Source organism: Serinus canaria, chromosome 1A (genome assembly GCF_022539315.1).
Source record: "Serinus canaria isolate serCan28SL12 chromosome 1A, serCan2020, whole genome shotgun sequence".
NCBI classification, from domain to species: domain Eukaryota; kingdom Metazoa; phylum Chordata; class Aves; order Passeriformes; family Fringillidae; genus Serinus; species Serinus canaria.
Genome location: NC_066314.1, coordinates 51593502 through 51873888, shown reverse-complemented (window position 1 = coordinate 51873888; position 280387 = coordinate 51593502). Strand labels below are relative to the sequence as shown.

The window sequence follows — 280387 nt, the reverse complement described above, 5'->3', positions numbered from 1 at the left end:
TTTTGTTTGAAACCAAGGCCTCCCTTAAATGTTTTCTTCCCTGACATGCAGCATTTTAATTTGATCTTTAGATTTTTGAGGTTCTTCAGGTAGGACTGTGAAGTAAAAGAAAATGGAACCCCATGTGCTGACATCCATTGCTGAATGTTTCCTGACTGAAAGCATCCATCTAACACCTCCCCTTTCCTTGGTCCACCCTGAGAGAGCAACCCAATGCTCTCTCAGCTTCTGTCCCTTAGCAGACAAAGATAGCAAAGTGGCACATTCAGCATTTCACATAAGCACAGAGGAATTTAGTCACTCACTAACACTGAATTCAAGACGAGGGTCTGGCTCAGTGGCTCTGTGTTCTAGCCAGAAGACTAGGAAAGTTATTCTAATTTTTGCCGTGCCTTGAAACTCAGAACAGCTTACTTTCTCTCCTACTTGCACTTTAGATTGTGAGAAGAATGAACCAATCCCTCCTGCAGCACTGAAGCCTCAGGAGAAGACAGCAGACTCTGAGCATGCGACAGCTGAGGCCATGCTCCACAGAGAGGTACACTGTGATCAGCAGCACTCACAGGTGCAGAAGGATATGGTTTCTGAATCACAGACTTGTATTTAAATAGGAAAGACCAATAGAAAGCGAGATTAAAGGAAGTGATTTTTATTCCCATTTGCAAATACAGCACCAAGACATGGGAAGATGGAGTGACTTGGTACAAGCTGGAAAAGTCCATGATGGACTTGAATGTCTGAGCCTTAAGCTGAACTTTTCTTTCCAGGACCACTCTGTGATGGAGAATTCACTTTCTGCCACAGAAGCAGGGGGAAAGGAGACTGCAATGGTGCTCTTGGCTGCTATTGATAATCAACAAATTGTTGGAATTTCTGCTTGAGAGACAAGGAAAGGAATATTGGCACAAGCAGGGCTTTTTGTTTCTCTATCAAGATAAAACTTCTGCCTCATCCACTGACCATTAATAGAAGAGCTCATGGGGTCTGGCAGAAGAGCAGCCAGCAGTCTGCACATCTCCTGGACTTCCTAATGGGATTTGTGAAGGCTAGGTCACCCCACAGCCCTGGGACTGAGGTGGGGGCAAGAGCAGTGCTTAGCTCCTGACACACCATGTTTGCAAGCACGGTGCTCCCTCCCTGCTCACCCCTCTGAGGGCTGACAGCTGCCCCATGGGCACTGCAGTCCCCCTGAGATGGCTTCCCTGGAGAGAGATCCTGTGCCGTGGAGGGGACCACTGGGGCTGCTGTGGTAGGAGAGCACCCAGCACTGCCTGCACCCACAGGCACCCTCCTGCCAGCACAGCTTGTGCTGGGCAAAGAGGGTTCCCTGGATGGAGAGTTTCCTCCTCCTCTGCAGGGCTCAGTTCTTCCACCATGAAAAGGCTCCTGGCCCTGCAGACATGCACAGCTTGTGTCAGAGGATGGACAAATACCTTTCTGGGTAGATGCAAAATACACAGATATTCAATACTCAAAATGGAGGAGAAAGTGCTCTTTGTGTATCTGCCTGACTAAAATGCTCCAGTGAAAGGTGGAGAAAATCCTTTTAGCAACAGCTACAGTATAAATACCTTCGAAGGAAAGAATAATTTACAATTATACCTTTTCAGTCCTCATCCAAGAAGTGGTTAAACATTTGGCAGGGAAACAGTGGAGGAACTCATCAGCCTACATGTGGTTTTAAAGGTTGATAACTTGTCTGTGAATTACACAAATTTAATCCACCACAATAACAAGAATTAGTCAAAAATAAAACAACCAGTGTTTTGGTTTGTTTGTTTTTAAGATTAAAAGCACAAACAGGTTACAATTCTTAAGAGCTGAGTAACCAGGTGGTTTCTTGGAATAGGCTCCAATACAAGGCTGACTCAAACACCTCAGCATGTGAAGGCAGCCTAGTCCCTGCGTGTCTTTTGCTAAGCTAGTAAATATTAAATTAAGTGCTGGCAGATGATTCAATTTCCCTTTCCTAGTCATAATCTCTGCAATTAAGACTAGTGATTATTTTGGTTTCTGAATTTATATATATAACATGATCCAAAGTAGTCTCCTGGAGTTTGGCAACAAGGGTGCACCAAGATGGGGATGTGCAGAGCACTATGAAAGCCAGCAGCAGCTCCTCAGGCAGAGAATGGTTGGTTGCCTGAGGAGACCAAGCTGCACATATTCCATGGGAGATCAGAGGAATTTCTGTGCCCTCTGCTCTCCCACCTCAGGGGCTCCTGCATCCCACCTCACACATCGCTCAGCATGACCCCCCCACCCTCCTGCTCCATACTGCAAACAAAAACCCCACCAGAAATTACATAACTATTGGTGCTTGTGAGTGGCAGGAAGTTATCCTTTTCTTCCTTCCATGGTGCAGATGACAAAGTACCTGTACCCAATATCTCTGTCTGGGGATTGCAGAGCTCCTGCTTTTACACTGTACACCTCCCACTGCCACCTTTCCAGACACAAAACCAAATCTAAAACAAATTTGTGGTGATCAAAACCATTTGGGCTAGGACAGGGCTCAAGAGAACAAAGCGAATGCCAGGTACAGGCAGGGCCTGCTGCTTCACTGAAGCTTTCCTGCAAGCAGGGAGCGTGCTGGCACACGCTGCAGGAGGGATATTGCTCTGTCTGATCACTTTGAAGACTGGGGTGGTGGAGGGAGAAGAGGCCAGTTAAGTGTGTTTATGTTTGAGAGGAACAAAGAGAGTGGAGGAGAGTGGGGGTGCCTGTGCCAGAGATGTGTCAGAGATCACTTCTTCCTCCTGGGCCAGAACACCAGTCTGGGACCACCAGCGTAGGAGGAAGTGGTGTGTGCAGAGCTACATTTAAAGCAGGCAGAGCAAAGAGCAGAGGGAAGAGAAATCCCAGATGACTTAGGATAGTGACAAATGTGACACCAGGCTCCCAAGCCCTGAGGTGTGCAGTATGGTGCAAATACATCACAGCAGCTTACCTGGCTGGGGTCAGGTTTCCCTTGGGAGAGGCTGAATTAAGGAAGTTAGGCACCTGGGGAACACAAAGTGCAACCAAGTCAAGGGAGGCCATCAGCTGCACCTCAGCAGTGACTGCTGCTCCTTCCATCTGGCACCGTACCCCACAAACAGCACCCTCAGCTTGGGGTTCAGTCCCAGGGCTTTCTGAGAGTTGCCTAAAGACAACCAAACCCTGAAGTGCAAACTTAGTGCAGACACCCTGTGCAAGCCAAAAAACCTTCAGCTGCAGAGCACAGATGAGTGACTCAGCTGAACTAAGGCAGGGAACAGCTGAGTGCCTGTGGTTGGACAGAAGCATGCAGCAGTTCCAAGGGTAGATGTAGACCAGATCTCGTAACTGTGGTATCCCAAGGAAAAAAGGCCCTAACCCTCATTCACCAAGGCTTTTTTCAGTCTTTTGGGGAGGAAGTGCATCATCAAGAGGTATGTCAGAATTCTCAGTAATCCTCCATGGAAGCAGAGATGGTTCAATAATCACACTGGTTCTTTGGAGTTGCCAAAATGCTCCTGCAGGTCCACCTGTATTTCAGCACATGAAATTTAATACTGGCCTTCTCTACCTAACACCTCTTATAATTTTTTTTTTTTAATGCAGAATAAAAAAAAGTTGGTGGACAACCCTATTTGCAGAAAAAAAGACAGACTTGAACTGGGAAAAAATCCTGGTTCAAAGAACTGGGAGACATCTTACATTTTTCCTTTCTTTTTTAGGTGGTAAGGAAACCACCTTGACTTCATACAGCAAAACGTAACAGGAAACCAGAATTGACAGCTCTTCTTGCAGTCTTGACTGCTAATGCATAAACACTGATGATCAGAGGTTGTAAGGCATACATCCCATGCATATGACAGCACCTCCATGGTACTTAGGATTTCTGCTTGTAAAAAACATAAATTTGTCCCTTAATGGTAACCGTAAGTAGAAGCTGTAAGAAGAACTGTGTTTGTGAAATGCTTATTTTTAAATGCGAATTTTTAAAAAATGTTTATTTGTTCCCTTACATTCCACATCAAATAAGCTGAAGTATTTATAGACAGAAATTTCTGCAAAGAACATAGACTTCTGCAGAAGATTTGAGACCAATTTTTCTTTCAGTCACTGGAGGGTAATTCACATTTCTAGGTGAAATGATTTTTGTTTTAAACTCAGCAAGTATGTCTCAGACCACTGAAATGTCAATCTGGAACTGTTCCACTGAAGAAAGGAGGGGCAAACAAGAAGCTGTAAGTTCAGACTCACAAGAACTCACAGCAGTGCCTATAAGTACATGTGCTGCTTCTGAACCTGCACACAGTATTTGAACCTAAAAAAACCCTTAAGAACAAAGTGATTACAATAGTGAAATACCATTATGCCTTCTAAGATCCTGCACTTAAAGGGATGTTTCATCAAAAGGCACTGCAGTCCATCAATCACTATCTGCTCCCCTTACACGAGTCCTTGGCAGGGCTCCACTCTTGCTTTGGGGTGTTTCCCTCCAGCCGCCCTCTTGTGCCGGCATCCAGCCTTGCAGGCAGGCGCCACCCCCTGTCCGGCGAGGGGGGCCCAGCACGGCCGGCAAGGACAGGTAACAGCCAACACACTCCTGTCAAAACCGAGCTGGGAAAACAGCACTGCACTTCCCTTCCTTGTGTCCTGCAAAAATCCTGCCATCTGCACATTCTCTGCAAGATCCATCCTCCGAACTCACAAAAGGCAGTGCATTTCAAGGGTGCATGTTGACGAAAATGTCTGTTGTCTGCTTTCAAGTACACAGAATAAACATGACACAGATACACTGCCACGTCCATCTTCCCATTTTATTGTAATCCCTCAAAAAGATCCAGTGGGGATGGTCAACTTCCCCTCCAGCCTTGGTTAATGAATGTAAAAGAAACTCTAAGTCCCATTGCATTGGGCCTGACCCTGAAATTGGGCTCCATTAAATCAGAGCTGTGGGACACAGTGAGCAGCATTACCCAACCCAACGTTCACATGCTCAGAGCTTCTTAAAATGTTGGATTAGCACATTCCTAAGTTAAGTACAATTTTTACAAGGCAAACAAAACCTCTCAAGGCAACATACTCAGTTCTACTCAGATTTTCCAAAAGACTGTGAAATGCCTACTTGTCCTGAGCCAAGTTCACCAGGTGCTGTGTTAAATGGGAGAGGCTGGGGTAAGACTGTGTCTTGAGTTTAGCTAGCCCCTCTTAACCTGAGCAGGAGACTGCTCCCAACTCCAGATTTCTTACCCAATTACCAGAAAACATGAAGCAGTACAGACTATGGATAAAGGTACCTGCAAACAGGACAGCCTCTCCCTGCCCACAAGTGCAACACCTTGTCTATCAGAGTACTTCCATTTGCAGAAAGAGCTCCAGGCACTCAGGTGTGGTGACAGCAGCTCTGGTTCATACACCACCTTCACTGATGGAGATGGTCTTGCAGCACAGCACTTGGTGACAACTTGGGCAAGTCTGAAGTCCTGCCTGAGCATGGAAATGGAGGAAGGACTGCATATAAAAACCAAGATTTAGGAATTTCTTTTCTTGTGAGGACAGGGCAAAGAACACCATATAACAAGGAGGAGGGGCATTAATTATGGCTAGGAGTGGTAAAAATAGGTGTATCCTCAGCTGTTGTGTTTCCAGAACAGGAATGTGATATTTGAGCATCCTACAGAGCCAAAGAGAAGATGATAATTCTAGTCAGTTTTGTGTAAGGCCTGGAGACATGGGTGCCTTGTTGGCTCCTAGCCTTTTATAACAGCAATAGGTCTCAGTTTAATGGCTTTCTTGCTGATGCCAGCTTCATGGCAGGTGTTAACCACATCAGTCACGTTCTTGTAAGACTCTGGCGCCTGGAGGGGGGGGAAGAAAAGACAAAACTATAAACAGCTGATAATCACAGGAAATCAGGTGTAGGCTTTTGAAAGCCACTCTTCACAAAAATAACCATATCAATGGATGGTGTAGAAGTAGGTGAACATATTGAGAATCTGTCCACCTTATGTATCTAAGAAATCCGTAAGACACTTAGCTTTCCAAAATAAGCTCTCATCATATTTCAGATAAAATATTAGCTATTTTAATCCAGTTTTTCAGATAATGACTGCCCCAGCAGGTTAGAATGGCATTATCTAGTAGGAAGTGACTCCAACTTCTTTACAGGTAGCCTTTATCTTAACTGCTCCTAAGTGACAGCAGTCAAGGTTTAACTCTAGTTTCCCTCTCTGGCCCCTATTCTGTCAAGGAAGCTGCTCTTAAATAGGGACTTTAATGTGATCAACATGTTCATATAACACCAACACCCAGAAAAGCATAGTGCCAAATGATCAACCCTTTTACGAGTGAGGTTGTGAACAGAAAAAGCATGCTCATGTTAATGCAGAGCAACTGAAGTAATAATACTCAAAGTTCTCTAACCATTCAGAGCTCTCTTCTTGAGCAAATATAGGAGTTCATCTTAAAAGAGGATCTTTCAAGATGCTACTAATCTACATGAAAGCTGTAGTGTAAGGGAAATTTAAAGCAGGGAGAACATAATTCAAGAAGAAAATCCGTAAAACATAGCTACTTTTGTAGATGCTCACACAAAGACAGCAATTATTTATCCCTATCACCAGGCAGAAGAGGAAAAAACATACCCCCAAAACCTGTCAATCAGGCATCTCCCCTTTCAGCTTGCTTTTAGGATAGAGAACACTTCAGATCATTTTCCAGAAAATTTGACAGCTCTATCAGCAATCATACAAGCTGCATATTTAGAGTACTGGCAATTGCTTAGCACTGCAAAAAATCAGGTCCGGGAGGGTCATTCAAACAGGGAGCAAGACCCCCCCCCCCCTTTTCCTTCTAAGATAATGAAGTACTAAACTCACTTCTTCCATGACCAGTTTGGGAGAAGCAACACGGATGGCAATACCCATGTCAGCCAGCTTGTCCAGTACATCCTGGAAGTCCAAGTTACGTCGAGATTTGGCTCGAGAGAGTGCACGACCCTAGGCCAACAGTTGTGTTAGTTCTACTTTTTGTAGCAGTTTGGAAAAACAAAACTCTTTCTTATAAAAAATACCCATTATTGCTTTATAAGCAAACACAGAATGACTGAGACACAGAAAAACCCCAATGCAGAAAATTAATTTGCCCTTCAAGTCACAGGCTCCTGCAAAATCACACCTCTGGTATGATGAGTAGGAAAGTTTCATATGTATAATACACTTGTCTGCAAGTGTCACTTTACCCAAACCAAACAGTATTCAGGACTAGGAATTTACTGGAAGATGCTTCTCTTCCTCAATCATTGTCTCACACTATGAATAACAGGGGAGGAAATATCTTCAAACTTCTGTGGAGTTTTATATATAGACAGCCTCAGCCCAGTTAAACCCCCTCGTTAGCTCAGAGGTATCAGAATTTCATAAAATAAGCTTATTCTCCACATCTTCATCCTAACATCTGCCTTATAAAAAGCAATATCCCCTAGGTTTTCTGCAGCAGTAGTCACAACTACTCAGTAAGGGACAAAGACTTGTACCTTGCAGTTCTCCTGGGCAAGGACTACTGGCAAGGCTAATGTCTGCTTGTATGACCAACAGAGGAATCACACATTGGATGACCCTTCAACAACTTTGTTCTCTGGGTGACAGTCTCATCCCAACCCCTCCCTGAAATAACTTCTTGACTTACAGCTCCATGGCAAGTAGTTCCAAAGGTCTCAGTCATGCCTTGCTCTGTACCAGTGAGGACATAGCTGCAGGTGCCCATTGTGCCACCGATCAAAACAGGCTGTCCAGTCAGCTGTGGGTGTAAACTTTCATTCATAAGAAAAAGCTGCAAAATCTCATTCTTAATAAAGGTCTGAGAGGAACTGTGTCTCCAGAAAAGGAAGTCAGATTAACAATCCTTAAGAGAATCCCTGGCTGTTTCAGGTGCCTGGAATCAAGGATTCTAGAAAATTAACTGCTCTGAAAGATGCAGACCAGTAGATCATAAGCCTTCTGTCCAACAGACAGACAAGGGTAACCATTGAATCCTGAAGTCCATAAAGGACTTCCTTCCTTTCACATTCTTCCAACAATTTTGGGTATGGAGCAGAAAGAGGAGCTCAGCGTCCCAAAAATCTAAGACACACAGAAGCTGAATACTGCCATCCCACCAGGGTTCCAGTGCTGTTACCTTAAAGAAATAACTCACAACATTTAGGTATCTGTTAGGGACCCTAAAATTGTCTGATTAATCCAGAATTCTTTATTTCCTTCTCCCAAAGCTAAACTTACTTGATAATCAACAGCAATAAGAGGATGGTGAGGGGGGAAGGCCCTGGTTGATCCTTTTCTGTGCACCAGCAGAGTCCGCTCCTTTCCATCCACTACATGCTGTTCCACTTTGGCAATGTTGTGAGACACATCATAGATAACGTGCATGTCAAGGTCGTCTGGGGTCGTGTTGAAGACTTTGGCAAAGGCCTAAAAAGAGAACAAATCAGGATATGAGATACAAGATCATCATAATTCACCCACAGTGGAACTGAATACAACAGTGCTGAGAATGACAGAATTGGACTGCATAGATTGTTTCTCAGCCTACTGGCAGCTTCCTGTTGTAATTTAGTCAGATATCAATTAGGCAAATTTGTGCAACTCTGAAAAGCTGGCTTTAGCAACAAAACGCCCAGTTTTCTTAGAGCTTCTTTTTCCAGCTCAAGGCGTTTTCAAAAATACTGCTTAAGTCACTTCTGCCAAGTACAATTCAGTGATGTTGAAAGGTTTTAGACAGATTGTCAGGACTGCAACTTTGTGAAAGACTCGCAAGAAAAAAAGAAACACACAAATGAAATTAGGTTAAATAGTGCAACTACTCTCTGTTCTCTATGTCTGGGATGAAGCAGGAAAAATAACTGCATCAGAGACAACTCTGCTCCTACCTGTCGTGTTAGGAAAGTCATGGAAGAGCGGTTAACCCAGGCATAGTTGCCAGCAGCTGCCATTCCCTTCAGGTAATCCTGTCCCTCTGCAGAGGCAATCCTGGCACACGCCAGCTGGCGATCATTCACTATGATTTTGTCCCGTTTCATAGCTTTTTCCATAGCCACCAGTGCATCTGGAAAATAACCACAGTAAGTCTAAGTGACTTCTTATTTTGCTGCAATCTTTGAGATTAACATGGGTGTCTGTAATTTATATTCTAAAACTGAACTCATCTGTCAATGGTCAAGCCCCAGGCTACTTCTCAAATGCAAAAAAGCAAATCTGTGGCAGAATGAAATCAACTGTTTCCAAATAGAAACACCTGACCAGGCAATTCAGGATGCTCTCAGCAATTCACTGTAGGAAATGCCCTTTGGTGCTCGAGTTTGCTGTCAGTGACAAGACCACACTGAAGAGTTTGCCTCACTCCAGGTAGCTATACTAGTCAGATCATACCTGTGGCAACCTGGTGGCCCAGCCCTCTGCTTCCACTGTGGATCATCACGCACACCTGCCCTTTGTGGTCAATGCCCATTTTCTTGGCAGCATATTCGTTGTAAATCTCATCCACCACCTGGATTTCGGCATAATGATTTCCGGCTCCCAGGGTCCCCAGCTGCCAATCACAATACACTGATCAGACAGGGAGCACAAGGGAGAGCTGCAGCAACAGGAGATAGGGCAAATTCCTACAGCAAGGTTTTGGATTTAGAAAAAGTTTTTTTGGGGAAAAATATTCCCATGTAAACTGCAAGGAAGTAGAACTCAGTAGAATCACCACTTTCCTTTTTGCTCAAATTTGTAACTATGTGGTGTTGTTCACAAGGGTCCCAGGATGAGGGAAGAGATGAGAAAGTTGACTCCATGTATCAGAAGGCTTGATTTATTATTTTATGATAGGTAATATATTAAAACTATACTAAAAGAATAGAAGAAAAGATTTCATCAGAAGGCTAAGCTAAGAATAGAAAAAGAATGAATAACAAAGGCTTGTCTCTGACCGAGACAGTCTGGACAGGTGAACTGTGATTGGCCCTTAACTGGAAACAACCAATCACAGATTCCCCCTGTTGCATTCCACAGCAGCAGATAAGAATTGTTTACAATTTGTTCCTGAGGCCTCTCAGCTTCTCAGGAGGGAAAAATCCTAAGGAAAGGATTTTTCATAAAACATGTCGGTGACAGTAACTACCTGTGGTGCTGGAACAAGACTGTGATTAAACAAGAGGAGCAGGATGTACATACAGACTATGCTGCCACTTTTTTCCAACTTACTTTGGCCTGGATGGGAAGAGTATAGAGTATTGAGACTTCATCTTCAGTTTGTACAGACAAAGCAGACAGGCTTATACTCGGTTTTAACTCCACAAAGAAGTTACAACATCTTGTTAATTAGTAACTTAAAACTTTTTAGTAGATTAAAATAAGATATTCCATTTCCAAGCCCAAATTTTTTCTGTAACAGCTGATTGCTTATTTGCAAGGCAAATGTGAAAATGGGGGACATAACACATATTTCCAGGTTAAAATGCTGTAATTTTGCACCACCCCAATTAATAAAGAATAACATCAATTAATACCAAGAATATACAAGAAAGCTTTACAAATATGCCGTTAGTATAGCCATCTCAAATTGTTGCACACAGAACAGTGAGACACCATATACAGAAATTAAATCCAACTCCTAAACTGAGCTTAGTTATGAGCTAGTTATGAGCTTAGTTATGAGCTAGTTCCATTTATTATTGTATCTTTTCTTGCCCTGCTATTAACTTGCTGAGCAAACACGGACAAAAGTTGAACACTAAGTTGCCTATCTTTTAAAAAAAAATGCATCTGGATGTGGAAACTCCACATATAACTTCCAGCACCAGATGTTAACAGATGAAAACCTGATGGCCCCAGAGACCTTGGGTAAGCCCAAGTATTATTCTCCTCTATTCCAGTTTTGTCAAGAATTACTCAGAACTAACTCACTTCTCACCTTTCCCCCTGCCCAGAAACACTAGACAGAGTTTCAAGAAAAGACACAGAATTAGAGAACTGCTCTCTATCATTTATATTTGAACCCTGTGAGCATGCACAGCCCCCCCTGAAAGATAACATTACCTGAGGCAGGCCCCTTTTCTTTGCCCTTGAAGAGACTTTGTTGGGGTCGGCCTGTAGCATTCTTCCATATTCCTCACAGTGCTCCTTGTCCTCTGCCCAGGCATAGCCTTCTCGGAGAGACCAGTCCACACCCATCTCCAGTGCCTCTTCCAAATCCCTGCAATTATCAAACACCTACACATAAGATGATTATCCCTGGATATACTCAAAATTCCGCTGGATATGGCCTTGATGCCATTTTTTTGTCAGACCTAACTTTAGATTTAGATCCTTCCTGCAAGGAGGTGGGTGAGATGACTACAAAAGATCTCATCCAAGCTAAATTATTATGTTATGGCCAGCCCCCAACTCTCCAAACAATAAGTCCAGCTTCTTAATACTTCATGAAAATTAAGCACTACAAATATATTAATTTTTGGTACATCATCTCTTTTTCCTCTTGGCTGGGTGGGAAAGATCCTATTTCGTATCTATAATCCTCTCTTTCAAAAAAGACCTTTATGTTCATAGAAATTTTGAGAAGAAATGAGACCCCAGCAAGAACCTTTATGGAGTTTAAATGGGGAAAAAAGAGCTGACTGTGCATTGATGATCATGTCAGTCCTGATAAGGCACATATGCAGAAAGAACAGAAAGCATTTTAGAATTACTCTTCCTTTCTTAAGTCTCTCACTGATGAATCTTGCATCAAAACTAGCAACAGAGATGTCCCTTCTAGTGATGTGTGCATGAAGTCATTCTCTTACTTGGCATTCATGGGGATGACACCTTTGGAGCCAACACCAACAGGAATGTGGTCAAACATAGCCTGGGCGAGCTGTTCTTTCACAGGCTGCACATCACTTTCATCCAAATTTGTCCGCAGCAAGCGGACACCACAGTTGATGTCAAAGCCGACACCACCTACAAATGGAGAAAAAGCCATGTCAGGGAGCACGTACTGAAGGCTGTAATCTCACTCCTTTTCCTGTGACACAATAGTGAGGGGAAAAAAGCAGAACTGTATTAAGCTTCATTTTAACAGGTTTACATGAAGCCTCAGACTTCAAGACATAGCTGTATGATTGCCTACAGAGCTCTCCATTTACAGTTACTCCAGCAAGCTGACAAAGAGAAGTGGACACAATTATAAAACACATGGCCCATAGAAAGCAGAGAGAATGTTCCTGTTCTGCTGCCTAAGGCCAGAAGAAAAGTGACAGATCTTAGAATGGCTCCCTGATGTAAAATGTTGTTGAAAGCAATACCCAAATGTGAGTTCTTTTTTGAATCTTCACTGGAATAAATAATAAATAGTTATAAGAAATAATAAATACTTATAAGGAATACCAAACTTCAGTTCTTGGTGTTTCGCTTAACTCTTACTATTTATAATAATAAATTCTATAAGGCAATGCCAAATGTGAAAGATAATCATGCCACTTTTATTATGAAGGTTCTGCTATTACTAATGTTAGAGGAGAGATACCAAACTAAGAGACTTTGGGTCTCAGTCAATCAGGAACACTTGAACTGATCAAAGCAAAACTAAAACATGCCTATCATGTTTCATGACAACCACACAAGCTTCAGACCATCAGTAAGCAAAGATCTGGGTGTTTACTAAAAAGACAGACATACTGTAAAGTCATGTTTTAAGTGGAGAAATATCTTCAAAATATGTTTTCAAACTACTGAAAGAAACTAGTCAGTTCTTCATCCATCTGGTGAAACCCCGAAGTCAAAGACTTCAGAACTGAGGGATATCACAAGTCCAAGCTGCAAACACAAGGGCAATTCTCCCTGTACTGTTAAGCTGTTCTCAGTGTAATGGCCTGCTCCATAAAGAATAAAGACTCTAAGTGCAAGAATTAAGCACCCCTTAACTCCCTGCAATTCTCATATTTTTGCTTTGTTTCTAAATGAAAAGTACTGTAAAGTCCTGCCATTTTGAAAAGTATTTTTATGCCATCCCAGATATTTCTCAAAGCAGGTTAAGTCAGTCATCCTTACCTGGTGAAACCACTGCTTCAGGATCACTCATATCAAAGGCAGCCATGTTGCCAATAGCAAATCCATAGCCAGAATGGACATCTGGGAGGCCTATTGATCTCTGAAAGGCAATTTTAAAGCTTTATGAAATTAAATGCATGCAGAGTTGCCTTGGTTATATTATGCCTTGTAGCAGTGGTTGCCACATTTGCAAACAAATATACCAAAAAGAGAATGGATATTCAGATGTAGGTGGAGTGAATACATCAACTCAGGTAAGGATCCAATCACCCGCACTTACAGAACAGTCAAAAAAAGGAGAGAGTAGATCTCTGAAGCAAACACCCTGCGACACCCAGAAAGTTACCAGAAATTGGAACTTTTCAGTATCTATAAAAGTGCTACCACACACTGAAGTGAACAGTACTTTTGAATAGGATTCTTTGCTTCCTCTGCCTCTCCCTGACATCACCAAGAAATCCTTGGTTTGGAGATAAAAAGTTAAGATCTGAATATGTAGATGATTGTAGCATCTCTTCTACAAACTACCAGCCAAAATTCCCATTTTAGAAGGTTATTACTATTCTACCTTACTCCATTTGGCCTGACCTCTAAGGCATTTAATGGCATGATGGTCTGCCTTTTACTGCATCCATAAATTCAAAACTTCTGCCAAAAGAGACAATTAAAAAAACTGTTATTTGTTACTTATTAATATATGCAACATTGAATGTGAAAAGGATAATTTCCACCTAGTACTTTGCGCTTCTTTAAAAGAGTCACAGGTAAGCATTTTCCTCCTGCATCATTATATGTGATGCTTTCCTTCCAAAAAGGCACAGAATGAGGGAAGTCACTGTTCAGTGCATGTGAAGGCTCACTACACACATGAGGCCAGTAACAAAAGTACAGACAACACAGTTCTCTCTCCACACTTCTCCATGTATTCCAGGGCAGAGGCAATTCAAAACCAACAAGGAGTTGGTATGAACAGTGGGGAAAGGTGGCTCAAGAAGCTGAAACAGCATGAAAAGCTCTATGTCAAAAGACAAGCAATGAAGTAAGTGGCTATTTCTTTCTCTGACAACTTAGTTTTGCAGCCTGCCATTGCAAGCTTACTTGCCCTTGCGTCCTTACTCAGACACAGGTTCCTAACACAAAAACTGCCTTGAGAAGAACTTTGGTCCATACCTCTTCTCATGAGAGTTTTCGTTTAGAATGCAATAATCTCAGGCAAATGGGAACAGAAAAAGAGCAGATTTTTCAAAGCAGATACTCACGTGAACAATGCCAGGCAATGCAGCCACATTCCCAATCTGTTTCATAGCAGGCAAGAAGCCACCCGCACCTGAAAAAGATTTTCAAAAAAAAGTAATCTGATAATTTACCATGATAATCACAAAAAAACGCTTTCTAAAGAGGCTGTTTAAAACACTGGCAAAAAAGAAGTCAGCCACCAGCAAGACTTCTTATCTGGTATAAAGAGCCTGGCATTGTGTACAATCTGCAGTTCCATTAAACGCAGTGTTTATATCACTGAAGACCAACTTCTGCTGTTTGTACCCATAGTGTGGGGTCTGTGCTAACAACAGCAGTGTGCTCCCCCCAGCCCAGCTGGCAGCTGGGCTCCAGCCCTGCACTCCAGCCGCACAGAGAACAAGCCCAGGCAGTGCCCCCCACAGCAAACTGTGAGAGCGGCATTCAGGGAACACTCCCGAGCGCAGAGCGCAGCCGGCAGTGCAGGGCACAGGCCATGCTGCAGCTGCCGGTGCTGCTCCCCGGGCCGCAGCGGCGCGCACGGCCGGAGAACGCCCTCCCGTCTGTCGCCTCTCCAGACCCACCCGCCGGGCCCGCCCCCCTGCCTCCTGCACTCTAGGGCTTGGAGAGGGACGTGCGGGAAGACAGGACAAGAGAACAGCTTTAAGTTGTACCGGGAGAGGTTTAGGTTGGACATTAGGAAGAATTTTTTCGCGGAAAGGGTGCTTATAGGTTGGAATAGGCTGCCTAGGGAGACAGCGGAGTCACCGTCCCTGGAAGCGTTCAAGAAAAGGATGGACGGAGCACTCAGTGCCGTGGTCTAGTTGGCATGGTGGTGTTCGGTCACAGGCTGGACTCGATGGTCTTAGAGATCTTTTCCAAACCGACTGATTCTGTGTCACCCCCGGGGTCAGGGGGTCCGCTCCCCGCCGGACCCACCTCCGCCGCGGCAGGCATTGCGCAGCTCCTCGAACATCAGCTTCTCCAGCGGGTCGTTCACGTAGAAAACGCCCTCCACCTGTGGGGAGAGCCGTCAGCCGCCCGGGCCGCCCCGACCCCGACTCCGCGCCCCTTCCCCGACCCCTACCCCGGGCACCTAGGCCCCCTCCCACGCACACGCATGTTCGGCACGAAGCCCTTCTTGATCCGCCAGCAGTTCTTGTCGATCTTGTCCAGGTACTGCAGCTCATCGTTGTAGCTGCGGCTCATGGCGGCGGCGCTCCCGGTCCCGATGGCAGCGCCGGCCGGCGGCAGGAACTGACGCAGGCCCGCGGCAGCAGCGGACAGGAGCCGTCGAGGCTCAAACCTCCTCCCTCAGCCCTGCCTCCTGCCGCCTCCGTCCGTCCGTCCGTCCCTCGCCCGTGCCGAGGGCTGGCCCGCCCCCAGCGAAGCCCATGCCAGGCCCGTCTCCCACGATGCTGGGGCAGCCCGCGGCTGGCACCGAGTACCCGCGGGCCGGGGTGTGAGAGGGTGTGCAGGGGGCTGCGTTTTACCTGGCTGCCTCCTCCCTCACACCACGTACGGCTTCTGGGCTAGTTTGTGTGGGAAAACCCCACTTACAAGTGTTATTTTCAAGTGCCTGTGCGTGCTGAGCCCCGAAGCAGAGTACCTTTGGGGTATTTAGGTACCGCCCTGCAGCAGGGCTCGCTCAGCTCCGGACCGGCAAAAGGTGCCTGCACCCCATCGCCGATTGTTTCCCAGCGTGAGGAGAACAGGTGTTTGGGAGGCCGGAGCTGGCTTCCCGTCCAGGTTTGGCCAAAGCACAAGCACCTACGCGTTGCAGGGTAAGCATGGCCCTCTGCAGAACTGTGTTCACATTTGCACACTAATAAAGTACTGGAAAAAAAGGAGAAAGAAAGAGGGTAAGATACACAAACGAAGTAAGAAAAATATCTAATCTTCAATTCAGACAAAGATGTCAGAGAATTAGATTTAGAGGACTTACCCAGAAACACTGAAGGAGTTAAATGTGTCTAACCTGGCTGAACAGCACTAAAGAGGGCACATGACAGGCACACAGATTTGAAGAGTCACCTGGAGAAATGAAGAGTAGTAGTGCCACTGGCTCAGGTCCTGTTCTGCATATTAAGATTTATGTTAAGACACTGCAAAGATTTTAGTTCCCTTTGTAACTGGGACAGTTCCCAGTCTGACTGTTCCACAGTTCTGGAGAGGGCTCACTCCCTACTTCATGCATGGTGTGCAGAAGGGAAGTGTTTAAGGTTGTTAGAGTAGAAACATATTAGCAGCTGTATCTGCCCTTGCAGCATTTTGACAATGTACTTTTCCTAGTTTTAAGAGATTGCAGCGTCCTTCTGGAAGTGTATGGACAAAAGTGTATTTCAAAAGAGTCATTAATCTTAAAAACATTTTTGCATCAGTTAAACTATAGAATAAATAAATGTCAAGCATGCGTTACATATATTCCCTTGGGTCTGCTTGTTACCAGCATTACACCAGCTAACCATTCAATCAGCTTTTTATGATTCCCAGCACCCCCTCTTGCCCCCAGCCAGAATGGAGGCTGTCAGAGCTCAAGCTAAACATTTCAGCAGAATTGGACAGTGTCTAGTCTTCAGAGTCACATTATTGACTTGATTTGAAGTTCATGCTTAACAGGTGGTCTCTCTTCTCCTTTAGTGTTTGTCGTGGACATCAGTTGAAATCAACACATATCCCTGCGGGGAGAAGAACAGTCACGGACATACTATGAAGTAAAATGAACATGTTATTTTGGGGTTTCTTAATTTCAAATTGATCCTGGTATTTAAGGTCCAAAAATCTACTGAGAATAGCTGAGCCTTGGAAGTAACAAGTTTCATTCAACTCTGTCCTTTGAACTTTGCAAAGGGCTCCATCTTTCCCTGGATGCAATCCCTTTGCACCATGTTAGTGACAGAAGGGAATCTAAAGAGCATACAGCCTACTCAGGAAGGTTCATCTGAGCCTTGAGGCCATTAGGCAAACATCACAAGGGATTATCTAATTTGCACCACTCAAGAATTAGCCATTTAAATCAAACTTGTCCGTAAAGCTTCCCCCACTTTCAGCACATACAGAGCAATGAGCCTGCAGAGAGCAGTTCATCCCAGTCCCAGAATCACAGAATGGGTCGGGCTGGAAGTGACCTTAAAGACCACTCAGTTCCAACCCCCTGCCATGGGCAGGGACACCTTCCACTACATCAGGTAGCTCAAAGCACCATCCAGCCTGTCTATGAAAAGTAAGAATTGTTTTTCTTCCTGTTGACCATAGCCATCAGACTGGGACTAGAAGTGGAAACTCTAGAACTAGAGCCTAAACTCTAGCCTTTAAATGGGAATCTCATTCACTTTGGTAGGGCATAGCAATTCTGCGTTTTCTCTCATTCCTTGTTACTGATGAGGAGACTGGATAGAGAACGTGAGGGGGGAATGGGCACCACAGAATCACTAAAATCATTCATTCACAATTAGTCTATAAGACTGTTGGCAGTGAGTGCCAGTGAAAGAGGTCTCTGAGCAATTATATTTTGTAAGGAACCAGCTATGTGGGAGGCAAAGAACAATTAAAAACAACCTTTGCATTTCCTTTCCTGAGCTGTGTTTTGTGCTTAACCACTAACAAAGATTTAAAAGTCTCTGCAAAGAAAAACTTCAAAAAACCTGAAAATAACTTTGAGAAGTTGTTAAACAAGTGGAGAAATGCAGAAGGCTTACTAATTTTCTGGGCATTCATTTGTCAGCAATGCCCTTGTACTGACTGGTTACCTAGCAATATTCTGTATGCTCAGACTAAGGGCTAGTTTTTGGAGAAGGATAACCAGAAGGCAGAAAATATTTTCTGAGAGCTCACTAGCTACTTTTGGCTACTAGCCTCGGTCATTATCACCAATTATTAACAAAATCCAGGCTGCCTAGGTGCACAAAATTGAATTCTCCTCCATCTCATATTCCAAGTATTCGATAAGACTGTGAGATAGCAATAACTCCAATTTGATGTGATTGGCCAAACTTGAACAATATATCAAGCCCGTTTTTACACTGAATTCCAACTCACAAGGCTGAAAAAGTTGTACATTTGATCACTTCATAGTTATATAATTAGTTCTAACTTTTCCTCTCAAAGAAAGATACATTTGTTTCTAATCGAATTTTACCATTATTAGAGACCTCATTTTAAACCCATTTTCACTAGTTAAGTAGCTCAAACACAGTAAATTTCTGGCACTATAGAAAGTGAATAAATGCCTAGGAAAAAAAAGTAAAAAGAGAGATAAACCTTTCATACAGGAAAATCTTTCATAAGTATCAAAATCTCACCTGTACAATTGTAATGTGAGGTCTTGTCAAGGTAACATTGGCCAGATTGGGAAGAGGGAATCCCTTTGACAGTTTAGCTTAAAAAAAGAGACAAACGATGATTTAGGTATGCATTAGAAAGATAATAAACACCTGCCCTTCAACAAGACTATTTATCCAAAGACTTGTAGGTCATTTATAACAATTAGACTCTTAGTCTTCATAAGCAAGCCTGGGAGGTTGCTAAGATGCTCATTTAGCAATGGGAAAAAAGAACTACAAATGCTTCTCTCTTGGCAGAGTGTTGTAGCCAAACCAAGGATTTCATGTTCAACACATTACATACAGAGTGATTTGTCCCTAATGATCCCTGAGGGATTATTAATACAGCTCTACCATCATTAGGATCTGTTCCCATTTGTATCCATTAGCTAAAGAAGGTGATGTTCATCCCAGTATAGAGGGCTGACACAAAGCTGTATCTCCCTCCAGAGCCTTAAATAAGATTTATGAGAGGCAAAAGTTCTGTTCTGGTCTAATAAAAGGAATACATTTCACAATACATTCATATAGTGGCCTCAGGCAGGTGTGCAGATGAGAGAGATTTTGCTTTTCTCCCTGATGCATCAGGACCACCTAGACTGAGATGAAGGCAGATGAATTTTTACTTTCCTAGTAATTTTTGCCTTTTTGCAGAAGAGTGAGAGGGAGCACTTACACCCCTACAATCTTTGCCTTCCACTGCTTACTGGCTGATGGTCATTTTCTGCTCCAAGTTAATGGGAGCTGACTACTTAATCAGAAGGTCAGTAGAAGTTCCTAGAATAACCCATTCAGATGGAAGCTTTTTAGTTGATGCTTTGAAATACAGCCTTACCATTAGCTGATGGAATTACTTCAGTCTGTAAAATGTAAGATAGGATGTTCTCCAGAAGCAAGACCTGCCACAGAGAAGAAAACTGAGTTAACCATCATTTCCTGATAGTGCTAGAGCTGTCATGCCCTAATCCTAGGTGGAGTTAGTAGGCTCTTAGCTTCCAGTTCTCTTTTGGCTTTAAAGAGTCATAAGCTCAAGTGAACTTCGGATTTTAAGGTCTTGGAATGATGCAAAGGAAGTGAGATGCAAAATGCAAATGCATTTCATTATGCTTGGCCAACATTTTAATTTAAAACAGTCTATTTGCTTTATTTGTGAGATAGTTTATCACCAATAGCAAAGCAGGACCTGAACAATTTTAATCCTTTCTCCTCAGCTACTCGGAACTGATTGATTATACTGAAAATGAAATTACTCTTGTGGGGGCAGGGTTTTCCCCTGCAAGTCTGCAACTGCACTATTTCAGGCACCTGAGGGAAATATCTTGACTCCCCCTCCTTGCCAGAATTCTGAGCACCTTGATGAGCACCCACGGAGCCCTTGTGCCTCAGCCATCCTTGTGACCATTGGATGGCGCTCTGCTCTGCTGCTACAGGTCAGCTCTGCTCTGTTTCACCCTGACCATTTGAGAGATCTCTTCCTATTGCAACCGGGGCAACTACAGAATGTCTCATTTGCACAGCACTAGCTTGCCCCAAAGAGTTTAAGTCCAGAACAGAGATGTGGCTGCCAGAAGACAGGAAGAGAGCCACTTGGGAATGAAGCCAAATGATTTAGAAATACTGATAAAATTTAGCTGCTTAATCTTTAGCCTTGATATCACTGATATTCTTAGTTTGCATTTCCTATATGCTTCAACTACCCACTCACCTCAAAAGAGCCAACATTGGAGTGGGCTAGGGAGAACTGAATCCTGAGGAAAGGAAGTGAAAGAAGATGAGTCACTGAGAAAGGATAAATTCTAATCATGTTCTAATCATGCTGTAGAGCTCCATGCCTTAAGAAGCATGTGAACAGAGATTTTTTTTTTAAGCACTTTCACACACTGCGTACTGCTACATAGAGAAAGACGTGGCTTTCTTGGAGCATTGCTGAGCATCCATGCAAGAGTGTGCTAGGAGCGCTGCAGCCAGCAATTTGAGTGTGCTTCTCCCTCTGTGCTGTTCTGGAAATCCTACTGACAATTGATTTTTACCAAGGACTTGTAGGGTGTCAGGTATTTTCCAAAGATTTTGGTACATCTGCATAATGATTTCATGTGAGTCTTGCCAGGAAGGATCTGTTCATTGTGTGGTGGTGCTGCTGCTGCTGGTTTTGTTGCTACTGCCTCTGTTTTCAAATTGAAATCCTTATTCCCTAAGTTACTCTTGTATTCAACAAAAGATTTCTGAGTTTCCTCAGCACCAGTATCTGAGTTCTCAAGGCCAGCTTCCAGCATGCTCCTGACTTTCCTCTTTGAAAATTACTGCAGAAAATGCTAACAGCACCATCCTCCTTAAATTCCTAACATCCCTCTGCCCTGATGAACTCTGCATGTTCTTAACCCCATGTCTTTCTTAGGGACTTTTATGAAATTGGAGTGCCAATTCCCAGTTGTGAGGTCCTGATATACGGAGCTTCTTCTCCATGAAATGTGACATGTTAGAGGTATAAATGGCCTAGCCTCTGGTTTCCAGCTTTCTGAATCTTCCAAGTTGCAGGACTTCAGTTGGTGAATGTCTGCTACAAGAATATGTGCATAGGGGACCTGCAGGGGCCCAGGTTCTTTACTGTGCCCTGGACTGCTCAGACATTCTTTACTGGCACAGGTTGTCTAGAAAGCCATGACATCTTGCCAGCCGGAAAGTGTTGAGGGAAACTCTCAAATGATTTATTGTCATCAAAACTGCCCTGCATACTTAGTTTATCTAACTCAGAGGGGACAGTAGATATAAAAAGAAGGAAAGTCTAGTGAGACCACTTCCCTGCAGCAGTCCACTGGTGGGAAGGCCCTTGGGGCCATTGCATTTGTCAGAGAAAAGCTTCCTGCCTTCTCTAAACTGTGTAAGTGCTGCCAGATTAAGAGAATCTAATGCAGGTGAATTTACCAGCAAAAGATATTTACAGTTATCTGATCATATGTCTAAACTACTAATGTTGGGATTGCTAACATTGTTTTCCAAAGGAAATCTTTTTCATCCCAGGTTGGATTACCTGTTCAAACATAGCGAGCCCATGAATTTCTGATTAAAAATATTCAGCGAAATACTGGTGTTGGCTGCCTGCAGAATAAAGAAACCATGGATTACCAGACATAAAAAACCCCAGGTCTCTTCCTGTGAATTAGCCACAACTACATAAATACCATCTTTTCAGTTAGGCATGGAAGCTGTTTTAGGTAAATGCAGCTTTCTCATTGCAAGACTGCACACAGTAAATGTCTGTTTATTTGAATGGCACTGACAAGAGCTGAAATAGGGGTAGTGAGATGTCATTAATCAAAGCCATGAACAAGATGCCAAGAGGCATGACTCACACTTGCAGAACTGTCATTCCAGAGAACAAAACCTTGCTTAATCAGAGGCACTAGATGTTTTTTGTCCATCTGTAGGACAGAAATGTCCTATAGGTTAGTTGAGGTCATGCCTACACCTGTAACTAAAGGGAATCTGCATGTTAAAGTACTAGAAATCTGGCATTGTCTTTGTTTCTTGTACAGAGTTTTAAAAGAAGGAAGGAACAAACATATTTAACCCTGAGTTAAATGTCACCTTGTTTGTTGTACTTACTATGTTCAGTGTGAACAGAGACTGGGTGGTTGAGTCTGGCAGAATGGCCAACACCTCCACAGAGCCCTGAATCTCTACCATGAAGGAATTCTGCTGTAAGCTGATGATAGGGATTTCAGTAGGCATTAGCTTCAACATCACTGGGTAGGGTGTAACTGAATATTTAGCTACCTGTAAGATTCAAAGACAAAAAAAGAAAAACATTTTTCTCATTGAATGGATCAGAATACTGCATTTTCTCACTTTTGAAGCAATAATTTTTAAGTATTTCCTTATGATGAGGTTAAGGACAGCTGTTAACATAAGATTCTTTCAGGTAAGCAGGAAATAAAGGTTTTCTGTGGTGCTAAATTAACAGTATTGGCCACTCAGGAACGCAGTGAAAAGTTCCTTCCACTTGAGGAATACAAATTTTTCCATATTATTTCAAGAGAAATTGAATACTTGCTTGTGAACAGAGGAGATAAATGGACCCTGAATGCAGTATTTAGTCACACAATGAAAGAGGTCAGGAGTAATTCACTTTGAAATTCACCCATCTCAGGAGATGGGTTCCTCCTCTGGACTGTTCTCAGAGGAGCCTCACTCTGTTCATTGCCTAAAGAGTGAATAGGCTCACAAAGTTCAATATTCAAAACAGAGGGGGTGGAATATTTTCATCAATGCTTGTGGCATTTTATGGAGAACATCATACATGCCTACCTTTGGAGAATTCTTATATTTCTGAGGAAGGAACTTAATAACATCTGGGAAGCAAACAAGAATGTGAAGTACTTTGAACTATTAGTCTGATTTCACCCATCCTCGGCATTTATAGCCTAGGGTTCTTCTGCTCATTTCTGGTTTCTCATCCTGTCTCAGAAGCCTGGTGGAAAACATGCATACTTGTGGATGCCATGGGACAGGGAGAGAGAAACAGCAAGTGTTTCTCACAGCGGCTTATGAGAAGTTTTAGGGAGCTAGAAAGATGTGATAACTGTTGACTATAAACAATTTGCAGGTGCTGTTTTTCTACTTTATTTTTCTGTTCCTCTCAAGGACAGTGTGTGAGAAAGATGCTTTTGTTAGTTAGCCAACAGAATAGAATATATTGTATCACTCTTGAATATAGCTTTCTTTGCCTTTGCTACAGTTCTGCCTCTTGCCTGTTCCTGCCCCGACCCCGGCGCATGAGTGACACATACTCATATTCTCTATCTTGTTATATTCATCTCCTTCACCTAAAATAAATGGAAATCCTGTGCATCTGCCTTGTCTCTTCCATAGGATGTAATGTTTCCTGTCCATCTGTTAGCTCATTTTCCTGCACATGGTCTCTTCCTGGGTTTTCTGTTCATCAGTCACAGGCCAGCAGCAAAGTAAAGAGAATTATGCAGGTTCGGGGAGGAGAAAGGCGTTTTTTCTGAGCTGAGACTACTCTTGGATGTCTCTCAAAGCAGGACTGATGACTGGAAGCTTTTTCCTGCATGGAGCTGGTTTTAGGTAGGAACAGCTGTGGCTTGGGCATGGGGCCCAGAGAAAAGATTGATGTGCAAGGTTATGGGCCAAGATTATGTTTGGTAACAGTGCAAGACATTCAACTCATCATGGGGTGGGAAGTGACAAGGCCCATCTGCTCTGCTGTTACAAGGCGCAGTGTGCCTGCTTCTACAGTGCAGGAGCCCTGCTGGCTCTATAAGCCTTTGGGATACACCAGTAGTGAGGTGTCTTGACACCCACACTGGGTGGCTTCCCTGGGATTTTGTAAATGTAATGATACTCACCTCAGGGATGATACTGCTAAATATCTCTGTGTTTATATTAAAATAGCTGCAGGTCTGAAGGAAAAAATAAAACAGAGAACACAAATGAGTTACCAGATTTGACATTCATGGTCAGCTTTTTTCTAAATGCATTATTACAGTCATTTAAATTAATCTTTGATTTGTTCCTCTCAGAAATATCTCTAAGAGACTTGGTATACTTAAAGCAGCTTTGCAATAATACATGCCAAAATAATCCCTCAGAAAGCAAATTCTTAATGTCATTATAATTTGGGCTGCAGTCTATAGGTTTTGGAACTTACTGAACCTCCTGCAGTCGGGTTAGCCAAGTCAGGCAGCCTTCAAGCCACAGATGCTGTGCTTTGACATATGTTTGCTTACAAGGCCCCTGTAGTACTTTCATTCTAAGAATATCCCTTAGAAAGCAGCCACTGAGGCTGCAAAATTCTCAAGAGCTGATCCCTTGTCCCTGTTAGAGAAGTCTGTGCCTCAGGTCTACAAACCCTTTATTTTTTGTAACAACGTTGGCAGTATTTGGTTCTTGGCTCAGTAGAACTCGGCATGCCTGGCTGTGGCCTGAGGCATCTATATAGAGTGTAAGTAGAAGAGAGTAACAAAACCCTGGTATTTATAATCTGTCTCAGGGCTCTACAGACCAACTGAGAGCTTTATAGAGCCACATACTAACATCAGGTCAAAGCCCTAACTGAGCCACTCTGACCCCATTCCTGTGTGTCCTGCTCACCTCCTCTGCAATGGTCATGTTGAAGGCCCCTGCGGTGTAGTAAGCAAATGAGGAGGTCTGAAAGAAATACTCAGAGAAGGCAAGATACAGCATGGAGTCACTTTGGTCTGGGATTGTGAAGGAAGCTGCCATGTAGGGAGAGTCAGTGTAGTTTCCAGCTGGGAAGACTATGCCCTAAAAGTTATTGTGTCAGAGATAAAAAAACCAGAATCCTACTTTCTTTGACTTTGCCCTGGCTCTTCATTTGGTATATAAATAAGTAAAAAGTAAATCAGTAAACTGATTGAAAGCAATGAAGACATTTAAAGTTGAAAGTTTTTTATGTCCATTTTATTAGTTCTGTTTCATCTCAAATGTATTTTGTCTTTATTTTCTCATCTAGCTCTAAAGTTCTTGTTGTCTTTTAAGGACATCAAAATGCTTACAAGATGGTCATAGTAGGTGACCTCTCCATTCATTCCTCACTTGCTGGTTTACCAGTCGCTGTATATTTCCCCACTTATGTGGAAGAGTAGCTCTTGGAACAGCCATGATTTTACATCTTTAGTCTAATTCAAGTCCCTGCTTAAAATCCAGCTGCTGCAATATTCAGAAGAGTTTGACAGAAGCTGCAGAGACAAGTGTCTACCACACAAGCAGATGCTAACTTTTTGTTCCTTTTTGTTTCCCCCTCTCCTATTTCCCTGTTGTCCTTTTTTTAATACTTAATTTGCAGAATATTTGTGACAAGACTGTCTTTTCATTCGGCCTTTGTAGAGCACCAAGCACAAGGCAGCTCAAACTTAATTAAGGATTAAGATCCTATAATAATAACTACCCTCAATCAAATCGCCTTATACAGAATGACAATGAAGTCATTTTAGAATCAGGAACTAGTCAGATTTTAGTTTCAGTACATAAGGAGACTTTTTCCTTAATTTGAAATAAACTTTTTTTCTACAGACTCAGCAGCATTCCTTGAGGTTCCATGCTTTTGAAAGGGTCTTCTGCCTTCCCATTCAAGAAGTTAGGGGCTTAAATCTTGCTCTGATAGTCTTGCTTTTTCTTCTCCTCTCTCATTTGACAGCAGACACACTGAGTTAGTCCCACGTATAGAAATATTACCCTGACTGACTGAACAATGAAGTCCCAGCTATTAATCACCAGTGAGAGATAGATGAGGTTTAATAACTTTTTTCTTTCCTTTCCCTTTCTCTTTTCTTCTATCTTGATTATTCTTTAACTGCAGTCTATTTTTTACAACCAGCCCAACTGCAGTTTAAAGAAAAGGATGTGGCTTTTAAATACTTCATTGTACAACACGATTGTTACAAATTATTACTGTAACAAAAGCAATAATGCTTTGAAATGTATGTCTTCTCAGATGGTGAGCCTTTATGTTCAGAATAACAATCATGGTCATCTTAAAAGTGTCTCATAGAATAATGGAACCCACAGCAATGAAGGCAAACAGCACTACAGGCAGCTACCTTTGAGTCCAGGTCAATGAATGGTTGGAATACTGCTGGCAAGCCACTTAAGGAGTAGTCCACTTCAGCCAAATCATCAATCTGCATTACAGCTGTAAGAGTAGTAGATAAGACACAGAATATTACAAAAACATAGAAATAATTTTATGTCTTCATAATTACAATTACATAATTTTATGGATACCTAAAACTAAGTCAGTTTCTGAAAGAGAATGACACAAATTGTTCCAGAGAGCAGGGAAAAACACAACCAGGCACCTCCTAATACGCATTCTGACCTCAGATTTGATGTTTCTACTGAGACTTTCTGTAAAGCGCCTTCTCTAATCTGTCTATTGTTTTCTCATTGTGGAAAGTAAGTTTGGTCTAACCCAAAAAAGGAGATGGCCATATCAGTGCCTCAGGGCATAAGGAAGTTTTGGGATTTATTGTCAAGCAGTTTTAAGAGCATCCCAAGTACTTGTAACTTGCAAGTACTTTCCCAGAGGGAGGGTGCCTGATCTGCTTAGATGCTTGTGTTTTGCACATGGTGTCTGACCAACACTTCGGCTGTCTTAAATGCCTGCAAATCTAACCCAAAGTGGCTCAAGTCAGAAGGTTTTTGCAAAGGAGCTTTTTCATTTTGTCTCTGGCAAGTCTGATAAATAGGCAAGTAAAATTTAATTTCCAGTCAGGCTAGGAGAACAGGCTTCAGCTTGTAAAGTGCTTTGTGTCCAGGAGGACTAGTAAAGGAAAACTGCCTTGGCAGTACTGTGTGGCCTCTAAGTGGCATGTCTCACAACAGAAGTGCACATTGCCACACTTGCAAGTTGAGAATTGCTACCAAGTCCTTGGCTCTTAGAAACACATATTTCTTGCTCAAGTAGCCCAGCCTTTAGTTAACTGTGGTTCTGTATGCAAGGGAGCAGATGGAGCAGAGGGACTGATACCACTCCTGGAGGCATTGCTAAGCAGCTGCTGTTAAGGAAGGGGCAGAATTTCACTGATCAGAAGAGAGAAAACAGAAGGAAAAGGTATCACTGATGACTCACCATTCGGTGATCGGAGGTCTCCATCTATCAACTGGACCCCAGCTCTGATATTGGGACACGACTACAATAAAAGCACACTCAAGTTATGGCTTGATTAGCATGGATGTATAAGCACCGCTTACATGTGTGCTAGCAGATCTTTCTGCTGCATGACACACATTGCAGCATTTGTTTATCAAAACACCTAATCTGGCTTCTCTTCACCTAATTGGATCCCCAAGGTTTCTGCTTGGTGCAGTGCAAGTGCATGTATGTCAGACCTACAAAAAAGAGGGACGTTTCCAGAGGCAGCCTGGTGGGGGTGACAAAACCACAGCCTTAAATAGTGCGAAGACATCATACTGGTGTCACAAGAGAGATCTCAGAATTGTGGAATCATTTAGATTGGAAAAGACCCTTAAGATCAGCGAGTCCAACTGTAAATCCCTGGACATAATGACAGCCATCTCAAGCTCTGTTTCCTCTCAGTGGCCCTGGGCAGGCTGTCACCAGAACTACTCACCCCTTTGCTACACTGAAGTTGAAATGTCATACTATCAGTTGATATACTATAATTTCTCTATGAGTTGCCCAGTATATGTTTTGTCTGCCAAGCATAAAAATTATCCAAGCCCCAGGATGCCTGTAGGTACACAGGCAGGGACTTATTCTGCATTGGAATGGAAAAATAACTACATTTTCCATCTCTATTGCTACTGTGATTGAACATAGCTGTGTCAGTATCTTGGCTATGAACCTGTCACTTTACCTGGAATAATTTCTGGCTGGCAAAATGATGACTGTGCTGATCAGACCAGAATACGACTATTATAGGATTATTTTTCTAATTCTTCCTTTGCCAAGTTCACAGCACTGACTTGTGAATGCTATCCTCCTTACACCCTCCCCTACACAACGTGAAAGGCTTACATTAGTGACCAAGCTCCTGTGAATGGGCTTCTTCAGATACTTGATAAAGAAGTTAGGCAGGAAGCTATAGGGAAGGAAGAAGGCAATTAATGGGTCAAGTACTATGGTCACTGAGAGGAAATCAGGTACATCTGCAAAACATGAATTTAATGGCCTCTTAGTGTGATATTCTAGTAGAAATGAGAGCTTTTTGAAATGTAAAAACTGTCAGAGAGCTGCCATTTAAAAGATGATAATTTCAGCACTATGCATCTCAGCCTGGGTTAATTAATATTTATTAAAAAATGGATTTCTTCAGAAGACCACAATCTTATATGTACAAAATAATCTCTGCACTAGGAACTTCCAAAACAAGTAAAAATAAACAAACAAAAACAACCCCCCAAACAGGTGACAAGAGTGGTATTCAGACAGTGAGAGAAATACAAGAAAATAACGATATACTGTTTCATGGGGCTGTATCCAGAAGGTTAATAGATAGTCTGGTTCTGTTCAATTTTGATAGCACTGTGAGCAGGAGTGAAGCATAGTACAAACTCATAACTTCTACCTCGAGTTGAAGATTAGAGAAGAAGTTTGAAAGTGCTGAAGAAGCACAAGGGATTGGTTGATTTCATCTTTATCTTCTACTGTGTGTAGAAGGACAAATATCAAAGGACAAATATCAATGTTGGCCATTTTAATGCTGTATTGGGGCCCCAGTTCTCACCTGTGGTGCCTTATGATGCCTAAAAGCAGTTCTGTGTGCCCTAATTTGTAAAGTTGTCTCTGTGCCATTCACTGACAGTTATTTTGTGAGAGTGTTTATACAGATCTCTTCCACTTACCCAGTTTTCCCATTCAGCTTGATATCTACATCACCGGAGTTGTCCGGCAGCTGGTGAGGGCTATTGACGTAGGGCATGCATTATCCAGGGGTATTGAAAAGATTGCAGTGACAAACACTTTTGAAATGTGCACTGTGCCTCTTCCACTGTCTTTGCTGCAGCAAGTGAAAATAAATAAAAACTGAAAAAACCCCCACCTCTTCAGTATGGAATTGCCTGGTTATGTGGACCCGTGCGTGGTCCTGGTCACTGCCACAACTCTGCTCTGCTTGCCTGTGTTGGGTGCTTGCCAGTGAGGGTACTGTGACTCCTTCTGTGTCACTCCACCCAGCTCCCAGGTTCCTTCCCCCTGCATGCAGCCCTGCTATCCCTGGCAGAAGTGCAGATCAGAGACTCCTGTAATTCAGTCAGTTTAGCAATACAGGTAATGTGGGGAAGAGGGATTTCTTTCCTCTGAAACAGCCTGGGACCAGGAAGGTGTGGAGACTGCTCTAAGGATATTGCCATTTGCTCATCCATTTTCCTCCAGCTTTTGAACTGTATCTCTTGGTGGCATAACAGAGGGTTTCTAATAGTGTGACTGCACTATAAGGGTTTATCATACCGGACTGTGATCCACCACACTACAGTTTTTCTAAAAGTGTCATTAGCTGGCAGGCTGGACAATGACAGCATTCAGCTAGAGCAGCAGTCCTGTGCTATTTGCAGCAGTGCTTTTCAGCCATGGCTCTTTATCAGTGCTGATGTCTGAGGGCGCAGGGGCTGTCTCCCACCAGCAGACCTGTCAGAAACACCAGTCTGTGCTCCTGGGTTACTGCGGTCAGCTAATAAAGAGCCCCTTTACAATGAAGGGGTCACAAAAATAAAGTAAAATTTGCATTTTTGTATTATCCATCAAGAAAGAAAACCCAGAACATGCAAAGCTGTACATACAACATCCAGGTCCTTATGTTCCAGTTCATATCAATGGTTAGAGAAGCATTTCCAATCACCAGTTTTATCCCAGACCCTGGTAGGAGGGAGATGGAAGCACTGGGTAATTCAACAGCAGTAACATGTATCCTAGAGCATAAGAAAGAAAAAGGAGAGAAAATATTTTTGAAAAATGGATTTAATAAGTCAAAATGAACACAAAACAAGATTCAAATTTCAGTCAAACTCAATTTGCCCCCAGAAAGAATACTTACCTTGAGATGTTGTATTTGACATTACCAAGCCAAAATTTCTCATGGCCAGTCAAATCAGGGAAATGCTCTTTCTCTATACTCTGCTTCAGGATTTCCAGCCCAACCTCCTTGGCTACAAGAAAACAATGATCAGTTGAGTTGCCTTTGATAGTGCCTGCGAGTTTAGAGGTATGTATTTCTGGTTTAGGAAATGTGATGGACACAGAATCCGCAAGAAGTTGGTATCTCACTTGAGACATGGCAGTGCTATTTCAGGTCTCACTCCTAGTCATGGCAAGAGCTGAACTGACTGGTTCAATATCTGAGGTCAGATGAACCTTGATATGAGGTACAATGCTGTCAAGCAGCTTACTGACTTTGCTCTATTGTGCTCTGCAACTTTTCTTTATAGCCTGCCACGGGGTCATTGACTCCCACTGCAATCTTTCCTTTGTCATATCATTATTCAAGGCAATGCCACTAGCAGCTCTTGATGAGAATATCACACATACCATACTCCAGCCCCTTCTGGGTGATCCTCACTTTGAGTCCTGGACTGGCACTCAGTTGCCCACTGAGCAAACTTAAGAGGAGGAGAAAACAGCAAATCTTCAGCATCTTCCTCATTTTTTACAGGACCTGGTAGTAAGTATTTATAATGATAGCAGAAATTCATGCTGTGTCATTTGGTGGTTTTATTACCTTCTCCCCTACCCTGGACACCAGCTTTCCCTCCAGAATGAAGAATGTGGAAAGCCCAGCAACCCTGGCAGAGAAGACTCACTCTCCACAGACTTACAAAAAGTGAGCTCCGTGGGGTAGAGGAGAAAAGTCAGCCTACTCACTGCCATAGAGACTGGGGAAAATGCTTGGGATACATCCCTCTGGACCAACACTAAACTTTTAGGCTGTAATTTAGTGGCTCTACAGGATTCACCACAGGGCTGGTGAGTGAGTGAAGCCAATGCCCATCCCAGGGGCTTCTGTGACAAGATTTAAACCAAGATAGAGATATCTGTATAAATCACAGACTGCATTTAGTGTGAAATTCAGAAGGTCTTGCTTTCATGCTGAGAGAGAGAGAGAAGTGAGAGTGAGAGAAGCCACCCTGATAGTGAATTTTTAAACAAAACTGAGCAAAATCAGAGAAAGTTTTTGTTTTCCCCCCCAGGGCTGGGAACAGCCGTCTAAGGAGTTATTTGTCATCTGGGACTGACCTGGCAAACAGGTCACGTTATTATGGTTTTCCTCATTTCCAGCTACTGCACTGGAATATAAACAGCTGAAAATAGAGGAGAGGGTCCTTTCTGGCATTACTTTTACAGATAAAATTTCTTTAGTTACCACAGAGCTATTGAAGAGCTGGAATTAAACCATCTATAGGCAGACAATTGCCTCTTCCCTAATACTTGAAAAAATTGTTTTGAAATTGCTGCATATTTCACTAGTTGCTTCGTTACCAGAGGTAAGAATATACCTCAAACCACTAGAATATTTTCAGTCATGATCACAATATAAACAATCTCCAAAATTGTGAGAGAATATTGACTTAATTTTTTGACAATTTCAAGCAATCCTGCAGAATACCTTTGCCTTTTAGTAGAACTAGTATTTTCTTTTTAAATTTTAACTGACAGATATTGAGAGATGAAAGAAACACACTTCATATGTAGAACAAAAACAAAGGACTGGAAGGAAATGTGTTTTTGGCATATGTATAGTTCTCAAAATTTAAAATCTCAAAATTTAACCAGATTTAGCTACATCTGTCACTTCCCAACAAAGCCACTCCTTGACAAAAAGTAGTCACCATGTATTTGTTTCCATACCTGAAGGCTGAAGACAAGACCTTTGCTGTAGCAGACCACAGGGCTGAAGATGTTGCAGGGAAAATCTTCTGCAGCCATGAGCCCATCATTTAAAGGAAAGACTGTGGGCTTGAAGAGAGCCAACTGCTATCACTTTCAGCGGTATTACACAGGGAGTGGCCTCTGATAACCACATCCCAAGCTATTTTGGGCCTCCCAGGTAAAATCTATTAAATTTCATTTAGGGATAAGGAGAGGACAATGCAAACTGTTGGCTGGGGGTGCTCAGGTGCCAGAATGCAGAGTTTGGGGTCACATGCTGCCTTTGTGGCAGATGGTTTCAGCACAGGTTTTTCAGATGAGGAGGAAACCCCAGTGAGAATTCCAGTATTTCCACAAGACAGATATTCATAGCCATGTTTGTACTGTAAAATAAGTAAATTAATGTGCCATTGGTATGAAAAACAGATGGAAAACAAGTACCATCTGTCTGAAATTGCTCAGGATACAGGAAACCATAAACAATATAGTATTTATATTATAACACATACATATATATAAATGCACACGAAGACTACAGTGTATATATCTGGTACAAATATATAGTATCAAGTCCTTGCAGTCAATATTTTCCATTTCTTCTGTTTTCTCATCCAGTTAACCAGTATTTCAGCTGACCAGTTACTACTTGGCTTGTCAAGGAGGTGATCTAATCAATTAGCTTGCAAGTACCAAGCAAATGCGCCCAGGCATGGGGCACTTTGCTGGACAATCTGAGTCACTTCATTGTGCAAGCCATGAATAGAAAAGGTAGAGACACTTGTCAGTCAGTCAACAAATGCTCATACTTCACACAGATTTAACATCCACCACAGGGAGTCACATGCATAATAATTTCATTATTCGTATCTCTGGCAACTGACGATGAATATAACTCACACCCTCAGTTCCATAAACCTCTATGCATTTTCTGATATCAGTGAGGGACACCAATCTAATTAAAAATCTCCATTTCTTTGGAGTTCTTCTTCCATTCTTTTTCTAGTCACTCTTCACCTACCAAAGAACACAAAGAATTGGAAGCCCTGATATGAGTTTCAGGATGCCTTTTTTTTAGTATTCTATCAGACAGCTGGATAAATAAACTGATTCAGCTCAAACTACGCAAGCCACATTTCTATCCTGAACTGAACTTTCTGTAGTGTGACTTTTGTAGACCAGCTTTCCTTTCCAAACACTTTTAATGTCTCCTGGTTGAATGTCTCTGTTGACACTGATAAAAGAAAAAATACAGCTTCCATCTTACAAATATTAGAGGTATGGAATTATTTGAAGATTGATACCCTTGAAGAGCTTACAAAGAACAACTTCTGTAAGATACAGAGGCCAAGGACAGCCTTGGCTGCTGGGAGCATGAGACTGTCAGGTGTCAGATCCTGGGAGAAGCAACAAGATAAAGAACAGAATAACAACCACAGACTTCAGATGAGACCTGCTTGGCAGGATCTGTGGGAAGTCGCCCTGGAGAGCAGAGGCCCAGAAGAGCTGGCTTATCTTCAAGGGCAGCTGCCTTTGCCTGAGCATAAGAACTGCTATTAGAATGTTCAGATGGTTCAGCAACTACGGCAGAAAGCCAACATGGAGAGCATGTAGCTCCTGAGTGAACCTAAAAACAAAAAAGAAGCATGTAGAACATGGAAACTGAGATCAGCTACTTGGAAAGAAGACAGACATTTTGTTTGCACACATAGGAATGAAATCAGGAAAGCCATAGTTCAGTTGGAGCTGAAGGACAACAGGAAAGGTTTCTGTAAGAACATTGACAGCAGAAGATGAATGTGGGCTTATTGCTCAGTAGGATGGGAGACCAGTAACAAAAGACATAGAAAAGGCCACTTTTACTAGTAAGACTTCTCTGGCCTGCACCAGCAGGTGCGACCAAGGGGGCTGAAGAACATGAACTACAAGGAGAGTCTGAGAGATGAGGTTGCTCACCCTGGAGAAGAGAGGACTTGAAAGGCCATTTTGTTGTCAAATTTTGCAAAGAGACTACAGAGAAAATGGAGCCAGACTCTTCTGGGAAGTGTGTAGTGAAAGTACAAAAGGCCACAGAACATACTGGAACATGGGAAATACTGATTAGATACTACAAAAAGTATTTACTCTAAAGGTAGTTAAATAATGAAACAGATTGTCCTGAGAGATTATGGAATCTTCATCCTTGGAGGGGTTCAAGACTTGACTGGACACCATGCTCAGTAACCTCATCTAATTAGTCCTGTTTTGAGCCAGTGTCTGAACTAGATGATATTCTATAATTACATGACAATTCACTGAGATTTGTAGATCTGTTCCCACTCTCAGTGTCCAGTTACAAAGGGACAAATTGTGAAATTTTTACAAAGGATAAGGTCTCTCTCCATACACAAAGTTTTGCTAACACTAATGGAGATAAATTGAATTATGCAAGAACTGGCTTTTAATATTAAGAAAATGTATTGTCTACAACTCTTGTGAAAAGAACCAGTCACTTCTCATCAGGCTGCAGCAAGTTTTCCAAAGCATCAATAATAATTAGCTACACTCACTGTGCTTAAAAAAACATATTTGCTTTGTGAAAAGTGCTCAAGAAGTTTTTAGTAAAACGTTAAAAATAGTGATGAAAAGGCATGTATCTACTCCCTATAAGACAATAGAAGGAATACTACATTTTTCTCTTATTGTTCTTTAAAAGGACATCAGCAGAGGCTGTGAATGTCCTCCTCACCCTCCAGTTGATAGAGAACATCAGTGTAAATAACCAGATGACCCTAATGAAAGAAAAACGTATAAAATTTATTTCACCAGGTAGGTATATTCAGGTACAGCACTCTGGGACTTGTTCCCATGGTAAGACCCTCAGCCAGGCAGGAGGCAAGAGTGGCTTTGTACCTCCTGAACTTTAGTTAACTTTAGGGTAGGAATGGGCTCTGATGTAGGTTAATACAACTCTCCAAAAGACTGAGCAACACTTACCACAGACACACTCTGCCCATGAGCCTTCTTCGAGAACGGTCAGAGAAATGAGGACTCAGGCACTCAATGCTCCTAAGCCCTGCTGGGGATAGTAGTGCTGACCTTGTCATGTCCCCATGATGGCACCCCAAAAAGCTGGTGGGCCCTTTACAACCTACAACTGCTAGGGGTGGGGGGCTCATTTTGGTTCAGAGATTGCATGTTGTATCCAATGTACAGGGAAAGCTTTACTATTGACAAAATTTAGATCTACCCACCACTGGAAAATGCACCAATTCACAGGCCTGACACAGAAGCAATATTCTATAAGAGGAAATTTGCCTTCTCACCTGATTCATTTTTATTACAGATCCAGTCAGGCTAGTGTGGGCAAAATTAAGAAAAGGAAATCCTTTCCCTAGTTTATCTTCAAAAGGGACAAATATAAATACATTTGAAAGTAATAATAAAATGCACTTCAGAAGCATCTTTCTCAAGGAACTCAATTTGTTTGCAATTTCCCTTTAATTAGCTGTTGGGCCTCTCAAGGGAGCTATAATTCACATGTATTAAAAGACAAAAAAAACATGCAAAAAAGTTGCATATAAACCTCTTACCATCTCTCAGCTGTCTGACACTGGGATCTGCCTGCCTTTGTTCCTCGTCTGGTGTCTCCCCCTCACAATCTGGTTTCTGCTGTTTTCCATTCTGACTTACTGTCCATCTTTATTTACTTCTCTACTTGATCCTCTTAGCCTGTGGGTTCCTCTTATTCTCATTTATTCCTATTTTCCTGGATCAAACCCCAGCTTTTTTAAATTTGCTTTTCTAAATGTCTGACTTTTGATTCTCACACTTTCATTCTCTCTCTTTTCTCCTCATTGATAGCTCAGCTTTTTCCTCAGCAGTCTTCTCACATCTGTTCACCTCAGAGGCACCTTCTGTACCCTCCCACTTGCTTCTCTCTGCCATCACCCCCTTGTTCCTTGTTCCTTACTACCTCCATCCCACAGGTAGTAAGGAACAGAACTGCTTTTCTACTCTGTCCTGCCTGTGGCAGCAGGGAGAGCACAAAGGCAGAGGGAGGTGATAAAGTTAGAGATTACCAGAAAGTTAGATTTCAGTTACCGTGAAGCCCAAAGATGCAAGTGTGCTCTGCACTTCCTCAGTTTGGGCCATTCTCTGGTCATGGCTTGACTCTGTCAGGACAAGACTCGAGCCAGTCTCAGCTCTGATGCCACACTGCATTCAGTGAAAATGGAACCCTAGCCCAGTGTTTGAAAGGGAGCAAACACTCTGTGCCAGCCCCTGATCCATATGGCTGAACAACCAGGATTGAAGTCCAGCACAGAGTAAACCTGTCCAAATGGAAAGAAAACCTCCCATAACAGTCTTTAAACCTGGGCACTACCTGTTATGGTTTCAATCTTGCTTTCCAACCAGCTGTGCTTAGGAACTGGCTACAGTCCTTACCATTGATTTCTGGAATCACTATTCTCTGTAAAGCATAAGAAAATTCTCCACCAGTGATTTCTGCTGTCAAGGAAAAAGCACATTTGCTGATTAGTGCCTGATGTCTATGAGGTTGTAGCTCAATGAGGAAAATGAAGGGCTAGGACCAAAGTGACAAGCAAAACAATCTGAGCAGAGCTTGACAGAGAAAAATCTCAGGCAAAAAAAAAATTTATTTTGGTTTAAGTTGCAGCTGAACAATGCAAAAGATACATGGCAAAGAGGTGTCCATGTTTCTTGCAATGAATTAAATGGAAGGCATTTTTTTTCTTTATATTAAGTACCTGGGATGAACCTTATCTTTAGGAATGAAATATTCTGTACCTCATTTCAGCTGGCAGGACTCAGTTCTCAGAAGTGAACTGCTCTCTGGATGGAAGAACTGTCCTGTGCTTATGCTCTGTCTTAATGCCACTGTGATTAGAGTCTTTCTCCCTTTACTTAAAGATGTGTGTTGGACTGAGTTGCTGCAGCAATGCTGAGCATTTCCAAGTCTATAGTGAGAGATCGAAATAGTGGCATTGTGCTTTTTTAATTCCCCTTTTAAACTCCTGTTTTTACTGTATTTGGTTGAAGTGATTTAAGATAATTCCTGAAATGGAGCTTAAGCCTGGTTTTGTATTCACTCAAACTACTACACATATTCCATCCAGCTGTGAATTCTGTCTGAACCTAGACAGACTATATAACATTTTGAGCCTCTGATGAGGAAAAAAACCCAACACTCTCAGAGATACCTCCTCTTACTGAAAAGAAAAAGAAAAGCAGAGAATATAGAGTTTCAAAACACAAAGAACGGTGGCAGATGATATCCCCAAGACAGACCAATAATTGTTCACAATAAGTTCAGAAGAATTTCTTTTGTCTCTGAAGGGCTCAGCTACCTTTCCTAGGCACTGAACCTATCAAGTTACATCAGGGAAACCAAGACTGGAGTGCAACAGGGAGAACTGGAACCTGAAGTAAAAAAAAAGTAAAAGAAGAGGATTCAGTAGAGGCACAAGTTATGCACACTGCTTGAAGATTCATTTGTGGAAATTCATACTTATTTCATGCTGATTCACACATTTAACTTTGACAAAGGCTCTTCAATTCCCAACAACTTTTAATTAAACTGGCACAACTACAAATGAATTCTAGAATCACCAGGCTCTTTCTGATACTAATCTCCTCCTATGGTCATGTGTAGTCCCGTGCTGTGACTATAAGACTTGGGAAATCAAATTTTTCTGGAATAGTAATTTCCTGGAATGACTGAACTACACCTTCGTCAAATATTCATTATGATTTGAATAAACTCCTATCCATTTCTAACCATTATGATTTGATAACTTTTCCATTGAATCCTATAATGAATCCTTGGTTTACTGTACACATATTCCTGGGGAAAAACAAAGTTTTGAAGAACAGGAGAACACCTTTTTGTGTCAAAAGCTCTAAGTGAGCAGCACCATTACTTCTTAAACTTATACTGACAGGCTCTGATCATTTTAAGTCCCATTTCCTGTTAAAAGGTCCAGTGACCAAAACTAAGAAAAGACTGCTCACATTTTTCTTTAATGCAATTATAATAGATTAAAAATTGTCATAAGTTCTGGAAATTTAACCCAGCTTGATGTATAGAGCTAACATGAAGAAATGCTGATGTGGGCTACTTGACTGAAAGTCTTTGCTTCTACCCATCAGGTCCATTTATGGAGAAAGGGGCTGTAAACCCAGCCCTACTTGAAGTGTGAATAAAATATGTTGTAAGACAGCTGAGAGCAAGCACAACTGCAGGTAACCAGAAAACCAGCAAGACTTAAGTGAAATCTAAAATGCTCTGAGCTTTGATTCAAACTACAGACACCTTTCTAGTCTCATTTGTTTGGTGACATGCTGCTGCAGTGTGTGCTATGTAGTCTCACTTTTTCTGCCCCTCTCATGAAGGCATATGGAGAACTATAGGGACAGTGGTCCTGTGCGGAGTTTGCACTCCAGCACTTCTGTTTATGATGCTCAGATTTTACAGCAACATTCAGAGGATTTTGAGTAAACTACTGAACTTGATTCTCCAAAACCAACACATACTGAAACAGATGCCTTCAAGATAACCAATAGATTGAACGTCGTCATCTGGAAAGGTATTTAAGCTACAGAAAGGGGGAACATCACGGGGCACAAGAGACATGGTTGTTCCACAATATTATTATATTTCATCTCCAAGATTTACACTAACTAGTTGAAAGTATCTTGGAGCTCCTATGAGAAAGAAGGTAACTAATATTCTTTTTCTCATAATGAAACAAGCACTGTCAGGCTGACACAAGTTCTGTTGTATCCTAATGTAGGAATACTTAATGCTTCTTTCTGAATTTTTCTTGGTTACCTCTTCAGAAGTAATGAGATAATTAACTCCTGTTTGCTTATAGTCAAATTGGCTCTGGTAATGGCTGTCTGTAGGGAAAAAAACAAAGCAGTCTTCTGTGACTGTATGCACAGATAGATACTGTTTTAGATACAGACACAAATGCAATTGCTTTTGTGATTGGAAACACATTGTCTAAACTTTTCATGTGGTCAATACATATGGATTGTGAAATCATTAGTGAATTTGCTGCTTTCTGCCAGCAACAGGGATTGAGTGAACAGAGCGATAACACTGCCCTGATTGTCTTGTTATCATTAGGATCATTTAAGTCCTTGCATGGCTGACATAATTGGTTCACTTGCAATCTAATGAAAAGATGTCTGGGGACACACTGAACTATTTCATAACACAGAGGTTAGGAACACTGGGCATCAGACAGTAACATTTTTATATATTTCAATTTATTCTTGAATAGTTACTCAACCTCCCACATTAAGAAAAGGGCTCTCTGCACCTCCCTATTAAATCTATTAACTTCTACAAAGTGCAGTGTGTGTTTCCTTCCTGTGAAATGCAACAAAACAGTGTGCATATTTGTGGCAGACCAGTATATGCTGCTTTACGCTAATCTCTAAGATTTTCAAAGGACCAGGAAGATTAGTGTGTGATTTGTTCAGCCCTAGCACTGAACATTACCTTCTAGCTCCTTTTAGTTACTAGATTCCCTGCAAAGATGTACTGGGTGGTTGAAGTTGGCAGAACAGCAAACACTTCTACACAGTCAGTGATCTGTAGGACACATCTGCCTGCATTTAAACTGACTGCAGGAGGTGATGTAGCCATCAGCCTCAGCAGCACTGGGCCTGCTGCTGTGTAACTCCAAGCAATCTGTGCAGCTTCAAAGAGGAAAAAACTGCTGAGGGCAGAGTTAAGCTTTTCTCAAGCTATGGTTCCTATAGCTGCATCATAATCAGGTGCTATTCACCAATCCTCTTGTGATGAATCAGTATTTGAAAAAATCTTCATTTTCATTACACCAACTGAAGTGACAAAATTAGCATTGCATATACTCTGAGTCTCAGAGATGATATAGCAAATGATGAAGTTTTAAACTCACTGATACTGAACATACATAGACAAACAATTTAGAGGCTATTCCTGAAAAACATATTTTAAGGGAAAGATATTAGTGTGTTAAATAAGTGAAGGAAATGAGTGATTCCAGTAAAAAAAAAAAGTGAAGAAAATGAGTGATTCAAGTAAAAAAAAAAAAAATTAATCACCTTAGCAATATAAAGAAATTGGAAAAGTTGACAGCCTTTCAAAACAGCCAAGCTTTTGAAAGCTTGGGAAACTCCTAGAGGACAAAACTTCAGCTTGCAATGCAGATTCTGAATTTCATAATCTTATAGTAAATATTGCCATATTTTTAAAGTATTTCATAGTATCTTAATTTCTTGCATCACATTTATAGATTCATGACTATTATTTCCCACTGTATATAATCTCCAGGAGTCAGAAAACAGGAATCTTTGCAAAAAGAAGTCAGGCTACCAATAGCAAGAGGTACCATTACCTTAAAAAGGAATGAGACTGATCTGAGAGATGGCTACCGCTTATCCTTTTTAACTGTTTCAAAGACTGAGAGCAAATCTAGCCCTCAGAGGAGTAGAGAATGAATAAGGTGTATTATGATATAGTTAGGAAGAGTTATGGGTAGACATGTAAGTTTGAATTTTGCACTAAAAACAGACCAATCTTCTTGTCTCCTCCCAGCTTTTGCAAATGAGCTAGCATGCAGATAATATGCATAGAAAATATTAGATACTGCTTTTTCTTAAAAGATCTGTACAAATAAAAGTACTCACCTCAGAAATAAAATGTCTGAGTAGGGAAGTGCTTAGATTAAAAGTACTATCAAACTGTAAACAAAATAAATTAGGTAATTTTATCAGCTTGAAAATTAGGTTTTCCTTGGGGAAAAAAAAAAAAAAACAACACAGCCCATTTATTTCAGTTTTAGATAATCCGTGATTTGATTCAGTATTTTCTTGCCCCAGAATTATTTCTATGGAACCCACAGTGCTCTTTGGGACAGAAGAAATTTCTCATGGACTTGATTCAAGAGCATATACCAGTAAACAAGCATTATTCTTTGAAAGAACAGACAGGACTTCTGTCTCTAAGACTTCTTCAGATGAAATACACTGAATATGTCAGAGGCAAGGACTCAAAAATCTCATTTGCCTTTTTGCTGCTAACCACTGTGATGACATTTATTGGTACCATTTGTCACCAGTTTTCATAAAGACCCTCTTAGCATTGCTACAGTTAGCAAAACTTATTGGAAACTCTGACTACAAATGCCATTGTGGAAAGTGGCATTTCTGAGAGGTCCTGTATGTTCTTCAACCACAGAGGAAAGCTTTGTTTGCTTGTACCTGCTGCTTGCTTCTTTCTGTTGCTCTCTTAAGTCTGAGGATTTATTCCAGATTCTCAGCATAGCCAATACACTTATAATGAGCCCCTGTGCAGCAGACTGGAGCTTCAGTACACTTTTTCTTGTCTTGCCCTTTTCTATTTGGAATCCATGCTGAGAAAAGCTTTTTTAGATTCCTTTTGCCACTCCTGGCACACCAACTTTGTGATGTTCATTCTGTCATTCTTTGCCTAGAGTTGCCAAGAAGTTCAGACTGAAGTCTGAGAGGGACTTTGACTACTTTGAATTATGACAAACTGAATGTCATGAATCTCTCTTACAAATGGTATAAGTATGACCCAAATCTATGTGAAATGGCAAACAAAAGGTGTTAGTCTTCTTTGCTGACTATACATCTGGCTAATATTTGTAATTCTATTACAAGCAAATCATACTCACCTCTTTGGAAATAGTGATGTTAAAGGCCCCTGCTCTGTAGTGAGCCAGTGAAGCAGACTTAAGAACTGCAGACTCCCACATATATCATGGAACCACCCTGGTTTGGGAGAGCAAATGTAACTGGCACAAAGGGAGGGTCTGTGTGATTTCCTACTGGATAGACTATGCCCTGCAAAAAGTCATCAAATATTTCTAGTTGAAATATTTTTATCTGTTGGAATGCATTAGCAGTGGTTGAACAGAAAGATTTTTTCCTAGTCTGAAGAAAAGCTTGACATTAAAGAAACCTTGAACTAAGCAAATAAGTTTGTATTATGCCCTAAAAATCAGAAAATTATGGCTCATTTAAAAAATACAGGAATCAAAGAAAATCAGGGTGCCATGCTTTTAAAGTTTTAATTTGAGCATTCAGGTGAGTATTCTGAACAGCAGCTACAAGACACACACAAAAAATAATTCTCTGGACCACAATTTTCTTTCTCTTGTAGCAAAGACACCTTTTAAAATTTAATGCTGAGGGTGACTTCTCAGGAAAATCTTCAGGCATTCCTCAAAAGCACTGGAAGTTGCTTAGGACAGGGACAAAAGAGCCTTTTATATCACCTAACACTTAGTCCTGGCCCAGAGGTCAATCCTCCCAGACCTATTTTGGGTGCTGCACAGGCAGGGGACCTTGGTTCAGGCATGCTAAGAAAATAACTATTAAAATGTGAGAGGGTATGAGGCCATGAAATTAAAGAAGAGTAATACAGATAGTAGATAGTGTAGTTACTGATACTGTGAATGTTAGTAGCTGGAAGATTCAATAGGAAAAACACTGGCATGGAAAGGTATAAAACCCTAAGATAAAAAGCTGGAAGTTGGAAGAAGACAATTTATAACCATCAAGAACAAGCCTGTTCCAATGAGCACTGAATAACTTCCTTGACTGACTTAGAAAAGTCATCCTGTGTCCCACTGGGATGTCCATGTGTTCAAAGCTTAGCCTATGAATTCAATACAGTAACAATAGCTGATAAGTAATTGCTTAGTTCTTTAAAGCTGTGTATATCCTGCTTGCAAAGTTTTTTGTGTGTAGTAATAGTTGTTTGAACAAAATCAGCTCTGGCAAATTTTTCTTAACTGAAGTCTGTTCTGAGAGCCATGGGGATGCTCTGAATTACAAGGACTGTTGAAACTGCTGGAAAAACTGGGTGCTGCTGAGGTCACTCCTGCAACAAAGGTGAAAAGTAGATAAGAACTGTTATGTGCTGCTCAAGGTCTGTCTGAGAGGAGCCTTCTTTTTGGGTGTGACTGGTACTTATACAAGATGCTGAATCATCTCAAAACAAACAGCTTTGGACTGCAATCCCAGTTGGGAACCATCACAGTTTAAGTATCACTGCTAACAGGTGAAGACCAAGCAGCAGTACAAGAGCTGTGTATCTAAGGAACACTTTTAAGCTGTTTGTAAAGAACCTCTGAAGGGTTTCAACTCTGAAAGTATTAAAGTATAAATAATAGCTTTGGTTAGTTAACAAATGCTGGTTTCCAAAATAACACTTGACCAAAATTCCCAAAATGTCTTATTGCTTTTCTAAGTAAATATGGGAGAGGCTGAATAAGACTGTAGTGAAAGAAAATTCATCAGCTCAAAAGATAATCAGAAAAGTCTTAGAAAGCACACAGTATTAAAGACAAATAACCTTCAAATCCAAGTTAATGTGTGGTTTGGAGACTGCTGGAGAGCTAACTAGGGAATAGTCTACTTGTGCAAAGGCTGGCTTAAAACTAGAAGAATGATACACAAAATCAAAACAGATGCTAATTACAAAACCACATCACAAACAGTTATTGCTTAGTTGAAGCAAAGGCATTTTAGAAATGATGACTCTGACGAAGAATGCTGGGAGATGGAAGAAGAAAAGCATTTATAATAAGGGAAAGAGTGAGAGTATTCCTTTTGGAAAATTCTTAATTTCTCCTGGTTTAGACCTTGTTTTCCTGCTGTTCACAACTGAATACACTTTGCAGAAGTCTCTCTCATACAGTGAAAAATCTAGGGCAGAGTCACCATTTTGGCTGCGTGTTTGCAGAAGAGAACTAAATTCTCCTATATGGTTAGTGAAATACTGCTAAATAGGACTAAATCCTTTGGAAAATAATGTTAGCACATTTTTCTGCCTATCAGTGTTGAAGAAAAGGGACTTTTTACAGACAGAGAGGGCTTCATTATCAATATGACTGAAGACTTTCTCTGAAAGGTGCTGGATGCAGCCTCAGTCTGATTGTTACTTTTGATTGGACTGTACAGTCTGTTTATACTACAAAAAATCAGATGGGTTCAAAGATAAATGGGGAATTCACACAGAAATTATGAACTTCTCTATTAGAATATGAATGTGACTGCACAGCTTGGAGTGCCCTTGAACCTGAAGTGTTTAATTATGTGCTACATAAGAAAATTGTCTTGATGACCATGATTTTCAGTAATATTTGCCACTGGTTGGCACATGGAAGCTATAGGTCATTTTAGGAAAAATAAACATCTACTTACTCTGCTTATGAATAACAGAGCAGATAATAGAAATACCCACAATGAACAATGGGAACAAACTCTATGACTTGAATAATATTACTTACAGGAATTTAATTAATTTGAGTTGAGGAAAAAACCAAATGTTTTCAATCTTGAGGGGAAAAACTCTTACAAGAACAATAATAAAAAGCTGTGGCATTGATTATAGTAGTGAAAATCTTCTATTTATATCCTTTTTTAACATATATAACTATTGTATTCATGTCCCTGCAAGAATGACACAGGAATTGTTACTGGTGGAAAAGAAACAAGCTCTGTGTGACACAGTCTGCCTGCAGCATCTTGTTACCTCACTGAACACAAGTCTTATGTCCACACACCAAAAGCATAAAGGATCAGCAGGAAAATGCTCATCTCCAAAATCTAAAGAAATAATACAGATCAAGTGCAACAGACTGAAAGATTGCAGGTGACTTCCTATGTGTACAGAAGAAATCTGAATATTGTATATAAGATGCATGCAAGAGATTTCTAGGGTGCAGTATGAAGTAAGTTAAGATACAGAACAATGGCTGTATTTTTCTTCCATTCCTTTTTTTTGTTCCATGAACACAGGAATAGTTTGGCATCTAATAAAATTGGCTACAATTTGAGCACTCTGAAAATTACTTAACAAAAAACTGCTATCACCAACTCACCCTTATGCTTTCTAAGCAGTGCATCCATTGGTTGGATTTTGTATTTGATATTTAGGCATAGCTACAGGAAAAAAGAGACAAGTCAGAAATGTAGGGCCTGTGTTTTAACTCTTCCCTTCGCTAACTGAAACCATCTTTGCAAACTTACATTTTTATCCAATTTGGTATGAATGGGCTTATCAAGATAACCAGATAGAAAGCTGTAGATCCAGCTGGAGGAAAGGAAAGGGACACAGTGGCTTTCTTACCATGGACTGACATATTTGAAACATAAAATCTGTCAGACTGGGACATGAACGTCATTTATATTAACAAGAAGCAATTATAGCAATATAGTACACTGAACAGTTGACTGTTTTTATTAATTTGAGAGTCTCAGACAAACCTAAGGGTTCGGCGTCTCAGGAGAGCTATACAGAAGGCAATCTGCAAAGTTGTGAATAGTAGTTTATAAATGATGTTCAATTAGCCACATTTTGTCTAAGAGTAAGAAAAAAATTCTAGAAAATCATGGTAAGAACTGTAAACATTGTTTCATATTCTTTTTTGAAATCTTTATTTGTAAATTGTAGGTCAGCTTGTCAAAAAGCTTAATCAATCTAGACACCTTTTATACCCACAATCTTCCATTTGCAATCTTGTACTCTCTAATATGGTCAAATGTCAATGCTTTCATGTGCAGTAGGTCTAGTAAGCTCATTTGCTAGCACATGCAGGAAAAAAAGTAAACTAACTGCACTTCACACACTCAGCAAAGGAGACTGGTTTTGAAAACAGATCATTAAAAATCTCTTTTCAGAGCCTTCAGTAGTTAATCACATCCTGTAGCTGGATCCTTGGAAATCAAAATTTGAAAAGTGTCCCTTTATGGTACAAAGAGTGCTACTTCCCACAGAATAATTAGAAAGTTTGCTGTATGTACCTAGATGCTCTACTTAACTTGACTTTAACACTATCAATGCTCAGCTGGCAACTGTGTAGCAATGTGGACAAGTGGCTTGTGCTACCCCCTGACACACCTAAGACAAAGGCAATAAACTGTCCTGAGAGGAACACAGCAATTTCTCCTTGGTCTTTGCTGCTTGGGGAAAAAAAGCCAAACTCAGTCAAGAAAACATCTGCTGTAAGGGAACAATTTAAGAAATGGCCTGTAAATCAAATTTGAAAGGACTTCTTGCTTCTATTATCTAGAATGAAAAATGGGTTTCCAAGGGATTGAAGTGTTTTAGGGACGTGCCTGGTATTCAAAAACAGATTATATGCAAATGTTTCCAGGACATGAATTTTCAGTGTGGTGCAGGATTTGACAAGTTTCCAAAAATGTCACAATTTCACAGGAACACAGGACATTCCAGTTTTTCATGACAGATCAACCTGAATGTCTCTGGGACTGTAACAGCAGAAGCCAGATAGCTCATAAATATATAACTCAAGTTTTATCAACATTTTAATTGTTCCACTTCGCTTTTTCCTGTAAGAAAATTTTTAATAACTCCTTTAGATCTTCACATTACTCCTTTTTTTTTTTTTTTGTCCAGCCCTAAACCCATTCATTCTCCTTTCTAAGAGAGAAATCTTTCTAAAATCCCTACGAAGATATCAACAGAAATCTCTCTAAACCTGAATTCCAGCAAATTTAGGTATTAGGACTATGGTAAGGAGTTGCAAAAGCTGTAGACCAAGCAAGTAGGAGAGACAGTTGAATGGTTGTTAAAATAGCCTTATAAAATCCTCATTTACCATAATAGAACTGACACTGAAAGCATCACTTTTCACTCTTTCATCTTGATTGTTTGGGTTTCTACTCTCAGGCATTACTACAGTGGTGGCACAATACTACAAAGAAAGAGCCCCATCCAAAAGAAAGTTAAACCATGAGTCTCTCCACTTTCCTCTTAATTTTTTTTAGGCAAAGCAAAATTCCTGCAAAAAGAAGCTGTAATCCTAAAAGGTTAATTTTTACCATTTTAGACTGCCCCTAACCAAACCAGTGTCTAGTACTGCCAGTCACAAAGTCCCTCCTTTCACCATTACCATTCTAAACCTCCCCTTTTCAGCTCATGTATCTTTTTCTTCACAATACTGATGTGAAAGAATAAAAAACAGAGAGGCTGGAGGCACAGTGACAGCAGTTCCCAGGCACCAGTCTCACTGAGACAGAATGCAGAACTGCATGTCCATGCTCCTTTGGTATCAGGACATGCTGTGCTGTGAAATTTTGCAGCCTGGTGATCCATCTTGCTGTGCTATCTGGCTCACAATAGAGCAATGCCTACTGTTGCCAGCTGCTCCATTAACCCAAATTGTAGAGATTAGCACCTTGAAAACTTTTCTGATATCCCAGAAGTTTTAGCCCTCCCCACTCCCAAGAAAAGCTATACTATTTAATACCATTGTATTGAAATTGTTTTGCAAAAATGCTAATATAAGTGGAAAAATCAGTGTCATTAATTAGTAATCATGCCATTACAGACAATCTTACACTGCACAGGCTTATGAAGCTAAGTCAGTTTTCCATAGCAACCCAAATTCTGAAATATCTGAAGTTCTGAATGTTTGGCATTGTGACAGTGCCCTTCCTTTAGTAGGAGCTCTTTGGAAGGCAATATACACTGTACCAGCACATAACTAATTAGCTATGAGCTAATTAGCTATTAGAGTAGACCTTTCAACTATACTGTACAAAGAAAATGACAAATGTGGCCACTGTAAACTCTGTGGTCCTGAATATTCATGCAATGCCTGGATGAACTGAGCATGCTAACAAATGTCTGAACTGATACTTCCCAAAGAGACCTCTGGGGTAAAATAATTCTTAAAAACCCACAAAACAACATTAGTTGTCAGGGGATGTTTCCTTCTTAAGAAGTTTATTCAAATAGATTATCATTGGATTGTAGTTAAATGATAAAGTATATCTGACCTGAAAAATAATTTCCCAGTATATTTCTTAATTTCATTTGCAATCCTCCCAGAGCCCTCCTACCTGCATTCTGTATAAAACTTCCAGTAGCCATGTGTGTATTCTCCAGTCTGCACTGATTGTAGCAGAAGCCTGTGCCACTGACAGATAAATACCAGTGCCAGGAATAAAGCAAGAAGAGGTTTCTGAGAAATCTACAGCATTAATTCTGAGCCTACAGAATACAGAAAGGGGCATTATTAGACTGTCAAAAGACTAAGAAGGACCTCTGATCTCTGAAAACCCTTTTGGTGTAAAAGGCAAAGTCTATGCTACAGTAAAAGCATTTCTTAGAAATGACTGACCCATGTATATTTTAGGAAAGAAAGACACTTGTACCATTACACCTTATAGCATTCTTGGAAAAAGAATCCTTGATATTTAGCCAGGGTGGCTTTTTTTTTTTTTTTTGTGGGTTTTTTTGTGGGGAGTGGGTTTTTTTGGGTTTTTTTTTTTTTTTTTTTTTTTTTTTTGTGGGTGGGTTTGTGGGTTTGTTTGTTTTTGTTTGGGTTTTTTTGTTATTTTGTTTTAATTTTTTTGTTTTGGTAGCAAAAACCTTTCCTTGGGAGAAAAATGAACTCTTTAAAGAGAAATCTTCTTGCCAGGCAAAGAATAAATCCATGTTTACTCTCAAATGCTGTATTTATAAATAAATCCAGGTTGTCCAAATGCTAGTATTTGCTGAAGAAAATCAAAGTTTTTGTCCTCCCACTCTGCTTCCTTGCCTAAGCAAAGGGGTCTGGAGAGGATCCATTTTTCTAAATTAAATCTTACTTGACTATTTACCTGCCAAAACAAATATTTCTGAAATTCAAGGATATTGTCTTGAAAGTGGGTGTGTTGAACTGAGCTGAACATTGTAAAGATATCACATGTCATTTTATTAAGCAGTATACATTCGTCATTGTTTCCTGCTATCTGGCAGAGATCTCTGAAACAATTGCCTTTAATTTGCTTTCCCTGGGGCAGAAGGCACCAGCTATTTTCAGTTAAAATGACCAAAACTTTCCAGTAACATCTCAGGCATGCCTGATACCTTTAGGTATCTTGTTCGCTGTGAGCTAAAATCAGATTATATACTGGGAAGATTTCCAATTTCAAGAACTATGATTGGGGGAATTAATTGGGGTTTTGAAAATCATGCAATAATTTAGATTGAAATAGGACTTCAGGAGACTTTTCTGGTTCAACCTCCTACTCAAAGATGAAACAACTCAGAAACTCTGCCCACCTGAGTCTTGAACTCATCCAAGAATGCAGACTCCCCAACATTTTCAGCCCTTGGTCTGGTGCTCCCTAGAATGTTTTCCTAACTGCAATACTTTTCTTGATGTGACTTATGCCTTTTGCTCATCGTTTCAGTGTGTACCTTTGGAAGAATCTGGCTCTGTGCTCTCTTGTTTTTTTGTTTATAGCCTATTAGAATGTGGGATTGAAGGCTATAGAAAGACCTGCTTCTATATTAGTCTCTGTATTTGGAGAACTTGTAGGAAACTCTTATAGAGTTTTAATGTAGCCATTTTTCTACTGGCTGTTCCTGGTACAAAGATTTTCCTCTTCAGTAAACACTTGTTGAGCCCTATCCAGTTAAAATGGTAATTTATGATGTAAATTCATCCAAATATATTCTGTAAAAAGCATCTTCCTGCCACATCAACCAAGATACATCATCACCTGCACACATTTTCGTCTTATCCCTTTTTTAGCTTTTTTTCATCAAACACAAACAGATTATTTTCACTGCTACAGGCCCTTCATAGTAGCAGATTGTTAATAACACCAAATCTGCCCTCTTTCGCACTCATTTCCCCTGCTGTATCATAGCCATGTTTACACCTGTCTTGCCCCAAACTCTAACACAAACCAGCTGAAGAAAAACAGCCAAGGTGCCTCCTTTAGAAGCTTTATAAAGCTCATCTCTGAGTGTAGCAGAACAAGTGTAGGTTTTTTTTCTTCACAGAGAAGAGCAAGGCACAACTTCCCAAGAATATTTCTGGGATTCACTTTCTCTGAACCTCAGAGAAAGAAAAAACAATTCTTATCTTATTTACTGCTCCTGGGTCGTTCACAGGTGGAATGCACTGTGGAAGATTGTTTACCTGAAGGGAATTGGTAATTGGATTCAGGTGTGAGTGTTTTGATTCACGACCAATTGAATCCCTGTCGGGACTGTTGGCTGACGGTCATGAGATTCTGTGCAGTTGAGCTGAGTTGGGTGCTTGTGCAGATTCAGTTAGATGTAGTGTAATATAGTATAGAATAATATAGTATAATAAAGTAATTCATTAGCCTTCTAATATCAATGGAGTCAGATGCATCATTCCTGCCTTTGTTGGGTTTGCCTGCATTTACTATAAACAAGTACTTTTAAAACCAATCAGAAGCAGAGTTAGATAAACCACTAAAATTTTACACTGAACAAAATAGTGGCTATGTAATTATTCAAATGTTGTAATAAATAGCTGTTTCATCATAAAACTTTGATATTATTTCCTTTACTTACCTTGAAATGATATAGTTGATCTTAACAACTGAGAAACTCTCCTGCCCACTCCAGCTTGGGAAAGTCTCTTTCAATAGTGCTTGCTTCAGTAGCTCCATCCCAATCCTTCTGCCTGCTGTCCTGGTTTAAGAGGAAATGAAGTTTTTTGTGATGGTGTGGGCAAGCCAATCGCTGTTCAGATTTAATATTGGCACCTGGTTTGTCCACTGAGGGCATGGATACGCCTCTGAGAACACAGGGGTTAAAAGCTGTGATCTCCCAGGGGAACTTCATTTTGGAGTCCCGCTTGAGACTGAGCGGACACCCACCACCCCACCCCCCCTCCCCCGCCCAGATCTGGCTGGGCAGGGGGGGAGGGGAGCCATGTGGCCGGAGAGAGAGGTAGGCCAGGCCTGGGCCCAAGGGTGGAGGAGAACATTGCAAGGGCTTCGGGCAGCCATCCTCCATTCCCCCCCCCCCCCGCCCCCCGGAGTGAGGGAGAGAGAGACAGAGCTGGCATCGGTGATAGTGGCCCGGCGTGAAGGAGAAGGGGGGGGTGCCCAGCAGGGCAGCCAGGCGTGGGAGTTGACGAAGTAAACCTGCAGAGAGCTTTAGACTTTTAACCCCTCTGAGGAAGATGGGAACCTTGCAAAAGCTGAGTCTTCCTGAAGTTGATGAGATTGAGAAGAAATTGAGATTGAGGAGATGTTGAGAAGAATTCTAGGTGGGAGGAGATGATGGAATGGCTTTGGGCTGGACTTTTCTTGTGTAGCCACAGCAGAACCACTGGTGTTTCTGTGACACAGAGACTGCCTTCTAGGGGGAGGCGATGGCTCAGAGCCAGGAGAGTGCAGTGATGTGGAGGAGTGAACAGAGACGACGGGTGAGGAGGGTGGTGGTGGTGCCCTCCGCTTCGAAGAAGAGAAGAAGAAGAAGATCTCTGTTCAAGAGACCCCTCGGCCCCAGGGGATGAAATTTGGGGGGGACAAGTGTCCCAAAAGGAGAAGGACTGTGCTCCCTTTGGAACTGGTCAAAGTATCCTTAAAATGAAAAACCCTAGAAGCAGCTCTGATCCATGTGCAGTGGTGAGAGCACTGGACATGGAAGTCATGTGGCGCAAGAGGGACTCCTCTCTTCTCGAGAGACTGAGAATCGATTGTCTGAAGTGTGGCAGTGGAATTGGGAATTTGGTGGGGGGAGGAGGAAGAATTTGGAAGGTTTTCGTCTTGTGTTCTATGTGTTTTGTGTGTCTTCCTTTGTAGTTGTAGGCTAATAAATGTTTTTTTTTCCTTTTAACCTTAAGTTGGAGCCTGCTTTGCTCTGTCTCTGATCACATCTCACAGTGGGTGCCAGGGAAGGAGGTGATCTCGTGGGGGCACTGGCATTGTGCCAGGCTCAAACCATGACACTGCAAGAGGACATAGGAAAGCATGTGCCTTACAGATTAGATTCAGGCACCTGAAGGCCCAGATACACAGAACATAAATGACAATTAAATGACAGATGAATAATTTAATTTTTATTTTTAACATAGTTCTTGCAACACTCTCTTTCTATGATCCTTACCTAGATCACCTTCCAACTACAAATATTCCCATTTATAACTTAGGCTCACATATCAGCCATTTAATCTAAGATCAAGACAATCTGTTAGGATCATTTTGTCCCTGAGTTGTATTTCTTATTCTAGAGTTCATGTCATGTTTCTGAAACTCTTAAACTCCCTTCACTCATAATGTGGGGAAACACTTGATCATCACCTTTATCTCAGATTGCCTCACATCTGTTGGATGAAAAAGCAAGTTATGAAATAGCAAGGCAACTTCTCTATGTAGTAGTTACTTACAGAAAAAGTATGACATATGCATCTGAAGTGCTGGTACATCAAATGCAGAACTGTCTGAATTGTTGCTTATATATAAGAAGTTATTTGAATTTTAAAGACAATACTCTAAAATTATTTCTTCCAGTTTCTTTCACAGTACATATGTTTTGCCACTGCACCTTAACCTTTACAGCCTGCTTCAGATATCTGACTTAGTTCCTTACCTTCTTTCCTGCTTTAAGGAATCTCTACTTTCTCGAACGTTTCAATGGTATTTGTGTGTTGATAATATACACAGACCCTACTGTCAACAACCTGAGCATCTTTTAATTCCAGATTCCTTGGGCCTTCCTTCTTTTTGCACACCTTTGATTAAGACATAACTAAAACTTTAATACTGAATGATGTCCTGCTTTCCAATGTTTGTAACACAAGTGTCTTTAGCTTTTGACCTCACAGTTGCTGAATACAAAACACCTGGGTTTTTTTCATCGCCGGGCTCCATAGTATTAAAAAAGCAAAGAACTGAAATTTGTGATAACGTAACCCTGGAAAATCTTTTTATAAAATACATGTTTTATGAAGGAGAAGTAAGTTATGATTCCCTGGGAATTCCTGTCTCCAAAGCAAAATATGGGCTCTCACTGAAATAACTTAAAGCTCTCTTATGACTGTCAGTGAAGGCAGACAGTAATCTCAAGTGGAATTTCTCTCAAGGTTCTTGCAGCAGGCAAGAAGCATGAAGGCAGGATCTATTGCTTCAGCCTTCAATTCTCACATTAAGGGAAAGGATCTCAGGCACCAAGTTCTTCAAATATGAGAAATACCTTTGGGAGGGACACTGTAAATCTGCTCTTACTACTAATGCAGGGGTAGGCCAACTTAGTCTGTTCATTCAGCACTTGGAAGGCCATGCTGACTGTCACAAGAACTCCTGTGCTCACACTAAGAACCTAAAGGCATCAGAGATCCCTGGAAAGCAAGGGAGATCAATACTATTTTGGGTGATTGCTGTTTGCCCTGCACTTTTCAACTCCTCAGAAGCCTTTAATACAATGCTCATACAGCCAAATAAGTGGACCTGATCCTTGCTTTCATCTCAGTGGCATAAACCTTTTTAGTATTCATCTCACAAGCCCATTGTTTACCTGTCAGCATACTCAGTACATAAATGACAATTAATCTTTAGCATAACCCAGTCTTCGTTGAATTTGTGCCTTTTTAACCTTTATTACTAATATTAATTCTGTAAACAACTAAAATTCTATTACATGTCCTTCACACCCATGGGGTAAGCCTTAGGTAAGAGACAGTGAAAGTTAGCATGAATAGAAAGAGTATGGAAAACATACTGTGGAAATTTTGTGTTAGGGGGCAGAATTATGGCAATCACTACATTTTTTTTTTTTTAAAGAACAGTACATGCAGGTGCTGTCCCATGCCAAATGCAGGAAGAGATGAGAGTCAAGGTGTGTGCAGCTATGTGGCTGTTCCAAAATGGTAAGCTTTTTTTTCCCAATTTTGTCTGATTATCTTCAGGTAAATACTGCACTATAAGTCAGGTTTCTGACACTTTAAAAAAAGAGAAATTGTATGACCATCTAATCCTGGTTCTAAGAAAGTATATAGGTATGAAGAATGTAGTAGAACCTACTGGACTGCAGGAGAATGCAATCATCAGTAAAGAATAAATTCACACCTGGGATGCACACAAAAGAAAGGAAATAAATGAGGGAAGAGACAAAGTGTGTTCCTGGTGTGAAGTGACAAAAGGAATATATTCTCTTTCAGTATTTAAGGAGCTTGTTCCTTCATTGTACCTCTATTAAGAAACAATATTCTGTACATAGAGTATTTATGATAAATTAATTTCTGGCAATTTTAGACATAACATAGGCCAGCCCCTTCTAAGTAATCCTCACTTTAAGACCAGGATTAGCCTCAAGCCTCAAGGAAGCCAACACAGCAGGAATAAAATACCATGTCTTTAGCATCTTCTCACCTTTGACACAGATCTGTTAACAACATGTACGATACAAATACTTTCATAAATTATGCATACCATGAGTTGCAAAAAATCAATATCCATGACTTCCCTCAATGAAATTTGGACAAGGATGGATAGGCAAGAGGATTTAGTTAATGATTTTATTGCACAAAGCCATCACTGTGGGAGCCGGCACAGATTTCTGATTCCTTGGATATCACTTTGGCAGGCACTAGCTGTTGGTGAGATTTAATGGCTCTGCTCCACTACTCTACTCTTTCCCCACACCCATGTCTTGGCTATTGTATTTTACCATCTGTCCTTCCACCTGCAAAGTGAGCATGACAAAGCAATCCCAGTCAAGCAGGAGCAGGTCTGTCTTCCTCTGTAACACCACCTTCTTTTTACAGAGCCTCCCTAGGATACACTGGCTTTGAGAGTTCCAGCGTTTTTCAACTGAATCTGCTGGTCTAATACAATAAGGTAGGTCAGACACTGCTACATGAGATTGACTAAATGAGATTACATGAGAAGAGAATGCAAGGGTAAATTCAAAGCATGTGTGAGAATTACATGGTGATCACAAAGGAACAGAGAAGGGTTTCCTGGCATGAGAATGCAGTGGTGTGGCTAAGTGCAAAGCAGGCTCTGAACCACTGTGTAGTGGGACATAACCACACAACACAAATTCACAAAAGCAGAGGCAAATTGTTTCTTTCTATGACACATCCCTACTATAAAAGTAAGGTTTCTTTGTTCAAAGTTCTTGTATTGATCTTGATTTTCACTACCAATGACAGCTGCTGCTCAATTTCCTAGAAATAACAATACTGTTTCTCAAGGCAACTTCAAATCTTCCCAGTGCTGCAATAGAAAATTGTTTATTAGGGACCTGTAATAACTTTATGCTGGGCTTACCGCAGAGGGGAGTGGCACATCCTTTTCTAACATGTCTGACTGTGATCACCATACCTGCTTATGTATAAAACCATGCTAGTTAATTAGTAGCAACAGGTTTTGCTGGTTTCCCAGTAATTTGGAGTCTATAAAGCCATTCCTGGATTTCTAACTAGCATCACATTGTCTTGGACAATCTTTTCCATAATCTTCTAGAAAACACATAAAAAAAGCACAAACCCTCTGCTCCACCAAAAAAAGTCCCACCCCATCACCCTTTGTTAGTCTTACTTCTGTACTGAACTTAGTATTATCAGGTCAGACTACAAATGGTTGCTTATCTATGTTTGACCTAGCATCTCATAAAAAACTGGTCTTTGGTAGATTTCCCACTATAAGACAGACAAAATGCATTATCAATATTGCCCTGATATTGGTTCATCTAGGAATCCTTACAAAGTTATCCCAGGACAATATGCAAGAAAAAGTAGTCTCAGGGAAAAACATTTTGAGAACATAATCCACATTGTGACAAATTTTGAAAATGTACCCTTTAATTGGTCCATGTCTAGTTCTTGCCATTTTGGTTTTCTCTATTTTGAGCAACTCAAAATAAATACTTTAAGGTAGAAATGCTGTATTATGCACAATAGACCCATGAAGTCACATACTCTACATGTTTTCCAAAAAAGTGTCCTAACTTTTCCTGCAAACATGTCACTTTCAATCCTGATTAATAAGGGTCAGTTAAAAATCGATGTAAAACCAGAAAGACAGATTTTTCTATTATTAAAGGACATGGACATTTACTAGATATTTATCTAACAGGATTGATAGAAACATTGAGGCAGATAACTTCATTCCCGTAGCATTTCATTCACACTGAGGAACAGAAAACAGCAGTCTTGGTCATTACTGTGCTTTGGAGTTGATTAGTTCTTATTTGGATCTTAAATGTATGTTGGGTAAGAAGCGGAATGAAAAACTGAACTGCCATGGGAATAAAAGAAGTATCATTTCAGACTGCTTCCTCACACCAACAAGCTGTACTTCTGCACTCCAAAGCTGGTACTCTTGGTTTTATTCCCAAGACCCTCTCAGACTCTAGGATGATTGTACAAGGTCAGTCAGATGATGAGGCAGACAGAGCTAAGCAGAAGGAACTTGTCAGCTGCCTGATAGTCTAAATGAGAGCTGACCATTGCACTGCTGAGGACAATAGATGTCAGACAAATTGCTCTGATTTTTATCTTCAGTAACTGAACAGGCACAGACCAATATCTGTATGTAAATAATTCTCTTAATTCTTTTGTCTTCACAAAGATTAAAGTACAATCAAGTACTTGAAGTAGAGAAAAAAGTAAAAACTCCTTTGTTTCAGTTTGTATACCTGTCTCACCCTAATGAAGTATCCTACTTACCAGACTGTAGATCCCATGTCTGGTTTCTCCTTTGTGAACAGTCTACAAAAACTTTTAATAAAAATCACAATAAAGATTGCAGATGAAATTTGCCTAAGAAGTCAGCAAGCTTCTGATGTAGAAAAAGTCACCATGCTTATCTTGTACAGGTTTAACACACCCAAAACACCACACTATCTTAAACTGGCCAACCTCAGAATAGAGTATATCTGAAAAGGAATTTTGTCATTGTCTTGCCTTGGTCCTATACAAGATTCTCCAGTCTGCAACCCACAGAGTAATTTCTTTCAAACATTTAGAAACCTCACTAGTTAACAAACACAAGACAAACAGTTCTCAAACATTATAGCAAATAATGGAATCTACCCAACCTGAAGTCCAGAAAGAGCACTTTAGTTTCCCAAATATCTCTCTTATCTCTGGGACTGGATTTTTCAGTTTCTTCTTTGCTCCATTGTTTCCAGTTACTCTGCAGTATACTCAAGAACCAGTATGGTTTCTGCAGCTCACTCAACAATGTCAAATCAAAACCAACTCAATAGCCTCAGGGTTTTAACCTTTCCTAGACATTGACACTCCATATTGAAGACTGCCTCTTGAGGGAAAAGGAATATGAAGTTTATATGGTTGACGGAAGAGATATATTGCTAAGAATGCTTAAAGAATACAGCAAATGACACAGGAGTTCGCTAAATTACATAAAAGCAGATGAACCCTCTTCCCAAGTACTGGGAATACCCACAGAATAAGAAAAACTCCAGCAAGCTCTGTTCATGGTTTCCCGCATTCTGTGTAGAAAGTAATGCTATCCACTTCCCAGCTCATGAGGCAGCCATCAATATTACTCAGTGAAATCTTCAAACAGAAACCACAGGAGGAAATGGCCACCCCTAATGCACAAGTTGTATCTGTGATTATGTCTGGGACACTCCCCAGTTTTACAGCAGCTTTGCAAAAGCTTTGTGTTACCACAGCTTTTCCTAAGTGTGGCTTTACTATTGATGCCCTTCATAAAGGCTTTCAAGGCCTTGGAGCAGGGTTGCCAGAGAACTATTATTCTATGCCAGGCTGCAAAATAAGTAGCATAGCTGCAATGCCTACACAGAATCTGTTAACAATGGGTAACAATGTTGGGAGGCAGTTGTCTGATGAGCTGATGGAAAAAGCCATTGTCACAGTTTGGATCCACTGAGTCAATGTTGCTGAGTTCTGTAACTGCCTTATCCTAGCACCTGAGCCAGGACTATGAGGCTCATTGTTACCAAAGACCATTTAGCAAAAGAAAAATGAGTGTCCTTGTTCTGGGTCTGCCCTGTATGCTGCCCTCACAGCTAAGAACTGAGGGATGGTTCCCAAGACACAGGGAAAGAGTAAGAAAAACTGAGACACTGAAGAGGAATGCAGCAGGCATTATTTGTCTCCGCAGATTCAGACTCGAGTCCATAATTTGCATAGGTCTGTTCTAAGCTCTCTTCTCTGCTTTTCTGCCCATATAGTTTGGCTCACTCACCAGCCTCTTGTACAACCATTCCCTTCCTTTCAGGGAGCTGACAGTAGCATGAGGTACTCTCAGTCTAGGCAGCCATTTCCCTGGGTTCACACAAATTGCAGTCCTGTCAGATTCCCAAGAGGTAGATGCAGTGATCTCCCTAAGAAAAAAATGAGTCTATTTTCACCACCCAGAGAAATGTGATTTTAGTCTGCTAATGAAAAGATACCAAATTCTGACTTTAGCCACTTCAAATACTTTTGCTCAGCACACAACAACCAGCAATTTGATACTGTTAAAAATATGGAAATACAAGAAAAACCACTGAAAATGTCTGAAGCAATCTGGCAAACTCCAGGAAAACTGCTGGAAGGTCTTTTGCTCCATGCAATCAAGATTTTAATCAGAAACAGAGAAGATAAGAGCCACATGAGCAAACTCAGACACTGTTTAAGAGTAATCTGTAGACAGCCAACCTGAGATGGTGTAACGCACTCACTGTATAAAGTGCATTGCGTAAAGGGCTCTAAAATACCTTCTAGTAGTAAAGCTGACCACCAGCAAGCTGCAAGAATTTAAGAGGTTACCTCCACTGGCTTTCACTTGAATCTCCTCCACTGGCACACTTGAATGGCACTTCAGACTTTGGCACTTCATCTCCCAGTGACACTCCAGCCTTCATACCCATCTCCTTCTCATCTGACACTTTATCACAACTTTCAGTGTGACTCTTGTCATTCAAAATACAACAAAATAAATACACACATGTGCATTAATTTATACATATCATAAAATACATTATTTGTAGTGGCAAATACATGAAGAGAAATAACAGAAAAGGTCCACTGGCTCACAGCTTTATTACCACACTCATCTTTCAGGAAAAAAAATTTCCATGAGGCATGTAACTGAACCAAAGAGACCTTTACATTTTATAGTTCTCCTCTGCCATGAGGCTTGGTCAACAGGACTACAGCTTTAAATTTCAAATTACTCAAGAGCAACCACAAAGGCTATCAGTAGGGTTTTACAGCTTTGGTGAAACAGGTTCTGTTGCCTGTGTTTCACACTGATCATGAGGAAAAGAAACATCCTCAACAAAGTACTTTGAGTAGAGAAACCGTCTTCAACAACCATTCCAAGCTACTGACAAAGAGCTTTCTTTTGTCACCATACTGTGTATTATCTTAATGAACTAGACTTAAAAATAATTCAGTCTTTCTGGTAAGAGTTAACTACACTGAAAGTCAAAATTCCTCTGTACACAACCATTCTTTCAGGCCTCTAAGCACACAGGTTTCCTGTAGTATTTTGACAAGTGCCCTTCCCAGCCAGAGGTCAACTTCATATATGGCCATCGAAAGTCTCCTGCCTGCAGACTGAGATAAAATTAAAATGGTGGAGAAAATCTGTAATTCATCAAATAACAGCCCCTGCCTCTAGAATGATGTGTGAAGGAAGAAATAATGGTGGTGTTGAGTAATTTGAAATTTGCCAGACTTGAAAGCTGAGGAAAACATTTTAGCCTTTTATCCTAATTGTTTCCTAGGAGGTTTTCCTGCTGTGTGGAAAACGTGTCTAAACTTTACATTGAGTGGAAAACGTGACTAAACCTTATATTATAGCATGACTCATAAAGTTCAAAGGAAAAATTCACAGAGTGGCAGCAAAAAAGCTCACTTGTAACTTGGTCTAGCTGGTTACCTAATAAAGACCAGTCAGCTCCTGAGAAACTGAACCACTTCACATCACACAATCGCTTTAGCTTGTAGAAGCTACAAGAAAGGTGGTTCTGCTGCTAGCAGCACGTCTGCCATAGAGCCAGTGGGGTAACAGGAGGTGGCTGCGACAGGGATAACTCTGGAGGAAACAGAGTAGGACATCCATGGCCAAAGGAAAATGGCAATGGCGTTGAGGCAGCAGAATAACACACTTCAGATTCAACCCTCTTCGAAAGAGTAAAGAATTTCTGAAAGGCACAGTGCTCCTCACATGCTCTCCTTTCTACTTCTCTGCCAGTTCCACTCTCATCCCCCTCTGCAGCAGCAACACACTCCTCTGGGTTTATTCAGGATGTGTCCCCATTTGATAACTGTGTAAGGACTCCTTCAAAAAGGGCAGTGACTCTGGCGGGTCCAGCTTCTCAGGAAATCCCTTGTTGGCGTGGTAAGTTACACCAAGCTGACTGTAATGAGCAGTCAGCTCATCCCTTGTCCAGCAAGTGGTGTTCCAGCTCAGCTGCCTCTTTCCTTTCATCACCTCCAGTACAAGCCTCTCCTTTCCACTGAGGAATTTACTGGCATGTTCAAACCAGAGGATGGCTGCCTTCAGTTTGAGACATCTCTGACAGCGAACTCTAAAAAGAATTGCATGAGATTGATCGGATGACCATGTTCAGATGCATTAAGGAGATTTACCTGCAGCCCAGAATAGCTTTTTGAAATTTCAAGTCTCCTTTTTCCTGCTGGGCTCCTAGGTGCTGAAAAAAGACAACAGGGCTGTTCCTAGAGGATTATGCAATGTGATTAGGGCCCTGATAAGCAGTTGTACTTGGTGGTAGCTGTGTAAGCTAGGTCTTGTGAGTTCACTTATTTTTTTAGTATTACATTCCCCGAAAACACCCCAGTTTTCTTGTGTTATTCTTTGTATGGAGAAATGTGATGCAAGCCAAGTTTTATCGTTAGAAAGAAAACCAAGATGATCTGAGAATATCCATTGTTCTAAGTTAGCTCTGAATTTACTGCTTTTAAAAATTCTATGGAATTAATTAAATGAAAACTTGGAAAAAATTTGCTTTTTACATTATTCCTCCAGTCAACATTATACTCCTGGCAAGTGTGCACTTCCAGATAAAAGACGTGAGGAAGTGCTTTTTTTCCAAGTATGAAAAGTGAAGGGGAACTGAAGCCAGTAAACTTCAGTTTGTATCACTTCGTACTCTTGTCGAGATTATTTGCTCAAAGGCGTTGCAGCACTACCTCTGAGGTGACAATTTAGCAGACTGGTCTAGAAAAAACATGTTACTTCATAAAACTAAACACTCGGGGGCAGCATCCTCCTTCAGCCTTTCCTTCCCTTTGAGCATCTCCACCCTCGACCACAGTTTAACACCAGCCAGGCTCTTCCTTGTAGTGCTGGCTACAGAACATCACCAGACCCGATGTTGCACTGAGGAGGGCAGCGGCCCAACCACGCTCGCTACGCCGCATCAGGCAGCCCGGGCGAAGGAATTACTCCTGCCAGTGCCTTATACATGGCAGGGCAAGAGGCTAAGGAGGAATGGAGCCGTTGTGAGGAGCTGGAGCAGTAGCGGAACTGCTCATGCAGCAATGGCGACTCCGGCACCGCCTGTGGCGGCGCGCGCGGGGACGGCTCCTCCCCCCGCGCAGCCGAGCGCCCAATCATCGATCGTGGCCGGGCCACAGCGTGGCACGCAGAGACAGCGATCGGGGGCGTGCCGCGAGCCCCGGAGGCGGGGCCGGGGCCGGGCTGAGGCGGTTCCGCGACAACCAAAACAACGGCCCGGCCCGGCAGCCCTTGCGCCCGCGCCCCGTCGCCACCTTCCCCGCCGCCGCTGCCCGGCGGGGCCCGCTCGGGGCGTGAGGTGGGCGCGGAGACCCCCGCCCCACCCCGCCCCGCCCCGTCCCGTCCCGCTGCCGCCGCCATGAAGCTCCGCGTACGGCTGCAGAAGCGAACGGCGGCCCTGGAGGTGCACGGGGCGGAGCCAACGTTGGGGGAGCTGCGCGCGCAGCTGCGCCTGGCCCTGCTGCCAGCCTGGGGGTACAGGTAGCGAGCGGAGCGAACCATCGCGAGGGGTGCCGGGGCGGAGGCGATGCCGCCCGTGCGCGGCTCGGGCCGGCGGGGCCGTACTACGCGGTGCGGGGGTTGAGATCTGCCACAGGCCCCGGGCGCGGTGCTGCCCCCTGCGGGGCGGGCGCGGCTCTGCTGCGGCGGCACCGTCCGGGTCCGGGGCGCATCCCGGGGATTGACAGCGCCCTGCCCGGCCGCTTTACCCGGCCCACGGCACCGGCTGCCCGGACTCCTGCAGGGCCTGGGAGGCAGGCTGCTACCCGGCTGGGTACTGCGGAGGGGTATAGCAAAACTTCGGGAGTGTTCCGTTGCGAAGTGCGGGTTGCAGCGCGGTCAGAGCTGACTGCGATTTCTGTGCGGCGCTGAAGTTACAAAATGCTGTAGCGTCTCAGTTTTACACTTCTCTCAGACTTCCTGGAGAATGTCGGTTGAAGTTTCATAAGCATTTTATCTGTGAAGAACTCACGGCATCCTCCGTAGGAAAATGAATCGCCTGTAAAAGGGGAGAGTTTTCTAATGCTGGCTGGAGGGTTTGTGTCACAAACCTTTAATGAGGTCCAACGTGCTGCTGTTTCACTGGTGATTCACACAGCAGTGTGGGCAGCAGGAATCTGAAGTTGCTGCTTGTCTTGCTGCAGTGGGTGTATTTTGTAGCTGCTTCTGGGTAGTTGCTTCCCTGCTAACTAGTTTCATTTCTGGGTTTTTTTGCCTGAAGTGTCTTATCTTATTACACTCATTTGCAGCTAGCATTCTACAGGACACCTGCTGATCATTGAAATGAATGTTTAGCTTGGTGAGAAAGCAAGTTGGTTGAGTCTTCAACACTGTTTATTTTTTAATAATCCAAGGCAGTAGTTTGTTTAGATCTTGTTTTCCTACCTGTGGTATCTTCTGTTTTGAAGGACACTTATTTGCTTTCCTTCATAACTGTTTTATGACCAATTTCTGTAGATGAAATTTTATTTACCAAGTAGCTGCAGCAACTTAGAATGTAATTGGCGAGAAACATGGGGGAAATAATTTCATATAATCTTTTTTCCCCTCACTATTTCTTTAACATATGGGTAATTAATAATGGATTAAGCCCCATGGCACAATACTATTGTCATATGGAGTATGCATTTCTAATTGTAGAATCATGGAATCGTTACAGTTGGACAAGATCATCAAGTCCCATCTTTGACCAGTCACCACAAAGCCACCTAAACCACAGCACCAATTGCCATGTCCAGTGTGTGGCTATCCAGATACAGCCAACCATATTTCCTTACTGCTTTTTAAAATTATTTTGCAGTTCTGATACCACGTTTTCAATAACATTGAACAGAAAAGATGCTCTCACAGAGGATCAGAAGACCTTAGCTTCATATGGGATTGTTTCTGGTGATTTGATATGCTTATTACTAGAAGAGCCAGATGGACAACCCAGCCTACCTCCTCCTCCTGCTACTCCTGCCCCTCTTCAGAATGGTCATGAGCCATCCACCTTGACCTCTAACAACAGTCAGGCCAGCAGTCCAAGAGAAGAGAAGAATGAGCAATCTAACAATGAGAAGGCTCAGATGGAAGTTCAGGAGAGTGATGAGAGGGTAAATACATGAGAATTTTCCTGTACAGCACAAGGCAAAAAGGAATGTGTCCTGTTGTGTCAGTTGCTGTACTATATAGGAGTGAATTTCTTGTGAATATTTGGTTCCTTATACTTGTCTGATACATGTTCAATGATTTGAATGGAAATTTGTCTCTGTTCATTGTATATTATTGTGGCACAGAAGAGAGGCCAGAGTGTTTCAGGTTTACAGGGGTATATGTTTTTTCTGAAACATGCACTTAAGGAATTTAGGATTATGTTTCTTGCCTGCCTCAGTGCTGTCTCCTTGAGGAACTGATTTTAGATAGTGGCAAATGCAACAGGCAGTGTTGAAAACAGGCTCTTATCTTTTCCCCCTTTCCTGACCCTTACCTTAGGTAAATCTGCTTACAGTTTTCATTCTACTTTTATTTAATAATGTGTCTGAGTGTAGTTTTGTCAGTTAATTAATAACATGCCATGATTTATAAAAAAGGAAGCTACAATGAAGCCACAGTGCTCCTCAAGTGGCAACAGCTGTACTCCATTGATTGATTTTTTTTTCCCCTACTGTTTAGGCCTGTTGTGTTTGTTGGCAGCCCAAGTTGCCATTTGGGTTACTTGCCATGCATATTGGCTAAGTTCAAATAAAAGGTGGTACTGTAGTGATTAAATTATTCCTGTGTATGTTGCAAAAATTCTGATGAAGGTTTAATACATTATGATCACTTTGCCTTCAGTTAGTATATGCAAGAAAATGACAGACCCTTTCATGAAGGGTTTGCATTATAAAGATTAAAAACCATAAAGGCTATGTATATGATCCCAGTCTCCATGTGGAATGCTAGAAAATGGACGTGTAATGAATCCATACAACTTGTATGGGGAATCAGGCTGGAATAAGCAGCTGTATAATGTTGATGTATATAGAGGTGTAATATTCTGAACAAATATATGCTTTGCTTTCCCCTGAAGGCAGGATCCAGCCAAGAATTTCCTTCTGGATTAGTCCCAGAAGATCCTGACCTGGAAGGTACAGGTTCCTATCCCTCTGAACCCATGCTGTGCAGTGAAGCTGCTGATGGTGAAACACCCCATTCCTTAGAGATGCTCTACCTTTCTGCTGAGTGTACCAGTGCCACTGATGCCTTGGTCGTTCTGGTTCATCTTCTCATGATGGAGACAGGCTATGTACCTCAGGTAGGTAGGTGCAGCACCAAACAGAAGTTTCTGGGTCAGTGTGGGAAGCTGTGGAATATACAAGCTACATCTGAGGATCTGGTTCTGCCTTTCTGTATGTCAGTTGGCTGTAGGGACTGCTGAAGGATCAGCTTCTCAAAATTCCCAGAAAGTCTTCAGGCTGAAGACTGGAGCAGCTTTTAGATGTGGAAGAAGAGTCCTGTCCTTGTGTTTCTGTTGGTCCTCAGTCTCACTAGGACCCAGCTGAACCTCCTGCTTCTGCCTTTTACTATAGAGCATGTGAAAATGTGCTTAGATTGTGGCGCTTCCCCAAAATACTGCCTTAAGTGTCGGTATCATCTCACTGATATCCTGTCAAATGGTGCTTAATGAGGTCTAGGTCTGCCAAAATAAATGTCTCTAATTCCATATTCAACTTAGTATCAAGTTTGGCTTTGGTTTTACTAATCTTTAGAGGTATCATGCTCAGGTACCTATGGCAGTATATCTGTACAATGTATGGATTCACTTTTCCCCTTTACATTTGCATTTTCTGTTTACTAATACATGGCTGAACATGGAGAAAAATATTTGGTCTCAGTAAGGTGTTTAAATTCTCATCTTTTTTCTTGCAGTGAGGCTGACTAAGCACATGTGGGTTTCTGGTTGACCAATACCAATTTAATAAATCTGCTGAGTTCATTGAATTACCATAATTTGAAATACTATGTAAAGAATACATTTGCCACTGTGAATAAAGTTTATGGCAGTGACCAGGCTTGGAGGTAGGGAAGATGAATGCTGTGCAGATTTAAGAAGAAACAAAGAACCTACTTCTGGTTGTGGTTATATTGTATCCAACTCTGATAATACATATGAAGAGTTTCATACTGAAATTGAAAGCAAACCTGTTAGTTGAGTCAGGTTTTCTAATTAACTTCAAACTATCATTCTTAAAGCCCCATCAAATACTTTAAGTTCACAGAAAAGGTGCAATAGATTTTTTTTTTTGAGCAGCAAATTAATTATGTGCAGGAGTTGTCAGAATGCTGGAATGGATGACAGAATGAAGTATGTGTCTCAAAGAAAGAGGTGTGAGTGTTCACTGAATGTCTGTTTCTATCAGGACAAAATTACTGAACTTAGATTTGCTGTAAGTTTTGGGTAAAATGTGTATAATCATACATACTCACAATTACTGTCATTAGGACTGATCTAAGGGTTGAATTGCAAGCATCATTCTGCCATTTCCTAACTTCTGATCCTTTTCTCACCCCTCAGCATTGGTATGTTGCAAAAGTATGACAGTATGTTTGTAATCCCTTTACATTTGTAGGGTATAGAAGCCAAGGCAGTCTCCATGCCAGAGAAATGGAGAGGGAATGGTGTTTATAAGCTACAGTACACACATCCCCTTTGTGGAGAAGGTTCTGCTGGTTTGACTTGTGTGCCTCTGGGAGATCTTATTGCTATTAATGGTAAGTCAGTCAGGTTTTCATCCTGGATGCACATTCCTAAGTGTCACCATTGTTTAGGAAGAGAACTTTAGTGTGCTTTTGTGTCTTTTGAACTGCACCTTTATTACTTGGGTTGCTGAGGTGCAGAAGATGCCACTTCTTGATACTGAATACTGTTTTCCAGTCTCTGCGTTGACTGGTTTTTCCCTCTTGTTGTAAGAGGTTAATCCTTAGGAGTTTCAGCTGGCCTTTTCATTGCAATATTGTAGAAATGTTTGTTGTTTCATTTCATAGGAACTTTGGTACACATTGCCAGACATGAAGGAAGTAGATTTGCTTCAGCTACAATGTTATGGCTTCTTTTATGTTTTTTGCAAGACTTAAAACTTCCAGACTATGTATTACTTAAGTAATGAAGTGGTCTTTGTTGTCTCTCTCTGTTTTAAATTTTTAAATGTCTTTCTTTCTTTTATTTGTAGCAACATTAAAAATCAATGAAGAGATTAGAAGTGTTAAGAGAATCCAGCTACTGCCATCATCCTTTGTTTGCTTTCAGGACCCAGGTATGCCTGAGCTATGATCTCATAGTAGTAAACTGAAATGTAAAGAAGGGACACTGAGTAAGAATATGCTTTAGTAGAGCACCAAATAGGTACAGAATAGCAAAAAAGAATTAAAGGTTACCATTTAGGTTAGTCATAACTTCTTAGTTAAAGGTTTTCAGAGTGTAGGCATTTACTCACGCTTTGTTGTTAGAACAAATTGTATTTCTTGGATTAACAATGTAAGGAAAGAACCTTGCAAAGCTGCAGCTCAGGGCTTCAGAGGCTGGTACCTACACTCTTGTTGTGGTACTGTAGTTGTTAAATTCTTTTTGTCAGAAAACATGTGCTGTCCACATAGGTTTCTCCAGAGTGCCAAAATTAGAGTGGAAACTAAGTTGAGGGAGGAGAGAAGGGCAGATCCTTGTGACCACAAACCTGACCATCCTTATATTCTCTGGAGGATATGAGTTGCTTTACTGGCAGTCCAGGCTGACTCAATTTCCTATGTTGTGTGTAGTCCCCAATATACAAGTCTAATTGAAAGGTTGTAGAAGAACTAACTGAGTGCTGAAATGTGTCCAGTATAACACTAAAGTCTTCTTGCTCTTCTTTCTTTAGAGAACAGAGTGGAAGAATACTTCTGTCAGAGAAATGAAGGGTGCAGGCTCTTAGAACATAGATCTATGTTAGGCAGGAGCTTTGAATTCTGACAAAGGAAGCTCTGACAGCTTAAGAGTCAGTTTGTTTCCAGAGAACTCAAGTCTTTCCCTTAACTGTGCCTTCTAAGGCTGAAGGGAAAGCTTAGCCCAATCATGGTTTCTAGTTTTTCAATGACTGACTTGTTGCAGGATTATTACACTCTAGCTGCAGAGCTGCTCCTATCAAGATCACAAGCAGAATAAATTTGTGCTAATAAGAAAACTGTAATTCTTATATAATTGTTGCATTATAACCTTTTGAAGTTAAACTTTTTCCCTCTCTTCTTTGATAGAGAAGGTTGCAGGTGTTTACAAAGACCTTCAGAAATTGTCCCGTCTGTTTAAAGATCAGCTGGTTTACTCTCTCCTAGCTGCTGCACGACAAGGTGAGAGAAAATGTTTACAATTAAAGATGGTAGTTAATTTTTGAGGATGGAAGGACGGGAGTCAATCTAAAGCCTTGAAGGAAGAGTGTTAGAAACAGCTGTTCAGTGATAGGCATATAAACAGTAAGCATAAAGTAAAATATACATGCTAAAGAAATCATAATAATCTTTGTAACTCTGAAAATGTTAATATAATTCTGGTTTTAATTTTTGATTGCTCTAGTCTCACTTCAAAGATGGAAATAGAGTGGCTGTTTTCCATGCATAATGATGAGGAAATCCTACCACAATAATTTGTAGCAGTAGTTCTGTAGTTTTGATCTATTTCTTTGTCAAAACAGAAACATTTATTTAGCATCATGTTTGGAAGTCCTCAGGAATGATCTTACTAGGAACTGGTCATTGAGGGCTTGGAAAGGATGGTAGGAAGTAACCCAGGTTGGTGTTTGTGAAGCAGTAGGAAGCCAGGCTTTCTCTGCATACTTACTGCCATAAAGTCTCAGCTTTGTATTCTGAAGACAATGGAATTCCCTCTAGACTTCAGTGCATGAAGATTTTATGTGAAGCATGCGCTCTATATTTGTGTTTTTTTGCAGGGTCATGAAATTGGGCAAGTCTTTTTTTCCTTTACTTGTTCCTTAGCTCTGTAGCCTATAAGCATAATTTGGTGTTGAATGTTTCTTAGGTGTGGTGCTGAGTATAAAGTGCCATTTGCCCTATTTTGTGCACCTCTTAAATGTAATTAGAGTTGCAAGAGATCTGTTTTGCAAGGAGTCACATCACAATAGTTGCTCAGAAAAGTGGTGTAATGTTACCAACGTGTTTTATGAAAAATCCTTTCGTTAGGATTTTTCCCTCCTGAGAAGCTGAGAGGCCTTAGGAAAAACTGTAAACAATTCTTATCTGCTGCTGTGGAATGCAACAGGGGGAATCTGTGATTGGTCTCATCTGCTTGCTTCCAATTAAGGGCCAATCACAGTTCACCTGCCCAGACAGTCTCGGTCAGACACGAGCCTTTGTTATTCATTTCTTTTCTATTCTTAGCTAAGCCTTCTAGTGAAATCCTTCCTTCTATTCTTTTAGTATAGTTTTAATATATTATCTATCATAAAATAATAAATCAAGCTTTCTGATACATGGAGTCAACTTTCTCGTCTCTTCCCTCATCCTGGGACCCTTGTGGCCAATACCACAAATGGTGATCCCCAAGTGAAAAAAGGGACATCACCACGAAAGGTGAACACCGAGGACAGAACTGACAGATGGTGCCTCGAGTGAAGAAATCACCACAATTGGACCCTGAGTGAAGAAGAATTCTTCATTTGCTAAGCCCAGAGGAGCATTGCTACATTTGGGTAAACCCCGAGTGTTTGGCATTGATGGTCACCTACACAAGTGACCACAGAAGTGGCTTCTAGCCAGGAGCTGAAGAACCGAAGATCCTGAAATTGGACAGAGTTCACAGCCAAGGCTGGCCACAGAGAGAAGCTTTTGAAAAGTCTCCAAGACAAGATGTCCGGGAGTCTTCGCAGCACAGAGCAGCCTGCTGTAGCCCAGAGGACACTGTCACAAGGTACTGTCAACTCTTCCCTTCCTGAAAATGCTTCCCTTTGTGCAAGGCAGATTCGGATGTGGACAAGGGTGCCTACGGTGGCGGAGGTTCCATTCTCTCCCTCAGAGGAGAAACTTACTGGCCTCTGGCAAAAATGGGGTCATGAGGACAGAATTCCTATGGTGAAGAGACGTTTCTATGAGTTTTTCAGATGGGCAAAGCACCATGGTTTTTTCACTGATGTGCTGTATGCCCTTGATTCATACATATGGGAAGGCATGGAATTAATTATCCGAGACCTTTGTTACCAGGGACTTGGATTTCCTTGGGTTTATCGTTCATTCAAAACTCTCTTCCCAGTTTTGAAACGGAAAGCATCTGCTTATCAGTGGATTGCGGATGGCCGAGGTATGGCTCCCTTCTCGCTGGAGCTGGCAAGAGAGGAACCTGTGCAAAACCATGGCCTGCATGTTCCCAGCCCCCCGGAATCGGAGTGGGGGGACGAAGCTTTGCCAACAGCAGAAGAAAAGATTTTTTTCTGCGCCTTTGGAGCATGCTCCAATGGAGCCTCTTCCCCCTTCTCGTTGCTCTCAGGGAGGAGGTGAGTTGGCTCTGTCACGCGAGCTGGAGCCGCGGGCCCCACCCCAGCCCGCCCCACGGGAGGTGCCAGTCCCCACGGCCCCTCCCGCGGGCCCGCTCACAGCTGGACCGGACCCGTCGCCTCCAGCAGAGTTTGTCGGTGTTCCCTTGGCCAGAAGCACCGCCTCCCACAGCTTCGCCCGAGTTGCTAGGCGACACACTCGACAGTAGCGATGATCGACAGCAGCCCGTCCCGGAATCGGGACCTGCAGCCCCGTCCCTTCTGCGTCGCAGCCGGCAATTGCGTTCACAGCGGTGCCGGCGGGGGTCGATCCCACGCCACCCGCGTCAGTCCCTCCCACGTCCGACCCTGCAGCAGAGCCCGTGAGGGCTCCGACCGCGGCAGCCTCGCCTTCGCCTGCCACGCCGGTGGAGGAGGCTGAGGTTGAGAACCACCAAGCGGAACCATCATCGGAGCCGTCCGTGGCCCCGCCGCTCCCCGCGGCGACCACAGCAGCGCCTGCGATCAGCCTGGATTCCCCCCCGAGCTTTTCGGGATGTCCCGAGGCTGCCCCCGCGGGGGGGAGCTGGGAGAGGGGAAGGGGATGCCAGCCTGCCCCTCCCAGGGGGCGTTGTGGCTCGACAGCTGATTGCAGGCTCAGCCCGTCTGCCTGCTTTCAAACTCAGTGTTTTTCATGGGCCGATTTGGGTTTGGTTCGGATGTTCCCGCTGGGGTTGGAATGCCTGACTCCCCCTGCGCGCCCCAGCGGCTCCTGAGCCTTCTGCCTCTGGTCCCCAGCCTGGTGGGGGTGGTACCGAGGGGCAGAAAGGAAGAACACCTTTTGCATTTGCGTTGCAGAGGCAGGAGAAACAGTGGAAAGTGAGCATCGCGCACTGGCTGTGGGGAAAAAATATCCCCCGACCTGAGATGAAGTTTCTCGGGAAAGCTTCTCTTCCCCAGCTGCTGGTCTGTACCGGTTCAGAGGGAATGAAGCATTCGGTCACTCGTGCTGCCCAGGCATTGGCAGCAGGGTGCCGGGTTGAGAGAACACAGAGCCTACTGCCCAGGCTGGGTCTGGGCCGTTTGGCTCGGTTCCCTGGGCCAGGGCCTCTGCCCGGCCAGCACCTGTTGGGTTTGGGGGCTTTGCTTCCCCCGTCAGGACCTGGGCCACCGTTCCGTGAGCCAGGTCTGGGATCCCTGATCCTTCTGTCAGGACCTGGGCCACCGTTCTGTGAGCCAGGTCTGGGATCCCTGTTCCTTCCACGAGGGCCAGGGCCTCAGTGGCTCCTCTCTGCTGCTGCTCTTTCTGATTAAAAAAAAAAAAAAAAAAATTAAATAAAAAGAGTTGAAAGAGCTAGCAGCTCAAAAAGCATAGAAAAGCAAAAATTTTGCAAGCCTGTTACAGGACAAAAAGGCACTTTCAGCAATGTCAAAGAGGAGCATCTTCAGTTTGGACTTTTTCCTGAAACTCAGCTGTTTGGACTTGAAGCAATGAACTTTCTTTGCATTGTTTTTGCTTTTTCTTATATCTTAAGATTGTTTTGGTGATGTGATGGAATTTGGTGTTTTGCAGGTTTCCCTGATGGTTCCACACCAGCACTTGATTGATGTTTTGATTGGCAACACTAAGCCTCTCAGATGTTTGTTCTTTCCTCTGCTTGGCCCAGCAGATGAAATTGCAAACACTTTTCTTTTTAATTTATTTAAAATAAAAAGGGTGAGATGTCGCCGACATGTTCTATGAAAAATCCTTTCGTTAGGATTTTTTCCTCCTGAGAAGCTGAGAGGCCTCAGGAACAAACTGTAAACAATTCTTATCTGCTACTGTGGAATGCAACAGGGGGAATCTGTGATTGGTCTCATCTGGTTGTTTCCAATTAAGGGCCAATCACAGTTCACCTGCCCAGACAGTCTCGGGCAGAGACAAGCCTTTGTTATTCGTTCCTTTTCTATTCTTAGCTAAGCTTTCTAGTGAAATCCTTCCTTCTATTCTTTTAGTATAGTTTTAATATATTATCTATCATAAAATAATAAATCAAGCTTTCTGATACATGGAGTCAACTTTCTCATCTCTTCCCTCATCCTGGGACCCTTGTGGACAATACCACAGTGTAACTCAGGCATCAAAAGGAAAGGATGTAAGGGAAAGATTATAATGTTTTTTCTTTCTTTTAGGGTTTTTGGAGATAGAAGCACTACCTAAGTGATGTCGAGTTTACTGTATATTTTCTGAACTTTCTTTCTCCTTTCTGTAGCTTTGAACTTGCCAGATGTGTTTGGGTTAGTGGTCCTTCCTCTTGAGCTCAAGCTTCGGATTTTCAGACTTCTCGATGTGCGTTCCCTCATCTCTCTCTCCACTGTTTGTCGTGATCTCTACACAGCTTCCAATGACCAGCTTCTCTGGAGGTTTATGTATCTGCGGGATTTCCGAGGTAATGATAAGCACATCTTTTTCTCATTATATTCTCATGTTAACTGAGGGGTTCGTTCTGACAGCTTTTGATAAGAAGCTGCTCAGCCAACCAATAATGATATTGAAGCCCTGTGAGTAAATGCAGTTGTTTCTGATACTAATCAGTACAGTTGGTCACGTGTGATTCAGGGGGATGCAGAGTTTTCTACCAAGGGAAATCGTTGGCAATCTTCTGAGCTATTACTGATGCTCCACATGGTTCATTCCATTGTGGTGCAGGCTTTCCTTGTTTTCATCTGTTTCCTTTGCTACCTTGGTGTATTGGGTACTGCAGATATTAGGAAGTGGAGGGAAGATTATATTCCTGCTTCAATTTCTCACAAGATAGTTAAGAAACAAAGGTAATCAAGGGAAGTGCTGTCAGAAGGCGAAGGCGGAGACAATGTTTCTGGGATTTCTGTATTTAATAACATTTGGAGATTGTGCTTTACATGGAATGGGTGTGCAAGTAGATTACCTATCAAATGGATCTGGAGCTTTATATTTTTCAAAATACATTATCTTTAGAAAAAGTTGTATTGACCAAAAGTGTTTTGCATATCTTGATTATTCTTTGAATTCTGACAATCTGCAGGTATCTGTGGCACAAGATCTGTTGCTTTTCTTAATGCTTTGCTTCTTTTTTTAGATCCTATTGCAAGGCCTCGTGACACAGATTGGAAAGAAGTAGGTGACTTTTTTATATAATCTCTCTGAGATCAATTTTAGTTTGAGAATTAAGTATAGACTTTGGGAGGCAGTAACTTTGAGTTAAAGTTTAGCTTAGAAGTGTGGTATTCTGTGTGTGCATGTTGGTCAGACTAGCAGAAAGGAACATCAATAAGTTACGTGGTGCATGCTCCATGGGGGTTAGAGATCTTCCAGGGGCGCTGTGCCCGGTCTTTGGTGGGCAGGGGAATTTCTGCTCTCAGTTTTCAGACCGGTGAGGAGCACTTTTTTGTGAAGTGCTGTAAAACTGAATGTAGTTGCTGAAGCTGGAACACTTAGAGAGTTTAATGTTTTAAAAGTTTAAAAGTTTAAAATGCTTTTTTTTTTTCTGTCTGCAGCTATACAAGAAAAAGTTGAAGCAGAAGAAGGAAGCTCTGAGATGGAGGCACATGATGCTTCTGCCCCCTATACCTCATCCAATCCCCTTTCATCCCAACCCATTCTATCCTAATCCCTTTCCCCCCAACCCATTCCCATCAAATCCAATCTATCCCCCAATGATCATTGGGGGAGAATATGATGAGAGACCAACACTTCCATATGTTGGAGATCCAATTAACTCACTCATTCCTGGCCAGGGAGAAGCACCAGGTCAGTTTCCTCCATTCAGACCACATTTTGACCCCATTGGCTCCCTGCCTGGAGCAAACCCTACGCTTCCAGGACGAGTTGGTCCCAGTGACAGGTTTCCACCTCGACCCAGCCGGGGCCGCCCCATGGACATTCGCCGTGCATTCATTTGATTGCTGCTTTTTCCTGCAGGGAGTTTTGTAGTTGCTGAGCTTGCTTTCTAACTGTAGGAGATTGCAAATTCCAGGCACTAACATCTGCCTTCAGATTGTGTCAAGAACATGTGTGCATGGTGATGTCGCAACCGCAGAGGCTGGGTTTGTTTTGTGCTCTGGTAGTGCTGTATCACCTGGCACTTAAGGTCTGTTCCTCAAAGAGCTACAACTTGGAGCAGTTTGTTCTGCTGCCCCCTCTCCTTGCCTTTAATCTCTGTGAAGTGCTACTTAGAGACCAGAATAACAGCCAAATCCTTACTGCATCAGATAAAGAGCACTTTAAATACAAACCCTCTACTTGTCTGTCTTATTTGAAGAGTTTTACTGCATTGCCAGGGTGAAAGGTTTTGTTTAAAATCTACCCAGCTAATTAATAATCTTTATTAACAAAAAAGCTACCACATAGAACAGGATACTGCTGCTGTTATGGTGGATGTGTGTTCATGGTAATTTTTAAAGGTGTTTCCTTTTTCCTTTAATATTATATTAGGTAAAAAGTGTTATTGTATTGTTACTTAATGCACAAAGAATACAGCAAAGGGTTTTTCTTTACAATGGAAATACTAGAACACAAATTAATTCATTTTACAAACAATTGAGTAAAGTCATGCCACAGTGCAACTCAGAAGTCTAAGCAGAAGCAGACCAATTTTACAAAGAATCAGCAGAAACACTTTTGACTTTGTCCTTGACTTTACAAATAAGGATTTGTAGTATGTGACTGCTTTTACTGTGTTTGAACTAAAAGTGGTGTGAAAATGCATCTGTTCTCCCTATCTGACATACTTAAAGAATTAAATAGGCAGACCTGGTTACAGTGGGAATGGGATCACAACAACATGAGAAGCAGAATGTATTCTGACTTCAGTAAATTCCATTTAGTTCCATGTTATGAACACCTTTCAAGAGTTGTCTTATTAGCTAATGAGCAGCTAACAAGACCGTTGTTAAAGTTTCCTGATGAGACCTGCAAACTGATGCTGGAGCTCAATTAAAGGAAGATTGGAATGACTGAACTTTGCTAGAACTTTTAATTTCTTATGTATTTTTTAAGATTATTGATCTCAGTGTTTCTATAAATGTGAATGGTACTAATGACTGTTGTGACAACTGATATTATTTTCTAAAACTTTTTTGAATTTCCAGCTGTGGAAATGGAATGACATTTCCTGTTAAATACAAGCTATTTGATCAGTAATTCTTATGTGCTTTTTCAGATGAGATTTCAGTGGTTCATCTTCTCGTTTTGTATAAAATCAGCTGACATTAGTAAGGTCAGGGAGTTTTGCCAGTGGAAGTAAAATATAATACTTTATTTTGCTGTCAAAAGTTGTATTGCTTCTTTCTTCCTTTTCTTCTTCACAGAGATAGTTTTCCTTCCCTACCAAGATTAGCTTTAATTTTGGCCTTCAGTGGTTGAACTGCCTTGTTCCAAAAGCATTTTCACCAGTGAAATGCATAGTCAGACCTCTTAGAGTTTGCAGCAATTCTTTATATTCCACTGACTATAAAAAGGAAAAATTAAATCTACACTGTATTGGTTTGCACCATTTTGTCCTCATGATGCTTCAGCAGTGCATAAATAATACTCAGATAAGGTTACAGAGCTTTAACTGATAAAATAATATGTAACTTACCTTTTTCTTTTTTTTCCAAGCTCTTTCCAAGAACAGTGATCACATAATGTATGTGAGAAGTTAATTTTGTGGTGCCAGTGGTGCTCACATTGCCAATGCCTTGATGACAGTCACATGGTTTACCCTGCTGGCAAGCCATGTGCTGCTCTGGAATTGGGCCTCTTTGCTGAAGACAACCATTAAGTCATACTTCATCCTGGCTGATAACAGAGGTTCAGTTTATCCTGGATTTTGTCATGGAAGTTTCTTTTTGAAGTAATGAACTCAGCCCTTTTACACATACACCACTCAGTGACCTAAAGATACTCCTTCCCTTTTTTTGTTGTCCCTCACATTGTAGTAAAGGCGTTGTGAACCAAAGATTAAGAAACCTGACATAGCTGGAACTGTAAAGTTCCTTAAAGAGGAGTTCCTGTTGTTCATAAAACAGGGCATAAAGTATAAAGTGAGTATCTCAGGACCAATAGTATAAAATTAGAAGACAAAAGAGAGGGAGTACTTGAAAACTAGCTGCTTGCTTTTTTTATTTGCCAGCTCCTATGTCAAGTGTGTGTATCATTGCTGTTGCAAATGATAAAAGAGAAATCACAAAAGATGAAATGCCTTAAGATGAGCATTCCTTACCTGTACTATTCATCAGTATCTAGCACTGTAAAGTTTGCTACTCAGTCACTTGGAAATAAGGAACTATTATCCTTGGCTGTTCTATGTATTGTTTTATCTTAATTGTAAAACCTCAGGCCAACCAGATGAAGCAACTGAGCCATATGCAAAGTGTAAGGTCTTACGTACCTGCTTGTGATTAGTGGAAGACTGTAAATTACCAATGCATTTACAAGTGGTATTTTATAAGCAGGACTGCTGTTCTGCTGGACCTTAGCTTCCCTGGGAATGTGTGTTCCATTCCTCTTGAAATACCACACCTAGCTATGACAAGAAAGTCAAGGTGTTCTTCAGTTTGTAGCTAAACAGCAAAACGTAAACTAATTTTCCAGGTGGTGGATGTGATTTAGTGTCGTAGCTGTGTCTCAGCTTCTTCTTGGGCTGGACCTCCTCATGTTCCCTGGCTTCTTTGTGAAGAAACTTAAAGCAAATAGGACAAAAAGAAGCTTTGACCGGGTGCTCAGTGTTCACATCTGTGTGAGAAAGATCCCAAGGTGTGCTATGGGACTTGTGATTTAAATGTAGCTTCTCTTTACCAGTTTTTCTTTTGTTTTCTTACTGTCCCTGCTGTTATATTTAGGTACCTGAATGCCTCTTGGGTGTACTGTTGTTTCCCATCCATATAAAAGAATACCCCTTGTATTCTCTCTTCTCTTTTTCTAGAGGGTAGGGATTTTGGAGTAGAAAGCCAGCATCAAAGGTGATAACTTGAAGATGGAATGATGCATTTGTGAATCTCCTGCTAGCACATCTAGTATGTGAGCATCATAGCTGTAGATGGGAAGTGTACTGTTGGGACAGTTACATCAACAGATTTTCATCATTCCAACTTTAGAAATCAACTCAGTGTTTTAAAGCACTTCTGTGAATAGACCTGAAGGTGCTTTTTCAGGAGCTATGGACTAACTAAATTAAGCTGAGAGTGCCTGTTGTTTGTACTTGATGTTGCAACTTAAAGCTAGGCGGTGAGATGCAATTCTGTTTGCTTGTCCCTTGAAAGGTGACAGCTGGGAGCTGTAGGCAAATGAAGAGATTGATCACTACTGGGTATGAAAGCTGACAGTGCTGTCCTGTTCCTGTAGTTTGTCAGAGGACAGCCCTGGTGCGTTCAAATGCAGCCTCAGCAAATGACCCAGCTGTTGCACTTTCAGCGATGAACTGCTGTCGATTTACAGGGCCATGTCATACTAGTCACCATTCCTTTTTTATATATGTTCTATTGGTGAGGGAATCATGAAATTTCAGGGGATAAAGCAATTGAGGATTCCTGCAATAATCTTTCATTTCTGTCTCTGCATCTCTGGTGACCATTCAGAATGGAAAGGCATAAACCATGCTGAGGCAAGTGTTACAGAAGGAAATCCTCTTCTCCATATAGTGAAGCCTGTTAATCTGCTTCTCTTGCCAGTGGGACACTGCTTGCTCAAGGCCTTTTCTCAGTCTTTTATTGCTCCTGGAGATAACACAGCAGGGACTGAGTTTTTTTTTTTCCTCAGATGATGACATATATTTATGATGCTACATGGTAAACTGCTTATCAAAACCCAAAGGGCAGCACAGAGCTGAGGAAAACAAAACAAAACAGAAGACAAACCATCAGAGAATAAGGTGGCTCTGTAATGCTGAACTTGAGGTATAAATCATTGATCCAGATGAGTCTCTTGAGGGACTTCCAATCTGGAAAAGCTTTGCTGTTACTTGCCATTATATGTGCAAAGGCCTGCTCAGGGGTAGGTCATACAAGGTCCAGATGACTTCATTGGATTTAGATGTTCATTACAGAGCTATGCAGGAAGGATTTCCTTGTTTGGCTTTATTTTCACCAGTGAATCATAAGATCCAAGATGGCTAATGCAGCTGTTGCTTTTGCTGCTTTGGGGATGTCCTTTATTAAGTGACAGCAAAGATCTGGGCTCAAATATTTTTTTTACTTACTGACATCCCTGGGCATTCCTTCGTACCATCACGGTGAAGTTGCCAAGGGAAGCACAAAGCCAAGTCTGGCCTCAAAGCTGCATGTCAAGGAGGCGGGATGAGGACTGGCACCTGCATTAGGTGTGTTCCAAACAGACCTCTCAGGGTGCAAGGGGTAGGATCTCAGCTGGTATAAAATAGCTATAAATACATGGATTTACCTAGGATGAGTTTTTTCAGTCATGAAAACAGCTTTGTCAGGTCCCAGTTCCAGTATATGTACACAGACACAGCTTCTTTCAGTGTTGCAAAATTAGAAGAAAAGCACATCAGCATATCTCTGTCTTCTCTGGAAGAATAATTCTTGAGAATGTCAGGGAGAACTAATACTGATTGTTACGGCTTGGGACAATTCCATACATGCCCTCCTGTGGCTTGGTGTCTTCAGTAAGGACCCAGGTCATCTTTTTTGTGAAATATAACTTTCCAGTTCTGTTGTAAGTTTGTCACCTTGCATTCATTTTGCATTCACCCCAGCAAAGTCAGTAGGAATTCAAGGCGGGAGACAGGATTTCATTCCATCTCTCTGTCCATTCAGTATTATGGAACACTCAGCACACAACTATGTGCACTTCATCAGATCTGCTATTAATTAAGCATGCTCCTGAGGGACACACAGCCAGATGTGACCAAATCACCAAAGTGCTTGGAGTTTAGCTGGGTTTTGTCTGGAATTTGTGTGAACTGTGAGTGTGAACTCTGGTGTTTTCGGGGGCAGGGGAAGAAGAGTTTTTTTTGTGTGGAAGACCCATTTCTTAGGTTATTTTTGAACTAAGGGTACAGGGTTAGAACATGACATTTTTCTCTCAGACCTTGGGAATCACACACAGAGTACATAAATTCAAGGCATGAAACAGATGTTTTATCTGCTATGAGCAGAATGATCTGGAATAAAGCAGCAGACCTTCTGGCTGCCCTGCTTGAGTGATCTTTGGTGCTTACTGATGCCTGGTACCGTATTGATCTTGAACGTAGTTTTGCTCTGAAAAGTGACCTTTTATGAAGTTTCTATAATGAAATTCCACCGTTCACTGGATGCTCAAGCATGCTCACTTTGTCAGTCAATGGATACTTATTCTTGATTCTCCCTTTGCATGTGTGTTTCTGAAAGAAGCCTAATTTTTTTTTAGCTTGATCTTACAAAATCAAGCTTGATCTTACAATTCGTACAAGAATTCAGTAATGGGAATGACTATATACAAATTAAAATAAAACCTAGTTTTCACTGTCATAGCTGTGTTAACTCCACAGGGGTTAGCAAGAGTAAAATTTGCTTTACAACTCAGTCATTTGAACAGATATGATTCTGATTATGCACAAAACCCAATGAAATGGTGACACTTTTATACAGTCACTTTTCAGATGGTTATTTGAATATTTTCTTTGTATTAAAACAACTATAGATCTCTAAATTCCCTTTACCCAGGTGTTAGTTGTAAATCGCTGGGTTCACTGAGTGTATTCCAGGATGACATCAGGTATGACATAATGTAGAGTGAGGGCTGACAAAAGCACAGATCCAGCTGCAGGACTGTTAATCAGAAAACAGGCTAGCAAATGATTTCCTCAGGTTGCGGATGGTCTCAGCTTTTGCTTCATCTTCAGTGGCATTTCCTCGCTGAGATGACTCAGATATGCTGAAGTTGTTTGTCAGGGACTGCGATTTGCTGAAAGGGAAAAACGAGTTCAGTCTCAGCAGGAGAAGGTGGGAATCCAAAGCTGATTACTCATGCTTTGTGTTTCATCACAAAAACAAATGCTAGGATAAAAGGATAGGCTGGCATGGAAAATATCCATGTGCTAAGACATCCAGGAATGGGGGAGGTGAGACAGAATGAGGCATAGGCAAGTGGCTCAGTCCAAACTGGTAAGTGTTCATGAAAACATCTAACTAGAAGTATGCAGTTGCCATTTGGTGAGGCTGTTGTGAGACACACTGAAGTAATTTCACTACTAATACAGAAGAAGAGATTAATATTAGGGGTCACCTATCTTTCATCAGCCTTACCAGGAATGATGGTCTAGGCCTTTCAGCTGTGAGAGCCCAAGAGGCTGGGTAAGTTGATATCCAGATCCCCTGCAATGTTTCCTGCTGTTTCCAGAGCTGTTTCCTGCTCTGTCAACTCTCTAATGCAGATTTTTGGGTTGACCCCACTGCTCCTGCTGGCTGTGTATCTGCTAGTGGACAAGTTCAGATCAGGATGTGCTTTTGAAGTAAATGTCCCAATTTTCCCTGCTACCATGCTTAGTTTCTCCTGATCAGTAATAGGTATCCAGCACAAAACTAGACTGGAAAAAGTATCTGAAATGTATATATTGTGGTGACTGCATCCTTAGCACCAACATTTTGATCCTTAAGTACACCTCTTTTAGTTTGCCTTGCTTGTGTAAGCATGATCACTGAAAGCCTGTTCTAGAACATCACTCCTCTGCTTCTCTGAAATTGTCTTCTTATTCCTAGCCTATGTTTTATTCTGGCCTGTTCATACAAATTTGCTTCTGTTAACTTCTTGTCAGCATCAGACCTTTTTTTGGTCAGTTTTCCTGCCATGGTGCCAGCTAGATATTCTCGACAAAGGGTGACAGCAAAAGCTGCTTCCAAAGATCCACAACAGTTCAGCAGTGTGCTCTGCTCCAGAAGAGTGTTTCCACATACAGTCACCGTCTGGAATTTTATATACATTAATAGGGCCACTTCCCCCTCTCTCCTCTGCCACTTCCCCCTCTCTCCTCTGCCCTTTTGTTACTAAATGTAAAAAGAACCTTTGTGGCTCCTGCACTTAGGAAATAGTGAAGGAAGAACCCCTGGTGAGCTTTCTGGCCAATGTTGTGCTGTTTGCCTGTGAGGATTATAAACCCTGCTGGGAAGGTGGTGGCTGTGTTGATATGGCTGGGGTATGATGAACACTGAGCGCATAAACAAGAGGAAGAATGTGAAATCTTGGTGATGTCAAATACAACCTGTTCTTCCTGACAACAGGTCACTGGTGTGCTGTTATGCCAAAGGATACACATTTACCTCTGAAGTCACTCACAGTTGTTGCAGGCCTTTATCCCTGGGACTGCCGCTTGACAACAGGTGATATACTCCCCATGTCATCTCATTTTTGGACAGCCTAATTCTAATATCTACAGATACTAGGAATTTGTCAGAGACTTACTTCAGGTGTGGGTGTGGGGTGGTTTGCTGCTTGGACATTTCCGTGGGGCTTGGCTGGCTGGGAGCCCGGCCTTGGGCAGGAGGCCGAGGCTGCTGTGGAGGGAATGTGCCTGCCTTGGAGGCCTGCACTGGAGAGGAGCCAGTTGCTGATCGGACTTGCTGAGGAGATCCAGGTGACCTTTGCTGCTGAGGGGAAGTGGACTGGGGACTCTGGGGCTGCTGTCCTTGAGGAGACAGCCGCTGCTGTGGGGGTGCGTTTGTTCGGGGAGGCTGAGATCCTTGTGGCTGGCGTGGTCCACCTGAAAGGGACACATAGACATAAACGTGAGGAAGTGCATGTGGTGGGCAACGAGCATGGAACATCTCTATGGAAGGATGGGTTTTGCTAAGAGGAGAGACTCTTTGAAGTAGCTTCATGAAGAAGAATATGGCAAATCTACTCTTAGAGGCCTAAAATTGCTGTGATTCCCTTCTCTCTAGATTTGTACCTTCTCTCTAGATTTCTCTACCTTCTTCAGCACTAAAGGAGTTCCTCCACTCTCCCCAAAGGGAGTCACTTCAACCTGCCTTACTCTTCATGGATATGGTGTTTCTTATGCTTGGTGAGCACTTCCTGCTTGGGTAAGGAAGAGTCACTGGAGAAGCAACTGAGTGGGAAATGTAAGCTGATCCTGCTGGTTTGGGTCAGCAGTCCCTTCACGGGCCAAGCAGTTTGATGTGAGACATTCCATCCTATCCCTATCCATACCTCTGTTCCAGAACCATCACCAGGTGCCTCCAGTTGCTTTGGTAGCAGATTCTCAGAACTGAAGAGGATGTGGAAAACAATTGGACGTGCCATGGGAAATTGCTGGACATGACAGATAATACTTTGAGAACCTGACAAAAGTTGCAGATAGTGTTGTGAGGTCTGGCTGGATTTCAAAGGTGGTTAGGGAAGTTATGTGAGAAAAAATTTTACAGAGAATTGAAGGGGAGCACTGGAGACAGATGGAGAGTAGTATCCTGCAAGGGCAACAGCTCATATAGTAAGAGTATGGAATGCCAAGATTACATAGAAATGCTCAATTTTGGATGCAGCAAAACTGTGACCAATGAAGAAAAGACAATTAGAGGAGGGTGTTAATTTGGTTGAAGGTTGAAATGGAGAAAGGAAGGGAAGGTGGCAAAAATTAGGGTCTAATGAGTTATGTGAATTGAGTGGTTGGTGTGATCTGGCTACCCATGAGGCAGCCCTGTGCTTCATCACCTCAGTGTACATCAGGACAATAAGCCAAACCTCTTGTTCTGACCAAGCTACATAAGTCAAACCTGCTTCTGCTGTCAGGAGGAGGTGGAGGTGTGCTCTTGCTGACATGGGAGCTCCTGGACAGATGGATCAGGGATCCTGGCATTGCAGCATTGATGTCTGTTCCAAGCCTGACAACACTAGCATCTTCTTATCAATTCTTAACACTTGCAACTGCACAGCTTTGTGCAAACATACTCTGTAGCCAGAATCCTGCTCCAGTGCCAGTTCAAATGGCCTTGTTTTGCTGAGCCAAGTCCTACCAGTGGTATCTACTGGATCTATATCAAATTTTCATCCCACTTTCTGAGCTTCGAATTCTGTGGAATTCGACAGTATCTGCTTTAACAGTACACTGAATTTGCTGCCTGCCTGGCAGTGAATTAGAAAAGGAGCAAAACTTTTATCTTGATACTTTTTATTTAGAAGGCAAACTGATAGGACTCAAAGTCACAACTGACTTTGGGAATCAGAGAACTGTACCTTGTGGAGGAGGCCGTGGTTGTGACAGTTGTCCAAGTGGAGGTCCAGTCTGAGATTTCATTGACACAGGCTGAGCTTGTGGAGGCTAGAGGGGAAAAAAGCCAGTCCAGTTAAAAAAAGCCAGAGTCCCCAAAGAGAAGCCCTGAGGTAATACAGGAACTGTAGAGTCATGAAGTGTTCCTTAAATACACACTCACACACATGCAGCATCTGGTTGGTAAAATCTTATGGGACTTATATAGAGAGGTGAGTCAAAAAGAGCATAGAAGTTTTTTGCTCACAGGGAATAAAAATGAAATGAAAATTTAGAATGTTTTTAGGCAATCAGGAATTACCAAATGTATCTGGCCCGAGGGATTCTCTTAGTCCCATCTCCTATTTTGGACAGTTGCCAGCACCAGATGTTCCAAAGGAAGGAGGGACGAAACATGGAAATGTCTATGGAGTAATCATCTCTGTACCCTAAGGGGTCTCCTCTTGATTACTAATAAGCATGGGTCAGCTTCAGCCCTGAAACATGAAGCTTATTACCTGCTCCGCAAAATCTTTGCAATTTCAGATATTTTGTTTTGATATTTACATCCAGACCCTTTGAGTCATGCTCACCTTTCAGCCTCATTGTCTATCCTATCTCTGTTGCTTTGTTCTGAGTTTTGAGACTAGTTCTCACAACTTGCCCATGCTAGGCCATTCATTATTTTGCAAACCTTCACTGCTCTCTCTCTCATTTACCTCCTTTCTAAAGCCAAGAGACTTTAAAATCACTCCAGTCCCTCCATGGGAATATTTCTAAGCCCCTAATTGTTTTCATCACCAACTTCTCTTTCCCAGCTTTGTAATTTCTCCTGCAGATGCCAGAGATAGGTCTGCTTACATTTTTCCAGATGAAGCAATATCTGGGTTCTCTGTAAACATTGCCAATTCATTTTTCCTGCATCCTAATTTCCTGCTTTTCCCTTGTCAACACAACCATAGGCTGAGCAATGGTTTTCATTAGCCTGTATGCGACAAAGTATTTCTCAAGGGAATGGCTGGTGCCACTGGAAAGTTCTGCACATTGTTTATGCCCTCTCTCTCTCTCTCTCTACCCCCAGCTTAGCTTACCCTTCAGTCTTCCATATGGAGTTTCATTTGCTGTTGTGGTGTCTGAACATACATAGCTCTGTCAGATGTTCTTCACTGCCATCCCTGGTCCTGACTAATGCAAATAATTTGGTGACATCTGCTCTTTCTTCTCTCTCACTGTTTAGTCTTTTTGACAGATATTTTAATAAACAGATAAAGCAATGCAGAGCTGCTGCACAAGGGCTGATCCAAAGTTAACAAAAGTCTGAGTAAGTCTATTGCACAAAATTGTTTATGAAAACTAGGAAATCTGGAGACAGATAGGCTGGTACATGCTGGATTATTTACATGCAGAACATCATGATTAAAGGGTCTTCAAAGCTTCTGGAAGGTCAGGAGAATGAGCTAAGTGATTCTGGAAATGTGAAGAAATGTTTCATAGTTTGAAACATTGAAATTAATTTCAACTGACTAACATAAATGTGATGAAGTTGCCAGTCCATCTTTTACACTGTTTATCTGGGACTTGCAAAAGGACGGGGAAGGAAAATCTGGGAATTTTCCATTTATGGCTTCTAGCCCTACATAGCTTGGGAACTAAACCTTGCCTTGGTGTTGATGGAAATTACCTGTTCTGATGCTGTGAGAAGTCTTGATTAGACCAGGCAAAGAAAAGGAATTTGATCGTATTCACCTCTACAGCCTCTCCCTACAGTCAACCAAGTCATCTCAGAAATAAAGGCAAAACAGGCTTTTGAGGCTGAGAGATGAAGGGGTGAGGGCCAGCCCAAGGTCTTCTGATGGTGGGTCAGAGAGGCAAGGACAGAACCACATTGTAGCCATGGCACCAGGTTTCATGTTGAAGGCACGAAAGCCATCTTGTCATTAACATCTTATCCTGTCCGGGGCTCAACCAATCCATTTATCAACATGGCCACGTGCAGTATCCTTGAAGTATCCCCTCTGCTAACTGTTTGCAAGAATTAAAATCTCTAACATCTATATCTGAGGTCAGCTTCTGCTACACAATAAAACTTTACCTTTTAGCCCCTCCATGCTTTCTTTTGTCTGTTACCTTGCCTAAGGCTTTTTGACTAGCTACATCATTCTGACTGATTACCTGTTATCTAACACTTCATCAAAGGATTCCCAAAGAAATGAAAGGAAAAGACAATCAAAAGGAAATTAATGGGACATTTTTTCTTCTTCTTTGCAAAAAAATCATGTGGTAAATGCTTTGAGCTGTAGTTCCTGCTGTTTTATTTATTCTTCTGTATTCTTCTTTAAATTATCATTTGAGATAATTCATAAAGTCTATGACTTACTTGTCTAAATGTTTCTACATTACTCTTACAGTTTTCAAACCACATATTTTGTATTTGTTCAGTACACTGGTCCTCTGGAGTAGTAACTATTTCTAATGATATTGCACAGTTTTTTTGGCAGCTTAGTCACTTCCTAAATTCAGTTCATTGGATGTGGCCATCTGGAGTTGGGGGCTTAATAATTTGTTTAAAATATCAGTCATCACTGATTTAATAACTGGTTTTGTTCTTTTCTGTGTCATTTTGATCAGGAAAAACTATAATGAGGTAAAGAAGTCCCCACTTTCAGCAATTACATTTACTAGAGTCACAATGCTGTCTCTGTTGTCTTCTTTTCCTCCCTAAACATTGGATGATCCATAGAGCCCACCCATTGTTTGTAGGGTTCAATTTTCTGATGAACTCAAAGAACTTTTTTCATTCTTTTCTCTATCTCCTCCTCAAAATTGATTTCTATCATTTTTACATTTCCTTTTATTACTTGTAGGATGCCACATAAAGGTCTTCTTAAATATCAGGTTTCTAAATTTGAAAGACTTTTTCCCCCCGTTTGTCTTAAATGTCCTTTCTGTCATTTAATTCTACAAGTTTATTTCTCACATTCTTTGTTCAGGAGCAGATCAGAAATATATATATACATTCTGGAAAACAGTGGTCTCTCATATAGCATCTATGCAGTTTTAATGCTAGGGAGTTGATTAATTTTCTTTTCTCATGCTTTTGTCATATCCTTACTTTTTGATATCACATTTGTCCCTTGGACATTAAATCTAATCATACACACTGACTTTGTACCTGGATGTTTCTTATGGCAGAGTCAAGGTGTTTACACTTCCCTCTGAATGGCTGTTCCCCTGTGATATTTGACTTGCTTCTTGATAGCTGAAGACTCACATGGTTGTGACTCATTACTTGTCCATCTCTGTCAATTCTGTGTACTTAGTTTCATAATTTCTCAGTTTTTCTCCATCCAGAGACTAGTATAGAGAGGTCCAATAATAAGTATAGGTATTCTATTCATACCCATGGGATATCCAAGGATTCTCATCTCTGTGTATTCAGTACTGCTGCCTTTATATTCACAATTGCTCTTTGTATTCCTTCTGTGGATGTCTTCATCTGTAGTTCTAGTTCTGCACCTCACCAGCCTCATATTTAATTCTTTCTCTCTGGACACTTCTAACTGTTATAGCATTAAGTTGGTAATGCAGCATCTACAATTTTTGTGGTGTTTTTGGCACCAAGCCCTTTCTCTGTTAGTAAAACACTCTAGTTAACATGTTTGTGGGTTTAGTTTTCTTGATTATATATACAAATAATTCTAGGTTTTATTCCCAATGAAGACCATTTTCTTATTTGACTCTACTATTTGACACCCTATCCTTTCAAGATTTGTTTTGTTCTTGTTTTTGCCTTAATTTAGGTCTGCTGTAATCCAATCCAATCCTGTACCAGTAGATTACAGACACGGAAAACAGATGCATCTGTCCATGTTCTCAGTTTCTGTTGGCTTGCCCTTTTCTCTGAGTTCATGCACCCTGTATCTTGGCTATTTCAAATGGTAGTTCTTGATTTCACTTTGTAAATGTTATCTCTTCTGCACCACTTTCCCTGCCTCAAAGCATTTTCAGTGTCCATTAATTGTTTACTCCTTCACTCCAGCTAAAACTTGGAGCTACCCTGAATACCCTTCAGGCTGGGTCCTGGTTTAGCAGGAGTGGACAAAGGCAGAGCACCATAAAGTGCCTTCTCCCATTTTTTGTCTCAACTGGAAATGAAAATTGTACCAGTGTGTTGCAATCAGTTTTGTTCCTCAACTTTTTACTCTCTTGTCTCTTCTGCTGTACAGATTTGTTGTCCTCAAACCTTCACAATTGGCTCTCTGTTAGATACTGAAAGAGGTGTAGCAAGTACACCTGGATACTCAGGTTCTATTCTGGGGTGTTTCATTTATATTTAACTGCCTCTGGGAAATGTGGTAGTAAAATTAGATGCATTTGATACTCAAAATGGATGTACACAGGAAGAACTAGGGGGCCAGTTTAAAAGCAAAAGTAACAGGTTCTTATATGAGTTCAGCTTTAGTAAAGCCTCCCCCTGATGAAGGTGGCAAAGTGCATCTCTGAAGAAGAAACTGCAGTAAGAAATGGAACAAGTCTTGCTGGAGATTCCCACTTTCTGTTCTTGAAAGCAGAACAGGGATGCAGAAACTGGAATGAAACCTATCCTGAGGGATGGTGTTAGACAGAAATGAAACTCGGTTGTAGGAAATAGATTTGTAGAAAATTCTGAATATTAGAAGTACCTGTAAAAATGCCTGTCTTGAGGGTGAATCAGTGAATTTAGGAGGTCAGAATGTCTAGATGCATGGACATGCTACTGCTGTGATGTCATAGTTATCTGGAAGGAGAGAGATGTGTTCCTTAGGGGCACCCACTTCAAAGAGCCTGTGAGAATCTCCTTTGGAAGAGCAGGAGTCAGTCTGTCCAATACACTCCCACATGGGACTGTTCAACTCTCTGAGGTTTCTGAGAGGCACTGAGTGCCTGACACACTCAGTGAGGAGAGAGAAAGAAAGAAGGTCAGGGAAATAACTTGCTCACAAGGTTCACTCATACCCAAGGCCTCAGTGGTGATGGTGTAGATCCAGCAGTGATGACAAGCTGAGTCATTTTGGAAACAACCAGATCAGCTATAAGTTGTCTGTCCTCTTCTATGTGCTCCCCAATCAGGGGCATTGAGCTGTCCATCACCTGCCACAGGAGGCAAAAACAACAGTTAGTAAGGTGGTTTCCTGCTGGCAGATGCCTGTTTCAACTCACCTCTTACATTAACCTGTTTTGTGTCTGCACATCCTTGTCAGTATCTACAGTCACCACTCCCCCCATGCTGAAACATGCTTGATTTTTCCAGGTGTGGGATTTCGCTTAGGGTTTTTTGGAAATGTGCTTCCCCCAACTCTCCATCTTCCTTCCCTTCACAAATTGGGAGCCAAGCCAAGACTTATGGTGGCTGGAAGCTTTCTCAATTGACTTAATACAAATTTTCTCCTTTACATGTCCCAAGGAGATGCCTCTGATGGATAAGGTCTGGCATTGTCCCACAGTACTTGAGGGTGAATTTGCAATTGAAATGGCCACAGGAGAAGAGAAACAACACATACTGAAGCCTGAGGAGATGAGAGCAACAGGGACTGGAGGAAACCAGGAAACATTTGGGATTAATGAACACAAAGCGCTGCACCCTGAGAGGGAAAATAAACACCACAGATGTATAATGAATAGGATGTCATCAAACTGGCACCAAATGCAAGAAAATAAACTTGGTCTCTGCTTGTCTTCTTGATAATGCTGTGATACAACTGTTTCCTGAGCAAGTTCTAAAAATCTGCTGGGGAAAACTGGGGAGCAAGTCTGTGGGGACGGGGGAAGGAAAACTGTCAAAGGGTCTTTGAGGTAAGAAATGGCCTCCAACAATAATACTGAAAGCACAGCAGACCCTCAGCTGTATAGCAGCCCTGAACATGATTTTCAACAGTTCATCATAAATCAAGTGTTTTGCAAACATTAGCTAAATCCCACAGGAAGAACTGTACTCTGATGAAGTTAAGATTCAGCTGGAGTAAATATAATAGTATCAAAATATCAGGGTTGGAAGAGTTTATTTTATTTTGCTTTTATTTTTAAAGCAAACATTAAAATCCCTGGAAATGTAAAGTTGAAGGTTGAATTGCTCAAGAAAGGCACTGACTCACGCTCAGATAACAATCAGAAGTGCACTCCACCCTGGCAAGGCCATGAGAGTACACTCTTGGAGGGAAATGGAAAATTTTGCACCCTCTTTTTTTAGATTTAAAGTAGAGGAAATCAGTGAGGTGAGTTCACTGATTTTGTATTCTGCTCTTTTCTCACAGCATAATGGTTTTGATAGTTTTTACAGGTGTCTTCTCTGAACACTAGAAAAGCTACCTAGAAAGTTTTAAGTAAGGTACACATGAAAAGAGGGTTGATGTTTATATCCATGGCCTACTTGGCCCAGGGGGCAAAAGGGGAAGGTTAGAAAATTATATGTCAGTGTTTGGCTAAATACACAAGGTGGCTTTTCCTTCCACTATCCACTTAGCTGTTCTTCCATTGAGAAATAAGATGAGGAATGTGATGCTTCCTAACAGTGTCAGGGGATGGCCAATTCCCACCTGGGTCTCACTAGCCAGGGGCTCCTGGGGGCACTCCAGCAGGTCCCTGTGCAGGTTTCCTTTCTTTCCACTCCTATCTTAAAAGGAAATGTGGCAATTACAGCTCCCGAGAGAGAAGCGGTCTCCCGCGTCCCCGCACGGCGCGGTGCGAGGGGCCCGTGCGACCACTAGATGCTGCCCTTACCCTGCCTAGAATCAGGCTAGCCGCGCCCCCGGCTCCCGCCATCACTGGAGTCACCGAGACACGGCTCTGCTCAAAACACCCCCAATCCCGCTTTTCATAGACTCATAGAATGGTTTGGGCTAAAAGAAAACTTTAAAGGCCATCCAGTCCAATACCCCTGCTATGAGCTAAGACATCTTCCACTAGATCAGATTCCTCTCGAGCCCCATCCAGCCTGAACTTGAACGTCTCCGCATATGGGGCATCCACCACTATCTGCACAGTAAAAATTTTCTTTATTTTTAGTCTGAACTAAACCCTCTTTTTAGTTTAAAATCATTATCATCTGTCGTGTTGCAGCAGACCCTGCTAAAAGGTTTGTCCCTTTCTTATGGGCCCCTTTACCTACTGGAAGGGGCTATAAGATCTGCCTTGATCCTTCTCTTCTCCAGGCTGAACAACCACACAGCTGTTTTGTGATCTGTCTTCATAGGAGACGTCCTCCAGTGCTTTAACATCTTCATGACCCTCCTCTGAATCTGCTCCAACAGGTCCATTTTTTTTCCTGTGCTGAGAACCCAAGAGCTGATTTCCCCATCTCAAGGATTGCTTTTTCCCATTTCTATAGTGGCAGAAGAGGAAGATGGTGCTTTATAAACCAAAGGCTCCAGGGGGAGTGAGCCCTGGAGCAGGTTCCACCTAAACCAGTGAAGATGCACCAGGGATGAGGCTATCTGCTTCCCTGATGTGTAGTATCTGGCAGGAGAATGTGAGATGTGGGAAGCAGCAAATATAGGAGTGAACAATCACATGCACAAGGGAAGGCCTTTGAAAATGGCAGTGATTTCTGACATCAGCTGGTTGCCACTGAACTGAAAAGAATCATGAGATGTCACCTTGCCTGTCTTCCAGGGAGGGTGAATAGGTCTGGAACTGGGCAGATACAAATGCTAATACTGAATAAATCAGCTGGCTGAAAGGAATGTGAATTACAGACAGATTGCACTATCCCTTCCTGGACTATCACAGAACAGCTGGGCAAGGCAAGAAGATGTCAGCACATATGGACCCAGCCTTTGTAGCTGCCCAAGGTAAGAGGCTGTTCCTGGTGCAGCTGCTGCTGCCTGATAAGGTGAATGAGGGGTGAAGAAAAAGTGCCCAGGCAAAGAGACCAGGAAAGATCATCCTGTTTCTCCCTCTGTGCCTGTCTGATGCTGAAGCCTGGGCTTGTGTTTTTATACTCTGATGGGCAAGGGTGGAGTGTTAGGTGATGGATGGATGGATGGATGGATGGAAGGAAGGAAGGAAGGAAGGAAGGAAGGAAGGAAGGAAGGAAGGAAGGAAGGAAGGAAGGACGGAAGGAAGGAAGGAAGGAAGGAAGGAAGGAAGGAAGGAGGAAGGAAGGAAGGACGGAAGGAAGGAAGGAGGAAGGAAGGAAGGAAGGAAAATGATGATTTGACATATCAAAACAATGATAAGCACTGCTGAAGGGATGAGCAGGGCTCCTTGCCAGGGCAGTAAGGAGCATGTCTAGTAAAATAGCTTAGCTGTATGTCAGTCAGGGCTTATCTTATTCTTCCAGGAGGAAGATTAAATCACATGGACCATTGTGCTTGCCCTCTGCTTGCTTCATATTTTTTATCTTAGCAGAGATGAAGAAATGGGCTAGATTACCAAAAAAAAAAAAAAAAAAAAAAAAAGAAGGAGATTTTGCTGTTTGTCATGGGAAAAGAAAAGAAGGTGAAGTTCAAGTAAGAGCAAATACCATGTGTGCAAGATTACTCTTGTGCTGTTGATAACTCATCTGTCTTAATCTAATTTATTTTGCAACAAACCACTGTGATAAATCTCAGTTCATAGAACTGCCCATCACTACTTCTTCGAATTTTTCCTGAAGGACTATGTTGTGGAAATTAATTACTGCCTGCAACTGCATTGTGCAAATTCCTTGTTTGTTCAGCCCATTTAGGCATGCTTTCTCGTAAAGTGTCACATCACACTGCTCCTTCTTACCAAGAAAATACAACTGTCACTTTGTCAAATAACTTTTTTCTCCCACTATCAAAAGAAAAAAGCAAAACAAGGGATCAGTTTCAGACCAATAAAAGTACCCCAGGAAGTTGGCTGGAGGCAATTAATTACTTGTCAACATGTCTCTCAGATCTGCGTAAAAAGGTACCTGTTTGGCTTTGCTCTGCTCCTTATATTGCACTACTCTATTCCTTACCCAACAACATCCATCTGCCTGGCATTTGAATGCCTGTTAGATATTGGTATATCAGGCCTGCTCAGTCAGGTTCTCCACTGTGATAATTCAGCATGACCCATCTGAAATGATATTTTGTTTCTTCTGATTTGTGTTGTATTAGATGCGTTGCTGCTTACTTTGGTCACAGAGAGAGGAGCATGAGCATGCATTTCTCTGTGTGTGAGCTGATGATGGCTGTTAGGGAATGGATGTGCTTTTCACCAGTCAGTCACACACAGTGGCAGATGTGAAAACCCAGAGGCATACCCAGACAGAGCCATATAATCTTTAAGCCCAGAACTAGCAGTGTGTGCATGTACTAGGCTTATGTGCTAAAATATATGTAGGGATATGAAAACCACATATCACATTTGGATTTTGTGGACACAATCCAAATGTCCTTACAGCTGTCTCTAGCAAGGCTGCTTTCTTGCTCTTACTTTCCAGCTGCAGGAGCATAGAGATTTAAAAGTGCACAGCAGGGAAACAGTCTGCTCTAGGGGATGCTCCTCTAGGTGGTGATGAATTGCATACGGAAGCAGACCCATTAGCCCTGGTCCCATCAATTCAGAAAAAGACAGAGGCTTGCCAGCATATGGTTGCTGGCAGCACGCTTCTATCACATGGCCTTTGACAGGTCACTGCTCCCCTCCCTGGGGAGAGCAGATACATAATGCAGGAATGCGCAGTCACTGGAGGGCTCATGTGGTTCTCATCAGCATCCCAGCCCTTAGCGGGTGGGACTGCTCTCCCACACATAGCTTTTCAGTGTGTCAGCACCCCTGCATGAAGCCAATAGGCTGGCTCTGCTCGTCTTCCTCAGCTGGCCTGTGTTGGTGGAGTTAACAGCAGGTCAGATATTGTGTCTCCTCAAGTCACATACTGACAGAGGCACTTGCTTACTTGCTCCTCCAGGGCATCTCTTCAGTTTCCCACTTTGATTTTCTGGACAGCTTTTCCTTCTCTGCCCTGTTAGGATGATATGAGTGTGCTATTTACCCCACCTCCATATCTGCCTCCTGGCCTGGGAAGGAGCGCATTGAGCTTTAGCTGTCAGAGCCAGTTTGTCCAGCCCTGAATACAAAACGTTGTAGTACACATTACTCAGAGTAACTTTGTGGTGCTTTGTCTTGATGGCCTCTTACTGTAGGGAAAGCTGCCTGTACAAAAGATTTTAGAAAATACACCTTTCTTTTTTTGTTCTGTTAAGATGCTCCTGTTGTTTGTGAACATTTTGCTACACTCTCACCATTTATTTTCCTCTTTTAAATAAGGTGCAACTTGGATTTTTGTTTGGAAGTCCCCTTAAAAGGGATCAAAGAAAGGTTCATTCAGAGAGAAATTGAGATTTTTAATGAACTGGTTCATCTGCTGGAAAGCTGAGGTGGCTAAGCACCCTGAGGCTCTGCATTTCCTCTCATGGTCCATGCTGAGAAAGGAAGGCACTTCAACCCTGACACTTTGCTGTGTATCTGCTAGTTTGGCTGGGGCTCTGAATCAGTTCCCAGCATATCAGTGGGCCACTGCCTGAGGATGGATGCAGGTGGGCACAGAGGAACAGAGACTACAGGAGCACGCAGTGTTGGTGCAGGCTGATGCATGTGCACTCTAAGGCAGAGTGCTTGCAGATATACTTCCCAAAGGAGACTCACATTCAAGTTGCCCATGCTCTCACCTCAATGATATAGTCTTTTCCATCTTTGCTGTGGACAGCTTTGACAGCACAGATATCCAGACCTCCAAACATTTCTGCGCAGGCATCTGCCCAGAGTCGGTACCTGCAGAAACCACAAGAGCATGGCCCAGGATTAGCTGTCCTTGGGTAGTCCACCAAAACCAGCTACCCACCCTGCTGCCCATAGGAACGCAAAGTGATTTGAGAGTCCTTATTACAAGGTGTCCTTCATCTGTTTTGCTGGGTCCTTGACTCCCTCTCTTGACTCCCACTCGCAGGAGATGGAGTAAAAAAGAATCTTGCCTAAAGTTTCCCTTCATTTCAGATTGATTCAATCCTGCCCTCAAAGCCACCTTAAAATGTTTCTTTCCCTCCTTGGTATTTATATCAGATCTCCAGTTAGTTGTCATTCAGCCAAGCTATAAATATTTAGCTCAATTAATCTCCCAGTAGTGTTGGCCCCTCAGCGTTTGTATTGGCTTTGCCTGAAAGCCCTTCATTATGCAAGCAGCTTTCTCCTGATAAGATGTCCTGGACATTAGGACTGGAATAGGATCAGAAAGTGAGTGTTGAATTGAGCAAGGAGTAGACATCCCCTCTCTGATCTGTAATGCAGTAGCTCCTGCATTTTACAATTTACTTTTAATTTTATCCTTTTACAGTCTACTGCTTCCTTCTATCCCTTGGGTGTTGTTCCTAGTTAGGCAGTCTCATCACACGAACCAGGCACTATTTGTTGGAGGGAGACCTTCAGGCTGCAGCACTTTTCCCCATTCATCCCAGGATGGGAATGTGAGCTGGTGGCCCCTTAGCTATCCTGGAGTCAGAGGAGGAGAGAGAATGACAAGAGGCATATTATGGGGGGACCACATCCCCCCCACTGTGCAAATGAGGAGGGAATGAGGCAGCCTGCTTTTATTTCCTGTGCAGCTGTGCCATGGTCCTAGCCATTTAAATAAAAATAATAATCTCAGAACAGCAGATCTGTAAGCAGGACTATGACATGATGCAGAGAGGGGAGGGAAGGCCACAGTCTCATGAAAACACTGACATTTTGCAGACCCTACAGGGACTGGGGAAAGCTGTTCTGGCTAAAGAACAAATTTATGTCCTTGAAGCCAGCCAGAGTCCCCATATCTTGACAATAATGATGAACTTGTGTGAACACAATGTCTCTGGGAAGAAGAAAAATTATGACTTATATGACTACTGGTGCTCTTTTATCCCTAATGAGGAGACCAAGTGTGTTCACCTTGGACCCCCAAAGAAGACAGTGTACGAGGAGGCATCAGTAGCAAAAGGAGGAGGAGAATTATGGACTGCATGAGTCAGGCAGAAGGCACAGAGAGCACCCCTCATGCATTGCTGTGGTCCAGCATCCAGGGGCACCAGTGTGGGAACCACCTCTCTTCCTGAGGAACATCTCTTGGTGTCTGGGCTCAGCAGCCAGGGAATTGTTGGTCACGCCAGAGACTCTGATGGCTGCACATCTTCTGTTGGCCATAGGTGAGCACTGGGAGCATCAGGGCCGCTGGGGTATAATAGGAGTATTACAAGCAAGAAGAGCATATTTATGCACATGCACCAGGTGTTGCATTTTCAGAGTATTTACTGTCATTTCTGCATTACCTGAACATTTAAATCCTTTGTACTTATGTTCAGTACAGTAGGTACTGCAGATTGCTCCTACTCATCACAGCATTTGAGCACATTCTTGCCTTGTTTAATGCACTGGCAACTCACAGATTTCAACAGGGTTTGTTGCATTTAAGGCTGAATAAGGCTGGAGTGGTTAATTGTAGTACAATTAACTAAACAAACATTCAAACTGCAGTGTTGCAGGCTGGCAGGAATCTGGATTTTAGTCCTACAACACTGAATAAGGTGATGTCTACCCTTCATGTGTCTAGCTTCAGCCAGGAAGCATCATCATGTCCACTTCCCACAGTACTATTAGGGTCTTGCAGAGTCACCTTCAGCATCTCATTTGGGGTTTGGCTTCCCTTTAGTTCACAGAACTAAAGGTGCAGAAGGTACCCTAGATGATTGCCTTCACAACTCTTGTGTTCCCAAGAGGAGACATTTCTTCAGTCTGGTCTGAAAGAGGATTGCCATCCTCTTCAGAACATCAATTTTTGTGCTATGCTATCTTTGCTTTAAGAAAATATAGGAAATATTCAAAGGAAGCTTTTAAGCTATAATTTATTTCTTATAGTATTATACTTGTAATGTAAGTAGTGAGAGATGCCTATTAATGCCTATTAACAGGCTGTTAAATATTTAAAGGCCTTATGCTCTTTCATTTTTTTTTCATCTTTAGGATGAGGAGGTGCTTAGATTGTGAGCAACTTCTTTCAGGCTTGTAACAGTTAATGAAGGAGAGTGAACATCTGCACTGCAGGCAGGATAGTCTACTACTCTACTGTAAAAATATCAGTGGTCTGCTAACTGAAAAAGGTGGAAAACTACATGGAACTATATAGAATTGTTGGGTGTTTTTCTCAACAGCTTATTAGGTTTTCTCGGAATGTTCCTTTTATTGTCCTTTGGACTTTCTCCAGCTCCTTGCTATTTTTCTTCAATTGTGGTGTCCAAAAATGGACAGAGTCAGAATTAGTCATGAACCTGACAAACTGGAGGTATAATCTGAAAAAATCTTAAATTCACTAAGGATGAATGCCTATCTGTAATGTATAAATTCTATAAATCTATGAATAATCTACTTAGATGAGATGGAGAAAAGTGATGAGAACAAGTGTTAGTTCTGCATGATAGGAGTTACAGCAAAGCATGTTACCATGAGTCCACAGTGTCAGTATTAGCAAATATCACAGTGATTTGAATGCATGGAAGTAGCATTTGCAAATCTTAGTCTGTAAGATGCATGAGGGAATTCTCTCTGCTCCATTCAACAGTGAGAAGACCTTAACTTAGACAATGACCACTTTTGTGAGCCTAAAGCAAAAAAGTGCTTTCAGCACTTCAGTTGACAGTTTTTTTCCTCTGTTAAGCAGAAGAAAAACTCTTTTTCTGCCTCTCATTAGTAATATACTTAGAATAACCTCATGTTACTTTGTGTTTTGTGCTTTGACCTTTCTGATTTTATCCCTACATGTTTGTACTGGTGTGCTTGACTTAGCATCCTGGTCTTGTTTCCTGCAATTGCATTCACTAAAGATCTAATGATTTAGCAATGTTGGTTTTTAGCTGTACTTTCAGTCTGTTCTTCAAAATAGGACAGTTTGCCTTTGTGTCCTTAGTATTTTTTTAAGAAAACACTTGGTCTTTTAAAGTCTTTATCCAGACTCCCAGGAGACCTCACTTACCAGTTCTCTCAATTAACCAAAGTTGGAAATACAATTCCTCCCTTCTAACCCAAGAATAGCTAATACTGTCTTGAAACACTCTTTCTTACCTCTCTGTCATTGCAATCTGTTCTAGCATTGCAGAACCTGTGTTTGCCTTCCAGTTTCCAGAGATGGAAGTCCTCCTAGGAAAACAAACCAAAAACACAACCTGAACATGAAAATAGATTCCTGACCCATCCTCCTGCATACTGTAGTGCTCATTCTTGACTCTGTGCTTGTACAGGAGGGGATGAGGTGAGATTCTTCCTCCCAGAAGCCTTTCCAAATCCTTCCTGAACAACACTCCATACAGGATATGATGTTCAGACTCATGAAAAACTGACTGAGGATTTTAGGCAGAGAAACCTCCAAGGAATCTTGAGCACACATCAGGCTCTGTGAGTACTTTCTTTCTTTATACATTAGACCTAGGGGACCTGAAATGTGTGTAAAAGATCTCCAGGATAATCACCCTTGTGTTCTGCAATGGGTACCATCCTCCATCCATGCTACAGAAGCTCTCCAGGCAAATATTTACTGAGGAGCTTCACAAAATATCAGTTCTGACATTCTGGGTCTACTTAAATTTGATTTCAATTGTACTTCTGTGTCCACTTAAATTTGATTTCAGTGGTCATAGAATATGTTATCATACTATCTTTTCACTGACTTTCATTGATTTTTCATGGTGGCGCAGTGTTCGGACTTGGAGAACTTCTTATTTCAATATCTTTGAAGTTGCATTAGCTGCAACTGATAGTTATTTTCCAAAAAAGGTACTGTTGCTAGAAAATTCTGGGTTTCACCATTACTGTCAGGGGTGAAAATTTTCCTTTTCTTGATCTTAGGCCCAAGGTGGACATGGGACAGCCTGCTCTGCCAACACTCCAGATAACCCTTCCATAGTGCATGAGCCAGGACAAGTCAACAAGGTGACAGGATACATCCAGGAAGCCTCTCCACACTGAATGAGGTTTATGAGGGGAGTATGAGGTGCAATCCAACTCTTCAATATGAGGTTGTGGGAGCCCCTTGCAGCCAGTTCTCTCACATTTTCAGCCACATGTACAAAAGACACTGAATTTGCAAAACTACGTCCAGCAGTGGTAATACTGATATCCTGCTAGACTACAAACTTGAATCATTATAGCTGACTACCTAAGGCTCCCCTTTACTCTTGTGACAGACACTCTGGAGTGCTTTTCCCAATTCTCCTCCAAACTGGCATGTTTAGTTGATGTGAAATTGAAATTGTCTTTGTGACCATGTTTAATGGACTGGACTGGAGGGGCTGAAGGAGCATGATTACTATGTTGAATAACTGTATTTTCATATAGTTTACTTTTGGGCCTGTTGCCTTCACCCATCATCCATTCTGCTGCCCTAGTTCCTAAGCAAAAGAATGGATTCCTCCTCAAGCTTGGACTGTCATTAGCCCTTTGATTGCCTGTAAGGTTAGTGTTCAGTCTTCAGCCTTTCTTTCTCTTTTGATATGGGATTCTTAGGATTATGTTTTTCAGTTCTGCAGTGGGAAGAACCACTCTTTGCTAACATTTATTTTTAACAGAAAATTGCCCTACAATGACAGAGGGCATCCAAAATCCCATTAGTACTGATGGGAACTTCTGGAGTCTCATTAGTGACGAGATTATTTGACATTGGGGTTTAGAAAATGTACCTGGCATACCAGATGTAAGCAGCTGTGTTGTCCCTAAGAAAATTAAACCACAGTTTGACAGTTTTACAAGGAAATTTGGCATGGGTAAGCTCCCAAAATAAGAACTCTGCTCAAGCCATTGGGCTGATTTGTTGAACTTGTTTATGCCTATCCAGCTTGAGCCAATTTTTGGCATAAGATTTAAAATATATCTCTTTGCTGTATTCCTAACTTTCCTGTTAGGGAACCTTGCTGTTTTGAAACTGAAGAGTTTTATTTGAAGCCCACTGGATCAGACACCAAACCCTACACCATAGCCTCTGTCAAGATCACTCCCTTCCAAGCAAGTCTGAGCAGTTCAGGTGTCAGCTGTGCCCCCAGACTTACAGAATCACTGCATATTCACAGTTGGAAGGGACTCAAAAGGATCATTGAGCCCAACTCCTGGTCCTGCACAGCACCATCCCCAGGAGCCACACCATGTGCCTGAGAGCATTTTCCAAATGCTTATTGAACTCTGTCAGGCTTGGTGCTGTGACTGCTTCCCTGGGGAACTGTTCCAGTGCCCAACCACCCCCTGGTGAAAAACCTTTTCCTAATATCCAACCTAACCTCACCTGACACAACTTTAGGCAATTCTCTTGGGTCCTGTCTCTTGTCACCAGAGAGGAGAGATCAATGCCTGCCCTTCCTCTTTCTCTTATGAGGAAGTAGTAGACTATGATGAGACCTCCTCTCAGTCTTTTGTTCTGCAAGCTAAATAGACTGAGTGACCCCAACTGTTCCACATGCAGCTTCTTTTCTATTTTCTTTTTTGTATTGTATGAATTGAAAAAGGAGACTTAAGACAAAAAAAAAAAAAAATTCCTAAGGATGTCCTGCCTCAAACCCCATTTCTCTTAGGGACTGAAAGGCTTCCAACCACCCTAAACATCAAGGGGTCACATAATGTACAGTCAGTATATTAAAGAGAAGGACCCCAGACCTTTAGAGATCAGTTACTCAAACATATTTGTGACCACAACACCTTCAGTATTGTTTAGGAGAAGTGAATGAACGAGCAGATCAAGAGCTCTTGATGTCCTATCTCAGTCTATAAGTAGTTCTAGTTTAGACTCAGTTGATGTGGAATCCCCTACAGAGCACATTGAACTGCTTTGGAGGTGACAAGTCAAAAATCCCACTCATGAAACTACAAAGGAAGGATATTACCCCCTTATTAAGAGCTGGTGGCAAGAATAGCCCATGTCTGAAAGTCAGTAGCTGCTGGCTTAATTCAACGTGAACAACATTTCATGAGTCTAAACTGGAAATGATCCTGCTGTTTGCCTCTGGTTGGGGTGAATGTAGAAGCATAATTTCTGCCCCAATTTCCCCTGTAACAAGAACTGTTTTCATGTTTTCTCTTTACCAGTATTACAAAGGCAGTCAAATACACTTGGTGGAATTTTAGGCATTTATCATATGCTGCTTATCTGCTGTTTCCAGACTGGCTCAAGGCATGGACAAAGTAGGAGTTTGTTAGCAGTGTAAGTCTGGAGTCACTGCACTGAAGCCAACGGGAAACCGAACTGAAGTCTTGGGCCATAGGCTGGAAGGAAGTGCATTGAACATCTGGGGCAGGGAGGAATGCACGACTCACCTTGCAGCATCCTCCCTTTGGCAGATGCTTGGTGCAAAGTAAACATATTCTGGAGAATTTCAGTGCAGTCTTTTCTCAGTAGAAAAGGGATTTTTAAAGTCTATATGTGTGGGTGAAGGTATAAAATTACTGAATAGATTCCATGGCTCACAGATCAAAGCAAGTCACTTAGTATGATGCTACTGCAGATGCTGGAATTGCCTTTAAGGCTGAGATTTGCTAGCATGACTAATGGTTTTGAGTCTCCTATTTGGGACACCAGTGAGAGCTCTGATATTTTGGGTGCTTTTACCTCTGTCCTTGGACATACTATGGACTTTACCATAGAAATAACCTATTTTGTCTAATGCTGGGGCAGAAGAAACAGTCTCTGGAGGGACTGACTATACCACTCTCCCAAGCTCACATCCATAAGTGGCTCTCTCAAATCTAACTCAACCTCCTGGGTTAGCAAGTCACTGAGTGAATCTTGCTATTTGCTTTCTTTGCTAATGAGCTTTATTTCTCATTAAGGTGTTCCCTGCTCATGACAGTTTTCACATTAAAACATTTTTCTTTAGCAAACAATTGTTTGTGCAGCTATACTCCCAAGTGGGATTAGGTTTTAGTGTGACTGTTTTCTTTCCTCAATTATCTGGTATTATTTCTGATCCCTATTCTGGATGAGTGCATGTTGAGTGTGAATAACAAGTGAGGAGAGAGTATGGTCAGGCTAACTTGGCCTTTGTTTCAGTTAGAGGCAGTTGGGGAGCAGGCTCTGGAGCCAAGGCTGGGTGTATTGGCAGGAACAGGGAATTTTAATTGATATTTTAAACCTTCTTTCCTTTGGCCAATTTGAGCAGACTCTCTGAGCTGTTAATGTAGTATTAGGCAATTGTGCTATTGTTGACCTGATTCAATTACAAATAAATTTTCTTTCACTGAGATCACATGAAGTAGGCAAGGGTCCCCCATGTCCTTCCTTCCCATGAAGAATGTACCTCAGTCATTATCTAGTTTTCTTAAACATCTATGTGCTAGGAATCCAACTGGGAATTTTAGGCAGTTAAAGCTGAAAAATGTGTGATTGTGTACATTTGATTATCTTGTTTAACTACATTTCAGCAGAACTATGGCCTAGGGATTTGCAGACATGGACCCAAAAGTCAGTGTTGTGGGTGTTAAGTAACATATGCAATTTATCTGGCGACCTGAATGGAACTGACTACTTGTCCAGAATTCTGTGGTTGGATAAGGAGCTTCTGGAGAAGCTGTGCTGTGCGGCTTTTTTCATTTACTGGTTTGTAGTAAGAAGAAATAGGTGTCTTACTGACTCATGTGGTTACACCTCTAATGTAATGGTGACTGTTGAAGTTTGGCTGGATGCTTTTTAAGACTTTTAAATATACCAGTGTTGAAGATTGCTGTCATGCCACCTCTCTCACTGCCCCACAGGGCAGGGAGGAGCTTTGGGGCACCCACAGAAATGTTTCACCTTCTCTCCCTCCTTTGTATGCATCAAGGAGCACACATGCAAAATGCCCACAGAAACTCTGTGTGCTGCCCCGAATGAGGCCGTTCATACCTGGTGCTCTGTGCCCCTCGTGTGAGGTGTGCTGCGATCTGCTGCTGGGGAGAGGATAGAGTGCTGCTGTGGACTGAAAGATGGGGTGCTGCTGTGGCCTGGACACTGTAGGACTCCAGGAGTTGCAGCTAGTTCAATCTTTTTTATTTTTTTCTCCAGGTGGAAAGTGGGTGGGTTCAGCTCCCACTAGAGGGTACTTGGAGCTGGAAGATTTTGCTGGAAAAGATGAGCCCTTCAATAACAGGATGGAGAGGTGATGGCCGAGCACAGTCATTGTAGTGGGAACTAACTGAATCTCATGAAGACAGACAGAGATTTACATTCCAGAAACAATGACCTGACAGTGACTAATAGAGAAGATGATTGGTGGATGAGGGATCTGGGTTCAGAGGTGGGAGGAGAACAGCAGGGTTATTCTTCAAGGAAATTAAGTCAGCTACCTACTCCTGTCCAGAGCACCGAGCAGTCAATCATATCCATAGCACTCTCTCCTCCCCATCTCGCTCTGGCATAGCCATGCACTCACATGTAAGCCTTGTAGTTGCTGCCAATTTTCTGGATTCGGATGTCGTATTTGGAGTCAATGAATGGCTCGGTGGTGGCATAGGTTTTTGCCATGGCTACTATGCTGGCCATGTCCCGGAAGTCGTGCTGGTTCTCAATTTTGACCTTGATTATCAAAATCCAGTGAAAAAGAGACAAGAGGAAAAAGAACATGAATGCTTTGTGAGCAGAAGTAATTTCTAGCACAATGTCTATTATGAACGGCACAGTTAAACCCACACAGACATGGCCGAGGACAGAGCAAGGCTTCTGTGATTCAAAGAGAGAAACTTCCCAGAGCAAACCAAGCCAGATCAAATCCATCCCATTCTCCTTCCTCATGCACCAGCCCTGGTAATCCTGACACCAGAGAGGCAGCTAGACCTTTGTCCAAGTGGCTCTTGCTAATGCTCCTTGCTTTAAGGATGCTTCAGAAAAATATTCAATCTCTTAAGAGGTATTACTTCATTCACACTTTGCAACTGCTATTTCCCATATTGGGACGGATGAAAACAGAATATTTTGGGTGGTCAGGAAATACAAACCAATTCCAGGAAATCAACATGAGAGCTGGTTGTCTGTCACCTCTAGCCTTCAGTTCCCTGTCATTTCACATTAAACCACTCCAGACTTTCTTTGAGGAGTGTAGGTCTCTTGGCTGGACATAAACTCTGAAGGAAAAGGATGTCTCTGGGGGAGTTTTTGACTCTTGGGGAGACTTGCGTGAGTGTGAGGCAATGGGCATGTGGGTAGGACAGCTGGTTGGGTGTTGGACTTGAGTCTCACTTGGAAACAAATGAGCAGTTGAGACCTATGAGCTACAGTTTTTCTGAGAAGCTGGCTTTTCACAGATCTGTATTCAGTTATGGGAAATGCTCTGTATCTTAATTTAAAAAAAAAGTGTAATGAGGAATGACCAAAACAGTAGAAGTTCTAATGATATACTCAAACCTCTACAAAAGCTCATTGATGCGGGAAAGCAAAACTGAACAAGCAGGTAACAAGAACATAGTGGACAACATGACCTCGCTCATGTCTTTAACCAGGGCCTTTAGTATATCGGCAAACACTTGTTTGGTGCATCATGGAAACCTGTACGAGTCTTGCTCCTTAGGGCTGGACATTAACAGGAAGGGTGGATTAATTTGTGAAAAAAGACCACAACTGCATGAAAAGGATGAGCAAGTGAGTGACTTTCTTTATGTTATTATTCTCAATTTGTCTTTTGGAGATGCTTTGAGACCACATCTGGGGATTGCAACCCTGCTTTGCTAAGTGTGCACGGATGGGTGACAATCCAAGGGTCTCTTCTCCAGAAGAGCTTTCCAGCTGCGTCACTGTGTGTTAAAGGAGGGTGATGCCAGACTCCGTGGAGCCAGCTGAAGGAAGCATGTGCAATGGTATTTGGTGTTTCTTCGCAAAGAACAAACAAGTGGTTTTATGTATCTGCTTTCAGCCATGGGAGGGTGGGAGCCATCTTCACTCAGGAACAGAGAACAAGCTTGTTGCTAATGTGTTTTACTCTGTTTAGATTGTTTTGTGTAAGTGCCAGCTTACACATAGAGCACATACAAAGATTTGGCCACATCCTGTTGCAGAAAAGCTTTCAAAAACAGAATGGTTGTGGGGAAGGTGAAAAGTGCAACCAGTTTGACCCGTGACCATTTCTAGATGCCTGAATAGGAAAAAGAACTCATCTTTGCTTCTCCTGTTACAGACCAGCAAATACTCCTAGTCCTTCTCCCTTTTCCTGTGGTGAGGGCTGTGCTCTCACCATCCAGGAACTTCTGAGAAAAGGAGCAGAGGGTGATCACAGTCATCTGGGGGAAGGGAGGGTAAAAAAAAAAAAAACAAAAAAAACAAAAAAAAAAAAAACACCCAAAACAAAAGGAAATAACAAATATAAAGGGGATATGTAAAGGCAACCATTACATGGCATCCATGAGGAGCAGCCTTGCTCTAGACTGTGTTGCTGTGTTGTTTCCCTTTCTGTCTGAGTGGGGATGTGAGAGGAAGGGTGAGGTGGTAGGAATGCCCTGGAGGCAGCGGGGAGAGTGGGAGAGGGAACCCAGAGCTTGGACTTGCAAAATACCAGAGAAAACAATGCAGGCTGTATTGGAGCTGGGTATTTTTGTTGCACTGATAAGAGCTGCCCTGGGCTGAATGACATCAAGCAAGAGAGTTACACCCATATGAGATGATCACAGGAGGGACCGCAAGGGCAGGCGACACTGACACGGTGTTACAACATATTCTCCTGAACTCTTTTGGGAGTGAGAAAATACAAAAGCCATTATATAATGACCTACTTGGAACAAGGACATTTGTAGGATTTGAAACAAAGTGCTGTGCTTGTGCAACAGATGTCTTTGGGCCCAAACTGAAATGTTTGCATCCTCAGCCCAGGAACATTTGACCCAGAGCAGAGGAAAGGATGCAGCTCCCCGCTCTGGACTGGAATTAGACCATATTATATTGCTAGAAAGGAGCTCATCTTGTTAAATGTGATGTTTCCTTAAAAATATAGCATGTCTGGAAAGGAAGGGTCCATTTTTCCTCCTCCTCCACCACCCTTTCCCTTGAGGCAGAGAAGGAAAGCAATTGAAAATCTCTCGAATGGGTCTGAGGACTTTTGGCTGAGTTAATAAAGAGGGGGAACTCACCAAGGACACAAAGTAAGAAATGAAAAATAAAGATGACTCCCACAGTGCTACACCACTGCACAGTCCTCAGAAAACAGCTCTGGCATCTTCCCCGGCCTGTACCAGAGTACTTCCCATGGAGTTTTCAGAAAAAGCAACTCACAGAAGTCCCCTTGTAGGGGATCACAGCCTTATTTCCCATCAGGCATCAAAATAATCACCACACCAAAGCTGAAATCTGAGCCACCATTTGTTAATTGTTAGAGCCAGCCAAATTTGACAAAACAACAGCCGTGTTCTGGGTTAATGCTGGTTTATCCCAGGGTATGGTTATTACTTCATAAACAGGAAGCACTCAAGTTACAGTCAAATTAGATTTATTTTCCTGCCTTATCTATTGAGTCCCCCATTTTATTAGCTTTCTACATTTAAATTTTGTACAATTCATTTCCTCCTGCCTTGTAGATGTCAATAGATATCCATTTTCTTAACAGGAGAAAAAATCCCAGACATAGCCAAAGCCAGGGTGGCTGTGGTGTGACACCAGAAGGCATTATTTTGGAAGGTACTATTAAAATCAATCTAGTGCAAAGTTACCAATTTACCTTACAAGAGACAAATCTGTCTTCTAAAATGGCAGGTTGGCCAACACATGAAACTGATAAAAGGAATTGAAAAGAAACCAACAGGCAGCCATTTTCCCCCTTTCTCTTTTATTTTGCAATCCTCTTAGGATAAATGCTATATCCCATTAACTCCATAGAGGAGTGCAAACAGTGGCTACAAACACGGCCCCTGTCCTGGCAGCCTGTTTGCTTAGCTGTGCTGGCTGTTTGAGCAGCAATAGACTAATTCTGAAGCCATAAGTTGCTGTTTGCCGTAGCATTTTAGTGACCTGTTAAGAAGGGCTTGGCCCAGTGTATTGACAAATGCCTTTTCTGAGTAAGAAAGCTCCTCTTTTCCTTCTGGCTCTCTTCTCTAACCCAGGCACCAGTGATGCCCTAGTATGCTCCCTGTTGGAAAGGGGAGTCTGGCTGTTTTGCTGGGGCATACACAGATGTGACCATCCCTTTGCCCTGTGGTGCCATCTCAGAGCCTGATGCCACCACATGACCTGCATCTGGTACCTATTGCCATCCTCAGCCTGCCTAAGAAGCGCTGATCTTTCTGCCTTTGGCTGGAGAGCAATCCAAAGGGCAGGTCATGAAGAAACACTCTGCTTCATCCCTGTTGCAGACCTTGTTTTGAGACTTTTCTTGCAAGGCATGGTTTTGTATTGGTTCTGGTAGAGTTAAAACCCCACTGTGGCAATTTCCTGGGCAGTCTGAGCCAGACCTCAGATCTGTGAGCACAGGTTCCTTTAGTGAAGGATCTGTCTGGGTAGAGACTTCTGCTTCCTCTGTCTCACAGTTCCCTAATCTACTGCCTCTTCTACATCCCAGATGTTCCTGGACACCAGGGTCCCAGGGCTACAGCTCTCCTCCCTTATCCTCAGTCTAAGCACTGCAAGGTCTTGCTTTGCAGTCCCCTTTAGCTTTCATTATGTGGCCACATGAAAAAATAATCGGTTAGCCAAAGGGCCATCATTATTTTAGTCTCCTAGGACTGCCCTGGCCTTGCCTTTCTTGAGTGTCATCCAGTGTGAACTCTGCTTTTGAGGTTAACTCTGCCCTACAGGCTAAATACACATCACTGGAGATAACTTGCAGAGGCACTTTCTTTGTCCAAAACGAGGTTAGAGCCAGGTTCAGCTGGAAGGTGAGTGTCCAAGGCTGAGCCAGGGCTGGACTTGGCAATGTGGTGTTTAACTTAGTCTTGGTAGGCTTGTGAAAATGCATGGTCTGAGTGTTTTCCTCCAGAGGAACTGGTGCAGCCACACAAAGCTTGTGATTTTTTGTCCATCTCGACCTGCTCTCAGCCTTTCTGTAGGGACCCTACCATCTTGGGATAGTGGGTCTTCAGGAACAGTTCTGTGCGGGTGGTTTCCTTAATGTCTCCTTTCCTCTACCCCAAACTATGCTCTTCTCAGAAAATACCCAATCCAACTGACACACAATCAGTTTAGTCCTAACTTTGACCCACCCCAAAATAGTGAAGTCACAATAGCATCTGCATTTCCTTATTATCCTCACACTGAAGTTCCCCATGTGATGCCTTTAATGCCTTGAACCTTCCTAATACAGAGCCCAGGTCTTGGCTGCTGTGGTCCTTGGTGCCTTGGGTCAGTCACTGTTTCCGGTGTTCAGCAAAAGCTTTCAGACTGATGTACAAGAAATGGGGATATTTTTGCTATTTTCAAGACATTTGGAACATCCTCACTCATGAGTCAGTGGGAATGCAGTGATTGGGCTGCTCTGTTGTGAATGAATGTTACATGTCAAGTCATTATTTGTCTTCTCTAAAAGAAAATATTTGTTCCTTGACAAACTGAGGCAGCCTTTTCCCTTCCTTTCCCCTTTAGCACACTGGATTTTCAAAGCTCTCACTTTTGGAACATTCTATTTCCAGTCTCAAGAGAGACAAGGTGACGAGCTGTCCTTCCTGATAAAAACCTTTCAGTACTTTTACATTACAGAGTGGCTCTGTTTAGTTTGTGCTATATTTATACCAGGGGAAAAAAAAGAAGCAGAGAAGTCTTTCCCATCCAGTAAGCGAGAAAATAACTCTGACCATATTATTTTGAACAACAAGTTTTTCTTCTACAATGTCATAAATTCATCCGAGCCAGGATTTGTACTGGGAAGGTGTTTTCATAATTATGGGGCAGGAAGGGACAAGAGTGACTCTTAAACTGACCTAATTAGAGAGGTCTAAAAATGAAGTAGGAGTAGGAAAATATACATATATATATATATATATATATATATATATATAATTGATATAAATATATGTAAAGTCACATGAACAGACTCTTTGTAGATATGGCAGTTGTTTCCTTCTCATGATCTGATCAGGAATAGGTGAAGAGGCTCTTTGAGTGAATTTGCAGTACTGGGCTCCGTTCCTAGGGCACTTTAGGGTCATGTTAACACACAAATGGCAAATACTAACACACTCAGAGCTTTATTCTTTTCCATGGGCTTTGGCATTATGAGATCTGGAGTCAGGAAGAAGTGTTATTCCTTTCTCACTGCAGTGCTGTCCCTATTCAACAGAGACCCCCAATAATTTCGGGGGTAGGTAGGCTCAAACTACACAATGCTTAAAAATGGCTTGACCTCTAAGGAGCTGCTGGGTAAACAGCATTTCTGTTCTGCACAGGCAAAGACATCTCTCAGTGTCCATCCACGGTTTTCCTGGAAGATTCCTTGAGTACTGTTGATCCTGTGAGTCTGGGCAACTTAAGTACAACATGAGAAAGGCCCTTCTCTGCTGACTCCACTGTAAACAGATGTCTAAGCAGTATTTCTACAAATATTTTATTTCTATCGATACTGCACAGGGCCAGCAGCACAGAGAGCACTTGTTATGATCTTTCAGTGCCATGGAAATATGAACTGATCCTAAATTTTGGAAGAAGAATAATGATGGTCATGGGAGGGGCTGAGGGGCACATGTCCTGTTTTTAGATTAGAAGACTGTCTGTTCCTGGGTGAAGGCTATTACTGGTGTCTCTGTTCAAGACAATAGAGAAACTATTGTTTCTGCATTTCCCAATGGAAATTTCAAAAAATGCCTGTTATTGCAAATGTGTTTTCTCCATCTCCATGTGCACCTCACATGCACACATCACTTGGCAAGAGCATTTCTTTCACAAATAGTATAGTGCCACCCCTTTTGGCTCTGATCCTGAAAAATAGCTGCTCCTCTCCCAAGCTAAAGACAGTTATGGTGACCCACCCTTAAGAGAAAGGCAGTCAATAGAGCCCATTTTGTACAAGTCCTACTGTGGTTATTTTTAATTTTAGCTTTCAGGATTCTTTGTCCAGCCCTCTGATAAAAAAAGGGGTGAGTGAATTTTGTGAAAATTATGTCAAAACAAACAATATGTGAAAATGAAAGTGTATTATAATTATGCTCCTTCTAGCAATTATTGCAAAATAATAAACATTCAGCACTTACACTTCCAAGAATGTTATGAACATTAATTTGCAATAGGTATCAGGTAATCATTATAATTCCTCTGGTCTGTAACACAGAAAAACTGAAGAAAACTGTGAAATGACACAAATCTCCCTGAAAGCAGCTGGTGAAACTCTTTGGGGAAGAGGCATTTTCTGCATCCAGAATTCTTTTGGCTCCTGGCCACTGCCTCAGACAAATAAAGGATAACAGTGCCTGGACTTCCCTTTGCTCATTCTTCTACATGTTGGTGCCTCCCATTACACATGATTTTATCATTAATAACAAAAATAAAAAGTAACTACTTCCTGGACAATATCTGTTGTAATAACACTGTAACCTGAATGCTCACATCCTTTGAAGCACCAGTTACAGGTGGCTTGCTATCTTGGCATCATTTGTTGCAGTAAGTACTATTTTAATACTCACGTGTGTACTTTGGCTAACACATTGGTTATTCTATCTTTTGTTTCTCCAGTCACTGGTTTAATACAAAACATGACCTGATGCAGGTGCTTTATTAAAATTTACTTTGTTGCGCACATCAAACCAAAAGCAAATCTATCTCTTTTCATATTATCTATATTTTATAGTTAAAGACCTGCTATTTCCTGCTATCATCTCTACTTCTGAAAACCAGTGCAAGGAAATAATTTAGCTCTCTCTCTAATCTCACTGGTTAATGCTTTTGTATTACGATGGTTAAAAACAACATAATGTTTTCTGGGAACTTCCCTCTTCTGCATTACTTTATTGTAGGTTTGCTTTTTTTTTAATCTGTAGGTGTTACTTTTCTAGTATACCCCTAACTGCGCTTCCCTGTATTTCTCCTGATATTTTTTGCAGTTTCTTTTGTCAGTCCTGCTTGGGCTTGAACCTTACTGTTTCAAAAAAGCATGAAACAAATTCTTGTTACTTGTGTTTTAAACCAACTGATTAATTCTTAATTTTATTTTTTCTTTCTCTCTTTTTTTTGCTCTGTGCAATGAAATGCAGTGAGACTGAAGAGAGAAAATTTAATCAGTCTAAATTTTCCTTGCAGCTACTTGTGGCTGGAGAAGGGCCCAAACTAAAACCATAAGGTCAACAACCCTTGCTTCCTATACCTTCCCCATCTACTGAACAAAGCAGTGTTGAAACTCTGTGCCCAAATGCACATCCAGACTTTGCTAGTAGTCACTAATTTCATAATGGACTAAAGTAAACTTGGCTTCAGACCAATTCTTTCTTCTAAGATGCTATCTGTTAGCTTATCTTTATCTGGAACGACTTCCTACATACCCTCCTTGTACCTCTGAGTACAATTGTGCCAGGAGTCTGAATAGAAACTCTCTTCTTTCTTAACTTTTTGACAGCAAAAATCAACATAATTAAAGAATAAAAAGGGAGGGAAAGTATGAGGTGGAAGAAGATCTGGTGTGTGCTGCAGAAGACAACAGCTAAATGTTCTGCTGAGAGTTTTGTCTGGAAATGTTGTTCAATTTTGGAGTACTTCTCTCTGATTCTGCCCTAATTTCTGTAGCCACTAAGGATCCTTGGTGCATGAGACACATGAAGCCCTGCATTACAGGTGAAATGGCAGAGCAGTCAGAGACATGCGGGCTTGCAAGGTCTCAGGGGAGAGGTTTTCCTCCTAGTTTGTCCTGGTTGGTTTTTGCTAATTAAATGCTTCCTAGGAACAAGTTAGTGGCTCCCTATAAGCATCTCTAGACTGTCTGCACACACTCTAATTCAATGACACCTCTGCCTGCTTAACATAGGCAGCACCAATATATTAACCAACATTTCCTGCTTATTTACATATTTGTTCCTTGATGCTGAAAGCCAGCTCCACCACTGGCACAGGGATCTGTGCCCACTTCCTCCCCAGCAGCTACCATCCAGACAGGGGAACATTGCAACCAGAGCAAGAAAGATTATTAGATGTTCCATGTGCAATCCAGCAAGCCAGAAAGGGCTTCCGTTTCCAGAGCCCAAACAAACAAACTGTACCAAGTTTCAATTTGGTGTAACTATACATATTTTTCAGGCAAAGTGTGAGGCCAGGAGAAGGTCTGTCTGCTCTAGGGAAGCACTGTGACAGGCATATGAGTTACGAAGTTCATGTACCACTCATTTGGATTCAGAGATGATACCTCAATTTTGTACTTCTGAACAAACCAAGTTTTAGACAGATAGGGGAAGTCTTTTGAAAAGATATATGGAAGAAAGAGGAGACTCAAGTACAGCAGGAATGTGCGGGTGATGACCCCCTGAAAGGGGAGCCCAGTCACCCCAAGAAACAGGGGCTGCTAATTCACTGGGGGAATAAAGATCCCAGAGAGCCTGGGAAAAACAAATTGGTCCTTCTGGGTAGTGAACTGTTTTTCAGGATTCCTTGGCAGGCAACCAGCTACTCTGCTTTGTAAGGTCTTGTTCTTCCTTGCAAGGAGGAAAAAAATAACTGAAGGGCTCCCATTTTTTGAATAAGGTCATCATAATGCACTCAAGAAGCCCAGCTCCTCATTGTGAGTGCTATGGGGTGTAGCTGCACTTTACAGGTGCTTGAATAAACAACACTACCACTTTCAGGAGAAAAGAAAATGTATAAAAGACAAGCCTAATGACTTCAGCCCAGCCAGCTTTTCCCCCACACTTCACCAACCCCCCCTTTCCGCATCCCAGACAGCCTCCAACCCAATCCCACTGCCTGTCTCCAAGTGCGTGACAGTGGGAAAAGGCCTTTTCTCCCACAGGAACAGCCAGTGCGACCCAGATAGGTTGTGGGGAGGTTTAACCCCTTAGCTGACTGGTCACATGCCATGTGTAATCACAGGAATACTGAGCCACATATGTATCTGTTTCCAGATATATATATATAAATTTTTTTTTTTTTTAATTTTTTTCCTTTTACTTACCTTCCCCATTCCAGCATGAGCATGTCCCAGCTTGACCACTATAGGAAAATTTGGAGTTGAGAGCTGAAAGACAAAAAGACCCTTTCATGAGGTTTTTTTTTTTTTCTAGTCACGGTATTTGGAATAATTTTCTTTTATTTAGTAGCTTTTACCTCCTTCCTGGATGCTGTAAACTATATAATAAGGCCAAATAAAGTTTGCCTGGATGATAGGGCAGTGAGCAAATAGTGCTTTACTGGATCCCATATGATTGAAAATGGAGGCCGGGCAGAGTTCCTCAGATCTGACCCACTTCTGCCGTGTGATAGCAGTTTTCCCACTCTGCACATAAGGATTTATATACACCCATATGCATGTAAAACACTGTTGCACTTGAGTAAGTGAACATTCAGATACTGATAACACCTGAATGGTGAGAGAGACAAGGGTTGTTTGTTCTTCTCCACACGGACTGCTTTGGCCTTAATAGTGAGTGCACTCCTCCCATCCACAGGGAGGGTGAGAGACAACGAGAGAAGGAAGTGGGGCCAACACTTAGGTGCAACTCACAGAGTCCATCTATTCATAAAGCCTGTTCTTCTCTGCCTTCAGGGGTGAGTATAGAGAATAAAAGAAAACAAAGAAGGATTGGAATCAGCAATAAAAATAGAAAAAGTCATGTGTTCTCCCTGGCTTGTGTGTTGTTTCCATTGGGAAGGGTCCTGCCACCCAAGGCATACCAGGTTATCCTAGACCACATGTGGGATTGATTTTACTTGAAGAACTGCAAGAAGAACTGCAAGTACCCTCTCTGCCTCTTCTTTTCCAGTTTTATGCTCATGCAAGTATTCACTTGGAGTGATCAGCTCAGAGCTGGGCGGCTGTACTGGTAGGAAGTGCATATATCAGGAGTAAGTAGGATATATGCACCACATTTCCCCTATGTACTGGTTGGTCCAATTCTACATTTCTGCTTGGCATCCCTGTGCCCTTCATCTTGTCTTGTGCTCATGATTCTTGTAATCTAAATGCTATTTGTTCAGTATGTTGCTAGTTATTTTTTATTGCATATTTAATTTCCTTTAAAGACCTTTTATCTTTGCTGAAGTGCCCGAAGCAATGAGCTCTATTCATTAAGCAGTTAACCTGGAGATCTGGCAAAGGGAGGCAGTTGAATTTTGATGGATAAATGGGTCTCCTATTTATTTATGTTTGAGAATAGATAAACAATTTGTTCTTGTGCTAATTACCAATTGTCTGTACGGACAGGCAGGCACTACGCCCTAAAGATAGAATGGTGCTGCAGTCTCCATCTGTGGCAGCTCACTATAAATAACAAAATTAGTAATGAACACTGACATGTTTTGCTATTTGGCTGCTTATATAAAGAAATGCCACTGGAGAGGGGAACAGTGAGTGCATCACGTCCTCAAGCAGCCTGTGTCCCTTTCTTCAGGCAGAAAATTGAAGAAAGATCTTCGGGGCACAGAGGGGCACGATAAATCACAGTCCTGGCACAGGCAGGGACCAGAACCATTACTTCAGAAGAAGAAGCAAAAGACAGACAGGTGAGCATCCTGAAATCAAATGGTTATGTATTTGCTTTTGTACTCTGTTTCATCTTTGCCTCTTTAATTCATTGTAAGAGCCTGAAATTTAATTTATGCTGGCATAAATGAATCAATTGGAGGACTGCACCTGAGGCTTACTGAAGATAGGGCTCTGGATGGACCATGCCAGGCCTTTAATGCTGGAAGATAAAAGGCAACCTAGTAGTCGGGGCACCCACCTGCTCAGGCTCTAGGAGATGTGGCTCTCTTCCCAGCTCTCTCATCCCTGCCCCATACGTCCTGTTTGAGTCAAAGTGCTTGCAAGCCCTGGCCTCTGTTCCCTGTTTGGGAGCGGAGGCAGCAGCTGTTCCTACAGAGCAGGAAATGCAAACTGCATGCTGTGAGCCCGCCTGATAGCCTGGCAAGGAGGCCAGAGAAGTGTGCAGGATAGATAATGCTCTATCGCTGGCTCAGAGCAGACAGGGGCAGGAAGCAATGTCTCTGCTGCCCTGCTTTTTGTCCCCTGCCTGTGATGTTGCTGAGGGAGCCTGCTTGGGCATGGGGCCCGGGAGTGGGAAGCATCTGTTTTCCTGTATACATGCAATGAAAGTTTGGGATCCAGTAAACAACCCAAGCTTACTGTTAGTCTGGAAAATACCACCGGCAATGACAATGTGCTGCACAAACTTCTCCCTTTCTCTTTGCTTCTTTGAAACACCAGCTCAGCTTTCTTACTAAGGCTTAATCTCATGCCATGTAGGGGTGACCAGCGTGTTGGTGTCACATGTGGCTTGGCCTAGGTATAGCACTTGGGGTTTGAGGTGAGACAGATCCAGACTGTGAACATATGGTAGCCTTGCTGGGAAAGCTGTGGCAGAGAAATGCTGGTGCATGGTTAGCCAGGAATCTGTCTCTGCCACTGAAAACCCATCAGATTTCCACATACATGAACCTGCCCTATGGGGGAACCAACAAAAGAGCGCGGCACATGTACAGAGCTGCATTATATGAAGAGTTTATCTAGTGACAGTGGAGTGCCCTTAGCCCGTGCTGAGTTAAGTGTAATCAAAAGCTCTCCACACTCTGCAGCACTAAAGCAACCAGAGTCCACAACCATGCACTGGAAAGTCCTTGCTGAAGTGCTGGAAGTGGTTGAACACCTCGGCAGTCAACAGGGAGAGCTCCAGCTTCCACCAGAGTCTTGCTGGGACTCAAGTCCCATTTTTGTTGCTAATAAGGTGGCCAGCCAGCATACTTAGCAAGCACCCAGATGGATAGGGAAGGCAAAAGAAGGGAGAATCTATTATACACACAACTCTGATGCAATTCACACACAAACACAGTGAGATCTGCAGGTGGCCAAAGCCACCACAAAGGCAGACCCTTGAGATGAGTATTTACACATACTGAGTCATAAATTTCCCAAGAAAAAAAGATTATTATAATCACAGAATAGCATCACATTTTAATAAGAAAACATATTTTTACTGAAATCATGCAAAGACGTATATCTGTGTCTTCTATGTGTTGCAAGGCTTCCTCTTTTCTTGGAAAAAATAGTGAAAAGCACTTTGATAGTTTTAAAATGTGCATTGTTAACACATTAATTTTAAAATGTGAACTGTTGACAGGACTGTTATAGATGTAGGTGGCAGGTTTTGGGATGTAGTGCTGCAGCTCTGTGATCATATGCAGGGTGTTAGTCCAGATGCATAACTCAACCCTTTGAATTAAAATCTTACAAATGTATTCCCAGAGGCTGTGGCAAAGCCTTGAGGTGCCGAGGATTACACAAACATCTAGAGCTTGTTGTATGTAGAGGCCTGTTAGGAGTCAAACAACAATTTGAATCCTGAACTAACAATTCATCCATGTCTTTGGTAGTAGCGAAGAGAGTCATGAAAGTTATTTCCAGCTTAGAACACTGATGGCCCAAAGTGTACCATTTCAGCCCCTGATTTTCAGGGCTCTGCTCTGTGTGTAGTGTCACTGCAAAGATGACTTTGCAATTTATCAGTTTTGGCAGTGGTGTGTAAAATGAGTGCTGGTATGCACATATTAGCCTTTATTTGAAAATAGTGTGGCTGTCAATTGTGAGACTTTCCCCTTTACCTTCTGCCCCTCCTTTCCAACAAATAATGAGGGCTTCAGAACTCGTAAATTTATGAATATTTTCTCTATTCTTTTCTGGTGGAGCAGTAGAACAGCAGTAGAACAAGAGCTGGATCTAAACTGATCTGAAGGAAGGAATGTTAGACAGGCAGTGTTCAAAGCCAGGTTGAACAAGGCCTTGAGCAACTTGGTCTAGTTGGCAATGTCCCTTCACATGGCAGCAGGGATGACAGATGATCTCTAAGGTCCCTTCCAACCCCTTAACATTTGATGATTCTATGAAACCTGTGAGATCCTCAAGAGAGAGGTTGATTTTAATTTTGTGATTTTTTGTACTGTCCTGTAGTCCACGAACAAAGTAGAATGTCTCTTTTGATTTTCTTCCTCTATGTATACTTTTGTGCTTTAGTTCACCTTATCTAGCTCATTTTATACAACGAACTTTCAGTTTCTAGAACTATTTTTTTCTTCTGCAAAACCCTTACAATCAATGCTGAAATGAATAGTACAGGCTGCAATTATACAAAGGAGGAAAACTCCCCCCCTATTAGGAGGGATTTGGGGTGGTGGGAGATGGAGTCATTGAAACTTTGTTCTCTTGGCATTGGTATTGTATTACCATAGCATCCAGTGTTTTCAACCAGGCCAGAAGGCCCCATAGCACAAGGTATTGTAATTTTGCCCTCACCTTTCCCGCATTAGTAATATTCTGAATTTTTCTTTTATATTCTAAACCTGATTTTTATGTTAACTTAGCTACTTTCACTTGCATGATGACAAAGTCCATTTTGGGTGGGTACTTAATGGATGATGGGAATGTTGTTCACGTACTTGAGACCTAAATGTTGGAAGTAACGTGTGTGGCGCTTCCCTGGTGTCAATTAAGTTGAAGGAACTGTGAACATATAATTTCCTATAAAAGCAAGCAAACTGATTCAAACCTACAGGAAAATAATGATGTAATGAATGATGTCATTGTATTTATAGAACTATCTTACTAAAAACTTGAGCTGAAGATCAGCACTGGCAAGATCAGGGCTGCGTGTGATATGGTTTCCTGTAAGACACACACCTGTGTGTTGATTACTGTATTGTAATTAGAGCAGAATGAAGAAAAAAAATCCTTATCTGGGGAAAGAGGGCCTCAAGAGAGCTTTCAAGACAGTTGAAGTAAATCCTGAGGAGGAGTAGGTATCTGCAAAGGTCTCAGGAGGAAGGAGGAGATCGGGGGTATGATGAGAAGAACAGTGAGATACTTGTGACAGGAGGAGTTCAATGACAGGTGGATCACAACAGCATCATATACAGGTGGGATCTGGAGCAGTGAGGCAGTTGATGGATGAGATGGCAGCAGGATGGTAAAAAATATCCTTTGATTCTCCCATTGCTTTAAAAAAGTACAACAAAAGAAAAAAAAAGAAAAAAAGAAACCCCAAGAGCAGCATGACTTAATCCCCACATCCTTGAGTAAACAAACCACAAACCAATGTTTCAGGGCTCCTAACACTTTCTGTGGTTAGAATGGGTCATGGAAGTGAATAAAAAGTGGTAAGCACAAACCGGAACATTTTGTCATTGACTCCCCTCTAATGTTAAGTAACTTCGTTATTTGAGACAGGACATATTTGGGTTCCCCTAGTGGAGAATAGGAGTGTGAGCATTTGATATTATTCTCATTCCTTTGGAGCTTCAAGAGTGAGAATTGTATTAACATATCCAGACAAGCAGATGAGCAGCAAAAAACCCCAAAATTCAGTATGCGTGTGCTTGTATTCACACACATATCTAGCAGTCCTGGTCGATAAATCCCCACTACCACATATCAAATCACAAGCAGGTTTTTGAGGTTCTATGACTACACAGAAAATTTCTATAATTCCTTAATTCATGATGTTCACTTGGCTATTTTGCAGTGATGCCTTTAAGGAAGCTTTTATTTCCTTTTTTTCCTAGGAGAGTGAATACATTCTCCCAAGTCCTTATGTTGAGAAACTGTCCAAATATTTTTGTGGGATACAGTGAAAAAGAAGAAGAAAATCTTGAATTTCATTTTCCCCCTGACCTGAATTGTGTGCCTTTTGCTGTATTTTTCTCTAATTAGAAAATTCCATCCCACATGTAAACACATTGCAAAGGAGGAAATGTTGAACACCAGTTGTTAGCTGTAGCATCTAAGCTATGGTAAAAGACATAAGAAGAAGACAGATGGGAAATAAAATGCTTTATGAATTTATGCTGCAGTCTTCAAAGCCACCACTCTTCAAAGACTCCTTGAGGTTCACAAGATACTGGCCAAAAAACCTCTCTTGCCTTGGCAGGTTTGACTGTTTCCTTTTCTTTGGGAAAACTCCGAATTTTCACTGATTTCAAAATGGGCAGCATGGGATTTCTTTGGAGAGAAAAAACTTCCCTAAACTCCACGGAGGAAAACAACTTTTTGCAACAAGTCTCACTGAAGCCAGTCATGACCCAGTTACTGCTGGTCTCTAATCTCACCACACAGTCTCCTGCAGGTATTTCTTTGTCACCAAAGGACAATGTCCATATGGTTCTCACCCCAACTTTTACACATAGGAAAGCCGTGTACCCCGACTGCAAAGCTGGGAGTCTCCCACATGACTCCAAGCGCTTAGTTGCGATTTCACAGCCTTCTGTAGCACACCTGAGAGTAGTGCAGTTATGTCAGTGTAAAATGAGAAGCAGGTCCTGGGCTTATTAATACATTCATTGAGAAATATCTGCCTGCCCCAGAAATGGCTCCAAAGTTTTCTTGTAAGTCTCATGCCCTTGTAAGTGCCAATGACCACATGCATGGCTAGCATTGCCATGTCAGATGCTGGCATGAGCAATGAGCCATTGGCGCTGCCTGGTACAGGCAATGGGATACTGGAATATTTGAAATACTCTCTGGGCTCCTGAAAGCTCCTGGGCAATGAATCACCACCTTTTTTCTTCTTGCCATTCTTCAGCACTGAAGCTGTAGAAATAGCATCACAGAGGACCAGGCACAGATGGACTTCTTTAAAAGATATTTTTTTTATACGTTTTTAAAAGCACAGTTAATAATCTTGATTAATGCCTCAGGAGGGACTTTGGACATAAAGAAGAACGGAGATTATGGGAAGTATCACCTTGCAGCTGGCATCTCATGCCACATCTATACAAGTACATAGCAAGGACACTGGCCCTAATTTGCCTGTACTGTTAAATTGTCAGACCAATCTCTGGCATATTCTATCTCAAGATGAATAAGCTTCTCCCAAGCAATTCCCAAGCACAACATGGAACCACTGTAAGTCTGCAGACATGTCCAAGAGAACACTGGAGGCTAGAAGAGCTTGATAACACAGCTGTGGCTGGGCCATGACAGAGCTGCTGGAGAATGAGTCTGGCACTGTATGGTTTGCTACTGCTAATAAAGCCTCTGTCTGCCTCACTGGGTTGAGAAGGAGAGTAGTTCTTATCTTGCATTATGTATTATATTTGTCTGCTCCCACATTAGTGTTTCATTTTGGTTGTACACACAAATGGTCTATCTCATGAAGCCAGATGTCATACCATTCCCATATGACAGCTTCCACTGACTACTTTTTTCAGGCTGAATTCACAGTGGGTCCTTTTTTGGCTTACAGCCACAGATATTTACATGACATTTCTTTTGCCCACTGACCTGGAAAGTCAGGTATTGCCTCACACGAGAAATGTTTGAGCTAGGGACTCACTTTGTTCTATTTTACAGCTAGATCATATTTTCAGCTTTTTGAGCCCTTAGGCTCATGCAGGAATTCAAATACTTTGCTAATGTGGACTGGAGTAAAATACACATGCCCTACTTTTTGCGCTCGGGACATAAATGTGGGGAGTAAATCCTGTTCCATGGATTTCCCTCCTTCTTGGGATGAACGTGGAGTTAAACACTGGCAACAACTCTTCTTAACCTGAATTTGTTGCGGTGTCTTTTTTAGGCACCTTGAGCAGGTGGGGGCCAGGTATGAGCTCTGCTCTTCCTACATCCTCATTCTTGTGTTTCACAGTTTAAAGCTTCTTTCTCCAGATAAAAATCTTCTGTGTTTATCCAGACTAATTTTTGGCTCATGTCAGAGACATTGAGGACATGAAAGGCAGCCATTGTATCCCATGTTTGAATTAGCTCTGTGTCTGTTGAGATTTCTTGGGAACTTTCAAATTACATGTTTTCAGTAGGAGCCAAAAACTGTAGGAAGGGCTGTATTTCACAATCTCTCCAAATTCAGCAATTGCTTGGGAAAGAGAATGAGGTCCCAGGGGCAAATTTTATATTTTGAAAGGTGGAAACATCATGTTTCAATGATTCAGTGAATGAGCACTAATTAACTTCTTCCCCCATCCCCAGTCCAAATGGGACATGGAATGCTTTCAAACTGCAAAAGGGAAGTTTTTCTGACATGCATTTAATTTCTCCATGTTTCATTCTTGAGGATTTTGGAGATATTCAAAACCTTGAAACCTCTCAAGAGCTGAGAAATACATTTTCCCATCTAAGGCTTCAAGGGCATGGGTCCACATTGGCACCACTTGGGCATTTGTCTCCCTCTTGTGTCTCATTCCATGACAAAAGATACAATCTTCTGCTCCACCTTTTTGATAAAGCCACTAGAGCTCCCAATGAAGTGGAAGAAACTGTGGGTGACCTGTGCTCCTCACTGTCTGCAAACTCAGTGCCGAGAGACAACCTGGTTTGATATTAGCAATAAAAAGCAGAAGGGAGATCAAGCAGGCTCCACACAGGACACAGGCAGAGTTATTTTCAGCTGGGACTGACTTCTGTTTACATCTTTCCCAGCTGTAACAAGGAAGGGGCTCCTGAAGTGAAAGCATTCAGACGAAGACAGAAGGAACCACTGTGTGGATCAGCCTTTTTCATCTTGCAACCACCACCTCAGCCAGTGGCATTTTTCCCCCGCTGAGCACACATTGATGTACCACAGGCTGCAACGGCCAGGAATGGTGAGAAGCAGGAAGCAGAGAAATTCCTTTTGGAGTAACACATAGACCCTCTTCTTTACCTTGGGCCAGCCTGGAGTAGCAAAGGATGCTGTGGTCTCTGTGAGCCCACTCCTGTTTGTCTAGAGAGAAAGGGTTCACCCTTTACTGGAAAAAGAGGTGGAGACCTGAGCTGATTTCATCTCTGAGGCAATATCTCCACTTCTCAGGGATAAATGAGACAAATGTGAGTGAGCTGGTCCACGCCCAGTACAGGAAGAAATTTGATTTTTTCCCAGGCACAGTACTGAGGCTGTTGTGGGATCCAGGTAGGATTTTGGAATGTGAGCAGAAACCCACATGGAGGTAACTAGGGATGTGCCCAAAAGAAGGGCATTGGGTTCATCAGTGGAGCTCATGCCAGGTACTCTGGTTGGAGGTATAAGCATGCACAGTCAAAGTCTGAAACTAGTCTGGAAAGATGTGTTTCTTTAAAAACGTGTTTCTTGAATACCATTCTACCTCTTTTCTTCCCATCAAACTTCATGCCATTAAATTATTTTTCAAAAATAGTTGCTGAAATCTTCTATTGAGGTCATGGTTTTTATTCTCATGCAAGTAGTGCCAGCATCTCAGTAATGCAGCAGCTGAACTTCTCTGCAGTGTTTCTGCGCTGCACAAACTGTTGCTATCAAAATACACAGATCAAATTTCAGGGGAGCAGGAGTACCTTTTAAACAACAAATCTTTGCACAGACAAAGAAAATAGTTTGTTTTCTCAAAGAAGATAAATCATATCTTAAATGTTTAGGCTTACATAAGGGCTGCAAAGTAAAGTTAAGGTGCAAAAAATTAAGGTCAAATGAAAGAAGCCAAATGGACTTTTCATTTTTTCTTGGTTTCATTTCTTAAATTGTGAAATCAAAGAATTTTTTAAACAAAGAGAGTTTTGTATCCTTGCAGACTTCTCAACTGATTGGTTTTCATCCATCAGTTGTGGGTGGGACAATAAAGAAAATATTCAAAACTTCCCATACAGAAGTGGCTTGGCTAATTCCATCCTCAGAGAGTAGCAGGTGTCCATGCTATGTATCATAGTGCACTATTGGACTTCAGTAGCAAAAATCTCTGATACTGGACCTTGAGGACAGAGTGCTATTTCATATGCTTTTTGTAGACAGCCCTAATTAGTTAAATTAGTTTGTCTGCATCATAAATGTAAAGCAGCGCACATTGGATTTGTCTCTAATTGTGGCATTGCTCTGGTGATGGGTTGCAGACTTCTTTTTTTTTTTTTAACTTTCTCATTAGTGCCTAGCTTTAGGCATTTGTGAGAAATCACAGCCTCCTAAAGCTCCCACTCCTGTCCTCTTAATTTTGACTCACAAGGTTTTAATGGATGAACAGAAGGCAAAGAAAGCCTTTGGTTCTCATACCATTCAGCAAACCTCCGCCTGGCACTGGTATTGTTTGGGAACCCTTGTGGGGATGAAAGCAAACTTTGTACAGATGTGGCCTCTTCTGAGACTGCCCTTTGAGGCCTGTTGATTCTCAGAACAAAAAGCACGTGAGGAGGGTGACTGGCAGGGGATTTCCACGGAGCGCTCTAAGTGAAATTATTTTAAACTGATCCTGCACCACACAGGGATAATAACAGTCCTTGGTGGAAGGGGTTCCCAAAAGCACAAATGCTGCTCTGATCCTTTCTTTGTACAGAGCAAATTTTTCCATAACATCAGTGGGACATTGTGTGGAGATTCTCTGGACTAATAGGCTCATGAAGCACATCATGATGCAGGCCCACCAGTTTGGAGCAGGAAAATGTAGGGCTGGATAAATGTGGCAAAAACCCCCACATGTTGATGGCCTTTGCAGGAACAGTTTGGGTGTTTCCATTCCCAGACCTTTCTAGGGAGGGAGCATGGGGCTGGCCTACATGGATCTGGCTGCTGCTGTGTATTTTTAGACCTTGGTCTCCACCTGTGAGAAGTTAATAGAGTGAAGCCATCTGGTTGGCAATCTCTGCGCCTGTTGTGAAGGCACGTCCACAGGGTGCTAATGACAAATCCTGTCCTTTCTTCTGAAACCCTCACACCGGGAGTTTATGAGGCATGATACATGAACCCTGCCCCACAGAAGGATTAACCAGCTCTCCAAAACTGGGAGTGGTAAATGGGATCCCTCCTGAAACAAATCCCACTGTGAGTACAACCACTGATTAAATTGGGGCTTTGGATGGTAAAACTGTAACCAGGACAGGAAATTTGATTTAATCCATCAGTCCAGCTGTCTGACTCCATGCGGCTGATGCTGTCCTGAGCTCATCACTGCGGCAAGATGGCATCGCACACGTAAGGCTCAGAGCCCCGGCCACACTGAGGCCAATAGGAGTCAGCTCATTCATTTTGATGAGGCCATGCTTTCTTTCGCAATATCTGGTAAAGGATGTTTATCTCAAATTCCTCTCCTATCCTGAGGTATTTTCACTGTTTTGTTGCTCAATGATGTAACTTTTAAGCAATCCATATGAAGATGGTCTTTCATGCCCAAAGCTGAGGACAACTGAGAGTAGAGGGACAGCTGACAGGCTGTGGCCATTCACCCAGCTTATGATGCAAGGTCCCAGGGGAACATGGACCAAAGCTGCCTCGAAGTGTCTCCACAGCAGGGAGAAGCAAGCTTTTTCAGGAATTTGGAGCAGTGCTGGGAAAGCTCAGAGAGAGGGGAAAGATGCTGACCCCTTCCTCTCTCTCTCTCTCGTCTCTTCCCACACATCTGTGAGGTCTCAGATGAGGTCGTTCAGGACAGGCCGGGACTCTTCCTTCCAGGGTGGCACATCTCCATGCCACACCAGCACTGTTCTGGGACCAAGGACCTCATTTGCCCCAAAGTTTCCAGGTTGCCAAGTAATGCCAGGAGACACAAATTAATTCTATATGTGATTTCATTCTTTTATGCCATAAGCTAATTGCTTCCTTGTACCACAATATGTTCCAGCTGTCGGTCTTTATCTGTTTCTGGGTTTCTTCTGTCACTCTGGAGCATGGGCAATTTAGAAATGGTTCCCATATTTTGTCTTTTACTTCAAAAGAAACAAGAAAACAAAACACTCTCAGGCAAAATCTGCCTGCTCCTAACTGTACTTCTCCATGTGAGAGGATCCAAGATCAGATTTTCTAAAATATTACTTATCAGAAGGGTTACTCTGATAAGTAACCAAGAAGCAGAGCTTCTTTGATGATGCTGCACACATAGAAGTCCAGACAGAATTGGGACAAGCTAAGCTGTGCAGTATATGACAAAGTCTTAATGTTTAACACGGTGAGACTGCTTGTCCAAGCTTACAAAGTCTGGTTTGGGAGGGAGAATAAGGACCCTTCATTTGTAAAATTTGGTGTAAACCTTCTGTGTCCCCACCAAAAGATGACATTAATTATATTGAATTCACAGCTTTATATCCACTGTTCTGGTTGAGAGGTGATTAGGTGGTACACAGTACAGCATAGAGAACCAGAGATCAGATTTTCAGAGCTACAAGCAATCCATGTGAGAAAGGGATTAAACAGGTCCCTCTTCTCCAAGCACAGCTTTAAAACATTTCCCAACACCCAATATTATTTTTAACATGCTTTCAAGATATAAAGTAGTATATCAGTTTTAATATTTTTAAACTGCAAATATGTTATGAAGGGAAGAGAAGATGTAAAAGGAGTTGCCCAGAGAGGTGGGTGAATTTGGCAGCAAGATTCAAAGCTGACCTTTTCAAGTATTAATCACGGGCTAAGCTAACATCTGGCTTGTAACTTCAACAGAAGACAGGATGCTGAGTTTACGGAAAGAGTGAGCGGGAATTTTTCAGTGAATCCATAGGAAGACAGAAATGGCTGTATGGAATAGGTGTGAATTGTTAGGAAGCTGCCTAAATGGGATGAAGTAGAGGCTATTTTCTTTAATTCAGTGTGAGTGTTGCAAGAGGCAGATGCCCATGGGCACCCTGATCTTTGCTTGCAGCTTATTGATGGATACCAGTGACATGAAGAATTAAACACCCAGGTGCAAACTGAACCAGCTCTGAACATCAGTGACCTCTACTTCAGCCTCATTAGTTTGGTTTGTCCTGGGAGTGCCAGCTGGTGGCCAGAACTTTTCTCCCTAGCAATACCCAGCAAGAGGGGTCTGTGTTGTTCATGAGCATGGTGAGGTACATCATGCAGCTTAAAATGCATTTGGGCAAATATACACAACAACTAGGAGGGTAGATTTAAACTGTGCAGGAAATTTTGGTAAGGAATGGAGTTTATAGTGACTTCAGATGACATTAAGAATGATAGGTGCTACTGCTATTCCTCACCAGTTCCTCTCTGTGAACACAACCACAAGAGTCAGCAGAGAATGGATACTTTGGCCCTTTGGTTCATGCTTGGGACAGGGGCTTTGCTTGTCAGGTTGGCTATGGGAAGTGTGTCATTTAGTGGAAATCCATTTGGGGTCTGAGGCCAAAACCCAGCATATGTTCTGGCAGTAGTGGAGGGCTGGAACTCCTCTTTTTCTGTGAGATAGCAGCCCAAGCCCAGCTGGCCAGGCAGTCAGAGCTCACATTGTTAACCTCATGTTAGATGTGCCTCACATTTGCAAAGGATAATACAATATATATGACAAGTGAAGAAAGGAGTTTCAGTCTGTAGAAGTGTGCCAGCCCTGGGATTTTTTGCAAGTGGAAAGATCATAGGGCTGACCCTTTACACTGCTCAGGGAGACACAAGCAGCAAGAAGGTATGAAGCCCCATAGATACCGTGGCCTTTTTCAGAGGTTTGTAGTGACTGCAGATGACAGTGAAATGCAATCTGTCAGAGCGCTGTCAGGTAATAAAAAACCAGCATAATCCTATCATGCATTAGCTCCTGCTCACCCTCTTCACTGCACATATAGCTCAAGCTCCCAGATCTGGAGAAATAAGTGCTTACATCTAGGGTTCAATGGAGTCGATCAGCTTGAGAAAATGATTCAGCTAAAGCCAGCACTGACTGAAAACAGAGGGCAGCTCCTCTGGTAACTGATACTTCAGTGCTGCCAGCTAAGGGCTGAGGTCTTCAATGCACTGTACAAAACCAGAATGCAAACATCCAGGCAAAACTCAATTGGTGAATAAACAGGAACAGGTGAGTGCAGGTGTATTGGGAAGATGGTCAGCACAAATGAGTAAACACCATGTTGTGACAGAAAATCGTCACTGCTCCTAAACATTTACCTGGCTAGTCAGAAGTAGATCCTGGGGAAGACCAGGAGTAGATCCTCCCAGTGTAAGCTATTCTGAGACTGATTATTTGACAGGTGGAGATGTGAGAAAGCACCAGAGTGAAGCTGGTCCTTCAGCCATTCCCACAGCACTGAGTTTTCCCAGGCATGCCGGCCAAGCGTGCTCAAGCCAGAGTTTCTGTGTTACTTAACCCACAGGGCTAGACCTGATCTGTAGTAACACTTCTGATGAGATTTCATACACTCCTTAGTTTAGATGAAGTCTAAGGATGCAATGAAAGAACTAAGCTCTCCTTGAAGTTGAGTTCTTAACTTCCAGAATAAAAGGCTAGGATTTGGAAACCCGAGATTGGCATATTTACACTGATGTAAACTCAGTTTTGAGCATGGTCTGACAGAGCTCTGACATTGCCTGTCTGGGTGTGGTGGAAAGTATAGTTGTTTTCAAATCCATGCATTGGGAAGAGCTTGCAGAAGGATTCTTTCATGGAGACAAGATGACCTATTATCAATATATATGTTTATAAATTAGAGTATATTATGCTGAATACTGTGCAAAACACACCCCAATTCAAGAATTTATAATCAAAACAGAGACAATGAAGGGAATTATCTTCATTTGGGGAACGAAGAACTGAAGCACTGAGAGATTAAGTGACTTTCCATAAATCAAACAGGCAATATGTGGCAGAGCCAAGAATCAAATCCAGATACCACTGAAGGAGCCTAACTAGGAACAGCCTTCCCAATGAATAGTTTAATTAACATAAAATAAGCAGCAAATTGACTCAACGTGTTTTTAATTTTACTTGTGTACTTCAGAGAACACAATAATTGCATTTTATAATTTAAAAATAAACAAACACATATGTTTGTTAGAAAAACAACAGGCACACAGGAAAAATAATTCTTCCTTCTATTATATTTGGTGTGGAGTCCTTCATTAGTACTAAAATTGTTATTTGAAGTGAAGGAAGATGGCAAAGAACTCTCTCCTTCTGTGCTAGTTCATTAGAATTAAAAATAAGCCTTCTTTTAGGTTTGTGCTGAGTGCCAGGGCTCTGTGTAAACAGAGAGTCAAAGGACGGATTCTTTAAGCACAGATTCCAACAAATCCACCACATCCTCAGTCATGTCAGCAATCTGCAGAGGACTAGAGGCAGAACTGAGAATTTGCTAGCACCTTTGCAATTTGAAAGGGTCCAAAGATGGAAAGAGTCTGGAAAGCACCTGAGCCCTCCCATATCCTGAAAAAGAAGATAAGAGCAAAAAGGGATACAATAGCAAATCCCAGCCAAGGGAAAGATGTCCTTTAAACTCAGCAACAAATCTGTCCAGTCTTTGAAGTTGGCTACACCAGGCTTCATTCCCAGACAGCAGGGTGAGCATTCCTCTCTAAAATTAAGAGGAGGAATGCTTTTTGGCAATTGCAATTGCTTCCCCCAGGAACAGGCATGTACTGAGTGCAGGAAAGCTACCGTGAGTGACAGTAGGATTTAAAGAGCAAGAGAGACAGAAGAACTGATTTAGACCTCATGGGAACATTCACGGAGCCTTTCCTACATGCAAAACACTTGCATTGAATTAAGCTAAATCAATATAAGCCAGCTGGAAAGTGATCAATGGGATGGCATTCCCAGGAAAACAAGAGATCATTTTGCAGGGGCTGCCTACCAGCCTAGTGCCACATAGCCCTGGCCAGCACAGATTCACTGGGAGGGTCAAAAGGCAGCAGCTCTTGTGGTAACCACTCTTGCAATGCATGACGCAAGCAGAGCCCATGTCTGCAGCTACTCCCCTGCCAGAGCACAGCCACATCACCAGCCATGACAGGGAGCACTGGGCCTGAGGCAACTGCCCCTTTGGATGGCAGTGGAGCAGCTGGAGTCTGGTGCTATGCTACAAGGATAATGTCCCTCCTTGCCAGCGCAGAGCACGTGCCGAACAACTGCAAGTCTGCGCAACACATGTTTTGTATGTAGATCAGCCTTCACTAACTTGGGCTCTCTTCTGCAACTTCTTTCCCACAGTTAAAGTGAAACTAGAAAATTTGGCAGCTCTCTGGCTTTTGTCTATGGAGCTGAAAAGGCACAACTCTCTCTCCCTGTGACATTGCTGCCAATATGACACAAACCCTGCTTTGATTTTCACTGGGGTGATTTCACATAATTTTTTTTGTCTGTAAGGAATGTCACGAAAATGTGAGTAATAATGATGCACCCAGCATTATGTCTAAGATGATTGCATTTTGAAGCAGAAACTCGGCAAACTGGAACCTGGTGGCTGCATCCTTCCAGCCACTGCATCCCTTCCAGGAGAAACTGCCCCTGTTGCGCTCTACTTTTCTTTCATGATCAAAGCTTGAAGACATTTAAAGGTTATAGATAGATTCCTTTCTTGAGTCCAGGTTTGCATTACTTGAGCTGAAGAGCTGGGCGTGAGAAACTGAATAAAGCAGGTTTCTGTCACACTCCTCCAATCAGTTACTTGTCACCTAACATTAGACATGCATGAATCTCATTTTTATACCTGCAGTGGCCAGTCTAGACAAAGTTTAATATCAGTAGAGATCAGTTGGAAGTTTCAGAACCTGGTTTGTCCAAACCACCTGAGATACATACCTCAGGCTGAGAATAGCTGTTCTGCAGTAATACCTGTATTCCTCCCCACTGATGACAAAGACAGTGCCGGTGACCAGGTCAGATATATACATTTACAGGATACATGTGAGGATTTGGTTGAATGGAATTGATTTTGACTAATGCCCTGGTGCCCACAGGTAAAAAAACCTTAGAAAATTCTCTGAATGGAAGAAAAATCCTCATCTTACTGGAGCTAATGCTCTCTGGGTGTATGGGGAGGTAACCTGGAAAATTTAAGCAGGGCTTGTTGTCTGCCAGCAGAAGTTGGGGGCCATGGAAAAGGAGGAGTCAGGTTTGCTCTAAGATGCTGGGAAGTGGTAACTGTGTGTGAAAGTGTGGACACTCTGTGTCCTTATGGCCTCCACTGCTCAGTGATTACAGGAAATAATGCTTAGGCGACTCTTCAGGTGAATGGTTCTACATCACTCAGAGATGGCTTTATTTTTGACAATAGCTGGTTCTGGATTACTGGATGCTTCTATTAGTTTTGAATTAAGCCTGATATCTGTGGTTCACCACGATGCTGCAACACAGGAATTTGAAGAGTACTGGCTTCCATGTAAAAATGGAACGTGTGAACCATATGTCACTAAGCAGTAAGATAACCAGGGGTAAGGGCAGCAGAGTTTTGGATTGTCAGGGGTTTGAAAATCCAAACTCCTTGATCTTGAGAAGCTGACTCTTTAGGAAAACAGCAAACATGGCTGGAACTTGAGAAAAAGCCGTCCAAATCTATTGGATGAGCCAGAGCTATTTTTTGGAAATGCCATTAAAATTTGCCAGCCAAAGGAAATTGCCTAATTCAAACCAAAAGCTACAAAGACAGACAGTACTGTCATGCCACAGAGGATGCCAATAAAAGACAGGAGAGTGGCAGCAGAATGGAATATTGAGCATGAGGCTGCCTCACAAAGCTTCACAGAGATCTACAAACACAAGTTAGGACAAGGACATGAATTTGGAAAAACCTTCAAGGACCATGATAATTTCTATCTCTGTCCGAGACACTGCCCAGCATGGACAAAGAGGACAATAGCACCATGTTGGCAGGCAACACTTCATGGGACCAGTGAGCAGTGCTGCAGAGGATTAGAGCACTACCTGCTCAAAAGCAAAGGAAATCCCTGTGTCTTGAACATGAGGCTGGTGCAAGCTGAAATGTTGCCAGGAACAGTCATGTTAGCATAGAGAGTAAAACTACAGGCAATTGACCATAAAAAAATGAAGCTTGGGACTTAGTGTGGTGAGCTAATTCCTGTTAGAATTGTGACTAAACTCATGAGCAATTAGCAAATTGGAAGAAGTACAATTTATAATCACACCAAGAGAAAAAAATTATCCACTAATAAAAACATGCCACTCCCTTAATTTCATTAAAGAGGTAACTCACCAAACCGGCAGAAGATCAAAACAATTGAAAAATAATTTGAGGATATCTTCCAAGGGAAATGGAACCTGTTAAGGCTTGTCACAATTACTGAAATCACAGGCCAGTCAAGTGAAAACTCCCATGGCATGGGAACAGTTGGTTAGCTGATGCAGTCTGGCAGAAATTCCTTTATGTTGGAGAAATGAGGTATTTATTTCAGAGGCAGCAGTACTAGATAGCCATTTGGGTGATCATACCCATTTTTGCTAGGTCTACTCACGTTGCATAGGTAGTTGCTAACACAGCACTGCAGTTTTAGCAGATCTGAGTCTGTGATGAGACATTATGAAATATTTTATTACTGGTCCAAATTTACACTCAGTATGACAGGTTGGTAGGAAACATTATTAAACTGAGAAACCACCCAGTGGAAAAGGGTAAGGATGTAAGGAAGTTAACTGTTTCCTTCATTTAGCATTGCTAAATTATAGGATTTTGCAGAAGATGAGTGGTTTGTCAGCGACACAGGTCTCCTTCAGCAAAAATCTGAAGAGGTAAGAATGCCTAAAGTGATCAAACTAAAGCCTAGCACATCTACAAAGAAACAGATGAGGTAGAACAAACTTTTAAGGACTGAGGTCCTGGAACCATCCACTCCTTCATGAAAGCAAAGCAGACAATCTATTAAAAAAATGTATCTGGCATTCTATGTTTTTGTTGGTGAAGGTGCACAGGGAGAACTGTATTTTGAAAGCAGCAACTGCCGTGATGACAGGCCCATGTTATGCACTGATGGACTGAAAATGAGGCCCCAGTGAAATGCACCTCCTTCAGATATGATAGCTCTAAATAATTTCTGAACAGGCACAGCTCACTCAGGACTACTGTTTAGTGCAATTTAGTGAAGAGGTACTGCATTAGCTGGCATTCAGGATAAGCATCTCTTGAAGTCAAAATAATTTTGCAATTACTTAGAAACTGATTGTACTTTCATCACAATACTGATTTGCCAAAAGATCACATATCAGTCCAGTATAACTTCAGAAAAGCAAACTAAAAAGCACTTGAAATGCAAGGTTTCAGCTATTCACAATGGCTTATCTCTTTTTGAAAAAATGTCATCAAGACAGTATTTTCTAGTGGAAATGTCAAATGAAATCAGGAGAATTTTAAACACTAGGAGAAGAATATATTTCCCTGAAATGGAGGTTTTTTTCTTTATGAAAAGGCATTAAAAGAATACGTTTCCCTGAAATGGAGGTTTTTTTCTTTAAAAAAAGGCATTAAAGTCAATTGACAATACTTTTTATGCAAAGCGGGATTTTTGGGACATTGAAAATCACACAAAACTTGTAATTCTGTGATGGTCCATCTGCTAACTTCTGCCAGGCTTAAAGCTTCTTGTGTTATCAGAAAAATGACAAATCAACAGCACAGATCTAAGAGAAGCACCTATGAATATTCTGGGAATCTAAATGAAGCTAGTTACAACTATTATTAATTGGAATGTTGATTAGACTGCTGATGTACTTAGATATTTAAGGATCATTTCTGTGGTCTGGGCCTGAATGCTTTTGGGACAGAGGGGCAAAGCACTGCAGCTGTATTGGAAACAGATGAAACAACCTTTGTTTTATCACAGCACCATTTCCTAACTTCTAAACCCATTCTCCCTAAAATCTCCCATAAACCATAAAATGCCAACAACAAAAATAAAGCAAAACAGCAGAGACGTCCTTAAAATAAAATATAGAACTAAATTTCATTCTGGACTCCTCATAAGGTTCTTCCATCCCAATAAGGGAATAGTGACATTGGTTCAAGGTGTCATCCCCTGTCTGAGTCATTCAGCCGCACAGAAAGGAAGGGAAAGGGAGAGCATTTCGAATAGGTCTCCAGGGTTTTAGCCCACTGAATTCCTCCCCAGCAGACAATCTCTGGAAGAAGTGGAGGAACCCCTTGAGAAGGAAGTGATTCAGAAACATACGATGGTCTGTTTGCAGTGACTCACAACACATCAATAGCAGAATTGTCCAGAGACCTATAGAATGTCAGGACTCTTTTTATACCATTGTGCAAGCACAAGTACCAAGAAACATATGTTTCCTATCACTCAGCCCAGCTTTATGCTAGACTAATACATAATAATCTCTCTTGCTTGAAAACACCCCTGGGCTCACATAGATGTGGTCAGCATATTATTATTACTCTTAGCATCATCATTAGCATCATCATCATCACATATGTTTCTGTTGAAGATTGCATAGATGCAATTACAATTTGTTGTTTCCATCAGCCTGCACTGTGTCAGTATTTACACTGTGGATGGTATGTATGTTTAACACTGTCCTCTACAAGCAGGTTCCATGGAGACATGCCATCGCCTGATGTCTCTGTGGCTGATCACAACTTACTGTAAGATACTGGTTTACCTTTTGAAATTTTTTTCCTTCTGGTGACTATTCAGGACTATTCCACCCTGAGTGTTTCCCTTAAGAAGAATAGATGGAATATTTCAAGGAAACCATAAGATTTAATAGACGTAAACTCAGACACACAAGCAAAAGAAGAGTTGGTTTGCCCATAGTGAAGACTATCTGTGACTGCTACCTTGTGAATCTGAGAACTTCAGCTATAAAAAGAGTCAATGAAGGGTAGCAGTCCCTGAAGTGTTTAATAATTACAAAAATTTGTCTTCATATCACTGTCACCTTGATCAAGTTTCAAACTTCTGGTACCTGCAGTTAGCACCTGCCAAACACAGTCCTTCCAAAGACCTGCCCTAAGTGTATCAAAACATCTCCCTGTGCTAAGCAGGTTTCTGAAGTACAGAGGCTCACTGAGATCTTCCCCTGCAATTACAGGTGCTGCAGGTACTGAACTGAAGCAAGGCAGTCTGTGGGTGTGGAAACATGAACATATAAATGTAGGGAAGCATATTACTTTGTGTGAACTGATATGTAGCAATTATCCCTGTTCATTCTTACCCTACATAAAACGGGGTAATTCACAGCAATTTACCTTTCAGTAAAAGGCAAGTAAACTGCTCTGCACTTACAGCATGGTGAGTTGTCAGCAGAGAGACACCAGTTTGTGGTCACGAGCAGCTGATGGGATGCGCTACTGCATGGTGAAGTTTCTGCACCTCTGTCCCTTTCTTTGGGACATGTGGGGAATGTCACACTCCCTGTGCTGGGCTAACACTGGGGCCACTGGGAAAGCCATGGTTTAAACACAGGAAAAACAAAAATCAGCTCTGGGAAGGAGTGGTTGTGTCCGGGGAACAGTGGAAAGTCAGCTGATGACACTGGGATTGAAGACTGCTATGAAGGACGAAATTAGAAGTAAAGTCTGGCCGTGTGCGAACAAGGATGGGACACAAGACCAGAGTATATGGGAATCAGTGGGACAAAGAGTCCATGAGGAAAGACAGCAGAGATGTGATGTGATATGCAGTGATAAGGAAGGCAAGGAGTAGCTGGGCAAGGAATTATGAACCAAAGAGCAAGGTGTTGACAAGGGTCTTATGGAAGGCAGGTATCTCACAGGGATAAAGGGGCAAACAGAAAACTAGGGTGGGCTGGAGAGAGTTGGAAACAAAGGGGTGCACTGTGAATGAACAGATATCTGGGAAGGGAGTCTGAGTGAAGAAACAAGCAGGTAGGCAGAGTCAGAGAGGGGAGGGAGCATGGATAGAGACCCAGGGATAAAGGCACTGGATGGGTCAGCCTAGGGCAGTGGCACCGGTGACAAATATTGGGACTTAGTGGGCACCATGTTTATGACAGGAAAGAATAGGACAGATATTAAAACCAACTACATGAGGAGAATGGGGCTTGCCTAAGGAGCCTAAGGATTGGACAGACCCACAATGTAGATACAGATGAACTCAAGAGAATGGGGAAGGAAAACCTGTCTCCAATGCGACCTTTTCCCTTCAGAGTCCAGAGTGGATTTTAAATGTCCTGATTGTTACCAGTTCTCTCCCAGCAGAAAATACTTGCAAAGATGTCCTTATGGCCACAGGTGATGAATGCAAACACATGCCTGCTCTTCATGAAGAGCGGGTCAAAATGCCAACCTTGGTGAGTCAGGCCTGTACCAATATACAGCTGCCAGAGGGATTTTTTTTTTCCAGTGTATTTTGTAGTAAGACTAGGGATTGCCATGACCATATATCACATGAAAAGAACCTTATTAAGGTTAAAAAGTTAAGCACCCAAACTTTAGGAAACACAAAGTTCATTTTCCTTCCTTGTATATAAGCTTTATGAATCAGCAGTTAATTACATGACTGTGAGCTATTTTTTCCACAGGTCCCTTTCAGAAGGGTCCACCAGGTAGACCTGTTCTGAGGCTAAATCTGGACTTAAGGAAGAGGTTGTTTGCAGGACCCCTGCTTCATTTCTTCCAGAAGTCAGAAAATGCATAATTATGTGTCAGGGAGTAGCAGATTAAAAAAACGCACTCTGATGATTTAGGCAGCTGAAAGACATCCTAGGGAATTGAATTCTGTTCCTAGATGTGCCAAAAAGTCCAAATGAGATTCTGAGAAAATCCTTTAAATCATAGTTCTCTGTAGGAATTAATGTTCTGTCTCTCAAATTTTGACTTTCGTAGTTTTGGACACAGTAAATTAACTTGAAAATTTTTCAGTCCTGCTGTAATGAACTCCAGAGAGTGACATCTTGGACTCATGTTTGTTGTGGAAAGGAAGAACTGACTTCTTAAACTTTTGAAACTTTTTAAAATGTGACTGGAAAACAGGTTACAAATGTGTTCCTGTGGAATAAATACCAGATGTAAAAAGAATCTATAATCCAGTGGGGAAAAGTAAAGTAAGCACCTGTACCCATGAGATGAAGCTAGGCAGATTCATATGAAGAATTTGGCATAAAGCTTTACCAGTAAAAGTAATTAATCATCTCTCCAAAATCAACTCAAGAAAATCGTCAGCTCTTTATCTCTTCAGGTCTTCAAATCGAGACTAACTGCCTTCCTAGCTACTTGCTTTATTCCTTGAATAATCCTGAAGTATTTGACTAATTACAGGGATAACTTAATTAAATTATATATAGGTCTGTAAAACAGAGGAAGTCAGACTCTGTGACCTAACAACCCTTATCTTTACTAATCCAAGTGCCAGGTAGTCATTGTTGCATCTGAAGTCAGTTGAAACTTCTCTGTGATTACATAAAATTCTAAATAGTGCTACACAGACAAAAAACTCCAAAATCTCAGATATTTCACTTAAGATACTTAAATACAGTACCTTTGAATGTAATCCTTTACTAGCTCAAATTTACATCTATATGATGGGTCTGAAAATCTCCCCTTAGCTGGAAGGGATGTTTTGAATGTGCACTGTTTATTATTTATGAGACTTCAGCAATGAGAACCACTGAAATGCCCACGGGAAAAGAATAATTCTCTCCTTAGGACATCATTTGAATAGTGTCAGAACAGTGGACCAAAACTTATGAGGAGGTAACAGGTCATTCAGGCAGAACTGGGTGTTAAATGATGCAGAAAATTTGTGGAAAAAAGTCAATATGAGATCAGTATTCAAGGACTTATGTACAGATGCATAAGCACAAGGGAAGCAAAGAAAGTTGCTTCAATCAACCCTGATAATGGCATTTCCTAAGACACCTACAGTTTTCAGCCTGATTATGTTCCTTAGTTTATTATCTGACACACAAAATAAAATGAAGTTTCTGCTTTTTCCCCGAGCCCTGAGCTCACTAATGGCTCTATTGACCCTGAGACCCCCCACCTGGAGCTCACATCCATGGGCCCAGGAGCTCTATCTAAGCTCAGCCCTGGGCATTCTTTGCTTGCTTCATCCATACTGGAGAAGTGCTGGTCTCCTGTCCAGCCATGGCCCTGCTCCTGTCTGGTTATGAAGCCTGTTGAACTGGATCTAGACCTATGGATTAGCTTCATGGCTTGGTTTTTGTCACTGTGGACCTGCCTGGTGGGCAATGGATCTGATCCTTTCCCCTGACTTTGTGGCTTGGCTTCAGAACCTGTCCCATCACCATTATACAGCATTTTGACCTGAATTTTTGGTTGGACCTGGCCATCATCTCTGGGTTTGTCTGGCTGACCTCTGGCAATGTGGGACTGAGATCTGGCTAGTAAGGCTCCCTCTTGGCTCCTGCTTCACCTTTCTTTAAGGAGCAGCCCTGCTCTTGCTGCTTCCTGACAGATATATCCTGGTGTTTGGGTGCTGGGTGCTCTGAGGGAGCAGCTGCCTTGCCATTTGGAGCAAGAAAGCAACGTAACAGTTCTGAGAGGGAGGGAGAACTCTCCAGCCAAACATATCTAATTTTATTTTTTAGCCATAACAAAAGTTTGGTGACTGGTAGCTGTGTGTTATGTGCGACTAAGTGTGTGCACCCAGAGGTCTAGTCTGACTGTAAGATGACATCAGCTCAAGCAGCATGCCAGCAGCCTCTGTCATCTCTTTCCTATTGCTTGCCAAGAGCTGATGATTCTTCCCAAAACATGTGGTAAAAGAAACCTCATGTGTGTTTACATCCAAGGCAGGATGAAGGCCTGGCCCTGACCAGACAGCCACAGTGCACTGCAGAGTCTGAGTCAAAACAATGCTGCTTTGACAGAGGCTGGTTTCTGATGGCTCCTCAAGAGCTGGGCAAGGCTGCTTCCCATCGTGTTCCTCTGCTGTATCTGTTTATCTTCCATGACATTCCGATATGTGAGAAATCAAGTGTGGCACAAAAACGATCGTCCTGGGAATGACGGAAGTGAGGTCTTCATGCTTGAAGCCAGCCTCGGTGAGTGGCTTCCAAAAGCTGGCACAAGCGCAGAAGCTGTGTATGAGCTCTGTGAAAAGCTGATCTGTGTGTGTCCTCTGCCTGTTTCCCGGCAAGTAAATATCCCGTAATGTAACCACCCTTGTAACTGCGCATGACAGAGATTTACAGGAAGGCATTGACTTTGGTTTATAGATGTAATAACAACACTGCACAGCTTCTAACTACTGAAGCAGGCTTTCCCTTGTGAGCTGAACAACTCAAGTTTGAAGGGGATGGAGATCCCTCTGCTGAGAAAAATGTGTGGTCTGGATGGTGTCCTCTCTCACCATCTTGGGAAGTGACAGAAAGGGATTCGTGGGTAGGCTAGAGTTTGTTCATTTGGCACTTTATATTTTATCTTGACAGTATGAAGTTTAAAGAAAAATTCAAATTTAACGGGGAGGGATATTATGCCTTTTACTTATGTGCCCTAAGCTGGGCAAACCAGTGGTACTTAAACATGCACAGGAAGAGCTTGAACATCTTCATTTTAGGCAATAGCTATACTTCAGAGAAGTAACAATCCAGTCTAAATGATGGATTAGGATATACTGTTTTAAAAAACCCTTTCTTTGGACAGCATGGATTGAGCATGTTCTCATTAAAACAAAGGTGTTACTGATGACCAGAAATGGCTGTCAAAGTCAGTGCAGGTGGCCAGTTGAACTAACCTGTAGGGATGGTTAATGGGCTAAGAGGGACAGGTTTTAGCCAGGACATGCTGTGTGGCCTGATGAAGCAGGGGTCAGGCCTTGCTATCCAGTTGTGACAGTCTCGGGCCCAGGCCAGCAGAAACTGAAATTGTGTCTCTGAAACAGCACTGGCAGCTGCTTCACCAAGAACTGCTAGGGTTTGAAATGATGGCTGTGTTATGGGAAAGGTCTAACTGATTAATCTAGCCCTTCCACCTCATTGTTCTTACAGCACAATATTTTGTTTATTTTTACTCTTTTCCCTTTACTCAACAATGTGCTGTTTTGGTAAGTTGTTAGGTGTGCCATATGGCGGCAGGGAGGCTGAGCCCTCAGACGAGCCCATCAGTTCTTGTTTTCCCATGCTTTGAGGTGGCAGATTCAGCTGGTGCTTGTTAGAGCCTCAAAACTGAGCTGAACCATTCTGCTGCTAGCCTAGGATAATGCAGGAGGATTACACAACCTTAGCTTCTCTCCAGATTTTTTTGCTATGAGAATCTGCTTTATTTCAAAACATATCTAAAGAAAGGGGAGGATGGTACTTCCAATGAATATTTACTTTCTTAATGGCTTACAAAGGCTTCAGGCGGAAAGGTCCTCATCAGCTCATAAGGTGTAGAAGAGTGGCCAACTGATAGGACCTCACATTCTGGTAAATTCTGGAAAATTGTAGACACCCTGTAATGCTTTTTCAGAGTTCAGCATGCTTGTCCAAAATCCATGTAAGCCTTTCTCACCATAGTGCAGCAAGTCTCAGGAAACTCATTGAGTCCATCACCTCCTATCTCTAATTTTGTAAAACTTCCCCAGGGGCTTCCTCCTTTTTCCATCAGGCTTTGTGGTTTATAACTACAGGGGTAGAGCCATGTGAATTTGGGAGTAGTACAGCATTCAGAGCCGTATATAATGAAGAGCTGCAATTTGCTGGGCACAAAGAGCTCTGCTGGGATCTTTCTCTGTGTTGCAGACAGGGCTAATGCATATGCAGCTGTTTTCCACTCGGTCATGTTATCTCCTGTACAGGAGGCCCCACTGCAATCTCTGGTTTTGCTGCCCTTGAGTACTGCTGGAGAGCTTTCCAGCTCGTACTGTTTCCCAGAACAGACACTGTCCCACTAACTCCAACCTATGGTTTCCCCCAGTTCAGAATGAAAGATGCTTGGCATGCACAAAGACCATTTTCAATGAGCGTGCACCTTACTGCATTGCTCGACTTTGTGGATGCTGTCTTTTCTTGCTTAATAATAAAAACTCATATGTCCTGTACACGGAATTCACCCTGATTATTGCATTTCTGATAGAAAAACAGAAGCTTTTCTTTGTCAGTATTTTTCATCTCTGCATCTCATTCTGAAGATATCTACCTTCTCCTTTTGATTCCAGGTACATACATTAGTCTGCCATTGTTTTGGAATTAAATCCCCATTCTGTATTTATATTTGTGCTTTATTCTTTTGGGGGGACAGCTTTTGACATATCTCTAAAGGTATAGAGCTCTGCTGGTAAAATAAAAAATAAGTTGTGGTTTTAACACCCTGAGATTCATGTGTTTCCATTCTGAGGTCCAAAGAGCCAAGTGAATAAAATGTGACTTGCTTATTCTTGATTTTATTTCTTTAAATCTAGACCTCCCGATACCAAGAGAGTTCTTCTGAAAAGAGACAGTAAGACAGAAATAATTATGTCCACATTTTTTTTTGTATTTTCTTGACATTTCAATCAACCTCTGAAAACTTCAGGCTGCAAAGTAACCTAATCAGCAGTAGGTTCAATTTTAAAACTATTTTCTATGTTGAAAGGTAGAGGTATCATCCCTGGAAGACATCAGTGATAAGGACTTGAATGCTGCAATTTGTAAAGAATATTTTAAGATGTCAAAAATAGAATTCTTGTTTCACATTTGATGATCAGAAAATACTCCAATACTTGGTTTTTTAATATAGTACAGGTGATAGAAATACCAATGGGAATCTGTACTATCACTTAAAATGCGTTGGCATGAAATGGTATTTAATATGTCTGTGCTGATACTGGTTTAAAAAGTAATACTAGCGGCAGGTATTTAACTGAGTTCATTATAAACAACTACTTTTGAATGTAGTTTCTACTTGCTAAATTCACTTGTCCAGGCTGGTTTCTTCAAGGGTATGTTTGTTAGCTTTTGAAGCAAACACTATCAGCCTTTAGGCTGTTTTAGAGATAATTGCAGCTGAAAGCATAATTTGTTACATCATACATGTTACTCTTTACTTTCCTGGATGTCAGAAACTACAGAAATACTTCACAACTAAAATGGATCAGACAGCCAAAAAGCCAAGGAGAGAAAAAAATTTGTAGTCAGGGAACTGGGATGAGAGATGAAGCAGACTGCCAAAGTTTACAAAAGGAAAATCTATGCTAGACTAGGAATTGGACCCAGACATCCTAAATGTCAGTCCAGCCATAACCACAAGCCTGTCCCTCTTCTGATTCATAAATACTACTGCAAATTAACTAGCAGCTCTGTGTCCTTGTGATACATTAGTCATAAGTACTGGAGTAAAAGTATTGCATTCTTTGTAAAAATGCAACACTTTGAGTTTGGGTTTGCCTTAGTACTAGTAAGCCTTTTTAACTAAAGGGTCATTGACTGAAATATGGGCTGCAGTTACCAGATTTTTGTCATTGTTGTGTATCTGTAGCCAGGACTCACTCAGGATACTACTCTGTGACAAAGAGATTACATTGGTAAAAAGAGGACCTAGCATTCACATTTTAGCTGCCACAGCAAGGAACAATTGCTGCCACCTGAATAAGTGCCTTTTCTTGCATAGTTGTCATGCATATATATCTGAGACATATGCATGGGCCTTCAGAGTATGTTTACATGACAATAAGTTATTTGAAGCCAATCAACTCTGCTTCAGAATTTTTGTGGCACCATCTCTGTTGTGGCTGATTACCTTTGAAAATGTCTTTATAGCTTCTCAGAACTGAAGAGAATATCCAAAATGTGTCTCTGACCATCAAGAATGGTCTGAGCTTGCTCTCAAAACCTCACCTGATTGTAAGATTTTAAAATCCCTTTTTACTGCCTGGTGATGTCCTCTCTGACCAAGGACTGATAAGAGAAGATGCTGATTGTACATCTGATGCCAGTATTAGTCCCAAAAAGCTTCCATCTCAAACTCAAGTTCTATGTATGCATGATCTGTGGCTGACTTAGAGTCAATAATAAAAGGGAATCATGTTGTTTGGCATGAGGACATTTAACTATAAGGCTGCTCACCATATTTTAGAGGAAAAATAGCTCTCAGGCATGAAATGATCTAAGTCTGCTAGGAAATAGCTCTCTGTACAGTGAACTTTGGGAAATCCCCTTGTCAAACTCAGTGACTAGTGACTGTAAAGAATCACAGAACAATAGATATTGTGATTGGAACAGCTGTAGAAGTAATTTACTCCACCCACAGAATTATTCACAGAAGTACTATTGCCAGTACATCATCTGGTCAGCCCTAACTCTGAATAGCTGCAGCCTGAAAATTGCCTAAATTGGATATTCTATGACCTCTGTGGCCTGTCTGTTCCAATGCTGCACTACCCTTATAGGAATTTCCTTCTTAATGTCCACAGGAATCTGTGACTCCTGTTCAATGTTGTATCATCTGATACTGCTGAGGAAAACATGGATCTGTTGTGCTTGTTATTACCCTTCAGGCAGTTGCAGGCTGTTTGATTAGCCTTCCTTTCACCTGCCTCAACATGACTCAGCACACGTTTGCCAATCATGTGCTCCAGGCCTCTGACCACTTCTGGTCAGTGTTAGACTTCTGCTGGACACTCTCCAGTTTCCTCCCATTCCTATGCAATGTTCAGGTTCCAGATTGGATAGTGTGTCCTATGCAGCCTCATCACTGTCAGGCACAAGGAAAAAGAACTTTCCTAGATCTGCCAGCCATGCTGTTCCTAATGTAGCGCAGAACACACCTGCCTTGTGGTGTCAATGCAGGATCACCTCATTCAGCCTGAAATCCGCTGTAACCTCCAGACTTTCATCCTGACTTTCATCTCAGCCAGTTCCCTCCCAGCGTGTAGGAATCATTCCAGCTCAGGTGAAGAACTTTGCACTTCTCTCTACTGGACTTAATGAGGTTTCTATTGCTACAATCCTTATGTCTTTGAGGTGCCTCTAAGCTGAAGATGTCATTTGATGTGTCAGATGTGATGTGTCCAGTGATAAGCTGAGGGTGCATGTGTATGCTATCCATGTTGTTGGTGAAGCATATGGACCACAGGATCAACTTCTTGTGCACACTATTTATTACTAGCTGCGAGCAGATGCTAAGCCTTTGATCATCACCATCTTCTCAGTCTTGCAGTCCAGCTGATTTTTAACCCACCTAGAAGTCCTTTTTCCAACCTTGGCATTAAAGAGCCTAGAAGGTAGCAGAGCCTTACCATTTCTAGGCATTTCTAAAGCAGCACTGGGGGGTATTGTTTCCAGATTAATTCATAGAGATTCTCCAAAAAGACTATCTGCAACAGTAGGGGGTTGATAAAGGAAAGACCATGTTCAAACTGAAATTAGGCATTTATGGAAGAGAATGGGCCTCTGTTGTGCTGGAAGTTTCAAAACTGTTGCTTTCCCAGTCTACTATTGCTTCTTTCCTTACCTACAAAAATTACAACTAAGATTAACTGTGCAGTTAAAGGAGAAGGGATGAGGCCTGGAGTAGAGACAGTGAGCTGATACTGCCAGCTAACATCTACAGACCCAGCAAACTGCAGTGAGAAAAGGCCACTTTCATCTTATGTTGTCCAAACGTATTAACTCAAAACACCTTCTGGGAAAAATTACCTGGCATTCTTTCATAACATTTAATTACAACAGACTTATTTCCCACCCCAGATATAGACTGAAAGAGTTTCAAAAGGTGAAAAAATTAAATCAATTAATTTTAGATTTTGTTTTGATTGCAAGTCCTTCTTCCTGGTGTGAAAAGGTGGGACCGAAAAAACCCCTTCACTCTCCAATTGTGCCTGGCTCAGGATTTGGATATTTCATTTCCAAACTCTCGGCCTGTAGTCCATATTTGTTAGCAGGATGTCAGGGATTAAGACAAACCCACCCATCCAGGTCAGAGCTGTTATAAGGGGGCCTTTTATTCATTCAGTTGTTCCTTACCTGTCCTCTTTCACATTACATTTCTCTTTGGTTTCTGTTTGATTAAGGGGAATTACACATCCATATGGTTAGGAGAGAATGGATTCCTTCTTCCTCTGTAGACAGTAAGGAAAACTAGAGGAAGCATCAATTTGTAATATAAGATGACCAAAGAAATCCTTAACAATTATTTCATCACAACTGTCTAATTATGAGGATACAGTTTCCTCTCTACACCTGAGGAGCTGCAGGGCTGAGATACATCCCAGATGAGTGTGGTACAACTGAACACTGCCAGAATTAAGTCCTATTGGAGAAGATCCTCCTGTTCTAAGCTGGCTGGGTGACCTACTTGTACTGTCAATGGATACTGAGCATCCTTGTTTGAGCACAAAGTTGGTATTGTTGCTGATGCTCAGACTTATTAGTTATTTCTCCCTGCCACTCATAATAGGATTTAATCTCAAGTAATCTGAGGGGGCAATGAAACATGATGCAAAGCAACTTGGAGGGCTTTTCACTTCAGACAGGCTTATTCAGAGTTTGCCCTGTATGGCAGAGTTTATTGAATACCAAGTGAGAAACCTGTTCTCAGGGAAAAGGCTCTCTCCATATATATGGTGACTTGCTGCAGTGAAGAAGCTGCCCTGACCCTGCTTTTTTTCCTCTCCAAAAGCCAATTCAAAGGCACAAAACCAAACCCCCGGCAAGAAGGTGAAGAAGCTGGAGCACAGAGACAGTTTCCAGTTGTCTGGTATCATTTCTCTCCACTAATATAAGCCTCCTCAGGGAGAGGGGTCATCAAACTGGGTTTCCACCACCCACTTCACATGGCAGGGACTATCTTTGGCCTTGGGGATGAACAGAGGGAAATTTCCCTTCAGCTGAGTCAACTGCTGCAATGAGGTGACTTTGAGTCCTCCATTTTTCAGCTACTTATTTTCTTGGCATTTCAGTGAAAGGCAGAGAATCTGTTTTCCATTTGCTGTACTTTTGCTGGAGACTGTAATTGCTCTTTGAACCTTCAGGAGCAGGAAACTCATTAAAGGCCCAAGAGGACAGGGATTCAGTGCCAGCCAGCACATTCCTTAGCTCCTTTCATCCTGCAAGAGGAGAGTGCTTCTGGCTTCTCCAGGAGGGATATTACCACATTTTGTTCAAATGTAAGGCAGATTTCAAGAGTAATTTTAGCACTCACCTTATAGTTATCATAATTCCTGCTATTTGCACTATTCTCTTTATGGTTATTAACACAGAAGTATCTATGGGGAGGTCATTGCAGAAAGCCCAAGTATCAAGCTTGCCTTTCAGTATCTTGCAGACTGTAGTGACAGATATAATGACAAGAAAATCAGAGCTGTGGGCATGGAACATCAAACTGTGGAAAATTTTTGGGTCAGAGCTTTTAAGGAGCCTCTGGAAAGAGAATGAGAAGGCTGCATTTGTAGGGGAAATAAGAACTGCCTGTTTCAGGAAGAAAAAGTACAAAAACTCTTTCACACATGATAATACACCTTTAACGATGCAATAGCCACTACACAAGATTATTTTTTTGAAGAAGTGACATGGCTCAGAAGAAGTGGGATTGGCATTTGCTGGATTATCTTGGTTGTGTACCCCCTCTGTGAACTGCTGATAGTCTTCCAGAAAGTGGGAAGTGGTTTGCTGTTACTTTGCCTCAGTACAGTGTGCCCCACAATGACTTTCTGTCGCATGAGACCCCTAGGGAAGCTGGCTGGCTGTGTCTGAGTCTGTCCCACAGACTCTGGAGTAGGAGAGAAGAAAGCAGCACACCACAAAGAGGAAATGGTAAGCCTCAGAAGATACTTCTTAGAAAATAATGTCAGGCTGGGGTAGTACTGGACCAGGAAGGCACAGATAGTCTCAGCCTAAAAACTGAGAATGAGGAGCTTGGATCAGTTGCAATGAAAGAAACAAAGATTATTTTAAGGATGACCCAGCTGAAGTTTGTTTGTTATTCTAGAGAACTTCACAACAGCTAGTCCTGTGCCAGGTTTTAGCCCCTTCAGTAGTTGCCTCTGTGCCATTTTAGTAACACAGATTGTCACTGAAGCTGATATAATGATCTGGGGAAATAGAAGATGGAGTATGGCCGGCATGTTTTATGAAAAATCCTTTACTTAGGATTTTCCTCTCCTGAGAGCTGAGAGGCCTCAGGAACAAACTGTAAACAATTCTTATCTGCTGCTGTGGAATGCAACAGGGGAGGTCTGTGATTGGCCCCGTCAGACTGTTTGCAATTAAGAGCCTGTCACAGGACACCTGTCCGGGCCGGTCTCGGTCTGAGAAGAGTTTAGTTTACATTCCTATTCTATTCTTAGCGTAGCATGGTAGTGAAATCCTTCTCTCTATTCTTTTAGTATAGTTTTTATATATTATCTATCATATAATAATAAATCAAGCCTTCTGATACATGGAGTCAACCTTGTCGTCTCTTCCCTCATCTTGAAACCCCTGAGAACGGGGTAACAATGGAGTGCACAAGAGTCTAAGTGAAGTGGCTCACACTGTTGTCCCATCCTTACCATGCTGAAATGGTAAAAGGAAAGAAAGCAGGAGACATGAGGGCGTCCCATGCATCATGAAGATGTCAGAAAGGCCTTGAGACTTCTCCAGGTGATGTCTGGGAGTGGGTCCTACTGGAGAGGAGCTAGACAGACCATCCTATTGGTGGCAATACTTGCAGAGGAACTGTCACTTATTTTCTGTATTTCTCCTTACGAGGGATCAAAAAAAGGATTTTGCTAGGCAGTGACATGAAGCAAAGCCTGTCATGCATGCTCTGTGTGTCCAACAGAGGCACTGACATATTTGCAGTGGTCACGGGTTAGAAAGGAGCCTGTGCTGTACATCACAGTAACCATCTTGCTTCCAACAGAAAATAGCACTTTGCAAGTGGCAGCTTCTCTGCAAGGGACCAACAGGTAGCTCAGCTCTGCAGTTTATGGCAACAACCAGGTTCTGAGAGTAGGGAATCTTTGCTGGTAATCCCTCCAAAGTACTTTATCTCCAAATAATCTAGCATAAAAGGCAAGGACAGACCATTAGTTCTGGTCCTCAGCATTGTCCAGATACACATCTCCTCCCTTTCTCATTCTTCTTATACTTCAGGTTACTTTAAATGAGGACACATAGAATCATGGAATTGTTTAAGTGGGAGAAGACTACTAAGATCAAGTCTAGACATTAATCTAATGCTGCTAAGTCCATCACTAAGCCAAGTTCCTAAGAAGAACTTTTATATGTGGTACATATTGCACACAAAATGCCTGCATAAAATATTTGTAATAGTTGTGGGGTCAAGTGCTTAGAAACCTAAGAAATCCAGGATGAAAGTTACCTGGGTAACAGTCAAGCATCCCCTGATCGCTACTCATGGCTGTGAAAGCCTCACAAGGGCTCTCTGCAGCACCCCCTGCCTCATGCATTGTGGGACATAGATGGCAGTGGTCAGCAGAGGAAAAGGGACTGCAGAAGCAGCATGAGTCGTCATGGGACTGAAGAGATGGACTACTGCTCTGCAGAGCTGACCAGTGCTCCTGTCATCCAGTGTGATGCTGGGCAAGTTTGCCAGATTCCCCATGAATAATTGTGACAAGGCTGTCCATTGCTTTCTGCGTGCTTAACATAGCCTCTGGTCCAAGACTGTGCTCTGAGGCCAAGCAGGGTTATTTTTACTATGAGTTGATTCCCTGATCTTATTTGCAGAATAGGCCCAAAGCTGAAAGTGTGTGTGTGTTGTGAGATTCAGTGCAGGGCCAGGGTGGGAAGGCAAGGGCTCTGCTGACCAGGGTGGAAGCTATTGAAGCTGGCATTGCAGCCAGAACCCCCTGAATGGCTGAACCACAGCTGACTTGCAAAAGGGAATGAACACTTGCAAGTGCACCTGGACTTCGTGCTTTGAATATAAAGTGCTGCAGAATGGTAGAAAATACGAGTCCTTCTAATTCTGTATGAAGTACACAAATCTTCTGACTTTGCACATTCAGCAGGCAGCGTCTCATTTACAAAATACGTAGTATTTACTGTCCTGCTGTGAAAACAAATTTGTTGATGTTTCTGAAACATCTTGCTGAATGCCATGAGCTCAAAAGGGGTTTTAGTAATTCTGCTCTCAGAACTTTGTTTAAACCCTACGAACTAAAAACAGTCTAAGTTCATGCACTAAGCAGAAGGACAAAGCTAAATCTGAAATGTTTATTTTTTTTATTGCAGAAATCCTTTGACAGGAATCCTGTGAAAGAAATGATCTACATTGCACGTGTCAGAGTATGGAAATTAAAACTTCAGTGTCAACTCTTCTTTGGGCACTTCTCATGGGCAGTTCCTGGCTTTGCAACTACAACAGTATTTGAGTGTAGTTTTTGTAGTCAGGCAATACATTTACAGTCATCTTCACTTGGAGCCTACCAGTCCTTGCTGACCTGAAACATTCTCAATTGAAAATGTTTTGTTTTAACTAACAGTCAGCTACAAGCTCAATTTAGCCAGGGTGAATCTTGTATATAGACAGCTTTTCTTGGAATAAATGGTTTATTTGATTTGGCTTCCTCTGCTTTTTTTTTTTTTTTTTTACAGGAAAAAATATGAAACATGTGAACATCTCTCATCATCTTTATAATCTACAAACCCTTCTGGATGGGCTTACTAGCACATCCCTGGAGAGACAGCAGGTATGTGTGGGAGCTGGAGTATGTCTGAGATGGTGGCTAATGACCTGTTGTCAGATTTTTTTCAGAAGCAAAGTTCAGCAACAATTCTGATGTGGCAGCCTTTTAGTACAAGAAATTTTTAACATAATTTTTGCTTGGAAAATAAAAGAATGTAAGAAAAATAGTATTTTAAAACTTTTTTGTTTTCTCTTCTTTCTCTTAGATTTCTGTTCCTTGTTTACAACTTGGAAGCAAAGGAACCAGATTTTTTCACCCTGTGAAAGGTTTAAAACAGGTTAAAGCACCAGCTTAGGATTTTTCTTAAGTAATAACCAACAAGCAAAGCTAAATCCTTTTGCAAAATAACAAATTTAATCGGACAGGCAGCTTTGCACCAGCTTCCGCCAATCTGCTGCCCAGTGCAGAGGCACAGGAACCGAGGGGGCCACAGCTGCTCTCCTGGGAGACTGGCAGGGCTCCAGCACCAGCCTGTCCAGCAGATAAAGGTTCCAGCCTGTTGGGAACATGCAGCAAAGTGTGTGACTGTCCCACTGGTACTCAGCATTGGGAAACTATTAGAGGAATGCGTAGTTCAGCAAGCCTCTACACACATGCCTCTGTTTTTTCCCTTGAGATAAGATTTCGTGTTATGAATTCTCAGGGCTTCCCCTGTTTTTCTGGCCAGAGGAATCCTGGCTTAACCCAGCAAATGATGAAAGGGGCCCATAACATGGGACAGAGGCAGGCCTTGTCACCTGAGGCACCTGGCAATTCATTCAGAAAGAGTTTTATAAATCAGGGAACTGTCGTTCTTGGCACAGCTGTCCCTGCAGAAAGCAGACAGTAGCTCCTCCCGCCCCATGTGCAGCTCATATGCCCTTAGCTGGGTTTTAGCAGCACTGTGGGCTCCCCAGAGCCCAGTGCAGAATCCAGCCCTGCACAGCTCCTGGGATGAGGATGTTTGCTAACAGCTCCCTGTGAACTCTGCAGCCGGGGTTGTTATCAGCACACACTCCAGGCAGGTTACAGCGAGTTCGAGCTTGCCTGCATGACCCAGGGCCTGGCCTCTGATTACAATGTCACTGTATGCTCTGCTCTACACCCCCTTCTGCCCTGGCTCCTTTGACAGACCACTTAATACACACAGCACATTTCTGAAAGGAAGAAACAATTCCCCACTCCACTCAGGGGCTAATGGAGAAAATTCTTGCTCAAATACAAGTGCATGAAATGCTTCAAAGACATTTTCTTGAAAATGGCTGGGAGTAATTTCCTCCTTTGTCTCAGAACTTTTTCTTACTCTTTCTTTATATAAATACTTGCAACAATGGCTAATTGTCAGAAAAATGTAAGCTATTTTTTAGCAGGATTCTTGTCTGCTCATTTCTACATTCCAAACTTCTGTCTTTATGGCTGAGGTCTTGACTAAATTATATAGTTCAGTACTGAGCCAGGTACTACCTCCCCAGAATGAGCCTGTTGGGACTGACAAGCATTCTTGTTAAAAGCCTGAAATAAAATAATCTGTTCCAAATGACTTATTCTTGGCTCTGGCAACTATTTGTGTGTATGTATGCCCCAAGATACGTTAATGTGGAAGTAAGAGATCACAGAGCTGGTAGTGTTGTATATGATACTTACACATTAAGCCTACCATGACATCACTGCCCTTGTTCTGGGCTCCAGTGATGGTGTAGCCAAAAAAAAAACCACGGAACTGAGAACACAGCTCATTGTTCCTCTCAGCTGCTAAGGCCCTATTGACTTTGTGAGTCACGCTCAGCATGCAGAGGTGACACATTCCCCCATTAGTGTTACTAATTCCCTGGTTTGGGAAGGGAATAGTGCCTGCTCTAAGAAAACAAGGAAGGGGTGGAGAAGCACTGGGACTCACAAACTCGCTAGCATGGCTTAGCCTTTCTGAGTTCATTTGTCTGCAGCACAGATACGACACTAAGGTCTAAAATTGTTATAAACAGTGGATTGTTGTGAGGCTTATACAGGACAACTACTATTCTTTGGTGAATCCTAATGAGAGGCTCAGGCTGCCTGCAAGATAGAGGGAACTAACTTAGACCCTGTGTTTTCCTTTCTGTTTGGCTGAATAACCAGCATGGCAGCCCAGAGGGATGGAGAGCTATAGGGACAGAATTGCTCTACTGGCTTCAGTTGGAAAGAAAAGAGCTGAAACAGCCTAGAGGAGGGCCTAATACTGATCAACATATGCTAGCACATATGGGTGGATTTGTGTAAGAAAACAACAACACCATCAGCATAAAAATGACGATAATGAGGATGACCAGTGTGAAAAGCTGGAACTAGCTGTGCCATAGTAGATCACCACCCTTAGCCTCATGTAATGGTTTGTAGTCTTTGCTAATAAAAATACAGTAAACTAGAGGACCAGAAAAGTCTGTTGAAGAAGTTATATTTGACAAACAAAAAGCCAGAACCCAGTGAGGATCAGGAGTACTTAACAGGAACTGCAGGTGGTGGGAGATGCTTAGCTGGATCCACTTAATTTGGGCTGCTAAAGGAGTTAGAATAGCTGCTAGTAGCAGCAAGCCAGAGGGACTGGTCAGGGGTTCCTACCCTATCTCAGCTCCAGCTTGAGGAAGCCTTTGCTACCCAGCAGGTGTATGGCAGTCCCCCTGAACTGTCAGATGTGAGTAGAATATTTCCAGACCTGGGGAGCAATGGTCTGCTCTAGCAGCCGTGCCAGCAAGCAATGAGAAGGAGCTTTGGCAAGTATCATTCTGGGAGCTGGTGGATGCCTGTTGTTTATGTTCCTTTGTCCTTTTCTTCTTTATTTCCAAAACAGTGCTGTTCTGCTAAGCCATTTATGATTTGTGAGCAAGGCAGTAGAACTCTCTGAACACTCAGTTAATTTATTTTTCTCATGTTGGAAGTTGGAACACAAAATTCTACTTATTAATGAAATTGAACTGCCCTTGCTGTTGTCAGTCAGACTGGAAGAAAGAGTACATTTATTCCTTCCTCAATTTTTTATCTTTCTTTTGTCATATACTTGAGGCAAGGGTGAGGAAAGCTGCTTATTGTCTTTGTTTGAGCTCTTTGCAGACTTTATGAGTCTCCAGTGAAAGTCTACATGAGGAGCCATTGGGAGGCTGGTATCACAAAACTGGAGTCTCAGTTTATATACAGGAAAAAAATAAAGGGCCTGACCCCTTGGCAGCCTGGCAGCTTTTACATCTGTCCTAAGCAGAGGCTGAATTCCTGACTGCATCTGAAATGTGCTCACCATGTATGGCTGCAGTATGAAAGGTGTGTAAAAACTGGATATAAAACAACTCACATGAGTGGTAGCATGGGTCTAAGGACAAACATGCCCAGGCAAAATCCTGGGTAAATGCCCTACAAGCTCTCTATTCCTGGGTAAATGCCCAACAACTCACATGCCAGCACTGATGCACAGCACTGCAGTTCCCTGTGCTAGCCAGAGGAATGAGGGAGGTGTGCCCCCACACTGCCACATGTCTCTAGGACACTGCCAAGGTATTCTAAGTTTCACCTAGGAGGCCTAGGAGAGGAAATAAGAGCCTTTACTTATGTCTCCACTGCAAATGGGGCCAGAGGCACACTCTGCTGATGCCACAAGCATTGCACAGAGTCTTTGGGAAGGCTTTTTACAGCTTCTGTTCTGATGGCCATTCTGGCAATCGCACTTTCAGAGCAGTATGAACAGTATCAGCAGCATGCAAATATTTGTTACATTTGAAGCCTTTGGAATCCAAGACTGCTTCTTACTCTTGTGTTGTTCTGAACAGGCTGGAATGATGTCTAACATACCAGACTGCTCTCAAGCCTGAGAGACTGTTTCAGTAGTAGTCAGGACTGGCAGAAGGCAGAAAGCAATTGAATCAGGCAGAGAGAACGCAACAGACTGGCCTGGTGCTGTTCATACAGCCCTGAAGGAGTCAGCTGCAGGGAAAAGATTATTTGAGGAGATAGATCCAGATCTTGTGATACTTGCCCAGTTGCACAGGGTGAGAGGAAGCTGTGAGCAGTCTCCTTGCAGATAACCCTCTGATCACAAAGACACCTTTTTCTGTCCTGCCACCACTCCCCTAGTATTTGTACACAGACCCCAGTGCCATCTGCCTCCTATGAAATCTGACCTCCAGGTGCTGCTTTTTACATAGGGACTCAATCTATTCCTACGTTTCTCTGTCCTTGCTGGAGGAAAGTGTTTCCTAAAGTCTAGCCCAAAAGACTTTCACCATTATGAGCCCTTTCACCTTGATGCTCTTCTTGGATCCCCTTAAATAAGATTACGAAGCCCTCAACATCTTTTACTTTCTAAATTCACTCTTCAGAATGGTGGATTCTGCTCATTTCCCACAAAGGGGAAGGCTCCATGCATAAGATGCTGCAGACAGCCTTTGCCCCCACCCAAAGTCTTGTTTTTCAGAGTGACGCACACCCCGCTCTGCTATTACTTAATAAGAAGTGAAGTCACTGCTTTCCTCCCCTTCAAACTGCTCCACCCTCATTCAGGAGGTCTGCTTCTCCACCCTTTGGCAAAACAGCTGTTTGGGGGTGGAGGTGAGTTTAGGGGTGGTGTAGACCAGCCTCTCATCTGGGGAGAAAAAAAACAACCAGTCTAGCTCTGTCAAAGGGCTGCTTCAGAGCTGGGAACGGCCCTGAAAGCCTTCTCTGCTTCTGTTTGAGTGCATTTCATGTGAGCACAAGTTAGTAAGATCATTCATGTCAGTCTGTGGGGCTACTTTAGGATGCAAAGAAGAGCGTGAGCACAGCAAACCACCTGGCTATTCTTTATTTGTCTTTTTCCTCACTCCAAAAGAAAGTCTTCACTGGAACTCCCACCCTCCTACTTTGGCAGGTAGGAAGAGGCAGAGAAGTTGGTGTGTAATGTCATGTGGGTCTAAGTTTGCTCTGCTCTGCTCAGACCTTTCTCAGAAGCAGTGGGAAGGAAGACAGTCCCTAGGAGTTGGGTGCAGGTGCATGATTTTGCCTTACCTTTCTCACTGTGAGCTCAAGGAGCCCAGAAGCTGCCCTAAATACACTCCAGCATCCAGTAGTCCCCTAGGGACCACGTGCCAACTAAACATGCCTGGAACACAATGTGGTGCAGCCACTCTTCCTTCCCACCTTGACGTGCCTTTTCCGGCATGCTGGTGGCTGTTCTGGCTGTCTGCTCAGGGGACACTTCACTGCAACAGAGAAACCACAGGCAAGGGAGGGATGCCTGGATACATTTTATATCACTGGAAGACAGAGTGTTGGCATATGGGGCCTCAACATCAAGGGGAAGGCTTTTAGGAAAGGCATTTGCTCCTAGAGTTGCTTTGTCGCTCAAGAACCTCTGTGTTTAAAAGGGGAAGACTGCAAATATTCATTCAGAAAAGAAATTGTATCATGGAAGAAAGCACAAAAAATGTGAAGGAAACTTATCCTGGTAGGCGAGGCAAATATTTCAACTGGCTCATGCAGAGGGTGACAACTGGAAGGGACCTCTCCCATGAAAAGGACAAACAGATGGTAAGGGACAGAAGGCAAAAGCAGAAGGTCTGGCAAGTGAGGAGGCAGCTGGTAGGTCCAGTGATCAGGATGGCCAGCTGTCCTGGGTTTGGAGGACTGGACCTTCACCTGCTGTAGAGAAAATGTAGCTTTTGTTCCAGTTTTGCTGGGACCAGTAGAGGAGCTCTCTGTGTACATAACTACTTTTCTGCTATCTCCTGCTTCAGCAAGTCTGTACCAGCTCATGTGTTCTGTTTCACTGTGCTACAGCAATTTATACTCCAGTCTCTGTTTTCCCTGCTCCTCAGGCATTTCCTGGCTGAAGCAGCCATTAGCTCTGCTCTGCTCACTCAGATGCTTTATGATAATTTACTCTTAAATAATCAATTCAAAAGCAGCAAAGAAGAAAGTAGGGATCCCATGAATTTTATTTATTTTATTTGTTTATATAGAGGTAGCACCTCACTCAAATACCAACATCCCCATCATGCCAGGTGCTACACAAAAATGGAACCAAGTCTGTGATCCAGAGGGAAAGTGATATTCGTATTAGCCGGGACAGACAGAGGGCAAAGATGCAATGAGCTAATACTGGTTAATTCCAGCGGTCTAGGACTTCAGCTTTGCATTGTTACAGAGCTCACATTCCTGGGTCAGAGAAACCATATTTTTGGGAAGGTTCAGTGGAAATGGTTTTGGGACTGTACCAAAGCCCTCCCAGGATTCCAGTTTTCTTAGTCTTAGCCTCAAAGGAATTTACAGCTGGCTCGGGCAGAACTGGAAGTCCCCACAGGAAGAATTTTGTTGATATTCAGTCTTTGGAGGACAGTGAGCTTCTATGTGAAAGGCAACACATATATCTGTCCATGACCACAGCACCACACCCACTACTCCTCCAAAACAGATAGAGTTTCATGGGTTCACATGACCACATCCATCTGTTCAGGGACTAGTAGGACAACCTATATATGGGGTGTAACGGGGGAGAGATTCCCTCCATTCCTTCCTTCAGTTTAGGCAGGATTTATCTCTGTCTGAAAGTGAAACAAGCTGCCAACACTTCTTAAAAATTAAGGGACCTCCATCAATCAGCAGAGCTCCCAGGAAAGCAGCTCACCAGGTCTGTTTTATGTGCAGACTGACTGCTTCCTGCCAGCCAGAACAGGGTGTTACAGGCAGTCTTGTCCAAGATACCCTAGTCAGTCTTTTGCTTCTGGTCCAACAGAAAACCAGAGGTGTCTGTCTAATTAATAATGTAAATCTGGCCTCTGGCCTATTCTCAAGGAATACTGCTTTTCTATCCTTGAGAGACATAATAACTACCTTTTCCTCCTCCTAATCAGTTTCTCGGGATTCCTCACCTGACTCTAAGACTTTTGAAATTAATGAACTGAAAATAAGGTTAGTGACACAATTTCCAGGCCTTGAACTAAATTTTCTTAGAGAGCAGAGTCAGCATCTAAGGGCCCATATACCCTTTTACTGTCCTCAGTCCCACACAACCATCACCTAGAGCACACACTTTTCACTTGCAGAGCATCCTCTACAGATTTGTATGTGGAGAGGAGGGGCAATCAGGACAGGGAATCCAGGAGAAATTTAGTGGAAGAGCCACCTGTTGCTCATGTTTCTGGGAAAATTTGGTTGAGACAAGAGAAGTCATCCCTACCCTTTTACTTTCTTTAGTACGCTGTGGTGCCTCTGGACTTCAGACTCATCACAATCTGTACAGCAAACCTCATGGTAGATAAAGCATTGACATTAATTCACCGCAGGAGTGTAAAGCAGGTAAGACTCAGAGTTCCCTGAATGTGGTATCTGCAGTACAAATGCCACAAGCTGCAAGCTCCTCCACTCCTGGCATGGCACATTTATTGCCACTATGTTAATTTTAAACCCTCTCGAACATGCACTCGATGCCCTTTGGCAGGGACTCATCCTGCCTGTTGTGTATCAGTACAGTATTTGGGACAATGTGGTTTTTGTTTTTCTAACAAAGAGCAGTGCCAAAACATAATGAAAGCATTTCAGTCACAGCCTGCATAGGAAAGGCAGTGTCCATGGGATGATAACATCTTTGATGGTTACCAAAAAACTTTAAAGAATAGGTCATTCCCCTCATATACTTTTAAAAAACCTCATAAACTTGGTATGCTAAGAACTACTAATATGAATATATCTCCCTTATTTGGAAAAAAAGCAAATTATGCTTCCAGTTGCATGATCCCACTTTATTTTTTGATATTTGACCTGCAGACTAGAGGTTTTCACGTCATCCGTCAACCCACAGCGACTATCCCAAGGTTCAGTGTGTGTGAGAGAGATAGGAAAGGAACATTAGGAACAGGCCAACCACAAATAGCTAAAATTAGCTATGAGAACTGGAGTACTGAGGTCTCTAAGGAACACTAGTCAAAGGAAGAAAATGGTTGTTTGCTAAACTCCCACTTATTCTACTGCCTCTGAGGACTCCTGGATCATATCCCTGTCCAGATATCCTACATGGCTATTTAAGAGGATTTCCCCCTCCCCTTCCCCCTCCATTGGCCATAATTTTCCTTTTTTGTAAGTGCAGTACAGAGTGATATGGGATTCCTGCTCTGGCAGTAAGATTCTGACTGGAAACAGGAAATAGGGGGGCTCTGCAGAGCTCGGCCTCTGTGACAACACAGACGTCACACCCACGTGCAGACAGGGATGCTTCTCGCATATGGCAATGATCAGGAGCTCCCCTTTTTCCTCCCCTTCCCTCTTCCCCAGAAGGGCTTACAAAGCCCAAGAGGGGCCATATATCGAGTTAGGAAGCAGTCTTTAAGAAGCACGGGTGTGTGAGGCCTCAGTTATGACTGAACATAATTTCTTGCATAATTCTTTCAGATTCTCTGAGGCCAGTAAATTTGAGACTGTAAATCTTCACGTGACCAGAGCATATGGTCTTAGAAAAAGACACGGAGTGAATTACAAAGAGACAGCCTATCTGCTTCAGAATATGATTAAGGGAATCCTTTGAGAACTATCCCTTACATGCAGCCATAGGCACGGCTTTAAAATCTTCCCTCCCTCCTTCTTCCCAGAAATGCCTGATGGAATAAATTGGGTTATTTTGGCAGCACCAGGTTCTCCTATTTACTCCTTCATATTTTTAAAAGCCTTTTCTCAAAATAAAACCAAATGATTTATTTAGGATTACCTAATCCTTCAGATTACAATTTCAGGGAGAAAAAAATAATTGTTAAAAGTGATTGCATTGATACTTGTGGAAACACCTCAGGGGGCTTGGAGACATTGTCTAAGCTAAGGAGGTAGGTTCTGCAGGAGGAGAGGAAGAAGAGGAGAAGGAGGAGAAGGAGGAAAAGGAAAAGCTCTTGCAATCACTAGGAGTGAGTATGGGTTTCCTCCATCCAGTTCTCTGGAGTGCTATTGCTTACATCCATACACAGATTAAGCTATATTAGCCTCTCTAGGCTCTCTTTATTTGCCATTGTATATGGTGTTCAAAGGTGAAGTTTTATTCTGGATGGGGAAGTCAATTTCAAATGAAGTAAAAGATTCCCTTCCTAGCTTGCTCCTTCTTTTTCATGGGGTGGACTGAGCTCTTCTTGATGATCCCGTTTCTTTGGCACAGAAGAGACTTTATTTAAGTATCAATAGGAGAAGGTTTTCTCCAGCAACAGCTCATTCAATCTCAGCACTGGGAGGGAGAATTGAAAGGCCTTCAGTAGGTACACCCACAGCTATCTTATGAGGAAAGGGAGACCAGATTAGTGCCTCCTAACCCAGCTGCACTAAGGAATTGTTGGCACTGCACAGAACTCCACCCCTGCCTTTCCATTCCCCTCACTAGTCTTGTGGTGGTTCTGCTCAACTTGGGGAAAGGAAGCAAGATTTTGGTTAAAAAATGCTGGCTTGTAATCTAGGGAACATTAAGATACAGCTAAAATGAAAACACATAAAATGCTTGCCTATCTACTGTCTTTTGTACTGTCAGGTCCTCGGGAAAGTCTGCTGGAGAATCATGTCTCTGTTGGTAGAAACTGCTGTTGCTCAGCCCTTTGTTTATTATTTTCCATTAATTATCCCATGATTAAAACTGTAGATTCCTCCCATGCATTGCATAACTTTTACTCTGAGAGCACTTTCCTCACTGACCTCAGCTAGGTGTCTAGGGAGAACCCTTCTGCCTCCCTGGCCTGTGTGGTGGGAATTCAATCTCTTCTTGTAGTTATCTTGGAGAGGAGAGGCAGGCAGAGGCAGAGGGAGAGAGAGAGGAGAGGGAGAAGAGAGAATGTGCTGTGCTAAGCTGCTATTGGACACCTGCTTCTGCTAGAAGTCTTCAGTAGCTCTCAACCTCTTAGCACCTCAGATGAGCCACTGCTTTGGAGCAGTCCAGGATCCCACTACAAGGCACTTGGGATAATGCTGGACCCCTGGCCAACACTCTGTGCGAGATTTGGTGGCACAGCTACAAACAGCAAAGCTACAGAGAGGTGTTTGCTTGCTCAGAGCACGTGGTCAAGCTTTGGTACCTTCAGAGTTCAACTCCTGGTAATCTGTACATACAGACTACACTTTCCTGGTTTCTGCCAGCTCTGGGTAGTTCTCACTGAAACACCCCTCAGAAAGGCACAGTGAAGGGATAGAGGCTGTCAGATTAAAGGAAAGGGGAAGAGAGGCTGTGGATTATCTCTGTCATCAGTGGACAAAGAATACTATTTTTGCACATCTGCGCTAAATCAAATACTGATTTTTTCACTCCTGACATTAATACATTAGGTGTGGAACTCACGCTGCTGACCTGAAAAGTTCCTTTGAGGAATGCATTACTCTTCACTTGGGAAGAGAAAGACAATAAACAAATAAGTGTCCTCACTTTAGACTGCAGATCTACCATCTCCTCATCTTTTGTCTCACACCGAATGCCAAGATTTATGGATAAAAATTCCAAAAGAGTGAGGAAACCGAAGCGCTGCCTTTTGCACTAGAGAAGAAAGAGATTCGTCCTTGAAATCTCACATCGGAAATTCCCCAGCTTCTCCTGATTGACACTGTGAGTTTGAGGGAAGGGCCTGATGTCAGTGAGCAGTCAGCTACTGTTTAGAATACAGTGTAGATTTGGGAACACAGGAAGAAAAGCATTGAAATAGTCTGGATTTATAAGAAAAATCCTATGCTGGAGTAACAATCTCTGTTGGGATTTCCACACAGAGGAACTGCTTCTCACTTTTGACATCATGTGGTGGCATGCATGACAGGAGTCACTGAGTTCATTCCCTGCTGGGACACAATCCTTGTCATTAGAGACTGTTCTTGTAACTAATTCCTTAATTTGCAGTTTCAAGTGAGAGTCTGGTAACACCTGCACTATGGGGATGAGGAGACTGGCTTATTCTTACAGGAAGTATCTGAAGGTTGCGCAGGGAGAAGCAACTCAAGATATCAACTTTTCCTGCACTGGCACCTGTTCTGCAGTAAAGAAAAGACCCTTCCTTCACACTAGACAGCCCAATACTGCAGGCTCTTTAAAAAAGAAACAAACAAACAAAAAAAAAGGGATGCAAGCCCCATGGTGCCGCTCTTTCTGCTTTTCACATGTATGGTGATTTTAGGGGACTCCAACTTCCTTTAAAACCAGTGACACATCCTAGGGACTTGCATATGGAGGGGCTGTAGCTCTTATGGTCTCAGAATGGTCTAAGAGATACAGGATTACTGCTTCCTGCCTGGGATCTTTCTCTACACTCACATGGGGTTGTGGAAGCAGCTGTATCCTGACAGTGCCCTCTGATGAGAAAGGAGAGAAAGATTATGCTGAGAGATGAGGAAGCGGCTCAGTCCATGCCTTCAGAAGGCTGGTGAGAGGCAGAGAGTTAAGAGAAGAAGGATCTAGCTGTTCAACATGCCAAAAGGGCCATGTCTTCAGGTCAGCCAGCTCTCCCCCCAAGGGGGGCTGTATTCAGCTCTCCTGCTCCTCTGTGGCCAATCATCACTATGAAAAGCCATGGCAGTAGTTGAGAGAAAACAGGGATGTAGTGGTCAGCCACCTTCAGTAAAACCAAAAAAACTGGAAAAGTTGAAAACGAAATCCTGGACTGTCCCCAGGGACTGAAAAGCACCAAATAATCCCTCACCCCTGCCAAGCAGAGTAACCTCATCACATGGAGGGCAACCAGCTGTGAGAGACATGCCACTCTGACAGGCTTTCTGTCCCACATTGAATTTGAGCAGGACATTCAGGATACAGTGAGAGAAGGCAATGAAATCTCTGATGACCACACCAACCTTTAGGCTCTTTTCCCATCAAAAGGAAGATTTGCCCCATAGCTGCAGATGTTACTGCTTTTCTGTGTCTATCCCTTCTTCCTCAAACTCCCCTCAAGGGCCTCAACAGAGACATTGTCTTCTTCAAGTTACATGGATAAAAACGTCAAACATCGATTGCAGCCATGAATCTGCTCATGAACTCTGCTGGCTGCAATGCCACAGAGCTGCCTTAAAGCTCTCTTAAAAATGTGAGGCATTCCAGTCATTTTAATTACTGTGCATTGCATAAGCCAGAAACCAGTTAATACAGAGGAGCAACAGAAAAGTGATTTTCAATTGCTCTCACTCTTTTCTGTATTTAGTGCAGCCTCCAAAGCTCTGGGAACACCAGCTCTTATTACCATTTGAAGTACTTCATCTATCTGAAATCTCTTTGTTCAGTCACTTAAAGCTATTGATGCAGTTTAGAAGGGTTTAAAAAAGAAAATCAAAACTTCAGTTTGGAAATGGTTACAGCAGCAGTAAAGCAAAGCTAGAGAAATGGAAAGACTTACTATAAACAAAAATGAGAGAACATTAGTTGCTTGGAATGAGGCATAGGCAGGTAGAACCAAGCAAATCATGTCCTGTCCTTCCCTCACGGATTCTGTCAGACCATCTAATCACAGCCTCCTGGCTTGAACCCTGCATGGTAGTGAGCCCTCTGGCCCTGGTCCAGAAATGCACTTAAGCTTATATTTAACTTTGTGTATGTAAATGGTTCTGTTGATTTCAGTAGAGCATCTTGTGTGCTTAAAGCTGAACGTGTGTCTTAGTGTTTTGCTGGATTTGGGCCAAAGAGCACGGTCATGTGCAGGAAACATTTTCAGCTTGATAAGGCTGTTAAAAGATATTTCCTGGTTACTCTTCTGCAGCTGATGCCACATCACAGCCCGACTGGAGGATCTCCACACTACTGAGGGGTGATTTCATATTCCACAACCCTTTATAATGTAATATTCCTGGAAACACATGGTGCCTACAGTCTGCTACCAGGCTTGGTGCTCTCAGTGGGCACAGTCTCTAAAGGGTCCTTGAAGACTGAACACAGTCTAGAGCACCCTATGGAACTGTAAGAGTTGATGAAAATTTAATGGTGTACCTGAAATAAAAAGCTTGGGAATAGGATGGAGTGTTACCTATGTCTGGCTTGCAGACAGGAAGGTGACATAATTCCTTTGCAGCCTCAGAGAAAGAGATCAAATGAATTTTTTTGGTACGCATTCATAGAATCAAAGACATTTCAGAAGAAGGAGTATTCTCATTTTAAATAGCATATGAAGTTCACTGATACAATGGTGGAATTAACAGGAGTTTTTTTCAACTTGTTTCACACATATGAATCATAGCAAATACAAACATTTTAAACAAAACGTCTTCTCAGAGGAAAAGAAACCGTTTACTGAAAAAGAAGCAGATAATCAAGAAATATGAGAACCTTTTTCTAACATGATGCATGACCATTCTCTACTGTCCTACAAGATGGCAGGAGTGTGCTGTAGAAAGAACATCAGATAGCTCTGAAAACACCTACCCTTCCCCTCATGCTGCATAAAAGCAGAAAAACAATGAGATCTCCTACAGGACATGATGCTGAGCTGCTGTAAAAGATATAAAGATCATCAACTTCCAGAAATTTTTTAGCACAAGAGGATGCTTGTGAGCAACTAGTCAAATGGACAATTTAGAATGCTAATGGCAAGACTCCACAGTCATGATCAAGTCAATTTGCTGTCAAAAAATTAAAAGAGAAAAGGGCCCTTACTTCAGAAGCTTTTAAAGTCAACATATTGTTAAGGAGGTGGCAAGGCTGTTGAACTGCAGGTTGAATTCTCCTGAATTCATTCATGCTAAGCTCAGTTTAAGCCAGCTAAGATCTGGTGAGGAACTGAAGTGTTACCAACCACTACATGTGACATTTGTCAGGGTATCTTTTTCTGGTGATAGTGGGGTTGCTCTCTGTGCCTCCCTCTCTCTCTCTTTCTCTCAGCCCTCCTGGTATGTGGTTTTTTTTGCCAGCAGTTGCTGTAGTTTGATGAAGCCCTTCTGTACTGAAGCAGCCGGTATCCCTCACAATGAAATGTGATCAGAAGGCAAGTGAGCATGCCTTTAGTTCATATCTCAGTCTCTGTCCCTGGTTCCAGGTGGGTCTTGTGAAAGGAAAATGATGTTAACATGCACCTGATATAAACTAATATGAGTATCTGAAAGCAGAAGGTAATTCTCCTTCCTGAAATTTAAATAAGACTCCCAGCTTAATGTGTTTCCTTTTCCAAAGAATGGGTTCTTTAGGTACTGCAGAGGAGCTGGCTCCATCCGCGGAGGTCAGAACCATCTCTTGCAGTGCACTGCCCCCTAGCACAGCTGCACACATTCCTGCAGGATGGAGGGGAGAAGGACACTGCGCTCAGTCAACACCACCTGCGGGACATGGCTTTCCCTGGGAATTTTCACACCAACTATTGACCCATCCCAGTCATGCTTGGCTTGCGGGATCCGACAGGATCACAGCATGAAGTTGTGTGGCTGCTCGCTAAGGCAGAGAGATCCTTAATTGTGTTCAGCAGCGTGTTCTTGATGGAAGACTGGAATAACATAGATTTCTGTATTTGGTGACATTAACCAAACGTGAACTCAAATTTTCTCATATGAAGATCAAGGTGTCTATTTTCTCCTTCTTTCAATGCTGCCTTCTTTATGGCCATATAAGGTTTAAAGTTTTATCTGAGCAAAGAAGCGGAATGATAGTTTAAATTTTTTTCCCTTTGCAGTTTTTTCCCTTTGCAGGGCATAGAGGAGGAATTCAGAGATAATTATCATTTCAGTTCCTTCACTGACTTTCTCTGTTACTCTGACACCGTTATCAATATTTTCTCATATAAATAAACACTCAGAATCCTTGCCTGGCTTTTCAGAGTTCACTTTGCCCATAGGTCTTAAAGGGGAGAGGCTAATATTGGAAATCTAATGGATATTATCAGATGATAACATAAAATATCTCTATTTACAGATGATAAAATGAGTGTACAGGCAGATTAAAATATTTAACAAAGGCCTTGAGCAGGCCACTGGCCAGACTGAACTTTCCTGAGCATGATTTACCTGTACTTTACAAAAACAACACATTCTGGTTTCTCTGTGTGAAGTGTGCTCTTCAAGAGGCAAATAAATATTATTCTTATTGTACAGTATCCAGTCCTGATTATATATGTATAAGGGAAAACTGCACCCTTACTACTGCAGAGAAATGAATCTCTCTGAAAAAGAATATCTAAGTGTAAAAAAAGCAGGTGAATCAGCTAAGCCCTGACCAAACACAGATACTACTACTCCTGGTAGTGGTAATAAAAGCACTAAAAAAATGTCTGGATCATCTCCCAAACAGAGGTATAGAATATAGTGGTAAGCCTTGCCATATTGACAGCCTGCACCCCATCCCTTCCAAAGAGATTTGCCCAGCCCTTGGATCAAGCTCTGTCACTCCGTTTCATCGGATTGCTTCTCTGGATTATATCTGAAAAGTGAGCCAGTTCCTGCAACCAGCACAATCTTGGTGTCATTTTAACTAGCTTGATCAGCCTCACTGTAAGCAAGACACTTCCTTACCTTGGAGGGCCCTGTGGAACTTCAGAAATTTTTAGTCCCCTTCCTCTCCTGTTTCAGATATTGAGAAAATGACTAAATAGTTTGTTTTTCAGCCTCCTCTGAATGTGTCCTGCATCCGTGTATCATAGACTCTCAGCATTTAGACAGCACCCAACAGCTTAAAAGCTTATTACAAAGCATTTAGCATGTTAGTCCTCAGAACACACAGGAAAGGTGTTATTATAGGAATGAAGAAACATATTCAGGGGAGTAACTTGGCTAGAGAGCGAAGGGAGGTGGTGCAGGAGCTGTGATTATAATCTAGTTGTGTGTGGGGCAAACTCTCCCTTATTTACACCAGTGTCAGGTTCTGGCAGAATTCTACTTCTCTCAGATGTTGATCTGAGATACTGATAGGCCAGGTGTATCATGATGTTGGTAGATATCAAACCTTTTACAACAACAAAGGAAAAATGAGAGTGCCAGACACACCTCATTCTTCTTCCGTGTTACTCTGCTGAGGTTGGTGGAGTTGTTCCTTGTTTACAGCCAGTGAGACTGAAATGACATCCACCCAACCTGATGGATCCAGCTTCACTTGTAGTACCTTGAACGGACAGTCCAAGTACTTAAAGTATTTTTTGTGCAGGGTTTCTTGTATTGCAATTTGGGCCCGATGGTTCAGACTGTGAGGTGTCTAAATGGAATGATTTATTTAATACCCTGTCTCACACATACTTAGAGGACCCGTTAGTACCTCAGCACCATCTGATTTTTTTCAGTGCTCACCAATGCACATTCCTGAGCAGCTCCAAACTATTATCCCATGACACGGGGATTTGAAGCTCAGTGAGGCAAAGCTGCCACACAGGTTGTCTGTGTCACAGCAAGGATAGGAACTTGTGTTTCCCACCGCTGGCATTGCAACCTTGATCCCTACTGACAACACCCATCCTGAAGCTTTTGCCTACCAATGCTCCAAATAAAAGTCTGTGTTTCCATAAGACAGGAGATTTTAATTTTTTATGGACAGTATGATTAAAGAAAAGGTGTATGAAGGCCATGCTTCACACAGATGGAGCAGAATTGTAAATCTAAAGACTTAGCTGACTATGTAGAAATTTAGGACAGCTGGTCCCTGGCCTTTAATACCAGCATAATTTATAACTAGATGAGCTTAAGTCTTGTAAACCCCTTGGAAAGTACTCTGACACTATATACACTGGTTTGATACTGTGATTAATCACCCTCAGTCCCCTTTGGAGGATAATAAGGCTGTCTGTATCATGCAGCTGGCAATCTCCTTCCTTACAGACCCAGCTCTTCTATAACATTTACATTTCTACAGCTGATGGAAATTTATGCCTTCAAAAGGTGATAAAGGAAAACAAAACAAACAGAACATTTCTCTAAATTCCACTAGAGCTGCTCTGCTGGAATATGCTTTGAGATAAAATGTTGGGGGTGCCCAGGTAGATATAACATTGCTTTTTCCAGCTTGGTTTTAGCAGGTTATGACCACTCTCTGACTGAAAGGCCAGAGAAGGGGAATTGCTGAGTGGTGGAGAAGGAGCATCTGAGGAGGATTAAAAACATTCAGGGCAAAATCCTGGTTTACAGTTCAATAGGTCTTGTCCTTTCCCCCCATCCTTTTTCTACTGCCTGTTGGGAGAGGAAAAGAAGCAGCACACTGCACTTGTGCCTTAGAAAGCCCTTCGGAATAGCCTGAATAATGTGCCTTGACTCCAGTTTAAAGTCAGTTTGCAGGCAGCCCAGGCGGACTGAAGGGAAATAGCGCGAGCTTTCCAAGAGGACCGCAAGCCCCGCGTGCGTTTTCCAGGTGTCCCGAGGAGCGGCGCGGGGCGGCCCGGGGGAGGATGTGACAGGCTCGGGCGGACACTCGATATGGGAGAGGTACACTTGGTACGGACCGAGGCTTCCCCGCCCCGCGGTACCGCGAGCCGATTGGGTCGGGTCGGGGCCAGAACGGGGGGTGGGGGCCAGAACGGCGGAAGGGGGGGGGGTGGGGACCCAGAACCGAGCCGCACCCCCGCCCGCCGCGCGCCCGCTCCATTCCCTATAAGGCGCGGCGGGCGCGGCCCCGCCCCGCGCTCGCGCCGATGAGGTAATGCGGCGCTGCCATTGGCCGCGCGCGGCGGCGCCCCCGGAGCGCGAGCGGCGCGAGCCGGGTATAACTCCGCTCGCCGGTCCCACTCCGTCCGCAGCGCTCCGCACCTCAGCTCCCTTCAGCTCCCTTCAGCTCCCCTCAGCCCCGCACCGAGCGAGCCGGCCAGAGAGACAGAGACAGGGGCAGGGCAGGCAGCCGCGGAGCACGGGCTGTTAGGGAGCAAGAATAAAGTCAGCCGAACACAGCATCGGCCGCCTCCCGCTCCGCAGAAGTGAGGAGGCACTTCGGCGGCACCATGACAGCGTGGCTGAGCTTCCTCGTCGTGTTCCTGTGCAGTTGGAGCCTGCGGGACTTGGTGGTGGAGGCTTGCACTTGCGTCCCCATCCATCCGCAGGACGCTTTCTGCAACTCCGACATCGGTAAGTGCCGCCGCCCTGCAGCCGCCCGGGCCGGGAGGGCTCGGGGGAACCAGAAAGCTCCCGGGTCCCCGAGGGGGGCAGGCAGGAGCGCGGCTGTCACCGCAAGGTAGCCGCGTCCCGCGAGTCACGCAGCGGGGGCAGAGGTGCGGCGAGCGGGTCGCACCGCAGAGCGGTGACCTGACTTTCCAGGAGCAGCTTTGGCTCCGTTGCGGCCGCAGACGTCTGGGTTGGTGCGGTGGCGGACCCCCGCCCAGCCCTCCCAAGCCCTGTCCCACGGTGGCAGCAGCCTTTCCCAGAAGTACCTTAAAGAAATCAGTCATTGTTAGAGTGGCATGTTTTGCATAGCAGGACAGAAACGCACTGCCAAAACTTCCTCCTCAACTTGGAGTCAGGATTAGGATGGGTTCTCCCAAGCCATGAAGCCGCCTGTGGCGGCTAGTGGTTGGAGGTGCGGCTCTCACGGGCTTGTGGCGCTGTGCTTGTAACCTTGGGAAGGGCTAGAAAAGCAGGTACCAAGTGTCTCCAGGCTCTCTGCATGCTGTGCTGTGGTCTTTGCGACTGTGGGAGGTATGTATACCTGCACGCTTTTGGGAAAGTTGAAAGGCTTTTCTTGGATCCTGACTGATATTTTCCACTACGGGTTTCAGCATCCCTAGGGTTCTTCATTACACTAACTTAAGGTAGGGGCCAAGGACAGCACGAAAAATCTCTGAGGAGAAGGTAACAGAGACTCTGTTCCAAAGTTTGTTGGCTTGCTTGTGACCAAGGGAGGTTAACAAAATGTGGTTGTTGCTTGTTAGCTCTTCCGTGGCAAAATGTATGAAATCAATTAGTGGTGTCCTTTGAGCTGCTACTGGACACATGTCCATGTAGAGGTAAATACAGGCTGTCACTTCAGCAGTGGTGAGAGGACGGCACAAGTCCGAGAAGTCGCCTGCCTTCTCTGTAGGTTGTCTTAGTAGCACAACAGAAAAGGGGCCAGTGACTTTGCACTGCTGGTACCCACATGGTACTGACTCAGAGTAGAGTCTGCAAAGAAATCTTCCTGGCAACTGGTATGGAAGTCAAAGAGAAAGTAATTCTCGCTGCAGCAGAACACCAATTGCTGTGAATGCTGCTAGTAGCCTTTTCAGGTTAGCCAAGGTTAGTGGCAAAATAGCTATCTCTCGCCTTCAGTTCTACAGAAACTTCAGTTGTGCCTGGTTATTAATGTTTAGTTTATATAGTGTATCTGCTCCTGAATGCCAAAAAACCCATTCCATGTTAAAAGTGGTGGGAAGGTTACAGTTTGTTTCAGTGCCAATAGACTGGAAAACATTCATAAAATAGTTTTATACTGGTAAATTCTTCCAGGAAACTAAACTATTCAAACTTCTGTTGCCATTTTCATAGTTTGGATCAACAAGTGTGCCACCTAAGTGGCAACTGCCAGGGAGACTGTCCTTACTGTGAAAGTGAGACTGGGAAACAGTTTTTGCACGGCAAAAGCTGATGGCAGCATGTGGCCTTTGTTAGCTGCATTTTGGAAGAAGGACTGCTTTCTTGTTCTGGTTAGGTTATGCTATAATAGATGAGAGGTAGTTTCAGTTCAAAAAATGGTATTAAATACATTTTTGTAATAAATATTTTTGAATATTTTTACTAGATGGATAAGTAACTAGGCGTACACTGTGAAGTTTCATATAATGGTGCTTCTAAACTTTAGGGCACAAAGTTTTTCCATTTTCTACTCCGTTTTCTGGTTGAGTTCAAAGTCTTCTCTTCAACTTTCCTTTTTCTCTTCTGGGCTCTTCATTATATCTCAAGCCTTGGCTTTGCTCTGAGACAAAGTAGTTCAAGAAGTTGATGTGTCTGGGGCTGTCATGCCTACAGACATTACAGCAATGCAAAGGAAGAGCAGCTTGAGGGGAAAGAGCAACTCATTCCAGTAAATGTCTTGAATGCAAGTTTGGTTAAGACTGCAGGTCTCTGATGGGATGAAGCAAAAGTAAATCCTTATGTTTCCTAAGACTGTCTGGAAAATGTGATATATATGTAGGCTGATTTTAGTAAATGCTGTCATGTTCTTCATATACAGAAAGGACAAAAAGCTCACTAAAGCTTCCTGGCTTTGGAGGAGTTAATCATCTCCATGGAAACTGACGGCAGTGTACTAGTGCAGTGTTTAGACAGACTAAACTACACGCTGGGTTATAAAACACATTGTGGGGAAGAAAGGGACTTGGCAGCAAGTTTTTATCGCTCTTAAAACTTCTGACAAAATACCAGCTCTAAAGGGAGGAGTCAGTGCAGTAAGGACTGGAGCAAAAGAGGCTTTTAAAATAGCTCCTAAAACAACATAAGAAATTAACTAGCTAGGTGGCAGCCTAGGAGAGGCTTTTCATCTTCAGAAGCACTGCATTTTGAAAAAGGAGAAAACTTATAGTTGAGTACTGTAATGCAAGCTTCTACTGTTGATGTTTCCTGCTTAACCTGTGAAGTCCCACTCTCAAGTTTATTCTCTTCTCCTTTAATCTGATCTCACTGGACATTTAACTTTTCATTTTCCAGTGGCTCAGTTCTGACACAGCCTCCCAACCCTGCAGTCACTAGAAGGTTTTAATCTTTACAGAAACAGATGGTCAAATAAACCCATTGGAAACGGCAGGGTTTCAATATGTACATAGTTTGAAAGTGAAGGTTGTGGTCTTTGAAGGAATCTTGAACTTCATAAATAACAATGTATATATACATTTTTAATTTAAAAAAGGAGGGAGGGGAGAAAAAAGAGGTACTATTGCTAGAGGTACTATTGGTCACAAGGGATCTTTTCACTCAGCCTGACTGTTCCATCATGAGGAATGGAGCAAAAGTGAAGAGGTGTGTCTTATCGGGCCCTATGGGGTCAATCAATAATAAACTTGCTATTTTAACTCTTAGCTTTCTCTCTTTAACGGCATCAGTAAGTGCTAGAAGAGGCAGTACCGTAATTGGACAAACAGCGACTGCTATGATTTGCCATCTGAACTTTGCTTACTCCACTCCCGCCCTCTGCCTATGACCCGTTCCAGATGTGAATATTTTTCTTTTGTTTGAATTAAGAGACCTTTTGAGAGAACAGACACCAGGCATGCTTTGTTCTTTTGTGACAAAGCTGTGACATTTCCAGCTGGACATAGCTGACATGAAAGGGACTTGTTTGTCCTTTTTTTGCACGAACACCAGGAATTTTTGAGCTTGCCTGTGGAGTGTTATATTCACAGGTTTGGAAAGTGCCTCCCGTTTAACCCCCTCTGCCCCCCATATCCTTTCAAAAAAAAAAAAAAAAAAAAAAAAAAAAAAAAAAAAAAAAGGGAGAAAATATGTGAAATTGCAGACTGCATTTTGACAAACCAATCTGCAAGTGATAAAGTACTTTATTCACTCCACAGCTGTCTTACTTCTATCTTGAGCATATACTTTAGAGAAGACCTATGGCACTATTAGATGTCTCTTACCTAAGTTCAAAGGAGCTCAAAATAACATTAATTTGTGCTGGGGGAAGAAATACCTATATCAGCAAGGATGCCAGTGGGTAGTGCTCCTGTGTTCTAAGTAAACTCACTCTTGGTGTCTTGGAGGTGGCAAGTTCTGGGGAGGCAAAGGTAAGTTCTTCTTGGTGCTGTGGAAGCCATTCTTTTCTATACCCCTGGCACTGAGCTCACAACACCTGCAGTGGCTCCCATCCCTTGGACTGAGAATGTGAGAGAAGAGCAAGAAGAAAACAGCAGAGAAGGAGGAAACTGGTGAATTTGTTTAGCCTGAAGTCTAAGCACCTCACTGAAAACCTGCCCTTTCACTGGTTTCCCTGAATTGATCATTCTACCTTCTCACTAATAACCTAAAAAAGATATGCAGAACACTTGATCACACATGAGATTTTGAACATGCTTTCTTTATTTTGTTGTAGTGATATCAAATGTCCTGTCTTAGCCTCTAAGGCAGACAGGTAAGGTCTGCCAGACTGATTAAAAAGTTACAATAACATATCTCATATTAATTATACCAATCTTAAGAGTTGACATGAATTAAAAATAATTGTTTTGGTTAACGTTGTGGCAATGGTTGCAAAAGTCTATCTACTTCAGAATTGGACTTTTGTCAGGGAAGTAATGATGTGATATTTTTAGACTGGACTTCCCTTGGAGGCATTTTAGAAGCAGGAAATCTGAGAAGCATCCCATAAAGCTTCAAAAAAGAATTAAAAAAAAAGTACTGCAAATTTCATTTCACGTGAGAAGAAATGGAGGAAATTTGTTTAACTTCTATGGAATTCCAATGTCCATGGCAATAGCTTTATTAAAAGAGGGTGTTCCTTGTGACTGGTCATGTCTCCTGACAGAATGATGGCCACTCACAGCTGAACTGTTCTATTTAGTAGAAGTGGAAATATAAGTTATTTCTTTAGTGTTTATTATTATTATTTTTTCCCCTTTTTTTTTTGTGTGTGTGGTTATTTGCAGTTTTAGTCCTTATTAGAGTAGTGGGATCTGGAGTTAGTCACTTCACTAAATGTATCTATTAAAAAATAAAAGTGGTGAAAACTACTGTTTTGAAGATGTAGTGCAAAATGTTATTTCTTTTTATTATTGCATATGCTTACTCCAGATTTCCTCCAGGAAGTGTCTCCAGCAAGGTCTCTAAGCCAGCAGAGAGCCAGATGTTCCAGCCTTAAGCCTTGGAGCTCCTGCTTTATGCAGACATTTTTTTCCTTATTTTCACTGATCTCCCACATGTTCTTTAGAACTCACCACCTGTCAATTGCTCCTTGGATCTTTCTGGAAAGAGGTGGGCTGGTGGGAACATAGTTATGTACAGCCATGCACAGTACTAGTGTTTTTCATCTGGATTTGGGAAGGACCTGCCTTATTCATGTCTGTTTTTCAGGATGAGCAGATTTGATTGTTTGTCCATAGGAGAAGTGACACAAGGTGACAAATTAATTCTCAGCTCCATCAGTGGACTTTACTTTTTCCGAGACACTACTACAGTTAGTCCTGCACTTTCAGACCTTCTTGGATATGGCAACTGAGTTGCATCTGATGAACTGGATCTCTGTACTCAAGTTCAATCCCAGCCAGGGTGGGTGGGGCCAAGCATTTTTAATAGGAGCACTCATTGAGTCACCTTGCCCTACGTTGGATGTTGGAACTACTAAGATGGAAACTTAGTTTTATGATGTAACAATGTTGTCTAAGGTCAACTTCTTTTTCCTCACAGCTCCACTACCATGTGGTGCTCTTAGGTAGCCCAAGCAAGCGTGCATCACTGAAGGAAGGAGCCTATTTGGTCTTGTGAGGAGGTCTTGGGATTAAATGAAACTTCCACCAGCTGCTCTCTGGGAGTTTGGAAGAGCTGCTAAACCTGAGAGGACAGCTTGGTTTTAGTCAACAAGCAAGACCAGGCATGCTGTGTTTGTCAACTCTGAACCAGACTAAGCTAGGGAACTTATTTTTGGTCCTCATAATGTCAGCAGTGCCTGTGTTTGAGTTTCCCTATAATTATGATTTTTTTTTTTTTATTTCAAGATGAAGAGGCTTTTGCTCTAATGTGCTGCTTATTGCCATAGACTTTCAGGGTATGATTCTGTCTTTCACATGATAATATAAATTGGAAGCAAATTATACTGGTAAAATGATAGTAGTTTAGAAGATGAAAGAAAAATTGTGCCTTCAAGCACCAATTAATTAAGTAAATGCAGAGTTCATTAAAGGCCTACTGTAGTTCATCTAAACCTCTGAAGAACGTCCACCTATGACACTTGAAATTTTACTGGCAGAACTTTATTGGAATCTTTAAGCTAACTATCCCTTACATAGACTTCTCTGAGACAAGGCTGATCCGAGCAGCTGACTAGATTTGAAACTATCCAAGACTGTTTCAGCTCTTCCACAGCTTTGTAGCACTGAGTGCTCTTTGCAACTTACTGAGCTGAAGGTCTTCCCATTTGGTAACCCTCTGTTTAGAACTGCTCAGAGCTCATGGGGGGGATGCACACTGCTGGGACTTTCACTTCTCTGCCCACCAGTGACATGACTACCAATGCTATATGCCCATAGTGGGATAGGGCCTTTAAAACTATTGCTAAACTGGGTGTGCTTTGGAATAGCTTGAGAAAAGAATGTTAACCAGTGTGAATTTCAAATTTCTGCTATTTGAAAGTATTAGGCTGGCGCTGGGCTTGAGGTAAATGAGACCAAGGGGGGAGTAAATGGATTCGCACCTTAGACAAGATCTAAAATCTATCCTAGTAATGAATATGGAGAGGAAGTACTGAACCTGCCTCGAAGCCTCATGCTCTGCACAAGGCAGGTACATTGCCACGTGTCTCACCAGTATTTCACCACCTTGTATCAGGGCTGGATTTGACTTGATTGGTTCAGGTTTCTAAGAGGAATGTTACAAGCACTAGAGAGCCTAAAAGCTATTGTCAAAAACAAAGTTAACATTCTACTGTAATGTGAAGTAGTTCTCTTGAGTGACGAGAATGAAGACATATTGCATTAACTGACAGTGTCTAATAATGTAAAAATGCAAGTAATTTCAACTAACCCTGATTACTTTATTTACTCAAAATTTCTGCCAGCTAGAAAAGATAATGGGAGTCTTCTCGAAACAAGACAGAAGTCTCTTGAGTTGCTTGGTGCTAAAATTAATGTTGACTATGAATAGTCCAAATTCCTGCTAGTGTTTACATAAGACCTTTCTAAAGGGCAATTTGAGCCCTTAGAAACAGTATACAGACAATAAAACTCTAGTTAAATAGCAGAGACCTGCATATACAAAAAATTATATCAAACCTCATAAAAATCAGCTATGGTTTTCCTGCAGTGTAGAATTTCATTTTTACTTTAGGAAGAAAGGAGGTGATTTGGGGTTCCCTCCTTGGACAGAAATGTACCAAGAACCAGCAGAGAGCAGTGCTTGGGGAGTAGGGAGGCCATTGTCATTTTAGGGATATGGTCTTGGGCTGTGCCAGTGGGGAGCTAGAGGTCTGTGTCAGTTGGCTCAGCTTTGAAAACTTCTGTCTTTATTACAGACTGGGGAAGAGAATGGCCCTAGCAATAGGCTCAGTGGGAAAGCTGTAATAGGAGAAGGTATTTAGGAGCTGCAGGAGTGGCAAAGGCCCTCCAGAGACTATCTCAGAGTATAAGGAGGGGAGAAGGTAGAGGTGCAGTGTGGAAGCCCCAGTGAAGAACTAGTACAGGCTGGTTAAGCCAGGAGGAGTCACTAGCTGTGACACATGGCAGGCCACCCTGCCTGGAGCTATGGGAACTGTGTGGGTCATGCCTAAGGTGGATCTTATCCATCCAGGAGAGTGTGCACTTAGTCTTCAGGGATCACTTCAGTAGGAGAAGCCCCATAAAACAATCTGATGTTCCATTGATTTATCCCTAACAGCCTGCAGCATGGTAACTTCTGACTGGCAATCAAGGCTTAGGCTTTGAAAAAACCTGGCTGTGTGTACTGGCCATGGACGGAACACATGCCCTTCATCCGGACTCCAGCCAAGCTGTTGCCTCCCTACATTCAGATGAATGCAAAGTTCCATCAAGTAGCCCTTCAAGAAATGCAGGTTGTATGGGTGTGTGGGCAGGGCTTGGTCTTTTATTTTTGCCAGGTGAGTTATAAGGAAAATACTGCTTAGCTGGAAAATGATTCACATTGAGCAGCAGGAGAAGCAAATGAAATAAAGCCGTATATAACATGGTGTCTAAAGGTACTTTTGAAATACATGATGTAGTAAGCTGCTCCAACTACAGCCAGGAGATAAAAGGAGAGTGTGCAAATGGCAGAGCCATCGTTGTTCAACACGTTGTTACTGATCCTGGGCAAAAATACACACTAATAAAAAAAATCTACAATTTTCCTTAGCTACCTAAAGTGTCAGAGCTCTGTTATCCTGCTGGTTCATAAGAGTTTAGAACCAGTTTATTGGGGAGGTAAAAAAAAGCATAAAGGGCCCAAGGAGGGAAAAGCAAATCCTCATAGATTTTTCTCTTTCTTCATTCCTCAATTTTGACATGAACAAGCCCTGCTTTCTGCTGGCCTGCATGATCACTGGTACTTCAGCAAAGCAGCTATTAATTGCACCAAATTTGCACAGGAATGAGCAGGTAGAAATGTCTACACCAGCTGCAACAGCATGAAGGTAACACATTATTACTTCTTGCTCCCTACTGATTCATTTAAAAAAAAAAAAAAGAAGTCACACAACAGCCCATAGGAAACAGGAGTATTTCTATTTAAGAGGGCTATTTTCAAAATGACCTAAGCTCCTGCTGGCCTAGAATGAAGGACTTGAATTTTAACTCCCTCATTCTGCATTGTAATTACAGTATGGAGATTTCAACATCTGTTTCCTTTTTTCCACGTGTCCCTCAGTATTGGGTGTTACTTCAGTGAAGGCAGCAGGGAGACCTGCTGGCATTATGTTAGTCTGTTAATTTTCTATAGAAGAGCATTGGAGCATTTGTTCAGACAACAAGTTCAATCTCTCATGCTCAGTGAATACACAAACAAGCAAAGATCTTGCTCCTCTGATATTTAATCAGCCCTCTCAAATTTCATGGATCAGCTGTAAATAGGAAGATTTCCCTCCAGTGAGCAGGTTTTATTGTTGGTCTCCAAACAGTTAAAATATAAGAGAAAAAAATGCTCTTGCTTGTACCAAGACAGGAAAACCACAGAATGGAAAGCTTCCGCTTAACTTTGAAAGACGGGAAATGGCTGGTGTTGGAAAGGGAACAGGTAGAGAAGTAGTGAGCCAGAAGATATCTGTGGAAAACCAGCTATTCCCCAGACACTTTTTCTTCAGCTCTATGTTCTTTTGGGGAATGGAGTTCCAGGCTGACCCCTGTGCTCCAAGCCCTTTATACACTTCTCAAGCACCCACCCCAGTTCTCTATTTCCTGCCTCCTCTGACACTGCTATAAATATCCTGCCTGCCTTTCATAGGTCCAGAGAAATGCACATTGCAGATAAAACAGATCTGAGGTGACAGTATGAAACAGCTTTTAGACCAGCTCTTGTGAAGTGAGTGACTGTTGGGTCCTCTGCTTTATCTTGTGAAGTGTGAGGTTTCTGAGTCCCTTGCTTTAAATTTCTTGAACAGTGAAGCATCCTCCTTATTTATCGTGCTCACCTCTGGATTAGGATGCATGGGTGCGTTTCTAAGGAAGTTATTTCCTCCAATAAATAATGTGCTATGTGAGGCACAGAACTGAAAGCTGAAAGAATTCTGGTATTTGGGAGAATGTAGGGTGGGGAAAAGATGGAACTAGTTGAAAGACCACACTGCATGCAAAGTATAGCACTTGCAATACTGAATACCTTAAATGCTTTGGTGAGGTGGATCAGTCCAAGAGGAAATAAAAGAGCGAAGTGATCCCTGGGGCTCTTAAATAGCCATCATGTACAGTACTTCAATAGCCACAAAATACCCAGCCCTCCCTTAGCATCCTGCAGGGCAAAAATCACAAACCCAGAGAAGCGTGAGAAGACAAGAGCTGCAGTTCCTGTGCAAGAACTTCAGTATTGAAAAAGATAGTGCTGGGGTGGGGGCAGGATGAGTTCTTAAGCCCTTTGTTTTACTTTTTTAAATATGAAGAGCAGCACCTGACCCTTTTTTATTTTTTCCTTTTTTTTTCGTTCCCCAAGGGGTTGGGGATTAAGGATTTAGTTGGTTATTTCCTTAGAGGATCAAGATAAAAAAAGAGACTTGAATAAGTCTCTTTCCATCTTCTCTACAGACAGTATATTTTCAATAGAATTAAGCAGCTGTCCTGCTTTCCCCCACTGTATAACAGTTTGCAGCTTTACAGAGAAGCAGAGAAATAGAAGATTTTATACTATCAGATAGAACTTCTAGGTGTACTTTAGGGGATTCCAAGTTATCTCAGGAAGGTTTTAAGGCATTCAGAGAGAAGCTCAACTAGATCAGGTGGTGAACAGCTAGTGGCCCTTATCGGTAGTTTGCCTTTAACACCTTTACTTTGGAACAAACACGCTGCAGCAGAACCTATGATAGTGAGTCATTTGCATCATCCAGTGCAGCTGGAGTCCTGGTACTGATAAAATATACCTCCCAGAAGTGTGATGTGGGATACTCTGACTTTCCCAAAGCTCTCTTCTCAGGCTGTCATTTTAATTCCTTATTATTGAAGATTGATTCAATCCATGGAGTTTTAAGTTCCTTCCAAAACTCTTTAGAGACATATTTCAACTCTGAAGTCTTTTTTTCTTTATCAGGATGAGTGCCTAATCTACCTCCCACATACATTCTAAATTGAAGCTATCTCTTGAGTTTGCGAGGATATTCTGTTTTCCTCTTTTTCTGTTTGACTGAGAGACCAACAGGGTGGGAAGCAGGTCCTTGCCAGCCTTTTTTCCAGTGGCAGGTTTAAATTGACTGAAGAAATGGTGTAGATTGAAAGGATCAGACCGCACCTGTCTGGTGTATTTGGCTGTATGGGAAACAAAGCTTTCACTAGTACCGGAAAGTTTTCAATCCAATAGGTTCCTTCCTGTCAGTGCAGAAACAGTGTTTGTTTCTGCATGCCCTTCTCACACCGATTTCCTCTAGTACTAATGGCTGTTGGAAGAGCTGGATAAAGGAAAGCACCGGGTCTTTCTTTCCCTCCTGTTTCAGAAACTGCTTTCCTGTTTGTCCTTTATGCAGCATGGCAGCTTGGGCTATTGACGTAAACTTTGTTCTTTGAGCTGTTCAAAGCTCTCCTCTTCTGAATTTGACATTGCCTACTCACATCCTGACTGCTGTTTTGACTGAAAGAAGGAAAGAAGACAGAACAGGATTCTAGGGTGGTAGTTGTCTTGGCGCACCCAGGGATTCACATTTTTGTGCAGGTTCAATGTTCGTTTATCAACATTCATAAGGTCAGCACACGGCAGGATTCCTCCAGTACACAATCCTCAGTATATATGCGGACCAGCGTTGGAAAGATTCATCAAAGTTGTTATTGAAACACTGTGGTAGTGCTTTGAAGAAGCATCACTAGGTTGCACTATTTAAAAATTAATGGGAAAGGCAGTTTTGGTTCAAAAAAAGTATCCAGGACCTGAATGGGAGAGGAAGATTTCAGAGGAGTTTTCTAAGAGTAGCTTAACCCTCTTGGTTCCCTTCTCTGATGAAATCCACCAGAGCTTGCAGTACCCCATCTTAACTTGTGCAATTAGAACCAAAATGGTGATGTATGTAATTTCCCCACTGAATTTTGGACTATATCTCTTTATTCTACTTTTTTCCCTCATGTGAACATCTCTGCTAAAGTTGCTGCAACAGGCCATATTGTCATAAACATACTGAAATGCAGTAATGTGGACAATCATTGTGCACCGGGATGAATGGGTGTTAAATAAAATAAAAGAAATCTTGTTTCTGTGTATTCCCAGGGTATTTTCCCTTGCCAAAGAACAGGCACTGAATGGAACTATACACTCATGAGTTAGCTACATGTTTGCCTGCCAATTTAATAGGAAGAGTAAGCAGGATCTGTTATGCTTTTACCCAGGAAAACAAAACTATGTTTCGGTGAGATTTCACTATAATGATGGTGGTTTCAGATCAGTTTTGGTTTTAGAATATATAGGCAGCAAATCTAAAGCTGACAGAACCAGGCAATGCCAGTCTGCTTTCTGCAGAACCAGTAATGTTTCAGCTATTCAAGATTATATTTCTTCTCTGCCCTGTTTGGAAGGTGGCAGGGGAATCCTTAATTGTCTTGTGTTTTCCTTAAAATCCCTTAACAGAAAATGTTACTGCAATCTGAGGCAAGGAGAATGTAATCTGTGGCTGTTTTGCATAGTTGGATCATTTGTTGTTTTTGTTTTTAAGCCAACTTGTGACTCTCTGAGGCTAACATTGTTCCAAATCTTATTAATAGCAGTCCTTGACATTTTAGACGTTTTATCTTTTCATTATTATTCATACATGCTCATTTCTGAATTTGCTAATGTGCACTTGCACTTCCTTAGCTTCCTTGCTTGCGGAAGGAAGCTGTGGAAGGAAACTGTGTGCACTAACAGCATGGTTTTGTTAACTGGGGTTCTGCTTATCCCACAGACTGTTAGAAGTGAACATGAAACTACACATTGGTAAGCCACACCTCTGATTTTTCTCCGGGGGAAAAAAGCTCTGTAACTATTCTTAGTTGGTATATTATGTGTGAAATGAAGTAGTTCCAAGGGGATGAACAACTGCTATTCAGATGAAATATGTTTATGCTTTGGTCTTCTCCTCAGAGCTACAGCAGTTCAGTGTTCTTGACTCAAAGTGTATCCTTGGGGTAGGAGCAAATCAAAGCCCGGGCAAGGCTGCCAAGCCCAGGCTTAGACGTGTGCCTCGTGTGCCTGTGTGTACATCTTGCAATTCGGTGATGACCCCGGTGACTTCTTGAACTTTTAATGACAATGCAGCTGTCTGTTCATGGTGCTAATTAACCCAAAATCTGATTCCTCCCTCCCCCTCGTTATCCATTGCGTGAATGAGATGTGAAAACAAGAAGACGACTTTTCCCGTGCCCTTAGGGCTGTCTGAGCCTGGCAGCAGTGACCCTGCCTGAGCCGAACTGAAAGAGCTGCTGCGCATTGGCCCATGAGCCTTTTTAATGCACTATTAAGATTCCACTTTCTCCCTCTCCCTCCTGTCCTGTAACAATTTGGAGCGATATGGCACTTAGGGGAAAACAGCTGCAGGAATAACTTTCTTTTGGAAAGCCTCTGGCTTTCTGACAGCTGTTCAGTTTGTAAGTCTAGGGATTTCTCCACTACTTATTTAGGGCCTGATCCCACTCCAGTTAAAATCAGTAGAAAGTTTCCAACTTGGTTCGGTGGGCAGTTGAAGGAAGCAGCTTCAGGAAGCAGCCTGCAATCAAACAATACTGCTTCAAAATGTTGGAAACAGCCAGAAAGGAAAATTAGAGTTGGAAAGCATTTATCACAGAGTTGACTTTCTGACTTGCCTGCAGGATCAAAGTACAAGCACTAAGCAGGCTGATGAGGAACAGGTTAAATTAGTGTTTGTGGTATCCTAAGTTGCTTTAAAAAATGGTTTTTGTAGGTCTACATTAATTTACAATTTGCAGTGTAATTGGCAGACTTTTATTGGCACAGTGAATTAAAGGACTGATCTTTGATGTTGAATGCTGATTTTAGTTTAGATACTCTGATTCATAGGGGATAATGGCTTTTTGAAATTATGCAAGTTCTCAGCACCTGCAGCTCTCATTGGTATGAATTTACTTGCCATGTCTGAAAAATGAGGAGAAAAATGGAATTACTCCTGTTATTAGATATTGTTGTTGTCACCTGATTTATATACAGTAAAAGAGAAGGCTAGAAACTTGCTGAGGAGGGTCAGATTTTCTGCTTCATAGAGAAGTTTGAAATGGTGGAAGTTTATTCCATCTGAAATGTGAGGGAAAATGATAATATTGGAGTTTTCAGCATGACATTTTCTGGGAAAAGTGATTCAGATACATCTGAATCTAATGTTTTGAAGGATTAATTGAAAATGTCCAATTTGTCTGAAGGTATCATTTCATGTCAACATTAAGACTTCAAGTGCAGTTGAAGAGAATTGCCAATGCAGGTTAAAAATAGGTGAAACTTTTTCTGAGAAAAAAATGAAAAAAACAATTTTGTTGAAGTTGATAATTTCCTTAGAAATTTGTGACTTAAGTAAAGCCATGATCCCTGACAGGAAAAAGCCTTTCCAAAAACATCTCTGGTGGCTTAACAGTAACAGCCTCCCCTTCTGGAAGTGATGATTTTGATCAGGTTACATGCTGCCTCTCAAGCTGGGAGAGATTCCAGTCCATTAGTCCTTCTAGGTTTATAGTTAGCTTTTTCTGAATGCGTAGAATTCCTTTTAAAACACCAATCTAGCTTCCTGAATGCTGAGAACTCCCTTTACGACACAAAACTAGATTCCCTTTGCTTGCTCCAGTCCTTGTCAATAGGCTGTTCTCCTTGTGTTTACTGCATTAATAATCAAACAAGTTTGCTTTGTGATTATGTTGCTGCCAGTGGACTGAGACGAGGTATTTCCCCTTGTATTTCTGTTAGTTCCCTCCCTGTCAATATTTAAACAAAGTTACACCTGTGTTCCAGGTGCGAGCTTAACTCCAGCCCTGAAAAGCTGGCTCTTGGGAGCGCGGTTCATTACTTTGCCAAAATAGTCCTGTTACAGCAATGTCTGAGGAGACCGAGACAGGCAGGAAACAGGCTTGGTGGAGACCCTGGAAATGATTACCCTTCTCTGTAAGCATTCAGCAGTGCCATATCCAGAGAACTTCTGCCTCCCAAACAGTTAATGGGCCTTAGAGCATTCAAAAATAGCCATCACTGTGCCAGGGCAGCTGTGAAATGATTACCCAACTATATCTTGTGACTTTTAAGTTTTTTTTCTAAAAAGTTACAAGGACACCAAAGAAGTGATATGGGAATGCAAGCTTGCCTCCCTTAAATTGGAAATTTATGGAAGTTTTCAGTAAGAATTCTTTCCAAAGCTGTCAAACTCCAGTAGCACAGATGAGCTAAGTGACTGGTACATTCACTTCAGAGTGAATCTGCATCAGATTCATATGGTCAGACTTAAGCGTTTCCATTTAAAACTCACTTATTATCAGTACAGTCTAAGAATAAAACAACATGGGTTAGTCTTTAATTTGCATAAATATTTGTTGTGCCAAAAAATAAAAGTCAACAGTTGGTGGTAAACAGGCACGAATAACCCTTCAGTGTGTTCTCTGCACTTACACAAGTCTGGCTAAGAGTCATAACTCATTAATATGCCACTGGTAGCACCAAGGATGTATATAAGCACCCTAGTAATGATACACTGCTTCTGGAAATCCATTTTGATTATGGTCTACTGGGTTGTTCATTGATACGAAATTCTGATGAAAAGTATGTATGAAGAAATTTTGGGTAGTAGAAGAATGAGATGCAGTTTCCATGGAGCACCTTAGGCTAGTCTGTCAGTAGGACAGTCAGGGAGTTTGAGCAAACTGTTTGAAGAAGGAAGGTGACTGGCCATTGGCTATCTACCTTTTCTGCTGTCAGTGCTCTGTGTCATTGCACAGGGAGAATCCTATCTTCAGAGCCAGAGGATGCACAGCATGCAGTTGCTCATGTGTTGCTTTGGGGTTGCTCATGTAAAGAATTGGTGGTTTTGGTTTTGGGGGGATTTTTTTTGGTTGGTTGTTTTTTTACCTGATTTCCACAACAAATCAACACTGAGTTCTTGTGGCCTTCTAAGGTCAGAAGTGAAGAATGATGCTTTGGAATGCAGTTATGACAGGGCACTACAGGGACTAAGGGAAGGTTCTGGATAGGTAGGCAAATTAGTGTAATTGCCCTGCTATTGTCCTAACCATCACCCTGTATTGTCCTTGTCCTTGACCTCTAGGCTGCAGGGAACTGTGGTATGTGAGGTTCACTCAGGACTCAGGGAGATTTCCTACTTGCTTTAATGACCAGTGAATCAGGATCTGAGTGCTACACCTAAAGCTTTATGTGGTGCTCAGACTCCATAAAATTCTTCATGTACCTAAGATCAGCTACATGGTAGTAATTACTGTGATTACATAACAGACATTAATAAAATGGGCAATTAGTAATTTCCTTAAGCATTGTGATATAACCAGAACTGTGTCGTGCACGTGTCCAGTGTATGTGAACAGTCTGCAGATGCTGGCAGCTTCAAAACAATTGATGATGTCTCAAGAGTGGTGAGCAAAGATACTCTTTTCACTGGGGAAATTGTTTGAATGCAGTTTTAATTTCAGGGTCTGGCAGACTAAATACTAGGTCCTGTCAGGCCCAGTGTGAATAAGAGCAGCACAGCAGTGCCTGTAGGCCTGACCTGGTTAAATATGTATACCTCTTTGGTATGGACAGCTGCTTAGCCTGTCAGTTTAGTGCAAGTTTTGTAATGCAGGAAGGAATTTGCAGGCCCACCCAGTACCCTTGAAATCTATACATGTTCCCAAGCAGCTCTTCCTCTCTTGCTCCTACGTGCAAAATTGAGCATAAACCATGTGATCAGTGGAGTGTGGCCTCCTCGCAGAAAGCTGGCACCCATCCCAGATGGGCAAGGTGCTGAAGCAAGGAGAGTCCTCTGAAGTAAGTTGATGAAGCAGGGAGTGTCCAGGCCTGTGGCTTTTGATAATCTCTCTTTTGAAGGGTTTACGTGGCTGTCAGAGATGCCCTACTTCTAATGCATAGATGAAAACTGCCTTCAGATGTTCTCTTTAGTAGGACTCTCTTTCCTCCCCCTCTTTCTCCTGTTGAACTGTTTGGATCTGGTGCCCAGTGGGATTGTGGATTGCACAGTGGGTTAAGAAAGACTAATAAATGGGCAGATTTGGCTCAAAAATTTTTCTATTGCATCCTTAAAAAATAAAGTGATGAATTTATAATGCTTGTTAACTCTGGTTATACCCCAAGAGAAATCTAGCACTAAAGGCAAAACCGTGCCAGTTCTATGTGTCTGGTTTTACAGAAGTTTCATTATTACTTGAAATGCCAAGTAGCATCTACCAGATTCAAGCCCTGGGCATTCACTCATCAAGTGCTGGATCAGAACATCTTCCCTCACCTCCTCTTTGATGTATGTGAGCCATCTCTTGGCTGCTTAGTGGAGACAGTGGGTTTGTTCTGAAACCTGATATCAAGCTGCAACACAACAGCCTACAGAAGAAACGACCATAGCCCCATAAAGCAACTTATCTATGACTTTTACAGGCTGGGGACTTCCCTTTCTCAGCAGAACTGAAACTTCCTAGGTAATTTATAGTAAATTTAAAAAAAAATTCAGAAGGGTATGTCTACATTGCCTCTTCAACCTGAAATCTCACTGTGTACCCATTTTGATGTACACCAGAAAACAACATCATTTGAGAATTGTTTAGTTTCAACAGTACTTTGTTCTTTGAAGAGTGCTCATGACCTCAAGAGAAAAAAAATCTGCACCATGTGAATCAGAATGGGATTTCTATGATTGTGGTAGGTTCTTGAAAATATCACTTGATCCATTTTAATTACTTTAGCACTCGTTCTTGCAGTTGATCATCATGATCTGTGGAAACAGAAGATCAGCCTCATTACAGCTGTATCACTAAATCATAGGCAAAGGACATATTTTCTCCTTGCAGAGGCTGCTCCCCTAACTGTACTCTTTAGGCAATTCATCTCTCATCATATGCTCCAATTTGCTTTCCATGTTACTGCTCATTTGATGGGTTGGGAAACGATCAATGCCAGATGCACATTCCTTTCTGGCAGTAAATGCTCCTGCAGCAGTAAGTTATGTGCACCAGCTTCTTGTTTCATTAAAATCACATATGGTTTCCATTTGCCCCTAATTGGTCTCACATCAGCTCTGCCATATTCTCTGAGTGGAAAGCTTAGACCTGTGGCTCCTTTGAACAATTCCAAAGAACTGTGGGAAACCACAGCCTTGTCTCAGCCTGGCTTCCCCTAGTCCTCTATGTACTGTGTTGAGAAGTACTTGATCTGGAACAGGGCTGAAGTAAATCTTATTCTATTGCACCAATTGTATGTAGACAAAAGGAAACGGAAAGATGTTTTGAGCTGAGTATTGCTCTGTCATATACTTGTTATCCACTATTGTAAGCTGGCTTTGGAAGAGCTTTTGTGTGTTGGCTTTGACAACCATCTTTCCAATGCTGCTAACCTTGGCTGCAAGCATTTCTGTCTTTGGCAGTTGACAGGGACACAGAATGAGGCAAAATGCACTCTGCTGAAAACACTTTTTGGAGAGAGATGCGAGATGCCTCTACTGTGCTCGGTACATGAGACACTCCCTTTCCCTCCCTCCACTTGTATCATTTTTCCTTCCTTTTCTCTGATTCTTGCCTACTGCCTTTTGCCTTTAGCCTGAATTCAGTTTCCAGTGGCAAGTTTAAAAATATAGGTGGAAAGTAAAAAAAAGCCTGCCAAAAGGGAGACAGAAAAATGTCTAGTTGGCAGGAATGACATTGTTTTTTCCTTTTATTTTACCAGAGTGTTCTCAATGTTGTAGGCATGCTCAATACATAATCTGCAGTGTCTCTGCTTAGATCTATAGCAAACCTAGAATGTTTTGTTGATGCAAGCTGTGAGACTAACCCGGCAATGCATGTAACTACAGTAGCTCAACTCTGTGCCTGATCTAGCTAATCTCTTATGTCTACCTGGCTTCACTGACTTTAGTAGCTGGGAACAAAAGACAGTGGGTTTTTTCTTCTTTCTTTCTTTCTTTCCTTTAGCTTCTCTGTGTTTTTGATGAGGTATTTCCTGAAGCTGGTTTTTATATGTACTAACATCTACTATGGATCTAAGAGATTCTATTTGGACCTTTTAAATGAATATAAATGCATTTTAGATCCATCCATTCTTCCTTCTTCATTCAGTCTTCCCTCTATTTCCAATGGTGTGTATGATGGGGAAGCAGGGGTACTAACATTAGGAGTTAAATGCAGGGTAAGTGCTGGGCAGTTGAAGGGAGTTTAGCAACCTGAAAGAAATGTCCAGAAGAGAATTTGCAGGTTCTCATTTAACAGAGATCTCTTGTTTCTCTCTGATTCTTATGTATTTCAAAGAGTGCTTGGACTTCCATAGGATCAGATGCACCATATAGGGAAGGAGAAAATGCTTGATACTACTGCCATCACAAAGGTTGTATCCAGTTTATAAGCTACAGGTGAAATGCCAAGCACTAACCAAGTTCTGCTTGGTTGTTTTATTCAACCTTGTTTCTTTAATTTATGGTCTTGTTGGGAGGATTAACTTTCTCCTAAGTAAAGCCCTTCTAGAGAAGTTTATACTTTTTGAGGTGATGGAAGGTCTGACACAATCAAAATCTTGTATGAAGAAGTTGTATCACTCCTTATTTTGCAGTGTTAGAAATCAAGCAGGACAGCATGTTGTGCAAACAGAATCTCAGAATCAAGGAAATCTGCAGGGATGGGAAATGTGGTTAATATTTAGCAAGTGTAATTGTGATCAGTTGTTTTATATGGAGCTTAGGCCTGGGCAAACCCATTTAATTGCCTTCCCCTTTTCTTTGGGGTGGCCTTAAAAAAGACTTGCCATGCCACAGACAGGGGAAGTTTTTTTTGATCTGTAAAACAAAGGCCAAAAGTAAATGTCATAATTTGGGTTAGAACAAGGGAAGGAAAGTTATCTCTGTCTTGCTTTCCTGTTTTTATTTAGACTTTCATTGTTAGTTACCAACGTGCTTGCTGATGTAAACGCACATCCTTTACAATGTGATATTTATGTGGCAACTGACTGGCAGAGATGAATGGTGTTGAAAAGGTGTTCTTTCTCTGTTAGTGTTCCTGAGAGCACTTTAAAAATGAAAAGTCAAGATTTTGAGTGCAAATAATGGGAACTAGTTTGTTGGTCAGGGTATGAGAGGAAGGCAACCAGCAGTGAACCTCTTAACTGCACTACCTTTTATTTGGTTCCTTGATGTTCTTTGGTGATGCTGTGTACTAGCACAGTTGAATTTGACTTCTTCAAAGACAAAGCAAAAGGGGTTTGTTTTGCCTTTTTTGGCTTTGGATGAAGGTCAGGATGGAAGGAAGCAAAAGAAAGCTTCTCTGTGGTATTTTTTCAGCCTTCTTGTGCTTTGCAAGAAGCCTTCAAATTCAACACTCTGATTTATAAAAGAATTCTGGTTTGGTCATGGAGGAGGAGGTAACTTTCAGTAGTAACAGATCATCAAACTGGCTGGAGGCTTCTGTTTTTTCCCCCTCTTCATAAATCCCCTGCTGTAATCAGTGTTTCCCTCTCCTCTCTGCTTCCTGTTGAAGTGGAGGAATGGGTGAAGGGCTGCTATCTTTTCCCCCTCCTAAAACAGGCACCAGGTACTTGCTGCTCATAGAAGCCTGCAGCCACTGGGCAATTTAATAGAGCCTCCCAAAAGGCTGCATACAGTTGGGCCACACTTACAGTTCAAAAGACAAAATCCACCTTTAGTTATGATCCTCTGGTTTTAGGGCAACCAACAGTGTTGATAGTAATTGCTAACAGATCAGCCAGGGCAGTGGGGAAAGGAATGCATCTTGTGAGAGTGAGCACGGGAGACAGCAATACCATCTTAGCAGCACCATCAGCCCCAGTACTAGAAAATCTGTGTGTAAAAGCATCCTGCTTTGACCACATCCTGCCTTGACCACAGCAGGGGACACCCCCATAAATGACACTCAGTAGTGTGCTAGGTATACTCAGGAGTCTAAAACATACCAGCTGCCTTAGCCCTGTGTGATGTGAGCCCTCCAGCATGTACCAGCACAGAAAGGAGTTCTTGTGAGGCAGATCAAATGAGAAAGCTGGTAAAAAGGTCTCAGTAAATTGCTCTTGGAAGTGAACTCTTGTATAGATAGTCTTTGGATGAATAAAATGGCAACCATCCTCCTTGGCAAAGCATTGTGTTTAAGTGTTGGTGTAGTCAGTGGCCTCAGGACAGAAGGAGCTTTTCATCAGCCTCCCAGTCACGTTACTGCTCCCCATATATTTTATTTAGCCACTATGCCAGAGAATGGCCTGGGAGAATAACTTGTACCGTGTGTCTCCATTAGTAAACAACAAGTCCTCCATATCCTTCACTCACTTTAATGCAATGAGCATGCATTTCAGCCAAAGCTCTCACTTAAAATTACTCATACTGCACACCAATAAAATAAATCCTTGAAGCAATAATGAGAAGTGTAGCCATTGTTACCCTCCTGAGCCGTTCATGGTAATTGGTCACAAGTGAAATGGGTTTGGAGCAAATCCTGGTCTCTGAAGGGTGTGCCTCCATTTAAAATGCTGTTTGTGGGTGACAACCAGCCCACTTGCACAAAAGCATCTGGTTCTCATGGTGCAGTTGAGCAAGCTGCTGGGATTGGTGGTGTTAGTCTGGGTCTGTACTGCTGTCCTCTCATCTGGGGAAGGTAAGATTTGGGACAGGGTCACCATCTAGTGGCTGGTCCCGATAAAGGACACGGGCTGAATTGAACCAGGACATTTGATGTTGCTTATGAGTTGGGAAAACGAGCTGCCACACATGTGGTATTTACTGTGTGCCTGGATGGAATTATTTGGTAGCTACAAGTCTTTTCACCGTGTTGTTTCCTCAGCTTGGCAAATGCATGTTTTAATCTCTGATTTTCTGCTCCTTGACTCGTGCAAAGAGTGCCTTCTCCCATCTCAGATATAAAGTCAATGTCCTCTTCTGCTTCATGCCTTGCCTTTAGGCCTATTCTCCCTTGAATCCTTGAGAAAATGGCCGCAGAGTAAATGATAAGGTAAAGAGTACTTGAGTTAGATATGTGTGCATATGGGCAAATAAAAGGTCACTTTTTCCTGTTCCCATTCTGATTTGTTTGCCTTTATAGGACCTCATCCAGTGACATTTGGAAAAGATGTAGGTGATTTTTGTCTGTATTTATGAGTGTCCTTGCACCTGCAGACAGTTTGTACCACACTAGAGATGCCAGGGAAATGCAAACCAGTAGCTGCTGGCACTACACTAGTCCTGGCAAACCTGAGCCAGGTTTTTCTAACTGCCAAGCTAGTTTACATTAAAAAAAATACAAACAAAACCACAAAAAAGCCTGGGAAAAGAGATAAATGCACTAATAATTTGTGATACATTCTTAGATGCGTTTCTTGAATACTCAAACACAGCAGTTTATTATTTTAATTATTTTTTTTAGAGTATCAACTAAAAGCCTGGTTTCCTTCCTTTCATGAGGGGATGTTTCCTCCCTTAATTTTTTAATCATGTCAAATGTTGAGAAGCAGTGCATATGTTCTCTCCTCTTTGTATCATGGCATGGCTGCCATGCTTATCTTACCAAGATTTATATTCTTGTCTAATTTAGCTTTTCATAAATAATTACAAATCACTCATGAGACCTTGCCAACTGCTCCAGTCCCACAAAGTGACCTGACCTGAAACCCCAAAGTACTGAGAAACATTCATCTTGGAGTATTTTCATAGGCAATGCTTCAAAGGAATTGCGGTTTAAAAATATGCAGCTATTTTGGTGACCACTTGTGCGGGATAAAGTTTCCCATCAGTAATAGCAGGACTGTAATAGCGCTTCAAGGAGAAGGGAGGAGCTCAGGAGAGCAGTCACAGCACATTTTGCCTCATTCTGCTCAAGAAGTAGGAGTCTGCAGCAGTAAACAGTCGACTTCGTTAACTTAACATGGACTGAAATTGCAGCAGAAATGCTGTAAATTTCAGATAATTTGCAGAGGGTGAAAAGTTCCTCTGGCAAGTAGGCATGGCCCCTGCTCAGTCAGGAGCAATGTTCTTTATTTTCTGGCCAGGTATGAAGAGTGGCCCAGCCATATAACTGGGGAGTGGTGGCTTGAAGGAGCAAAGATAGGGACTGGGAAACACATGGCTGCAGGTGTGCAGCGTGGAGCTCTACTCTGAGCAAGGTGTACAAGTGGCTCTCACGTGTGGAGCCTTAGGGGGTTGAAGCTACACATGCAAGAGCAGTTCTGAGCCATTCTGTCCATCCAGCATTTCTCTCCAATGGCTCAGAGTCATTTCATCCTCAGGGATGGGAATTTAACCTCACAAATAACAGGTTATAGACTTAACTTGGAATGCCCTCTGCTACTTGACTAACAGCTTGTTTTTTCCTTTAATATGGGAAAAATTGTGCAGGGTGGGTTCTTTTTTTCATTTCTAGGTCTTCAATGAAGAAAGGAACTTAGCTGGAAATGTTACCATTGGAGTGATACAGGCACCTTCTCTGAAAAACAGAGGGCTTGACCCTCTTACAAAAGGCTTGAAGTGATAGCTCACACTAAGGTTTGTCATCACTTTTGTAGTTGAATTTGCTAGGATGGTTCTCGAACTTTTTTAGGGGACAATACAGACCCTTCTACTTGTTTGCAAGGGTATTATTAGTTGAAATCAGAATGCTCTTACGTCCTAGTAGAGATACGCATTTTTAATATTTGGTGAAGCTGTTGATTAGTCCATAAATCAAAGCTTCTGTCTGAAATGGCTGTGGTACCCTCACTAAAAGTCAAATGACTGACAAGCTAGGAGTGAAATACATGAAGAAAATGGAGTTTTAGGTATTTTGTCAGCAACTGAGAAGGTGCTTGTTATCTTATATGCTGTGTTCTGGTTTGGAAACCCTAACATTTTGTAATACTAACTTTTAGTGTATTTCTTATAATTGTCAATAAGATATAGAATTTTTTTTTTGTTCATGTTAGATGTGTTGGGCAAACACCAGTTTTATCAACTTCAGTGTATCAGCAGATAAAGATAAGATTTTTGACACTCTCTGCTATAGAGTCCAGTATTAGTGAGCTGTCCTGGAATTCACAAAGCCTTAAGGAATTATGTTGTTTCTCACTGGCCCTTGGACAGTCTGGTTTCTGTAGCTTTGCTGGTGGTTGTGGTGGTTGGGGGCAGCAAGTGGAGGAAGCTAGTTCTTTAAAGATATTTGCAGTCCTCAAACACACGGTTCAATACAGCTACTAAAATTTGAAGATGAGAGTAAATTGAAGTTGGAACAACTTGTTAAATAGAATAATCAATAAAATTGCTTTTACTGCCATTGGGAAATAGAAGTTTTTAAAAAAATTGAAGTTTTACACTCAGTGAATGAAGGTCTTGTTGGTTCTTTGAATCAAAGCCAAGACTGTCCTACGCAGTTTAAAATTTCTTTGACAAGTCTGGCTGTAGCACAGGATATAAATCAGAGCAGAGTGGATTTGTCTTCATTTCACACCACCCTCGTGGAACAAAGTCCAGGAATTGGTGTGTAAAACCAGACCTATCTGCTGATTTGAATCTGTTCTACTGATTATTCCAAAAGTTAGGACAAGCTTTTTTGCCTCCTTAGTTGGACCTAGGTAGTGGAAAAAACCTTACTTAATCTTCTCTTTTTCTCCATTCCTTCCAGTGGGCTTCTACAGATTTGAAACCTAAATAAGCTAAGATGCAGCAAGATGTTTGTTTAATGTCCTTTATATTCAGGAAAACGTATCCCAGAACTTTGTTGCAGCTGTTAGATAGTGCTGTAATGCAAATAACTCACTGTATTTTCCTACTTCCACCTCTTTGGCTCATTTCTATGCCTCCCTGCTTTTTTTTTTTTTTTTTTTTTGGGTGTCTGTGATAGATTAAAATGGATAATGCCTGCCTGTTGCTGAGCTTTGCTCCTCTGCTGAGATGAGCAGGTGGTTGAAGAACTTTTTCAAAGAGGATCGATAGAACAGTTTTTAAAATTTTCTTTTATGTGTGTGGAATGCCCCAAAAATGGATGAGCAAGAGAACCCTTCATTAAGCACTGATTGTAAACTTCCCATTGGATCAAAATAAAATCCTTATCTGTGGGATCTCAAAATCCTTATCTGTGGTGGGTTGGGCTCACCTGACATTGCTGTGGTGCATCTGCGGTACACTTGCAGTACCTGTGCCATAGAGCACACCCTACCCCTTGTTATCCACGAGGAAATGCAGTGCAGTGTACATAAGATCTGATGGGTCAGCTTTTGTTTGTCTTCCAGGTGACTTCTGGCTAGGCTGGCAGCTTTCACTGAGCATTTGGTGGTTGCTGAATAATCCGGTTTGCACAGTAGCTGTTTGTTCAAGGGAGCATTTGTTAGTTTTGTGGCACCTCAGAGGTGGCAGTTGTAATGAAATCCCAGATATGAGATATTGCAGTATCCTGTACTGAGTTGTTTTGTTTATTGGGAAAGAGAAGCTGCATTGGGCACACAAAGAACAAAGTAAAAGTACTATCCTGTATGTTGAGAGTTAAGGCACTACAAACTTTGCTTGGTGCAAAGATTTTAGTCTGTCTTGGTCCCAGCTACAGTCTGCTCTGCAGATTTCAGTGAGATTTAAACACAAATAATGCTTGTTCTTATTCTTCATACAGAACCGGATTTCCTATAAATAAATACCTGCTTTGCCATCCCATTTTACCTACCTCCACTGTTTGTGAGACTTAGAATAAATTGAGAGGAAGGTTGACCTGGACTTTTGTTTATTTTACAGGATAACTTATGTAAACAGTTTTGTGGACTATTTTTTTAAGTGAAGGATATAGCAAAAATGTTATGTAAAGTTGTCTATAATTTGCTGTATTTTTCCCTCCCTTATGACAGTGATCCGAGCTAAAGTGGTGGGGAAGAAGCTCATGAAAGATGGACCCTTTGGAACAATGCGATACACGGTCAAGCAGATGAAGGTATGTTTGCAGACATTTCCCATGGGCTAGTAGATATGATAAGGAATCTAATTAACACATAATAACAAACACTTTACATACTTAACAGCACCTCCACTTTTTGTACTGGCTGTACAGAATGGAAGGAAACCAGCTGTTGGTAGAAACTTGCCTGAAGAGGGGAAAGAAACAGGAAGAGATCATTCCTGACATACAGTGCTGAATACCTGAATTCTCCCATTATTTTAAGAGTTTTGGTAGTAAAAGATGCCAGATGGTCTTCACTAGGTACTGAAGAAGTGTTTTGTGTTCAACATGCACAGTGTTAGACTGGAAATGCCAGCTTTTCCATGCAGCACATTCATTAAAACCAGGAAAGAAATTATGCTATGGGGTCTGCCAGCCTTAGGAGAGTGCTCATTTCTCTTCTTTTCTTGCTTTCTCTGTGACCACTAGTTAGGATTACGGCTTTTTTTTCATGTACAAAACAAATGAAAATCTTATAGTGAAGTCTTTATATAAAGCTAAACAGACCATTGCAGCTTTTAAATATTGTTGGCTTAGAAGAGCTGTGAAGTATTGATTCAGAGATGAAAAGAGGTACAACTACACCAGTTGCTTGATTTCTTTAGCTTCTTTCTTCAGAGCTCTAATTCTTTGCTGCACAAACTGCACTCAACCTGCTGCTTTGGACTTGGGTTTTTTTCTCAAACTGCCCCCTTGTTATGTAATGCTAAAAATCAGCCCTAGATTGTTTTTCTTGGCAATGCCATTCCAGTCATAAGACTGGTTTATGTCTTTAGGAAAAAAGGAAAAAAAAAAAAGAAAGGGAATGGAAAAGCTTGGCAGAGACTGCAGAAATCTGAAACATATTAGACAAAGTAAAGGTTCAGAAAAAACCAGTCACTTGCTTGCCTTGTAACAGTAACTCTCTTTATAAGGCAGTTTATAGCTAAGCATGAAAGCCGGGAGGAGGAGACGCAAAGCCTGTTTCATAAGCTCTCCACGCATGTAGCCAAATCTGGCCCTAGCATGGCTCTTCCACAAGAGTGGAATGCCTGCACTTTGAATAAGAGGGCGTGAGGTGCTTGGCTTGTTGACTTCCTTAACCTTGAAAATTTCTCTGCAAGATTACAAAGGAAATATATATTTGTAAAAAAAAAAACAAAAACAAAACCAACAACTGGTTGTGTTGGCAATAATGAAACAATACTGCCACTTTTTATTTTTTTAATGGCTGTTGTTGGCTTCATCATCTTGCAGCAATCTCTGCCTTTCTTCTCCGGTTTTGTCACTCTCCAGCTCAGCAAGTGTACCCTGCTTCAGAAAACTACTCAGTGTCCACATGCTGCAATGGCTTCATCAGCTTCTCTGTCTGATTTCATCCTGGTCTGTCCAGTACCACTTCTTTTCCTCCTTCTCAGTGCCAAGAGTTTGGTGCTTCCTGTCTAACATACGACTATGAACAGTGATCTAGAATGATGGTAGTCCCTTGAAATTAATTACTCCCCTATTTACCACTCAGAACACTGCCCCTCTTCTAATTAAGACGTCTGAGCTTGTCCTGGCTGTTTTCATTGGGTTATTCTGCAGCAGCATTTCCGCCGTGTTTTTTAGGAATTTATGTGTCCAACAAAAGCAAGAGGGATTTTAAAGAGGAAATCCTGTGTTGGTCAAACTGCCCTTATGTCTGCTGCTTAGATGGTGGGCTGGTGGGCTGTTGCACTGAACATTTAACTGTGACCTTTGGCAGGAAGGAACCTGAAGCAAAGTGCTCAGTAGGACTGGAATGTCCGGAGGACAAAGTTCTTCATAAACAAACAAACCAACTGTCTTCTTTGGAAACCCTGCTGTCTTTCTGCTGAGCGTAGAGACTTCAGTATAAAGAGGGATTTACATCCATACAGTGGGGGAGTTCAGAGTGACACAGCAAATTTTTCCTTTGTTTGCTCCAATGAAAGCTAACTGTCCTCTGCCTGAAAAGAGAACCAAGGAGGCCTATGGCTCTGCATAACTGCATGGGAACAACTCTAAAGATAAAACTAACATGTCAGTCTGCATAAACCCTTCTGCACCTGCAGGTGGAAAATTAACAAGCCATTTAGTCTATCAGTGTGAGCTGAATTGCCTGTGGAAAGCATTGAAAGCCTTAAAGGGCAACAAACCATCTCTGTAGCCCTTTCATGGGCTCCTTGGAGTTTGTGGGTTAGATCCTTGATCTCACTAACATTCCTGAACTCGTTGCTGCATTTCACGACTAAACCAGCTTGGGGCCTGGACTGGAGCAGAAGGTCGGTCCACAGGGACAGAACAGTGCTGGGCTTTCTAGAGTTCAGGTTTGTTGTCTGAAGAGGCCTTGTGCTTTTCCAAGCAATCTCTGCCTCTCCCCGCTGCTTTCTCAAATAATATAAGAATACTTTGAGATCACGTGTCATAAATCTGCACAGGACTGATCTAACCCCTACATGTTCTGTGATCTTGCAGTGCATTCTGAGAATGGCCCAAGCCTATTTCAGGGAACTGCAAAGGAAACAAGGAGATAAGATATTTCTCCTCCATGAGCACAAACAGTCCTGGTTGACCATGGCAGCACCCTGCACAGGCTGCCAGAAACAAGGAGACTTTCCTTGGTTTGTTGCTTATCTGTAAAATGAGTCTATGGGGGGAAATGTGATAGTCCCAAGAGGAAAGAAGTGGGGTAGGATTAATTTAGTTTAATTTTAGAAAGACTAAAATGAGGTGTTGAGTCTTTCCTGATCTCTTGATTGTCGATGGGTAGAGAGAGGAACCACCAAAGTGTAATTCAGCCCACAAGTTGTAGGCAGCTATTTTAGGATGGGATGAGTTGTTCTGGAGGTGTCAGTTCTTGGCATTTCACTAGAGAGGATGTATTCCTATATATACAGAAGAATACATATAGGAAATACATACAGATAGAATACATATATATGTATAGGAATACATATATATATATATATATTCCTATATATAAAAATATATTCCTATATAAGGAGAAGATATATTTCTATATTTTAGGAAGCTGAATTGCCTATATTTTAGGTAGCTGAAGGTTAGGCAAGGTGTGACTCCCAGCTCTTGGTATCTAGTGCAACCTCACATGGGAGGGATGGAGGGAGGAATATCATGAACAGGGTGAGGTCGTCTGAGCAGCAGGAACCACCACAGGATTTGCCTGTGCATTTCTGAGGCAGTATGGGGGCTGCTAAAGGGAATGCTGACACAGATGGAAATAGAGCAGCACTAGCAGACATCACCATGTCATGCTTGCTAATACTTTATTCCCTGTTATTATGCTTCCAAAAATACACATTTGTGGGGACAGGAGAACTCTGAGGGCAGCAGTTAAGAGAGAGGCTAGCTTTATGGGTGGGTTTCTTCTGACTGGTCTAACAGTGCTTCCAAGACATTTTGTATATCCAAAAATAATGCTCAAGGTATTGTTTTATTGAACAGTGGGCATCTGTAGAAGATCCCCCCTTGCCAAACCTTCTTTTTCCTTTCCTGAGAACCGAGATCCTACTGGTGAATTTTGCTCAGTCATCAGAGGGTGTGGGAGGCCCTGTCTGCCCCAGCCTGGGTTCAGTCAGAGTGGCAGTGGCTCCCATCGATGTGGATCACTGAGAGCTGAGTGGAAGTGAAAGTATGCTCAGCCTCCTTTTTGGGAGGCTGAGCATACTTTCTTTAGCAGCCCTGACTGTGGTGGGCCTGATGGTAATGTGGAAATTAGCAAATTAGGTCCAGGAGCTGAAAAACAAGCCCCAGTTCAGCAACACTGGCTATTTCCTAGGAAGTCATGTTGGGCTTGATAGCTTAGAAGATGCTACGTGCTGACTAACAGTCCTGTAGGAAGGATCTGAGCAGCTTCCCAGGTGAATGATTAGGGTAGCTCATAGCCCTGTGGGCAGGAGGAAGGGCTCCAAGTGTGCCTGCTTACATGCAGACCTTATAACAGAGATGCTTAATTAGCCCAACATGACCGGGAGCTCAGCACTGTGAGTGACAGATCCCTTGCACTGCCATGCACAGTGTGCAGCTCTCTTCAGTGTTGATAATGCACTGCCTGGAGGGACTGGGCAGTGCCAACTGTTATCTTAGCTAGTTTTATCTGCTTAGATACCATTATCTGAGCTTCTTGGTGTGACACCCTCTAGAAAGGGGTCTGGACACGTGACCTTTATTCTATGTGCCTTTCCTCACAGTACCCTTGGGAAGCAAGAAACAAAAGTGTGCTAAGGGCTAAATAACTCATCCAAGGACAGACAGGATGCTTGTGCCAGAATCTAGATCTCCAGCACTGTTGACTGGATTGGAAAATCTGAGTAGGTCATCCGATACCAAGAAAATTGCAGGGATAAAGCAGAGATTAGGTAAAGTTCACTTCTTCCATCTCCATTGAAAGACTTTGGCCACTTATGAATACAATGTCATATTTCAAGCATGACCTATGAGGTTTTTTTGGTACAGTCGGATTAATTAAAAAAAGTACTTTGCTTGCATATTAGCTGGGTAGAGAAAGGCTGGAAAATGCAAACTGTTTAGTGTGTCTTTTACTGTACCCAGCAGTGCTGTTACTGAGTTGTGGCACTGTTACAAGATCATACTGATTAGGGGAATCTAAGGAGAAAAAAACCTTACCTGGCTGACATTCCATAGATGCTCCAAAGATAATTTGGCCACTCAGCATAGCAGAATTAGTTGTAATTTTTTATGGTTTTATATTAAGTATTTGGGCCTAGCATAAAGTCTGTTAAATTAACAGATGTTCTTCCAGAAAGAAGAAGATTTGTTGTTTTTAAAGGAGGTAGGGGAATGGTGAAATACCCTGGGGTAACAGGACACTTCAAGGAATAGAATGCAGCCTGGAGAAGAATACTACAGCTTAGGTGACACAACACCACGGATCTATAATTCTGGGATTGTTTGGGATTTTTTGATCCTCTTTTGCTTAAATAATTAATATTTACTACTAAACTGAATGTGCTGTCTGTCAGTAAAGATGACAGGGAAAGGGATAGGCTGGGAAATGCCAGGAAACTGATTGTCTCAGACTTGTATTATTTATTCCTTAACTTATAAATATTGGCCATTTGTGGAATTGGCAGGGAAAAAAGAGTGACTGAACGCTTTGAAAAGACAAAAAGAAAATTTAAAGAATAAATTCTCAGGAAAATAATCTTCTGTGTTTCAAAAACAGAGTATGTTTAATGGATCCAATGTATACATGTAGGGGTTGTTTCATTGCTATGAAAAGATTTTGTTATGCTGCTAACAGGTGGGCATGAATTTCTCTAAATTGCAGCAGTAAGACCAGGTCAGATGGGGACATATGCTAATTTCTGACTGAATCCAACTGCCAGTGTATCTGTGGGCTTATGTTTCGATTAAACTGAGCTGGAAGAAAGATTATGAAGATGGAGTAGGAGTGCAGAGGAATTATGTATACATGATATTTTCTTTATGGTGCCCATCAGTATGGGACTAATTTTAGAAGGTGGTGTAGAATTCAATGTCTGCATTCATTGAGTTAGAGAAACAGTAAGTCCTTGCTAAGGTCAGCAGGAGTTGCGTGTGCTATGCGTTTGAGAAGGAGGTGTCTGGCTTGATGGCTTAGATCAAGCGCCAAAGGTTTGAAACTCTTACAGCAGCAACACTGGAAAATAGGGTAATTGTTTAAAAGAAAAAACCCTTAGTTAGGAAGAAATTGTTAAAATCACATAGAGGAGAAAGATTCCAAGCTTGAACTAATTTTATTTCTCCCTAATTTTAACCTTTATAAGGGGGAAAAAATGTTCAGGATGTTGGCAGAGCCTGCAGCATTGGCACTTTGTTCAATCAGTGCCACTGGAACTAATATGAATGGGAAAAACTGGTCCCTGTGCTGAATTGCAATGGCTTATTAGCAGGTGGTTTTTCTGTTTTGCCAGCAGATCTGGTAGGGAGACTTCCACGAGTCTAGCCCGTGTCATTATTCCGTCACTCTTGTAAAAACTAGAAAATTTATTGCTTACCACCACAAACTAGGAATGTAGACTATAAAGAAGCATAAGTGAAATTTGTCCTCTTAAGATGACTTTTTATTCTTTCTCTAGATGTACAGGGGCTTCCAGATAATGCCACATGTTCAGTACATCTACACAGAAGCCTCTGAGAGTCTTTGTGGAGTCAAGCTGGAGGTCAACAAGTACCAATATCTGATTACAGGTAATGGACCTGGTACTTCTCCATAAGCAAAACCTCTTCTGTTTTATACACACACCTGCGAAGGACACAGGCAGCAGTGTAGACGGCTCTGTACACAGTTTCCTAAGTGTTAAGATGGCCAACAGTATTCTGGTATTCAGTACTCTACTCTGAGTGACTCTGAGAGTCACTTCACTCTTTAGATGTCCCTCTCTTTCCTAAAGTGTATCTTATACCCAGACATGCTGTGACAAGTATGTTTTATGACAGTTCATGGCTCTCAATTTATACCTGAGCTGGCATGTCTGTTACAGGGAACTGGGTGCTACTCTGGGCTGTGTCATAAATGGAAGGTCATTTTTGGAATGAACTGGAGAATGAGATGGGGGGATGCAGGGGGATGGATATGTGGCAGTTGCCAGGTCTTGTTTCTAGGGAAGGTGTCAGTTCATTTGCTCGGTTAAGAGGAGCTGGAGAGCATTACTAACCTGCATGTTGCTGGTGGTGCTCTCAGCTAGCACAACACTCCTGACTTCCAGAAGTGCTGTTATCTTGCTGACCAGAGATTCCTGAACCAGTTAATAAAAAGAAAGCATTTGCTGAGCAGTGGCTGAAGCCAAACATATTGAGAGCATTAGCAATGCCAGGAAACGAGAGAAGTGTTTGAGCTGAGAAGTGCTAACTTGTGACCATGTGTCTGTTTTCAAGGCCGGGTGTATGAGGGGAAGGTTTACACTGGCCTGTGCAACTGGTATGAGAAATGGGACCGGCTGACTCTGTCCCAGCGCAAAGGACTGAACCACCGTTATCACCTGGGCTGTAGCTGCAAGGTAGGTGTGTCTCTAAGGTGGCATTCAGACATTCAAGCCCAAGAACTCTGTTTCTTCTGGCTGGTAATACTCAATGATGCCGGAGAACAGCCAGGAAAAGAAATGGAGGATAACAATTTTTACAGAGAAGAAGTAAAGTTCATTTTTAGTGTTGAGACAGAGAAGAGACAATCAAATAAAAATGCAGAGTCTTGTTGTATTTAATTGGGGTTGGGGAAGACTTCCAGAATCTATGCAGAATCAGGTGAATGAAATCAGGTACCAAAGGCTTGGCAAGATATGTTCAGCTTTTTTCCTGTGTAAACATTTTGAGTACTTAAAACCCCACAGCCTGGCACTGGAACTAAGACTTTTGCTCATGGTGTCAGGCCTACAAAAACATAGACATAAGCTCAACTTTTCTGCACCTGAAAAGCCCTTTTGACGACAGAATTAGCTGTGTGTGTGAAGTTAAGCACATGCTTACGTGCTTACAGAACTGAGGCTGAATTTTGGATTAGTAAGCAAGGTTTCAGGCTGTGGAATTTTTAATCACTTGTCTCTGTTAAAAAGACATATTATAAAAGTTTTTTTTACATGTAGCCTTACCTGATTTCTCTCTCCAATTGCAGATTAGGCCCTGCTACTATTTGCCCTGCTTTGCCACCTCCAAGAATGAGTGCATTTGGACAGACATGCTCTCCAACTTCGGCCACTCGGGACATCAAGCAAAGCACTATGCCTGCATCCAGAGGGTGGAAGGCTACTGCAGCTGGTATAGAGGATGGGCACCTCCAGACAAAACGATAATCAATGCCACAGATCCCTGAGCAGCTTTCCCTTTCTTTATCTCCCCTCCCCCTTACTTGTGGCTGATCTTCCTTTGGACACTAACTCTTACCAGATCGTGATGATGACAATGAAATTAGTGCCTATTTTCATGCAAATTCTAGCACTTCGAACACTTAAAAAAGAAAATGAAAAAAAGGAAAGAAAAAAGTCTGTGCTACCTTACTGAATTTGTAATCACCTTTTCCATTTTTTGATACCACTCATTTTGATCAGACAACATATGGGAGCTTACTTTTGCACACCAGAGGGAAAATGGGAGGGAAAAAAACGAAAAAAATATAAAAAAAGATGGAGCTCTTGCTCTGTTACATGTATCATTAGCTGTAGCAACATAATCTCTATTTTTTTAGGAAAACAAAAATCTAAAAACTATGCCAATTAGGCACTGTATTCTTCTATGTGCTGGCTTCCCATCTCCCCTCCTCATGCACTAAGTGCTGAAAATACATAGAAAAATCTATTTTAAGGGAAACAGATTTCATTAATCAGATTAATCAGGCAAATGAAGCAAAATTAAAAGAAACCCAGCCTAAACTATGGACAAACTGACATCCAAAAGAAATGTTCCTCTCTAGGAGAGATTAGCAATGTGATTGACTCCAGCAATGGGAGACTTTACCTGGTGTGTCTGACCACATCATCTGGTAAAAGCACTGTTGACTGACTGTCCTTGCTAATTCAGTCACAGTGTGAATGCAACAGCACATTTGAAGTTCTGGCTTTACCCAGAACAAAAGAGAGTATTTTGTATTTTTGTTGTTGTTTCAAAAACAAAAACTCCATCCCCTATTTTCAGGGAGATAAATGCAACTACAGCAGAGCATAAGAAGGGTTGTCCCATCCTGTTTTGAGCAGCATTGGCCCCTGAAATTTTTGCAGCGTAGCTTCAACAGCAAAACCAGCATGTGAACACCTTAAACCAAACAGATGCAAAAATAGCAACTGTAAACCAGTCATGTGCAAGAGGGAAAGGGGAAACTTGCTAGAACTCATATTATTAAAAAGTATTGCCAAAATAGTGTTTTGCTGAACTAAGATGTATATACACATAATGACATAAGCTATTTTTGACAGGATGTGGAATTTTTTTGGTGTTATAAACAAAAGAATGGTTTGATTGTGTTTTAAAGACAGAAATATTGACATTCCGAGTTGGTGAGTTGCTTTTAAGATATTGAAGCTCCAGTGTATCTGCAGTAGTGTCTACAGTCATTGTTTCCTCTGTAACTCCTTGCACCAGGGTTCCTCCCCTGCAGCTACAATAGCTGCATTTGTTTATATGGTGAAAGGAAGTGTGTGTGGGGGCTAGGCAAGGAAAAGTGGTCTTCTAATAAGTGTTGTCTGGGATCATAAAATTTTCAACTGCCCGGAGGATTCCTTCTGTGTCAAGTGCTGTGTTTCCCTCTAGGCACTGTTAAGCATAGCCCTGTGCATGTGCTTATACCATGTCCTGCAGTCATGTGGGAGGAGAAGCCTTACTGTCTTGTGCTTTGCTGTTGACTGGAGAAGTTTTTTTCATTCTATTTTGTTTTTTTATTATTAAGAAAACTATAATATAATTTTTCTTATCAAATAAAAGTATTTTAAGTTTTAATGATGGTGAAGAAGGGGTGCTGACAAAATGGGTGACTTAAGTTTTGGATGGGGAGGGCTTGGGCAGGGAGAAGATTGTGCTTAACTTCATTTTTGTATTATTATGATTATTTATCTTAAGTTTCCATATATCTTCCATTCATTCCACTTAGAAAGCAGAGCTGCCATGAGCAGGAAAAAGTTGTTGCAGTGATTCCAGCTTGGGGCAATACAGCATTTTACCATCAGTGACCTCAGTTACTGGAGAGTTGTTTAGAACCACTTTGCCAAATGGAAAAGAATGGGTGTCTGAGATGGGTCCTGATGTGTTTTTATGTTCCTTGCATGCTGCCAGAGCTCTGCCAGATGTACACCCTCTGAAATACCCCGTTTGCTGGATGACTTGTTGCAGCAAAAAGCTTCATTTTTCGCATGAACTTTGAAGGGCATTTTCACAGAATTGCTGTAAGTAATGCCTAAGTCCACTGCATATATTTTTTTTCCCAGCAGCTCTGAGTGGCAATGCAGCACAAAACACATTGAAATTCTGTTGAATTTTCCTGTGATTAAGATTTGGAACACTTCTCAGAAGTCCTCTTCCCTGTGACTACTCCTAAATAATGGGCTGGAGATGAGAGGGAGAGTAGGGTGCTTCATGACACCTGTCACAGGATCAGGTGGTGGTTCAGAAAGTTGTTCCTTTTGGCAAAATATGGATTTGGGCTTTGAGCCCAGTGGAACAAACTCTGTTTGATTTTTTCATGGCTGACAAATCTGTGAGGGTCATTGAGGGCAGAATGGAGCCACCCTTGGTGTTTGCATTGTTTGGAGTCGGCATTGCAGGATGTGGCCCTCCTCAAGCTCAATGTGACTTGGCAAAGCCGGTGTCTCTTTGAGCTCCAGCCACTTCTCACAGCTTTGGAAGGCTAAACAAAAATGCCCCTCAATGCAGTAAAGTGTTGATCTGAATTTTCGTTAAACTGCAGCTCTGCCTAATTTACCTGTCACTGCTTCATTTAGCTAGCTGAGACATCACAGTATTGCACTCAAATTATTGTGAAATATTTGTGTTCTAATACTATGAGGACTTGTGTCCCTATGTAGGATATAATGTAGCTATGTGCTTTGTAAACAACAAAACAGCAGATGCATTACCAGAAAGTGAAGCATATTCCCACTTTGTTTTGCAGACAGTAAAATGTTTCTGAGGTGCAGACAGCTAGACTGGCAGGGGCAGAGGTTTGGCAAATCTTTGCCCTTGCTGTGTAAAGAAACAGTTGTTAAGGCTTTTCAAAATGTGAAGCCAAAAGGAGGGGGAAGAATCCAGTGAAAATACATTTCTTTTGGGAAGCTTCTTTATTTTGTTTCTGTGGATGCTATCAGGGACATGCATTTCTTGGGCTTGTGCTTGCATTAAGGACCTGCCTGAAGGCACTCCTGAGGTAGAAGCCATTACATGGATTGAAGAGGCTCTAAATTGGACTCAAAGACTTCTTCCTTTCTGTCAGCTCTCCTTTCTTCTGCCTTGCTAAGTCACTTCTGCTTGCCAGTGGAGATGTCCAGGATTACACAGTCCCTACCACCATTCTTTATACACACGAACATTATTAAAAATACTTTTAAAAGTGCATAGCTAATTTCTAGACCGAAGCTGTTCAGTTTCTCATGCATATTTTTTTTCTTACTTGCTGTAGAGTGTTTTCCCCTTTAAAATGACAAAAATAGATATTGAAGGTTTGGGAAAGGTTAGATTCTATTTGCCTTTTCCAAAATGGAGGGGGCAGAGAGTAGGAGGAGATCTGTGCATGGAGTTCCTTAAATAAAGTCCTCTTGTGGGAGGCTTCTACCTCCCCTGTGTGGGGGGGAAAAAAAAAAGCCATTTTTAAGTCTCAATTTCCCATGTTTTGAAGAGTTACGTGGCTCTTTAGGTAGGATTATTCTAAACCATAAATCTATCATTGTATCCCATTCATACTTGTCAGAGTGAAAGGCTACCTCACAGTGATGGGAAACATACTGTTGTGTTTTTATAGTAAAGACTCTTGGAAATGAAGGCCTCCATGAGAACAAGTTTCCATCCTTGCAGGTGTCTCTGAAAATATGGCTCACTTATAATGGGCTTTATAGCTTAGAAGGACAGAACAGACTTTAGGCAACTGCAATAAGTTTTGGGTTTTTTTTGGAGTAAGTGACTTTTGGGACTACCAGTCTTGAGAAAAAAAACATAAAAACCCACTAAACATTTGCTGCTGTTTTGCTTGTACTGACTTCTCCTTCTCTCTGGCACTGCCCTTCCTTCATAGAGCCACTCTGCTGTTCCTGATAGTCACGGAAACTTGGGGAGAGAATCAAACCCATGTGAAAAATCTTGTCCAGAAGGAATGTATTTGTTGCTAAATTTTCTAGCACTGTTTACAGATTTCCTCCATGTTATTTATAAATTTTATATTCAGTGAATGTATATTGTCTTTTAAGGTAATGTTGCATAATGTTCACTTTTTATAGTGTCCTTTTATTCTAAACAGTAAAGTGGTTTTATTTCTATCACAGACATTCTGTGTCTGCTTCACTTATATTAGATTTTGTCGACTTCAAATATGCACAAATGGATTTGCAACTGGATTTATTAATTTCCATCCCCTTCCTGATACCCTTTTATAGGTCCCAAACAAGATATTCCACCTCTGGTAATTCTTGCACCTTGGCAAAGATCCCTTCAAGAATCCCCCCCTCTTTTTAAGAGGTTGTTTTCTCTAAGAACTGTTATTGTGGTCATAAGCCCAGGAGAGGTGAAAAATCCATTTTGAAGTTAATTACTACCAGTTGTTAATTGGCCATAGGAGGTCAGTACAGAGCAAGGCACTCATTCGGGCTGGCTGTAGCACTAGTAGGTCTTTGGAAGAACACTTACCAGATTGCTCTTATTTCCAGAAAACTGAACATTATGGGGAGGTCTGAAAGGTGCATGTCCATGGCAAAGGGAAGAGAGGTTCATCTTTTTTGCTGTGAAATTTCAGAATCTTGTGTCCTCTCTTTAGGCTTACTGTTCAAGGCTGATTTAAAGTGCCCTGTTCTCATGAGAAAGAAGCTTCAGAAAAAGCACTTTCAGATAAGTTAAAATGCTCACAAAAACGGACCTACTGTTAGAAACGTCCTATATCTCACTTTTTACTCTTGAAAAGTCTAGTCTCTACAGAGATGAAAGAATGAAAGAGGTCTTTGAATCTGTTCTCTTTTTAATCTAAAGATTTAGAAAGTAGACTCTGGAACATTTTGGATATAGAAGGATGAGGAAAAGAAGCTTGGAAATACCTCCAGAAGAGTGAAGAGAAAGAGTGGTAAAAGGGGTCAGTATATTCCTATCTGACAAATGGAGAAGCAGTGGACAAGCAACTTCCACAGGTGTTTGGTGATGACTGTAATGCAGCATGTTTGGTGTAGGCACTTGACCTCTCAGACTCTCACAACCCAGAATGCTGTGAAGATGCTCCCAGAAAAGATATTTATAAGTTGAGAAAATTCATTCTGTGAGGCAGACCACTCCTGTCACCTGGGAAGGGCTGACCTGAGCTTGCCCAAGTGGATTGTTGCTTCTGTAAAGTTTTGGAAAGTGACTGATTTAAACCAGATTACTCAGGCTTGCATGTCAGCAGTAGTGTTTGTGTTCATATGAGATTACTTACAGTTTAAAAGGCTTGCTGTATCCTTCTGGAAGTAAGTTATAGCAACTCCAAGCAGGTGATTAGTTGAGATGGAAAATAAGTGAAATTAAGATCAGTAATAAACCAATCCATTAGTAAAGATGGAAAATAAGTGTAATAAACCAATCCATTAGAAATTAAGATCAGTAATAAAACCAATCCATTCCATTAGTAAAGATGGAAAATAAGTGAAATTAAGATCAGTAATAAACCAATCTACTTTGCTGGTACCAAATATATGTACATCTGAGGAACCAAGAATCTGATAGCCAGACAAGAAAATTGTGCTATAAGTGCTAACTTAATTGCAATGATAACCTCTATCAAGTCTTTGAAAAATACTGTTCCTGAAAGGGTGTTCCAAGTCACAACTGTCCTGAAGCATTACTTATGTCACAAAACCTTCTTCATAAATCAGTAGTTATTAAATGCAACAGATATGTGACTATTTAATCTTATAAATGCAAAACACTGTCACATTGTTTAAGGACTATCCATTTCTTTATGTCTCAAAGTATAATACAGCTTCATGACTGTACTTACCTCCTTGATGTGCCTGTGAAGCATGGAAGTGTCACAGTCTACACAGCCCAGGTAGAGAGTGTTGGTAGAGAGGTGAAGGACTGGCATTTCAAAATATTTGAGTACCTAGCAGGCAGCAGTGGGATTTTTCCCAAGAAACTAGAGGATCTTGTATCTACACCCTGTTTTGTGTTGTGGCTGGCCCACAGTATTGCAACAAACGTGTGAGAAAAGATGGGATTGAATATTTTTGAGCCTTAGTTTGACATCTCAACAACCCTCATGTTCAGGCTGGCAATGCTGCTTGGGTTCACAGTCAAGCCTGTGAAATTAGCTCAGCCAGCCAGTGGTCACACAAGGGGTCATGGTTCATACGGGGTTTCATCAAAGCCTCAGCCATGTAGGAAGAGCCAGTAATTCATGGAGGTAAGTTGGGAGCAAAAACTCACAAAGGACTAGTCTTTCCTTTAACAGAGAAAACAAGAGCCGTGGCCAGCTGTAAACAAAGCCCCTCTCTTTGCCATGTTCTCCAGGACTAAAGGCACCTATGCAGATTTCTTTGGAAGGTGCCCTGAGAGTTTGGTACAGTGCCCAGCAGTCACACAGGGCACTGAGTGTTCAGCTGTTGATAGAAAGACCAGACCCAAAAGCAAAGAAAAACAAAGAAAACATGCGCAAAGAAAACATGCGCAAAGAAAACATGAGAAGCTGAAACAAGCTCTTTTAAGAACTCCAAGTTTCCCTGAGTACCTTCAGGCTGATAAATGTTTCATGGATGGTGAGCACGTGACAGACCAAGTGAACTAACATTGTGAAACAAACATCTCTTAGGACCTGTGTTCCAAATTGTCAAAATATTTTAAACAATTCCAGGAGTAGAGAAAATCCAGTTTGTCTGAATAGAGTGATTTTTTGCTCTAAGGGATGAGCTTTTTGTTGACTGTGTTTTAAAATGGAATTCTGCTTTAGTTTTGAGCCTTTGAGCCTCTTTGTACATTTTTTCAGAGTCCTTACATGACCTAAGGGAGGGCTGGGCAAGAAGGAAAGAGGTTCCCAAGCAGTGCGTTTTGCATAGCACTTTTTAGCTAGTATTTTTCTGTAAGCAAAATTTAGACTCTTCCCCAGCATTCCAACCATCATTTCCTGTGCCCAACTTGCATAAGTTGTCTCCATCTCATTCATAGTGGCAACAGAAGAAAGCAAAGTTACTCACCATCTGCTTATGGCTTGGGAAGAACATTTGCTCCACCAGAGGGAACTTCTCAGGGCCCAGCGAGTTGAAGATTTTAATGAGCTGAGAGAACTTGGGGTGAGGTAGGGGGAACAAAAAACAGACACAGTGGATGTCAGTGACTTATTGTGCAACAGGCAAATGCTTGCAAAATGTTCTGATAGTGGTGAAGAAGGTGAAAGAAACGTTATCATGTCTTTCCCACCTTGCTTTATTGACCTAAGAGCAGCAAGAAAATGTAACGCTGCTGTATTTATTCATGGCCAAGCCAGCCTATGTACCCAAACCTTGGACTAAGGGAGCGTAGAAGGGATTCAAGAGGCAGAAGGGAATCAGCTTGCATTTACTTACATATCTACTATGAACAAGAGATTTGCATTCAAAATGCAGTTGGGGAGAGCAGACTTTCTTAGTAGAGGATAGAGCCACGAAATCAGTGCCACCACTCCTATCAGAGGCCAAATAAACCAAAGCTGTCCTTTGGATCTCTTCCTCACAACCAAATCCAAGCAAGGCTCTTTGTGCTGGAGGGCTGGAGAGCTGCTAAGGGACAGCGATTACAAGAGGGTTTGAGTGTCAGACCAAGGGGTAGAGTCCTCTGTTAATCAGGACAGACATTTATTGTGAACCAAGGGCCCCCAACAGCCCTTCATAAATGATGAGAGAGAGAGGGGTTCATCTGCCTGTCCCTGACCCATCTACTATGAGGTCTGAGGGAGGCACCAGTCTGTGAGGACAGTATCTAGAGAGCAGTATAACATCAATGGGGACAGCAGCCACTCTGGTATTTCACACACAAGGAAGAACATTTGCCATTGTCCCCACCCATCAGCATGAACATCACCACCACTATCATCACCATTATAAACCCTTTTACCCTGCAGGTTTGTACCCAACCAGACACAAAGCTCCCCATGGTAGAACTGAGTTTTGATTTCTGTTCAGGTTCCAAAACCCTGACGAAAGTGTAACACGTCACAGCAAATTCCTGCTCCACTTCAGCCATCTGTGAAGCAAGCAGACTATTCTGTAGTTTTTCTGCAGCCTCCCTGTTCAATCCATCATTCATTACCCAGAGAAAAAATCAGAACTATAAGGGAGAAACCTAATAACCATGACCAGAAACCCAATAACCAGAAAATGTTTCTGAAGTAGGGTTCATATACCAAAGAGGGGTAAGAGTGATGCATATCCCAGAATCTCAGGAGGAGCTTAGACACAGCCCTGTTACCACAGAGTGCTGAACTGGCATGACTCTTGGTGAAGTGGTTGGACTGTCAGCTACATAAGAGAATATAGTGTTTGGGGATTGGTTCCTGCTGAGCTGCTAGATAGGACTGAATTCCCCATTGAGACCTATTCACAACATAGTCTCTACATTGAATTCAGTTTCCAAGCCCCTCAGAATTAGGTAAAATTAAGTTATTTAATAAGGTCTCAACCCTGAGCCAAGTAAAGACAGATTTTAAGTCTTTGCATAAGTTTCTCAAGTTGCCCATCAAAGGCAGGGATGGATTAATCTTGAAGGAGATCCCTGTGTCACCTAAGGGAAGGAAACAGACATCTAGAGAAGAAGGGAAAGAAAAGAAAGCTCCCTTTCTCCACAATAGCACTAGCAGCTTAGTCTTGCATGTTCTGAGAACTTCTGGGCAACAGCTGGAGCCAGTAAATGCACCAAATCACAACACCAAGGTTACATTGCAGATAGAGAGGGGTACTGAGGATGTTTTCTGCTGAGTAGCCCTCTTAAGGCTTCTCTCCTGGTTACTGGGCTAGTCTAAGGACTCTAAAACAATTGCTACATAAGAAATTGAAACTTAATTTGCTGGTGGAGAAGAACAACCCCTTTGAGAGTTAAATCTTGGCATGCAGTCACTGTGAAAAAAATTAGGCTGCAAGGTATGTGCCAGACCAAGGCCAAATGCTGAAGAGGCAGCTGCCAGCCAATTTCTAGACAAATGCAAAGAATCCTTTTCCTAATCTTGTAGTTCAAAACACAGCATTTAAAGAAAATCCAGGAAACATCAAGAGGCAGCATATCCCATCACTAACACCACCACCACCCTCACATGCATCAGAAGATAAGAGGAAAAACTCCCAAAGTAGAATAATTATTGTTGGCAAGGAGGGTATTGATGTTGTGAAGGAGGACAGCTTGCTTCTCTCAACTACTTGCACTAGCACTGCACATTCTAGAAAAGAAAAATAAAGCCCTGTTTTGACAAGCAAGGTGAGCAAACAGGGCTTAAAAGTTAAACACAATGAACCAGAGACAGAGAGAGAAGGAAAAACGCTCTGAGAACAGCCCATGCCCCTTGCTGTGTGTGCACGCAGCCCTGGTGAACCACGGACACTGTGATGTTGAGGCAATGTACAGTTATCCTGGGAAAACATCTCAAACAAAATAACTGGAACAACTGAGCAGCTGATAGACAATGTTCTGACTTTTTCCTTTTGAAGCACACAGCTCTTGGCTGTTGCTGAAATAGCGATTGTTTCAGATGAGAAATTCAGACATCTGGGAGCCTCGTCACTGGGCCAAGCCTGAAAAAAGGTCTGACTTTGGTATTGCCCCTCATGGGACAGTTCCCTCCCATTTTCTCTTTTTTTACCAGTTGTTAGGGACAGGATGTTGACAAAGAGACTCCCATGTTACGTGATGCAGCAGCCTCTGAGATACCTGATAACAGAGCTCAAGTAACATTCCCCCATGCAGATGGGTAGGAACATTGCTGTCAGCAGCTCTGCTAGATATAACCACACCTTCCACATGCTGGCAGCAGTTCTGGATTTCTGTCCTTCCACTGGTGAGATTGCATCCAGACCACAGATAACAGAGGGGGAGGCAGAGCGGCACAGCCTACTTTAAGGTACCTGGAACACGCAGGCAAGGGAAATGCCTTGGCCTGACTGTTTACAGATCAGAGTTACATGCAGGGAGTCTGCAGAGAAATAAAAAGATCCATTCAGAGCATCTTAAGGCCTTTCACACATTTTGGATGTGCCTAGGTCATCAGGAAGCCTATATCCCTTGACAGTCAATAACAGGTTGGCTAGGAGTCCCTGGACTCACGAGGGGACTGTCAGAAAAACTTCATGTTTTCTGCTGCCTTACAGATGCAAAAGTTGCTTTGCAGTTGCAGACATTACCTGCATGCAGTGTGAGTACTACTCTGAGCATTCTTTCCACTGTATTTTGGACTGCAACTTAGAATTCTAACACAGAAATTATTATCGGTTGTCGAAGCATTGTGCTTAGTGTGCTTGTAGTATTATTTCTCAATAGTTCTGGGACCATCTTAGATTTCTTAGATGTTTCAGAGTGTGAGAGTCCCTGAATAATTTTTTTCTTTCCTCTCAGAAACATCTAATTCAAACTGTGCCTGTTTTAGTCTTTGAAGAAGTTTTTGTATTGCAGAACTGGAAACCTGGCAAACGTCATTAAAAATGGGGCTGCATGTTTGAGTAAACTCAAACCCAAACTCAGCTGATTGTAATTAAAGTTGCTGAGAATAAAACATGGTTGCAAACTGCCAAGGAAAAGCAGTCTCAATTTCATTCCCCCTCCACAAAATCATAAACATTTCTATGAAATGGAACCATTTTTGGAGAAAATAAAAAATGAGAGTGAAAAGCACATTTCCCAGGGGTATTTAATTTCTTTTCTTCATGCATCTCAACTGTTTCCTAGATCCAAGAAATTTCCAGTAACCTTTGTTATGCAGATCCCTTATTTCAAGATGCCTGTTTTGCAATCAAAGTGGAACGTGCACCAAAGTGTCCCTATCTCTCACTTCCCAGCTATCACAAAACCAAAATTTTCTGATTCTGCTGCCAGTGAAGTTTTTGCCCTCAAATATCCCACTGTAATCTCTACAAGAGCTTAAATGCCATCTGAACATTGCCTATTCAGTACAATCTTAGATTGCTGAGCACGTTACAATCTCTGGTTTGGGGGTGATGTGTGTGCAGGGGCAGCAAGGAAAGGAGGCATCCTGAAAGCCTGTTTCAATTGTTTGCAAGTGGTTTCCTTGACTCCTCTGGGAAGGCTGTCTGTGCCAGCTGTATTCCCTGTGAGGAAAGCATGGCACAACCAGACCAGAGTAGCTAGAGCCAAGCTGCTGGCAGAGCAGAGTTCTCCCACACTGCCTTCCCAGCACAGCTTTTTTTTTTTTTCTTCCTTTTTTTAATGTGCTAAGTTTGTTTGTTTTCTTTTATTTTAGATGTCTAAAAATAGTCCTTTCACATCTTGAGGCCCCTTCACACCATCAGAAACATTATTACAAGGCATGAGTTGCAAAGCGTCAACTAAGCCCTGACTGACTTGACCCCAAAATCAGATGGGATGGACCACATGACTGTCAGCAAAAGGCAGTGTAAATGTGGACGCTTTTTGTCTGGTCATCAGGCCCAATGCACTTGTGTGTAGGACCAATTGTCAGAAACAGTGTGGAGTGTGATACTGAGCCTGGAACTGAAAAATCCAATGGAAACTGAGGTCAAATGTACATTGACCACCTATGTAGTGATGGCAAAGTGAGATTGTTCTCACTACCCTGATTATTGCATGACAGCATTTTTAGAAAAGACAAGATCTTTCTTTTGGTCTCAACAAACCCCACAAATGTGGTAAAAGGGGTGAAAACTGAAAGGACTCTGTTCATTACACTGGTACCATTTTAGTAAGAAATTACTAAATACAACACTGCCCAATCACAGAAATAAAAGTCTGAGACCTCATCTGGACTTGAGCTACAAACCAACACTCTGAGGACTACTAGGATATTTATTCCAAGGAGAAAAACAACAATAAAATCCCACTTAATTAGGTGATGAAGAAGATAGTTATCATTTGCTATAAAAATTTCATCTCACCCCAAGCTCAATCTGTTCAATGAGTAAGGGAATTCCTGAAAACGCATCTAAGTTTTCCATAGTGTCATACTGGAAAGCCCCATCTCCTTCTCACATCCATATAGCTGTAGTTTGCTGCTTTGAAGAAGGCAGGGAAATTTCCATTCTGGAAGCATCAGTGACCAGAGAAGACATTTTGGGACTAAACTGCTTGGAAAACCCATACGCCAATTCCAAAATGGTATCAGGATCTGACTTCCTCCTGCCGGTGCTGCCATGGACAGCCTTGCTCTTGTGGCTCATGGCCAACTTATCTCTCCAACTCTCCTGCTTCTGCAGCTGCCTTGGAGCTGGTCATAGAAATGGTCTGGGGATTTGGGGCTGAGAAAACCCAATGATAATATTTTTCAAGGTTTTCTGAGATTCTCACTTGAACTTGACAAAATTTAAAGAATGGGTGAAGGGATCTTCCAGTGCAAAATATCAAAGCACTGCCCTGCCCTCATCAAGAGCTGACCCAGCCTAATTCTTTGCAAAGTGCACAGTGTTTCAGGTTCAATGAACCAACACTTTATGATAGTATTGCATTTCATTCTGGGACTGTTGAGAAACTCTATATGTGTGGTGATTTGACCCTGACTGGACTGATTTTCTCTACTTTTTTCTATGAGGGTCTTTCCCATGCCTTACAAGAAATCTAGGTGCTGCTGCACTGTCAGCTGTTGGTGATCCTTTTGAGTCTGGGACAAGGGAAACATCCTGCCCAGGGTGAAGAAATAGCATCTTGATACAACTGGAGGCTGATAAAGAAGTAGTGCTGGTAGGTTTTTTCCTCTAACAAATCCCACCTGGATTCCTAAGGTTGTTTAGATTTTAACCTAAAGAGACCATCTCCTTTGAAACTCCTGGAAGGCAAGCTGGGCTTTCTATTGGTGCCAGAGGTCTCCTGTGCAGTGCTGACACACAGCAGAGCTGGATCATCACTTACCACCCAGGGCTTGCTGCAGAAGTTGTAGATGGAGTAGAGGGAGTTGACCGTGTGGACGCCGCCGTACTGGAGGCCGATGATGAGGCTGCGGAAGTCTTCCCCCAGTGCCATGCTGTAGGCATGCTGGCGGATCAGGACAAAATCCGGCTTGAAAGACCTGGACGAGACAAGGAGAATGGTGCTTTACTTTCAAATGCTCCAGAAGCACTTCTAACCACTCCTTGTTCCTTTTCCATCCTTCCCCTTTCTTTTCACTAACGCGTTTTGCTCTTCTCTTGGGCCTCTTGGGGTGTATTGCTTGTGTTTAATGTAACAAACCCAACAAAACCCTCTAGTCATTTAAAAAAAAGGAAAAATCCAACATAGCTGCAAGTGTGAGAGCATAGAAACAGCCAAACAGATTTTCCGCAGTTTCCATGTCACTCAGGAATGCACAGGAACAAGGCACAAGCAAAGCCAAGGGTCATAAATTCACTGGTGGGGGGGAATTCTCTTTTCTTTCTGAAAGCTTTGCCGTGCTTGGCAAGCTCGTTGCAATGTGCAACGCATATGAGGAAGCAAGTTTGTTTCCTGACAATTGAGCTCAGTATTGAAGCAATGCCCAGTGGGTGGAAAGATCATAAGGGATTTCAAAAAGCTCTCGTACACATCCATACATTGACCCACATCCCCCCTTCAATCAGTTTACTACACACGCAGCACATCTCAGGCTCTTATGGCTGTGAGTCAACAAGTGAAGGGCAGGCATGGCAATGTAATTAATCAAATGAGCAGAGCCCCTCATATGCTGCTGTGACTCACGGCCTGGAGTTCCAGAATATTATTTAGCAAGGGTGGAGCTTAGACTCCTATGGTTCAACAGCAGCAGCAGCTCTCAGCTAATGCACAGAAAAGTGAGGCCCTTTCTAGGTAAGCCAACAGGCAATGGATTATCTTTCAAGCAGCCAGATTTTATTCCTTGCTGACACTCTGTCTTCAAAGACATTCAAAAATACTTAGAAACAGCAGCTGGAAAGAAATGGTTCCCAAAATGGAGCTCAGCAGTTCATTCTTGAAGGAAGGGGCTTTTCCACGGAAAGAAGGGATTATTTTACAAGTTAACAGAGGTTGCATGAAGGACATTGAAAAATTTCCACACTGCATTAAAGATTTTCAGAGAAATGATCTCTGTAACCAGGTCCCATTACCTCACTACCCTCAAACATTTTCCTTCTAAGAGACTATAATTTCTATCCTTTGGATGCATAAGCTGGAAATACTTTGGGTTTATAGCCCCTATTTATGCTTCCATCATTCTGGCAGGGAAATGCGAGATGGTGACTCTGGGCCAGATTGTGGCAACAAACACTGTACACAAACCCCAGCACAGCTTTGTTGTTTTAATGCTGTTCATTTTGTTTGTTGACCTTGGACTTTTGTTATCACCCGCCTGAGACACAGTGAGGAGCATGCTCAGCTTTTGTGATGCAAGAGGCCAAGCTGTAGAAATGTTGTGATTCCCTCCCATGGAGTTTTTTTAAACCCAAGCATGTTCCCTAATGTACTTGGCACCAAAGGTGGTGCTTTCCTCCAGCAGCGAGATGCATAATGAGCACCATGAGGGCTGTGCTATCGCTGTGCAGCTGATTTATGGACGTCCCTGGTATCAATGGGGATGAGGCAAGTGATGACCCCTGCTGAGAAACAGCAAGTGAATACAAATCTTGGAAAGTCTGAGCTGCTCCATTCTGCTGGACTTGCTGTGTAGAAAACACCCTGGAGGCAGGCACAGGTCCCCAAGAAGGATTAAGCAGCTACTTAGGACCAGGGCTCGGTATCTGTGCTGAGTTACTGAACAGCTGTGGTGCCTGGAGAGGCAGGAGCTCTGGGCATGTCTCTCTTCATATAGCTTTCTGAGAGGGGGAGGACACAGAGTGGCTGGGAAACTGCCTTCATTGGCTTTACTTTTGCCAGCCAACAGCTCAGGAAAAAAGCTCTTGTCTTTTCAGATCCTGGCAAAGAAAGAGTTTCTCCACTTAGACGATGGACACAAGAATACAGAATTAATGTAGAAAAGCCTACTCTCAAACTCTGTGTCCTGTAGGAAGGCAGGGCACGCAAGCAGCAGATGAGGAGTGACTCTCTAAAGCGAAGGTGGACACGGAATCCCTGTTTTGAGCTGTGGAACAATGTGAATGTTCCCATGGATACTGAGAACAAGGCAGTGGAGTGCCAGGCCTGGGACTAGCTGAGAATAAACATCAGCTGAAGAGCACCAAAGCCTGTATGGAGAAACGGAGACCAGCGGCAAAATGAATAACAATCAACAACATTTCTGTGCAGAAAGCAGCTCCCCAGCCTGCTTTGTGGTAGAGAAAATAATGACAACAATTCCTGCTGGGAGGTTTCATCCCTTAAAGAGATCTCCTATTTCTTATTTCTGCATATAGCCATAACTCTGGCTTGCTTCCTGGTCCTTCAGCTTTTCTCACTGAAGCACAAAGAGATTCGAGGGCATGAAGAAAGAACACAGAAGAATACACTGCCTGCATCAGAAACAGTGTGATCAAAACATCAGATTGTCTCCCTGTGCTGAGCACTGGTGAGGCCACACCTCAAATCCTGTGTTCAGTTTGGGTCCCTCACTGAAAGAAAGACATGAGGTGTTGTAGTGAGGTGGGGATTGGCCTCTTCTCCCAGGTAACAAGGTATAGGACAAGAGGGCCTCAGGTAGAGGAAGAACAACGGCCTCAGGCTGTGCCAGGAGAGCTTTAGTGGATATCAGGAAAAATTTTTTCATGGAAAGGGTTATCTAACATTGAGACTGTCTGCCCAGGGAAGTAGTTGAGTCACCACCCCTTGAATGTTCAAAGGGCGTGTGGATATGGCACTTAGGGGTGCGATTTAGTGGTGAAAATGGCAGTGCCCATTAATGCTGGATCAATGCTCTTAGAGGTCTTTCCCAAACAATTCTGTGATTGTCAAAATACTTCTGTATGACCCCTTCTGCTGTGCATAATCATTTGCAGCCAAAGGGTGCTTTATATTTCAGCACCATGATGGGTGAGAAAGCTTTTTCCTGGTCTTGTTGGAGAAGGATGGGCTCTCCTGCTCTCTTTTTAGAAGACTGACAGTCTTACAAGACACTTTGCCCTTTGTGTCAATAGAAAAATATCTTCCCAGGACACTGAAGACAACATCCTCACTTCAGGTTCTGGCTACCCTCCATTATTCTAGGAGACTTTGTTCAGCTTTCAGATACTTCCCAGGGATCAAGACACTCTGACTAAATTCCCTTCCAAAGTCTTTGCTGTCTGGCATGACAAAGAGAAGAAGAGAACTGTAAAACTTAGCAAAATGATATAACAAGTTTTGCATTACTGGCAATTAATGAAGCCTTCAGGGAAGCGTCTGAGGCTCAAGTCCAAGCCATAAGAGGCTGCAACTTTTGGCCAAGAAGTGCAAACAATCCCTTCAAATATGCAGTGCCTCAGATGTCTGACACCTAATAGAAAATGGCATTTACAAATTCCTATTTGTGTGTTGCTTTGGTGTTAATAGCATTGTTATTAAATTACTGAAAATTAATATGAAATCAATGACATTTTCCCCTATCTCAGTGTTAGATTTAACATTCTGTTTGATGCTTTAGTAAAGTGGAAAATCTGCTACGAAAAAAAAGTCATTTCAGTCAAAACCTCATGTCATATTTTTTACAGAAAGAAATAAACACTGCTGAAGTTATACAAAGAAAGAACAAATGTGACTGCTCATATAAATAAGATAACACAGAGCTGGTTTTAGAAAAAAAAAGAAAGCAACATGGAATAAAGATTAATCTCTCCTTACTAGGCTGGAGGAGAGAAGCAGGGTTAGTTTTTTTTTTAACATTGTAATAGAGAATAGCTGAGTAAAAAACATGGAAGGTGTGGGAGATTAGTGTAGCAAGAGCATCAGGAGTCACAGCTACAGTAGGACCAATACCACTGTAGGTAGATGAGGACAGGCTGGAAGATGTTCTGATTTGCTTCTCAGCCACAGGTCAATGCTCAGCTAACCATTAAATCATGTCACACACTCCCTGAACTGTAGTTTGGCGGTCTCAATAGTCTGCCATATATTTTACTTCTAAACTGATTGACATTGACGAGGAAAAGCATGTGGACTCAGACAAAGCCTGAAAGTAGTAACAACCACACCTGCCAACACCAACTTGCCTTCAAAATGCTTGTGATCCTAAGCTTTGACAGAAGGTGATCCAGATACTTTCCAACATCACAGAATAAAGTCATGGAGTAATTTAGGTTGGAGAGGATCTCTGGAAATCATCTGTCCCAGCACCATGCTCATTGCAGGGCTAACTCTGAGGTGACATTAGGATGATTGCCATTCTCTGGAAGAAGCCTTAGTAAAAACCCATGTGGAAAGGAGACAAATTATGGCAGGATTGATAAAAGAAAAAATAGCTGATCAAGACTGAAACCATGTACAAAAGTTTTAAATAATTCCTGTATTTAATCCTGGATTAACTAATTATTGGGTGCTCTAGACCCTGGCAGCTTATTCTTTATTGGAAAGAATAACTGTAAATGCAAAAAGGGTCAGGGAGTAGTTTAGTATCTGAAATGCTCCCCACCCTGGTCTGCTCAGAGTGACTTTTTCTTTCTGGCAGCTGCCTGCATGACAAATGTTTTCCTGATAACTGTCAGCATCCTGCCTGCACGTTGGCTGGGCACCAGCTGCCGGGAAGGTGAGGGGGGACATTATTCATCTGGGACATCAGCAAACCCCAAGGGGAGAAGCAGGTCTCCAAGCAGCTGTTTAGCAGCAGGAGCTGAAGTGGAAGTAACAGAGAATAAATACATAAATCATCACACTCCACTGTCTCTTCTCCAGGTGAAAAGAGGGGAGGTATTAGTGAAAAGACAATGTTAGATCAACCCCCATATGGGAATAATTTCTCAGTTTATAAGTGTTTACTAGAGGTGTTAAATTGCTTCATATGTAACAGCAGCTTGCCAGGGTGTGTACCCTGTTAGACACCTTGCCCCAGCTCATTGTCTCTGCAGGGTATTTCAGTGAGGAAAGTGGTCGTTTGGCACACTGGTTCCTTGCCCAAATGGAATTTTCAAAAGCTTACAGGCTGTCACACAGACTTCTCCATTACCTTTATGGATTGCTACGCCATCGATTAAAAAAATATTGCCCAAATGTTTCTCAGTGTTAAATACATAGCACATATTGTACTCCACTGAGTGCCACTTTCTGCGAAATTTGGGAAAACCATTTGTTCAACATATTTTTCCATCTGGCTGCTAGAAACCTAAACTTTCCCTATCAGTTTCTGCCATTTTTTCTCCTATTTTCAACTTTACAGAAAATTGCAGAAATTTGGTTTGGAAAACAACCAACCAACCAACCACACCCCCAACCCCCGAAACAACAACAACTAGAAAAAGACATTTCATAAAAGACCCTAATTAGGCTCAAGAGTATAAATAAAGAAGACAGGAATTCGACAATGGCTGGAGTTTGTCACAAGCTTCTTGGAAAATGAGAAGCTGGACAATGACCTACTGCCTACCAACACTTGTTACGTCAGTGTCCACGAACAGCAGCTACTCCCATGACCTTCCCAGGCATTGTCCCTGTAGAAGAACTGCAAGAAACCATCAACTTTTGTGAACAAATTGTTCCTGGAGAGACAAGAAAACATCCTTCTAGTAAAGTGCAACTACTGTGTGGTGAGCAAGCATGGCCTCTGTAGGATAGAAATCCTCCATGCCCCTTTCAGGCAGCTGCTTCTCCATGGACCTTTGGGGTGAGGGAACCTATAGGGATGGGAAAAGTGCAGTGGGCAGAGGACAGTGTCCTCACTGGGCTTTAAAGAGTCTGGCATCCCGGAGTGGACAGATCTTTTTTAGTCAGACTACACATCTCCTGGAGCCTGCAAGCTCTGAATAGCAGGGAAACACCTGTGAGCTGGCCAGTCCCTTCTCTACCTCTCCCGAGTAAAAAGATTTGACTCCTGATGCTGTGACTGTACTGTAGTTTGCACTGTGAAAATATGCTTAAGGAAAAAAGCATTTCAGGGATTTTGGGGATGGTGATTCAACAGGCTGCTGTCCTGTTGTCACAGCACAGGGAATCGTGGAAGCACTGAATCAGCTGGAAGCAACAGGAATGCCAGTGTTAACTACAGGAATGAATGGGCTTGCGTGGACAAACCAGAGAATTCACTGACCCCACCACGGCTGTGAGTAGCAAGGGCACATCATCCAGGGTGGGCAGGGGAGACACACACCTTACACACAGGCCACATTCAGGCAAGGCCTGTAGGGCTAAACATCATTCCATGGCAGAGATCTTCTCCACAGCAAGGCTTTGTCCTGGATGCTGCTCCTCTTTCCTTTCCTGTCATTTTAGACACCCCTCTACACTTGCCAGGGCCACTTCTCCTCTCAGGGTGCTCCCCACATCAGACCCTGGGCCTCTCCTGGTCCTCCAGCTGTTGTGTGTGCTGTGGGGTTGCATGGAGCCAGTGTACCACACTCTAAGTGGTATGGCCACCACTCTGATAGGTCCCATGAAAACATTAAAATGTGCTTTCTCTCCTGGATGATTGGCCCCAATGGCAAAAGAAGAAGCTCTACAGGGAGACAGGAGATGAGAGCAGTCTGGTGCATGACTAATTTATATCCATAAAGGTCTGAAATGCTCCCAAAGACATTAGTACTCCCCAGATAAAAGAGCTGTGCAGATTTTCAACATATCCCTGCCTTATATCTACTGGAATGAATAGCTGAAGTCTGTTGAAACCCAACAGTCAAGCATTTAATTGAATTCAGAACCTGAGATCATAGTTTGGGAATCTAAATGTTGCTGTCAGAAACAGACACAGAACAAATTTTCATTTCTACTTAGACACTTCTATAATATCATGAAAGCATGAACGCATCTCAGAGTGGGTGCAGTGCCAACACTGACAGCCCTCTTTACACAGCCAAAATATCGATATGAAGGGACCTTCAGAGGAATGTGAAAACAAAAATCCCCTTCCTGACATCTAACCCCAGTAAAAGTGACACAGTCCAAGAGCTTTCTAGAGTAAATTAGATTCCAGATGGTTCACTCTGTCTCTTTGTGTTTGTGTGGGTAGACCTGTGCAAAAGGAGGTTGTGTATGCACTGGGAGGAGGATGAAGAATCCACCCAAGTGTTTTAAAAGTAGGCATAAACCCACACTTGTTTATACACACTCTTTAGTACTCCACCAGTGCTTTGCACCCAGGAATGATTCCATTTCTCTGTTGTAAGAGTTGCTATGTCTAACTTGGTGAGGGATCCTTTGGGATGAATAAACACTACCTCCTGCTTCCCATATTTAACTTTTCAATAGGGAAGGTCTGCTGCCAATTTTTTCCAAGTAAGTGCTGGGGTAACAAGACCAATGGATGGGAGATTCCCCACCCCACCAGTCCTGGCTGAACCCAACACTGCTCCTGGTGCCCAGCTCATCCCACCAGTGTCCTCAGTCAGGGCAAGGGTTACAGGGCACTGACACAGAAAAGTGCTTGCTAGAGGCTGCACAAGATGCTTTATGGCCAGCTCTCTGAAGGAAATGTGCTGAACAGGCTGATGGAGCCTTCACAAACCGTGGTGGAACTGGCACAGAAAACACAGATGTAGTTTTTTAGATTTGTTAGATGATAGCCTCTGTCTCCAGCAGCACATTTTGCTGACACTATCTCAAATACCCCATCCCCTCCTACAGATGTGCAGAACGTAGTAGCTAAAAAAGAGAAGCTGGAGACCCAGAACGTTGTTACTGTAAAATTAAATTCTTGGAGCCACTTTTGTTTTAAAACTCAGGCAAGCAAAGTAATGTCTGGCTTCAGTTAGACTGTTTGTTAACTTGTAGCTACTTATTTCAAGATGCACAGGCTAGGAGTCGTATATGTCAATGTCTTTGCTTTCTGTAATTGTCAATAATATTTCTAAAGCATCTTTTTTTCTTTTTTTTCAATTGTCCTGAGGCAAAAGTGGTAAATGGAAGGCTTTAAGGGCTGTTATACCTTCTTACTAAGGGATTTATCTTCCTGGTAAAAGAACCATAATTTTTTCCTGGTGCAGTTCAAATTAGTTAACGTGGGGTGTGAAAGAATGCCTTAACTCCATGTGTCAGAAAATACCAAGTGATCAGCAGAAAAAGACTTTGGTTGAAACTTTGCTTTACAGATGCTATATGGTATTTCCAGTTTAAAGAAAGAACTAGGAGACCTGCTCCAAAATGACGGAATTTAATAGGCTAATAAATTCTTAGATAGCTTATCAGACAACATAATGTCAAATTGGGGAGGGCAGCCCAGTGGTTGCTAATATGAATATGAATATTAATTGTTGGTTTTAAGAAATTTATTATTTCAGCCATTTAAATCTACTGGTCTGTAGTATATTCACTGTCTTTCTCTTAACCTGCTACATTCTATTGCTCTCCCTTTGAAAAGGAATGTGAAGCAGGCAGGGCTCCTGCAGGGGGTAATCCCAAATGTGGTTGTTAGCAAGGTGGTATTGTATTTATCTCCTTATAAATTGTCAGTGGGATTTCCATTACTCCAGGTATTCAAAAAATATGATGAGTATTATATTTCACCATCTAGAAGCATTCTGACTTTTGATGGAATGTTTTGCTCAATAATTAACAGAAGCCAAATAAGTGATGGAAAAAAGATGACAGCAACAGCAGGGTTGATGCACACATATGAGTTGAAGGTGTGGCTGGGCACTCTGAAAGGTGTCTGCAGCCGGGCAGGACATGGCTGTGGATGGGATTGTGGGACTTGAAAGAAGTGGGAAGAAGCTGTACCTATGTGGATGGGTTGAGGTACCTCTACACAGCTCAGTTTCACAATTTTCTTTCTAATGTGAAAAAGAGTTTTAATTTCTATACCTTCTAGAGTATTGCTAGGAGTGGCTGTGGAAGTTGGCTGACCTGAGCTCTTAAACTTACTGAGCTGGGCACAACAGAGGCATAACAGCACAGGCTGTAAACAAATATTTGCTGGTTACAAGGATTATGGCATGTAGCATATGCTATATAAATTGCATATCCAGACAAGTATATATTTACCAAATCTGCTTCCCACAATGAAAATGTGTCCTTAAACATGCAGAAATAAAAACAAACAAACAAACAAAAACTCCTCCGGAGCTAATGCCATTCAAAACCCCACGTAATTCACATATAAATATCCATGCAAAAATGGTAGCTGGAATACCTGTGTGTTCACTGTGAGCAGAAACATGAACACCATGCCCCAGACAGTTTTGTAAAATAAATTTTGTCTTCAGTTTCAGTTTAATAGCTCAAGATCTTTCTGCCAGATGTATGAATGGCTTTGGGAGGAAAGACACAGGAAGGAAAATGAAGATGTGATCAACCTAGGAAATGGTTCTTGGGAAACCTTCCAGCACCATGAGCAAGCGAACACAGAGTGCATTAGCACAGCTCACTGTCTGATGAGTGCTCCAGCGGCTGGTTCGTGGGACATAATGCTTTGTTTCACTCAGAAACAGACACGGAGAAAGCAAATGCATGTAACAGACCCAGCTTTAAAGGTTTTTAGCGGAGGCTGGTGAAATTTTACCAGAGAAAAAATGGAGACTTGTGGATGTACTAAGAGAGATGTCAAGATCTGAAATGAATTGATGGACCACAGTCATAGCTAATTGAAAGTGACATGTTTTGCTTTGCACTGTTTGGATTGGAAATGAGGTTTTGAGAAATTAAACTGAGGCCAGCATGCTCAAAATTACAGGTTTTCAGCTGTTCTAATAATCCCTTTCAAAAACATCACTGCATGCTACATTATGTGTCTCTACCTCTAACTTCGAACTAGTTGCAAACAGACAAAAGCATTGATTAAATATGCAACAGTATTAAACTCAAAGATCCTGAATACACCAAAAAGTGCAAAGGAACTGTACAAAAAGAAGCAGGGTGGCTAAGAAAATTAATTTGGAAAAATAATGAGATTTCAACATAAACAGAAAAGAGCTATTGTATCAAAGATGAAATGTAAAGTTATAATCACAGGAACCCATAAAGATGAAGGTTTGGGAATAATAGGCAATATTGGTGAAGGTCAACAGAGGCATCCTACACATATGTGACACATTCTTTACATAGAACTTGTAAAGATGCATCTAACATTAGCCCCAAATTGCTGTCACTCTGGTGCTTGAAAGAAGGGGAGTAATGCTTTTGGGAAGTGAATTAGATGTGTGATTGGAGAAGCATTGCTTGGGAAGAGTCTTCTTGCAATGACTGCAATTATGAAGTAATGCTAGTAGGACAGAAATCCCTATCAAACAGAGATAGGTATTACCTCTGAGATACACCACAGGGAAATGCCAGAGCACTGGGAATCTCCCATAAAGAAAACGGTGGTATTTCAGGAGCAAATCAGGCTACAAGCATGAGGATCTTACAATTACAGAATAGTTTGCATTGGAAGGGACCCTAAAGGTCACCTAGTTCCAACCCCTTGCCATTAGCAGGGACATGTCCCACTAGACCAGGTTGCTCAAAGCACCATCCATCACTGAGCACAGGCAGGCATGGGCATCCACACCTTCTCTGGGCAGTCTGTGCCCATGCCTCACCACCCCCACAGTAAAGGAGGTTTTCCTGGTATACAGCCTATATCCACCCCTACTCAGTTTAATAACCTATCACTACACCACTCCTATCACTACATGTCCTTGCAAAACTCTACTGTAGTACCCTTTAGGTGCTTCAGGTCCCATAAGGTCTCTCCTTCTCATCTCTAGGCTGAACAACCCCAACTCTCACAGCCTGTCTTTACAGGAGAGGTGTTTCAACCTCCTGATGGTTATCAAGGCTCTCCTTTGGACTTGTTCTAACAGCTCCACGTCCTTCCTACCTTGGGTGCCCCAGAGCTGGATGCAGTGCTTCAGGTGGGGGGTTGCCAGACCAGAGCAAATGGGCAGAATCCCCTCCCTTGCCCTGCCGGCCACGCTTCTTTGGAGGCTGCCCAAGATGTGGTTGGCTTTCAGGGCTGTGAGAGCATACTGCTGGCTTATGTCAAGCTTCTCATCTTCCAACACCCTCAAGTCCTTCTTCTTGGGGCTGCTCTTGATCTGGTCATCTGGGCTTAGTGGCTATTGCAAGGGCAGTCCACTGGGATCAGGGCCCAGGACAGGTAGGCTAGTGAATAAGAGCCACTGTTTAAAATAAGGGCTAGATCACAGAGAAGGAGAGAAAAATCAAGGGAGAAGAAGATATTTTGTCCCTTTTGTTTGGAGTCTGGAGGCTAAAAAGAACCTGAGAAGGAGGCATTTGCTGTTGTATGAAGGGTCTAGACCAGAAACAATGACTGTATGGCATAATGTGCACATGAGACCTGATACAAACCCACCAGAGTCAGGCCAGTCTTTTCACCACTTCCAAGAATCCTTGAAGCTACCAGGATTGTGCTGCCCTAATTCAGATATTTGTCACCCTGTGAGGCTAACCTGCTTGCCCCAACAATGATCCACAAAGCCCAGTTTCCAAGACCAGCTGGTGCTCCTCACCTGACCACCTTGGTGCCGTTCCTCATGACCTGCATGTCCACCATGCAGCCACCCATGACGTAAGCAGCCAGGTTCAACTCGGAGAACTCAGCCTGGAATGGAGCAAAAGGACAAAATGTTACTCAGGGGTGGCAGAAACACAAACACACAGACGCAGAATTTTCTTTGTCTGGAATGTGCCTTTCCTTCTTCTTTTTTTTTTTTTAAATTTTTTTTTTTTTCTCTGAGGCAACTGGAGATCCAATTATAGCTGGTTTGCCCTGAGAGACTGCAGAAGTATTTATGGCTCCCACACTTAGGGTGTAAAAGTACACAGGATTAGACTTATTGCAATAATAAGTACTGAAGGAATTAAGAATGAGCAGGCTGAAAAATGCACACAGGAAAGAATAATAAAAATAATAGCAATAATAATAAAAAGATGTAAGGTCATTTGAATTCAAATTCCAAGTTTCCACTTGGAGACATCCATTTAGAGTTATGTCTGAGTTGGCTGCCGTGCCAGTGGCTGGCTATAAACCTAATACAAAAGATTCAAACCTTTTTAAACCTCATTATGCTGCAGGAAGGTGATAAGCGGAGGTCATCTGGTGTGGTTTGCTTACTAAGATTTTTCCTATTAAAGAGTTAGCAAAGCTGGGTAAGTTAATTGGAGAGCTGCTCAATCACTAAAACACTTCGTATTTTAAAAGAGGCATGACCTGCAAGGCTGGAAAGGTTGGCAAGAGATATTCAGCCACGGGGAGCAAAAGATGCAGGCGTGATTTTGATAAATATAAATAAAAAGGTTTCATTTTTTGAGGCAGAAAATTTAGTCTTCTCCCTTTGAGCCTTTTTTCCCCCCTTTCTTTTACAGAATTTTTTTCAGACTTAGTATGATGAAGACTGGGCAGCAGTAAAATCATCTTCTAACCAGTACCTGTCTGATACCAGAACACTCAGATGGTGCTGCTAATACTAATGACTTTATTGAGATCCTTGTATTGTTTAATGTTCTTCTGCTACTTCTATTAGTTGGAACCAAAAGATAGTGCCAGGAACAACTTTTATGCATTAAAAAAGGGGAAAAAAAAAAAAGAAGTGTGTTTTGTCCTCATGAACTCATGGAAAAAACTTGCCAGTGGAGAACTGGTGCACCTGTAAAGGCTCAAAGGCCAGACGACAAATGAAAAAATAATTTCCAACTTTCCTTTTAAAATCCGTGTAATTTTAAAGCAATGGCTGTGGACCGGTGACCCAATGATGTAATGAGATTTCATGTCTGCAGCTCGGTGAAAACTTTTTAAAGTAACACCCTTACATGATCTTACATCATTGTAACTCCCAATTACAATGAAAAGAGTGGGAAAATTCCTACTGCCAAGAAATAAATTCTGCTTCAAACACACACACACACACACACACACACACACACACACACAGAAATGCTCACAGGGAGGGATTGGCAGTGGTTCAGGTGACTGCCTGGGTTTTACTCCAGAGAGATTGCACTGTATTGCCTTGGCCACAGCCACGCTTCTTCAGTGACCCTATCAGATCAGAGATGAGCAAACAAGATGAGCAAACCCCTGAAAGGCACCTGCCTTTTATACATTTGAAAACTCTCAGGAGACCTAGGGAGAGAGGAGTCCACCTTGAACAAACTCAGTAAGATCAGGTGCTTCGGGCACCATCAGTGATCTCCCCAACGGGTCATGGCAAGCTTGCTAGTTTACACATCGGCTCCAGAGGCTCTGTGGACTGTGGAGATGAAAGGATGTTTTTTCCACCTCTGTGTCTAAGTATGCCTCAGAGATGTCCCACTCTGAGAGCAGAGTGTTGTCGAGCTGGACCTCCAGCTTCTGTTGCTGAGGAATGCATCATCTGATGTGAACACCAGTGCAAGAAAGGGAAGTTTTAGGTCTGTGTTTTCATGCTTTTTATGCTTTTCTTCCAAAGTTCTTTTCCATAATGGTTTGTAGTAAAGTGCTTAACACTCCTCTTTGCTGGGGGTGAAAATGGGCAGTCTTCATTCGATGAGGGGCACTTGCAGTCTGACTAAGTTGGTCTGACAGGCGTTTCCCGGAGGCAGTCAGGACAAACAAAGCTGTGCTCAGACACCTGACCTGCAAACAGGCCTGAGAACCCCCCGAGCTGGTGAGCACTTTATGCCAAACTGCCAGGACCAATTTCAGGCCCTGCTAATGTCAACAGCCAGAAGAAAAGGAGAAATCCCCTTTGGCAACCATTGTCCAGGGAACACTGGCAAGGAGAGAGAAGTGTAGAGAGGGTCTGGGGGATTCAGCTATCTCACTCCCAAAGCGTCCAGATCTAAAATCAGAGCTGAGGGACAAGCCTGACCTTTGCCTGGCATTCACTTCTGCTTTAACAGACAAAGTTAAGGAATGCTGCTCCTTTCATGCAGCTGCTTTGTTCCATCCAACAGGCCACTGCTAGCTGGCTTTTGGAAGAAGGCTAAAACCTTCAGTCAGCAGAAATTGCTTCCTGTTGATTTTCCAGTGCTCCCTGTATTTTTAACTTTGTGGGTTTTGTAGTGCAATGACTTCCCTTGGCTGGGATTTCAGCTCTGAGATCATCTCCAGCCTGAGTTTACCTTGCAGACAAAGAGGTCTTTGAAAGCAGCCCATGCAGATAGAGTGACAGGTAACTATGCATAAAACAGGAAAGCTCAGCTCCCTGTGGCCTTGCAGAGTCATTTGCATTAGGAATCATGGAACAGAAGAAGGCATTGCATTAGCCTGATGGTGTTTTATACTTTGCTGCAGTGCCAGTGGCTGCAAAAACATTCAGGGCAAGAGCAAACCATGTGTGACAAACGTGACACAACCTGTCTTGAAGAATAATGTATTAAGACTGTGGAAGTAGAAATATTTCGTACCTCTGTGAGGCTCAGATGTGAGATGATGCCCACAGCTACTTTGATCACAGTTTTGTCAAAAATGCCTCCTTCAGGTATTAAGAATTGGAAGACTCTCCAAATCATTTGGATTAAACCTTAAGGTACTCTCAGTTTCCATCAGTGTCCTCTGTGTGCTGGAGACCTTTTTGGTGAGCTATTTTAGAGTGTCTGTTTCTGTTTCCTGATATTAAAACAGGAAGATATTGTCATTTTCAATCATGCAATAGTAGAAATGCCCAGCTTGGTAGCTATGCCTGTTAGTAATTTAGGGGAAGCATGTGTTCAAGGTGTATTTTAGGCATTTTTTCATAGAATAACAGAAAGCTGTGTTGGAAGGACTTCAAGACATCACATAGTCTTTCTCTCTTTCCTAAGGCATGACCAGCTCTGCCTCTGCCATTGTGTGCAGATACTACATAACCTTCTTCCATCTTCCATAGATGAGGAACCTCCTCAGGCAGTCTGTACCTTAACAACAATGGAAAATTTCCCCAAAGCCCAATCTAGATCTCTCTCCTTACTTTTTAAGGCAGCATTTTTTTTGTGTGTCTCTTACTTCTTTCTGCAGAAACTGAAGACTTATTCCTCAAAGGCTTGTCTTTCCTTTTGGTTGGTTTGTTTGTTTGTTTGTTTTTGTTTGTTTGTTTGTTTGTTGTTTTTTTAGACAAAAGTAGTCCTATTCTTGAAAGATTTTCTTGTAGGTGATGTTTTTCAGTGAATTGATCAGACATGTTTGTTGTCACAGGGATTCTCTCTGGCAAGTCCACAACTTCCTCCATATGTAAAATTGCCAACCATATGCTTGAGTATGGATTTGTCATACATGCAGCAGTGAGACTATTTTTTAACAAATTCTGGCTGAGATCCACTGTAATCCTTGCAATGCTTTGTCTGGCCTACTGACTAGCCTGGTCCGTGCCATGGCTTAGGCACTTGGGATGAGGAATTGCTACTGTACAATCAAATCTCATGCACTCCTCTGTGGATTTTATGCCTTATTTTTTGGTGGATCTTCCAATATGTACAAGGAAAGGCCCCCATCAGGCTGCATTCCTAAAGCAGCACATTTCACTACAGCTATTACGAGCATCTCAAGGGGAAAGTAAACAATCCCTAAAGCCTGCACAGGCAGAAAGGTGGGCAGATAGTTTGGATGCCTATGGGATGAGGGCTGAGGCTGTGCATGCATGCAGAATTAGAGATTACACGTCTTGATCCCCCGTGTCTTTTCCTGAGACATTTGCTCTTGGGCAGGCACCCTGCTCCCCACCTTTCCCCAGTAGTAGGATTGTTCTCTGGGAGGAAAGAATGGAGAGAGTCCATCTGTGATGTGAATGCTGCTTTATGGCTCTGAGAGCAGCTTCCTCAAGTGCTCTTTACATGTCCTGAAGCTGGGATGCATTCTCCTAGGATAGAAACAATGCTGATGCTGAAGGTCCACATGCCTTCACCTGTGAGAGCACCTTTTGGTGCATCAGCTCTGATGGCATTCAGAATTCTCTTGAGTTTTCATTTCAGAAGTTATGTGACTACCTGAAAATTTGAGGTTTAGAAAATGCACATTTCTAAATATTTTAGTCCCAGGAAATGGCTCAAAACCATGAACTCTGTAAACTTCCAAAAGCCCATGAAAATTAAAAAAAAAAAAAAAAAAGAAAAAGATAGTATTCATTTAAGGAAATAATGATTTTGGAGTAATTCTTGCTAGCTCTCCCTTTATTCATGGTTTCTGAATGCTTGCATGTGACAAGCTATGAGAACTCCTTTGCTGTTCTTGAACTGCTTTCTGGCATTCAGCTGGGAAAAAACCCAAACCCTAAACATATAATGAATAAAAATTATACTGTTGTTTGACAAGAGGCTAGTTTTCCTTTCATCACACACAGACCTGTCAGACTACCTTTTGAAAGGACCATTTTACACCACACATGAAAATACCTCTTTAGGGCGGGAAGTACAATGGAGCTGGACTTCATGATTTGTATTACAATTATCTTCTGTGTCTGCCAAGTACAACTTTTTTCCTGACAATGCTGCCAATGGAGTCATAATCTATACCACAAGACTTTTCCAGAAGCATGTACATAGGAGCTCACTGAATAATCATTCCCTGGAAGTAAACTGAACAGTGGGAGCAAGTGAATGAGCTGTACAAGAAAAATGTGTGTCAGACGGATAGAGAGACCCACCTCGTTACAGCAAGGAAATGGTGGGAAGGAAAAGGGTGAGCAAACATCAAGGATAAAAATGTAGATGGACCTTTGGGCTTCATGAGTCCCCTCTCACACTTTTCACCCGATTCCACCATCAATTAGCCAATGCCAGGGGGAATGTCTCTGAACAAATTAAAATTCCTTTGGGAAATACCTGCAGGAAAGGTACCCTGAAGGTGGTGGACCCTCTCTAAGAGGTGCTGCTTGCTCTTGCCTGCTGTGTCCCTCACTGGAAAAGCCCATCAGAACTGGACTGGAAAAGCCCATCAGAACCACAGGCTTTAATCCCTTCCTATGCTTGGCACTTGTGTGAAAACCCTGGCTTGCACCAAGTTATTTACTAAAAGAATTCATGTCTGTTTTGTCCTCTGTTATGGCAGGAGAAACAAACTCAACTCTTCCAGTGTCCTCTCATAAACCAGTTCTCCATGGCCATCCCAGCGACCCTGCTCTGCACATCTCCTGCTTTGCAGACATCACTCTTCCAGACAGGTGTCAAGTGTCCCCCTGATCTGCCCCCCACCCTCAGGTCATGGTCTGTCTGATGGGTCTGCGGCTGTCAGGTCTCAGACCCATCTCTCTCACCCTCCTCTGCTTGTCTGTGGTTGTGCTGGGGATATATGGCCATGAGGCATTCCCCTGGAGCAAGGGGCATGTTTCATGCCCAAGGAGACCCCACACAAGGTATGTAATGATCCAAGTGGAAAACCTCAGAAATCCTTAGAGCACACAAGGTTTAGTTTCCTCTGGGACAGCACAGAGAGTGTGGGGAAGGAGGTGTTGAATTAGTTTCTCTCTAATGAAGAAAAACATCTGACACAGCATAAGGCCTATGGTATAATTTCTCCTCTTCCTCAGTGTACTGTGGCTTCTAATGCCTCCTGCCCTCTGGCCAATGAAGAACTGAGGAGATAAAAGCAAGATTTTTTTTTGTGAGAGACTAAAAGCAATGTGGTTCACTCCCGTGGCACTTTAAGATTTTTCTCGAAGTTCAGCTTAGCCTTAGAGTCATTTATTCAAACTTATGCTTTTCATTTCTAAAATAACTTTTTTAGTATTTGTATTTCTAGAGAAAAGAACTAGAGATGCATACACTGCAGTTCTGAAAGCTAGAAATCACCACACAAGTAAAAGCAACAATGTGGATCAAAATCTAAGCAGCTTATTTTTAGCATAAAATAGAGATAGTATTTTTAGACTCAGCTGTTCTCTTAATGCTTAGAGCTTTACCCATACTGAGTAAAACTTAAACCACCAGGGTTTTGATCAGAATAGGTCAAATTTTCACTTTGGATCAGTGTTTCAATCAGTCTCATGAACAGCTATCATTGCTACAGAAGTGGAAAAATACCCAAAAAAGCAAAATGTAATCCAAACTGCCTCCATAGAAAAAGAGGCCATGACTCAGGAGACTGCTTGAACTGGCTTTATACCACCAAAGCCTTTCACCTCCCTCCCTCCAGCCAGCAAGAAGAAAGCAATAGCATTGCTTGCCTGGTTTCACTAAAAGGTGGACAATAATAAATCCTTCAGCCTTTAAAGCATATTATAAATATGATCTCAGTGTTACACTGAAGATCAGAAGAGAAGAAACAAAGGTGGAAACAAAGTCAGGCTTCACACTCATTTTAATGGATGACAGGAGAGTGGTGTACACACTACAGTGCCCTTGCCAGCTCTCTCCTCATCCACTGGCACCAGATGATGCCCACAGTAACCCCTGTCTCTTCCTGGGGATAATGCACATGAAGAACTAGGGCCTGGGGTTGCTATCAAGGTGTGCACTTCACTCAGTGCCAAAGAACCAGAAAACCTTATTGGAGAGTCCATGAAACCTATTTTCATACCAGCTGAGACTTGCAGAAGCGGCTCCCTGAGCAGCAGGATGGCATTTAACAGTCTCTTCCCTGTGTATTACCCAGTGTCTAAGATGAACTGGATTCACCTCTTGCAGAAACTTAGAAACTCTTCAAACATCTGCCTGTTTCTGGAATTCAGCTGAAGTGAGCCAATGCGTTCCACAGAGCTGGGTGTGGGGGACAGACAGAGCAGGACAGCATGATCACATATGTCCTGCATTCCTCAGAGGAGGGAGGAGGCAGCCAGGAGAGTTGGTAGGGGTGTACAACCAGATTAGATAACTGAGAGAGGGAGAGACGCTGCTGCTTGCAGCACTCCTGCTCCATTACCAATAAGTGATAGCACGGCTTTCAAAAAATATCACCTACTATCCTGTTCTGCTTCCCCCACAGATTGCTAAAATGGTTTGCTTAGAAAAAATTAAAATGTAACAGAGGTGGATATGAAAGAGGAGAGAAAAAGTTCAAACCAAATACTGAATGGCCTGGAAGAATGGCAAATGAGTTAGCATGGTCAGTAAAAATAAGTCAATGGCTTTTTCCCAGTGTGGTTTTCCAAGAGTATTTAACATTTGGATATTTCCCTTCATTGCTTTCTGCCATTCAAACTTCTTTGTTATTTAGCCTTTCAGATCAAAAGTGGTTTTTTTGCCTATAAAATCTAAAAAAAGTTCCTAAGGCAAACTGCATTTCTGGCTGAGTTAATAATGTGTGGTTATCTGATACAGGATCACATGGAAAAATGAAAAAACTAAATGAACTTACTAAGCAGACTAAATGGTTCAAGAGGTGCCTAAGAGTCAAAGTCTCTGATGGAGAGTTTATCAGAACTGAACAGCAAGGTTAAGGCTTGTGCACCTTGGCACAGTCTGTGTGCCATCTGCGGGAGAGTTACAGGAGTGAAGGCTTTGAGCTGGGAACTCACAGAGAAAGATGTGGACCATGTTAATGAACACAGTTATTTTCTTTATGTTTTTAAGAAGACTGCAGAAGAACATTCATTTTTCAGCTAGAGAGGGTCAACATTCAGCTTCAGGGGACCTGTTCTCACAACAGTTTAGGCTCCTGTACTGCTTGAGGAAGAGGTGAAGTTAGGAAGGCTCCAAATAAATTGGGTAGAAGCAATAAGTGAAAATTAACTATCGAGAAATACTGAGCAAGGAAAGATGGACAAAATGAGAAGGGAAGAAAAAGCCAGAGTCTGAAGGAATCAGTGCCTCTTTCTTGACCTTAACAATACACAAGAGGGGCCTGGGGTCAGATTCAAGGAATGCCCTTGACAATGCAGCTTCCAATGTGTTTCCCGGGAGAATAGTGATCCAGCTGGGAAAAGTCATCATCTCTTCTCCTTCTGAGGTCTGGAGGAGTCAAGAGCAGATCCCTGCCCACTAAATGGAGGCCAGGCTGCCTGATCTGAGTGGCAGGGAGGGGAAAGGTGGAAATAGCCAGGATCCTTGTTTTCCATTCCTCAACTCTCCTACCCACTGGGGGTTTCATTCCCTTGGGCAATGCTGCAGTCACTCTGTGGGCATTGAATGAAAGCTGCAGGGGCTTAGCTGCGGTCCTCACCAGCAAAATTGCATTGTGGTCTTTGCTTGGAGCAATTTGTTGCCTCATCTGGAACATGGGGATTCAGCCTATGTGAAGGATTTCAAGAGGTAAACTGGGAAAGCCTCCCTGCAAGAGCCCGTGGGGACATGTGATAAGCCACTTTGTGATGGTGACAAGGGTCACAGCTTGATCCCCCATCAAGGATCAGGAGTCCACTCCTGACTTGCACTCACCAAACATTTAAAGGCAGTTTCTTTATAAGGACTACAAGTGCAATAACATCTGAGGAGAAGGATTATGAGGGGAAAGGCAGAGACTGGAGGTTTTGGAAGGAATTAACAAGCCATTTTGAAGAGTACCAAGTCTAGCTTTGAACCTGAACCTGCTTTGAATGATGGAGAGGGTTGGATCAGAGGCTTGAAGGGAAAACCTAAATTATTTGGTTTCATGCTTCTAAGTGAGTAGGATGATTTGTAAATTTGTAAATTTTTCCTGTTCTCTTTTAGGATAATTGGTAAGGCTGACAACAAAATAAAGACTTTCATAAGGAAATGCCAGAAAGAACTATTCTTACTAATACCACCTAGACTGACAAGTGTGATATCAATAAAAAAGACAAATCTGTCCCAGGCACAGTTTGATCAGAACATGTGTGCTCATAAACAGTCATAGAAAACAAGACAGGACCCCTTTAAAAAGTAAAACAACACCTTTTCAAGGGCAATGGGTCCTGAGAAAGTCTTCAAAAGCACTGCATTAATAATCTGTACACTCACACGATGCAGAATCCACAGCCTTATTAAAACAGAAAATATCAGGTCATTCAAACAACATTCAGCAGCTTTCTTTACCCACCCAAACATTTTTATAGTCCTAATCAGTATAAAACAAGCATATGATTCCTTCAGGCCCACCTTTTTATCTCAACATCTCTCTCTTCTTATGCCTGCTTTCAAGTTGGATGCCTGCAGATGATTATTATTAATAATAATTTCTCTTTTGGCAACAGCATCCAGTCTCAGTCCATACAGGACTTTTTGACAGACACTGCACCAACACACAGAGCAGGGGACAGACCACAACATGAAGAGGCTTCAATTGAAATGAATATTTGGTGCCAAGGCTAACAGGGAAGCAGAATGTGTCCAGTGCCAAGTGGAGCACATAAAAAACGAGGCTATGGACCTCATCACTGTTGCTGGGACAGATTATCTCTCCCTAGCTGTGTCCACTTACATTCTTTAGAGAGAAATTCACTTGGCACTGACCTGTTCCACTCGGATATCAAATTCTCCATTCACCTTCTTCCCCTGGAAATATTTGGCCCTGCAGAAGAAACAAGAGAGATAAACATGGTTAAATAAGATTTTTGGCTTTCATTACATATGATTTTGCTTCTGCATTTCCCTTTTTTGATGAAGAATTTCTATCCGGATCACAGCATGTTTTTCTAATTCCTATCTTCTTTTACCTTTCTGTTCTCTAGGAGAAACCTGCCAAGCCAGATGAAAACCACACTGGAAAGTTCCTTCAAGGCTTGTTACTTTTTCATTTAATTTTCAAACTGAAAACCAAATGTTCTCCTATTCTTTTCCAGGGAACAACTCTAATCAGTGATTCCTTGCTATATCTCATTTAATACTCAATCTTTATTCTGTAAAAGGAGAACAACATATGGCACAGCATCGGGAATTTCTTCTGATGTTGAGTAAGGAGTTTATCATCACAGCTGAAGTACTTGTGAAGCCTGTTCTCATGCTCTCTCACTCCAGAGCTGCTTTCCACTTCTGTTCCTTTTTGCTGTTGATTTAGGGAAACTGTATCTTCATCTCTGCAGAGTCACTGATGAAGGAGCTTTTCTCCTGAACAGAGAAACTGTGTTTGCTTCGGGGTTGAACACCGCTGTGAGAAGAATATGCACCTTCCACCACCTCTGTTCCTATCTCCTCACACTATGAAGACAACAAAGCACTTCTAGTAGGTTATTCATGCAAGGGGAAGGCTGACAATAGAGCTGGAGAAGAAAACAGAGTAAAAGGACAGGCAGTTTTAGCTTTTTGTATTCATATTTTTGTATCATGCCCCTTATATTGATTGGTCAGTGGGGAAATTGCCAATATAAATTTCCCAGTAAATATTTCTCCCCAATTCTTCCTCTCACCAAACAAGCTTGACAGAAGAAGATATGAATTTATTTTGTCCTCCTCCCCTATAAACTTTCAGAAGGCCATGTAGGCTCCAAAGGGCTCTTTTATTTGGAAAGCATTGAAAAAAGTTTAGCCCTACAAGAGCTGTTTCCAGAGACAAAGTAACTCTGGGTTCTGTTTCCAATTGGCGAAGACAGGACAGAATAAAGAAGTAAAGGAAAATGAGGGGAAGCCAGCTTTGCTCCCTATTTTATAGTATGAGAAAAAAAAAAAAAAAAAGCTGGCTCACATTTTTACTGTGTGTCTATTTGTTCCAATAAAAAAAGGAGAGACAGTAGGAAGGCAATTTTCCCCATGGCTGAATCACATCTGTTTATAGCTGCATGGTCCCCTCCCCCAGAAATGTGTTGTGTAAATAAAAAAGTTGTTTTGTCATTCTGGCTCAAAATGGAGTAAAAATTTTTCATTATAATTGAAAAATACATTAAAAATTACAAAGGCCTTCTGCTTAATTCTAACAAGGACATCTGAATACTGTATCACACTTCCCAGACAGCCCATCCATCAGCCTGTAAGGCTTCTGCATAGGTGAGGGACAATGTAGCAGCCAGGTGGAACCAAGACCAGGTGACTCGAAAAACCCCTGTTTGGTATAAAAAGCAGATCTATGCCCATTTTTCCTTCTTTTTTTTTTTTTTAATTTATGAGCATTGCATGAAAAAAACAACTCAGCAGACAAGCTAAGACATCATGCCTCTAACAATAAACAGGAACTCTAAATGCACTTAATCATTCTATTAAATTTCTGGAGGCATGGCTCAAGAGGGTCTGGCAACATTCCTCACTCCTAAACATTGGGGATATTGCTGGAACCAGTGACTTCTTAAAAACTGCAGTAAGCTTTCAGAGGGCTCACAGGAACTGCTCTGAAATTTGAGGCGTACTATTCCCTGGTACAAGTTTGTTTTTATTCCCAGCATGCTCATAATATATATTCCTTATCCACATTTATGGAACACACTTCCTCTCTCTATGGCCTCTCCTTTTTGTTGACCAGCTGGTTGCAAACTCCTTGGTGATACTTTGCTTCAGCTTGTAATGAAGTGTGATTGACCACAGTCCTCAGCCTGGTTCAGAGGCATCAAAGCTTTCATTGCCTGGTCCAGGAAATCAAAGCTTTCATTGCCTGGTCCAGGAAATTAGCCTCCACACAAAACCATCTTTCTCCTCTCTGCGATACTGGATGGGCTTATGGGTGGTCACACAGAGGGTGCATCCAGCTTTAGGAGTTGCTGGAGTAGTGCAAGGGACCTCAGCTTAGACACTGTGTGACCTCTCTCTCCTATCCCTCTTTCCACAGTTTGTCTCATCCAATGTTCCTAGAACTTTCCTTAAACAGTAAAATATATCACTTTTTTCCCAAAACAGTCCCCCAGGAAGCTTATTCTGCTTTGAGTGCCTCTGAAGACTACAGGTGCTAAGCAATTTGCAGCCAAATATTTTGGTCTGCCCATCATTTTGACACAGCCCAGGGTAAGAATAAAACATTTCTTACTAAAACATGTCTGAAATGGATGGAGTGGTGTTTTCAATTCTCTCTCACATGGGGTTTTGGAGCCCATGGCCAGTAGAAGCTATCACAATGAAATGAAAAATGGCCTTAGCAAACTCCTGGAGCCCCTCAAATTTTAAGCAAGCTGGAATCATTACCAATGCTGTGGAAGTATCATACCTCTTGCAGGAGGTATGATACTTGTCAGTTCTGCACAATGTCTGAAATGGCTTGTGGTCCTCACAGTGGACATGAGACAGAGAAAAGTTAGACCATGCTGCTTTGGTGGGGATGCATGAGAAAGAGAGATGGATGTTTCTGGCAGACTCTTGGCTGTACAAGACATTTGTGGATGCTCTCTGCCCCAAAACCACCTGAGCAAGTCTCTTGCAGACCTCTGTCTAGGACCTGGCTGCTGCAGAGTTATCTAGGCAGCTTGTAGTGCAGCAGAGGAGCTGTGCCCAGAAGATCAGTCTAGAAACTTTCAGGGAACCTTGGAAGCGTCCCCACTCACCTTCAGCTCCCAGTGATGAGAGGAGCAGTTCATGGCCCCAGGAGGGCTTAATGTCCCCAGCTTGGGACACTGGGCAAGCCACTGGCCACACAGACCCACTGCCTCTCCCAGGCAGTCGGCAGCACTGACCACTGCTTGGCTGGCCACCCCTTTATTTAAAGCATGTCAGATGTTCAGCTCAGCAGAACACAGAGCTATAATTTGGCTAGGCAGGGTGCAGATGGGCTGGTGCGGTTGCTGTGATCTCAGTGAATTAGCATGTAAACATGTTTTGACTGAAGAAAACTGCAGGGCCATGCTCAAGAGCAGTTCCTGGGTGGGATTCTTAGAGCCAGGCAATCCATTTAAATGTGGCCCCATGGACTGGGAGGGAGGAAGCACTGTGATAAACAGACAAATGTCTGCCCTGGCTTGCAGAAAAGAAGCTTGCCTCGAACCCCTCTCTCTTTTTATTTAAGAAGCTGCATGCTCTGGAAAAGGATGTATTTTATAAGTGCAAAGGCATCAAACAAACTTAGATTTTGCTTTCTGCCCCAGCTCTGAAATGATTACAGGGACATAAGAAACCCAACGCCTGTTCTTATGAAGTAATCTGGAAAGGATATAAGTTTATTTTGTAGAGATATTCTGTAAACCAGCCCCAGTCTGCCTCAATTACCATGGTTGGAGGAAGCACACACAACAATTTTCTGTCAGATATGGAGTGTACCTTTACCAGCAGTAGGGAATAATAAATGATCATTTCACCTCCCATTAGCTACCTGAGGCTAATTCACAGATTTTCAGATCTTCCTAGGAGAGACCTCAGTGGAACTGATACAGCAAATATTGGAATGCTGTCTTGGAAACTGAGAAGCCATTTTCCAGATAAACTAATTAGCCTGAGCCCAAATCCCCTGTGATGTGAATGAACCCTGACTCACACCTCTATCACTGTTCAACAGAGGCCTTGAGCTACAAAATCAAGAGCTGGCTTGTACTTCCAGCCCAGAAATGGGCTCTCCTCACTGAGACCATGGAAAAGGACACTAGAATATTGTAATGACAAATCCCTCCAAATCCTCTGACTGAGCTTGTGCCTCTGGATCAAGACACAACAAGCAGAGAAAGCCAAGCGAAACTTTGCATGGAAACTACTTATCTAGAGCAGGAAGCAGCCTTTCCTATGCTGTGGAGGGGCCAGAGCAAAACACAATGAAGAGAGAAATGCACAGGACTCTTGGGGAGAGGTGGGCAAGCAAGTGGGTGGAAAAAAGAAGGAGAGAAATGGCAAGAAGAGACCCGGGTAAACAAACCAAAAGGCATCCATGGGTAAATTCTGGAATTATCTGAAATATTTCTCTGGCATCACATTACACATATTTCTCTTGAGCCCTTGGGAAAATTAGGCCTGTAATTTCTTTTTGAATGATCTAGGAAAAGGCGAAGCCCCCTGGTTTGGGTGTGGGGGCACCTCAGGGAGGGTGGGGAGGTGGTGAGCTGCTGTATAAAATCTCCATGTCAAAGGGCCTGGGGGCCCAAGTGATGCACAAGGCACTCACTGTATGTCCACATTGTCTCCTTCATAAAAGGGGCTGAGACTGGGAGAAAGAAGGCAGTTTCCAGGATACTGGCCAGCAGCTGCTGGAATGCCCCGACCCGCCCAGGCCCTACACGCTATAAGGGCAGCAGGGAGGGGAAGGAGGAGGAGTGCCCTTTTTTTTCTTTTTTTTTAAGGTTGAAAATAAGGAAGGTTTTCCTTTCAGGAGCCAGTTCTTACTCGCTCCACCACTTTTCCTCACTTCAGAAATTCTCAGCTGTACATAGTAAGAAATTTTGAGATGGCCAGCTCCTGACTGCCCAGGGCATAGGGATGGGGAAAATCACTCCATAAATGCTGAGGTCTGCAAATTGCTGCAGCTTTTGTCTGCATCTACTTTGGCCCAGAGACCTTTATGCAGTGTTCAGCTCTGAGAGGGACTGGTTGGTAATTAATACTTATTCTGCAAGAGTGCCTTGGGGCAAGGGGTGAGGGTGTCAGAATGGTGAATAAGAGTGATGGATGTGTGCTTTGACACCTCAGAAAACAAGGCTTGAATTAAAAGTTGGATGGACCAGAGTACAGAAAGAAAGATAAGGTGTACATTGTACATTTTGTATGTTGGTATGTACACATTGTACATACCGACAGGGAAGGACCAGTGAGCAAATCTCAGGTTTGTGGTGGTCAAAAGGTAACCCTAAAAACACTGATACTATGCCAGGAGCTCCATAGAAATTTCAGCTCTATCCCTGGGGCACAGCAGTGCTGTGACCAGCCCTGCTCCTCCCTGGGGCAAGATCACCTTGCTCTTGGTGCTGTCACCACCTGACTTGCTGTGGCCACCGAAGAGAGAGCCAGCTCCGCAGTGCTGCAGGTGTGTCCTCAGTGTCCTCGGATGGGCTGTGGGAACAGACTTCTTTTGTTGCCTTCTGGGAAGAACCACAAACCCAGCCCACTCTGGTTACTGTAAAACCACCCCCAAAACATAATTAGTAATGGGATCACATCAAGGGAAGGAACGCCTTACCCGAAGGGGGTTGTGCTGGGCTCTGATGGCAGAACGGATTAGGGTTTTTTTTGATAAAGGAAGTCCTCCTGGTGAGGTCCTTGATGAGATCTGAGGTTCCACCCTACAGGGCTGGGAGGATTTTCTTGGCTTGAATGCAGACGGCAAGGGAAGCGTAGGGGCAGCAAGGGAGAAGTGTTTTTAAAACCTTTCCCTGTGAGTCCTCCCTTTCTGAAGGCCTGTGTTCCGGGGAGACCTGGCTTGGCAAGCCACCAGCACTTTAACCATTGCAGACACAACCATTAAGGCCACTTGTTCTATTCAAGGAATTGTGGAGTTCCACACAATAGTGGCCTCCCAGCATCTTCCTGTAGCACCTCCTGCTCATCAAACAGGGGTAATCAAAGCCATCCCCCACCAAGAGCAGAAGCACTAGTTAGTGCAGCACTATTGCTTTTGGGCACAGCTTTTTGTGCTTCTCCAAGCTGTCAGAATAGGAAGGACACTTTGCTGTAGGTCTGGTCCCCCACCCAGGCTGTGCTGTGGTCACATTCCTCCTGACCACAAAGAGCTGGGGGTAGGAGGGTAAGGGGTGGAGGTGGGGTACTGCATAAAGTACAACATGAGGCAGCAATTTGATTTTTGTGTATTATCAAAATAGTGCATTGCTGGAACATTTCCAAGTTGCTAAGTCTAAATAATATGGCCTGGAGCTGTTTGCAAGGGGTATCAATTTTTGTTGAGGATTTTGCAATTTTATTTCCAGCCTACTTCAGTTCTCTTTGAATTTGAGGAGCAGTAGAACTGGCCTTGGCCTAACTTGGACCAATCTTGGGGCAGGGCTGTACACTTTCAGGCAGAAGAAATCTGGCCCACAAACCTTGAGAAATATATCTGAGGGTTGGGTTTGCTGGATGTTTTTTTTTATATGTACAGGACTAGGCAGGACATTCTGAGGTTAAATTCTATGCATTTATAGGAACACTGGTAAAGTAATTAAGGACCCAGATTTGACTTGCATTAGCATAGTTACAGCCTGGTGGGGAATGTTTTCCATATTCCTTGTGTCTATTTTTGTAACGATACTAATCCTTCACATTTCTGTATCACCTTTCATTTAGGGGGACTAGATCCCAAGATACTTTACGTATTCAGGAAAAAAATACAGACAGAGATGACAGTACTATACCTAAAACAGATTAAAAAGTGATATGATAAATGCAACTTTTATGAAAACTTTTGATAGCCTTGTCTTCTTTTCACCCCTATGTCTGTATGCTAGGGAACACATCAAACACTCCATGCTGCTCCCAGGCGTGCATATGTGCAAAAACACACACACTCATTTAACACAAAATTGCCTCCACTTTCTGCTTTCCACTTCTCAAGAAGTGGAATTTGGCAGGAAGTATAGGAAAAAAATATTTGGTCTTGGGTACACAAAGCTATCTAAACCAGACTTGTGAAAATGTGAATTTTGTGTGTAAGTTTTTTCAAATTATTGCTCCATTGTTGCACAGAACTTGTGAAACATTAAAAGCTCACTACAGTGTAAAAAAAACTCATTCATAATAATCTTTTGTCAGTGACCATCATGTTAGATGATTTTGGACTTTCTTATCAGGAAATATAGACAAAAGTTTGCAATTTTACCAGCAAATTCCTAAATTCAAGCTTAAACTGCAAAACTTCTCTTTATGTTTAAATGAGTTAGGTGCAGGAATACTCCTCTTAGTAGGAGCCTTAGTATATCACCTTCAGCCTACTGAAAGCATGAAATGACTCATGACACTCATTGAATATTTTTAAAAGGAATTCCTTCAAAAAAATACCAGTATTTAGGAACTCCCATGTTACCAAAATTCAGTATTAGACTGTTATTCTTCACAATCAAATTTTTAGGCAAATGACATATTTAAGGCTCAATATTTTTATGTTTCAGAAGTAAAAATCATTTTCTTTTTAAAAGAAGTTGATTACTTCCTTTGACCAGTATAAAACATAATTAGACCTGAATCATGATGTTATTGTTATACAAAGAACCATTTCAAATGTTTTAAGAGGATTTAATTCAGTGCTAATCATAGTTTCTCTCTTCCTTGATCTTAAAATTTTTGGAGACAGTATATTCAGGCAGATTTGGCTGCAAATTAAAGAAGAGATAAAGCAATGCAATTTTTTTATCCTCTGTGACATTTTTTGGTGAGGCATTTCACAATATTCATGTATATAATAATCACAATACTCAACTGCTGCACACAGGGCACTTGTATTTTGGGCAAGGCAGCAAAAACAGCACTGTGAGCTCTGGAAACATCCTGAAATGTGGACAAAACACACCAATGGCTTCGAAAAATGCATGAGCTGTTTCACAAATGTAAATTAGATATCCAGCAAATGCAAAAAGAGCAACTTTGTTATGCTGTCTGGTCCAGAAAGCAATGCTTTTAGCATATGTGGCTAATAGGAGCTTTAGTGGGCTTGATCACTTCCTCCATAAGCTGTTTAAAAGCGAAGCATTAGGCTGGAAAGCTGAGCACTTTCACAGAGCATGGAGGTTAATAATTCACAGTGCAAAATCCTGTTTGATCTGCTGAGAAATTCAATCCAGCTAGAGCATAATTTTGTTTAATAGCATGGTGGGCGAGGAGGTTGCCAGAGGTGGGATGCTTCCCTCCTGGCTGAGGTGGGGCTGCTGGAGCTGGCCCATGTGCCAGCACCTGGAGTTCTGCTGTCCCCCTTCCTCATGGTCGGCTCCCTTGTGCTGCGTGTTCAACACACACACACGTGTATTCATGTCTGAGCTCCATTTTCTCTGGCAGCTGCTGTAGGTGAGCTCTGGGTGCGTTTTTGGAAGTCTCCCAAGGCACAGAGACTCCCAGCCCACCAGAAGGAGCCTCATTCTCCAGGTGGAGGCTCCCCAGCTGAGAAATGTGCCAGCAATGAGAGCAGAGAAGCTGAGCTTTTCCCTGGTGTGTTGATGCACAGGTACACTCACTGCCGTGCGTGCCTCTGAGGGCTGCCTGTCAAAGCCAAGAGCACAAGGAGCTCTATAGGTAGGATTTTCCTTTCATGCACATCCCACACATGGCAATTCACTGCGTGCCTCCTTGCAATGTCTAGAGCTGCGCCTCTGAGGAGAATGGAAAATTTGTCAAAATGCTGCCACTTTAACAGAAAGCTGGGTGAGTTCCCTTGCTCTTAATAGAATGTACCTTTCTTTTACTGCTGCTAATGCAGAAAGCAGCTGATCATATTTTGTGGCTCTCACATTGTTTTTATAGTACTTTGCCTCTGGAATAAACCAGAGCATATTGCACATCAAGAATGTCAAGGATTTTATGGTGGAAGACAGGCCATGGATTCCCATGGATGCTCTTTCATTCCTTCAGACCTCTGAGAAATTGAGTGCTACACTGTGCCATCAGAGACAGAGTAGCTCCTCAAAAATAGAAAGGATTGTAATTTGTCCCTTTAAAGTGCATTTAACATGCACTTGCCTATTTGGGTTGTTAAAGCATTTAGTCAAATAATTGTGCAACACCTCATCCTAACCCACAACTGCAGCCCTTTGCTGTAATACAAACAGTGATGATAAATTAATGTCTGGCTTGGCAATATTGCTACAGTCTCCAATTCTGAGAAAGTGTTTTCATTTAGAGAAGAGAAATCAAATGGCAGATTCCACTGTCTCTCACCCTTCCTGTCTGTGAACAAGCTGGTCCTTGTTTGTAAACCCTGTGTAACTTGCTCTGGGGGAGGGGGCACTGTGGGAGCCCCTCACCCTTGTAATAGGGCAGCACGTCAGTAGTTATTTCTTGGGGATTTTTTTAGTTAGCTATTTCAAAGAGAGAAGGAAAGAGTTTCTTGAAAACCAAATATAAAGGTTTCACAAGTAGAAAGACCAGAGCAGGCAGAGGTGAAATGCATTACAAACATGATGCTCTTTCCAAACCCAGAATCACCAGCACAGAAGTAACAATGTGCTATTGTTCACCTTCCAAAGTCTGGGGCAGTTTCTGTACATGATGCAGAGGGGATGGTCAGAATCCCTGGATAATCAGCTTTGTCAGCTGGGCTCTCACAAGGCAAACACGGCTTCCTGAGACTGTTTAGCCTGAACTCACATAACACCCTGGCTGGGAACAAGAAGGTGACAAGTGTTGCTCAGAAGTACCTTACCAAAAATAAACATCCGCGGAGCCATAGAGTCACTGCTCTCCAGTGCTGCTCTCAGGGGTTCACTGAGTTTCCTGAAGACACAAAATCAACCAGGAGGAAGCAGTCGTGGCTCACTGGAATGGTTGCATTGCTATGTTCTCTCAGAAAGGACCAGCCTTTCAACAGGGGAAGTTTCTAGGCATGTATTTCTGTCCACACTACAAAGAGCCATGGTAGGCAAGGGTTAGTAATGTTCTTTCCTTGTTCTTCATGTCATACATGCATCAGGGTATGATCATGAATTCATACACTAATTTTGTACAGTGTCCTCACACCATTAGAGAAAGTAAAGGCAGGGAGCCTTTGCAAGTAGCATTTGATACCTGCAGACTTGTGGGTTGAGTCAGAGAGCTGGGATAAGTGAAAGGGATATCCCATAATTCCCAGAAGTGTTTAAGTTATAGGCAGCAGAGGAATAGCCAAGGTAGCAGGATACGAGGAGTGCTTAGAGGAGTGGAGGAGTGAGGACAGCATGGGTAGCCTTGCTTAAAGGAAGGTTTACTTCCTTTTTATATTTCCCAGCTGCTGCTCCCTCAGCAAGCTCAGCTCATGGGCCACAAAGTCTGCCTGACAGAACAGCAGCTGGGAAATATAAAGGCAGGGATTCAAATGAAGTGTGTGTATTTTAAAGCATGAAAACCCTGCAGCAGGGTCCAACCCCTCCTTGTCTTTTGCCCTACCCTACCTACCCCAGCACCATTAATCTCAAGGAAAAACTAGACTGGCCTTTGAACTAGGGCTTTCCTCTCTGATTACAGTGTTTGGACTACACAGTGCTGGCTTAGCCCTAGATGCTAGAGCATCAAAGGCAGCCCATTCCCAGATGGACAATGCTGTGTTAAGGGACTGCCACCTGGCAGCATCTCCAAGGAACTGCAAAAACACTTCACAGAGACAGAGGTTAGTGAGCATCAGCATGCAGGAGACTTGTGGTGCACCCAGGAAAAAGAGATCAGGTCTGGTTGAGCCAGACTGATGCTGCTGACTGATGGACCTGGCATTGAGGGGCTGCTGCTGTGATGAAAGACACTAGGCCAGGGAAACATTCATGGTGACAACCTCAACAGGGACTTTCCCACTCACTGAAGAAGTTGTTTTTCCTTTGAGAAAAATCCCACTGTTTTCCCTCTCTTACTTCAAGTTGCCTGAAGATGCCTGGCCTAGTTGTACTCAGTCATGGTCTCTTTTTAGGTAAGAGCTAAGCTTTTGATTTATGAAGATACACCTGAAAAGTTTGGTCTCACCTTGTCCCTACTCTTCTAGTTAAATAGAGAAAAACAAATGTGACAACTGTACTCAAAAGTGGAGTGGGATGAACAGAAAGATAAAATAATCTCTCTTGACCAAGACCCAATAACACAACTTCCTTCACTTTGAAATCTTCAATACTGCCCCCTTACCTGGGCTAATCTTTCCCTCTTTTGTTTTGTGACAAGCTGGCAGATGAAACAAGAGCATCTTCTCAACACATTCTCTGGATATTTCCCCCAGATAAGACTCTCAGACAGGTTGCCTAAAGCATTCTAAACCAGCTGGGTTTGAAAAGGAGCATACAAAAGGCAGTAAGTAATTTCTGTAACATTTTAGAAGACTTCAAAAGGGAGCACTTTAAAGTTTACTGTGCTACCCAATATCATAGGAAACAGACTTCCAAACTTTTGTTTGTAAAGAGACCTGCAAGAACTGGACAAATTTGAGGCTTAGCTGAGCCTGAGATGCTTTTGCCAATAGTTGTTGCTATGCTTAGGAAGTGAAGAGCCCTTGACAGGTAGTACAAAGTTTGGTTATCTTTTCATAATTCATGTACAATAAAAGCTCAAGAGAGACGGAGAGCTGAAGAGATTGAGTCACTTTTTAGAATCAGCACAGTGGATTAAGGTCCTGAATGACATCATTAAAACACCTTCAGCTGACCTCGTAGGATCATTGCAAGCTATGACATCTTAGCTAAGCCAAAAACGCCCTATGTGTGTTCATATATTAAGGCTATGAAGAAGTTGATCAATGAGTACCAAACGAACCTTTTTTACCAGGAAAAATCCCACTCTGCCATTCACACAAGTTGTCTGACAGACACCAACTGGGGGCCAAAGTTGGTTACCCAGCTCCAGTGAAAGCATCCGTGCACCCCCTGCAGATTATCCGTGATTCCCTGAGAACCGGAGCTGAATTAGTGGGGGCCCACGGGTGACTCACCAGTCCGTGTGCGCATCATCGATCACCAGGAGGATCTTGGGTTTCTGTGCCACGGGGGGCGTGGGGCTGGCCGAGTGCTCGATCAGTCCTGCAGCCGCCTGCGTGGTTTGCTTCATGGCGCTGGAGATGGAGCTGAAGATGCTGCTGCCAGTAGAGGAGGAGTGTGATGGTTGGGGTGGCTGCAGGTGCTTTCTCTCCGTGGCAGGAGAAACCGGGGAGCTCGTGGAGCTGTCGGGGCGCTGCAAGTCCATCATGTAGCCATTGGGCAGGTTTGCCACGAAGCTACTGTCTGAGAGACGCCGCCGGAGGAAATTCATCGTTGCAGTGTCGTGGGGAAACTTCGTCAGCAAGAGCAAGGCTGAGCAGTGCCGTTACCAGTCCTGGAGGATGCCTCTGTGGCTGTGTGGGTACTTCCTTAAAGTCCAGGCAGGCAGGCTTTACCCCTTGAAATTGTGCTGGAGATATATGCCTAATTTTGTCAGCTATATTTTCCTTCTCTCCTGTGGGAAAAGAATCAAAGACATGTATGTGAGATACATACTGTGAGATTGAGTTAAGTAACCCCCTTTTGGTCTCTTAGACAGGTATCTTAATCAACAAAAGAAAGGACTGCTGGTTGCCATGTAGTATTCCACACTGTTACAATCAAACAGGACAAAATATGTGTCACCATTCTCAGCCCCAAACATTTTCTGGTCTGTAGAGACCAGCCTGCACTAGCTTAGGGGCTCGCAATTCTATCACTGTGGACAAAGAAAAAATTTCTCTGATAATTGTTAATTTTAAAACGAGAGCACCTTATTTCTGGTGTCTTGTGTGTTGAAAATTACAGAATAACTAGCAAATAATCCAAATGGATATAAAATTGTATTATCTTTGGTAGGCTTGTGAGCAAGGTTCTGAATGTAAGGAACAAATGTCTGAAATTCAAATAGGATGCAAACAACAAATAGCAGAATAATTCCCATACCCATTTTGATCATGTTCAGTGACAGAAATTGTACTTTTCTGCCCCTCCTCCTCTCTGCACTCAGACTCTGATCCAGGTCCTTGCTGGTGGTTGTTTGGTAGATACTAGCAGGCCATCTGATTTTAGAAATTCACTTGTAGAAATTTTGCAGGTAGTCAAAACTAGAAACTTGGCTGTCTAATCTTCACACACAGTTTTTTCCCCTCTCATTGGTTTTTTTGGTTTGTTTGGTTGTTTTGTTTTAATGAGAATTTATTCTGCTTATCTCTTCAAATGAGAAAACTGACATGATGAAATATAATTAATTGACTCTTCTCCCTTGACCATGGTATGATGGCTTTGTTTTTACTCAGAATACTAAGTATTTGAGCAGTTAAATAATCTCACAGTTTTTTAAAAATTTCACCTCTAGGCACACCCCAGAAGACAGACTTCCACAGTAATTTCCTGAGAAATTTTTATCTTCTAGGGCAGCCTTTGAGTCTTGGTTGGTGAAATTTAGGGGAAAAACAAAAAAAATTATTACTGGTAAAACATACACGTTTTTTGAGACAAACATATTTGCAGCAACAAAAAAGAGTGTTATCCCATACATCAAGTGAGAGGAGTCTCATGCATCCATGGTATCATTGGTTAAATTATGCCTAACTCCCTTCAAGTCTCTTTGAATGAACCCCTGCAAATACTGGAGCTACTTGCATTCACCTGGTTTGGTCTCCCTTACTGCTCACCCTCTAGTCCCAAATTCTGATTACCTCCTGATGGCAGAAAATTGTCTTTCCCCAGTTGTCCAAGAGAACAAATTATGAATCTCTCTCCTGGAGCTGTGGGTGAGAGCTCATGGGGCAACCAAACAGCTTTCTAAAAATAAGCACTAATTTATTTTCACCTACAGGGATTTACAAAGCTTTGCAGACCAAAGAATCAGACCTGTCTTTGTCCATATTGGTCATAGCCCCCAAACCCTTAGAGAGGCTCAGATGAGCCTACCTGGAAGTAAGCAAGCTACTAAAAGCCCCTTGGCACATCCCCAAATCTCGCTGTCCATCACCCCCCTAACTCTGAGGGCGTAGGATCCATCCAGAGCAAAGGGCTCCCTACTGGAGCTGCTGACACTGACAGATGAGAATAATTTTTCTTTTGATTTCTAAGCCCTGGCAGTGCAAATCCTCTGGCTTTGCTGGAGCCTGGAGGTAGTCTATTCCCAGGGAATGGCTCAGGAAATCTTTAATGACTTCCTGCAACATTCACAGTCGATAATGTATCTTGGGGTATTGTGCTGACTTCCCGCCTGGTCCCGGTGCACCCTGTGACTGCACAACATCAGCAGACACACACCAGGGAGCACTTCAGTAGCACTGCCTGCAGCAATTGTTCCAAAAAGCAGGTAGTGGAGAGTACCCATGAATTGCGAGCTAGCTACTCACCCCATATATACACCCACACAATACTTGTCCTGCTGCAGGAATGGTGAGTGCCAGCACTGAGCCATCCACTGTTACCTGCCCAGGATGATTGGGGTGGAACAGCCTACAAAGGCTTTGGGGGATTTACATACCACAGACTGGGTAAAAATGTGCTGTGCTGTCCTCTGCTCAGGAACCCGTGTTTTCTCCTTGCATAACACAAATAAGAAATATCCCCTCCCCTCCTACAATCCATTCAGGAGTAGGTGCAGTCCTGGTTAAAGAGGAGCATCCCAGAGATCTGCCCACTGTCAGAAGGGCTCCAAATGAGTATGCCATTGTGTACGTATGTATGCCATTGTAATGCTGTGTAACAGCATTGTAACAGCTATTAGGCATGCTCTCTTCTAGGGCCTTGGTGTTAACTGGCAAGATGTGGGGCGTCTTTGATACTGGTCTTGGGAGAAGCACTTGCAGCACAGATTCCTGCTCTTTGCACGACTTGCACAACATCACAGAGCTGCTGGTTCCTGCTGTGGTGGCTCCCAGCCACGGGAGGGAACCTGCCCCCAGCCATACAGGCTGGACAAGGCTCTTATCACAAACCAGTATCCTTGGGACAGCATCCATAAAGACTTGCATTTTTGTCAAGGTGCTTCTCCCTCTCTGCCAGGTGTTTGCACAGCTGCTTCCTCCCCTGGGAGATTTCCACTCTCCAACTGAACATGGGTAACTTGCAAAGCATCAGCAAATAAATAAATGGGCAAATGTCTCTTCTGGGCCCTGCAGTGAGGGAAAAACAGCATGGAGGCTCATGACCTAGGGTGTCCCAAAGCTGGGTAGGACCAGAGTATTTCATGAGGTGCATGGAAGGCACACAGTTTTCCTCTGCAACGGGACTTCCCAAACTGTGCCCAGTGCTCGCACCAAACAATTTATCATACTTAGTGCAAGGCCATGACTGCTCTCCTCCTGTACCCTTTTAAACAGGAATATTTGCAGTGAGCTGTCATTTTTTTCCACCAGGGGTTTCGTAGTGGGAGCTGTTGCCCAGGACATGCTGGGAGCTGGCAAAATTCTCTTGTCTAGAGAGTTTGGGACATTGCACTTAGTCTGGACTTTCCCTCTGCTGGTTGGTACAGCCTCCACTATCTGCTAAGACTGGGCTGCATGCCATTGGCTTGGGGAGGAAGGAGAGGAAACCTAAGCTCTGATGCCACAGGGAAATCTCCCTCTGGCAAAGCACATGGAGGTTAAAATCAATGGATGACACTGCTGCAGCAGAGAGCAACGCCTGGCTCCACTCTGGGGTTCCTGCCAGGAATCTCAACTTTGGGCATCTCAGGGTGATGGTCCTCCTCTCATTACATGCATTTCCATTTTTCTAATGATCTGGCTAATGTAGTTTAAAAACAGTTTTTTGGGTTTTTTTTCTTTTTTTAGGCTTCACTGTATTGATTTGTCAATTGCCATTAGTGCCACCACGGAGATCTTCTCTGCACTGGGAACAGTGCAAACTGCCAGGAGCTTTTCTGCCAGCAGTTTACACTGCTTTAATTGCTGGAAAACCTCATAGCCTGCTTTTGCATCACTCACACTTACTGTTATTTAACTTTCAGAAGTAGGTGTTTTCATACAGGCACAGGCTGAGTAGGTTAGGACCTCGTTTTTCCACTGCTTGAAACTCTCTGTGGACATTCTGAGGGCTCAGCCTGTCAGGCCAAATCTGGCTCTGTAGGTCATACAGAGCACAAAATCCACACAGTGCATACACAGATCTTACCCTGGCAAGTCAGCAGAGCTGCAATTTTAACAAATGCAGGAGCCTACACCTCCATCAGAAGCAAGAGAGATCTGCTGAATGTTTTTTGTCACTCCAGAGCCACAGGCAGGAGAGCTGCTTGCTCCAGACCATCAAGTCGAACGTTCCCTGTGTACACCAGTCTTCCTATGGCTCACACAGAGAGACATCACCTACTTAATGCTTTGCCAGGCACAGACTTGCCTGCAGGAAGGGAGCTCCCTGCACAGCTGGAAATACAGCCCATGGGCTGCATCCAGACCAAGCAACAGCTCCTGTGGAGTTCCTCAAGTTGCAAGACAAGCAGCTGCTTCTCACCAAGCAGGAGTCATCTGCTGCTGAGTGAAACAGCTGCTCCTGAAAGCTAGCTGAGAAAACAGCATCTGGACCATGGAGCTGCAGGCTGGGGATCTGGTCTGTTCTTCAAGGGGGGGGGGAAATAATAACTGAGGCACAGGAGAATGAGGGAGTCCTGAGGAAAGAGAGCAGGCAAGAGAGACAGGGAGAGGAGCAGGAGGAGGAGGATGAGAAGACACAAGCAGAAAGGGAGGAAGCAAGCAGGAATAGGCTTAACCAGCAGACAATGCAGGAACACACAGAATTCCCAACAATGTGAGCACCGTCAGGGAATCAAAAGGGAACAATGTGAGCAACCAAATGAGGCAAGAAGCTGACCTTGGAAACAACAGCCAAGAGGTTGGCACTATCAGCCCCTTACCAACACGCAGTTAAACATCCTAGCGGATATTTTTGGGAGAGCAAGGGAGGATATGCAATGTACTCACTCAGCACACTGACAGCAGCCAAGCACCTACCTGCTTTCTCTCAAGAATATACTCCACGGAGTCAAAAATTATCTCAGAAAACCTGTTGACATGTGTTAGAAAACAATAATAGAATGTTCACTTGGACCTCTTGTTGGGTTATTTTCTGATGTGCAGCAGTGTCCAGAGGGAACCCAGCTCAGCTGGCTGATAGCTGTTACCCATGCTTAGATTTCCCCTGAGCTTGTTATCTCATGCTGTCAGGTAATGAACTGACACAACCACACCAACCTGCATCTGATTACTGCTCTTGACAGAGCAATGCTGGGAGCAGCAGGATGGAAAAACACTGCGGAGAGATTTTCTCCCACCTCACTATTAGAGACTGCACTCTTCCCTCTGCCCCATGGTGGGTGGGAAGGTGAGGGGAAGCTCCTCACCTGGCAACAACCATTGGCTTTCACCCCCTCACATCCATTTTGCAGATCATCTTCAGTGTACATTCAAGTCTTAATACATTCCCATGGATCCCTTTCTGCCTTCAGGCATACTGACATAATGTGGGAGTCAACCTCTGTGGAGGGACAGCCGTGTTAGGAAATTCAAAATCCAGCTGGATGCCTTTCCACATAGAGTATATTTTTTAAATCTGTATTTTCACATTTCTAGTATATTTCAAAGAGAGGAAAGCAAGATGTTATTTATTATTGTCAAGCTTTCAGTTTTTCACCCTGAATGGTTTCTGTGTTTCAGCATCCTAAGCTTGGCATAACTTGGCATTTCTTGGGAAGAACTGAAAGCACAATAAAACAAATTGTTCTGAAATGAATTAGAATTTTTGTTGGATTTTACTTCATTTGCCACAGTCCTGGGTTCAAGAGGTTCACATGTTTAAACATTTCTTGGTATTTCTCAGCAACAGCTGAAATTACGTAAATTGGGAAACTACAACAATATGGGTAAGAAAAAGAAAATGATACCTCACCAAATACTCCACATTTTGTAAACCTGAAGCACATACAAAAAGCATAAGAATTGGAAAGACTGTATGCCAGCCCAAAGAACAGAGGGAAGCAGAGTTTCCATGCTGGTTTTCAGTTTGCAGAGAGCTTTCCCAAACACCAGCAACTGAATACAGCTCTAATGTAGACACTGGTTTAAATTTTCCAGAGCACGTAAAACTACAGCACAAACTCCACTGACACCAGCAGAGCCATATGGTGTCTTTTGAGGCAGTTGCAAGAAGTCAGAAGGCTGCAGCTGGAGGGGATGCCAGGGCAGGGGAGCAGAAAGAGCTATTAAGACAATAATCCAATCTGGAGCCTGAGTCTCCTGCTACATGTTAGACAGCAGCTCACCAGAATCAGAGAATGGCCTGGGCTGGAAGGGATCCTAAGAATCATCTAGTTCCACCCATCCTTCTGTGGATTTTCACAAGAAGCCAGTCCATTCTGCATTCGATTTCTCTGCTCAAACACAGAGACTTTCAGAGATGGCAGGATGTCTCTCTTTCAGAAGCAAATCACTTCACAAGGTTCAAAATGCTTCACTAAGTCACTGAAACATATAGAGGTGCAATAATTCCATTGTCTTATTGCTGCATTCCTGTAGATCTTAAAAAAACCCTTTCTGTATGCTTGGGTAGCTATTTAACTGGAAGTTTGGGTTTCACAAATCTTATCTTTATTTTCCTTTTGCAAAGCTGCCAGAGCTTTCTACATAGCAGTTTCATGGTAGGGGGGCTGCCTTATCTCCTGAAGATAGTGGGGGTGTGCATATCAAACCAAGTGCAAATGGGATCACTTCCCAAGAGCTACACCCTCATTCGCACAGCAAATGAGTAAGTCTGCTTCCTCTTTTGCCTATTATTTCATAATGGCAAGTGAGGAAAAGAAGATGAGGGAAAACAAGTGAAAAAAATGAAGTGAAAAAATGCCTCTGTAAGATCATCAGACTTTCAAGTAGATTGCAAAGTAAGATGAATAAAGCCATGAACAATAGTGAAAAATTTTCTAGCAAAAATAAATCTGAATATTATGATAATACTTTCTGGCTTTAATATCCCCCAAGAACAAATTACAACGTGCTACTTCTTGGAAACAATATATTATTTCATCATTTTAGTCTCACTCTGGAAATCCTGTTGGCATCTAATGGCTGGGGTGTTGTCTCAGGGGTAATATCCTCTTGTCAATGAGCTTAAGGAGGCCTTTTCTGGCCCGTCTGTTCAACATCAATAATTGGTTATCAGCAAAGCCAGACCCAGCACAACTGGAGCAGGCAGTGTGTCTAATCCTTGAATGCCACAGAGTCATCTCCATCTCAAAGTCAGTTGAGTTTGCATCCTGGCTCCATTTTTTATTTCCCAGGAGTACTGTGGTCATTCCTACCCCAAAGCAATAGCGACACTAATGCTTCCATTAAGGCTGATAGTTATACACATTGCCAAAGTGGCTCCTCATGGTGATAGTAAAGGAAAGCAGGAGACAGCAGCACAAACCAGAGAACTTGTAGAGATAAATGCTCTGCATATTAAGCGTATGAAATCATAAGAAAGAAGTAAGCAGGCTTGGAAGGCCCTGTCTTTTTCCTTCCCAGTCTTGGATCTCATGAAGTTCATGTCGAGTGCTGTGAGACATGCTTCAAGTTTCCTGCAGCAACCGTGCAAGTCCTGATTTCATGGTGATAAGAGTGAAAGTGGCACCAGACACACCATTAATAGAGCAGGGATTTCCTTCAGCTGAGAGGGATGCTGCTTTGAAGAGTGCTGATCTGAATAAAATCAAGAAGCTGGGTGCATTTAATATGTAGGGCCTGCCAATATGCATTAGGGCTCATGCAGATAAGAGATGCCTCAGGGACTGACAACTCACAGGGTCTCAGAGGAAACTGCAGCATCTTGCCCAGTGCTAATGGGGCTCGTGTCTTGATTGTGATCACTTTCTCATTCCTGTGCCATTTTCTTTCTACTCTATTTCAGTCCTGCCACAAAAGACTGGTTACTCAAAATGCTTGTAAACAAAATATTTCATTACCATAAAGTGAACTAGTTATGTTGTAGGGAAAAAAGTGTTATAGGCTGTGAAACAGGAACAAACAATTAACTAAGAGATTATAATATACATCAAATAGATAAGTATTAGTTAACTTATAATGATAAGAAGGATTTTCTGTTTGGAGCTCAAATTGTATTACTTTTGACGTAATTATAAGACAAAAATCTATTACATATTTCCAGATAATAAAGCTTTGAACACAACTTCATAATTCTTGCATCCATGCTTCTAATTCATTTTAAGCTGCCACAAAAACTCAATTTCTTTCCCATATGTTCTATGTTTCTGGGGATTAAAAAGTCTTCCTTCAAACATTTGAAGTCCTCCAAACTATCTGTAGTACTAACGTATTCCATCTAAGCTTTGCTGCCATTTGCATCTGCCTCATTCCTTCCCCTCTCATCCTTCCAGGCATCAGCCTACTCCAGTTTCCCAGATTTTCCTTATAAAAAATCTCAAGTATATGATAAGGGGTTCCCAAGGAACCCCTTATCATATACTTAAGATTTACTTCACCTGATGGTGTGTGAACAGCAGATACTTGGAGAAATAAAACCTGTTATTTTCCTTTTTGTAGCTCATTTGCTTTCTAACCTTATGTACCCATCTCATGTAGCAATACAAAGAGTAAGCCAAGAATTGGAGCACCCTTACTGATTTACTTTGACAGTAGGAGAGAAAGACAATGTTATACTGCATTCTAGGCAAGATTTGTGACACAACTGTAATACAGCTTGATGCCAACTCTTTCATGTGATGTAGAAGTGGCAGGAGATTGACTGGCTGGACTATTCCTGACAAAGAGACAATGAGGATTGGTAGACCTTCAACTGGAGTACTGCAGGGGCTGTCTCAAGCTTTGTGGTAGCCAACCCAAACCATGCTGAGGATTTGTGGAAGATATTTTCCCTCACTTTTTTACATCTTTAGTATTGATCACATGGAGACACATGAAAAGATGTGTGGGTTTGTGGAACACATCCCTTTTGCTCCCACCATGTACCCACATACTTCTCACCCCAACAAGAGCACGTTCTCCTATCCCAGAACTGAACTGAGCACCCCAGTCTTTGTGACATTGCCAGTGCCTGCTTCCCTGCTGCAACCCCAAAAATGTGCATAAGATCCTGCTCTAACATGGCTGCAGGTTGGAGAGATGCAAGCCAAGCACATTTGTGGTACCAGCAGAAGCCTCTGCAGGACAGTCAGGGGGTAGGTGTTTAGCTCCCTTACAATAAAGAATCTTGACAGGTTTAGAAGGCTATTTATGAATTTATGTGGTCTCTCTAGGGACACCGTGTTGATGAAGAGTTACACCAGAGGTGTACTGCTAAGACTAGAAAATAACTTTTAAAAAGCTAGTGATAAATTTTATCCCTACCTTATTTCACTGACTCTTTTATCTGGCTGTCTTCTCTCCCAGTTCCTGCCTGCTTCCCTGTCCAGTCATTGTACTCACGCTGGATGGTGTAGGAGCCCTCCACAATTGGCTCCAACACCAGATACTGTGTTTAGACAGAAAGCATCAGAACACACAATTCATGAGTGTGGGAACTGGGTTAGATTCTGGACCCAGACAAAGTTCTGAGAGATCAGGCTAGTGGGCTGTGCCCAGGGATGGAAATAAAGCACAATGTGATTTTAACAGAGTCTCCTGCTATCAGCTTGGGGAAAGGTCATGCAGTGTCAGTGCCTTGGTTTGCCATTCAAGAAAACAAGCTTTATTTTGCAGAGTGCAGAGATCTTGCAAGGCTCAGCTCATACACCTCCATGGTGCACCTCTGAGCCAAGCACAGGCAGCTGCAAGAGCTCTGCTTCCCCTGCTGATCAATAGCTGAATTACAAAGCTTTTCAGAGTTACAAAAGTGGCCAGCCTTATTTAAGAAACCAACCACCAAACCTTTCAAGACCTGGACAGTATATAGCCACCATGAGTGGGGGAAAAAATGAAAAAGCTTTGTTGGAAAGCTTGGAAAAAAGCAGCACTTAGAACCATTTTGTAACAGGGAACACAAAGGATGAATCTGCACAGCTATTTTAGGTTCTCCTTCTGTGCTTTGAGAAGTTCTGTCTCAAGGAAAGGAGAGAAGGAAGGGGAAGAGGGAAAGAGGAGCATCTGCAGCTGGAGAGGCCCAGCAGGTGCTGTGAGAGCAACTCAAGCCACATGTGAGCTCTTTCTGGGTGCACACACAAGCACGGTGTGGATTACTGCTCACAGAGAGCATGAGCATTGCAGCAGGCAGAACAGAAATTGGAGACATCATACAAACCTCACAGAGAAGTTATCTGAGAGCCCCTCTGGAGCCTCCCTTTCCATATCTGTGTCCTGAATAGCAGGACAGGTAGGCAGTCGCTACTTGTGTACAATTGTACAATGATATGGGTAATGATAGAAACAGCATTGCAAAGTATTCCTATTCCTCTCTGGGGCAATCTGCATTTTTCAGAGATACCTAGTGCTGTCCCACATGACTGAAGCTTACAGACAAAAGCCACTTTGGCTATGCATTTACAAAACAAAAAGATGTGCCCAAGAGTAGACTGCAGTATGAGCTGAAGAATCCAAACCAAACTCCACAGAGTTCTGAGTAACAGCTGGAGAGTTGCCTTGCTCTGCTAGGTTTGTTTCCACCTCTTGCCCAGACAGAGTGCCTGTGCTCTCAGGATCATTAAGGCCAGAAAGTTTGAAATTTTCTGGCCACCTGTTAACAAATGCCTCTCTTTGTCATCACTATGGAGGCACAGAACAGGTTAAAAAACCAACCAAACCAAACCAAACCAAACCAAACCAAACCAAACCAAACCAAACCAAACCAAACCAAACCAAACCAAATCACAAATCCTAGAGTGTAACTTCATAGTTTCAAGATTTCCATGGCTGGCATGGATGGCCAGATATTAAATAAACAGGCTGAGGAATTGTTTATTCCCTGCAGCTTTGCAGAGGCACTCACCCTGGCCTCCTCCTGTTCAGATGACAAGCCAAAATCTGTGCTTACACTTGCATATCCAGTATTTGCCAAAGGTTTGACCTGAAGGGCAGAGCTGATATTCCTGCAGGTTGCAGTACAGCAGCCAATTCACTAAAACACACAAAATATTATGCTTTATTTCAAGACTGCACACACAAAAGAAAACCAGTCTTTGGGTTTTTGTGGATCAAAAGACCGGTTCCTTTCTCTATTTTTTCTAAAATACTTTAAGCGAGTCACTGACTATAAAAATAAATCATTGAGAAGTTAAACTGGGTCACATTTTAGAGAGACTGATCTCCGTGGTGATATAAATAGAGATTGCAGAGGTGTTCAATAATATACAACGTATGTACAGCAACTATTTAAAATTAAATCTACCTGAAAAAACATTACTTGTTAACATGGAAGGATATACAGAGTTCTCAGCTTTAATGAGTACTGCTAATATCACTGGAGTCCAGTTCCAGAGCTGATTACTGCAAAAACTGTTGTTGATGCCCAGATGATAATGTATAAGAAATTCGTGTATGGATGAACTTTTATAAATAAGCCAGGTTAGACACAAAGAGTTCTGTCCCCTTTTTTATCTACTTCAATGCAAAACTAGCAACTAAACATGTCCCAGTGATGGGATTATAAAATCTGTTATCATCACTGAACTTCATCAAAGTATTGAATCACCTTTACATGTTGTCAGCAGGCCCTGCACATCCACATGTATTTTCCTAAGAACTGCATGAGTGATCCTGGTTAAATCACTTTATATTGGAACACAAATGTAAAACCAGGACAAGAAAGCGCCATATTGTGAGCAAAAACAATGTACACAGCACAACAACAAATATATAGAAGTCCTTCACTATCATCAGCCTAATCACTTGCTCTTGTCTCTCTTCAGCTCTCCATCATTAGTATCTCATTTCTGAAAGAGGATAATTGCTTTGGATCTCTTCAATTACCACTAGAGCACTGCAGAGCACTTGTAAAAATCAAATGAATTTGAAGACTAGGATCATTGAGCTTGTCCTCCCACTAGTGCAGCTTGCGTACTTTCTCCCATCTCCTCCCACCATGAGTTTATAGTTTCTGATTGAAAAAACAACTCCAAGGCTAGTTTGTAAATACTCACCAGCTGGTCCAAACCATTCTGTAGTTAAGCCATAGTCCTTGCAGCAAGAGCAAAGCAACAGCTCCCTGAAAGCCTGAGTGAAGGAAACAGTGTTTTCTCCCAACTTCAGCAAGGACTGCATGACCACATGATGCCCCAATGCTAAGACACTTGCTTAAGCATCCCAGGAGAGCTCAGATGTTCATGCTGTAAACCAGAAGCTCTCTCCTGGGCAGCTAGATCTTGAGCAGCAGCTGCTGACAGTGCAGGGCTAGGCAGTGCCTGGCAGCAGTCTTACCTGAGCTGATTTTTTGTTTGTGTTGCCCTGAAAATTGAATTAAAAATATTGCCAAGTGATGCAGGAGATGGCAGCTGGTTTGTTATTTATTGCATATGATTATTGTATAGGGCCCTGAGCAACCTGACCTAGTGCAAGGTGTCCCTGTCCATGGTGGTGGAGGGTTGGAACTAGGTGATCTTTAAGTTCTCTTTCAACCCAAGACATTCTATGATTCTATTCTTATTTCACCTCCCCCATCAGCTTCTACCCCTGACCATACTACAAAACAGGCAGATGCTGTGCTCTCCTTAAAAATCAGAGTTTTTCTTATCTGCCCATTGCCTTTGTTGCCCTATCACTAAGCATGAAAACATGCACTTAGGAATTCAGACAACTACAGGCTCTATTCATTCTTCACCACCTACTCTTTTCTTGGAAAATATACTGGTCTTGCAGCATTGTGTGAGGTAACCATCAGCTATTGCTTCTATTAGCAGAACAGGGCATAGAGAAAACTGTAGCAATGCTACTTATTTAACTGGAAACTATCTCAAAAAGCACAAAGTCAATTCTATCTGTTCTAGCTCAAGCAAAATTCTCATCAACTTCTAAGGGGTTCTCTCTGAAATGAAAAAACTTTGGAAGTTAGAAGTGACCCCTCTCTCATCCTGATGATGGTGGAAGGCAGATGATCTTGCACAGCTGGCATGATTTTTGCAGGACATGTCAGCTGTGACTTTGCAAGGTCTGAGTTTGCCCTGGGTGACTAAAGGCACTGTCCTGCTCTGAGGGTCACGCCTCAGGAGGAGACAGCCTGACCATGGGGCTCAGTAGAAGAAAGAGATGGCACTTTCCTTCAAGAAAGAAGCATGGCATGTAAAGCCAGAGGCCTGTGAACTGTGACCAAGAGTCAGAGACATCAAAGAATCCTCCCTGGAAAAGCCTGCCTGCACATTAATAGGAATTGTCAGCTCCAGCTCTTGACAGGCACCATCCTCTCCTATGCCTTGTCTTTCTCAGTAGCTGGTGCCTTGAATGGCCTCAAGAAACTCTCATATGTGAAACTGCCCCTGTGGGGAACAGCGTGGGAAGCCCGGACTAGAAAGGCTCTGCTGAATTATTAAGGTTGCCCAGAGTAAACCAAGGTAACCTTCATGTGGATTCCTGTCAGCCTCTTTCAGTTTTAGTATAAAGCAGCAACCCCCTACCTCGCCTACTCCTCTCTCTCCTGTTAAAAGAAACCTCACAAGACTGCTGAAGTAAAAAAGTCTGCCCAAAAGATTAACTAAATGCACACAGGCCTATTTTAGATAGAAGCATCAAGATAAATACAGCAGCCTGAGCTGCTGGAGGGAGCACAGTGCTTCACCAACCCCTCTTGCCAAAGTGCAATGCTTTAGCAAACCTACAGGGAGATACAGGCACTGAGTCTCATCTTAAGCCAGTAAATCAAAAAACTTTGGGGCTAAAAAAAGAATAAAGGCATCTAGTTTGTCACATAATTTGGTTTTGTCAAGCCCACTTCAGAAAACAGCCATGCACCAAGTGTGTTTCCCTGCCCATGAGCAGTGTCCACAGCCCCTGGCAGCTGCCAGTGATGGGCACAGTGCACCAGAAGTGTGTGTGGTGACTCAGGGACAGAAACACATGGTGCCATCACCTCTGGCACCATGGGGTCATTCTTTATCCCAAATTTCCATTTTATTGTTCACTGCTGTACAGCAGTGGTTATAAAAAACTGTGTTGTACTGGTAAGTTCAGTGAGAAAACTCCTGATTTTCCTTCTCTAAGAAGGATCTGTATCTTCTAGCATCGTCCTCTGGAGTTTATCAGCTTGCTCTGCAGAGTCAGGAAAAAGTATTTCTGCAGCCAAGAATGTCTTTGATATGTTCCTGGGCTGCAATGCACTATAGGGCTCTTCAGCCCTACTCTAAACCCAGCAAAGTACAGTTAAAAGTGGAGGAGAAAGATGATGGCATAACAGATATGTTCATTATATTTTACAAAAGAAAACAACCACATAGGGCCAGAACACCCTATTTTAAAAATAATGCACTTCATCTAAAAAAGGAGTGTTACTATATTTTAAATGACAGATTTTAAGGGTCTGAATCATCTTGGAGCTGACTGTTCTTCTGCTATTGGTTTTGCTTTTCTAATAGCTCTATGTAAATATCCTCGTGTTTGCTTATAAACCTAATTTAGTGCTGGTGAAAGCCTACCAGTCCTTCTAGATTAAAAATATTTTGCATTGGCTCCATAAAAGATATGATGTAAGCATTTCTGGCTGGTTTTTTCCAGCAGGCTTGGAGCTCCTGAGTTGCAGAGGAGTGGCACTTTCTCCATTCACTTGGATGGGAATCAGTAAACTCCTTACTCGACTCCAAGTAATCTGAGTGGCTTTAGCTGTGGCTTTTATGAACAACTGGTCAATTAGGATCTTTTCTTAAATGGCTTTGTGGTTTTAAAGGGCTAGAATCAGCAAGTTAAAATACGATTTCCTTCTTGTCAACTAAATGTAACATTGTCAACTAAATGTAACATTAAATTGGAAATTAAAACATAGGGCCCAAGGTAGCCCACTTTTTAAACTCAAGGGATCTCAGCAAACAGCCATTTCAAACCATGAAGATCTGGCTAAAGACACTGTTTGCCATCTTTTAAAAGGAGTTGGTATGTGTATATTTGCTCCTCTGTATGAGAAGAAACAAGGAAGTAAATATTTTTGGTTTTTTTCCCCAGCTGAAGTATACAGGGAAGGAGCGCTGGCTCTGGATCATGCTGAGAGCAGGAAATAAATCAGCCAAAACCCATAAAGCTTGGCAGAAACCAAAATTTCCTTCTTCCAAAAAAAGGCACACCCCTCTCTGTTACTGTGCAGCTTTCCACATGACTCTTCAGTCCTACCTTTGTCCTACCTTCCACCTTCTTTTAACACGTGTTCTGATTTATTTTTCAGACACACAGGGATATAATGCTGTTTGCCTTCTTCAGGCTGGAGTATGATACAACACAGAAGCTCTCTGTCTGGTTCATATCCCAGTCTGACAGTTCAGAGCAAAATTTAATGTGCTTTTAAAAATGACTGTAGTTACTCTCTCAAAGTGATATGAAGGGGATACTCCCGGTTTCAGGAAACCTAGTAAAAAGGGTCTTTCCTACTCTATCCAATTCACTTTTCCCCCCCCTCTCCCCATGCCAGTCCCCCACAGACCATCCTAGGAAACACTCAAACTTTTCTTCCTCTTCCTGTCACTCTGATGGCAATTCAGCCCTTGGCAGTGGAGGGCTGCCACCAGGACAAAAGATTATTCCCCACAAAGGCCCCACCACAGACTCTTCCTCCTACTTTTCCAACACTTTTCTGTGTCATTAGTTTTTCTCACTTTTATGAGCGGGGTCTAAATTACAAGCACCTGCCCTGGGCCACCTTTCTTGTGGCCAGTGTAATCTGCTAAGGGCAGCAGAGCCAAACTGCACCCTTGCTTTAGCATTTGATCTGCCCAGACATAGTAGAATTATTCATTAAACAGACAAGAGATCAACGTCTAGAACCTGATAGCCATTAATACAGACATCCTTACTTCTGCTTAATCACTTTATTTTCCTTGATAACTGTATTATAAATATATATGAGTCTACAGTACTGGACTGGTAAATCATCTGCTACAGTTGCTAATCAAATCTCTGTTATTTGTCGGCATTTAAAAAAGTTCCTTGACAATGTCAAATCTCTAGATGAGGAAGGAGAATACCACAACAAATCACAAAGGATGGGAAAAGTGAAGAATTATCCAGAATGGAGAGAGAGCATGCCTTCCCACCGCTTAAACAGAAAGGAAACCATTTTATCCCATAGATAGAAGGCCAATCTAGAAATTGGGAAGCTTTCATTTGGTTTTACCAAGTCTGTTTGAAAACTTATAATCCAGGGCTTTGTACGCCTCTGAGGATGCAAATCAGCCAAAACCACAGAGGTCTGAAGTAAGAAAAACATCACTGGAGAGAGCGAGAGGGAGGGATCCATGCGGCAGAGTGACATAAAATGCTCTGTTGCTCTTGCAACAGCTCTGAAAATGCCCTGCGTGGTTTGTCTGACATTTCAAGTTAGATGTTTTACCTACCAACAGATTGGCAGAGCAAGTTGCTGCAACTTTATCAGCCATTACTTCTGTCTGGGCCAGGACAGCTCTTTGTAGTGCCCACCTGGGAATTCTAGACTTATTTGCTTAGCTAGTAAAGAGACAGGAAAGGGATTTTTAGCCTAAAAACATCCCAAAAGAATTACATATCCTACAGTACTGCAAAATTTTACATTCTGGGGAATTTCCAGACCAACTAAAAATTGATCCTAGGCCCCTATAGACTGAGCAGGACACCCTGACAGGAGAACACCACAATGCAACACACCAGCCACTATGCCATAAGAAACAAACTCACTTCTTTTTTTTTTTTTTTTCTTTTTTCTCTTTTGTCTTTGTATTGAGGATAATACTGTTTTTTCTTGTTGGAAAGTGCAATGTAAATGACATAAATAAAGTAGTTAACATGAAAATAATTAATGCAAAAATCCTTGTTGCAGAGTAGCTGTGAAAGTTAAGGGGCATTATGGTTCAGTCCTCTTGTGTAGAATTTGCAATACTGCAAATCCCATAAAAACACTTGCTCACACATCCCATGGCACCACCCCCTCATCCCCCCTAAAAAACCCAAGAAAAGAGCTGTACCCTTCTGGGAGAGGAAGGAGGATGTGGAGCACGCAGTGGCTGGTTTGTTCTAATTAGTGTTAACACCAACAAGGGGCACGAGTTTGGCATCCCATCACGCCTCTCATTACTAGAGTACATAACCTCCTAACCTCCACCCAAGAAAATGATATCATTGCATGAATTAATCATCTGAGCAATTAATGGCAGAAAAGCAACCTCAGGTTTCCAGCACAGTGTCTGGCACCAGTGAATTGGCCATGACGTCAGCTCCCCTGGGAATACACTGGCATTTTGCCCATTCCTGAGCCTCCCTGTTGACTCTGAGGGCAGAAGCAAACAATGCAGGCACCCAGCCGGCAGTAACTGCTGCAAGCCAGCGCCGGGCTGATGCTGCTGCAGCCTCACAGGGATGCTTCTTCTGCCAAATCCCTGTGGGCATCTCCCAGGGAAGGCGCACTTCCCAAAACCAGCAAGAGCAGAAGTCTTCCTCTGATGTGCAGAGAGAGAGACTTTCCAGGAGCAATGAGTATCTGCCCACTTTTTAGTAGGGAGAACCTCCTGCTCCACACCTGGGAGCTGTGCAGCCTTTCATAGTGTGTGAATAAGCAAGTTATTCAACTTTTCCTTTGTTTTGGGGCAAAGGGAAAGAATTTTATTATACTGGGGAGTTTATTCTCAGATGGCCAGGGTTGTTTTTTTCATTTCTTCACTGACTCTGTTACTGTGAGTGCTTTGAAAGCTGGAGTCAAACACAACTATGACCATATGCCCTGTGTTAGATCCATTTTTCAGTCGGCTGTTCTAGGTGAAATGAGGAGAGCCAGCCTCTATCCTACATGAATCTGCAATGTTTCCTTTTTTCCATCACCCAGTACAAATACCCTCTGCAAAGAGGAACCTTTTCATACTTTTACCAAGTGAGTATCCCTCTGGCCCTGCTTGGGATGCATGCACAAGCTGTGAGACAGAAGGGGTCAGACTCAGCCCACCACTCAGAGGAGCACAACCTAGAGACTCCAGGAGATGTCATGGGCAGAGTGAATAGGGAGGCGCTCTGTTAGGGAATATCAGTCATTTTCTAAACTTTCAAGCCATGTGAGAAAACCACAGAAAAGAATGAAGCTTGGGTAGAGGAAAGCTGACTCCCGATGTAAGAAATTTGGTGTCAGGAAGGAAGGAGAACCTATTTGGGCAAAAAGGTTTGGCTAATCCAAGATAAGCCATTTTGTAGCTTCTCCCTATGGGTTTTTCTGCCTTCTCTTTTTGGAGGCAGCTTCTAGCTCCTGCTTTCTGAGCAAGCAGAGAAAGCATATCTCCCTCCACACTCATCATAAGAACAAGTTTCCAACAGAGATGAGATATCCACATGTGAGCAATGTCTTAGACTCAGCAACACTTTCCCCTGGATCCCAGCTTGAAAAGAATGAGGTGGTGAACCCCTATGAGAAGCAGCTAAAAATTTTAGTACCTTACAATGACCTGTGACCCCTGCTCCAGTTAGTGACTGGAATAAGCTTACCCCAAATTCTGGACAGCCTTGTCTTACATGCTTGCAAAGATGTAAGCAGAAGAAGTGTGATTATAACATCATCACTGCAAAGAACACTCGATGTCTGCCCAGCTTAATGCCACTTGCCACATTTGTAATCCATCTTCTCCCACCTGCCCTGTCTGTTCAGCAGTCACTTGTAATCAGAGCAAAGGCGGTGAAACAAAAGGAAGGGCAGAGGCTAATTTGCTTGATGTAGTCCTTTTCTTCCAGATGATGTCAATTTATGGGCTCTAACCTGATCCTCAGAGATGTTCACATTTGCATCATTAAAAAGGAAATAACAAATCCGTGGAAGCAACTCAATAAGCTACCACTTTAGCAGCAGGCACAGCAGGCAGGATGGTCTGAGCATCAGTTTCCCTGACCAGGCACATTACCTGTCCCGATTCTCAGCCCATCTCCCCCTTGCTTTCCAGGTGTAGCCAGCACAGCAGATAGGATTAATCCACTTCCGTACTCACTTGCATTCTCCATGTTAGAGAATCTGATTACACAGATTGCCTGCAATTTATCTCCACCTGCAACACCTAATGCTCCAGTCTGATCTCCTCTTTCTCATTTTAACATCTCACTGCAGATCCAGTACATACACAGACAGATGCATATTCACTTGCTCTGTTTTGTTTGCCAACAGCTTACTAAGAGCCTCGGCATTTTCATTTTCAATCAAACCAGAAAGCACTACTGTTTTCCCCACTCTGCCCATGAGGTAATTCTTCCCTTTAGACTCCCCTCATTACATTTATACTGCACAGGCTCCATGCACTGCTGCTGGATCCACACAAACCACAGGAATCTGCACAGACACACTCAGTGAACATGCAGCGTTATAGAGCCTTGCAGCACGTATAAAGACAAAGGCACAGGCTACATGCACTGAGCAAGTGCCACCACATGCATTTCTTCTCCCTCCAAATCCTGCAGGAAAACATTGCCTGCAGAGTGCTTTCCTATGAACAAAACCAGCCTTTCAGCACAGGATCAGTATATGATTCAGGCAAATCCCGTTCCCACCTGCTCCCTTACCTTTCCTTTCCTTATTCTGCTAATCCAGGGGCCCTGGACCGATTGCTTTTCCCTCCTGCACACAAACTGCCAGTCCGTCCTGCTTCGCATTCACAGCACACCAGCAGGATTCACCGTCATCCCATTCTGCCGGATCCTTATCACCCTATTGGCCAATGCCAGACAGTAAATTCAATTAGGCTCCTCCTTGTAACTATATTATCACAGGAACAGGAATGCATAATTTAGTTAAACAACAAGGGTGTGCAGGCTCTGGTGTCACAGACTTCACCCCCACTGTCAGGCTTTTATCAGGCTTTTATCAGAGAGGTGGGTAAAAAAAACCCAGAATCTATCTGTCATTCCTGAAAAAGAGACCTTAGATTACCCACTTGTATTTCCCATTCTATCCCTCTTGTCCTCCTCCCCCTAAGCCATGGCATTCCCTTCTTTTTGTTACACCTCCATCCTCAGAACATAAGACAGTATTTTCCTTGTGAATGGTCATTACCATCTCTGTGGATGCAGAGATTTCTGTCCTGTCAAAGCGATAGCACAGAGCATCAAACATTTTGCCTTTTCCTTGAATGCAATACATGAGAAAAGAATGAAACCGTTCTGGAGAAAGGAGTGACAAGACAAGCAGATCACAGGGAAAAGGGAGAGTCTGCCTTGTATCACAGTATCGTCTGTAAAGCAACTGTGCTGTCATCCCATCAGTTCAGACATGCAGAGGATGCAAGTACATGGTTCCTGAGAGAGAAAGGTTCACAGATGCACTGCCCGGGGACTGAGATTTCACATGCCTGCTGTGGGAGTTTGGTTCCCCACATAAAAAACCACACCAAAGTGGCAGTTTTCCCCCTAACCAAATGACTAAAGTGTTCTGTTTTGGCACTTTTTCCTGACCAGAAATTTCTAGAGACAACTACCTATACTTGCATTTCCTAAGAAGTAGTTGGTTCCAAAATGAATACTGCTGTTTTTCCTCAGGTGATGCTTTGTTTGAAGAGTTACAGACCATTGCAGATCCCCTCAAGAAGGTCACCATTATCTAAATCAAGCCTCAGACCACTTTGATTGCCTTAAGAGTTTTATCATTATGGGAGGAACAGTGGAAGTGGAGGAGCTCAGCAGGGCAACTCTTTGGTATCCTCAGAACAGACCAAGCGGCCACAGGGATTTTTACTGACCATTCACAGCAATATTGAAAGCCACTGCTAATACATGCTCATGTGTACAGTATCAACAAACAGATGTGTCATTCCACCATTACTGAAAAATAAACAGGAAGGATGAAGTTGCTGTTCTTCTTCCCTTAGACTCCAAGAACACCCTTTATACTCTGCTTTCCATGTGCTAATATATACTCTGTAGAGTCTATATATCTACTACCACAATGATGAGAGGTTCAAATTTGCACTGGAGCCCAAAGGTACTCAAGCAACTCCTACACCAGTTCTTGGTTTGGCTCCTCTCCAAGGCCTGGCAGGCTGGGTAGCCTCATCTCTGCCTCCAGAGGCAATAGAGACACCACAATGAAGTCAAGCCCAAGTATCAGCAAAGATACAAAGGCAGTTCAATGGTGACAGACCAGATGTTTTCCTAAAGGCAGTGCCTTTCCTTAGGCACTGCCTTCACATTGAAAGACTAGCAGGAAGCTGGGACAATGCATGTTGCCGCCTCCTACGTTGCTTGGCTATTTACCTCCATCCAGTCCCAAAGTAGGATGGAGTCGTGCTGCCTTCCCTGGGAGTTCAGGATCAGTGGATGCTTTTGCCCTTCTCACCAAGTTCAAAGTGATCTAAAGAGTGGAAAAGTATCAGTCTCAACTCAGTCTCAACAAACTTTTGTCTTTCTCTGCTATGGGCTTCTTTGCCACAAAAAGGGACAAAACTGCCCTCTTGCTCTTGAAGTTGCTTCACTTCTGAAGAATGGCAGCTGCTCTTTTCCTCCTCCTCTTTCCCTTGCAGCCATCCAAACTTTTTTCCTGTGTTAAAGAAAACCCTGAATTATGCACTTGGTGGTAGCTTCAGAGCAATTAAACTAAGCCATGTGGCAAGTTGCCCAGTGTCACTACCAAAGCTCAGGATGTTTTAGCATCATTTGTTGAGGAGCTTTTACATGATGCTTACTTAAACCACAAAAAGAGAGCAAATTAGGCTGTTGCCATGACAACTAGGGAATCTACTCAAAATTCAGGAGATGCTGGGGAGGGGGGGAGAGCCCTTCAGTGTAGATCTCTGCATCATGAATATGGCCCTTGGTTATCAATTTCTTTTCAAGTTAATTCCCAGCATCAAAGCCTCCCTGACAAAGGCTTTAATAATTGGGAGCAAAGGTTGGCTAAAGAGGGAACAAACCAGCCCTCCCAGCACTAATGTGAATTTAATTCTGTTGAGAGGTGCACGGCTGTGAGGTGCACAGAGCAATCACAGAGGTGGCAACTCTGCTGCAGGAACACATATGCAGCAGGGTGGAGGAAAGGGCAGGGGCTTCACTGCAGACAGGCACTGGAGAGAGAGACAGACCCTGAATCTGTGCTGCAGTAAAGACAGAGACAACTTCCACGGGGTAGAGGGAGAGAAGGAAGAAGGGTCCTCACCACCTCTGGTGGAAACCCTCTGGAAGCTGAAACAAACTGAGCAAAGTCTTTTGCTGACCCCAAGGAATGAAATAAAGCAAATAAGAGAAAAAAATCGCAGTATCAATGGTGTAAGAAGAAGCTGACAAACTAAATAAATGGAAGACAGGCTACTACACTACAGTTCTTCTGAAGGAATTAAATCCTTGGTAGGATTGTTGAATATTTTCCATCAAAGCTGGCTCCCTTTCTAATTTTTCTTTTCTTTTAGCTGAATATTTTTTCTGTTGTGCACCTTCTAAGAAAATCACTATTTTAATAGAAAATTTCAGTGAAGTCTTCTGGCTCCCAATTGCAATAGCTGAGGTATTCTTGGCTAAAAACAAAGTACATTATTTTGGAAAAATTCCAGAAAGTTTTGTAGTTTTCATAGAAGCTCTCTCCTTCCCCATAATTATTCTGGATCGGATAATTTATTGCTAGTGGAAGTTTTGGTATTCTCCTTTGAAATGATGCCTTACTGGGCATAAGCCCCTTTTGGAGGATAGCAGCAGTAAGTGGGAGAAGATCCAAAATTAGGGAAAATTAAGCACATGGACAAATGAAGTTAAATTGCAAAAGTTTCTTGTCCTCCCTTTTCATCTCCAGATGAAGAACTGTGTTTAGCATGAAAATCAGAACCAACTGAGAAATTTAAAGATAGATAAATAATTGTATTGTAGTGAGCATTACAGTCCAAGCAGGACACCTGCCAAGCAAAAGCACATATACTACAGAGACCCAAAAGTTCAAGAAATTTTGAAAAAAAACTGTTAATAAAAATGATGCATTTTCAAAATACAAGTGTTCCCATCCCTGATGTTCAGGTCATCTTTTGAGCCCCAAAACTGATTACCAGTCTGCCTTGGGTTGTAGTGGCATTATTTCAACACGTGCAGTCGGTGTTGGTCTTCTGGTAGGGTCTTCTTCCCAGTGCCAGGATATCATATACACAAGTTGCTTAGAGTGTCCAACACCTAATTGATTATAACTGACCAGAACACAAAGGTTTAATTCATTATCTACTTGCAAATGAGACTGGCTGTTCCTTTTCCTGCTCTTTCCCTGCCATTTTACCAAAGGCTTGCACAAAACATTTATCAGGTAATCCCATTGTAGCAGCAGGAGCAGGCTGGGCTGCATGCAAGCCAGGCAGGCTTGTTTTGGACCCACAATACATGGCAGAGACGAGGTTGAAGTAAGCTTCTTTTGTCATATTGTGACAGCTACTTTAACAAATGTCAGTTTTGCAAATGAGCTCGTGAGATGGCAGGAGCAGAGGCATTCAAGGGGCAAGTTCAGCAGAAATATATCTGAGGAACCTGAGGAACCAAGAACAGGGTGATTGGAAGAAAAGAGCAATGCATAGCCGAAGAGGAATGGCTCCTTAGAAGTATCTGGGATGCTATTTTCTGAAGTGGGACAAGTTGAATTTATTTTATCTAGTCAGATTGAGGCATTATTCTGGGGCTTCAATGCTACTGCATATGTGTATGGTGGTCTCTATAAAAAGCATATTACCATCCCACTGAAAACATTTTTTATTATCCTAAATATGTTCTTAGCTAAAATAATTTTTCATTCTTCAGCAATAGTGACTTCTTCAAACAAACTTTTCAAGAATTTCTAGGTATCATCTCTTAATCTAGGGGAAGAAAAGCAAACAATTTTTCTACTGGCATTCTTTATTTAATTCAGTAAGTAAAAGTGAGGAGCAGCTGAGGGAGCTGGGGTTACTTTGCCTGGAGGAAAGGAGGCTCAAGGGAGACCTCATCACTTTCCACAAGTACCTGAAAGGAGGCTGCGGCCACATGGGGGCTGGTCATTTCTCACAAGTGACAAGCAATAGGACAAAAGGAAGCTAGCTCAAGTTGCATGCACTAGAGGAGGTTTAGATTGGGTATTAGGAAAAAAAAATCCTCACTGAAAGGGTTGTCAAGCACTGGAACACACTGCCCAAGGAAGTGATTGAGACACCACCTCTGGAGGTATTTAAAATACATGTATATGTGGTTCTTAGGGACACAGTTTTTATGGTAGACTTGGCAGTGTTAGGCTAATGGTTGGAATTGATCCTAGAGGCCTTTTCAAACCCAAATGATCCTATGATTCCATGATTCACTAAAATTTTTCTGTAATTAGCTTATTCATTGCAGTGACTTCTTGCTATCTCAAAGACAATAGCAATGAGGCCTTTAAAAGACATGTTTTATCCCACTCTGCTATTCTTACACAAGAAAGCACAAAAGTAATCTTTTTCCATGAGGCTCTTTGAGTGCAAATCTATTTAATAGCTTTAATCATCTTTAAAAATACATCATATTTTCACCAAGTCCTTTGCCATGCTTTGCAAAGCATCATTTCTAGGCTGTTTTCCAAGGCAAAAATAGTGTTCCTGTTTTCTGATGGTATGGATTTTCCCCTCCCAAAGATCAGAAAAGAGAGGGACCTGCCCTAACTCCATGTCAGCACAGGCAATATCCCAAAGGTTATCGCACCCATTTAGGATGCAGGAAACAAAGGGCCTAAACCTGAACAAAGCCAACAGGAGACTCACCTCTGGGTTCCCCCCAACACTGAAAGAAACTGCATCAAGATTTTGTCAGCTATTCAGAGGAGAGACTATTGTTACACCTCCTACAGAAATTATTCTACTGTCTGGAGACTGCAACATGGGGCCAAATACTGAATGGATGACCAATGGCCAAGACACTCACGAGAAAGTGACACTCTGGCTTGTAGCTCACAGAGCACAGGTTTGACTTCTTTCTCCCACATTCCTGCTTCATCTAAGCTTATTTTCATGCAAACAACAAATCCTACACTGGACATTTTTAATTGGAGATAAAATTCTACCTTTCTGTTTCTTTACTTTATTGGATTAGAAAAACCTAGTTAACCTTTTAGAGTTTCTAGCCCTTTTGACAATTAAGGAAAAAATCATGTACAAGATCTGAGGTTAAATATCATGTTCAGAGGGGATAACTGAGCTGAACTCATCTTTGGCTTCCTTTTAGCTAAGGGGCCCTCCTCAGTCACACAGCATACCCAACACAATGCAGGGAAGCTCTGGGCAATGATCACAGCTCTTTTCTTACCTCACTTGCTCCCACTGGAGAAGAAGAGTTCTGGCACTGCCAAAGGACTCACACTAGGATGAAACTCTTGTAAAATTACAGCAGAATCACGGTCCTCACCTTTGGCAGACAGCCATCTGAAGAGGGCCAGTAAGAATGACCTATTGCAATGGGGTAGTTCAAGAGAACCAAGAGCTGATTTGCTGCAGATAATGATGTTTTACTAATAATATTTGCTGACTGGTTTGCTACAAATAATCTGCTTCTTCAGATGCCTCCATGCTCTCACATCCTTCTCCTCCGCCTCCCTTCCCCGGTTGCCAGGCAACTACGGAAAGGACCAGAGAGCACGCTAGAGGAAATCACCTTGTGGGACACGGCATGGGTTTGGGTTTTCTTTCCTAGAAAATGCTCCAGGGCCAAGAGGCCTTGGCTTTGGAGGCAACATCTCACTGTGAGACCTTGCTTTGCATGAACACCGGCCATGAGGCAAGTGATGTATAGCCATGATTTCCAAAACAAATGCCTCCACGGACTCAAAGCTTGCTTCTGGGATTTTTCTGTGGCTCAGCTGATCCCCATCAGCTCTACAGATCAATAGTTTAAGGAGCTCAGGCACAGAAGTTGCCAGCCTGTGCAGCAGGAGATTTCCCAATACCAGACACCTCATTCAGCTGAGGATCATTGCTGTAGCTGGCCAGAGCCATGTGTTGGCAGCACTTACTTGTGTGCTGTAACCCTTGTGCCCATAGGGTTAATGCAGGAGAAACATAACATTTTCTGACCAGAAATGTGCTTGCTCATAAAAGCTCAGGGACTTATAGAAGAGGACTGAGATCAGCCACTAGAAAGTGAAATGGAAAGCCCTGTATTGGTATCCATGAAGTCCCTTGGCCAACTTGGTGTGAGAGAGGCTGTCTCATTCTCCCAAGTTTATCTGGCTTCCTTATAATCTAGGGATAAATCTGAAGTCTGTGAATAACTGTCCCTTGGGATCTGATGGTTGGAACCATCAGTATTTCAAAATGTAATTTAGTTTAAAAAATGGTGGCATGAACTCACCAGAGGTATAAAGTCAGATAAAAAATATCTGGAAGATTAGACACACACACCTGTGATTTTACTTTCAAAACTAGTTTAATTTGCAAAGTTTTATCCTTTATGACTGAATCCAGGAAGAAAGAGAAGAAACTTTCCATTTCACCAGCTTCAATATCACTTTTCATTTTAATTTACTGAATTCTCAAGGCTTTTCAGTATTTCAGGCATATTTTTGAGACTTATTAAGGCACCCCAAAATCTGGTTTATACCCAAACTCCATACATCATGCCAGAAAAGCCATATTTTCTAAGCAAAGTTTTCCATTTCTATTTTCTATCCTGCTGCCTAAACTGATAAACGCTGCACCCTGAGGCCATTCAACCTAACAGCATTCCCTACAGACTCCACAGTCTCCGTTCACACAGCCACTTTGCCACATATCCCAAATATCTCAGGAATTTCCACAGTTTCTCCCAGCCCTTTTGAGTAGCCACCTGCTGTTTCCGTACAGCATGCAAACATGAATTGCTACTGATCTAGATGGCCAGTCCCTGAACAGACTCACATATTGCTCTCAGTGGAAAGGAGAACTGCTCTTCCTCCCACGCCTACACCTCAACCAAGGTTGAGTTTTACTAGCAGCTAAATAATTTCACATCTGCAAAGGTCCTGTTCTGAGTCCTGTTGTTCTTCTTTGAGATTTTCTTAACAGCCTAGAAGCAGGATTTTCCTTCAGTCCTCTAGCAGTCCAATACAGTCAGTTAACTTTTTCCTGATTGGGTTTTTTTTGCTTTTTCTTGTCATATCAAATTTTGGCTTACTGTCTTTTCTGCTGAGGTTTGAAATACAAAGCAGGATTCTATGACAAAATCTCAAAAGTGCATTTGCAGTTTTTGGAGTGGAAAATTGAAGTTTAGAGTGACTGAGGAAAAGAAACTAGGATTTAGTAATGATTTTATTTTTGCTGAGTTGTCCTTTTTGTCCTTTTATAAGTCTTTCAAATTAAGTAGGAAACAAAAGAGCTATTCTAATGAGGTGGTAATTTCACCACCTCAAGGTCCCTGCTATTATTCTGAGAAGGGCTGGGATGGGATTATGACTACTGGCAAGAAAACCTTGCTGCTGTTTAAAATGGTCTATTCCTTTGCTGGCTGTAGAGAGAAATGTCTTGAATAAAAAAAAAAAGATTTGAAAGGATTTCCTGAAAAAAACAGGATAAGCAGGATTGCCTGGACACATTTTTCTGCATGATACAAAAACCCCAACTAGTGTTGTTCAGCAGCCTCAGCCCTGGTGGCACAGCTGGGCTCTGGACTGGGGCAGATTTCACATTGTCCCAAACCCCAGGGTGTTGCAAATGGGCAGAGTGAGGCAAGAGGAATGAGGAGGGGGAATACAAGGGCAGGGGAGGGAATTGTGAAGCGAGGGGATGGTGAACAAGTAGAGTGGCAGGCAGATGATGTGGAAGCAATCTGGTGTAGCCATGTATTGGAATATGACCAATAGAGCAGGACAGACATGCCTGAGCTTGTCTGGCCCTTGGTGCTGAACCAAATAGCAGCACTGTGGTGTTTTCACCCCAGAGACACTTTTGGCTAGCTGTGTGCTGCAGCTGAGCATGTGGAGGCAAGCCCAGGCACGCAGGAGCTCTGGTGGTGGTGGGATGGAGACTCCTCCCGTGGAGGGTGTGCTCCTCAGGTTTAGCTCTGGCAGAGAAGCTTTAAGGCGATGGTGAAGGAAAGGAGTCGGTTCTGATGGAGGGTTTTGATCCAGAGCTTTATCCTGGCCCACAGGCCTCTGAATCCAGCAACAGCTCCAACAGAACTCCCTAACCGCGTGGGTGCTGGCTCTTTTACCCCGGGGAGAGGGGGAGGGAAGGGGTAGGAAGCCACCAAGCAGGTACATAGAAGGTAAGACTTGAGGGACAAAGACAAAGGACACCTGGATGTCCCGATGTCCCCCCAGGGGTAGGGGGCATCTTTTGAATCTGCCCAATCACTCAATGCCCTTCTGGAATGCCAAGATTGACAGACAGTACTCGGCAGGGGGCAAACGAGGGGGAAGAAAAACCCGGAGTATCTGAGGCAAACCATGACATCACACTGCAACAGCCATGAAAATTCCTCTTGTTTGAAGTGGTTAAAGACTTATTCAGTGTGGCAGAAAGGTGAGGGAATAAATTCTTCCACAATGCAGACATCCTAAGGGACCATTTCAAATAGCAGTCTGCAGTGGGCAAGAAACAACTGCATTTAAATACAGCTCACTAGAGAGGGGTATGGGAATCAAATACTCTAAAGGCTTCAAAATTAAACACAGAAATTGTTAACAGAAAATTCATGGTATAATTTAGAATTACTTGCTGACTGATAATGAGAGTAAAAATATGAACACATTTCTTAATGCTGATAGCTAAATGCCTTCCTCTGAGCATGTTAAAGGAGAAGGAGACACTGGTAGTAGGCTGAAAGGAATTTGAGAGAGCTGGGTGTATGCTACAGCAGCAGACAGAATGGCTAGGACCAAACAACACAGCAGAACAGTGCAGATACTGACCACTATTCCCTCTCAGTGCCTTTGGTGTCTCCTGTAGAGTGTTATAAAAAAGCGTGACTTCACAGTTATTTGGGAAATAACCTGCTCTTCATTAAAGATAATTTTTCTGGGATTGGCTAAGTCAATCTTCCCTAACATTTCTTAGGCTACGTCTTTGAAGCACCCAGCACCATGTGAGGCTGCCTTCAGGTTTGTATCTCATTCCAGCTGAGTTATTGAATGAGGAGCAGGGCCAGTCCCCTTGGACAGAAGAGCACACTGGTGCAATTCAGATTCTGGTGCTGCTGGTTCTGGTGCTGCTGCAGCCCCAACTCTGTGTTTGCAGCACAGTGCTCTGTGCCGTGCAAGTGCACTTCCATGTTCTCATAAGGCAGCAGCTCTGGCTTTAGGGACTGTGGTGCAAACTAATATTGTCTACAGCCTCAGTAGGAAAAAATAGCTATATGTGGTGTCTATAAAGCCTGTGAGTGAGGCATAATGATAACTCATAAATTTTCACTGGTATTCACGGGTGCCGTCCTGCAAATACACTTAAGCAGAATCACAAAGTAATCCTGGGTCCTGAACAGGAGAAGACTTTCATATCTATAGGTCAGTCAGACTTGGCACAGGTCTTTACCATAGGGTCTTCCCTATTTCTTAATTGTGTCTACTTCTGCTGCTGTTTAAATGATTTCCTGCCTTTATGAGACGGTGACAAAAAGATGAGCGTCTTCTCATTTTCATGGGTTTTAAATTTACATCTTAGATATACTTCTCTCTCCAGTTCTTTATGCATTTAGATTGAATGCATCTGGACAGACTCAAGATTTCTATACCTTCCAGATCCAGGACTCTTTCCCAGATGCCTTTAGACATTTCAGTCAAATGCTGTTTTCCACACAAGCTTCTTTTTTCCAGTCAGTAGATTCTAAGGACCCCCACAGAGAAGGAAAGACAACACCGAGAACCCCAACTGTTGTAGCTGTAGCACCTGAGCTTTCTTTGTGTACATTGCTGGGGAATTGCTGCCCATTCTGTAAGTCAGCAATGCACTGGAGCAGCAGTTCAGAAACACCTTGCAATATCCTCGCAGTGCAACTACATGCTAAGCACTACCAGTAAAACAGAGAGATTTATATTTCAGAAAAGAGCTGCATCAATTTATCGGTGCTGAGACTTCTTCTCCATGGGGTCTGTTTACCCAAATAAAGCAATGTGTGAAATTCAACAGCCACAGAACCTCAGAGAAGTCTTCTGTCTGCTCTTATTAAAGAGAGACGGAAAACACCCAAGGATCTTTTACTGCAGCAAAAGCTAAAAAGATCAACAGGAACCACTGTGGGTGGATGAAGCCTCTACATCTTAAGGACTTCTGACATATCTTTAAGTCCTCCAGGCTTTCAAACCATTGCAATACAAGGAAGATCACTGTGGACACTAAACAGAGATTATGTACTGCAGATCTCTGATTCTAATACATGCATCACAAGTAAAAAAATGAATAAAAAGGTAAATCTTGAGAATGTCAGTTAGGAAAAATACAATCTTACCCCTGCAAAAGGGAGAGATTCATATGAAAGTAGAACCATCATGCTTTTCCATATGCCTTCCATGTTGTGTGAGTTGAGGGTTGATTTGTTTGCAGTATTTAAAGCTCCTTTTTAATGAGTTGTGTGAAATCTGGCAGACACATAACCTCTTTGAACTACAAAGCATTTCCTGCATTAATGAAGGAAGAAAGAAAGCCAAGAATTAATTTATTACAGCACATTAATTACTGCATGAAATAAAAGTTCAAATAATCAGTAGAAACCTCAAGGGTGAGGTAAAGGTGAGAGAAGATAAAATATGTACATTCTGCTTTGGTGATAGCCAAAATGGGCCCCAATACTACCAAACAAAAATATAAGAAATGTAGCTGGAGTTTGTTATTGCAGAAGAAAATAATTATATTGAGGCAACTTCTAGAAGTCTTTTCTTTTGGTAAAAAACTGCTCCAACCTTACACAAAGGGAATTGAATAAAGATAAAGACAAGATCAACCATGGCTAGCAAGACTGCATAGATATACAGAACTGTACAACTGGTTCCCAGAAAAGTGTGTCACACATGAAAAGGGCAGCTGCAGACTTGGAGAAAATTTTGCTATCAAGGGGGTGATGAAAGAACTTTAAAAACCCAAAAAACAAAACAAAAAAAGCCCTATGAAACATTTTCCCCTGAAGCAAGGCTTTCAAAGGGTATGTTGTAAAACTGTGGGTACATGCATGGGCAGGAGGCGTGTGTGCTTAAATACTGAAGGTACATGACAGAGGGAAGTGGTGAAAATGTCATTTTTACAGGATGAAAAGTGAACACAAGCATTTGTTTGCCTGTGCATGCACAGGTGGAGTTGAGGTTCTTCTCTTGCAGTGGAATACCTCCTAGGAGCAAAGCAGCTGGGAACAGCGTCCTGCACATCCAAACATCCCAAAGCAAACCCAAAGATCTCCACTCAGATGAGAGATAATTCACGGCCATACATCTTCAGCCTTGCATTCACTGCCTGTTGCCACAGCTCTGAGACCAGAGGACAGTGCACGGTCTGTACCTCATTTATGATGTTCTATATACAGTGGCACTGACAAGCATTGGTGGCTGTGCCCTGTCCTGGCTGATGACCAGGAAGAACTTACTCAGTGCTACTTCTCACATTTTCATTTAAAGGTTTACTGGGAAAAAGCCATAATACTGAGTTTGGGCTATGAAATTGCTGGCTATATACTTGCAGTATTAGCCAGCAATGAAGAATTTTGCAGAATTCACAGTTGGAATAGTGATTGCCTTCTTTAGTTTCCCATAAGATGGTCTGCAAATCTTTTCACTGGAAGCAACAGAAGAATATTTGTGTTCTTTCTTGCATTTCTGTGGTTCTAGGTTTCCTCAAAAGAAATATGGTTTTACATTAAGAGATGCAGGTGATAAGGATTCATCATTTAGATGTGAACCCACAGAACCTAAAGCAGAGCTACAGAAGGAAGCTCAGATGTCCTGCAATGCTCTTAACATTGCCCTCTGTGTGAACAGTCAACAATAGATAGTCACACTGTGCAGAATGTCTTTGGTACTTGTTTCTGGATATCCCACAAGACCACGTGGAATACAAACCTCTTGCTCTGAGAAATAAAGGATGACATGAGACTGTTAACTGAAAAGGGAAGTGAATCAACTAAATGCAAGACTGAGATACTCAGAGGGTAAAAACAGGGCATACTGAGAGCAGGTTTGCTCACATCTTCAGTCCTCCTCAGTGGCCAGTGCAGGCTACCTCAAAGACCATGCAGAGCAATCCTGAGCTGCAGTGACAGCCTAAAGAACCCCAGCATGCTCGGCAGTGCTCTCCCAAGCATGTGAGCGAGGACAGCATTTCCTGGAATTGGAGTGCTGCTCCCTTCCCTCACAGCTCTCCTCCAAGCACTGCAGTTGTTTTGTGAACAGCCTCATTCACTGCAGGCTGCACTTGCCTAAGGCTGGAAACTCATCTCCCCCCTTCTCCCTCCTCCCAGCCTGCCGCTAGTTTTGATGGGATATTTTTCTCCCCATATTAGCCTGCTCTCTGCTTCCCTCTCTTCCCGAGCTGGGCCTGTTTCCTCCTTCTAATTATTCAGGCAGCAGAGCAGATGGCCGGGGGAATGGATCTCTCACTCACTCACACAGACATGAGGCTTGTCACACAAAGAGGGAACAACACCAACTGCAGAAGAAACCAAGATATTCCAGAGCCTTGTTCCTAGCAGCCCCCTATTCTCTGTTTTTCTTTCAAGCATGATATATTTTGGGAAACACAATTCAGTTCTCAGTGTGTATTTATGTCAGTTACATCACATCATGCCTTTTCCTTCTCTTGTTTTAAAATTTTAATTTAGCTGAGAAAACAATTCACAGTGCAACATTTCTCAATTTCTTATTTCCCACAGATTTTTTCATCTCCAGCAGTAGCTGCAGTTCAGTAGTCACAAACATTTGGGATCCTCATTTTCAAGTCTGCAGTGGAACCATCGGTTACTCTGAGCAGATGTTCCATAATCAGAGCAGGTCAGTTGTCATGGGGTAAGTGGGGCACGGGCAGGACCTTTCTGACCTGAGGGGAGGACATTTGTACATCTAGCTTGCCTGCACATTGTGCTGGGATACTCACCAGCCAATCCTGCACCTGGTTCCATGATGAGGGCATTGCTGGGAGTGTTCCCAACAGGCAGATTGTACAAGCCATGCTGGTTTGTAGTCCAGCACTATTTACTGTCACAGAATTAGGCCACTCCATGCCAGTTGGCCTCAGTACCCAGGGAAATTCCTGGACATGCACAATTCATTAAACTGGATGTAACTGTGCCTCAAATACCTACACAGCTGTCTCAGGTGTGCTGGCCCAAGTGACCTTTTTATCAGCGTGCCAAACTGTTGCCACTGGAATGCAGCTGCAACCATCATTTATAAAGCTTCTGTTGCACCTACCACCATGACCAAAATAAAATGCTGATGAGAATACACTTATATTTTCCCAAGATCTTGCAGTCTGATCAGCTCTAGCTGACAAAACACCATAGGACCTAACAGCAAAGCAATTGTTTTTGTCTCATGGATAAAGGACACCAATGCCTTACATGAAGTCTTTCAACCAAAATTTTGCCTGGAAGGGCCTGTAGCAATAAACAAAGTGCAGTCACCTTTTGATTTAGAGTGACATTTCATGAGTACCCCAAGAACAGGCAGAGAAGTCATTGGTAAGGCCAGTGGGGTCTGGGCTTTTTTAACTGAAACAACAATGCTGTCTTTGACAGCTATACAAGTACTGCCAGACTTGCAGAGTTTTTGCTATTTTTCAGAAAGCCTGAACTAAAATGACCTTGAAGAAAACTACATGCAACTGAAAACAGCTATTTAGAAGGAATGGAGAATCAACCAAGTCCAGATTTTAATCTGTAGTTCAAAAGTTCTCATGCTCTAAATTAAGGTAACTACTGAGTTTTAAATCAATGGAGCTGCAGTGGGAGAAAGCTGGTGAGACAGGACTTGCCTGATGTTTATCACACTAAAGCGAAAACTCAATTTCATATCAGGAGAATGAGCAGCAGGAGCCAGTGAGCTTCTATTCAGCAAATGTAGGAGTTTATCAAGAGAAGTATCACAGAAAATAATTCACCAAAAAGGAAGAAAGGGAAAAAACCTTCATGTGACAAAGCACTATAAGGTATCATCTTCAGACATCAGAAAAAATGTAATTAAACCTCTTACTAATGCAAACGCCATCTTGCTTCCATTTGTCATCAATGATGCTAGACTGTCAAGGTAACACAGACAAAGGAAATTTAAGGCATGTGCTTTCGTTACATGTCTCACAGACAAAAGCTTTGGCAGTTTGATGACAAACAGGAAGAATTAGAACATTCTCTGGTTTCATCGTATGTAATACACAGTGCCTGTACCTCCCTTCTAGGATGGCTTCTTCATCACTACAAAACTTAGACCATTGTGGCAATAATTGTAGCATACCTCAGATTGGACAGGATCCATAAATGCACCTACTAATCAACTTCTCTTTGACTGGTCCCTGCTGTGTGGCTTTTGTCATGAAGCCAGTCAATAAATTTCCTTGTCACACAAGAAAGCAGATCAAGGGCACTGACAGAGAGGAACCGTAAGCAAGGCAAACTGAATACTCCTTCACAATTCTACAGGGAAGCATGGACTCATCTCAGCCATGTTTTTATAAATCATATAATGGTCAAACAATCAGTCAATGAGGAGTTCAATCCCCTGAGCCCAAAGCTGTGTGATTTCTTTCTTAACTGCTTTAAACTCATGCCCTTCCAGCCCAGTTTAGGCTGAGATTTGGCCAAACACCTCAGAATGTAACTGTTTTGTTGAATTGGGAATTTAGCCATGGGATAACGAGAAGAAGTTTTTTGTGTAGGACTTTTGTAAACATAAAGCCTGGCCTCATGTAAGGGTATTTACTTCAATAAAGATATGGAAGACTATCAACAGCTTTCAGAGTCAACCACAAGTCTCCTCTGAGCAGTTTCAAGTTATGTTCACAGAGCAGGGTCTTGGAAAACAATTATGAAACACTTGTCAAAGGGTTATTCAAGCATTCAAGCCCAGTCACATTAGTAGCCAAAATAAAGCTTTCAAATCATATTAGCATTTGCTATTTGTAAAACCAGAAGGCAACCCCATGCCACCCCCTGCTTATACTTTTATAGCTTGGATTTCCTCCTCCTCCACTCCCAACTGTTGTTGACTCACTGTCAGAGTTCTTCTTCCAATTTGCTGTAATTGCTTTATGTTGAGGCTCTGTTGATCTGTTGAGGATGTGCAAGTGGGGGAATTTCTTGACAGCTCGGAGGCTCCAGGTTTCTGTCTGCTGGCAAGCAGGCATGGACAAGTCAGATGGACAGAAGTGAGGGGCCAAATCTCAATTTATTTTTACTGAACACCATCTTTCCTGTGCCAGCAATACCACCACCACCCTTTACCCAGCATGAAAAAAGCATTTGAAAAGACCACATAAAATTGTCCCAGTTCTTGCCTCTCCCAGGCACTAAGATGAACAGAAAAACAAACAAAGCAAAGCAGAGTCTAACAGAAGAAAGGGCAGGCTAAACACAGATATGACCCACAGCAACACAGATGTTTGATCCTGAACCTAGATCCTGCAGCCCAGCCTGCTGGTTAGTCTCCTTTTCCAAGCAGTTTTTGAGGTACTGTAGTTGTCTTCCTGAGGAACTGTGCTGCCATCCCACCCACCTCTCACAATGAACATTTTCTCTTCCTTAGGCGTTGTGCGCTCTCCTTGGGTAGCACAGCCCTGAGCACAGCCACAGTGGCTCTCACTCACTGTGTCCTTAATATTGATAGCTTGAAGGCTACCAAATGTTTATCCTGGCTCATGGCAATGGCCAGGGATCTTAAGAAGTCTCATTAGTGGCTGATGAAATAGATATTCTGTTTGTTGTGAATCATCTGACATCATTCATCCAACCTGCCTGATGCCAAATGCCAAGGTTTGCCCAAGCCAAGCTTCCAGGCATGAAGGTGACAGCACTTCAAATCTTACTATTCCTCAAGTCTTTAGGCTGACTTTGTTGTGTGGATGCAGTCCAAGCTGGGCCTAGCAGAACACACCAAACACTTGCTTCTCTTTGTATCACACAAAGCTCT

At 42.5% G+C, this 280387-nt stretch overlaps 6 protein-coding genes and 1 long non-coding RNA gene across 9 annotated transcripts; 3 read left to right on the top strand and 4 right to left on the bottom strand.

The window, feature by feature from the left end:
* Positions 1–4776: 4776 nt before the first annotated feature.
* Positions 4777–15557, bottom strand: RTCB (RNA 2',3'-cyclic phosphate and 5'-OH ligase). The gene is made up of 12 exons (XM_009086426.3): positions 15393–15557; positions 15216–15294; positions 14300–14367; positions 13041–13140; positions 11795–11951; positions 11049–11205; positions 9396–9555; positions 8897–9072; positions 8250–8438; positions 7660–7770; positions 6852–6971; positions 4777–5831 (listed from the first exon to the last, which is right to left on the bottom strand). Exons 1-12 carry the CDS (start codon positions 15483–15485, stop codon positions 5724–5726), a joined length of 1518 nt encoding a protein of 505 aa, XP_009084674.1. The 5' UTR covers positions 15486–15557; the 3' UTR covers positions 4777–5723.
* A 1041-nt stretch (positions 15558–16598) lies between these two features.
* On the bottom strand, positions 16599–30962 carry LOC103813205 (BPI fold-containing family C protein). The gene is given in 15 exon segments (XM_050969916.1): positions 16599–16954; positions 18578–18654; positions 19434–19497; positions 20304–20346; positions 21627–21694; positions 22202–22372; positions 23965–24018; positions 26179–26270; positions 27210–27270; positions 28119–28182; positions 28946–28982; positions 28985–29100; positions 29879–30007; positions 30133–30244; positions 30896–30962. Coding segments are annotated over 15 exon segments (1197 nt in total). The 3' UTR covers positions 16599–16912.
* Positions 30963–34657: 3695 nt separating this feature from the next.
* LOC108961589 (BPI fold-containing family C protein-like) lies at positions 34658–55076 on the bottom strand. The gene is given in 18 exon segments (XM_030237925.1): positions 34658–34729; positions 35264–35340; positions 36387–36425; positions 36428–36449; positions 37340–37382; positions 38794–38861; positions 39493–39663; positions 40644–40697; positions 41654–41717; positions 41719–41822; positions 43339–43416; positions 44862–44930; positions 45018–45081; positions 45792–45970; positions 47874–48006; positions 50335–50454; positions 54026–54153; positions 55044–55076. Coding segments are annotated over 18 exon segments (1518 nt in total).
* A 6320-nt stretch (positions 55077–61396) lies between these two features.
* FBXO7 (F-box protein 7) lies at positions 61397–73965 on the top strand. The gene is made up of 9 exons (XM_030238515.2): positions 61397–61718; positions 63037–63331; positions 64288–64512; positions 65828–65969; positions 66428–66511; positions 67485–67577; positions 71965–72141; positions 72811–72848; positions 73229–73965. Exons 1-9 carry the CDS (start codon positions 61597–61599, stop codon positions 73631–73633), a joined length of 1581 nt encoding a protein of 526 aa, XP_030094375.1. The 5' UTR covers positions 61397–61596; the 3' UTR covers positions 73634–73965.
* A 1160-nt stretch (positions 73966–75125) lies between these two features.
* SYN3 (synapsin III) lies at positions 75126–264067 on the bottom strand. 2 transcript variants are annotated; one of them, XM_009086430.4, is made up of 14 exons: positions 263926–264067; positions 244279–244778; positions 232389–232446; positions 222599–222690; positions 211023–211179; positions 205163–205252; positions 111906–111968; positions 102288–102430; positions 96967–97041; positions 93552–93654; positions 87889–88023; positions 82881–82965; positions 81111–81408; positions 75126–79616 (listed from the first exon to the last, which is right to left on the bottom strand). In XM_009086430.4, the coding sequence occupies exons 2-14, from the start codon at positions 244593–244595 to the stop codon at positions 79484–79486; spliced, it is 1749 nt and encodes a 582-aa protein (XP_009084678.1). In that variant the 5' UTR covers positions 244596–244778; positions 263926–264067; the 3' UTR covers positions 75126–79483. The 2 variants fall into 2 exon arrangements, with proteins under 2 accessions (XP_009084678.1, XP_050825973.1); XM_050970016.1 differs by lacking the exon at positions 263926–264067 and adding an exon at positions 249271–249414.
* Positions 112403–146849, top strand: LOC127059127 (uncharacterized). 2 transcript variants are annotated; one of them, XR_007776602.1, is made up of 4 exons: positions 112403–112498; positions 112714–112795; positions 113341–113452; positions 146672–146849. It is a non-coding gene; the product is annotated as an uncharacterized LOC127059127 (long non-coding RNA). The 2 variants fall into 2 exon arrangements; XR_007776601.1 differs by lacking the exon at positions 146672–146849 and adding an exon at positions 120369–120723.
* TIMP3 (TIMP metallopeptidase inhibitor 3) lies at positions 164668–202277 on the top strand. The gene is made up of 5 exons (XM_009086428.4): positions 164668–165042; positions 190231–190313; positions 196403–196514; positions 197202–197323; positions 197935–202277. Exons 1-5 carry the CDS (start codon positions 164919–164921, stop codon positions 198130–198132), a joined length of 639 nt encoding a protein of 212 aa, XP_009084676.1. The 5' UTR covers positions 164668–164918; the 3' UTR covers positions 198133–202277.
* Positions 264068–280387: the final 16320 nt, after the last annotated feature.

Coding starts and splice junctions, on each gene's coding strand:
- RTCB (XM_009086426.3), bottom strand. CDS start 15,485: ATGAGCCGCAGCTACAACGATGAGCTGCAGTACCTGGACAAGATCGAC. Junction 11,206..11,794: donor GTCATCCCCATGAATGCCAA/GTAAGAGAATGA, acceptor TGATAATTGCAG/GGATTTGGAAGAGGCACTGG. Junction 6,972..7,659: donor GAACTACTTGCCATGGAGCT/GTAAGTCAAGAA, acceptor CTGTTGGCCTAG/GGTCGTGCACTCTCTCGAGC.
- TIMP3 (XM_009086428.4), top strand. CDS start 164,919: ATGACAGCGTGGCTGAGCTTCCTCGTCGTGTTCCTGTGCAGTTGGAGC. Junction 165,043..190,230: donor TTTCTGCAACTCCGACATCG/GTAAGTGCCGCC, acceptor CCCTTATGACAG/TGATCCGAGCTAAAGTGGTG. Junction 196,515..197,201: donor GTACCAATATCTGATTACAG/GTAATGGACCTG, acceptor TCTGTTTTCAAG/GCCGGGTGTATGAGGGGAAG.
- SYN3 (XM_009086430.4), bottom strand. CDS start 244,595: ATGAATTTCCTCCGGCGGCGTCTCTCAGACAGTAGCTTCGTGGCAAAC. Junction 93,655..96,966: donor CAGATTGCAATGACAGAGAG/GTAAGAAAGAGT, acceptor TGGTTTCTGCAG/GTACCGACTCTGGGCAGATG. Junction 79,617..81,110: donor ACCCCACACCCACACCTGAA/GTAAGTCTCTGA, acceptor TTTCCCTTTCAG/CAAATCGCAGTCCCTGACAA.
- FBXO7 (XM_030238515.2), top strand. CDS start 61,597: ATGAAGCTCCGCGTACGGCTGCAGAAGCGAACGGCGGCCCTGGAGGTG. Junction 65,970..66,427: donor AGATCTTATTGCTATTAATG/GTAAGTCAGTCA, acceptor TTTTATTTGTAG/CAACATTAAAAATCAATGAA. Junction 72,849..73,228: donor GTGACACAGATTGGAAAGAA/GTAGGTGACTTT, acceptor TTCTGTCTGCAG/CTATACAAGAAAAAGTTGAA.